The sequence below is a fragment of the Melanostigma gelatinosum genome, assembly GCF_949748355.1.
Source record: "Melanostigma gelatinosum genome assembly, chromosome: 15".
Taxonomy (NCBI): domain Eukaryota; kingdom Metazoa; phylum Chordata; class Actinopteri; order Perciformes; family Zoarcidae; genus Melanostigma; species Melanostigma gelatinosum.
The window spans coordinates 9669774-9916950 of record NC_136648.1 but is presented as its reverse complement, the minus strand read 5'-3'; the positions used below and the strand labels follow the sequence as shown (position 1 = coordinate 9916950).

The 247177-nt window shown below is 42.4% G+C and overlaps 13 protein-coding genes across 26 annotated transcripts in view; 7 read left to right on the top strand and 6 right to left on the bottom strand.

Annotated features, from left to right (window-relative positions):
- Positions 1–21351: 21351 nt before the first annotated feature.
- On the top strand, positions 21352–55126 carry st6galnac5a (ST6 (alpha-N-acetyl-neuraminyl-2,3-beta-galactosyl-1,3)-N-acetylgalactosaminide alpha-2,6-sialyltransferase 5a; the record flags this gene model as incomplete). The annotated part of the gene is given in 7 exon segments (XM_079285502.1): positions 21352–21375; positions 21379–21463; positions 21466–21533; positions 22342–22551; positions 46667–47079; positions 54073–54180; positions 54573–55126. Coding segments are annotated over 7 exon segments (1155 nt in total). The 3' UTR covers positions 54820–55126.
- Positions 55127–59169: 4043 nt separating this feature from the next.
- Positions 59170–82240, bottom strand: pigk (phosphatidylinositol glycan anchor biosynthesis, class K). The gene is made up of 11 exons (XM_079285438.1): positions 82130–82240; positions 81865–81918; positions 81635–81726; positions 81038–81173; positions 80028–80139; positions 78862–78958; positions 77698–77815; positions 76225–76335; positions 74320–74492; positions 68176–68251; positions 59170–60518 (listed from the first exon to the last, which is right to left on the bottom strand). Exons 1-11 carry the CDS (start codon positions 82193–82195, stop codon positions 60402–60404), a joined length of 1152 nt encoding a protein of 383 aa, XP_079141564.1. The 5' UTR covers positions 82196–82240; the 3' UTR covers positions 59170–60401.
- Positions 82241–84477: 2237 nt separating this feature from the next.
- On the top strand, positions 84478–129929 carry ak5 (adenylate kinase 5). Its single transcript, XM_079284374.1, has 14 exons — positions 84478–84648; positions 85951–86137; positions 88096–88263; positions 89923–90095; positions 95738–95851; positions 102508–102699; positions 106135–106225; positions 110614–110687; positions 117132–117180; positions 118366–118410; positions 123835–123998; positions 127943–128053; positions 128286–128486; positions 129388–129929. The coding sequence occupies exons 1-14, from the start codon at positions 84589–84591 to the stop codon at positions 129451–129453; spliced, it is 1695 nt and encodes a 564-aa protein (XP_079140500.1). The 5' UTR covers positions 84478–84588; the 3' UTR covers positions 129454–129929.
- A 1036-nt stretch (positions 129930–130965) lies between these two features.
- Positions 130966–148967, bottom strand: zzz3 (zinc finger, ZZ-type containing 3). 2 transcript variants are annotated; one of them, XM_079284438.1, is made up of 12 exons: positions 148897–148967; positions 140887–142657; positions 138189–138327; positions 137254–137401; positions 137036–137148; positions 136220–136291; positions 135760–135861; positions 135313–135408; positions 134710–134859; positions 133501–133635; positions 133169–133269; positions 130967–132710 (listed from the first exon to the last, which is right to left on the bottom strand). In XM_079284438.1, exons 2-12 carry the CDS (start codon positions 142590–142592, stop codon positions 132566–132568), a joined length of 2907 nt encoding a protein of 968 aa, XP_079140564.1. In that variant the 5' UTR covers positions 142593–142657; positions 148897–148967; the 3' UTR covers positions 130967–132565. The 2 variants fall into 2 exon arrangements, with proteins under 2 accessions (XP_079140565.1, XP_079140564.1); XM_079284439.1 differs by lacking the exon at positions 148897–148967 and having other exon boundaries at positions 130966–132710; positions 140887–142650.
- Positions 148968–149235: 268 nt separating this feature from the next.
- usp33 (ubiquitin specific peptidase 33) lies at positions 149236–168412 on the bottom strand. Its single transcript, XM_079284722.1, has 24 exons — positions 168303–168412; positions 164939–165037; positions 164435–164488; positions 164265–164327; positions 161207–161356; positions 160848–160956; positions 159369–159438; positions 157949–158062; positions 157148–157226; positions 155604–156048; positions 155376–155516; positions 155147–155262; positions 154867–155039; positions 154560–154630; positions 154443–154476; positions 154282–154327; positions 154001–154181; positions 153706–153832; positions 153353–153522; positions 152261–152342; positions 152043–152151; positions 151297–151399; positions 150640–150708; positions 149236–150431 (listed from the first exon to the last, which is right to left on the bottom strand). The coding sequence occupies exons 2-24, from the start codon at positions 165020–165022 to the stop codon at positions 150274–150276; spliced, it is 2748 nt and encodes a 915-aa protein (XP_079140848.1). The 5' UTR covers positions 165023–165037; positions 168303–168412; the 3' UTR covers positions 149236–150273.
- A 1594-nt stretch (positions 168413–170006) lies between these two features.
- On the top strand, positions 170007–185748 carry miga1 (mitoguardin 1). 3 transcript variants are annotated; one of them, XR_013772676.1, is made up of 17 exons: positions 170007–170080; positions 171373–171529; positions 172635–172797; positions 173466–173584; positions 173870–174002; positions 174174–174325; positions 174802–174925; positions 175010–175110; positions 176667–176776; positions 176908–176980; positions 177178–177264; positions 177342–177440; positions 177559–177693; positions 177891–177944; positions 178186–178302; positions 178926–179202; positions 185619–185748. XR_013772676.1 is itself a non-coding variant. In XM_079285693.1 (16 exons), exons 2-16 carry the CDS (start codon positions 171431–171433, stop codon positions 179124–179126), a joined length of 1767 nt encoding a protein of 588 aa, XP_079141819.1. In that variant the 5' UTR covers positions 170007–170080; positions 171373–171430; the 3' UTR covers positions 179127–180512. The 3 variants fall into 3 exon arrangements, 1 of the variants encoding a protein (XP_079141819.1); XR_013772677.1 differs by lacking the exon at positions 185619–185748 and adding an exon at positions 179329–180512; XM_079285693.1 differs by lacking the exon at positions 185619–185748 and having other exon boundaries at positions 178926–180512.
- On the bottom strand, positions 180589–190202 carry fubp1 (far upstream element (FUSE) binding protein 1). 10 transcript variants are annotated; one of them, XM_079285684.1, is made up of 20 exons: positions 190091–190202; positions 189531–189654; positions 188714–188749; positions 188503–188539; positions 188371–188417; positions 188219–188290; positions 188072–188129; positions 187810–187972; positions 187623–187721; positions 187305–187472; positions 187113–187215; positions 186647–186916; positions 186334–186494; positions 186111–186262; positions 185949–186025; positions 185649–185774; positions 185298–185372; positions 184834–184896; positions 184002–184168; positions 180589–183762 (listed from the first exon to the last, which is right to left on the bottom strand). In XM_079285684.1, exons 1-20 carry the CDS (start codon positions 190181–190183, stop codon positions 183754–183756), a joined length of 2100 nt encoding a protein of 699 aa, XP_079141810.1. In that variant the 5' UTR covers positions 190184–190202; the 3' UTR covers positions 180589–183753. The 10 variants fall into 10 exon arrangements, with proteins under 10 accessions (XP_079141810.1, XP_079141808.1, XP_079141811.1 ...); XM_079285682.1 differs by lacking the exon at positions 180589–183762 and having other exon boundaries at positions 183858–184168; XM_079285685.1 differs by lacking the exon at positions 180589–183762 and having other exon boundaries at positions 183858–184168; positions 185649–185765.
- Positions 190203–190685: 483 nt separating this feature from the next.
- Positions 190686–195585, bottom strand: slc25a24l (solute carrier family 25 member 24, like; the record flags this gene model as incomplete). The annotated part of the gene is made up of 10 exons (XM_079285694.1): positions 190686–190873; positions 190964–191102; positions 191189–191356; positions 192105–192215; positions 192321–192458; positions 193840–193998; positions 194108–194219; positions 194709–194796; positions 195250–195376; positions 195463–195585. The coding sequence occupies 10 exons, from the start codon at positions 195583–195585 to the stop codon at positions 190686–190688; spliced, it is 1353 nt and encodes a 450-aa protein (XP_079141820.1).
- An 894-nt stretch (positions 195586–196479) lies between these two features.
- On the top strand, positions 196480–201596 carry dnajb4 (DnaJ heat shock protein family (Hsp40) member B4). The gene is made up of 3 exons (XM_079285695.1): positions 196480–196925; positions 198336–198910; positions 200604–201596. The coding sequence occupies exons 1-3, from the start codon at positions 196715–196717 to the stop codon at positions 200832–200834; spliced, it is 1017 nt and encodes a 338-aa protein (XP_079141821.1). The 5' UTR covers positions 196480–196714; the 3' UTR covers positions 200835–201596.
- A 1023-nt stretch (positions 201597–202619) lies between these two features.
- gipc2 (GIPC PDZ domain containing family, member 2) lies at positions 202620–215321 on the top strand. Its single transcript, XM_079285697.1, has 6 exons — positions 202620–203226; positions 210886–211071; positions 212260–212440; positions 212802–212914; positions 213611–213692; positions 214082–215321. The coding sequence occupies exons 1-6, from the start codon at positions 202948–202950 to the stop codon at positions 214231–214233; spliced, it is 993 nt and encodes a 330-aa protein (XP_079141823.1). The 5' UTR covers positions 202620–202947; the 3' UTR covers positions 214234–215321.
- A 59-nt stretch (positions 215322–215380) lies between these two features.
- On the bottom strand, positions 215381–219554 carry txndc12 (thioredoxin domain containing 12 (endoplasmic reticulum)). Its single transcript, XM_079285698.1, has 7 exons — positions 219383–219554; positions 218251–218311; positions 217983–218035; positions 217303–217376; positions 217076–217145; positions 216430–216513; positions 215381–216316 (listed from the first exon to the last, which is right to left on the bottom strand). The coding sequence occupies exons 1-7, from the start codon at positions 219480–219482 to the stop codon at positions 216237–216239; spliced, it is 522 nt and encodes a 173-aa protein (XP_079141824.1). The 5' UTR covers positions 219483–219554; the 3' UTR covers positions 215381–216236.
- Positions 219555–219978: 424 nt separating this feature from the next.
- On the top strand, positions 219979–224440 carry LOC306789498 (transcription factor BTF3 homolog 4-like). Its single transcript, XM_079285469.1, has 6 exons — positions 219979–220080; positions 220654–220713; positions 221850–221963; positions 222320–222521; positions 223704–223763; positions 224000–224440. Exons 2-6 carry the CDS (start codon positions 220660–220662, stop codon positions 224044–224046), a joined length of 477 nt encoding a protein of 158 aa, XP_079141595.1. The 5' UTR covers positions 219979–220080; positions 220654–220659; the 3' UTR covers positions 224047–224440.
- Positions 224441–226671: 2231 nt separating this feature from the next.
- zfyve9a (zinc finger, FYVE domain containing 9a) overlaps positions 226672–247177 on the top strand; it is a 25105-nt gene continuing 4599 nt past the window's right edge. For both annotated transcript variants that reach the window (XR_013772645.1, XM_079285249.1), the window contains exons 1-19: positions 226672–226803; positions 232317–232417; positions 232764–232871; positions 234092–235515; positions 237559–237658; positions 238191–238367; positions 238505–238668; positions 239494–239623; positions 239981–240103; positions 240657–240812; positions 241815–242039; positions 243125–243207; positions 243351–243455; positions 244550–244700; positions 244877–244957; positions 245529–245691; positions 246504–246609; positions 246799–246975; positions 247148–247177. The exon at positions 247148–247177 is cut by the window's right edge. Coding sequence is in view for 1 of the 2 variants with exons in the window: in XM_079285249.1 (XP_079141375.1) it covers positions 232802–232871; positions 234092–235515; positions 237559–237658; positions 238191–238367; positions 238505–238668; positions 239494–239623; positions 239981–240103; positions 240657–240812; positions 241815–242039; positions 243125–243207; positions 243351–243455; positions 244550–244700; positions 244877–244957; positions 245529–245691; positions 246504–246609; positions 246799–246975; positions 247148–247177 (3465 nt within the window). In the remaining variant the exon portion in view is untranslated. The remainder of the gene's footprint in view (positions 226804–232316; positions 232418–232763; positions 232872–234091; positions 235516–237558; positions 237659–238190; positions 238368–238504; positions 238669–239493; positions 239624–239980; positions 240104–240656; positions 240813–241814; positions 242040–243124; positions 243208–243350; positions 243456–244549; positions 244701–244876; positions 244958–245528; positions 245692–246503; positions 246610–246798; positions 246976–247147) is intronic.

The following is a 247177-nucleotide window of genomic DNA, read 5'->3' as shown; positions in this document are numbered from 1 at the left end:
CATAACGAGAATCTTATTCAGGCCTTCAACTCTGACTGATGGATTACCGGGGGCAGGTTTCAATTTCCTCTGCTCCGTCTAAAAAAGCGTCAACAAATATTTCATAAAGCAAAAAAAAACATCAGCTCTCAGTCAAACTCGAAGGTCAGCTCGAGTTGTGGATGTAAATCAGCTTTTTTTTCTACCATTATCCGCTTTGTTGTCATGTTGTGTGTAAACTTTACACTACTCAAAGATGTCAGCTTTTCTTTTCGTATATAATGCTGTGAAATTGAATCTAAGAGACGTGTTTTGGCTCGATTTCCAGATAAGTTGCTAATTTATTCTGCGGAGAAAAGTTTAACAGTGTGCCATCGACAATGTGGGCATCACAGCACATGGAGCAGTGTGCAATTACAAACTCCACACTCACGGAAGGAGTAAGTGACCCCCGCAGAGGGAGAGATTTATGTGTGCAGTGAAACCATTTGAAGTTAATTGTATTTTATTATCATTTTGTGCCTGCAATATACTCTGCAGTTCATTGTAGAGGGACAGAGGTAGATGCTCTCTCTCTCTCTCTCTCGCTCGCTCATATCGTCATCCAGCTTTGTGCCTCTTCGTGTACAGTATCACTGTGTGAGCACACATCTTGCCATTTGTCTTTGAACAGGGGCGTGCGTGTCTCCCGGTTCAGGTCATTACATTGGAATGCATCTTTTCCAGGACAGTGAAGAATAATCAGTGAAGGGCTGAGACACTCCCCCCCCCCCCCCCCCCCCCCCCTCTCGGGGCTGTGATTTGTGTCCCGGTGAGAGCTGCTGCCCAGAGGGGAGGACTGGAAGGATTCAAAGACTTCTAATTTGGGCGACTTGATGCACAGGGTCCCTGACGACTGTAATATACTGCAGCTGAGCTTCACGGTCTCACTCCTGCTGCAGAGCACTGTTTACTATCACACACAGGCACTCGATTTTGGGCTTTGGGCTTTGGTGATTTACAGGTCAAAAGACATGTAGGTTGAAACTGGCAGGTTTTTGGATGTCTTGGCAGGGATGTAGCTGCCGTAGATGCAGTGTGGTGAGGATTTTATAACCCAATTGCAGTATTTTTAGTTTGGATTTGACTTATTTTAGGCCAATCATTTTCAGCATTTTATCCCCCAAAATGGTAGCTTGGAGATGGATTTGCAATAGGATTGAGGAATATTTACAGAAAGTATAACTGAACAGCTAATTGAAAGGATAATGTATGCAAATTTAAAAATGAAGAGGACCCTCTTTGGGGTTTTTGGCCAGAATCAGGAGGGTGACTCATGATCTTCCTATTTCTAAAATTCTGGCTACAGCTCTGTGTTTATGTGTCATATAACTATTTTTCAACAACATTCAAATTACTATAATTCAATACGAACCAGGTTCAACTACACATATACAAATATATGTGTGTATAAAATGAATATATGATGTGATGTATCTTTAAAAATTTGCCCATTTTCACTGCACAAACTTTCTCAGGACCCCAGGAACCTTTTTAGGAACTCTTCCTGCAGGAAACAGGGTCCAAATGTAGTCCCTGGCCCTAAAACACGACCTACTCAGATAGTGCAGGAACGGTTCAGCTGGAGCTTCCTGTACTGTCAGGCTACCTGATTGGTCAAAAGCATCAGGCGGCTACAAATTGTTAACAACATTCATTCACACGGGAAGCAAGTTAACAGCAGCCATTAGTTATAATGTTAGGACTAGCAGCGGACATTTCCTCTAAAGTTATGTCGTCGACTTCGTCCGCCTTAAGTGTTCTGGCGTTTGAATTAAGAATTTGTAGTCATGCAACTGTAAACTACAAAGAACTACATCATGACTCTTTGTTGTTGTTGCATCGTGTGTAAAAGTCCGATTTTAATCTTCAATGTTCTTCACTTGGAAACACAAACAGAAACGTGCAGTTCTTGAAATCATAGCATCATAGCAGCTACTGAGCTTGGATGTCAACTGATCCATATCTATGACATCTGAGCAAACTCCTTCCCCGAAAGCAGATTGTGTGATTCGGTTGAAAGCTCCAGAAAAGGTCTTTCTTTTTTTACCCAGAATTCTAGACACATTTTGATCTGCAAAAAGCCAAACCCCTGCTCTCTGGGTCCTTGTGTGTTGGCTGCATGTTTGGCTTGAGGGAACGGGAAAAGAAGATCTGATCCGTCTCTGTTTTCCAGACAGAGTTAGGTACCCGAGAACTTACAAAGAATGACCTACAACTCCAGGCGCATTGTAAGTCCGTCGCGCTGACAGGAGCGTCAGCAAAATGCAAATCCGCCCTGTTTCAAATTCCACCCGGTGGAGCTCAGCGTCCGACCGGAACACAGTGGGGGTCACGGTTCAGATATCGACACGTGTTCCAGAAGTACGCAGTGCCCCAGCCAGGGATCGAAGTATCCACCTCACGACGTATGTAGAAGCAGAAACGTCCTCCTGTGTTACTTCTCCTGTTCTGGAAGCCTGAAGATAAGATCTGGGCCTCGGGAGAAGTTAGAAATTACAATTCTTTCTGCTCTGGTGGGAAAACGGCCGCCAGCATACCGCCACACGCATGTTACATGATGACCGTGCATCTTCTATACATTACCACTCAGCCTGTGATTATGCAGTCACGTGGCAGCTCTCCACCTGCTGTACAGTATATCCACCATGAAGTGTAAACTGGTTCACACCGAGGTAAGATTTGATGTCCTGTTTAGTAGTCCCATGATTTGTACGTGTGTTATGGTGCATTGCTTCATTTCAATTGTTTACTCCTCTTGTTGCTCTTTTCTGTCAATGGTTGCTTATATTTTTTTGTCGATGCAGTGGTTTGTGTGCAGCTTTTTTTTTTTTTTTCTGCTGCGCGTCGCATGTTGCCAACATTTTCTGCTTCTTCAGGCTTTGCTCTCGCTTATTTTGTGATCAGCAAACACTCCAATGTTCTCAGCCGGAACACAATGAAAGAATACCCACAGATGTATTATGCAGGACATAATGGAGGATACGCCCTTCTATAGGCTCCCATGAATCATCTGAGGCTCACTGGAAGGGAACTGGAGACACAGTCGCTATGAATAAGTAACACTATGAATAAGTAACACTATGAATAAGTAACACTATGAATAAGTAACACTATGAATGAAAGTGTGAGCAGAATGGGAGGCCAAATGTACTTTTATCTTTCAGGGATGCATTTATTCAAGAAGATATGTTTTTTACTTTAAAGGAATAGTTTGACATTTCGGAGTTAGATGATAAGTTTGATGATACCGCTCTCAAGTCAGTAAATATGAAGCTGCAGCTGGCGAGCTTGGCTTAGTGCAAAGACTGGAAACAGGGGGAACAACTATCCTTGGTGATTTCTTGGTGAGCGCAGAGAAAACTATTAAAGCTCCCATTAAAATGCGTTTTGTTTTCTTTAGCTGTTATCTGGCACCCAGTCCTCTCTGTCCCACTGTTAACACAGACATGTCTGAACGAACCACGACTTCTCCACCCGCACACGGACTCGCCTCTTTTGTCGAGTGGTGAAGTTAGTCTGTCGTAGGGCTGTTGTACATGTAGGGCTGATGGTAAATTGTAAAAGATAACTTTTACACGAGACATATGAAGAAAGCCACACCATCTACTGTGGAGAAAGGCTCTGTTCCACGGCTGGATTCCCAGTTCTTACAATTGTTACAAATGTCGATGGAACTTTAAATGAGGTTTTCATACTTCTGGAACAGAACTGCACGTTCTGGTTATTTCGCTCAATTACTTCCCATTAAAATGGTGAGTTGTACTTTTTACTTTTAGGTTCTGGTTAAACAAACAAGATATAACGCCACGTGTAAATTAGTGAGCCAGACTAGCTGTTGCCCCGTTTCCAGCCTTTGTCTGTCTAACTCTCTGCAAAAATACAAATGAATTTCCCAAAAATGTTATTCCTTAAATCCTTAAATACCTAAAGAACTACCCTGAATTCGTGTTCATTTCCGATTCTGTCTCCTTTGTTTTGTTTGCCCAGCTTGAACTGATTTTAAATCACCTCCAGCGTTCATGCTATGAGCAGTGAAGCTTGTTTGAGTAATTCATCCTCTCATACCTGAAGCAGACTGCTTTCTTTGTACCTCGCTGTATATATGCAAATGGTGTAAAAAAGAAAAAATACAAAAAAAAACACTTCTTGTCTTCAGCTACTCTGCAGCATAAGTGGCAGCGGAATGAACTCCGATTGTTCGCTTGTATAATGCGAAGTTAAAAAAATTGAATTGAAGGTCCTTTCCCTGAAAACAGAAACCTGATTAAAACGTCTCCGTCTGAAGGTCTGCGGAACAAAGATGTGAATTTCACATCCTCGCCGTTTAAAATGCTCTCATTATTTTTTCTCTCTTTCCAGCTGTAATCAGTCGGGATAATTGCTGTCTGTTTCGGAGTTGAGAGTTTGGATTGTCTCACCTCTTCAGTACCATCTTCCCTACTGACTGTTGTACTTGTTGCCATTTCCCCAAATGCCTCAAGTGCTTGCTTACAATGAAAATTCAATTCGTTTTGTCTTTCCCCCGCATGCACGTCTTAACAATTATCTTTTGTGTTCCTTTTTTATTTACAGGTCAAGTGTCCTTGTGAAACGTGTAACTTTGGACGTGTGCTGAGTTACGTGGAATTTAATATAACACGGCGGTTGTTGTTATGAAGGTCGTTTTTGCTGACGCACTCCTTTTTATCGCTGGTAAAATAACATCCAAATGCTACATGGAGTATTGCAGGTTATTGAAATGTACATTTTGCTGAAGAAAAAAGAAAAGTAGTCATTTTATGTGTTATTCTGTCATTTGCTGTCTACATGTTAGCTAAAATAAGATATATTGTGAATGTTCTCATTTTTACCAATGTGTCCTCTGTGTCTTTTATTCTCTGTGGGGATTAAAGAAAACCTAAAAAAAAAAAAACTGTTACAAGATTAAAGTCCTTACTGAACAAAACAAGCTGCATCAGAATATGAGAGACCTGCTGAAATGTGTTCATGTTCTGTGAATGGAGCTCGCGCTAAACTGTCGTCTCAAATCTGCCGCCTCGTGAGATTTTTAAAACGTCAGTGAAGGATCACAGATGTGCTGAGTTCAGACTTTGGTGAGCATGAGAGGTTTTGTTATGTAACCTCTGCATGAATACATGACAAGTTTTAAATAATAATGCTCACATTCATGGTTTTTATGCTATAGCAATGAATAAAGTATCAAGATAGAGAATTAAAGAGACGGATTAGAACAAGAATAGTCCAAAGCAAAGCAGCAGGCTGAGATAGCCTGACTTTATTTTGTCCTTATGATTGATGCTGTTATGTTTATATTTAAGTTTAACACAAAGCTCTTGGTTAAGATTGGGGAGATACAGGTGAGGTCTTGTTAAAAAAAGTGACAAAAGATGTTTTTTTTACTAAAGAACAATCTTAACGTAATTTATATGAAAGGGTTTTTGTTTTTTATTCTAAACCTAATGTGACAAGGTAAGCCTAGGTCTCCTGTGTTCAAATCGTGTCTCTGCTGCTCAAAAATGTCTCCTCAAAGCCCCATGTAGTAGAAGGAAAATATAATATTTAGGAGTCAGGGCGGGTCGTCTCTAAGCTCACATACTCGACAAGAAGAAGACATTTTACCGTTTTCAAAGGCTGACAAATACTCCCCATGATGAGTAAACTGACTGTTATGTGCAAATATATCCACTCTCATTTCCAAAAACACGAATCTCTGTCATGATGCCAAGTCTTGCCTTTTGTGGTGTTTTTCAAAATGTTCCAGAGCACAAAGTAAGCTTGAATAATGTTGTTCTATCCAACCCTCCTTTTGGCTTTCGTTGAGTTAATTGACAGTTTGAGTTGCTTTCTGCCTGAGCTGACCAACAACAACAACACGTCTCCAGCCCTGCATGAGTGATTCAGTTAGAGCAGCCGAGTCACATCAGTCCAAACGTGAACATGTACTTCTGCTTCAATCAGCTCTCAGCCTTGGAAAATTGTGCCAATTGTATGTTATAAGATAATAACCCAAGGCGGGCATCACTGAACTGATCACATTACATCTGCAGGCTCTTCACAAGCAGAATCAGGTTTATTATCAGGAAGGCTTTCACATACAGGGAATTTGTCTTGGTGTTTGGGTGCATAATACATAGTGACAGAAGATAAAAGATAAAGCAAATACTGCAAACAGTTAGAATAGAAAAGTAGCTGCGAGCCTGTGAAGCTGTGCAGCAAGCAATGTGAGGAAAGGACATGAAGTAATTTGGTTCCTACACCAGCACAGAAACTATTGTGCCGTTGGGTAAATGGGAAAAATAAAACTACTTTTTCAGTCCTTTACCTTGAAGAAAGACAAACAATCCTCCATTTGTACTTCAGTTACCTTGACACCGTTCAACCTCAATTCAATTCCAGCGCAACTTAATAGTTCCTAGAGTACCGCTAGTTTTTTCTTTCTGCTGTTATTTCTGTTGTGTGCACGAGCAAGGTCAACAAGACAACTGGAATCGTTTAAATTCATTGTTTGCAGAGCGTCTGACCTCGGGAACATGTTTGCAGGAGGACGTTCCCTCCAGGGCCAGATGGTGCATTCTCGTAACGTGCATGCGGTGGGGATTGTAAAACGTAAGGAAGGACAGCTATACGTGATGTTTGCTCGCTATAGCCCTACACCCTCATGTTTGAAGCAAAGCTATGACTTTTCAGATCAATAAAAACTCCTAGTCGACGTATCCATGAAGTAAATAAATAATAATAATACATTGGCAAGTTAAAAAACTAAAGAAAGCGGTGACTCGATGTTATCCTGGGTTCAGTGTATACTCAAATAGCCTCAGTCGGTCAGTGAGTCAGTCGAAGACGATAAAAGACGCCCAATATCTTTTGTTTTGTTGTCAGTTGGTGTTGGAAAACACCTGTTAGTACACAATCGTAATGTACAATCATTTCTTGTTTACTCACTGTAAAAACTGTTTATTATGATAATAAATAATGTACATACTGTTTTCTAGAATTATGCTTTAGATGAGAGAATCTGACACTAAAGCCACAGCAACACGTTTCTGGTTGTTGACATCAGAAAGGCTCTGAGCCCCTCACATATAAGGTAAGAAAATACACTTGTTTGCTTTATTGCCACGGGTTTATTAATAGTTAATTTCCAGCAAGAAAGAGAAAAAAACTATTTCCCAACATGTCGAGTAATTAATGGATGGATGAAAAGCTTAAATGTCTAATTAGCAGCGTTCATAAGTTGGCAGTAATTATTGTGGTTTCACAAGAAGTAATGCTGATTGTCTCTCCTGTTTCAGACGTGACTGTAGCAGCCTATGTGCTGTTCTCATTCAGGTCATTTTCTAGCCTACGAGTATTCCAATTATATCATGAATGCACAATAAGTTCTTTGCAATACATCCATGAGTTATAGCCGTACAAATCACCATTTGCCTCCCCTGAAAGATGTTTTTTTTAAGAATGATTGAACCCAAGTATTCTTGTTTCTGACATTTCATTTGGTCCAGGTAATCTGCTCTCAACACATCTTACATCTCCCACATGTTCTCCGGTTGCTAACTAAAGAACACTTTATTGTATGTTGACAGATGCAGCCAATTATCGTGTGTGTGTGTAGGTGTGTGTGCGTGTGTGTGTGTGTGTGTGGGGGATACATCAAGTCCAAACACATCGCATCACCTTCCCCGGAGCAATGATGTGCAGAGCTTATGTACGAGGATCTAACTGTTTGTTTCCACTCATTTGCATGTTTTTACGAGGACTGTGGACGGAAATTGAGCGTTAACATGATGCACTTTGGACTCTGTCCTGTCCACTGTGCTCTCCACTTGTGTTGCCAGACCCTGTTAATTGGTGTATTTCACTGGTTTCAAAGTGTCCGGCCAGTCCAGAAATTGTGTCCGCTTTCAGTTTGTAGCAGAAATTAATGAGAGGATTCATATGGGAGTGCAGCAGCTAGTCCTATTTTTCTTCCCTGTCTGCTGAACTCTTTAAATGAACTACAAAATGGTGAATTTCCATGAAGGATGGCGGAGTGCATTGTGTTTTAATTAATTCCATGCTGGCTTCTTAAAAGCTCTTCATCAATATACCCCTGTAGTCACTGTGGTGCCTCATTAATGACTTGCATGACGCAGACATCACTTTGATCGCCACGATTTTACACCCACCTCCCTGAAGAAATATGAGTGCTACACTAATTGCCTCATGTTTATATTGATGACATCCACCTCCTCCAGTAGTCGCTCATCCTCCCCATCTTCAGTTTCTCGGAGCATATCGAGCTGTCAGGAATCGGTCCGTTCGAGGGATAAAGTGTACGGGCTGGCATTAAATGTCAACAATTTTCTGATTATCTGAGGCAACAGAAAACATTCAACCGAGACTAATGAGCAGCCGCACAGCTCCGACAAAACAAATCTCTGGTACGGTCGTGGACGGCTACAGTTTGTGTTTGTACTCCTTGGACATTTTCTGCAACAATTGAAGCACTTTAACAGCAAGAAATAAGTGTTTCGCATCGACTTGAATTGGATTGTGTTTACATGAGCGCAAGCTAAATAATGTCTCAGTTAATATCCCCGTTTACGACCATCTCTTCCCATCCTTTCATCAACCTTGATGTAATCAAAGTTTATAACATCCTACATTTCCTGTGGGCCTGAAGGTAATTGAATTTGCTCTAAAAGGTCTTATCTCCGGAAAGCCTCCCTTCGCTCATCACAATCAATCACCCCCGTCTGATGCCTATTTATATTATTCAAAATACGTCTGGCAAAGATTTTATTTATTTATTTTCAGTGCATTTTCAGATTTATGCTGATGACGTCCTGGTTTGTGTGACAGCCGACAGAAGTGATTGAGGGCTCTGTCAAATACCCTGCTGGAGGGTGTCAGTTGCTTTCAAGGTGCATGAGGATCAAGGTGAGTGCACTCAGTGACTGGGAAGGTTTCACAATCATACAGTTACACATACAGTCGAGCTTCCCAGCACACCCACAGACAGCCAATCTTCCAGTGTTACATGATGTCCTGTTAGTTAGTATCTGAGATGTCAGGTGTCAAACGAGTTCTTCAGTGAAGTAGTTGATTGGTCTGTTTAGAGTGAACATCTGTCTTTTGTTGGCAACAGAAGTATTTTGCCCCGGCCATCCAGACCAGTTAGTTAAACATTGACGTCATGAAGTCGCTCTCCCTCTGTGTCTGAGTCATGTTGTGGATGATCAGATGGAGTTATGATGGTAGCAGTCGCCCAATTGCAGATTCAGCTTGAGCAAAACCTTTGCCTATTGTGTTCAAATCAGGCCCACAGGAGTTTACAAGGCAGGTGTCCTTTCTCACAACACTGACCTGATGCATCAAGTGGATATTTTTTGCTGAACATAATATTATGCATTGGCCTCTACATCCTCTAGTCTAATGAGCAGACTTATAAACGCACTGTTACAACTCCTTCATAGTGTCATATTGCTTTTCGGAGAATTATGATGATAAGTTCATAGTAGATGCAAAAGTATACTTATGTACAATATATTATGTTGAACATTGTTGCTCCTGGATGGATCACAGCAACCCAATTATGTTCAACACAGCTCATGTCCTTGGTCATGGTGCCACAGCACTTAAAAGAATACACTTCAAAATTCTGACCCTTTGCTTTTTTATTAACAGCATTTACTTGTACTTTTACGTTCAATGAACAGGTTATGATGTTCGTTTAATGTTCAGGTTGTGATGTACATTTAATATCAGAAAATTGCTTTTGTACTTAAGTACTTTTGTACTTAAGTACAATAAATATCAGATACTTTAAGACTTTTACTCAAGTAGTATTCTACTTTGTGACTTTTTACTTTTACTGGAGTAGATTTCCAGTAAGGTATCTTTACTTTTACTCAAGTATGGCTTTTGAGTACTTTATACACCACTGGTTCCCCCTCAGGTAAACACTGTTGGCTCACATGGTTCACATTGTCTTTTTTATTTTTTTTTATTTTTGACTCATGAAATACAAACGGAAAAACTAAAGATACACAATTAATCAACATAGAAATGAATCCTGCCGTTTCAACCCCCTCCAAACCAATACGCACATCTTAATCAGCTCTTCACCAATGCACCCCTCAAACAATATCAGTCGTATTAACATTCAGCGTTGTTGCTTTTCTTCAATTTTCACTGTACATTCATCTTACAGCACAGCGTATGCAATGTAAATACTGTAGGACAGCTCTGACAGGAAAAAAGGTGACAATTATTAGTTTAAATCAGTTTTCTCCCTGCCTTCCCTTTTTTTCCTCCTCTACGTTCCTTTTTATTTCACAGTGACATCAAGTCTTTTTCCACTGTCGCCCATGTTTTAGCATATTCTGTCTCATTATTTTGCAGTCTGAAAGCTACCTTCTCCAACTTCATTTATTTTGCTTCAGTGATCCATTATTTCTGAGTTGGTGAATTGAAAGCGATCCATTTTTTTATGATACCCCTCTTTTGGACCGCAGATAATGAGAGAAGTTTGGAGTGGAATGGCTACATTAGTGTGGTAAAAGCCTGCGGTGATAAAGCCTCGTGAAAGAATCGGTGAGTTTTGTGTTTTTGGTTTGTTTTTATGAAAAGTCTTATACACGCTGGCACTAATCACAGTTGGAGTTTTGTGTATTTGTATGTAACAGGTGAATCAATACTTCCTGCTAATGTTTGGTGCTGAAACATCCTCAAAGATGCTTGACAGGTAGGATTCACCCTTCAAGCCTGAGATCACAGAGAAGGCAAAACACTTGACTTCATCAGCTGAGGCCGGGTCCCTTGTGAAAGCAGTGTGTGTGTGTGTGTGTGTGTGTGTGTGTGTGTGTGTGTGTGTGTGTGTGTGTGTGTGTGTGTGTGTGTGTGTGTGTGTGTGTGTGTGTGTGTGTGTGTGTGTGTGTGTGTGTGTGCTTCCCTGCTGCTGTTTGTTCATCTCTCCCCACCTCGAGCCTCACTGATGCTGAGGACAAACTTGAGGTAACAAACAAAGGTAACAAATGTTTTATGTCTTGACTATTTGGACTCGTAACTTACACTGACCCAACATCCTGGGAAATATAATATGTTTAATGCAGAAAACTGCAATGGGTATGCTTTCATGCTCCACTCCTATGAAATAGTCTCATCGCTGTCTCATTTATATATTTCGTGCGTTGCAGTCATGCAGCAGCATTGATGACCACCTCAGTGGGGGTCAGCATCCGTTCCTCCTTGCTGTAGGGCAAAGAACAGGACTGACATTTACAGAATCCTAGTGGACAAACAGCTCATCCCCTGCCAGGGAACCAGCACCATAGCTGCATTCAATGAACAATCCCACTTCATGTTCAACCTGTCTGATGAAGAGGCCCTGGCCCAGATATACCTACATCTTTGTGCAGACGTGCGTTGATAACGTCACCATTGAAACAACAACTTAGACCCCTGGAGATTGTGAACTGCAGGCGAAACAGAACGTATGGGATGTGAATTCCACGATACTTTGATTTTCATTTGTCAGGCCTTGAATATGTCACCGGTATCTGCATTTTTTTTAAATGTGTAGTTTCTATCACAGCTCAAGTTATTCAATTTCCTCTGGTTTCAAAACAAAGAAATGTTAGGTGCAGGATGTTTAAGTGTTGCACATGCAGGCCTCGCTGTTAACTCATTTAAAGGTCCAGTGCGTAGGATTTGGGAGCATCTAGCTGTGAGGTTGCACATTGCAACCAACTGAATACGCCTTCAATCACCCCTCCCTTCCCAAGACTAGGGACTAGGTCCTTCTTTCGTAACTAAGGTTTTAAACTCTGTGGCTCACGTTACCACAGTTTTGGAAGTGTGTCGCCTTTTTCGAAAGCCTTTGCGTTTCATGGTGGTCCAGCATGGCTGACCTTGTGAAGAGGACCTGCTGCCCATGTAGGTATAAACATTAAACAAGAATACACACTTCCACAAAACTACAATATATACAGATTATGTGACCCTGTGTCCTCTAATAGGAGTTGGACCTGGAACTGCCTCCAATCATCAGCGTGATGAGTATGATTTTACAGGCAGGGAGAGGAGATGTTCACAGTGCATTTGCAGCCATGCCAGGCAGCTGAAGACATGAAAGATTTCACTGACTGTGTTCGCCGACTTGGTGAAATTTTCGAGCCCATTGACAGTTTAATGAATGCTTTCTCTGCTGGAAATGTGCCACACAGCAGCTTATTTTAGTCCTGAAGCAAAGTGAAACTGCTGTGTGGCCCCACACAGCAGCCATTGTTCTCCTCCCAACCAAACATTTTAGCAACACAGTTAGAATTTCTGCCTCAGAAACCCAGCGTGTATGACGAACAGTTTGCTTTTCTCTGAGGCAACACAGTTCTCTCTGGGGATTCTCGCACTGCAGAGACAGAGAAGCTTTCAAAAGCCTCCCGAACAATTAGATCTGTCCAAACCGATCACCGAACGCAAAAGACTATACTTCCACAAAAAGACTTGTGCAGGATGATGAAAGCACTCGTGGTTCTTCAGCAGCGGGGCTCGTCTGTCTGTCCCGTCGCTCCATACAGACATCTGGAAATGCATGGACTGTGATCCTGCACGACACAACGCAGGAAGCAAGACTGGTGATTGACAGTGGTTTGTTTTGGTGCTATTTTAAGGGTCGATTCAACCAAAATACAAAACAGATTTTCTCATTTACCTCAAATGGTATGAAGCCAAGCAAATAGTTTGAGCTTTTAGAGACAGTGTTATATTTGCAGATGCAGTTTTGTTTTCATGTCAACTACTTTCTACTGAAGAAATAGTCGTGATGAAAACTGTCTCTCTGTCCGGCTGAGGAATAGGAACGCCGTTCCTGGAAAGAAATGATGCTGTTGAATTTTTCAAATTTAATATTTAACTAATTGAATTCTGTATTATTATACCCAAGTTAAACTTCAAAACTCATAGACCTATTTGTGATAAAGACAGTTGTACGTTCCTTCATTTGATGTAGAAATGTTCTTTTGTCTCAACACAAGTTGTCAAACGTGTTCGTGAGTGTGTTGGCACAGACCACTGCCAAAATCTTCACAGCCGTGTTTATTAAAAGACAGATCTCCTAATAATTTGGATTTACGTTGACACACTTTGTTGGCCCATGCAAAGATTATTCTCCATCACTGGAAGGGTCAGACAAAACCTGATTTTGCTGAATGGTTAAAATGAATTTCCTCTCTCAATCCCTGATTGCAAGTGTAGTGGGGAACGCTCCTCAGAGAAGGAAGTGTAGGGTTGTGAACGCAGCCCTCAGGCTCCTCCCCCCCAATCAGTGCCAGTATTTAAAAGGCACCCGTGGTCCTGGCCTCACTCCTGTTTTGGCCCTGTCCTGGTGCTGTGGTGGCTCATGGTGGGTTTCAGACATATTCGTCTTCTTGTTGCTGTCTGACTACTTACCCCAAACAACAAAACCCATTGTTATTAACTTCACTGTAGTCAACGTCACACAGGAGCGTTTTCTCTTCAGGAATGAAGTCATTTCTCTGATCTTACCAAAACTTTTTTATTCATTGTTTTAAATGGTTGGCTGTAGTTTGCATAAACTAGTGGTATGGGCCCAGATTTATTCCGTTGTCTGTTCTTCAAGGGTTTACTGTTAGATGTTGTATTATGGTCTTTGTGTCTTGAAAATGTGGTCAACTTAAATCACAGGTGAATTTTACTCGCCTCTATTGTATCGGAGTAGAGGCAAACATTTCAAAACCTGGACAAAGACAACCAAACACATTTGCACGACTAGATATTACGACAGCAATGTTACACTTTTCTTGTTGTAATTTGGTTTCCAGATTTCGGTGGGAAACAATCGGCCCAAAGTCCTGACCTCCGATAGCTCCCTCGCCACCTAGGAAGCCTTCCCCAGCATCTGGCCCACTTGCTGCCCCCCCCCCCCCCGAGAGTGAGCATGTCGGGGGCAGACGAGTGTGCCTCCCTCCGGGCCCGGATGATGAGACAGTGCATTTACATTAGCCTAGTGAAGCAGGAGCAGTGGCGTGCTGCCAGCTCTGAAGCACAGAGCGTGCAGCCAGAGCATCTGGTGAGTTTGTGCTGACGTCGGCCCGGTCTGCCTTCAGACAGACTCACCGACGACACGCAGACAAACTGGCACGCAGTCAGATCATGAAGTCAGATAAACAGTCATATTCAGGAAGTTAATGAGCCATTACTCATACAGCCAAAGAGGGAGGCAGACTTCTGGCCTCCACCGTAGTCCGTTATAACCAGGGAATGGAGTTAGAGGATGGGACGGAGAGAAAGACACTCGGTGTTGAAAGTATTTGGATACAAACTAAAATCTGCCTTCCAGCCACCGACCACCGAGAGAAGAATTTTCCTTGGATTTCAGCATGACTTTCAATAAAGATTCAAATGGAAGGGGCTGGTGGGGACATTAGAGCGGCACTTTGCGAGAGGCACTTAGGTACACTTAATGTGAATTTCCATTAGTTGGAATGGCGGATGGACACGTTAATGGCAGAGAGCACTGCAACATTTTTGGAAGGCTTGCATTATACCTAGATTTGAAATAACAGAGAGGGGGAATAATGCAGTTCTTTACCTGAATCGTTGTGCACTATAGCTGAAATAAGCCATAAAAGTAAAGCACCAATTAACATTTATTGCACTGCAAAATGAAGAACAAGGCAAAACGGAAAAGGATCGCAGATAATGTATAGCAGCGACTTGTAAGCCCTCATCACAGTTCAGGGCTTTTCGTTGGATTTGTTTGTTGTTAAATGGATACCCAACATGTAACAGTGCAGATACTACAGCATTCATAATCTAATTTGTACTTTGCAACATCCATCTCAAATACACAGTCAATAGAAAAACATATACAGAACAATCCAAAACACAAGCAATGTTACAGTAATATATATATATATATATATATATATATATATATATATATATATATATATATATATATATATATATATATATATATATATATATGAGCTTCTTGACAACATGGTGAGATCTTATCAGCGTCCTGTCCAAAAATGTTAACTGCGTGATCATTTTAAAGACCACTTCAGTGATTGAAGTTTAGTTTAATCATCATGGTTTAATTAGCTTATGAAAACATCATGTCTTGGAGGAGCTTTTCAGAGTTTGTTTGTGTTCCAAATGAGTGTCCCTTTAGGATGAAAAATGGGGTCTAACAAATAGAGTTGTTGTGAGTTGCATCATGGGGAATGTCTGAGGCAGATTTCTAGAGTTTTTAGAGCTTGACCATTACTAAGAGCAAAACGTCAGGATATTCTGTCATTTGCTGTTTTATCTTTCTCGTGTGGGTCTCCCAACTTTATGGATACTAAAATGAGTGAAAGAGCTATTGCTTTAAGATGTTTGATCGCTGTAGAAACTGCTTGTGACCAAGAAGTTGCAAAATAACATCAATGTTAAAAGTGATATAAAACTGTTCTCTGCAGCAGAGAACGAAAAAACAATCTCGATAGCTTTGGCAGCCTTGCTCGCCATTTCAACATTTTTCTCAAATTTTAGATGAATCTAACAATATACATAGATATTTTACTTGTAAAACCATTTAAACATTAACATTTACATTACATTTACAGTTACATTGTTTTAAGCTGCAATTAGTTTTTAATTTTGGGTTCAACCTACGAACCATCATCTATGAACCTGGTTTAGCTACACAAAATCTGTACTTTGACATCACCGGAGAGACTAAATGATTCTTCAAAGACATGTTATAATAAATACACAACTTTTACTTTAACTACAGACTTACTTACTTACTTTATTTTAATCAGGTATAAGCTTACAGCAATAAAAGAGTAACATCAAGCAACTGTTATAAATGCAATCAATACAGAATTATGATGTTTTGCTGAGATCACTTAAACATGACTGATAATGATTGTGAGGAATCATTAACAGTAATCAGTGAACTAGACAGACAGTCTCCTCAAACATGAAGCCTATAAATGCACAATATATATTATGTAAAAGTAAACTGAGCCAATTTATTATTCAGAAAGATTGCATCAAAAACGTAGCCCTCCATATTAACACCTACCCCCCCCCCCCCCCCCCCCCCGGCTAGCTGCCAGTGATGTTTATGAAGTAATTATATATAAACTTGAAGAGGAGGGATTTGTGTGCACAGTAGATAAGTACAGAGTCAAAGGTAAAAAACTTTCAAAGCAATTTTTCAAAGTCCACGATTCCCTGCATAGAAGTGGCTCTCAAGACAAAGAAGATAAAATTAGCGTATCCACCTGGGTGTCATGTTTCCATCACTGCTGATGGAAGCTTGAGCTGATGAATACCTGTGGCTATGCAGAGTCATTTGTCTGGGGAATGAATGGCAATTGTAACATTTCCTACTAAGGACAGATGTTAATGGGTGTTAGTGGGTATTTGTCCAGTGGGAAAGGGGCTATATAGAGGAACATATAAACCATGGATATGTTGCTCAAGGTTGGTTTGTTAAGTGTGGGGGGGGGGGGGGGGGGGGGGCAGTGATGCATCGCCACAGAGTTGCTTTTCCATTTGGCGAAATGCTTGCCTCACCTCCACCACAACAAACCACCGGGTCTCCCTCTGTGCTCGTGGCCCAGTCACCCCTGCAACTAGATTCCCTCTTCCATCATGCCTGAGGGAACAATTTAATTAAAAGTCGGCTCAGAGCAAAGGACACCCACCACCCTATTCTTTACATGTTCACAGTCAACAAACATGGAGAGCAAATAAATCCTGTCGCAGACAATGTCCCGGCCCTGCGACACTAACTGTAAATGCACACCCAGGGAACAGACTGTGGAGTAATGACTGTAATTCACTTGGTAAAGGAACAGGATTAAATATTGTTTGGGCTTCGAGTAATTTCCAGAGACTGGTCGTGATGATTGACGTTATTTAATTGAATTCCGTCCTGGAAACCCTATCTGTTTTCTAATTTAGTCCAACCTGAATGGGCTTCATTTTTTTGTCCCATCTGGTAATACAATCCATTAATTTCCGCTATAATGACCTGTCAGCTGTTATTATCATGTTAACCATGTGTTTATCACACGAAAGAGCCAACCCCACATTCCTGCAGAGATTCAAGTGATCAAACTTTAACTGTGCGTTTCAGTTTGAAATACCACAGGGTCCAACTACATATACATCAACCTCTTCAAATATGCTGATCACATGCTTCATTTAGAGACAATAAGATACAGAGAGTTTTTTATTTTATTTTATTTTATTTGTACAGTTGGAGTTTGTGGAGTGTTCGGGTTTAAAACAGAAGGATGCGAGGCTTCGGCAGGCTGCAGGGAGATTTCGGCTTCAAGCTTCCTACTGCGAACGTTCATCAGAAAAACGGAACTGGATCCGGTTTCAAAATTAAACAATATTTAATGTACGACACAAAGTTCACTTACAAATGGAATTAACTATCAATAGTGATGTTCTCGAGAACAGAGACCACACGCACGCATCTCACTCACAGGTCTGAATTCAGGTACTGAAAAACGAGAGCGGATGTGGTCTGAGGAATTCTCTATAGAACAGTCTTTTATGTGTCATAAAACGTGTGACTGATCCTCCATTGATCAGTGATTGGCTCCATTCGAATTCTGTCCCCTCCCTGGATCGATCCTTTAGCGAAACAGCTTTGCTCCTTGCAAAACATTTCTTGACTCCGCCTCTGGTCAGTTGTCCTCTCCACTGACCACATCCTCCATGTGCTGCATGTCCCATTCAGACTCCCTATCTGACCCTCAAACTATTCTTACCGTGTTTTAATACCTTTAGTGACTATACTTTTATGATGTAATACATTCAATTCGTTAATATACTGTAACACATATCTTCTATAAGCAAGAATATTGTAAACATATTGTGACTAACATATTATTATTGTGACACTTCTACTCATCACTAGGGGGGTTATTTAATCGTACTTATAATGTGTTTAATACTGAAATTCTCCACAGGAGACAGGACAGCAAGCACTTAGTCAAGTGGAAGCCAAATACGCTTCGCAGCGAGAGAGTAGCAAGCCGATTGGCAGAGCAAAATGGACGGGCTGAGGTGTAGAGTTTGACCGTGTCCTGGATGTAGGATTGGCCTGAGCCAATCACAGCACGGCAGGCAAGTACCAGTGTCTTGAATCAGATTCTTGCAGCCAGTGAAGCGTGCAGAGGAGCAGGGTAGCGTGGGAGGTTAAAGTAAAAGGACCATACCAATTTTTGCAGATTTAAGTTAAAGGGGCGCTTTACCATTTTTACATATTAATGTCTGTTTACAGGTCTTGGATAGCACTACTGCAAATGTGAAAGCTTACTCCCATCCATTTGACTAATCCAGCAGTTATGGAGCAATATTATCATTCATGCTTCTGGCCACCTGATGAATATATTCCAACATTGACCTTTTAGAGAGAAATATATGGCGCTTTAGCTGCTAGATGTTCAACCTTCTTCACCAGCTTGTCTCTAGTCCGCTGTTTGGTGCTGAGCAGGTTCTGTAGTTTGTGTTTCAAGAGCTTTTTCTCTGAGAACAGCAGTTGAGCTGATGAGAGCGGTGAGAGTGAACCAAAATAGGAACATTTCAGGCCATAAAACCTAAACAATGATCTAAAAGACGGCAGACGCCAGAAAAGAGTCAGAATTCCCTCTCCTCTCTACATTTAGTACAGACTGCAGCAGCAAGACTTCTCACTCAATCTACAAGACTTGACTTTATTTCTTCTGTTTTCAGCTTCGCTGCGCAGGTCAATTTTAGACTCATCATTTTTAACATTTCATTGATCGCCTTTAAAGTCTTGTGCTGGCCGTGGCAAACATCCCAGTGGGTTGAATCCCATCACTCTTTTAAAAACATGGTGTTACCTCATTCTTGTACTTCTCTTACTTTTCTCACTGGTTATTTTATGTTTCTGGTTTCACTATTTCTTACCGACTTGGTGTATTTTTCGACACGGTTAATTACGTATATGTAATGTATATGTGGAGACACAAAGTGACTTGAGATTTGACTTGGACTTGCAAAAAATGACTTGTGAGCATGCCTGGATGGATGTGTTAAGTGACAGTAGATTATAAACTGTCATTAGTTGGACCGTTGAACTCAAACTGTTATTGAAAAACACGTTAAGGTTGTTATTGCATGCCTAATAATGTTTGCAATATTTTCCTGTTACACCGAGTGGCGCAAAATACAGTTATTTACTTGACATGAAAGATGTAAAGTCATTACTTGAGACTTGACTTGGACTTAAAAAGAATGACTTGAGCATCTCTGTGTTTATGTTTATACAGTTTTTGGACATGTTTAGGTCATTTCGCACTAATTATGTTCACATTTTGCACCTCTAAATGAATTCACCAAGTCTCTTGGTCAGTACGCAACAAATACTGTATGCAGAATACCTGGAAAAGGGTGCTTTTGTCTACAGTTAAGCGTACAGTTTAACATAAACTGTTCTTTGAAGTAGCTTCTTCTGGAAATCAACAACTGCTTTTAAACTCATCTTAGTAAATTAACTAAAATACCAGTATTATTACTCTTGCGCAACAAATTGTTGCAAACCGCATAATTATTTCTAAACAGTTTTCTAGAAATGATAAGTAACAGACCAGTAAAATAAAGTGTTATGAAACTAGTAACTGTATAATAAATATATTAAACTCGACATATTTTCCAAAGTTAGTTTCTAGGATTATGCTGTCTCAACACAGTTCTGATTTCACATCAAAAAGTATCTGTGCATGTTCCAGCAGTGATTCGGCTTAGTAGTTGTATCTCTCTGCAGCTCTGTGAACCCCTTTGAACTTTGTTTTGAAAAGTATTACGTATACTCTCTAAAGTGTATCAATATTTATGCAAAGCTGCTGTTGCAACTGCTTGAAACATTAAATGCCACACTTTCAGGACTCCACACAGAAAAAACAAGAGCTACACATTTAGGTGGTGACTAATTGATGTTTCAGTGTGGCTAGAGATAGAAACAAATCACCATTTATTGTGCTACATGTGCACCAATAGAGGACTTTGATACACAGACACAGTAGCAGCAGCACACACTCAGCATGGATATGTATTACACCACCAAGACACCAACAATGAAAAAGGAGCGGCACAGATTCAGCACCAGAGCTACAATTATCCAAAAATTAAACCTACTTTGCGTCTGTTTGGAAGGTGAAATCCATAATGTTTATTCAGGTAATGTAATGCTCTCATGTTACGCTGCGGCTACAGAAGCTCAACTTCACAAGGAAATAAATACTTAATTTTTGCTTTTAAGAATGCATTTTACTTGAAAAGAAAGGATTATTTGAAAAAGAAAAGGATGAGCACAATATACCTCAGTGGTGTTTAAACAAACCTTATTTATTCACCCCTTTTTCATTTATGAAACAATGTAAGAGAAAAGGAGAGAATCAAAGGCACATTGATTGAAAGAGAAAGCTGGACAGAATCAAGAAGAACTGGATCAAAAGCAGTTTGATGCATTTACAGCAGTGAGGCTTGGAAGATAAACATGTGTATTTACAAGTGAAAGTAATATATTGAAAATGTTACTTCATGAAAGTGAAAAAACGTTTGTGCAAAATGTACTTACAATATCAAACGTAAAGTGTGTGAGTGTTGTGTAGATCATTATCACTGGTGAAGTGTTAGCCGCAGTTAGTTATTTGAGGGGGTAACTGCAATGTATGTATACATCAATATGTGCATTGTTAATTAAATTGTCGGGTTTAGTCTTTACATTATTGATTTGATAAGCTTATTTTATGTTTTATTTGTAAAATAATCAGATGTCAAATAAATGTAGTGGAGTAAAAAGCACTATTTCTGAAATGTGAAACGTAGTGGTGTGTAGAATATGAAGTGGCACGAAATGGAAATACTCAAGTGGTCAAGTTGAAGTACCTTAAATGTGTACAGTAGTGCCGTACTTGAGTAAAAACACCTGGTTACATTCCTCCTCTGTGATTAACGGAGACTCGGTGTTGGCTCTACAGGAAATAATCGCTGCTGTTTAACTTCTCTCGCATTCATGAACCACCTCGTATTTTACGCAGCAACGTCAGGCGATGACATGGCGTGGGTTCACTCTACTCCGGAGTAATCCGAGCAGAGATTTCCATCAAATACTGCTCAGCACGAAATAACCGTTCAACAAAACGGCCTTATCACCCTCTTGCAGGTATAGTGTCTTTAATTAACTGCGCCGCGTCTCTGCACTCGTCAGCCACCCCTCAAATTAGGGGGGCTTTAAGACCCAGCAGAGGCGCAATAGTGAACATCTGTCCCCTCGGTTTCCACGGTATGAATTGCGCCTGGGCTCCAGTCTGAAGACACACAGGCGGCAGCAGGCAGGCAGACTGGCTGAGCGCGGACGGAGTGGATCCGGGATGCGAGCAGATGCCGCTGGACGATGAGAGAAAGTGGAGTCAGACGCACTGAGCCTCAGCGATAAGACGGCGCGCTGCAAAATGAAGACACCTATGGTAAAGGTTCATCCCGTGCAGCACTATATGCAGTTCTTTGTATTCGCTTTTAACATCCAACAATGTTCAGTTAAGTGCACTCCAATTGCCGTAACGCTGCTGTGTGCGCTGTGTCGGATCAAAAGATTAGGATCTGAACAATGGACATCCAGCTGGGCGCTCTGTTTGGCTCTAAGCTCCGGCTTTTTCTTATAATAAACACAACAGCATGGAGCACAGCGCGCCCCGTGTTTGCTTTTCCTGCGCTTATTGCAGTTGCATAAATCTAAAAAAAAGTGCATTATGTTTGTTTGTTTTTGCTTTAATATTTATTGTATTATTGCATGTTGCGAATGAGAAAAAAACAATTACTGCACACAGTTCAAACAAAACAAATCAAAAGTGTCAATAGCTGCTTATCTTGTGCATCTGAGATTTAGTAGTGATTCATAGCCTGGAAGCTCAAACTGATTTGATGCACCTTTTCACTTACGAGGTCAATATATTGAGATGAACTTTACTTTATCGTGTATTGTAACCATATGTGCTCCTGTACGGACCATTACAATGTATGCATGCAAACTCAGTAAAGATTACCACCAACAACCTGCTGGCATGTTGTCGACGGCACGATTCAGCCTGTGCCCTTATATTAAGTCGATAACAGCGGGGTTTTTTTAAAGTCTTGGGCGCACGTGACATGACTTCCAGGAAGTTGGGGTGCTGTTGACAAAACGACGGTGGCGCAGGCTTGCCTGTAGGTGCAGCCCGAACTCAGTCCGCTGCAACAGGAACAATGAGATAGCATCTGTTTGTGTCTTTCTGTCAGCGCCATGGGATATCCGTGCTCCTCGTGCTCCTCCTGTGCGCAAGCTTGTTCCTCGTGTACAACGGCAGCTTCAGCGGCGCTTCCAGGGACGCTAACGACACGCACGTCCGACAGCATGAACAGCTGCGGCGGCCCACTGAAGCCCCAGTCAGGGTGGCCAAGCCTCACCCCCCGGTCCTCCAGGGGTACAGTGGCATCATCGACCATAAGGTAAGCAGATGTGTTCGTGTGCGTCTCACTAATGCAGCGAGGAGGCGGACGAATGGCTGCAAATGCTTGTCTGATTCGCTGTAGAGCTGGCACCAAAGTAAAGCCAGTTTTACTCCCCCCCCCCCCCTTTAGATACTTATTTGTGCAGCGCATCTTCACTTTCTCTTCCTAACACACACACACACACACACACACACGCGCGCCTCTCCTCCTGTCTAATGACCAGCAGTCATCTATCTGCACAGCTCTTTAGTGAGAGAGTCTCACCCCTCTGTCATTTATCACAATTTTCTCCAGCACAGTGTTGCGCCACACTCAATACCCACCTGGCGTTACTAATAACAGCTTAGGCTACAAATGAAACCCCTGGCTGCATTCTTGTGCTGTAATTGGTAAGCCCAGGAGACCTGCAGCGAGGTGAACCCTGACGTCACAGCAGGGGTGTATTGACTGCCATCTATTCACTAAGCCAGGAGAAAACAATCAATGTGAGTACTGGGGAGGGAAGGTGCTGCAAGTAAAGGCTTTTTAATTTTTATTTTTAGGCAACATACAAGATGCCGTGCTTCTCTGCAGGCACTTTGGTTGATGGGCTGTTGGGCGGCTTGTGTAGCGGTCTGCGCCACTGAGCCAAATGATGGAGGCAACAGTTCTCCAATCATTGGATTTAAGACGTTTAAGGTTTAAAGAAATGGACGGTTTTGGGCAGAGTCATAGACAGATTATGAGACCATAAGCCCCAGCTGAAAGAGATGTGACATGAATCAGATTTCTGTCTCTTTTCTTGTAGTTTTGTGTGGCTCTTTGTAGTTTATGTATGTTTGTACTTGTTTTGCATCTCTCTGGTCCCATTGAGCATTTCTTTAGAGTTCCTTTGCATCTCTGTCGTCTTTTTGTGTGTCTTTGTTGTCGTTTTGTGTAACTTCATTGTCCCTTTGCATCTCTCTGGGTTTGTTTTGCATCTCTCTAGCGATGTTGTGTCTCTTTGTCGTCGTTTTGCTTCACTGGCATTTTGGCGTCTCTATTCAGTTTTGTTTTTCTTTATAGTCGTTTTGTATCTTTTGGTTGGAGTCGTTATGCATCACTCTGTAGTCTTCTGTGTCTCTTTGGAGTTGTTGTGTGTCACTGTTGTCATTTTGTGACTCTGGTAGCAATTTAGTTTTTCTTGAAGTCGTTTTACATCTTTCTGGATCTGTTTTTGATTCTTTAAAGTTGTTTTGCATCGCTGTATGCATTTTGTGTCTCTTTGTAGTCAATTTACTAATATGTTGACTCGTTTTGCTTCTCTCTTTAGTTTGGCACCTCTTTGTTGTCATTTCATTGAGTTTTTGCCAAGAAATGTTAACAATTACTTCAACCTGAGGCCCAGGAGCCCGAGGTCAGGGGGCCTCTGGGCCTGTGTCCATCTACTGATAAGGACTGATAACACTTTGAATGACCGGGCTAAATGGTGCTGCCATCTATTTTTCAAGAAAAGTATGTTGGCTGCTGAAAGCACCACAACCCCCCCCCCCACACCTTAAAAAAAAAAAAAGCAACAGAACTCGGCACCATCTAGTGGACTGAAAAAGCAATTGATTTGATTTTTAATAATAAAATATATTTTTTAAAGATATGTTGATGAGAAGCGTATTTGTAATACGTCAAACACAAACGTAATCAGGGAGAAAATACGTTTATGGTCAAACGTAATTGAGAATGCATTTTAGTTTTGGGGGAACGTACTTTTTAGGAGACAGGACTGCACCATTAGACCACCATTACATTTTTCCTCTCGCGCACCCCCTAGAGGCAGCTCCACACTTTGGGAATCCCTGCTTTAAATCATCGGATTCCGTCAAAGGTTGATTTGCATAGGAGTAATTTGACAGCCTCCTCCCCGCTCAAGAGGCTGTAGCTGCGTGGAAGAGACGAATAAGCAGCATGAACACGTACAGTATTTACCGGAAGTAAGACGTTTGTGAACATCAGAAAAAGTAGCCTGGTTGGGAAATAAACTTAACTTAAATTAAACACCAGGTGCTTTGAAGAGTCACTTAATCTTGTGACAAAGTAATGCAGTTTGGCAACAGAAGGTGGAACTATTATTCATTAAAAGAAATCTCGTCGGTGCAGGAACCGGCAAGCGTGGAAACCTCTAATGTTGATGACTGTGAAGTTCAGCTGGCAGAGTTTTCTCAGGAGAAATGCTGTTCATCTGTCCACTCAAGTTTCAATTTTGAGTCTCTCGGCTCTGCTGCTGGTGATGTGCACTGTGGACTCACAGCTCACTTTATGTATGGCACCATGTACTTAACTAACTAATAACTAACTGATGTGTGTGTGTATATATATGTATGTATATATATATATATATACACACACACACACGCGTTCTTCATCGTATTTTTTATACGATTTAATCAAGTTGAGCATTAGTTTGGCATTTCAACATCATTTTAAAGCTGCACTCAGGGGATTTGGGCACTCAGGGGATTTCAACACAAGCTGTTCGAAAATTTGTCACATTACAGCCAAATCTGCCATTTTGCATTTATTACATAGATTGTGCAGACATTTTGATTCAATGTTGCACTTTAATCTGTGTATATCTATTCTAAAGGTTGACTTTTAGACCTTGAAAGCGACGATGCTTTTGGAAATTTAGTTTTCGGTTCATTTTCAAGGTATTTTATATCTTACAGAGACAGCAGACAGATACACTGGGGGGCGGGGGGGGGGGGGGGGGGGGGAGAATGACATGCAGCAAAGCTCCCCAGCTGGGACGCTGTTGTTGTTCATGCTTCGTACCTTATCCCCTCGGCAACCAGAGCGCCCTGAAATGGGTTGGGTTCGACAAGTGTGAAGGTTAGAATAGTTCAAATGATGCTCTCTGTGTCCGCACGACCACGAGGGTCTTGACATAAATCACTGTGTCAACCATGCTGTGTGAACATCGTGCAGACAGCCAATGCAGTATAAGTTCATTGAACAGTAATGGACTGGTGGGTAGTGCGGTTGCTGTCTCGGGATCTCAGTAATTGTGTTGGTATTTGGTTACAACCACATTTTCTTTGAAGAATGTAAAATGTTCACGTTGTGACTCTGTTTATGAGTGGCATGTGGACAATGGACTCGTGTGTGAGACAGAACATTGAATCGAGTTTCATATTTGTTGCGGTCAACATGCCAGAGGCTGTTTCAGCTTCTGGTCTTAGCTGTGCAATAATTCAGATGCTAAGTCTCGCAGTTCTTTCAGAATTTGATCTGCACACAAATAGATTTGAAAACGAGTCGTTCATCTTGCAAGACAGCTGACGGGGCACGCAGCAGCATCTGTTTTCTCACTGTCTGAAATGCCAATATTCAGTGACGGTGTACGTTTTGATTTGATGAGGATTTGTCTGTAATGCGTCAGTAAACCCAGCTTCGGATGAGAATTGATTCCCCCCCCCCCCTCTGACGGGAGCAGCCGAGCATCGTGAGTAAACCACCAATTTATTTTTTCTCTTGGCAATAAACTTATTGACATTTTAGCGACAAGGGACATCAATTAGGGCCACGGCTCCACTGAACATCATTTATGCTTCTTCAAACCTGCTATTTTATCACCCTTGACATTCAGCCTCCGCAAGCTGCAATCAATACTTAATGATTCGAATGCACTTTGTGACTATGGCATATGGAAGTGCATAATGCAGTCCAGCCTTCAAATACTTTGCATTCAGTTTTCCGAGGCGTTGTGTCTGACAACATGGATGAGCTTTCTCAGTGCATATGGAGGGGTGAGAAAGTGATCGGCCTCGCCTCGCATTCGTTCTCCTGCAGTGCCGAATGATTGGCGCTCGGGAAAAAAGTCCTCTTGACAGGAACATTTGTCTTCTTCATCTTTGCCTGCTGCCCTCTCTGCCATATTGATCTTTCCAAGATATCAGCTGGCTGGCGTGCAGGGTTCCGTGGCAGTCAGCCTTTGACCGCTTTACTTTATCTTCCTCCAGAGCATTAAACTCATCACAACCCAAAAAAACATTTTGAAGTCTTTTTGCTGACTTTTGGCCAAGATGCTGAAGCATTTGCAACATTTTATTGTTCTCCTCATCGGGTTATGAACTGAAAAGTTTTTTTTTTTTTTTTTTTGCATGTTACAGACTATTTATGCCTCTTAAATCCTGTTTACCAAGTATTTTCGATGCAACATGTTTGATTTGGGTCAGAATGAAGGGTAATTCTAGTTATGCAGCAGCATTTGTTGGCCTGGACATGTACTGCGAAGACTGTAGGAGGAGGGATGAGATAAGCTAGCAAAGAAAGAAACTTGGGGAAGGAGATGAAAAGGGAAAGGAACTCTTGAAGAGTGAGGCAAAGAGAATGAGAGAAGAGGACAAAACCAGCAAAGGGTAAGGATGGAGAGAATGATAAGAGAATACAGGACCCGGGAAAGGTTCATCCTGCGAGAATGAGGCAAGAGATTGAAGGAGGCAGAATATGAAAGTGGAAGATAGAGTTAAATCCCATGGGGTTTCCTTTCTTATAGCAGGATCCTTAGTTTTATTTTCTCAGTGAGGAGGAGGACAGGAAATCACTCTCATCCGCCTCTCTGTGGAGCTAGAAGGAAGAGGTGGCGTAACCACCTCCCTCTGATTGCCTCTCTGACACCGCGATCATGCAGATGCCGAACTGATATCATGCGAGACAGGTGGAGGCAAACTAATGGAGGAGGGTTTGATGCAGACGAGGGGAGTTTGATCAAACCCCGATGTCACGCTGGAGAGCCGTGAACTTGGCTGGCTTGACGCGTTTAACAAGACACAATATATTTCCATATGATTTAAGTTCCAACATTTGGTTTCCAAAAAGGAGCATGGAGTAATGTCTACCTGAGCAGAGAATGACGTCACTCTTCCTCCGTGTGTGTTGTTCCGTTGTTTGTACTGTGCTGTTAGCACCGTTAGCTACGAGCCACCGGCTGATATAAACTGATGAAGCAGAACGAGAGATTTTAACTTTTTATTCCATGCATTCCTTTTCCACAGTGACAATTTAACATGTCAATCATCACCCAATACGCTCCATATCTGTCACACTGCACCTTTACAGGACCTTTGCTGCAGTTGCTGATATTTTGCACACAAGTAATTTTTGTTGAATTGCCCAGATTCTCTACTTTCTATTTCTGATGTTAATCATTCATCTTGTATCATTACCCTTGTAAATGAAGTCTTTTAATGTAATGCACCATTTCAGGTTGACGCCACTTCAATTTTGTTGTGCTCGCATCATGACAATTTAGTTTTTGATGATGCTCATGTATAGCAGGTAGTATTTACCATGATCATCATCTTTGTTTAGCCAGTTGGCGAAACTGAAATATCATTTGTTTTGAAGATATTCGGTTGAAAAGTATTTGAAAGATGGTAACGTTGAACTGATTATGGCACATGGTGAAAAGTCAGCTGATCACTAAACTCTTGAGGATTCATCCTCCGAGGAGTGTTAATGCTGGAACAATGCCAATTCATTAGGTAGATGTGGAGATATTTCACTGAATAAGTGAAAATGTTGACGTGCTTGCAGCTCCTGTTTAAAAAGTTGGCTGTTCACCAAAGTTTGTATGATTCATCTTTCAGAAACTAAATGTTTGGCCCAAATTTCATGGCAATCATCCAACAGTTGAAAGGAGATAATTTCAGTCTGGATCAAAGTGGTGAACCGACTGAGCCAAACTGCCAGAAGCTGTTGTGCAGCTGCAGACAATCCCCCTGAGATGACACGAGCAATTTACAAACTAGATTGTTAGAGATGGAGAACACTGGACAGAGATGGTTTGAGACGTATCTGGGCTCTGATGAGGTACACTCTGCTTGAAGGCATAAGCCAAGGAGAACAAAGCCATCTTTGCCAAGAAGACATGACGAGTCATCCCTCTCCAAACCACAGCTTTACTGACAGCTGGAGAAGTCAGAAGTTTAATGTTTCATCTCTAGACAGCTACATCTTCTACGACTTTTCTCTGAGCAACAAAGCCATTTTTCACCGTTCATTAGGATTTTGCCTTGCAATCAGCCAGCTGGATAGCGAGACAAAACAATTCCCCAATTAGGCTGTTGTGGCCAAAGACTTCGTAACTGTTTATGACAGTGGAAGAAATATTCAGATCTTTTATTTAAGTAATCTTACGAACACGACACTGTGAAATACTCCACTACAAGTAAAAAAACTTCCTGAAGTGAAAGTCTAAGTATTATCAGCATCATTTTTTAAATAGTTCTTTTAGATTAAGATGAAGGAGAATTTTCTTCATCAACACATAAACTTGTGTGTGTGAGGTCTGCCTTTTGTGTTTTTCACCATTTGGAGTTTTAAATTACAAAGCAAACGTCACATTAGCTCTCGATAACCACTATTTTTATGCAGAGGCCTTGTTAGAATACTGAAAATTCTCCGTTTCGACGAAGAGATGAGAATAGTGGTTTCGTTATGCCACCAATTGGGGCATAGTCTTGGATTTCAACTTATCTCCAGTGCATTCTGCTCCCGCCAAACATAACACAGCTTCAGGCACTTTCCAACGCAGGCCTGGAAAGCAATTATGGATGAAGAGCGTGATGGGGAGGAGGGCGCTGCCTCTCGATAAAGCATGCCCTCGATGGAGCAATCTCACACTCGGTGCCTTTTGGCATTCTTTGGTTCGGTTAGGGAATCACTGGCGAAGTCATACATTTTCGACATTAAGGAAGTGGAGGGAGATTTCATGAGACGTGTGTCATGAGCTGACTGGTGATTTCATGCCTCTGCATGTTTTAATCTTTGGTGCTCGGTAAGATGTAGCCTGCCGGGCACTCTTATTGTACGGCCCCCGAGAGACCTGTGAAGGATCTGAAAAGGTTGAACTATGATAAATGGATGATACCTTTTGGCACAACATCCGGAGATAGATGATGAGGCGCCGCCGGCATCCGCATCGTTGATGCAAAGCGACGGCTGGCAGGAGGCATCGCAATAAAACCAAATTTCTTTGCTTCTCCTTCTCCTTGCTCCACAGATCTACATCACTCCGCTCTTTAGACGTGATTAATGAGCATGTCCCAGGAAGGTGGGAGTGAGGAATGATCAAACTGTAACTTACATTTGGGCATAATCTCTTTCTGTATGCCATGAGCGTCCCCCCCCCCCGTCTCCCCATTGGACACCAACGTGTTTCTAAACTGACATACTGGATACCAAGGTTATTAATTAGAGGCCTGGGGTTTGCCAAAACAATGAGCTGCTTGGTCTGAAACGGTTGTGATCCTGTCAGAATTCTGTATAACTACAATATCTATTCTAACAACTGAACATGCAACCACCACACATTTTGATACTAATCTGGAAGTTTGGGGCCAAACATCCCTTCAATTGGCACGTCGGCTGCAAAGTGGTCTATTAAATGTAATCGGGTTAAATCTCCAGATACATGTCTAGATACAATGTGGTTACAACACGCATCTTAATGCAATGTGTAAAGGCAGTCTTTGTAGTCGGATGTTGAAAAGGTCTTAATGCATCCGTCTCTTCAAGATCCGTACGTTGTCTTTTGTCCTCTTCTGGTGCAACCATGTCAGTAGGAAGCTTTAGAAGTAGCCTCTCACAGGGACTCTCCCATGTGATAGTGCATATGCGTAAACTGTACCTGGATGTAATCAGGATATCGGGTGCTTTAATAGAAATAGAAATATTCCCACGTTAATGTCATCAAGACAGTTTTATAATTACGGTCTGGGTGTTATTGTGTCAAAACGTACAATAAACAAATAACCCAAGAAAAATTTCAAAAAGATGAAATTGACTGATAGCATTATTATTATTTTTGTTCAGATTTTCTATAGATAAATTATCTTGGCCACAATTGATTCTTCATTATTCTGCTTACTACTCTCCTTATATGAATAATTGTATCATCTGTATTAAATTTGTTGTACCTCTATTATGATGTTCATTCTGTACACAGGACATCTATTGCACTTGTGTCCATCCTGGGAGAGGGATCCCTCTGCTGTTGCTCTCCAAAAGGTTGAATGTTTGGTTTTTTAGGAGTCTTTCCTGTACCGATGCGACAGATGATGTCATATCCCTCTGAGGCAAATTTGTGATTTTGAACAGTACACAATACATTTAAAAAGTATCAAGATCAATAAACCGGCTTCAGAATATGATACTTCATTTGCACACATGTAGACAGAGCGACCTCCTTAAGTGTAATGAAGACTAGGTTCATAAATATGAATGTAATTGATAAACGTGGCGCTGAGGTGAGTGCAGTAATCTGTCCTGGTTGTTGTGTCTCTTCTCTGATAGCCTGCTGTCTCCACTGCTGCCACAGCAGAGTTGTTTGTGTGGGTCTGCAGCGAACATAGAGGGAAGTAGTAATTTGAGGAGTGTGGAGGATAGAATTGGTCCATACAGCTTTCCACACTTGTTCACACCGTCTCAGTCACTGTGGAAAGCGGGTGTGACCGTTGGCTTGTTTGTTTCAGAAAGTGTACTTCCGCCTGCAGAGACAGCAGCACCTGTCTCACCCCCATCTTCCTGGAGAAGTGAGGAGGTTTGTAAACATTCGCCTCTGATTGTAACTTCATTGAGATCTCGGACAAGCCTCTGTAGCAAGTGGGTCACAGTGGTAAGTAGGTCGACAGTGGAAGTTTCCATGATTGTCAGTACGCCTAAATTGATTTTAGGCGGGAAGGCGCAGGGTGTAGTTGAGGTGGAGTAACCCTCACCGGCTCAACTCAATCTCATCAAAAGAGCTCCTCATTTCTTGCAGTTAACAAAAGAAGAATAGATGTGAAATTGTGGGAAACATGTGTCTTCCAACAATACCCTCATTGTAACTCCTGGTTAATCTATCGGACAGATGGGTCCAAACGCTACGATGACCATGAGCCTCGGCTGCCGTTGCCATGGAGAAGAAGCAAGTTAGAGGCGTGAATCAGAGCGCGAGCAGTTTCAAAACGCTCCTTGTTGTTGAATTCATTTAAAAGTGACACAAAAGTTGATTTAATCTTCAACATCATGATCCTTAGCTTTCACTCGCTGTCGGCTGCACGCAGTTTAAAATTCTGTCTTTTAGATGCTTCTTAACAACTTAGGAGTCGTATTTAACATCTCCCCTGATGTTTATGTGCACACAGGCTTGTGCCTTCGACTTTTTATCAAAGATATTTTGTTACGCAGTTGTTTGATCGGACAAGAACAATTTTATATCAATTCAAGCCGTATGAGAGCTGTGAATTACGTAACATTGTTCATGGGCATAATGAATGGGACTTGTATATGTGGAGCCAGGGATGCCTTAAATATAAAAATACAAAAAGTATTCCGTTTAAAGTTTCAGCTGAGCCACAAGACGTCTAAAACCCCAAAAATCAAGGTTGCATCGAGAAAACCTAGTCAAATAGGGATAAACTCATTCCAGTCTTTTCCAATGCTTCCTTGTTTGTTCTATGCAAATATTAGAGATGAATTGAAATACTTTACACAGTCAGAGGACACATATAGTACCTAAAAAATACTTCATTACAGTTGTTTGTTGTTATAGGCTACATCTATGAATATATTGTTGGAGAGTCCTTGTTCTGTCTTCTGGTTTGTTTCTGCAAAGCACAATTAACCTGCACTGAAAAAAATAACTATAAATAAATCAAATAGAGCCCCAGACTTCTTTGTAGAATGAATTGTTTGAGATAATAAGCTCAATATCAAGTGTGATTCGTGTTCATTGTGAGCCAGGAGGCAGGTTGCTTTTAAAACAGGTTGCTGGAACTTCTTTGTAATGACATGAAATGAATTCACTGTTTGCCAAAACAATCTGATAAAAACGTTTGGAACAGCTCTTGATTATCGTACTTATCTTGCCATCAGGGATTCACTCTTTATTCACGGAGGAACTCCTTTGAAACTTCTGCCTCTTCTCAAACTGCAGTTATATATCGAGATGAACAAAAGGAACTATGAGTGAAGTCGCTTCAACGCTTGTCATCACTCGGTTGTTTCAATCGAAGCGGCCCCTAAATACTTTCATTTCCTCCACATCACTGTAAACTCAACAAAGTTAAGCTTCGAAACTTAACACAGAGCTGGGAAGAAAAGTTTTGGAACAAAAGAGAATTTGAAGAACAATGATCTAAAGACATCTGTCTGAAGTTAATGAAATGAACAGATGCAGGGGCTCATTCCAGAAATGCAAAAGAGTATTTCTGTATTTATGAGACGAAGATCACTCCATTTCCTCGGCTCGTAATCGCAGCGTTAATTCCGTCCTCCATCATCATCTTGTTAATAATGCAATGAAAGCCTCGATGATAATGATAGCATCAGATGCTCTGCTAATAACCGAGAGCAAAGTTATCAGCTGCAAAGGCGTTAATATCAGTTTTAATGCTTCTAACAAACTCCAGCCGCAGAGCCGGCGGGTAAATTGAGCGTTTTCATTTCTTCCTACTTTAAACTTCTACTTCCCTACATTTACCTGACAGGTGCAGCACAGTTGCTTTTGAGATTAAAAATGAGAAATGTGTATAAAATACAATGCGGTGTATAGATTGAACCAGTATTTCCCTGTGTCTATCTGGGTCCACTGAAGAGTTATTTCCCTCTTCTCACATTGAGTTATTTGTTTGAAGATCAACAAGGAAATAGTATTTAATATCTCACTAAGGGTTCAAGATTTGAGAAAGGTCCTGATGATGAACAGAGATTTGTGAACCTGAACTTTTCTTCTTTTTTACTTAATTATTCACACCATCAAATTTATTTTGGCCCAGAAGCCATGTTGGGAACCACTAGATTGAACTACTTAATGTTATATCAAGTAATAGTTTCACCTCATCGGTACATCCTTCAATAGCTAACAGGATATATTTCTGCAAAATGAGCACGTTTACTTTGATACTTTAGTGGATGATACCTCTTTTGCTTGACTTTTAAATGAAAGACTTTTATGTTGTTATTTTGGTACTTTCACTGAAGAAAATTGTCGGAGTATTGTGCATCGCTCACCTTTCCTTCAGTGTGCAGTAAAAAGGCCGATCGACGCTCATTAGGAGATAAAACGTTGTGAGAGCGGCGCCAGGACAGAAGGCTGTTAGCATGCGTGCATCACGTCTGTGTTTTTATGCATTCCTGCCAGGCAGAGTACACCCAGGATTAGACTAATGAGCCGCTGTTTGTGGGGGAGGCTCATCATCTTGGTGAAAAAAAACGAGAAGACAACCTCCAAACAGCCATTTGCTGACGCGAGGAATTATTTCTCTCATTGTGAAGATAAACCTGTGTGAACGTAATGATCATTTTGAATGTTCCCGATCACCAGTTCGGTTATTATCACATCTCAGGTTATGGAACCCATTAAGGAAATGAGAAGGCATTACCTCTGCAATGAACATTAGCGATGGGATTCGATTCATTACTGTTTTCTTATTAAAAGTCAGTCTCTGGGAACGCAGCGGGAAAAAGCATCAGCAGTCGAAATTCTGCTTCCTGTAAGTAAACGCACATGGGAATTATGAACAAAATGTACTTAAGCTATCAAAAGTAAAACCACTGGTTCCTCAGAAAAGGGCCCCATGTGACTGATGTATTATTATATATGACATGAGATTATTAATCCAGATGCATCAATGTGTAAGCAGAATGTTACAGTTATCAGGTGGGAACGCTAATTCACCTCTGAAACACGAAAAAGTGCCACGATATAGGACGTTATTGCATGTCGCGATACAAAACACGTGCAGTAAATTGATCGTGGTGAATTTCTATTAACGGGTTAATTGTGAATATCCTCACCTGAATTGAAAAAGCTGAGAAATAGAGCTTGATTAAAGGGAGAGTTCGGGTGTTTTATGAGGTACTTCCATAGTCTTACCTATATTATGGGGGTAGCAAAACATACGTTAGCCACCTAAATTAATTAATATCAGTTCAAGTGTATGCTCTATTAGGAATAATTTCTCTTTCAGTTCAATTCCCCATGATAAAGATTTTTTTTTTTTAAGGTGAACCTTTCTTTTAGTTGTCTAATACATGTTTTACAGCTGCCCCCGTCCACAGCAGTACCTTTTCTCCCGTGCTGGTACTTTTAAAAGAAAATACAGCAATTATCCTATAAGAAAGAACAGACGTACACAGTGCTGTCTGTCTGTCTGTCTGTCTGTCTGTCTGTCTGTCTGTCTGTCTGTCTGTCTGTCTGTCTGTCTGTCTGTCTGTCTGTCTGTCTGTCTGTCTGTCTGTCTGTCTGTCTGTCTGTCTGTCTGTCTGTCTGTCTGTCTGTCTGTCTGTCTGTCTGTCTGTCTGTCTGTCTGTCTGTCTGTCTGTCTGTCTGTCTGTCTGTCTGTCTGTCTGTCTGTCTGTCTGTCTGTCTGTCTGTCTGTCTGTCTGTCTGTCTGTCTGTCTGTCTGTCTGTCTGTCTGTCTGTCTGTCTGTCTGTCTGTCTGTCTGTCTGTCTGTCTGTCTGTCTGTCTGTCTGTCTGTCTGTCTGTCTGTCTGTCTGTCTGTCTGTCTGTCTGTCTGTCTGTCTGTCTGTCTGTCTGTCTGTCTGTCTGTCTGTCTGTCTGTCTGTCTGTCTGTCTGTCTGTCTGTCTGTCTGTCTGTCTGTCTGTCTGTCTGTCTGTCTGTCTGTCTGTCTGTCTGTCTGTCTGTCTGTCTGTCTGTCTGTCTGTCTGTCTGTCTGTCTGTCTGTCTGTCTGTCTGTCTGTCTGTCTGTCTGTCTGTCTGTCTGTCTGTCTGTCTGTCTGTCTGTCTGTCTGTCTGTCTGTCTGTCTGTCTGTCTGTCTGTCTGTCTGTCTGTCTGTCTGTCTGTCTGTCTGTCTGTCTGTCTGTCTGTCTGTCTGTCTGTCTGTCTGTCTGTCTGTCTGTCTGTCTGTCTGTCTGTCTGTCTGTCTGTCTGTCTGTCTGTCTGTCTGTCTGTCTGTCTGTCTGTCTGTCTGTCTGTCTGTCTGTCTGTCTGTCTGTCTGTCTGTCTGTCTGTCTGTCTGTCTGTCTGTCTGTCTGTCTGTCTGTCTGTCTGTCTGTCTGTCTGTCTGTCTGTCTGTCTGTCTGTCTGTCTGTCTGTCTGTCTGTCTGTCTGTCTGTCTGTCTGTCTGTCTGTCTGTCTGTCTGTCTGTCTGTCTGTCTGTCTGTCTGTCTGTCTGTCTGTCTGTCTGTCTGTCTGTCTGTCTGTCTGTCTGTCTGTCTGTCTGTCTGTCTGTCTGTCTGTCTGTCTGTCTGTCTGTCTGTCTGTCTGTCTGTCTGTCTGTCTGTCTGTCTGTCTGTCTGTCTGTCTGTCTGTCTGTCTGTCTGTCTGTCTGTCTGTCTGTCTGTCTGTCTGTCTGTCTGTCTGTCTGTCTGTCTGTCTGTCTGTCTGTCTGTCTGTCTGTCTGTCTGTCTGTCTGTCTGTCTGTCTGTCTGTCTGTCTGTCTGTCTGTCTGTCTGTCTGTCTGTCTGTCTGTCTGTCTGTCTGTCTGTCTGTCTGTCTGTCTGTCTGTCTGTCTGTCTGTCTGTCTGTCTGTCTGTCTGTCTGTCTGTCTGTCTGTCTGTCTGTCTGTCTGTCTGTCTGTCTGTCTGTCTGTCTGTCTGTCTGTCTGTCTGTCTGTCTGTCTGTCTGTCTGTCTGTCTGTCTGTCTGTCTGTCTGTCTGTCTGTCTGTCTGTCTGTCTGTCTGTCTGTCTGTCTGTCTGTCTGTCTGTCTGTCTGTCTGTCTGTCTGTCTGTCTGTCTGTCTGTCTGTCTGTCTGTCTGTCTGTCTGTCTGTCTGTCTGTCTGTCTGTCTGTCTGTCTGTCTGTCTGTCTGTCTGTCTGTCTGTCTGTCTGTCTGTCTGTCTGTCTGTCTGTCTGTCTGTCTGTCTGTCTGTCTGTCTGTCTGTCTGTCTGTCTGTCTGTCTGTCTGTCTGTCTGTCTGTCTGTCTGTCTGTCTGTCTGTCTGTCTGTCTGTCTGTCTGTCTGTCTGTCTGTCTGTCTGTCTGTCTGTCTGTCTGTCTGTCTGTCTGTCTGTCTGTCTGTCTGTCTGTCTGTCTGTCTGTCTGTCTGTCTGTCTGTCTGTCTGTCTGTCTGTCTGTCTGTCTGTCTGTCTGTCTGTCTGTCTGTCTGTCTGTCTGTCTGTCTGTCTGTCTGTCTGTCTGTCTGTCTGTCTGTAATGAGTTACTTTCCACCACTGACATACTATAAGCACAAAGCGATTAGAAGACTCTCTCACGTGTCCTGCTTGCAAATATGAAATCTGTGGTCTCCCAGGAGATTCTCCTTCTTGAAGATTGTTGTCACCGGCAGCTGGTGTTTTAAACACTCTCTCTCACACACACACACACACACACACACACTTTTTGGTTACTGACTCTCATCATGCTCGTTTCCAGCACATAATGGACAAGCTGCAACTAGAATATTTAGCATTGAAAATGTTTCCAGAGGGAAGCAGAGCATCGGTACTGTAGTTTTTGGCGATGTATTATTGATGTCTCCTTTTTGTTTTTCTTTGGGCTTTTTTTTTGCATATATTATACAACACAACAGTAATTGCTCCTCTTGGGATTTATCTCGGCGGAATTTATTACACTCGCACTCCAAGATTTAACAGCCGGTCTCCAGTCTGGAAGAAGAAGTTTCTTGTGTTGGTGTGGAAATTGCCTGTTTGCCCTTGTTCACAAACACCAAACATGTCATCTCCAGTTTGACAGTTAACAGTTCGCCTGAGTTCCATATTCAAATTTCCTCCCTTCTGTCCGTCACCGTGCATATATTCCACTTCACGCTCGGATTATACTGCACCTTTTATCTTTCAGTTAAATTTTCGACTCGCCGTATCTTGCGTCGAAAAAAGGAACTTTTGCCGTGCAGGGCTGGAGGTGATGTGAACGTGTAACAGTGGCGCACACCTTGTGCTCAGTCCTCCGAGCCATTACTCTCACCAGACTTCTCTTAACAAGAACATCTTCTCGTTATCGATTCAGTCAACTGCTTATCGCGCCGCCCGTGCGATCACCATGACCCATCATTCCCAACAACTGATCCGAGAGAATAAGAGAAACATCAATAAAACGCTGTGGCGATGAAGTCCACCACGAGTTGACTTGTGAAAAATGTGAAATCTTCCTCAAATGCAGACGTCAGGTGTCTGGAAGCGCTCAGGAGGAGAAACCCTGCGGATGTTTTAATGATGTTTTCGAGGCCACAGCGTCGCATAATGACCTTATCGGATGTCACGACTTCAATGCGTCTGTGAAGCGAGTGTGCATTTCTAACTTCTCCGTCATCAAAAGATGCCCCTGAAATCCCTCCCATGACTCTCTGAAGGCCCTGCCCTACTTTTGTCGGTCTCCAAAGTGCTTCTTTCTCTGACAGCCACTCCTTTTTCTTGCTCCTCTTTTTCATCGATCAGATTGCCTTTCATGTTCCTCCCTTCCTCAGCCCGTCACATCCTTCCCCTCTCTCTTTGTCTTTTTGCCTCCCTCTCTTCCTAATGTTCTGTCATTTCCCCCTGGCTTTTTCCCTCCATCTTCTCCACTCGCCAACTCCTGCTAGATTTCAGAGCCCAGAGAGAGAGAGAGAGAGATTCTTTGGCCTGGTAAATTGCACCTCGTGTTTTGTGTTCATGCGAAGGCAATCATTCCCACACGGATGTGTCTGTGTGTGGTCCTCACGGCTGTAGCTCTCTCCTCTCCTCTATCTGGGTGGAGGTTATGGGGACAAACAGTGGCTGCACCATTGTACAGTCTACACCAGTGGCTTAGCAGGCTGATATGGAGCCAATTAAGGCAAAGGAGTGTGGTCTGTATCAAGGCGCAACACGATTGTCTCCACACTCCCACTGGCTTGACATGTCGGGCTGCCTGGCTCCGGTCTCTCCAGCAGCTCATATTAATAGAAACTCGCTGCAAGTGTTTCTACTCTCGGGTCAACCTCACCGGGCGAGGTGAGGAAGACGAGGAGGAGGTGGAGGTTGGAATTGTATCTGGTAGAAAAGAGAGTGAGAAAGAAACAAGGTGCAGCATGCTTCTCTTCACCTTCTCAGTGAGGAGAGTTAAGGTTTAATGACATAGAGGCTTGCCTTCGGGGCAGAGCTGTCTGTCTATCTCATGATCTGCAGAGGTCTTTGCTGTTTGAGATACAAGGGCATTTTAGATTAGGGCAGCTGTGCGGCAGAGTAGAGTGTGAGACAGAAACGAAGCTGTGGACACCTGGATAATAAAATGCAGCCCGATATAGTACTGGTTTTTACCCGGTGGTTTTCTTGTCACAGAAATGATGCTACAACTTTGTGGAGAAAAGTTCTGTTCTTGGATTTTTCCATGTTGTCGTTGTGTCGACCGCCTGCATGTCGTATCCTAAAACAGCGGCTCCCTACATGTCTTTGCTTGTGACCGCTTCATCTTCTTGTGCGCTCTCGTCATAAGTGTGTCGAAAGTTGTGTGAGCATGTTGACTTCTTTGATTATTTCACTTGAATCATTTGAGAGGCCAAGAAGTGTAACTGTGATTATTTTTGCATGAAAAGATGCAAATATTACAGACGGTGTGTTTCTCCTTCCGGCCTGAAATGTCTCATTTTCTCTCAGGGGTGCGCCTCTACCTCAGCCAAGCAAACTGTTGGCTAGTGGGTTTCTCTACAGCGCACAGAGTTGACCGTCAACAGGCAAGAGGCCGTGTGTCGAAATGCATATTACAGATGCACCTGTAGACATGTCTGAAGAATGCTCCTTGCCCCCGGATAATGTCGGTATATTCCACATGTCTTAATCACAAAATGCTGCATTCGAAATAATTAAAAACGTAACCACGGGTTGTTTTGAGTATTTTAAAATACAACAAGTAGTTTTTGTACCCAAAGTCCTTAACACCGTCAGTCGGGGAGCCTCTTCCTTTCGGTCTATTCTTGCCGCCTCTACAGGCTCGATGCATGTGAGAAAACGACGTGTGAAACATTTCCAAACCAAAGTGATGTTAATCCTTCGTGTGATTTCACCTTTTTTTTTTAAACTGATAAGACAGCAAACAGTCATCTTTGGCTGAGGACACTTCATGAGAGCAAATGTTGTCCTTTGCTCCTCCAAGATGAATTTTAAAACAATCTGTTACTTTTGATGAATTGATTTAGGACTCGTCATCAATTAGTCCGTGGGAAGTCTCTCGCCTCTCTGCTCATTAAATAGTGGCCGGCTATTTTCAATTTTTTTCAGTTTAATTGACGCCAGGTAACCATTTAGTTTGCGCTGCGGTTATATCGTATCTGTTTTTGTTTACACTGTTTTAAAACTTTATCCTGATTTAAAAAATGTTCTCCCACTCAGGCTACAAAAGTTCTCTATTATCTGCTTTTTTATTTTTTATACATGAACAAAAACAGCACGAGGTTCTGGACTGCTGAACTGGCCCTTACATTTGGGAGTCATTACTGAATTTTTCTGGTTGTGGGTTTGATTCGCACTTTTTTTAAAAGTGTGCAGTCATAGTGCCAGATGTGTATTTTGTGTGTTTTTGCCCTGTGTGTGTGTGTGTGTGTGTGTGTTAAGTGTTGCATCCCTCTCCAACGGCCGTACGCTTTTACTTTGATCACAAACGCATATTAAATCTCTGCTCTGCAGTGCTGTCTGTGATGAATTTCTCTCTTACACACACACACACACACACACACACACACACACACACACACACACACACACACACACACACACACACACACACACACACACACACACACACACACACACACACAGTGAAGAGCCCTCTTTACAGTCCCACTTGCTTTGAGGTTCAGAGCTCGGCCCACAGTCTGTCCTCGTCTTCAAATGCTCTGGATGTTATCGGCTCTTGTTTCAGCCAGCACCCTCGATCATCATGTCATTTATCCAAAAAAGAGCCAAACCCTCTACCTTCATCAATGAACTTTCAGTCGTTTCAGTCGCCAGATGCTATTTTTTACATTTTGAAGTAGATAATTGCCCTCCATCAAAGATGCCTTCTTTTCAAGGTGCTCACAGAAAACTCTGCCCTAATTAAGACCAGAGCAGCGGGAGCTGCCAACCTGGAGTACCGCCGCTGATCGCTGGAATCCCTAATTGCCCCTGTTTCGATATCCACCCTCTCCTCCTCTTCCTCCCCCTCTTCATTAGACCTCAGCAGCGCTCGCTCCCCACCTCAGCTCTCTCTAATGACCGGTCAAACGCGCATTCTGGACAAACGGCTCCAAATAAGCCCGTCCTCCATCGACTCTGCCCCGCAGCACTCGGCCTGTGTGTGCTCATCAGCACAGTAGAAACAGGTCTCCTCTAAATAGAGCGCCTTTAACTGAATTCACTTTTTCCTCCTCTCTGCTGTTTGCCTCCAGCTGTTGAGATTTTCTCTAATTGGTAGCTGTACTCGTACCGCCCCTCACACCCGCTCCTCCTGTGCTGCCATCGGCTCTCAAGGCCATTTTGTTTCTTCATTCGTTAGTTCTCCATCCATTCACTCTTTCACTCCCTCCCTCTATTTAATGTCTTTATCCTTCCAACCTCCCCCCTCTCCCCCCCCCCCCCCCCACACACACTTCTTCCTCTCCTTTTTTATCATCTCCCATCATAAATTGTACATTTTGGCTCTCACAGCAGCAACCAACTTAAGAAATTAACTTGTTTTTTAGGGCATTTTCCTATTTTTTAACAGATTTTTTGGCCTTTTTTCACGGACAATTTTACTGATTAGCATTGTGAATATCCGCTAGATCCAGTCTGTCCGTCTTCGCTTTGTTGATGTTGATTTTTTTATGCGATTGGTTGTTTTATTTGTTGCTGCTGGAGTCGTAGACTGTTCAGTATTTTAAGCCGTGGCTGTTTCAGTCTTTTTTTTTAGTCATCAGATTATATTGGACATGTCTGTCAGTTTGCTCTAAAGACATCACTTAACTGAAGTGAGTAAGTTAACCCGAGTCGTCCTCGCTGCTCTTTGTGTGCTGCCGGCGTGGTCCTGATGTGACGCAGCGCAGGAAATGAAACTGCTTTATTTTGTCTTTTAGTCTCTCGTTGCGTATTATAATACGTAGTCAGTGAGTGTTTCATGACGTCGGTCTCGTCATCTCGTCTCAGTCATGGAAACAAACATATTCACATATTCAGTGATAGTTTTTGTTAGTTTGTGTTTTTGTTAATTGACCAGCTTTAGTCATCTATTTTGGCAGCGTGGTGACACCAGTTTGTTTTGCGATTAGCTGCGTCTTTGGTTATTTTCTGATTTAAAAACTCTCATTGTTTCTCCTCACCAATGGAGAATGTGACCCATGGGCCATGGAGGGTAAAAGCTGCAATCATAGTCCAGTGAGCAACACATGAACAGGGTGAAGTACAATAAAAAAAGATTCTTAGATGTATTTTGAGGTCAGAATATTTACTCCTCTTTTCTTTTCTTTTTTTTAAGAACTTACAAGAGCGTTTTTTGCTTCGAGCCATTCGATCATTATCTGTGACCATGTGTGGAAGGCTTCTCTTTGAGGAGGCTACAGAAAATAAAAGGAGTCTAAAGGTCATGCTTGAGGCTCGGAGGAGGCTGAAAATGTTCTGTTCTGTTGTTGAATCTCGATACTAGACAGCCAGACAGCATCCTGCTGGGCTGCATGATTGCCGCCTCTCATTTACCGGCCATATCCTCAGTTTCGCATCTTTGAAGACCCGGCATCGTCACTAAGCCCTCGCTCGATTCCCCCCCCCCCCCGTCCTACTGCATTCACCCACACAAAATCAATAACAACACTGGAATGGCATTTCTCCGCCCTGAGGGGGTATGGCACACATCAGGCGTAATGGTTCATTGCAGTGTGAGTATGTCTTTTCCTCAAGGGGCCGAGCTAAGTCAGGGAATGGAGAGGGGGGAGTCGGGTGAGGAATTAAAGCTGATTTCATGCCCCCTGATTTTAGACCCATGTAAGTTTAAACCACCAATTATTACCCGTGTTACCCATGGGCAGTGAAGGGCTCTGAGCACTGACTACGAAGCCAATCAGGCCCGGCCGAACTGCACGATCTTTTCCAACTACTATCACAGTAATAATGTGTGACTATATGAGTCGTATTGATTACCTGCATGACCTGCAAATGCCACTCAACAACACCAGGCTTGTCCAGAACACGGGAAACACATTTTCAGTGGCGAGCGTCATGTTCAATCGGTGCTCGAATCAACACCAGAACACTGCCTTTGGTCCCCACCCACCCCGCCCAACCTCTGCTCTCAAGGATCCCGCCTCCCCAGGTGGTCTGAGACTCGAGCTGCCTCTTACTTACACCCTCCGCCATCTTTCTCAAGGTTAATCCACACAGCTCTGACAGCCGCGTTGTCCTCGGGTCTGGCAGGCTGTGATGGTTCATGCATCCCCTGTGAAGGACGGGCTCGCTAGAAGCAGAGGAGGGTTCGGAATGCCGACCAGAATGAGGAAACGGAGGAGGGCGACCCCGGCTGCCTGGGTTGTCGTGGAGCAGAGATGTGACTGGCTGTGTCTGAATGTTGGTGTTTTTGTACCTTTTACGAGGCCACTGTGGATGGATGGGTGGGTGGGCCTAATGAAACCAGGACAGGCTCCCAGTGTTTGCCACAAGTGGGACAAGGTCACCCCTTAGGCTGGAAATGTCATTATGAAATGAAACAACTATTTTGTCGTGTTGTGAGCTTATAAGTGAGTTAGTTCTAGCTTCTCAAATGTGCAGATTTACTGCTTTTCTCTATTTGACATGATAGTAAATAGAATGTTGGACCAAACTCGAGTTTTTATGGGAACCTGCGATGGAGATTTTCATTATTTTCTGATCTTTAGATCTATTTAGATTATCTTAATAACTTCTCTGTACCTCCTTCAGTCAATTAGATAATAGATGGAATATTGGACACGCATGAAACAGGACATGGGCTCAGAATCCATAAGGTTTGGGAACCACTGGTTAAATAATTAACAATATTTTGTATTGCATAACCTTGTCATGTGAGAGGTTTTTTTTTTAATGGAAAATCTTTATCTGAAAAGTAACTAACGATAGCTGTCTGACATGAAGTCTGAATAACATGCATTTTAAATACACAAGTAAAGAACAAGGAGCTCAAAATTGTGCTTAAGTACAGTTCTTTATTGCATATATTCATACACACACATCTGCATAGTGTTAGCGAGGCTATCTTGATCGATCGAGGCATATAATAGATCAACTCTAAATCAATTGTTGACCAAACTACACTCAGTTTATAGAAGAAACGGGGACTCATGTTTTATTGTAAATTGAACAATGAAATAAGCTCATTTTATGTTTGTTTTTTATTCTGTTAGATGATCTGAATAATAAAATTGGCTTCTTGGAAAAGTTTCCAGATTTTCTTCTTTCTTCTGTCTATTTTTATGCCTCCAGTAAGTGAAACAGCCTCATCTTAATCAGGATACATCATTTAGTTTGGATATTCACTTGGGTTACATTACTGTTTGCAGCTTTGATCAGATGATGTAACGGGACACTGATGGAGTACACTTTTAAAGAACCTCAGCAGCCGGAGTTTAAACGCAGCAAATCTTTAAATTATGATCAAAGGTATTTCGCTGTGTGTGAAATCGCTGGCTTTGTTCTCTCTAACGCACTGATAGATGTGTTTTGAATGATGAACTATTAATCACATGAAGCGTTGAGTGGAGTTTTGTCGAGGATAAATGAAATTTGAATGAAATTTAATGAAATGTAGAGGTTTTTTTTTTAGGATTCGTGAGTTTCTCTGAGCCAGTTCTTAGGTAAACTACAGTTTGCACCGTCTCAATCGCCTCAAACCAAACCACCATAATTCCGGCTGAAATGGAGAGCATTGTCCAGACCATCCAGCCGATTTCTTGGTAATAGCCTGACCGAGCTCCCTGAAGTGGCCAATTCTGGGCAGCAAGGCCCACTTACATTCTCTGTGAGACAGAGGAAGAGAGAATAGCGTCTGTGGAGCCACTTAAAAGCCCCTGGGTGAAAATGGGATTTCTGACCTGCTCCACTGGTGCTGCAGCTCTACTGCCAGATTGGCTGTCAAGGTGCTGCCAGGTGGGAGAGGGGAAAGGGTGGGGTGGGGAGCAGATGGAAGGAATGGATGGATGCTGCTGCTGCTGGTGTTGGTGTAGACCACTAGGATCTCATTAGCTCAGCATTTCATCAAACACTGAGGCACCGAGGTGGCTCTCACATGCCTCTATATATATCTCTTTCGCCATCTTTTCTTTCCCTTGTATTTAACACTTTTTTTTCTCTCTGTCCCACCTTCCCTCTTTGTATCGTTCTCCCACTGCGTCTCAAGGTCTCATTAACCAGTTGAGGCTGTCAATCTGCCACTAAGTCAAAGTCAGAAGATGAGGATGATAATGACACATTTACACACACACACACACACACACACACACACACACACACACACACACACACACACACACACACACACACACACACACACACACACACACACACACACACACACACACACACACACACACACACATCCAGCTATAATCATTTGTTCTTGTTCATGTCTTGAAGATGTAAATGTGTTATGGCAATAAGAATGTAAATAACCACCATATTTCTGCTGGGGAGATACACACACACACACACACACACACACACACACACACACACCGCCAACATGCAGAGCTGCTTAACATACACAAATAGGTTTGTATTAATGATTTATGTGCTTGCACATGGCAGGGCTAAAGAGAAAAAGAGGCCACAGACTTACTGAACTGTACACGTACAAATGCATAACTGGCAATGTGGTTTCAAACAGCGGCTGGGTCTTCAATAACGGGGGATGGGTTTTTTTTGTATAACTGTAGGAAAAATAACAGCAGAATAATCTGAAAGATGTCAAAATATTTATTATAATTACAGCTATAATTTAAATCAACAAAATGCTTGTCGCATTGGTGGAATGGCCAGGATGCCCTAAAAATGTTTACACGGATATGAGCTGACGGCTGCAACTATTATTTGTATTGCTTATTTGTCAATTATTTTCTTGTTTAATCTCTTTGGTCCATAAAATGTCACAGTATTCCCTATTGTCCAAGTTGACTCATTCAAATTGCTTGTGTTGTCCTACCAACAGTTGAAAACTCAAAGATATTCAGTTTAATAACATATTGTATTGAAAAAACAGCAAATATTAAAGAAATTTGAAGCTGGAATCAGACTGTTTTATTTTTGATTAGAAAGAAATCATAAATTGATCACTATCCCTTCCTGTGTCTGTTTGACAATATGCAACACTGATATTTTATTCATTATTTTGGGTGGCTCTGGCAGTGTTTGTTTAATTATAAAGGTTTTAAAAATGCAGGATATGAAAAATAACAATAAAAAGGAGACGAGAGAAGACAGCTCTCACCAATCAAGCATAAAGAAAAACAAAGAACACGAGTCTAAGTAAGTTCATGCATACATGTGCACTCACCTGTACCTACATGAAACAAAACAAAGGCATACCGAGTCAAAGAAATCCCCCGATCACGTGTGTTTCATCCTGTTGAAAAGGTAATAGACAAAAGATAAAGTAGTAAACAGGTTTGTGTTGATATGTAATCCACATATTCCTAATGTGTATTATGTTCTCGTCTTTCATAAATATCCTAAAGAGTTCCTGAGTTTCAAAAATATATAAAATGCTGAATACTTTATAGGTTCATATTTGATAGGAATTCAACATGAATTGTATGAACCAGGACCGTTGTGTGGGAGGTAAACACACATTGCTCTGTTGTGGGAGAAAGATGTAAGGTGAGTTCTTTGTCAGACCCCGGGGTTTCTACCAATCGCAAAGCAATATGACAAGCTGCATATCCCCACGAGGCTCTGTCGCAACCCATTTGTCAACAAAGCATTTCCTGCCTCAAACACATAGCGAAGCTTTTTAACCAAAGTTCCCCTAGGTGTGCATTTCTGTCTGCTTTGCATATTTCTCTATGAACTGGGGCGAAACACAACTTTCAACTGTTTGTAGAGTTTACAACAAATATGCCGCAAAACCAAAAATTCAGCTGGCAGTGCTGCGGGTGCTTCCACAGGGAATGAGGAGGCCAAATATTCTGATGCACAGCATGTATTCGTTTGAGAATGTTCTGTTTATGTTTTTCTTGTTTTTCTTGTTTGCCATCAATCAGCCTCCCAGGATGCACTGCCAGACCTGCGCCCTGGTGACCAGCTCGGGTCACCTCATCGGAGGCGGTCGGGGTGAAGAGATCGACCGGGCCGAGTGCGTCATCCGCATGAACGACGCCCCCACCGCCAGGGGTTACGCCGGAGACGTCGGCCGGCGAACCTCCCTGCGCGTCATCGCTCACTCCAGCATGCAGAGGGTCCTGCGGAATCGCCACGAGCTGCTGAACGCCAGTCAGGACACGGTGTTCATCTTCTGGGGCCCCAGCAGCTATATGAGGCGCGACGGGAAGGGCCTTGTTTACAATAACCTGAGGCTGATGAACCAGGTGCTACCCAAACTCAAAGTCTACATCATCTCCTGGCAGAAGATGCTGCAGTTCGACGAGCTCTTCAAGAAGGAGACCGGCAAGGACAGGTGAGGAAAAAATGATCACCGTGAGTGTACAAGAATGCAATACGTAATAAGGGTCACCGATTGGTTTGTGGACTGCCGGTCTGAAGCCTTGAGTTCGGCGATTTCACAGTCGCCATCTTGGATTACGGCTGTCGCCATGTTGTTGTTTTTTCCGCAACCAATGAACGGAAGTTACCATACTTGGAATGCGGAGGACTTGCGTAGAGACGGCGTATACAGCTCTGGTAGCGGCAGCGACCTGTCAATTACAGTAAGGCCGCGCTAGAGCGTACTCCGCTTTATGGTCTATGGTACTTTGAAAGGGACAATAATTTACGAAATCAACTTCTTTTTGCAACCGGAGGAGTCGCCTCCTGCTGGTCAGTAGAGAGAATGCAAGTTGTGTAGGTGTGGACGGGTAGTTTATATTTACACGGCAACACAGCACTAACAGTTGGTTAAAATCTGCCAAAAATCAAATAGATAAGTTGTCTGTCGAAAAGTACGACTTTGCATCGATAGTGTGAGTTGTTCTTGAAAATCAAGCTAGAAAGACATCAGTAAGTAAACTCTGGTTGAATGAAACATTACGATGTTGGAGTTTCCTGCTACCCTTTGAATGCATCACGAAGGTAAATGTCTCAAAGTGAATGTTTAATGTGAAATCATAATTTGACGAAGAGAAAAAAAAAAAAACTATTAACATGTGATGAATATAATGGGTACGTTTTTGTTTCTGGAACACCTTTCCTCAAGCTGCCCAGTGTTAAAAGACTCAAATTGAATGAGTCCAAGCTGAGTGTCCCTCTCAGTCCCTTGGCTATTAATGCTTAATGAAAATGCTACCACACACACACACACACACACACACACTCTGTTTGTGTGTCTCTCTCGCTTTGTCCGGGGTGTCATTGGAGAAGGAATCAGACTTTAAGACAGATGTCAGGGAGGAAATTGCCAAGTAGAGGATGCGGTGAACAGCTCAGACAGCCATCCTTCAGGATCAGTGGCTACTATCGTGGTAAATGTTTACAGTGAGCAAGCGGATCCTGATGTACTGTTATCCTTTTTACAGAGTTAGGTGTTAACATCTGTGAGGCTTATTTGAGGTCATCTCTGCTCTGTGGAGCGTGGGAAGAGAGAGAGAGAGAGTAAGCCTTAAAGTATTGCTTTTTTTATTTCTAATCTTGGAGAACGGTTTAAAGGAAGCTGTCGGTATGAAAGAACAATATTTTCATACCTAATTTGTAAAATGAATCCTACTGTTTTTAAGGATTGGGAGCCTGTGTGAGCCACATTAATAGGAGAGTTTCTGGGTAATAATGTGTGCGATCGACAACCCTGCAAGCCCGTAATTGTAATTGTGGGTTATGCCGTTTCAGTAAAGGTCTTTTTGGATGTTGTCACATCCAACCATTTTAATATAACTGGCAGAGGAGCAATGAAAAACAGGTGTCCCTCTGCAATCTCGGTTCAATTGCCGAACCGGTGATTAAAGGCAAATTAGCTTTTGAAATATATATATATTTAATGTAGTATTTAAAGCGTCCGTAATGGAAATCGTCTCACTGTGTTGCACTGTTAGGTGTCTACTCGATGCATTTGATGGAGTTTCCTGTTGTTAAATGTGTTTGGATGGCAGGTTCATTCAGTCACCAAAAGATCCCAGGTTCGATCCCTTTAACGGAAAATCTAAATGCTGTTAAAAAGCTGGAAAAATGCCAGCTTAAGCATTGGCAGTCCTGGAAAACGAATCCTCTGTGACTCAGAGGGTGAAAAAGAGGAGAATAGAATGCCCAATATGCAACAGAGAACAATACAGCAGTGGAGAGTACTCCGTATTTATCTTTTCTTGGAATTAGATTTAGGAAAACTCTCAATTTAGGAATAAAAGGTCTCCACTGAAAGTGAAAAAAACGGAAGCAAGAGGGAAAGTCTGCTGCTCAAAGAGAAGCAACATTATATAAAAGGCATATTATGATAACAATGAGGGGAATAAGCTACATGTCCTCATAAGAGTACACGTATAATGATGTTCAACAAGTGTTTCAGCTTTAACTAATTGCACGAATCACACCTTGATGTGACCTCCACCTCTCAGCAGTTGGATAACAACCACTATAATAAACCCAATGACAATACACCTCTTCAGAAATGAACACAACAAAAATACACAATTGGAGAGATGCACTGTACACTTCTTGACTATTTTTAATCTATGATCTAATTCTTCTCAAAGTAAATGGAGCAAATCCTTTTCTTTTCTTCTTGTTTTTGTATCAGTGCCATTATACTGAAAATCTCCTTTTATGAAATACAAGCAAAGAATAATCTCACTTTTTAATAGAAATGCGATTTTAAGACTTGGGGATCAACACAAAATGAAACTGCTCGTTAACTGTGTACTTTTGCCAGATTTTCAACACCAAACTGTGTAAACATGTGCAGCGACGCCGTTCTTCTGTGCCGGGATTCCTCTATCTTCACACTCGCAGCTTGCTTCCAGTCCTTTTTAAGACCGCCATTGAAGCTAAGAGCTTGACATTTCACACCACATTATTCATCAGCATGTTCATCAACAAGGAAACGAGGAAGACTCCTTAAGTGAGATTAGCTGCGACCTCCGTGCATCCTCCACAGACTGCTTGATGACAAAATGTTGCGCTTTGAACTTTTCTGAAGTTTTCTAATTTGCAAAAGGTGTGTGCGTGCGTGTGCGTGCATAGTAAAGCCCAGTGACTGTGTTTGCATATCACAACAAATCAATCAATGTCCCAGACAACCTGGGTCCTGTTGTAATTAAATGAGAAGTCTGTGCTTCAGCTGCGATAGCATCACTTTGGGTCGACACTGTTGCTTGTGGTCTGAACAGACTTTAATAAAGATGAAAGTCGGACAAAGGTGTGTTGTTACTATTCATCCCACTGTCACTCAGTGCAGATTGATTGAATCAGGAGGTTTGGCAACAGTAAAACAGCAGGAAGCTGCACATTTGTAGATGTCTACTGCAAACACAATGCTGTTGAATTAAAGGTCTGATTGGTGGGAAATAATTTAGAGTTGTTGCGATATGCTTGAAGCTTTAGCCGGTAATGCATTTAAGAAACCTTTTTTTATTTATCTGTTGCAGTTCTCTACATACCAACGGCAATCAATAAATCAAATGCTCTGACAAAACAATACAAAAATCTGGCATCTGTGGCGGTCACAGGGTGGTAATAAGCCAATTATTGTGGCTGAATGAAATGACTGAACGGCCGACCTACCTGTGCGCACTCTGCCCCTGCACTGATTGCCGTAGTCTTCCATGAGCTGCTAGTTTTACAGTTGTGAGTATTAACAATAGTCGTGTTTGTTGTTTACGATCATTATATTTTTGTGGGAGTGGCTTTATAGGGAGGCCTGGAAGGACAGTTTTCAGTTTTGCTCACTTGGTGACTTTCTCGCTAGGTTTAGCAGCTTTTGGAGCCGGTGCTGCTACATTATATTTACCCTCCGCCATTTTATTTGAGCGACCGAATTCAAGTATGTAATCCATGCACGATAATAGTGACGCCACAATGGCACTAGTAGTATTCGTGACACCGTTTGGTCCTGTTTATAACGTCCCCTGAACGTTTCCTCACTTCCCCTACAGCTTCCCAGCCACATGTGTTTATATTCGATCGTCCCCGAGCAGAGGAATTGTTGAAAATACAAATGCTTAACAGGCTTTTTATGTAAGGAGTCCTGCCTGACGTGTAAAATAAGAGAAACAGCTTTTCAAACGGCAAGGTAAACCCTCTACTCCGAATGTGTCACCCTCATCAACCGGAGGCGAGCATGCGTGTCGAGTCTGCCAGGTTGTTCTTGTCAAGTCTTTTCTTATCAGGCCCCTCGCTTTGTTTCTGTGTCTTGCCGAGTTGAAACCTCGGCTGCTGCGGATGCTCGCGTATACGTGTGTGAACGGATGGGAGGCAGCAACAAGCCGTCTGCAAGCAGCAGGGTGACGAGGTGGTCGAGGGAACAGGAGATCCTGTCAAACTGAGTTTGATCCTTTGCCTCCTTACTCCTATTTACATCAATGACACAAGGAGAGCGGTTGCCAGAACACAGCCCAGTGTACCACCTGCAGCTTCACAAAGTGAACAGGAACCCCAGATTCACTCTCGTTTTTTAACAAGCTTTGTCTGCTTGGCGTTTCGCCTCACTGTATTTGAGGGGGTTTTTTTGGCACCGGGACCGACATTGAAACCTCCGCCGCTGTAGTTCGTACCTTCCTCTTGGATGCGTGCTTGGTCGTGCGTGACAGATAGTCACCCAACGTCCAAACACTGATGCCCAGAAATGTCCCGAACACAACGAAATGAAAAGAAAAGAGAAAATACAGGCTGCTTAGTGAACCTTCAACACATTCGAAGTCTTGTTGGAAGTCTTTAAAGTGCAGGTGAAATGAAAACAGGAGGATTCTTTGTTACTTTGTTGATCCCCTGACATTTCATCCAGCGCCACACGTTTTCACTTACCGAGTGAAATATCTCCGATTTACAGTTTCCCAATGACGGCACCATGAAGTTGACATTTGTAATATTGAGTGAAGTGTCTTAACTGTTGGATTGTCATAAAACACCTTCATGCCCCCTTCAGAGCCATTGAGCTACACATACAGTTGTATTTCATTTGTCCAATACAACTGTAGAAATATGATGCTTTTTAGATGATTGTGGTACACATTATACCACATCATACTAGTTTGCAAAACTACAGAATTTATTTTCCAGTATGTTTATAATATAATGCCAATAGTGTTACTTGCCAGCCCATAATCTATCCCCCTCTTTTCCTCTTCAACCTTCACTTCTTTTATCATCTGACAAAGCGTCTGAAAGGTTTAGCTCTGCACCATGAAGCAATCTCTTTATTTTGAGTCCGCTCTCTCTTTGTCCCAGCACATTTTCCAAAATATTCATATGTGCTTCATGCTAAATGAGATGCAATATGTTGGTCACTCTTATACTAAGGTATTATAATTAACGTGGCAATGATTTACTGATGGTGAAATCCTACAGGTGGCACTACTAGTTATTTTATTATTGAATGAGGAAGATCAGGAGACTTCATTTGGTTTCCCCTCTTCACTGTTGATTTATTTTTCTGATAAAGGGCTCTGTAGGAACAATTATGATAAAGGTTGCAGGGGGTTATTCGTCTTGTGACATCACCACCATATTTGATATTTCCAACGAGGCCATCTTCAGATGCACCTGATAACTGATGCATGAACACATCCACTGGCCAGCAGTCACAATCCCAGTCAGGATTCTGTGCGGCAGGGGAAGCATGACGAGATCCACAGCTGTGCTTGAACCAGATGTGGGATTAAAATGTAATTGTGTTACATGGGCTCATACCTAAATGTTTTTACACGGCGTGTAAGGGAACAAGAACAGGGTTTATTTGGGGGGTTTTTTCAAACTAATTTATAAATTGATTTGATGAATACAGATTGTTCCAAAAGTGCTTTGGACCACAACGGCTAAACCTTCTGCATGACTGTGCTTGGCAGTGATTACAACTGTGGCTGCAGGCCAACGAGCCAGAGATCTGCGTCACAAAGTTTTCTGTCCCGACTGCTTTGTGAAACCCACAGCTTGCAGCCACGCTGGCAGCTCTGGTGAGGCTGCTCGTAGGAACAGCGGTGCTTTGAGCCGAATGCAAACATGCTGATGTTTGGCAGGTTATTCTTTCCCGTGTTCACCATCTTTGTTTATTGGCGTGCTGACATTTGCACAAAACAGCCGAGGCTGAAGGGAGTGACGTACGTTTTGCAGGTATTTTATTTGATCTAAAACCAAAGTGTTGGAAAATGATAAAGCTTGACCTGATTATGGTGCCAGATGAATTTGTGGAGCTTACCGAAGAAATCATACTTTATCCTCTAGTGACTTTGAATATTTGTAGTCCTGGCACCCAGTAGGTGTCAAGATATTTCCCTAAAAACTAAGCCAGGGTGTCCCTTCAGTAGCCAGGATTCTGCCTCTCTGGATAACCAATGTCTGTACAACAGTCGATGACAATCTGTTTCATAGTTCATATATTTCAGTCCGAACCAAAGCGGTGGACAGACCAACATTGCCCTCTTGAACCACGAGTGTGCTAAAACAGTTTGGGTGCTTTATCATTCATTCAGGCCATCACAAAGTTTGCGTTCAGTTGGTCATCAGGTCTTCAAAAACACTTCCCAAACGCATGTTGGCATGTCGTTGATGTAAAGTCAGGTTAATGCATCCTGTCTTAAGGAAGCTTCTGATGAACATTTCAGTGTATTTTCTCATTGCAGTATATTAACGTTGACCATCATTAGGGCTTATTCATTACGTTTGCTGTTGAAACCCCAGAATCAAAGTACCAGAGTTTAGTTTTAGTTAAATGTATTTTCACTTTAAACTGAATGTCTTCGCGGCCCTTTTACAAGTGGTGTTTGAAGTTGTAGGACTTTGGCACTCATTGAATCTCTTCAAAAACAAGGGAATCTTAAATGTATGCTGTAATGTTTTTTTCATCTGACAGCAACCCTACGAGAGAGACCACTTTGATGGATATTTAGATTTAGAGGGATTTCAAAATGCAATAAAAATAGAATTTCATATTTCTTTCATAACGAGATATCTCAGAAAACTGATGATTGCTCATCTCTTTTCAGGCACGACTAAAGACTGCAGCTGAGGCTTTGTCATTTCAGCTATCTGCACTGAATTCGCAAGACTGTTTCCTGCTTAATGGTTTGATTATTTGACGGGGTTCATTTGTGTCGGTCGATATGTCGGATGGATCTGTATATTAATGAAGCTGCGAGGGAACTTGAATGATCTTGCAGTCACGAAAATCGACCTCTAGATTTAGATAAATCTTTGTTCTGCCATAAAACGCCGACGTGAAATTTTCCAATTGTCTATCCCAGTTGATCATTCTGAAAAAATCAAATATGGTAAATGTTTTGATCTGTGAATCCTTCTAACTTCTTCTCCTCTACAGAAGAGTAACAAACTCCTGGCTTAGCACCGGCTGGTTCACTATGACCATCGCCCTGGAGCTGTGCGATAGGATCAATGTCTACGGCATGGTTGCCCCCGACTTCTGCAGGTGAGACAGTGGAGCTGCATGTTAATCATGTTCACAATCACAATCAACGTCACAGAAGAAGCCATACTATAGTGTGCCATCACTATTACTAAGACATGCACGATTAGATGATGTACTGCGTTGAACATGTGGCATCCATGCCAGAGGCTCCGTTTTCTGATATTTCATAATTCATACTGAAAGCTTTGTCTTTTTCATTCAGTGTTGACCTACAGGTGGCATTCATTTGGATGCGTAATCCATGCAAAGAGAAACGAATGAATGCAAACACTCCCTCTTTCTTTCTCCCTCCGAAGTGAAAAACACTTTGTGGTGCCACGTGAAACTCAAGTGACTCATTAAAGCACTTTGAAATGTCAACTGTCCCTCTTCTTCTCTCACTAATGCTGCAGGGAGCCTCAGCACCACTCCGTCCCTTACCACTACTACGAGCCACGTGGTCCGGATGAATGCGCCATGTACCTTTCTCATGAGCGCGGGCGGCGGGGCAGCCACCACCGCTTCATCACGGAGAAACGGGTCTTCGCCAACTGGGCACGGACTTTTGACATCCACTTCTACCAGCCGGACTGGAGTCCCCCGCCTCTCCCGGCTAACCGGACGGTGACAGCGACGCCCCTGGTACCCCAGAAGACGTGACCTGCGTTGGGGGGTGAAGAAGATACTTTAGAGATTCATCTAAGAAAGACTGAGGGTTCGGGAATGTTTGTATAGAGGGCTACTGGACCCTTAACAGAGAGGATACGAAGAAAAAAAAAATGAAGTAGGCAAAAAAAATAGCTGCCACAGAAGAAGACCGATTCTTGTTCATCCTGCTGGACATTTGTTATGAACATTTCTCCAGCTCCACCGCTGCATCTCCAGCAGTGTGTTCCGTTAACTGCGGTGAGCCAGTTCAAAGTTGTACAACCTTGTTCAGTTTATACAAGGAGGCAACATCATAACACTCCACTCTCAATGCATGCAGTGTCTTACTGTGGATCCTCTCTGTGTGTGCGTGTGTGTGTGTGTGTGTGTGTGTGTGTGTGTGTGTGTGTGAGGGATCGCAGAGGGTACAAACTTGAGTTTGGGCTCTCCACAAAGCCTCTGTTGGGTGAAGGATCGATGCAGGATTCACTGCTTACAGTTCACCGACAGAAAAATACCAATACAATGCCTGTAATCTAACAATGTAGTGAGACAGTGTCAACTGAATACTAATGGTGTAGTTGAATTTGAAACGTGAATCATCACTGGTGAGATTCATATTCATCGGCTGTTTTCAAGGATTGAAGAGATCAAGTTGGATGAGATTCTTTACGGAGAGTCGTGCCGCGCAACAAAGGCTCAAACTCCTAAAAAGCAGGAATAAATCTCAGTCCGAGCACATTTTAACACCTTTCAGGTTTGTGCATTGTAAACTCACACAAGTCAAACCTTTCCAATGCAGCACCTCTTGACTGACGTGTGCAACATTGATTGGATGGTACGTGTCTCATAAGGCTCTGTCGGCTCCTGTCGCCACTGAATTGCGTGATTTATTTAGCTATAAACCGGATTTCCATGTAAATGCACAGCCTTGTCACACAAGACAAGTGGGAGATTAAAATAGAGAGCAGGGATGCAGCAGCCCCATCCATCCCACTATACAGTATTTATCTGCTGCCTAGCAGGAGAATTACACCGTTTTTTGTTAAACTGATGTGTATGTGATCTGTCAGTCTACATTCTCGCTGTCCTTACTGTGTTTTATGTGCACTCTCCTCATTTGATGGAGTATATACTGCTTGTAGACTGCCCCTTCCTCTCTTTGTGATCCTCTAATTCCACCCCCCCCCCCCCCTCCATGAATAAAGAGCAGGTGTCAGTCTGGAGAAAGACGTGGGGTTATCTTTATGATTGACCCTGGTGCTAAGTCCCTATTGATTTTGCCCTCATCGCTGTAATGCGAGTAATGAGAGGGATGCTGTGGCTCAGAGACATAGGTGGCTCACACCACTAGAACGTGTTTCATATCACGTTTCCTTGGCAGAGACGAGGAAGCGATTACTACTCATACATCACAAACAGCTGCAGGAGTAGTGCCCTGCTGCCGACTTAGCGCTGGAGCTGAGACCAAGACATGCGTTTTGTTTTCTAGAGACTCACCTGTGAATGGCTCTGCACAACGGTCTGTATTCGCAAAGAGATAAGCACTTGAATATTTTAGTTTTTCGCCTAATTGATTGAGTCATAGTGTGTCGTTCTGCAGCTACCGGCTTCTGTAAAATGTAAGAAAATAGTCCAAAAAAATGGCAATCACAAGTTCCCAAGGTGATATTTTCAGATTGTTTTGTACAAAGATATTCACGAGGCAGTGCTATAAAACTGACCAGTAAAACGATGAATCATTTCAGCATTGCTGTTAATCTGTTATCTTTTCTTTTTGCACATGATCGAAATGTATCATTCCACTCAATAAAATACTTTTTATCAGTACTCTTGCATTCAGCAGTTTTTACATAACAACATGGTAATAATGTGAGAAATAAAATATCCCCCATGTATGTGTGTGTAGTAGCCCCACCCCCCCAGACATGAAGATGAAACATGGTTTTGTGGAGGATGTGAGGCCAGTGACTCACCTTCACCCTCCACTGACAGCAGCTGCCATTTTTACTTTTCCATCTCGTTCTTCCTGTCTGGTTGTGACATCGGGCTGTGTCACACTGAAATAATAATGAAAGACAGGCGTTACAAGGCCCTTCCTCCCCAAAGCTACAATAGATCCGACCGTCTTCATGCCTGAGTGTTTGAAGAAAGATAGCACTGCTACAAGAGCGTTAGGTAAAGTAATTACAGTAGATCAAGGTAATATCAGATCATGAAGGGAAAGCCAAGTATTCCGCAGAGGGTCATGAAGACTTTTATTAGGCAGTTGAGCCAGATCAATAAAATGTACTTGATAGGCATTTAGGAGGATTGACAGCTCATTATAAAGTAGAATATCAAAAACTATGAACAGGGCTGAAAAATAACTGAATGTGTTTCTTTTTATCCTCTGATATACACAGAAATACTACCAGTCATCACAACACTGGGTCTGGAACTAACCATCATTATTATTTCATATCAGTTTTTTATTTTTATTAACAGTTTTGTCTGCAACATGGTTTCTGCAGGATTACCAATTTAAATTAAGTTAAGTAAGACGATGTAATATGTCATACCAGTCGGCCATGTCCTAGAATAATTTTTTATATTTCATTTTTCTGTACTTGCCAGCAGTGTAAAACATCATTTCCAATTATATCATTAATTACATCTATGTGACCTGATACCGATGGTGCTGACTGACACTGAGGAAGATAACCTGATGAAATGCAGAAAGTAGTGACAAAATGCCTCTACCAAGTGTCCCACAGCCCAAAACTGTGGTTTTGTCCAATCAACAGTGTAAAAAAATATATATATATATACACAACTCTCGTCTAAATTAATTCCTAAAAACTAACCAGGAATTGGACAAATAGGGAATAAGTCCACGTACTAAATGTTCTCACTTGTCATGCAGACGGCTGCGTTGTCATCTCAGGAGTATGGAACTCCAGTCATGTGATGACAGGTGATGGCAGGTGATAGCGGGTGTATGAGGACCATGAGATGCGGCTTAAAGCTCCGGGGGAAAAAAAAACACGAGTTAAGATTTTTATGCCATGCAACGTTAATACATTAAACTAACTAAATTCACAAAACAATCTTACCTTTTTAGATTAGGTTTTCTAAACACTTTAAAGTCTTCTTGTTGGTAATTAATAAAACAATCAACTGTCTACGGGTTTCAACATACGAAAGCATTCGTATGTTTAGAACACAAAGTGTTTGCATCAGTTGAATCTTCTTTGCTTTCTTAGTTTGCTTTGTGTAAAATTGACTTTGTATGAATGAATAAAACATTAAAATGATGCAACCAGGAAGAGAGACGTAAAGCTGTTTGTATTTATTACAGCGCTTTCGGTCTCAGCGACCATCATTAAAATGTGACCCTCATCTTTTTGAATTGATTTTTAGAAAAAGCCACATTTAAATTCAACACTACATTAAACAAGCGCTGCCGAGCATGATTTATGCCAGCTATTGTTGCAGATGAGAATGAAAATCTGTGACTGAAATTACTTACACTATTCCTGGGAATGATTGACATTACAAAGGCTCACCGACATGCAAGCAGGAAATTCAGTTTCCATGGAAATTGGACATGTCTGGCGCACACGCCGTCTCTAAACAGCACGTGTGTGTGTGTGTGTATACGTTTGAATCATTCAATTTAGCAGGCTGTCACATGGGACTGATGTCGACGTTCCACCTCCAAAGTCAACAAACGTATGCGTGTGCGTGCTCACCGGTGAATACAACAACCCGTGTGACACATTCAGAGCATCCTGCCCGACTCTTCGACAGGAAATCTCTCTGCCTCTTTGGAGACGGCTGTTCGAATATTGTCCCGTCACTGGGTCTTCTCCCCACCAAGTCAGGTGTGAAGGAAAACAGACACTGCTCTCCATTAGCATACAGGGAAACTATATTGACAGAGGAGACGGGAGAGTGTATTAAATTCCGTCTGCGTAAGAACGAGAGGCGCTGAGGAGATGGAGTCAATTTTGAAGTGGGTTTGAAAACAAACTAATCCATCTGATAGGTTGGCTTTAATTTGTATTGCATCTGCTGTCAGCCTGCTATTCACGGATTGTACGTTGAGGTTTGGATCCCATGGCTGCTCTGTCTTTTGAAAGAAAAAATACATTTTTAAAAGCCTCTCTGGATTGTTTGAAATGTTTCCAGCAAGAAAACAAAAGCGCAGGTGTGTAAGTCAGCTCAAGCGGTCCCGATTTCAAGGATGCGTTTGTGGTATAAAATAAGCTTAGACTGAGCTCTGCAAGCTCTGGCATCAGTAAAAGCAGATCTGGTGTTTTTACACAGTATTAGAATAATTAAGAAAGAAAGAAACGACAAATCCATCTTTGATTCAGTGTTTCAACTTTAATCGGGGTATCAAAATCCTTCGATTGAAGAAGTAAAATGATCTTGTTCTCTCGGAAAGGAAACCAGGAGGAAATAGGAAGAAGAAATAAGCATTGCATAAATAATGTGACAGAAAGGGTAGTTTGGGTGGCTGACGCAGCAGCTGCATTCCGATACATATGGTTTCATTTCCAACTCCATCTATTTTCCACTTTAGCCGCGAGGGATGGTGGCAGCGGGCACCCGATGGGCGGGTCCTCACGCCAAGAAGCAATGACAAACTACCTCAGGTTCAATCCATGTGCTCTGAGAATCAGCCACTCCCCCTCAAACAATGAGTCTAAAGCAGAGTGTTTACACATGCAGGGAAAGGTAGAGGGGGGGGGGGGGGGGGGGGGGGGGAGGCAAACACGTCCCAGTACAGAGAAGATTCATTTGGGACGGCTGGCGGCTTACTAGGTTATCACTCACTTATCGCTGCTGTAGCGCGAGACGTGGAATGGCCGGGGAAATAGCTGTCCATCACCCAGAATACAATCAGCGGAGTGCACGGCTGGGGAGCTAATGGATGTTTCCACAGGGAGGGCAATTTGGGGAATGGGAAAGTGGATGGGTCCATCATGCGAGATGGGATTATGTGCGATTGTTATCCTTCACAAGCGTGATATGACAGTCAAGGGGTGTAATGTATATGGACAAGGGAGACATTAAATTGTAATCTCTTCACAGCCCACTCACAGCCAATAAGCCTGCCACACTTTCCTCTTTCTGACCGAGCACACGTTCTGAGTAGCACTTAAACAAAAGGGGCTTCTGCTGCTGATTTATGCAGAGTAGCACGCTCTCAAAAATAAATGTAATTCTTATCTGCAGACTAAATTCGGTCCATTTTTTTTACCAAATCAAATTCAATTATGGAATGGCTTGAAACACACAGAACTTTTGACACAAATATAAATAAGTATTTGAAGTCCTTGACAAAAAGACTACACAACACAGTTCAAAGCAGAACTGCTAGTGGTAACAATAATGTAAAATTTCATCAGCATAGAGCAGACATCCAAAACCGAAAAAGGCACCAGTTGCATCACAGTTCCTGGCCAAGTGGTTGTGGTGCCATACATCTCCTTTCCATTTTCAGGAGAATAAGCCCGTCAGAAAGCAGACCTCTAATATGCCTGCAGTAAACGCTCCAGATCTGCAGCCCTCCTCAGATATCCAGCGGCGTAAACGCTGCGGCCTCAGAAGACGTGTTTGAGGTGCTTCATGCCGTACGTCTTGAAAAACACCAGGAGGATTAGAGTCCACAGGCCCAGGATGAAGCCATCAGGAGGATGCCAGTCTCTCTGCTTTGGTTTCTGAGGGGAGAAGGGGGGTGAGGCGGGGATGATGCGGGAGAACAGTGAGGGAAAGCGGGGGCGGGGGAAGAGATTGCAGGTTAGCAGTCGTATATTTCTTCAGTTGAGGCCACTGCTGATTGCTCCGTCAGTCACACAGGCAGGCGCCGAATCAAAAATGCACTCGCTTTATCTCTTAAAACACTTTATGTACACTATCTGCTGTCTCACACACACAGACACAAAAGGTTCACACGAAGAGCGTGGGGGGGGGGGGTAAAGCTCACACAAAGCTCATCAGTACACCTCCCCTGTTTTGTGTTTGTCCCATTCACTGCCACATCATCACTTTGTGTACGATTATACTTTTAGATCTCCCCCATATTAAACATGCATCTCACAAGGAGCACATTTATATGCTAATGCAGCGACAATATTCTGCAGACAGAGATGAGATTTAACCTCTTAAAAAAAAAATCGTCCTAACTCCTCTGGCGGCAATAAAGCTACAGCTAGGCCGCGAGGACGCACTCAAGAGATTTCTGCTATGCCTTGCGACACATGCCGCCATCATCCAGTCAAGAAGCCACCAGTCAGAAAATGCATCTCCAAAACCCCAAGAGACACAACATGCACCCCAACTCTGCCTGAGACACATACTGTACACACAACATACAGGACAGTCACGCTGCCACACAAATCCTCATCCCGTGTCCCTGTAGTTTGGCAACAGTACCGAGTGTGCAGTTACTCTCTGAAGTACAGCCATACTTCACACACACACACGCGAAGATTAGACGCTGGTCCAGGGTCATTATTGCACTTAGTTTGGCTTGGCTACCTTGTGAATGACAAGCTGCAGCCAGGGCTTTGTCCGGTCAGGGAGTTAATTGTGTTTTTGTCTTAGAACTTTTAGGTTCTTGAAAGTTATTTGTATTTAGGTCACAGCTAAAATTAATTATTCTGCATATGGCTGTACCTTCACTTAAAGTTGCCAAAAAAACAACATGTAACAACCAAGAACAAAGATGGCGACGGCTAAAATGCCGGACTCGCGGTTTCAAAACATGGATGTAAGAGAGAACTGTATATATGTAGCGTTGGAGGCTTTTCTAACTTAGAAAGACTGAAAATAGCAGTCGAATTAGATGACTTCTGACCCCAAATTTATTTAACAGCTCAATCAAGACAAATCAATAGAGCTGCACTGCCTGAATGCTAAAGCAGAGACAGCTATAGGCATTTGAGCCGTCAGTGTTGGGTCAGAGCTGGAGGTCCAAGGCAAAGAGCTTCTGACTTCACAGAAGCTCACAATTCATTCACAACGCAGATATTACCCAATATGCTTTGCTTGTATTAAATGTGTATTGGCAAACTATGCAATAACCACAATAACCATGATATCGGCGTAAAAAAGAAGCCTGAAGGAGTTAAATTCAGGCTTAGAGGGGAGCTGCGGCACATCAATCACATTGTGAAACGGGCCGATCCTCCAGACTGCCACGGGCACTTCTCCTACACACATATCTACAGTAGATAGTGTCCAACAGAAACCAAGCTGCAGGTTATGTGGTCTTAAAAAATAAATAGAGAATACCAGAATCACGGTATTCCCAGTCAAAACTTCAGGCCGATGCATCAACTCCGTAGGTATCTTATGTTGTTTCTTCAATACGCTACATCTACAATTATGAGAAATACATTATTTATGGCTTCTGAAGAGCAGCCGTCCTGCAACAGTCTACCGGCCCTTTAATGCCTTTGTCCATCATCTGTATTGTGAAAACAGTGGATTTCCACACAGTCGGAGAAATAAAAAATAAAAAAAAGGTAATTCCTGGTCATAGTTCAGTAATAAAATTCAAGCCCACTCCGGGTTTATCTCCCCTGCTGCCGACGGCGCTGTAAGCCAAAGATTTATCCACATAGGATGAGAGAAGAGGAGTTTTACCGTCTGGTTCAAAAGTACTGAGGAAACTTCTTTCTTGCTTTGAACGAGCGAGAACGACCCGCACAGCTCTGCGTCGCGCTGCCCTCCGTTTCCAGCAAAGCTAGTTTTGTAGTTAATTTAGGTCAATTAGAGAGAGGACTCTGTTTGCAGAAGTGTATAGCCATGTTGGTAGCATGCATTGCAATGTGTACAATGATGGAGCAAAAAAATAAAAGATTTAAAAAAGGACAGGGATTCGACTGACAAAATGTGATGTGAATTGGTGGAGGCCTGTTTGTTTTTCCTTTAAATTGGAATGTAGCTTATTTAGTTAATGTTCACTTGAAGCTGCTATCATCAATATTTTTGACCTGATGAAGTAAATGACAATGTGACAATGTAAAAGAGGTCGCTCGTATTAATGAACCTACAGTGAAATAACACCTGAATCTGCAGCTCGTCCTGGTTTTAAGTACCGGTAGCTTTATAGAGCTCATAGTTTAGCTGTCCGGCGCACTCATTTACAGCCAGTTCTTTCCGACCGCTGTCGCATAGTTTTTGGTTGTAGCAGGCAGCCGGTTTCCTCGAAAAGCTCTAAAAACCCCACTGTATACAATGTTCGTATAACAATCCCTGATATTAGTTTTAAGAGAACTCAAAAAGCACGTTTTGCAGCCATGGTGTCAGGTTGGCTTAAAGGCTTTATTTCCATCGACACCACAAACCAAATCCTAACATAGGGATGGGTATCGTTTGAATAATTACGATACCAGTACCAACACCTGTGATAACGAAACATTAGAGAACATTTGATAAGCCATATTTTTGAACATCTTGTTGGCATCTCGGCACATTGGACTGCCAAGTCCTTCAAAAACACCACGCCACAGACGGGCTGTAGCTGCTGCGGTCGTGCGCCAATCGCACGTCGTATCAAGTCAAAGAGCGCTTGTGGTGATTGGCAGCGGGGCTCATTTATTTCTAGCTCTGGCTACAAAACGGATCGAATGCAGGTCTCGTTTAACTGGAATTTGAAGTTTCAATACCACTGGGCTACTTTGGTCGATGCCTTAAATAGGCATCTAATACTCATACCCAGCACTACAGTTTAGAACGGGTCGATTTTGAGCCGTCTGTTCTAGTTTAGCTGAAACTCCCCAAATCCCAATTAAACTTGACAGCATGCTTAAGTTGTCGTCCTCGATGTTTTACGGTCAGACGGACACAGAGCTATGACAGCAGCGCTCCGTCCCACTGAGACACACGAACGGATGAATACTGATCTGACAGTTCCAGCTGCCATCGCACAGCCACTGATTCCAAACAGCACAGATGCGGCACAAAGCATGTATTCAATGTGGGGTTATTTTTGCTCTCACTACTACATGTATCAGATCTGTGTTGCATAACAAAATAAGGGTTGAGATACATTCGGCTACATCCTTGGTGACAAAGCGGCCCGGCAGGAAGACGAAGAGGGGAGCCGAGGGTTAAACATCTGGAGGACGAGGCAGAACCCGGCAGGGGATATTCAGAAGAGAGGACTGGGAGCGCGTGGCCATTGGGGGCAGTTAACCTCCATGACAAAAGTAGGCAGACGTGTGTGTGTGTGTGTGTGTGTGTAAGAGCAAGCCTCTTGAGTAAGGAAGAGCAAAGGGAGATGGATCGACTGTGACAGGAAGCCACGTCAGCACCGCCGGCAGAGAGGGGAGCATATGTCAAGAGGGAAGACATTAGAAGAGAAGCAACATTAAGTCAGAGGACAGAGCGTAATAACGACACATTTTTCAACAAGTTAAATGTTATCAACTCATTTTCACGATCAAACGATGTGATAATTTCTTTAGTATATAAAATGCAGCCCGACTGTTTATGTCTTTAGTGAACAATCTCTTTGGTTATTAAATCATTGTGATCAATATAAACGTATAACGATCAACTTAAGAGTCTTTTGCTATTTTTGACTTTGACCGCCTTTTGTTCCCGACATCAATCACATCTTCATTTCTGTGCCGACATTTGGTTGAAATTATTAACCTACGTATAAAACGCTCCATATATCCGTAAAAAGCTAATATCCTGCCCATTTATTGGTCTGGAGCTGGTATACACGTGGAAGAATTCTGTGTGGCAAGTTTCCAAAGTCCAAGGTGAAGTCCTTGGACTGCTTCTTTTGTCTGAACAGCAGCCCAATACCCACACACTCTTTTTACAATTCTATAAAACAGAGAAACGCTGCGAAGTGTCACATTTGTGAAGCTGGCTGAAACCAGCTAAATGTTTGGAGCCTTTTCTTGACAAATGACTTCAGCAGATAATCTTTCATCACAATTGCTTATTTTCTGTTGGCCCAACTAATTGCTTTAATGACTAATTGATACAGCCCCAAATTTAATAACTACTTTGAATATCAAATTTGGATAGAAATCAAGACCACGGACAAATGGAAACAAGCCTGCTCTCTGAATGAGACTTTCACTGAAACAAAAAGAGAATGAGGCTTATTCAGGAAAAAGAAGCAGACATGAGGGAGGCAGAGGAAAAGATATTCGCCACAGGAATGAGAGCGAGGAGCAGAAAAGACGGGAATGTCACATCCCACGACAGCGTCTTCGACTCAAGCAGCCTGCCTCCATTACACGCGCTTTGTGTTGCGTATTCAATTCACAAGTAAGATCAATTAACGGCCACCCATCTGATTGATCGGCGCTAATTAGCACGGCCGTGCAGGATGCTAATGGTCGTTGAGGGAGGTCGGGAACGCTCCGCCAAACACGAGCTCTCCAAGGTCAGAACTGCAGCACATTTATGTTGATGACAGAACAGCTGCCATTGTGCTCTGCCAGGACACTCCGCCGTCTTGCCCGGACGTTGAAGTGCTAGGACAGCAGCGCGTGTATCATTCTCTCATAAAGCATGTTTTAGCTTATTATCTTTAATTACTGAGCACGAGCAGCATCTCAAAGCTAAGTCAGAGGGAGCGCTCGTCAGAGTGGGTTTGGCCTGCGATCCAAACATCCACAGGGACAATGTTGCCGGCTCAGTGAGGGATGGGGGATTTGGCAACGGTTGGTAGGGAGGAAAAGCATTGGATTTCAGTGTTTCCATTTTCAATTCTCTGGAGCCATATGGTGTGGCGTCAAGCTGGCGAAGGAAGAAATAACAATTTGACGCAAAAGACTAGGACTTACAGCAGCGAGGCAGGGGGAAGAAAAAAAAAAGAAAAGCTAAATACACAAGGGAGTTGAAGAACAAGGAGCTCCTTCTAGTTATTTTCAGAGCTGAACATATTGTGATTAGGTGTTGGCAACATGATGAGATGTGCGAGGTGGCAGGAAGAGGGGACTCACCCCGTCACCACGAGCAAGACAACTGCCAACAGTGAGAGGACATTAATCAACTCCTCACATACACTATTAGAGGAAGTTTGTACACAGACCCCGTGTAGCTTATATATCCACCGTCAGCAACAAGACCTTTCTATTCACAAGCCGTGGCCTGGTCTAGTGGCAAATGGAAAAATGGGTTTCTTAGAAGATAAACACAGTAGGAAGATTAGATTTAGCTGGAGGCACAACTGAAATCAGAACACCAGAGAATATTCTAGCCATCAAACCATACGAGATTCAATCACAGCTAGTTCTTCAGATGAGTGCATCTGATAAGCGGCAACAAAAGACGCCGCCAGAGTGGCGTGAACACAAAGATTTCTCAGAGAGTGCAGCGCACAATATGACAATCAGCAAGAGGAGAGCTGTCAATAGGCTGCATGGACATTGGTCATTCTGCTGCAGTGCTGATGGATTATGGTGATAGGGAGGGAGATGACTCAGTCTTCAAGACTCCCATCCTCAACCCAGCAGGAGCGCTAGCCGATAATCGAAATCTCCGACAGGGGTCGTCAGGTCGATGAATGCGTTTGTGCGTTGTTCATGTGGGCGCAATTTAAAAAGGAGAGGGGGGGGGGGGTGGACAGAAAAACATGTACAAAGATGAAGAGAAAAAAATAAAAGAGCGAGCCGAGATATCGAGCCAAGCAGCGGACGGCGGAGACTGGGGTGGGTGCGTTTGTGTGCGAGCGCAATTGCTTCTGTGCATTGAAAATGACAGACTCCGTTCACTCTCACGTGAACAGAAGATCTGGAACCGGCCTGCTTTTACCAGGCTTTTGAGGAAGTCCTCAGCGATCAATTTCCCAGAGTGGCGCTGGGTGTGGAGACCCGTCCGGTTCCCCATCACAATACTCAATAAGCGTCTGACAGGGCTCAGGCCTGTGGTGAGCTTCGTTTCTCTGGGCCAACTGACTGCGACTCATTTATATACACACCAAAGTCCATGTTGATTCCAGCAGCAAGAGCAGAGGATTGTTTCAGATTTGTTATTTTTTTAACACTTAGCTGGATCTGACCTTTGTTACCAATATTGTAGACCATTGTCCTGGAAACGGCACGAAACAGCTGCTTTGATCCACTGCTTTGGCTCTAAAAATCGCACGCCCAGGTTAAACACCTTGTCTTTATATATTTATACTTGGCCTTAATTCAGCAACTGAAATTACTCGGGATGCGTTTAAGCATTTAAAGCAAAACACTGTCGCTCAATTCTCACATTTTCCTCAGCAAAAAAACGTATTAAAGTAATACGGTGTTGAAACACAGCTAAGCAGCTCTGCAGCCAACATGGTAATTTATAATGGCCAAAAACAGTCAAACATTAAATACTCATCTAGAATGAGCGTTTTAATTCCTCGAATAACAATAATTACCACAGTTAAACATGTACTATTGACATTCTTATTCTCTGACACTTTGAATTTGTCCACTTGGGGAATCCAAGTCCAATATTTCCTTTCAGGTCTGTTCTGCATCTCCTGAGTGAAATATCTGTCTCTTTGCGGCTAAATTTTCCATTATCTTCACCAGCTAGTCACCAACGTTGGATGTCTGCCGCTCGGTGCTTAGCGAGTAGTGTACTGTGGGTTTAAAACAACGTTAAGAGTGAATAAAAGCATTCAATCCAATACATCTACAGAGTTGAAACAGCCCTTCTCTGACAGTCTTGTATTGGATAATACTGTGTTGATGGTCATGTTAATGTATTAAAGTATGGCTTTCTCAGAGGCAGCTGAACCCCAAATGTACGCACCACTAATGTCTGCTCTTGCCTGAGGCAAGATTAATGTGACTTCTTTACTTTTCTGGGGCACAAGTTGAAAGGGAAGCATTAAAAAAATAGTATATTTAAAAGGCTCTAAATGGAAAATCTTACAATAGTGATACAGAAGACTCAAGACCGTCTATTCTGAATGCAGAGCGCACGCTCTAAAAAGGTGGAAAGAGGAGAAATAGGTGTTCATTTGTGAAGGTCGGCTCAGCTGCGAGCCGCAATCTATTTGGGAATGAGGTGAATGCACAATTCCGCCTATCCATTCTGCTGGATTTCACGGCGGCCCCTCCACACCGAGACCAGGAGGCACTTGCATTTCACACTTAGAGCCGTCACCATGGAAACGACACAAAGACATCCGTTAGAGGATGTTGCACGTAATTTCTGTTCCGTGTCCAAATTAAGGAAAAACCCGAGGACACCCTTCAAATTACGAAAAACACATCAAGCCGCAGTAAACGGGTTCCCACGCAAAAAGCATGAAAGATGACAAACATGAAAAGAGGAAGTTCCATCCCAAATACTCTTCATGTGGTTTTGAGTGTCCTCGAGTGACCCTGGTGTTTTGTGTGGGACACTTACCTGATGGATTATCTCAGACACTGGCAGCTGGTCCACATATGAGTAAGTCTCTTTTTGCAGCTCTCCATTTGCAAAACTGAAAAAAGAAAAAAAACACACAGCAGCACTCTGTTAGAATTGGAGCTCCAAACTCCCTGGCCTCCTTAACTACCCATGATGCACTTTGGTTATTTATTATTTTTTAAGTAAAAAAAATTGTGAAAAGCAAAGAATCAATCAAATGTGATTCATTCTGCGTCTCAGTCGCTAAGATTAGTCCTCTGATGGTGCATCATCTTGGTGGCTCTTTGCCACTTTAGAGAAATATAAACGAAAATTCTGCTTCTGCTTTGCCTTTTATTGTGGCATGAGCAGTGAGGCAATAAATGACCTGAATCCAGAAAGAACAGTGGAAAAGAGTTTCTATAGGAGGGTCAGTAATAACACAAAGAACGCAGAAAAATTATCAATATGCCACTTTGGATTGCAACGCGTTTCAGACTATCCAATTTACCTGAATCAGTCTGTACGACCAACATTGGGCAGTTATAATGGACACGTAAACACGGTCATGATATGCAGCCTTGGGTCTGATCGACAACTCAACTGATTTAGAATTGCGCTCCTGTTAATGCAGCAGAAGCAGAAATATCTTTGTTTTTCCACGCATTCGCCAACCTGGTCAAAACCTAGTGCCTGGATTACCCACAATGCCACTCCACAGCCGACAGATGTGTCAGAGAGTCAAGCTAGTTGCGCTTGTAGCGGCCTCGAGCAGCGATGAGGAGCGCGCTGCAGAGGTCTGGTAAGCTCACTGCTTTCTAACACCAACAGATTCTTTTCCCTTTCAAACGTGTAGTCTTCCGCACCAACCGAAGCTAATTCAAGTGGCATCACTTGAGGCAATTAATCAGACTTCAGCTCCAACAAAAGCCGCTGCACTACATTTATTCTGATATTTAGCAGCACTCCCCAATGCCTGTAAAGAAACTGATTGAACTAAAATCAGTGATTCAGGTTGCTCAATGGAGTATGCGTAAGTAATACCAAGGTGAAATGTCATTAAGGAATGCAGTTAGAACAGCGGCTTCGGAGGCACTACACAAACCGTGAAGTATTAAATCTTCTTACATAATTATAACTTATGAATACAACAGGGAACAGTTGTATTTGTAGAGTCCTGACATGGTTTGATATGATTTCAGCTGTCCCTTTGCCTACTTTACATTGCAGGAGCAGAAAAGACTTCCATAAAGAAGGGTACATCTATGTTTCCTCACTCTCAGCTCCTCCAGAAGCCTCCTCTCTCCTCGTCTCCTTAAGGGATTGGAAGATCTTCCATGAAGGTGGAGGAATGATTTCAGATTCACGAGAGGAAGATGGCGTATTTAAACGCATGCCCTAAAAGAATGAAGTCATTTGTGTTTCAGAGTCTTGTTCATGGACACTGAGAAAGGTAAGCAGAAGCCCGTTAATGGATAGATGTTAACGTGAGACAGATGTATTAAACCTGCGACCTTTAAAGACACAGAACTGGCTATCCAGTCACAGAGCCGTCCTGCTTCCATTGTTGTCCAAAAGCAATTTAAAAAAAGCCCGAATGAGCCACACTGGGTTACATGTTCCATCATGACAACGAACACAAGGACTGTAATTAACTTTGAGTCAACCCCGTAGACACCATGTTGCTACTGTAAATACTCACTAGAGCACCAAATCCGCATCTGAAAATAGTACGACAAACAAATTTACTCCCGCTGTATTTCGCTGCAACACGACAGCGCCCGGCTGCGTTGGGCTTACTTGCTGAGCCTTTTTAGAGATGGAACTTCATATTTGTGAGTGTTTTTAAAGATTCAGTGAGAATGAAGGGCTTCCCGGCATTGCTTTTCTGCTCCATACCTATTGGAATGGTAACTTCCCGTCTGGTAACTCTTCATCAGACAGATCTTAGAGGAACAGTCTGTGAGGCCACTGTCTACGGTTTCATTTATCTTCATCTTGTGCACGCGGAACTGCATTAACTATGTGTTCTTGTAGGTTTACCATCATCAGTGTTCAACAGCAACAAAAACATAAAAGCAAGGAAACAATTCAAACGCACGATAAACCCAATTCATCAATGTGGATTCACCACTACGCCACTACCGTTTTTAAATGTTTGAATCCTTCTGTGAGACTTTGTCGCCAACATCACAGTCGCACATACAGAGTGAGGAAGAAGCGTCTCAGCTAAAGGTCACAGTGGAGTGGCGGTTCGACTGAGAGGCTGTCTTTGGCTAATCAAAGAAAGTTCAGGTCAGACAGCTGCTGACAAAGTGGGCCATATCCCAGAGTGAGCCACCACTCGCTACGTGAAGCAATCTGTTCTCCTTTTTTCTCAGTTACTTTGCTTCAAATTCTTTCTCTCCGGCTTTTGGACTCTTGCCCTTCCTTCGTTATTTTCCCGTCTTTATCCCTTTTTTTTTTAATTCAACTCCAGTTCTCTGCCAGTCTTTCGTCTCACTTACGTCTGTGCGGTAGGGCAGAAGCTGCTCTGACAGACAGGAACAGAGACAGAAGAAAAACAGGCAGAGCTCTATGTGCACCGAGCTCCATGTGCACCGAGCTCTTACTGCCAGTGGAAATGTGTCACCGAGTACCGACGACTCACCGCCACTTCCCCACTTTTCACTGAGCATAAGAGATGAATTCTAATTCGATTCAAACCACTTCCTCCTTTATTTTCCTTATAAATCTTTCAATCCACTTAGCCGACTCTAATGGATGCGACTGCCCCTCCACACCTCCAGCTCTGGTGTCACTGCTGCCTCCGGCTGCCATCTTTAGGTCAAACAAACTTCTTCGTAACGTCTGATCTACTAATGACCCAAGTGGAATTTGTAGACTGTCTAGCGCTGCAGGTGTCAAATTCCATTAAATGTACTTTATTACTGAAATGTGCAATTAACTCAGCTTTAATTTGATCATTGATATTATCCTTTGAGCTTTGGGACCCACAAGATGACATGTTGTGGTCAACAAGTACGAATGGCTGGAAGCGAGCAAATACACAATGTCATTACACTGTTAAGCCCCGTGTATAACGAAGAGGATTGAGGGGGTCCATTAAAACGTCCCCTCCATCAAGAGCAATTCACTTCATGGAAGCGCTGGTTCTGAGGGAAAAAGCAGCCGTTTAGAAATGCGTGAGAGAATAAAAACGGGAGGAGAGCGAGCAAGAGAATGACTAAGGGACATCTGTGATATTTTCGCTCTGGGCGAACAAACCGAGTTTAACACAACCCATTTTCAGGTCTTATGAAATGCTATCATTTAATTTTCACGAGCATTCTCATTTATTGCTTTTTTGAGATGATCCAGATGTGTTGACAAAGGCTTTAACCGAGCCCAGTCCTGATTTCATAGACGAAAGCCCAATTCATCCGACATTTATTTCTTTAAAAGGAGGCGGGATGATCACTGCAAGTAGGGCAGCAACGATTATTTTCCCAATTAACTGATTGTGAGATGGATTAAGTGAAAAATGCACATTATAATTAAAGCCTGGGGGGGGGGGGGGGGGGGGGACAAAGTGAAATTGCATGTCTGGTCTTACCCATGAATCACGTCCATAGAGACATTTGAATTTCTGCATTTCTGTTATTGAAGCTGGATTTTCATCAGCTCAGCTGGTTTCAGTCTCGTGTAACAACTAGAAGAAGTAAAGCCTTTTTATTCTAACTTGATAGACGGCAGCTTGTTAAAAACATGCCATCAACTCATATCATGAGGCCGTCACCTTGAAAACTCCAGTTCTTACATTAGTCCACCTTTAATTTACATTATTTGATAAGCATCCTGGTGATGAAAGTCAGTTTTTCCCCGCACATCCTTGTACACTAAAACTCCCCTCTCAGTTTGCAACGCCCGCCTCCCCGTGTTGTATTAATCTCGTCCAACGCTTAATGATAATGACACACTTTAATGTGACAAAGAAAAGTGTCGTTAGCCTCCCGAATATCTTTGTGTTTTCCATCATTCCTAAAAGTAGAACGATGAGACGAGTTCTCAGCTGCATCAGTGAACTTTGCTCCATTGCACATCAAATGAATCCATGGATTGCTGCTTTCTTACATCAGAATTGGAGATAAAACGTCTCTCTCTAGGACTGAATTAGGGCAACAGCTCGATAACGCTGGTGATGCGTTTCTGTGTTGCATGAGAGGATCAGCCAACCTCACGTGTTGGCCCTGATCAATAATAAAGTAATAGGGGAAGTTGTGTGAAATGACTAACTAGCCTAAGGCCACAACAGTTGATGACTAAAATCAGGACGGCAATTGCCTCCAATTACTCATTAGCAGTCAACCACATTAGATTCCTTCACTATAACACCTCCCAGTGGTTCAATTAAATCCCATCTTCATGAAATGAATAGAAGTCGGGGGGGGGGGAGCATAATCAAGAATAAAGTTTTAATTTCCATCATATCAATTTGTATTGCTCTGCAATCTTTTCCTTACTCGCAACCTAATGAGTCAATGTATGGAGGACTGTTTGCAACGTGGTGCATTAGCAGTGCGTTTCCTAAAACATCAGCTGATTGCCTTTATTTAAGGGATTAGTGTGTCTGGCAACTCGTATGCGAAAGCAAACAATATGTCACCAGGCGCAGAGGAGGCTGAGCAGATGATGTTTGCAGTTACTTTACAGAGTCTTTGGTACATTTCTTGAATCATCCTCAACATTTGCAAAACAAGTCGTACAAACGGCAACACGTAAGGGGATTAACTGCAAAAGCTTGCCACTTGCTGAATAATTGTTAAGTTTCTCTCTCAAAAGTTACAGTAATTTGCGTGTGAATGAACACGTCGGTGTCAGAGGGACGAGGCCTCGTGTCGTCGTTTACAAATAAGCCTAAAAGCTGAGTCATGTCCTACGGTTTTGAGGACGATGATAAAATATGTATGGCCAATTTAAACAGCCCCAAATTATACATTACTGTGAGTGATTGATTGGACGGGATTCACAAATGTCTTTACTGTTTGTAATGTAATTTGTTGATGCTATGAACTAATGTTTTGGGGGGGTAAGACTATTAAAAAGAGAATCAGTATAATGCATTTGGATCAACATGACATGACGCAATCGATAACATAACAATCAGATAAACATTTACATGAATGGGTCAAAACATACTGCGATGATGTGCACACGATGAGATGATGTGGAGGTTGAATACAAATTTTTTGAGTTTCATTGCGGATCAGAGAAGTGTACCAAAGCGACTGTGAATAACGGTCAGAGTTTGACAGCTCTCTACCGACATCTAGTGGCCAAATGTATTTATCACAGCGTGCATCACACCGATGCAAAGAGAGAACTTATTGAATTTGGATGCATTCTGTCTGGTGAACACAGGGTGGCGCCACAGATGATCCATCATGAAGAGTTCCTAAATTACAGCCTGAAGCCAAAAAAAGTGTCTAATTATGATCTGCACTTTGCTGTGGAAGGCTGGTAATGATTATAAATGCCATCTAAATCAGCTGGGTTATTACCTCAATCACGTCATAGGTCGGCCTAAAAAACTAACCCACCTTTAGGGTAGTCTGGGTCTCCCAGAGATCAACCACTCGACACATCATTAGGAGAGAAATCAATTTCACTAATGAGAGCCGTTCCAAATACAAATCGAAGTCTAGTAAATTGGAAACCAATCGTAAACGAATTTCACCCGCAGCCCTTCAATTAAAACACAGACTTTTACCTCCAACATCACTTCACTTTGGAGCTAAAGGTAATTTAACTTTCCCCAGGATTACTGTAACGATATCTGTAGTGCATTATAATAGCATTGTGTTTCTAAAGACAAAGAGTATTGTGTATTGTGCTTTAGAGGAATCAATTGAGACTGATTTGTCAGTTGCAGATTGTTCCAGACGGCCTTCAATGAAAAGGTAGACCTATCGTAAATCAGATGTTAAGGTCCTGGAAAGGACGCATATGCTTTTCAAAGTGTATTTTTCTATAACATGTCTCGTACAGAAAACTATGCACAGTTTAGCATCCCACCTACTATTTGAACTTTACTTTAGCAATCCATTCAGATAATCCAAGACGAACAGATGCAATTTTTTTTCATTACACTCGTGGAAACAAAAACAAATAAACTCGGCTTACGTCTGCTCCACCTGCTCGATGAGGTCGGTCAAGTTGATGGTTTCCATGGTGATCTCGACTTTGCGCACACTACCAAAGAAATCTGTTATGAGGGCACTTCCTGGGTCCCTCAGGAAAAGGTCAGTACGGTGGCCCGGTGTGGACACACACTGACTCTTGGGACATACTTTGAACTGGGGAAGCAGACAAAATACAAGCAGTGCGTTAGTGATATATGTAACTCAGTGAAATACACAGCACACAAACTCTATTCCCATTACAGACATTTGTGTGCCTTAATTTTCACACCACAGATAGTACGCAGAACTGCAGTGGGAGGTGTTGAAATATACAAAAGTGTGTGGAGAAGATTAGAGGCAAAGAGCATGACATTTGTGCACGCCTTTGTCAACTAAACATCTTTCAGTGGCTGGTGTGTTACCACGCGTGGGGTTAATCCTCTTAATTGTGTGATTCATCAGTGTGTTGTCCATTTGAAAAGAAAGAGAAAACCATTAAACCGAGGTGAACGTCGTCTCTATCGGCCCAACAGGACTTGAAAAACACACGATTGATAATTCATTTTGTTGGAAAGGTGGAGACAATTTTCTGTATCATCAAAGGGCTTTTGCAGACTGGATTAAAAAGGAGAAAGAAAGAAAAAAAAAAAAAAAACTAGGTGAGCTCATCTGGTGAATCCATAGTATGGATCCTGAATTCCACATAACAGCTCAAGAACAAAGAGTGCATCTCCAGGAACAGAATTGGAAAGAATAATAAGCATTAGTCGGAGCGCATCGATCGAGCTCAGACTGAGTGCAGGAGTGAGGATTTGAGGTGTTTTGATTGCATTGGGGTGGTGGGGGGGTGGTCCCTGTAGCGAGTAGATCTCTGCAGGAGTTTAAAAGATGAAAAGGGAGGTGCTGCTGAGCTTGAGCCATGGCCCGGAGCAGCATGTACTCACCATCATGTGTCAAAAGGCCAACAACTATAACAGCGTATCAGACATTCTGCTTCAAGTGCAGAGTCCTTGACTTTAATCTCCTTTAGCACCAGACAAACATCTCCCTGTTCTCCACGGTCACAAAATATGGATCCTGCATGACTATCTGCTAAACCAACTAATTATTATTTAACAATGATTAATCTTGCAATTATTTTGGGGGTTAACCAATTAATCCATATCAAGAAAAAGACAATTTCCCAGAACCCAAATTGTCTTGAAATTGATTGTGCTGTCCGACCAAAATCCTATTATAATCAAGTAAGTGTTAAGTAAGTGCATGCAGCGGTATAAAATCTAAAGAATTAAATCCTCACATTGGAGAAGCTGAATCCAGTGAATGTTTGGCAACATAAATAACTGATATTGTTAACTATTGTTTATTCAGGTTATTTTTTGTTAGTTTGGCCCCTTTTCTATATTCTCACTCCTTGAAAGTGAATAAAGGTAAACACTGTAGCTTTACGTAAATATGAAGTGACATAAAGAAAACACAAACTCGTAAAAAACAATACGTTTCTGTAAAACAGACATCGACGGCTTCAGTGTGTAGATGTAGCATAAACACTTTCTGTTCATAAAACATATGGAGCATCAATAAGTGTGCATTGTTCACTAGTTCTGAATCAATAAGTCAAAACAATTATTACTCGTTATCAAGCAAAACTGTAAAAATGTTTATAGCATTGATATACCTTAAATACTTTAGTCTCTAAAATATTACAAAAAAGTTTCTCGGAGCCAAAAGTCTTCAAATCTTTTGGAAACAAACAGTCAAATAATCTAAACAATCTATTGATAGAAAACATATCATTGATAATGAAAAACTGCTTTGCTGCTATACGTCACAGATGTACTCTCTGGCTTTGGTTAAGGCACGCACGCACGCACGCGCACACACACACACACACACACGTCCTCACCAGGTCATTCATGTTGGCTTTGCTTGAAGGGTGGATGTCTTCCAGGAACTCCAGCAGGTAGAAGGTGTAACGGTCCATCAAATGGACTCCGATGGCCAAATCTGGCTGGTGCTAGAAAAGGAAAAAAGGAGAAGAAAATACAAGAAAAACAAAAAGTTAATCTTCACTTCATCCACACAGGTGCTTTGGTGCCATTTTCCTGACCTGTCTTTAAGACACTGACACACATGTGACATCCCCCACAAAGATTCCTTACCCTCAGAATGCTTTACTACACAAATATGTGTTGTTTCAATGCACTATTATTTGTGAGGTTTTAGTTCTAATAATAATAATAATAATAATAATAATAATAATAATAATGAGTGACTGACATCAACTCACACTACACAGTGGTTTTGTAGACATGGGTTAAAGAACAGTGCTTATTTCATGTTCACAGATGAAATAAATGGCACCAAGAGTAATTTCTGGGTAATACTAACGACATCAAAAGAAACAATATTTTGACAACTTGTTTTCCAGCTATGCCACTTTTGCCTAACCCCAAATCAGTGAGGCAAAGTGTGTAATGACAAGTCACACGGGTGTCATTCTGTAAACACAGTTTTCTTTTAAGGGATTTTGACACTTGACAATATTTAAATATTTGCAGTAATACAAACTCGATGGCTGTGGTGAAATTCCCAGAAAGAAAAATGCCGTATTACAGTTTTTCTCCATTGTACACAGACATTTAGAACAATTCACACATTTCCACAAACTTGAAGCTCATGTGTCAACAAAGACTCCACACTGCTAAACTCTGAGCATAATTCTATTGTTTTCTCTCAAATAGAAACTCTAAACAACGTTTGTATTGCAGTAAATGGTTCTAATTTGTTTATCTATTTCTCGGATATATTTATTAAGTTATACACTGCTGGGTAGCTTGTGAATAAAGACTTACTGACATATTATTGTCCTTATTTAAATGTTTTTTATATTTTGTATTACTTGTTTATGAGTTGGTTGAAAATACTTAGCCGAGTGACTTTTTAATGTTTAAGACGAGGTCATGTTTAAAACAAGGACCCTGTACTGTATGTGCACTTAATGGCCACATACTGATGAAGATGAATGTCCCAGGTACAAAGCTGGCACCAGAAACGATCCACGACGAAGAAATGGAAATAAAGGATTTGTATTGCAGTGTAGTGTCCTCGTACTATATACAAGTGTACAGTACGTCGGGCACTGCTTCTGTTCGTTAGTCGCATAAGTGTAAGTTGCAGGTCAAGAAAAGACTTCTTATATTCAAATTTACAGAAATGTGACTCTTGTCTGGAGAAGGAGAGTCAGAAGGAGAATGAGTCTCCAGCTGCAATGTGCTCTATCAAACCACGCTGCTTATTAGAAATCCTGACAAACTGATTGATGATTTTTAATTTAAAAAAATGTCCTCGATGTATGCGAGGGCAGCAGCTAACTCACCGACAGCGAATCCTCCCCAACTTGACTGCTGGCCAAGGCCATGAGGTTTGGAGAGTAGAACCTCTCGTACATGGAGGCGCCCTGGCAGGTGTCAATGATGAAGAGCAGCTCGTTGTACCTGGTGACACACACACACAGAGATAGATATACACACACACACACACACACAGGATCATGTACATTCTCAAGCAGTACTGATGAGAGAATACACAGCAGGCATGTCACTCGTCTATTGGCTCCAATAAAACCTGTTGTAACACAAACCTTCTAGCCATCTTTCATACTGCAGTTGCCATGGTGACCAAGAAAAACCAAGATCTTCATTTAGCTCCTCTAACACACCAACGCACACGGACTCTCCCTCCCTCCCTCCTCCCTTCATCACAATAGAAAACGTCCTTAAACGTCTTCCCCTTGTTTAAGCACACATGAGAAGACATTTCTATCCGGCTGACTGAGCCGAGGTGGTTTGGGGATGACGGCAGGAAGGTGGCCAAGTCTCTATGGTGACTGTAATTTGGTAGCTCTTGCCTGCAATTATCACATCAGCATCAAAAGCTGGTGTCAATAAGCTTTTATCAAGCAGCCTGGGGGCCCCGAGTGTAACCCAGACACTCTTCATTGATAGGTTGGGAGGACAATAGGGAAGCTGGCAGCACAAAGCTGCGTTTGCTCATTTAGTGACCCGCGACGCACAAATTAAAACACCGCGGCAACTTAACAAGCAACCGATTCTATTTATAAACAGAGACGGTCTCTTTCATACGAGGGTATGTTGATATGGGAACAACAGGAATCCCCCTTGCTGGTTCAACCTTTTAAAAGTTAGTCTTCGAGTCCTGCGTTATAATCAAACGGTTAAATTCAACCGCTGGAGGTAATCAAAAGCAATATTTTGAGCTTGTGTTACATCACTCTTTAAAAACTCTGCTGCAACCAAGTGTTGTAAATGAGAACACAGAATGAACACCATGCACCTGTTCACTGGGAAGTGTATGAGCGAAGAGACATTAGAAGTGCAGAACAACAGAGACGACTTCATATTTACAGGTTGCCGTGTTTCATGCAATTCACTTGTTGACTTGCTGCACATTTAATGGGCCGTCAGGGGAGAGAAGGAAGTATCTGATGGTTTTTCACATGGACAGTCTCCAGTTTATTTACCTTCTTTTCTGCCACATCTGCTGAAAAGCATCGGCCAGCTCCACATTACTTATCTCCTCAGAGTCCTGGAACTTCAGAAAGCCATTTCCGCCATGGCCTGTTAAACAAACATAGAATTATTTAGTAATGTATCTTTGATATACAGTAGAATAGAAAACCACACATGAACATGAGAAGGACAGTGGACTGGCAGTAATAAGCACTGCAACTGTAAGGCAGAGAGGAGTTTGGCACCATTCAGCCACAGATAAATAAGATAAAGAAATGGTGATAAAAACTGACTCTTTCAACTTTTTATCTTTAAAATACTTCACAAGAGTTTAAAAACACATATGACTTGTGATGTGAAGTACATATTATCAATATGTGGCATATTACTGTCAGTTTAATCAATTTACAGCTTCCCCATTGTCGTCACTGTTAGCACTTCGATTGTGTTGAAGCAAAAGTTTCCACGAGAACGTTATCAAAACTGTCAATTTCTTTATCCTTTCATTGTCTGGCCAAACTGTATTATTAAAGTTGTATTAGTTAGTGGATCGATCGATCGATAGAGATAGAGATATATAGAGATAGAGATAGAGATAGAGATAGAGATAGAGATAGATATATATATATATATATATATATATATATATATATATATATATATAGAGAGAGAGCGAGAGAGAACAAAACTGTTGCCACTGCTTTTTTATAAATCTAAAAACAATTAATTTCTTACACTGCGCTTTAACTTTCCTCCTTGTATTGTATACCAGTCTACTTCTAATTAAACTAGTTTCTATATCTCTATTCTCTTGGCTCTTTTATGTATTTAAATTTCCTTTTACAACGTGTTTCTTCTGCACTTCGTTTCAATACTTATGATGTATAATGTAAAGTGTTTTGAATTGCCTTGTTGCTGAAATGAGCTGTATGAGTAAACTTACCTTGAAGTCATGTTACGGTACTTTATTTCGAATGCAGCTCTAGCAACTAAAGAATCGACTTCGCTTAGTACCCCACAATGCAATGCAGTGATAGAGATACAGAGTTCTGTAGGTTTCCTTCAGTGTTTAATAGAGAAGGTGGAATAGCTGAAACGAATACCGCCTCTGCCATCATCATAAAAGTTAATGAACTTGAATTAAATATATTTGCGGGTGAATTTGACCTGAATTTACCTGTCAGGTATATAAGGATGTTGCTGCGGTCATCAGAGAGGAGGCGTTTGGAGCGCGGAGTGCTGGGCGGCAGCCTGCCGGTCAAAACACGCAGGAAGTTCTCCACCGTCACCTGAAACAGTACAAGGCAACAACTTCCATTACCTAGCATGGATTAGAAGTGATATATATTATGTACTGTGCATCTTCTAATCTAATGCAAATAGACAAAAGGTTGAAAAAAAAGCAGCGAGCAGGTCGAGACTGTAAAAAAACAACATAATTTCACTCGTAGAATTCATTATCAATGAAATCACAAACGTGTCCTCTGCATCAGTAGGGTCAGTGTGTACATTAACTGCTCTACTTACCATTTAATTAAACTACGAGAATCAATTAATCACTGACAGAAAATATCGATTGGCAGTCCAGTGTGTATTCATATTTAAGAGTAAATAATAAAACACAACCTGTGATAAGGAGTGGATACGCCACCGGGCCTCTGCCTCGTCGTAACAGACAAAACACTTGGGTGCTCCTCTATTTGAGAATACAGATGATATCAAGTAATGTCCTGATGTACACACAGAGCCAACACTGGACAAATAATGTTGACCATGGCACCCTCCAATTCCCTACTGCACCTGCCTACCAGAGATGTTATATAGTACAGTTTTGACAAAGCAGGTGAAATACTAAATGGGATACAGCCACCTAGCAGTTGGCAATATATTACACTTTTCAGATTTTAACTACAGCATCCATGTCCCTTTTAACAATGCATTTTCCATTAAATAGGCACAGATTTAATCATCAGTAGTCCAAGTTTAAAAGGCGATATGCTGGTTCAAACTCCAATGGAGTAAGAATTTTTTTGCATCCAATCTATAAGTTGACATGCAGAAATTAGAGTTTGCAAATCCAGAGGCTGTTGGAAAGTATAATGATTTTAAACACACTATAAAGAGAAGAACTTGCTTTCTATGAAATACACTTTACAGTGTGTATAACCGAGTGAACCGTGAACCGACCTCATATCCTCGGTAGTCCACCTCCACGTCGTCGCCGTACACATTCAGCTCCATGTTCTTGTGGCTGAACACTGTGGCAGGTTTGGGGTTTCGGTGGTTACAAGCCATGTCATCAGCCAGCATGAGAACTATATGGCTGAAAAAGAGAAAAATGACAGCGACCATTCAAAATGATACATGAGAAACTAAGAGAAAGGACTGATGCTGTAATCAAGTTGTCAAACACACGTTCAGTTTAATGTTATGTCGCTACACATTAGATATATTACACTATATTCATTTTGCAGACACTTTAATGCAGAGTAGCCAAAACATGTTTAAACGTAGCATATTGGAGAAGAACTTTATGAACTTTTAAATTTATTTTAATGGACAAGTATTGCTTGTACTCTAACGGCTCTGCACCTCAGTGTGTAACAACAAACATACAAGTGTAATGGAGGCCATGACCACGAGACCACTTATATTTGCTCCTCATCATTAACACCATATGAATATAACGTTAAGTGATTCAGTGCCTGTCTGTGCTTCTAGGTTATTATCACCATTGAATAAAGAAGACACAATAAATGAGACACTGTATCGCAGTTAACCTACCTGTCAGGAATGCCCAGCCTCTTAACACTTCTGTAGACGGACAGGGTATTGGCCACATGACGGTAGTTGAACCAGAATCTGGACGTACACACCTGTGTATCAAACACAGCCGGTTTATTGAGCTACAAACGTGTTTCTGCTGCTCCCATCATGAATGCAGCAGACCAATTAGCATGTACGCTCACCAGCTGAAGATGTAACGATAACGTTTTAAATCAAAGAATACCCACCAGAACAGCCCAGTTGTTTGTATGACCACTGCTGAAGAACTGGCCTACGTTATCCTGAGGAACAAGTGGAGAAAACTAATAAAAGTCTGTATTTTTTTAATCTAATTTGTGCTCGTGCAAGCAAACACCAAAACAGCTAACGTTAGTGTTGTTAGCATGACTGCAAAGACGGCTAACATGGGAACGATATTTCAGGTCAAATTCAACATCAAACTAACTAATTTTCAGGATTTGTATTGCTGCATGTGATATAATACACACTCACCTCAATGTTGACGCTGTCAGATGATACATGTGTGGCTAACAAGCTCAGTAAAGTTAGTATTTTCATTGTGCAGCCCTGTTAGCCGTGTGCATCAAGGAAGTGAAAACCTGCGACTCCGCCCTGTAAGTGCTTCCGGTAAGAGACATTTCAAAATAAAGGACACGATATGGAGAATGTGTGTGGAATAAAACATCAATATTTAACTTGTAAAAAAAAAGAGAAGATCTCAGTAAGCTGCTCTACCACAGGGTTATGTTCCAAGATATGTAATGGCTAGGTGGTAAGTCATCTCTATTTATATCATAAACTACTGTCCTTTTTCTACTCAACTATGTATTGTGTTCTAACTTCAAATAAAATGGAATTGTGTCTGGGGAATATTTCCTTTTGGTCTTCTGTAGTCTGCTCGTACCAATTATATATCCTCCCCACTACATAAAGTGTCTATTTTCATTGCCTTCTCAAACCGTATGCAGAGGAGAAATAAAAACATATATCATAAATAGGCTACATGTAAGTGCATGCAAAACACAATACATTGGATACATGATAGTTGTAAGTGAAAGCAAGAAACATGAGTGAATAAATAACAATGCAAAAACCGAAAAAAAAAAGTACTTGAGAGGATCATTATTGAGCAAAAGTACATAATTTTAACTGACCTAGCCCCCATACCCCTGTTTACTTGTTTAAATTATGAACGCTCACTGAAAACAAAAACAAAAATGTGAAAAAAATACAAATATTACAATAAAATACGTATAAAATGTTGTTTTTTAATTAGCTAAATATTGGTGGGTCATTCCTGATAAGATTGCCACGAGTGACTCCTAGAAGCTGTGTGTTTATCAGATGATGCAGCTTGTGTATGTGTGGCTTATCATTAAAGGAAGAGAGTTCTTGTATAGGGAGCTAAAATTGAACCCATTGAGTGATGCTGACAGTTTTCTATTCACATGCCCTCTCCAGTTAATTGGTTAAGGGCCCTCCTAATGAGAAGTGGCATGTACATCACAGGCAGCAGATGTCAAATGTCATGCTACAGCTGAAGGAGCTTATGTGTTTGAGAGCCCTGCAGTACAAGATGAAGCCATGAAAAAACATGTCCTTCATGCAATTCTAATGTAACATTACAATGCAGCAAGTAGAAGATCTGTTTGAAAAGCAGCATCAAATTCAGTTTCGACACACCGCAGAGTGCCTTTACAGGTCGTCCAACCACTTTAATCCTCCAGACTTCTCTTGCTGCTGCTTTTTGACCTGCAGCGTCACTCTCTCTCTACCTGTAGAGCGCTTATAATAATGGCCTTCTCCAAATGCATCACATTAGGAAATGAAAAGGCAAGGATAGCTCTCCAACAAAACAGTTCTGGGTTGCATAATTCTAATAATTATTCTATTTTCAATCCATAAATTAGCATTGTTCTGTCAGGCTGTTTTGTCCTGCAGCTGTTACAGATTCTCTGCCTGAAATGTTATTTGGATGATCCTCACTTTTTAATCCACAGATGTCACTGACCTAATCTAAAATGAGTCTCTGATATAACCAAAAAAAGGAGATTTACAGTAAAGTCAGCTGTCTTCAAGAGGATTAGTGGCTATCAGGATCAAATCCTATGTGACAAACCGGCCAATCAATGTGCCTATTCTTGTGTTGCCTAAAAAAAGCCCTGATCCAGTGGAATTGAACTTTGGGCCAACCATACATCCAGCTATATTTATCTGCACTGAAGGGTTTTATTGTTTCATTGAACAACTTGTGATTTAAGTCTCATTTGTTATGTGACTCTGATAATGGTGCCAAAGTGTTGAGCTTGAAGATGAATTGTTGATCTAGGAAACAGTAGCTTGACGAAAGAAATAATGAGCAAAATATATATATGTAAAGACGGACGACCATGTGATGTGTCTGAAAGCTCCGGAAACACAAATTCAGTTACCCTTGTGTTTAGATTTCCGTCAAACTGGTTTAGCTTGAACTCTTTTTTTTAAATTCCCAATCACCCCCTTAAAAGCATCGGATCATAACTCCATTCATATTCTATAATTGTTTATCCAATGACTGTCCTGTGCGTTTCTGTATCAATATCGCCCACAAGTTTCCAAGCGGAATGTAACCGTGTGAAATACGCCTTGTGGAGGCGGTGCGCGCGTTAATTGGCACAGCGCGCAACCGCTGTGCCAACGTCAAGCCACACATGGTGTACGCTGGAAGCAGAGCGCTGTGGGAGGGAGGACGGACGAGCCACGCATCCGCATCACCGAAGAGGAGGGTGGCGCGGTGGCATCGCCTGCAGGAATCCAGTTGTAAAGTCCACTCACGAGGCAAAAATGCGCTGATGGTAAAGCGTCTGGAGCCCAGTTGTTAACCAGAGAATACCTTGAGGCACTGAGACATCTGAAGAAGCAAAAACAAAGCTCCGGACAAGTTGTTGATTTCAGAGGAAATCCGACTGGACATGAATACCAACGATGCCAAGGAGTATCTCGCACGGCGGGAGATACCTCAACTCTTTGAGGTGAGAGATGGCGTGAGCTTGGTGGGGATGAGACGGCATACGTGCAGATTTGACGCTGAGATTTCAGCACAAAGATTCGTGTTACTTATCGATGCCAGAGTCAGAGTGACGGTAAAGAGCTCTTTCTGATATGTAAAACATCGTGTTCTGGCTGATGGAGGTTTAAACGAGGAGAGAAACGCTGCTGACTTTAAAAAAACTGCTTCAGTGTGTTTTTATAGTAATAATCGTACACAAACTGCAATTAAACCAGAAAGACAGTCCTCTCCTCCTTTGCCTAATTTGAAATAAATAATTCTCAGCTGGAGACTGCATTCTTTTTTTCATGGAAATTGAAGATGAAAAGAACATTAAAAGCAATACAAAATACATTTTTGAAGGAAAATTCTGTTGTTACAGCAAAGAATATGATGATATGACATTTGTAAAAAGAATAATTTGTGGTTGACAGAAACGAAAATACTACAATGAGAAGGTGCCGCTGAACTATACTGAAATCTCTACAGGATTATGATACAATAAAAGGTCAAAAGTTCCATTGACATATGATGAAGACAGACGGCACATACTCTCAATTAAGCAGCACATACAAATATAAGTACCACTTATTTCCCTGAGGGAATAGTAAATTAGCTCATTCACTTAATTCGACTCAATCAGTGTAGTGCGGCTAATGTCTGCAAGCAATCACTGCTTGTTTATTTACAGCCAGTTAAAATGACACTGAGCAGTGAAGTGACACATTATCTTCATCATCATCATCATCGCTGCACCGTGATTTTATTGCTTCTCTCATGAACATGTCATCATTATCAGCTAAATAAGCACATCCAATTGTTTTCAGTTGGGAGAAGCTTTAATTGTGTTTTCATGCTGCTGCTGGTGGGAGTTGCCAGTGGGGAGGGTGGAGATGAAGTAGGAAGGTATTGTTTTAAAACATGCAGGGTCGAGGGGGCAAATGTCACACAAACACACGCTTGACTTGTGTTCTGGCACGGAGTTCGTTCTCACAGTCATCGCAGTGGTTGGCTTTCCTCCTCGACAATATCAGCCCGGCAAATAAACGCAGGAGCCTGATGACCTGAGTCCAATTTCATGGGCTTCTGACAAAATTAGATGTTTTGTTCCCTCGATGGAGCCGAGCCAAGCCAAGGCAACCAGATCTGCACTTCAAAACTTCTCCTCATTAAAAGGCGGGCTAATGACCGCCGCCACGCTGTCAGAGAACGACACATTACAACACAGATGTAGAGATGCCAGAACAAACATCTCGTCATTTTCTCCCTCCAATGTTTTTTCCAGAGCCTGCTGACAGGCTTGATGTATTACCGGCCCGACGACCCCATCGACTACTTGGAGTGCTGTCTGAAGAAAGCCAGGGAACTCGGAGGACCAGACAAGGTGCGGTGGGATACCTTTGTGGGCCAGGAGAAGAAGTCTCTTCCTCCTCTCAACGGCAGCCAATCACGCAGGTCCCTCTTCAGAAACGGTGAGCAGTGAATGCTGAATGTAAAGTACACTGAAGCACTTTAGAGCTGAGACCATTAGGGAATTCATCGATTAGTCGATTAGCCTGCAACAATTCTGGGAACCAAATACTCGTTTAAATTGTGTTTCAAGCAAAAAAGCAGACACTAGCCACTTGAATGTGAAGATTTCCTGCTTTAGTCTATTTCATATGACAGAAAATGTAATATCTTTGGGAACTGTTCTTACCAACAAAGGGCATTTAAAGGCGTCATATCAGGCTCTAGAAAATTATGATGGGTCATTTAAAAAAAAATTGATGTCAGGGGTGTCGCGATATACCCATCGTGACGATAACCGTAACATCTAAAAAAGTTAAATATTGATAACACGTTAATAATACACTTGATACTATTGTGTAAATAATCCAGCGCTTCTTAAATCACACTTTTATACAGTTATTGTTAGAGGCTCTCTCTCCGCCTCCCTACACTCGTAATTCATTTGCCAAAAAAGACACCAGACGCGCAATGAAGAAAGTTAAAGATAATTTGGACTGATGGCTATTTTTTTTTTAAACTTTAGAGATATTGCAACAACATTTTTTTCACAAATTATTTCGGCCGCGATAATCGTGTCGTGAAAATCCGATATGGTGACAGACCTATGAAAGAATAAATTCATTGATTAATTGAGAAAGTGAAATAATTCCACAAATTCATCAAAAATGAACACAATCATTAGTTGCAGCCCCAACACACAGAGGAAAAAGCTGTTGGAAGCCATATATATCTTTTGACTTCTTTCCCAGATGCTGGCAGCAAAACCTCTTCCTCTCCTGCACAATCACAACTGGCTCCCTGTTTAAACAGGATGGGTGTTGACATTTCATTCGCCCCATTTTAGAAACATTGTTAAAACTGTTGTGCAACTCTTGGAAATAGCAATAACTTTTAGATTGTTATGTGATAGGAAACTCTTTTTTTTTTTTGTTGCAGCTACAGTGCAAAGTGCAGCTGTGTACATCGATACATCTCGGATAGATTTAGTTTCCAAAAAGTGCCGGAAGCATTTGTTGAGACACCAGAGCGCTGTAATAAAAAGTTGAAAAGCAACCGCTGCTGCTGCTCCCAAACCTGTCAAACTGACATGTTCAAAAACAGAATCCAGTGTGCAGATCTCTGCCTTCAACATGCCCGTGCTGCCTTCACTAAAAGCTGAAGCTCAAATCTATGTTTCAAAACATTTGCTGCGCTCGCCTCCTAAATTATTCCAATCTCGGCCTGATTGACGTTTTAGTGTGTAAGAAAACTTAAAAGTACAAAAGTAAGCCTGTAGATTCAGGCGGTTGGTGGAGCATACATTTCTTTGTGTTTTTCTAAAATGTTCCTGTGAAAGAGCATCTCTGTTCCCTTAAATAAAAAATAAAAATCTATTTCCATCCCTGAGACATGTATTGTCATTCGTGAAAATGCATGATCAATACCATTCTCTCCCTTACAGTACAGTGTGAAGAGATGATATTGGTGCTGCATGTAAATAAAAGCAGCTCTGCTCCCTTGTAATAGCGTGCCGTGAGGATTTATTTGTTCAAGGTGTAATAATCAATGCCTTCATCACCAGAGACGGCTGTATAAATACCAACCTGAATAGAGCATTGAATTTATCACACTCGGATGGTTTCAGCTCAAATTTACTGTTTGAGTGTTAACACAGACATGACTTGTTTTTTGTTTTTTTTGTGCTGAAATGTGATTTGCAGCGTATGAAATACTGTGACAAGTGCAACTTTAAAGTGACTGACGGAACATGATTATGATAATTAAGATATTTTGATAGTAAACTTCAGGCTTTTGAAAAAAAATCATCAATACTCCAGACAAAAGCAGACAAATTGTTTCTCATCTATACCTGTGTGTGTGTGTGTGTGTGTGTGTGTGTGTGTGTGTGTGTGTGTGTGTGTGTGTGTGCGTGTGACAGTGATGCCCGACAGTCCCAATTTCCCCTACAGACGGTATGACCGCCTCCCTCCCATCAGCCAGTTTTCCATCGAGAGCGACTCGGACCTGTCGGAGACGGCGGAGCTCATCGACGAGTACGAGGTGTTTGATCCATCCAGACCGCGACCCAAAGTCATCCTCGTCATCGGTAAAGGACCCGTGCACCCGACCGAAACACAGACATTAAAGCTCGAAACATCTGTGACCTTACACACCGCAAGCGTGAGGAAGTTTTGAGGCAAAAATGTTTCCTCATGAGATGTTATAGATTTGAAGTTGCTCATGTGGATTCCTGCTGACTCATGTTTTGCATGAGATAAGACAAGTCAGTAAAGATCCTTTCATGTGTAAACAGATGGACACTCTAACCAGTGTCTCTTTAATGCTTCTGGTGAAAGCTTTATCCATTTATGTAAAAGGCTCAACAAATATACAAAGTTTTATATTTGCCTCGTTGATGATCTAAAAATAAATGTCCTGGATGGGAATGTGTGTGTGTGTGTGTGTGTGTGTGTGTGTGTGTGCGCGCACTAGCTGTGTGTTTTTCTTGGTATTTTAAAAAGTAGCCCCGCCTCTCTCTGTTGGTATCAGCGGGATGAATCTCGTTGCATGTCACTGACTGCACTGCAGACACTCACGCTCTCCTAATCTGATTTCCTTGATGGGTCGGCATTAACCTGTTAAATAGATTAATTGTTCTTATGAATTAAGCACAGCAGCTGCACAATGAGAGTAATGACACAGGTCGAGCTGGACTGAAAACAAGGCTGCTATTTATAAACCCTCTTTAAAATTGTTTATTTAAGGTTTTAAATAAGCAATAAAGGCAATTACAATTATGAGCATTACTTAAGATTCAGTTTCAGGACACGTGACAATAACTTCACTGTAACATGGCTGTCTAAAATAAACAAGATATTTGCGCTCACCGATTTGTATCATCTTTTGCACTCGGGTGCACACTCTTCTCCTCATCCCAACAAAAACGTTTCTGACCGTGAGACCGTGATGGAATAAGTTAATCACACAGCTTTGTTCTTCGACTTATTTCACTTCACACCGGCCTGACTTTTAACCAGCAGCAATTCTGGAGCAGTTGACATTTCTGTTGTAACAGTGGCATTTCTAAAAATCCTGGAATGAAACACAGTAAAAGCAGCTTTTACAGGCCTTTCACAAACTGACAACTCGTACAGTATGTCTTTCTTGTGTCTATAAGATACTATCGCAAATGACTAGATGGGCAACTTAATTCCAAAATATCAACTTTTTGTGTTTTTTTTTTTTTACTTTTAGAGATATTATTATAATTTTATGTGTACAATTTGGTTGCAGTAAAATGTTAAGAAAAGGGCATATATTCATAATGATGTTTTACCAAACCATCCAGCATCAAGCTGAGAGCTATCCTCTCCTGTTGTCGCTCCTCTGAACATCCTTGTTCCTGTTGAAATATAGAGATTGTAGAGAAAACGATTTTGGAGCAAATGTAGGAGGTTCACACATACCTGTTTCTCTCATCCACCCCCACATGCCCTTCTCCCCCGCAAAACACACACAGGCAGCAACACACAGTCACGCAGAGAGACACATGTAGTCACAAATATGCAAACACTAGCAGAGCCATGCACACACACACACACACACACACAAACTCTCACATCGTCTGGGTTTCTCTCCCAAATACACACATGCGCCCACGCTAACACACCCACACACACACAGTGTTTCACACTCACACAGATACATTTTCACACAGATGACAAACTCTCTCCCAAAACATCAACAGCTCTTCCTCTGTGCCTAGGTGGCCCCGGCAGCGGCAAGGGAACACAGAGCCTGAAGATTGCCGAGCGCTACGGCTTCCAGTACATGTCCGTGGGCGAGCTGCTGAGGAAGAAGATGATCCACAACGCCACCAGCAACAGAAAGTGGAGCCTGATCGCTAAAATCATCACCAACGGCGAGCTGGCACCACAGGTAGCAGAGAAACAGGGAAAGTGTGTGTAAAATATGAGAGGAGTGTCCAGTCACGAGCAGGTCGTTATCACAGCGTGCACGTAAGAAGGGACTAATTAGCAGCATGTGTGCTGCAGAGAGGGACGCTCCTCTGTCTTATTAGCATCCTTGTTTTCAAAATAATGACTCTGCTTGGGGAAGAAAATGAGCACAGACCCCCTGTGGTTATTTGTGCTTTAATTCAAACACTGTGTACGAACCGTACACGGTGCCTTTACACTTCCCGGATCAATATATGTATGAAATGAAGACTACGAGGTTGATTTTTCATGTTTAAGCCCTACTATTTTACAATTCTCGAAGAAAAAACATCCATTTCTTTTTGAGGATTTCCTTTCATCCACACAGCCATTGGTTTTAGGTAACTTCGGTATAAAAAGGAAACATGCAGAGAGACTTGGTTGCAAAGACCGTTGCATTGACGTTATAATTTAAAAAAACTAAATTTTCCTCAAAGAAAGATGATCAACACATGGTGATGCAGATGGATTTAAGACTCATAATCTGAGGTCAACTATTAAAGGGATAGTTTGGATTTTTTTGAAGTGGGGTTGTATGAGGTACTTATCCATAGTCAGTGTATTATCTCCAGGAGACGGTGATTGGCACGCTCCCAGTTTTGAGAAACAGAGCGAAGTACCAGCAAGGGAGCAAAGCGATGTACAGCTGTGAACGGAGGTAGCAACTATTTTAGCCACCTAAAAAAAAAAAAATCAACAACAGTTTAAGTGTTTTGCTCACATTACTTTGTTCTTGGTGCTCTTACTAACTTTTTCCAGGGTTTTCAACTGTACCAAGGCCTTCCTCAGTGAATGGAGCTGGCCCAAGTGGTTGTAAGAATGGTCTTTGGCAATGGATGACAACAAGTAGATAAGGAATGCAATGTTTTTGTTGGAGGCGCATTCAATTCACCATCAACTATAGTTTTCTAAATGTTCACACACAACACGTTAGATAACTTTGACAGAAAATACAGATGAAATATTTGCTGTGATGGATTTGATACGATGGATGGCATAACAAACGCAAATTTCAAATCCCTAAAACTGTATTTTACTCCTGAAATGAACAGACCCTGGTGGCTGTCGGGAAGGAAATAAGAGTGATAATGAACTTTAGCTGTGGCGCACTTTTAAAAATTCTGTCACAAATTGCCTCACAGGACGACAGATTAAAAAAAAAACGTATACATGGGCACAAAAGCTTACAAATGTACGCTGCAGCCAGAACATGGAAGATAAGAATTCAGTCGAAAAGTTCAATAATTATTTAAAATATAGATAATCGTAAATTGGCTCAAAGATGCAAAACCTCTTTGTAAGCCTCTTTTTGCATCAAGACAGTGTTATATAATCTATAACTATGTCATGGATGGCCCTGTGTAGAGTAATGGGTCAAGTATGTCACTGATGCTACTTTGGTTAGAGGTTTGGTTGTCATGATGAACACACTTTTAACCTATGAGCTGAAAAGCATTTCTCAAGAATGTATCTTATATATGAACACATTTAAGAGAAGTGATTCTGGTTGTCTGGGTACACTTGGATTAACATCATGAAAACCCCTGAGAGGGGGGTCTTCATACATGATGAGTTGGTGATGCAGCGGGGTACAAGGCTGTAACACCAACATCGAGCCCCCACCTGTTTAGCGACTGCCAGTTCTTTGCCCGCGTCTCCTTGTGAATTATCTTTGATAACTGCCCACCGCTTCATTTATCATCCTTTCCTTGCACGTCTGGCACAACATTGCATCCACCATCTGGCCTGGTTCACCAGAGGTCAGTCCAGCAACCAGTGAGATGAACAGCAAAGTAGGCCAAGCAAAATACTTATCAGATATGATGAAGTGACTTATGCGTCTGTTGAGCATTTCATTTCCTGCCATTGATAGTTTAGCAAAGCAGAGGAGAATTTGGTTTCATCATGATTCTGTATGTAACGATGAGAGAAAAGGCAGAATACTTCTGTGTATGAGTGTTGCAGAAGCTTTAAGCAGGAGCCCTGCTGACAGCGGCGCTGGTGTAACCATTGTTTTATGATGTGTTGAGTGACATATTACTGATACAGCTTGACATAAAGACCAGAAACAAGGTGAAACAAACACCCTGGCGAGAAATAATCCCCCCCATAAAACCACAACTTGTCTTTTTACACGTCAGTTTTTGTACAGATTTAACAAACAATATATAGAGTGTTGATTAGTGAGCTTCACAGGTTCAGCTAGGTGGATATTGTGCCTTTGGACTGAGCCAAGCTGCTTCTGTTTACTGTCTCTATGCTCAGCGAACCGGCTTCATATTAAGCATACAAACATGAGAGTGGTGACAATCTTTTTACCTCGTTTTCAGGCAAAAAAAGCAAATCAAAGTATTTCCCAACTATTCCTTTAAACACATATTTCTATCATTTTAAATGTTTCTCTCTGTAAGTAGACTGGAAAAAAGACATCCATGCGTTTCTTCTTGTAGCCTGGAGGTTCTGTAACTGCTCAGCTGTGCAGTCTCTCAAGTGAGAAATGGAAAAGCGCATTCGAAATAGTAAACACACAGAAATACATCGTGGACACTCTGCCAACTGCCACATCAACTTGAAGTTCTTGCCGTCTGTCTGTAACCCACTGCAAGGTCATATGACTCAGTATTTATCTGCACTTGTTCCCTCAGAAATCCCACAGGTCTCAACATAAGAGGACCTTGGATTTTTGACTATTAGCACAAACATATCCACAGACTGTGGAAAAACGTCATGTTGAGATGGTCCAGCAGGATCCACTGCCTTGTAAAAAGTAATCTAAAGACCCAATATACCCTTTAACATGACAGTTGTTGAATTTTAGCACTTGCTGATGATTTTTTGTGTACTTGTTTCTTTTTTCTGTAAAGAGTAGCACAGTGTAACAAAACCTGTGTGCTAATTCCATACTAGACACTACATGCACATACTGTAATATGCTAAACAAATTGCTGCAGCAGCAGTTAGTGTACCAGCATGAAGTTAATGTACTTTAACATTTTGCAATTACAGGACATAATATAGTAAGTGCACCAGTGGACATCAAACTACAATTTTGGAAAAAACAATTCAACTTCACAAAGAGAAAGTAAAATGTTTTTTTTTCAAAGATCTATTAATTATTATTTAGCTGTTGCTGTCTCTCTACCACCAACAATTAGCTTCATACTGTAGCTGTTCGTAGCTTCTCCATTTCCTTTGTGATTTGCGTCAAGAGCACTCTAACAACTAAAGCTGCTCACTCTTCCAATGTGACCGCACTTCAACTAGATTCGTTGATCATTTTTGACCTGAGAAACATCAGTTGACAAAACAGACTCAACTCAAGGTTCACTTCTTGACTTTTGACCCGAACAGCAGGGTGGAGCTCCTGTTATAATGTTGAATATAATCAAACATATCATTATTTCAAGCACCTCTTCAACTAGTCTAAATTTGAGTGCACTATGTGGTGATATTTACACACGTACTCAGTGGTGAATTTGCAGATGGTTACGCAGCTTGTTCGCCCGCTAAATCTGCACCTGCAAAGGGTGAAATGCACCCATAACTGCGCTACCAGGCAAATAGCATTCCTGTGCCCCTGTGCTATTTGCAGTGATCCATTTAAGCATACATTTGGCACAAGATGGCCCCCCTTTTCTATTGCGTGTGTGAAATCGGACGTGCAAATTTTCAATGAATGAATTGCGGCGCAAATAGGCCCATCAAGTTTGCAGCTGAGGGCTATTTCTTGCGTCCGATAAAAAATGATTCATATGGCAAAGTATAAATGTTGGCTTTGCGCTAACTACACAGTAGGCAGAATGATGTAGAAAATGATTTTACAAAATGTTCAGACCGCAAAGTGCAGAGGCATTCCACAAAACTTCAGGCAATTTATTGTGTCGGAGAGAAACTGTCTGCCAGTGATGATGGTGTTTTCAAACGCACACCTTAAGAATGAAGACGAAGACGGCATGATTTGAAGCGGATGATGAAATAAATAATGTCATTCAATGCTGCCATTACCACTGCAAAGTCTTGGCGTGACACCCCTCATAAATGTGCTTCAGTTACCACCAACTATCCGAAGATGCCAAAAATGTCACTGTAACTGCGTGTGGCTATTAGCGCTGATCTTTGTGAATTGGACTGTTTTTTAAGGCTCATTTGCATAGACTGGGGATAATGTTGCATCACATGTACGCAAACTATGTAATTTAAATGTGTGCAAATAGCACAGGAGAGCCGAGTCACTATTTGTTTGGCAGCTAAGTTATGGGTGCATTTCATTCATTTCATTGCTTTGAGAATTACTTTCTTTTTGTCTTATTTGTGCAGATTTAGCAGCCGGGTAATCCCTCTGTGAATTCACCACTGAGGGATTACCAGTACAAATTCTGTGGAGTAAAAAAAAAGTAGTGTCAATAGCATGTACCCTACTTTTTAATAAAATCACACAATGTATTGTACTACATTTGTTAGACTGTTCAACAGAGAGTTCAGGACCCTTATAGGGACCGGCATTGGAAATAAGCAGGATAGCTATAAATGCTGTGATACATTGCATTGGAAAATTGTTGTGCGATTTTGCATGTATGTTGTATTCGTCCGTACCAAGTAAATAGGAAATGAATGAATTAACTACAGTGTTTATTATAGAGGGAGAAGTGAATGAAACATTTTGGATGCAACTTTGGTGATGATGCTGTCCAGCTGTATGTTTGCTGGTATAGTGCTGTAAATAGATCGGCACTTTGGCGGTCAGAGATGATTGTTTGACTAGGATTCCTGTGAGAGCTCAGAAATCCAGCCATGCAGTGGATCAGAGGGCTTTTCTCAGATAAGCTTTTCTCATTTTACTTTACACGACATTAATCTGTTCGATGGACTCTAGAAGAGCTTTAATCTCTGCGTCGTCTGTCGCGCTGCTGCTTCTATTCTGTCTGGAGGGAAATTAAACGTCTGTGTTGCTCAGCGTTCGCTACGGATGTTATTGTTAGATCTGAGCGTTGCTTGTGTATCTCCGCCATATCGTAAGATGTGTTCAGCTCGAGGACATACATTAGAACATGTTGACCTCCGGCCGCGAGGAAGTAATTGATGCTGAACGATGCTGGCACTCTGTGGCCTCCGGTGCAATCAAGACAGTTTTTCTGCCGCATTCAGATCTATTAAAGTACAAATGAATTATATTGCGGAATTCTCCAATGTGTTGTCATAGTTTTCCATTTACCTTCTTTATGACTCTGAATCATCTGCTCAGCTACTCATTATTCATTATCAAAGGGTTTTAACGAATCTACAACCTTGATGAATCTGGCAATTGCCACAATAAACTCACCTCCTCCTTCATACTCCTGCTCGAAAAGCAGATTACAATAACAATAAACTTCTTTGCTTTATAATTCGTAGCGGAACTGACCACATTGTTAAGCATTTAAAATGGCATAAAGTGAAATGTGAGTTAGGAAAGACAGAATTTCAATCAACAGTTATTTGTATTGTTGGAAAATCCAATTAATCCCCTGCCGGTGATTGTCTTGTTTATTGTTCTTTTGACATTTACATGTAATTATGAATCCTGTTGCTTTCGCTGTTTTCCAGGAGACAACAATAACTGAGATAAAGCAGAAGATCATGAAGATCCCAGATGCCAACGGTATCGTCATAGATGGGTTCCCTCGAGACGTGGGACAGGCCTTGTCCTTTGAAGACCAGGTGAGTTCAGGTGTATTCATAAACAGAGGATTACCTCTGAAGGCCTTTTCATACGCTGCCCGGATGCTTGAGTCCATACTAAGTTATCTTTACGTTACATCAGTGAGTTCTGCGGCTTTTCAGATGCTTGCTGACATCGGTAAATATTTAGATTTAATAATGTTTTTGGTTTTTTGTTTTGTTTTGGCCAAGAATGTTGAATATCTTCTTCAGTCCTAGACGCTTGACCTCATCTGCAGACTCCTCCTATCATTTTCAATTGTACATGATAGCAGCCACCATTAATGTGCCATTTGGAAACATTGTTCAACAGCATATGGAGCAGCTGGCTGTGACATTTAGTGCAGACTATGTGGAACAACATTTTGTGCCGAGTTTAAAACCGGTTTTCAAGACTTCACCGGAGTTAGATAACAACGTTCACTCTCAACAAGTTTCAGAGTCCAACACACACAATGAGCTATTCACGTGGCCTCTGCTACGAACCAAATATGTAAATAAGTTGGTCGCACACCACCGCCAGAGTTTGGTGTATTTGATATCAGATGCTGCACAGCGCCTCGGGTTCCCTGTCAGGGAATTTAAACTCTTTGATAAGTTGTAAATATTGAATCAGTTTTAAAGTTTATCCAAAAAGTTTAGTTTTATATAACTGATGACTGTAAATTTAGATTGTATGGAGCAATGCACCTTCATTGTTTTATTCTCTCACTGCTGTATTGACTCTATAGTGTTGTCGGCTGGATATTATTTGCATCTGAAATATGAGCCGTGAATCAGTCAGTGTGCTTGCAACGTCAGACTGTTTGACTTTGTCTCCTGTGTAATATTTCCTGCAAGTATTGACTTACATCTCACGGTGTTCGTGCTCACTAGGCCTGAAGCACACGCGTTTCAGCTGCTGCTCACGTATTCAACATCGGTTTTCCATTCCGCTGCCCAGTCAATGCTTCGTGATCCTGAAGGTAGCGGCACACTGAGCAAGGACTCCGCCCTTTGACTGGCAGACTGGCTCACAAACGGTGTTGTCAAGCCTCGACCGAAGTGTCCCTGAGCAAGCCTTGGAATACCTAACAGCTGTCGACTCGCTCTGGATGTTTTTGAGCCGTTACCTGAGGATCAATAAAGCACCACCTGCCAGTTTGGCAAAACATGAAAAGATTTAAATGAAGAGTCAGGCCCTGTAAATAAGCAACGCAAGGACGATAAACGACGATTGGCTGTTGTACAAAATGTTAAACAGTGTTTTTGTCTAAGCTGGAGCCCACTAAGTGAAATGTATCTTTCAAAGTTGAGTGGTCAATTATGTGACACAACGGTCGATTGCTTTTAGAAAGATTGATTATCTTTAGCACATTTGAACTCACTCAACATTCATCAACTTGTAAATGAGCACTGAATGACTCTTGGAGTGGTTGGGGAATGGTTTGGGGTCTATCAGGTCAGCGTGCATTACGATTGACTTTATGATCTGGTCATTTCAGCTGCATCACAGGGAACGACAGAGAAGGCCATTAGGGTCTCAAGTCCCATCAAGACAGGAATCACAGTCCAGGAGGGGAATATTTTCCCTGCTCCAGAGTTAGTCATTCGGCAGACTGGTGCGTGATTCATGAGAATGTTTTGCAGGGAAAGCAAGTCGCCGTATTATTATTTCGTTTGGTTGAAATATCATATGACTGATTAGTGTGAGTATAGAGATTGTCCTTATATTCCATTCCCTCCACCATTGCATTGACCTTCTGTGTAATTTTTGCTCCCAAATTACTGAATTAGTGATCGCTTTTCTCACAAAATTTGCTGGAATGTTTTTTTGTAAATAGTCCTCTACTCTGAATCCTCCTGGCCTACCTGATCTATTGTGTCTGGTTTCTTTGGCTCATAACACTAACCACTGTGGACGGCTAACCTTCTCTCCTGTTTTTGTTAAAGTCTCTCATCTCTCCTGTGTAATTGTTCTATTCTCTCCCTCTTTTTGTAAAGAGACCAAGTCTAATGAGATCTTGTAATGTGATGTCTGGTGTCTGGAGGTCCACCTCGTCTGACAGCAGATTCCAGTTAGTGCATGTTTTCTGTCTGAAAGCTGCACGAGGAACCCAGGCAAAGAAACAAGATGATACGTGTGGCTGGCTCATGTACAGAGAGAGGGATCTCTAAACAGACACGCACCCCACTTCTCTTTGGTAGGACTCACAAATCAGCAGATCAGATGTGGTTGCCTTCTCTTCGGCGTCTCCACATCAGCTGAGGCTGTAAATAGAAAATAAACAGACAGTTAGTGGCGAACTCACTAACAGGCATTTCCACATTCAAGGAGCCTGGAAGTCTCATAATTAAAATGTAGCTTGATCTCTCGTCTTATAATTTGGTAAATCACATTTCGTAACCGATAGCCACAGAATTAAATTCAGCTGAAAAGATTTTTCTTTTATTTGTTTTAATTGTTGCGTAAAAGGATTGCTAAAAGGGTCGATGACAGTTTGTAAATGGGCCCCGGGGGTTAGATAAGGGCCAGAGGAAGTTCACTGGAGATGAAATCACGTAGATAACACACGTATACAGTTGTGTGTTATTACCGTGTCCCGGCAACCGCTTGAAGAAAAGGCTCATACTGACGTTGGTGATTGCACGGGAGATGATGACCGCTCAGACAATAATGCAGATACAGAAGCACTGGGATTTACAATAGAATTAGGTGGCAACTGTATTAAAGGAGCGTTTGTGCAGCTTAGGAGCAAAGACAGTAAATAACAGTCGTATATAACAGTAGAACAGCAGAAGAACACTTAAGACTTGGACTCTTAACAGACAGACGAAGAAGAAGACGAAGAAGACGAAGAAGACGAAGACGAAGAAGAAGAAGAAGAAGAAGAAGAAGAAGAAGAAGAGTGAAACTCATCAACATGGGTGTCATTTTAAACCTTAACAATCTAATTTATTTAGAGTCAGTTCAAGAGATGTTGATTCAACTTTTGTGTATTCTGAAGTAGGATAAATATTGGAGCCATTTTTCACAAGCCGCATATCTTCAGGACATTCTGATACTCAAGCAAACAAATTCAGGAGAAAATTAACTTTGCTCGAGACCCGTCTCTGTCTCAGCAACACTCGGGTGAGATCTGGAGTTAGTCCAGCCAAACATGTTCAAATTATAAGCTACCGTCATCTAACGTCCGCAAGCGCCCTAACTAACTCATTTCCACGATGCTAAATATGGCTGTTAGCTGTGAAAAAAGAAATGGCCTATTCGACCACGCCCACGTAGGGGACAGGAAGAGTATATTATTTCACACCATAACTTCCTGCCTCGTCTTTTTATGGAGCATCTCTGGTGATTTGCCTCTCAGATAGTAGTCTCTGCTTTTGTGAATCCACTTTTCTTCTAGTTTGATTGTTTTACAATAACTTTGGTGTGACTATTGTTTAAAGTAACTCATCTTCACAATTGCTTCCAGTAGACTTCATGGGCCCACTGCAGTCTTCCACCTTTGCGGAAAGTGTGTTTAGCATTTTCAATGAATGTGGTCATGCTTGAATACACATCATTGAAGCACAAACCATTTCCCTCTGCAGAGCTTCAGTCCACAGAATATTTGCGGAGACCTTCAAAGGGTTAAATCTGATTGAGTGATACATTGACTTTCTAAATGAATCGAAAACACACTTGCTGCTACTTGAAGCATCATGTAATTCATATTCTAGAAGGTTCAGTGCTTTATTTTGCATACCATATTCCCCAGCACTGAGCTCTGAGTGATCCTCTACCTGCAGCATCCATTTCCATTAGTCTCCCCTCGCCCCATGCAGCTACTTTTCCCTTCACAACATCACAGCAGCCATTTATGAGGCGCTCCCGTGGGACGCCATCCGTCCTCCTCCTCCTCTTTATAGCGGCCCGGAGAGACCGTCCAATCCTCCATTCTTCCCTCCGGGCTTTGTAAATCCACTCCTATCGACTACAAAGGTGTCAGTTTGTCTATTCATCCCTGTCAATTTGCCTGAATGCCTGAATGTCTAAATCCACAACACACACGCACACACACACACACACACACGCGTCTATTTTAGCAATTAATCAATCCTACTCTTATAGTTGCTTATCACGGAAAATTACCGAACATGCTTTGGCCACTCAAATATGAGGATTTGTTGTACATCATTGTAATTTAAATATCTTTGGGTTTTTGACAAATCAATGAAAATAGTTGTAATACAATGCAAATTGGCTTATGTCTGTGACTGATGAGTCAGTTTGCAGCTGGTAGCTTTGTCATCTTGTCTTTCAATTATTCATCCATCATGATGGCTTCAACAAAGAGGACAAAACAGAGCAGCAGCAGCTTTGCTTTGGAGGCTCTTGTGGACGCCATAACTCTCTCTGCACATTCCTCTCGGAGAGAAGTCAACATTTTGCTTTGAGAAGAATTGCTTGCTCATTAATGCACTTGGCTTAATCTACCCCCTCCTGCGAGACCGACATTTCTGGAGGCTTACGAAGGGAAGTTGCAAAGACAGTAATGTTATGTAATTCTAATTTTAGCAAGCTAACAAAGCTTGCGTGTTTGTAAGAAGAAAAAAAAGTTGCACCGAGATACATACCCAGTAAGAATAAGCATGAAAAGCATAAAGGTGACATTTGCAAAGATCTGCGCAGGTTACAGTTGAAGATCGAGGTCCATCCTTTTGTTAACATCACAGACGACAGCCTTTCTGGTCACTTTGGGACAAATAATAATAATCGAAGTGTGTGTTAAAGGGAGAGTATTTTAATATTAATGCCATTGTTACTGTCCCAGTGACAGTCTAGAAAGTTATGACCATGTTCTTGTGAAGATACTGAAGTGAGGCTGAAATAATCAGTCGATTATTCAATTAAATTCGTTGATCGACAGAAAACAAACCTGCAACTATTTTGACAATCGATTAATCGCTTAAGTCCTCTTTGAAGAAAAGTGTTTCCTTATCTGAATCCTCTTTGGACAGAGGGTGTCTAATATTCTGGACGGATTGCAAAGCCCCTTGAGGCAAGGTTGTGATATTGGGCCATGTAAATAAAACTGACTTGACTTGTTGTTCTCCATGAGAACTGCTGGGAGGAGGAGAGAAAACGACCCCAGAACTCTGGTTCATGGAGACAGATGGAGACGAGTGATCGTCGGCAGCGCCACGTGCTTAGAAAGGCAAACAGCAGTCCGTACTGACGCCAGGAATCAGTTTCTTTAATCAACAGCAGATTTAACTGGATCAATTTCAGGAAAGAGTCCGTCGTGATTAACTAAAGTTGGAACAGCTGTTTGTTGTCTTGTTCACCAAACCAAATACATAACTTGGTACAGACATCTATACATAGTGGTTCCCCACCGAACATGATCAACTATACAAGTGAATGTGTAAATTCCTCAAACGCTAAAAGGTATATAACGTCTATATTTTGTAAGTGACAGGATCGGTATCGTCAAGTTTACATTCAGCTTCACAGAGGACATTTCAGCATTTTAATGCTTGAATCTAATTTAGTTCAACATCCCAGAAGAGTATTAGCTGCTGTGTTTGGCACAAGAGTCCAGTAAACATCACCTTTTTTAGGACTATGTGTGTGTGTGTGTGTGTGTGAGTGTGTGTGTAGGTGTGTGTAGGTGTGCGTGTGTGTGTGTGTGTGTGTGTGTCAGTTTATACCACATGCTTCCTGGCCTTTAAGCTAGAGCGATAGCGTCACCGACAGAACTGCCGGCATTAAAACCGTTTCTGAAAATAGATGCTGTTATGTGATGCGATGATCATACATTTCTGGAGACGTTTTAATGATGATGAATCTAATAATGCTTTCTTGTTACAAAACGGCAGCCGGCATCCGATTGCTGCACTACATTAACAGCACAGCTGGAGAAAAATCACTATGAGTGTTCATGTCATTGTGGAACTAGAAACTTTGATTTGCAAGACTGTTGCCGAGTGGTTTGTGCCTCTACAAACAACCACATCTGAGCCATTTTTGGCTCTGGGTGTGTGCCAGACTCTGGTGTGTTCATTGAGTGCATTTCATCAGCCAAAGCAGGAAAACAAACAACAGAGAATGAATCGTATTAAAGAGAAGTTCCCAGTGGTGGTGAGCTGGCTGACTAGTTGTCAGGTTCAAGATGAGGAGAGCATTTAACACTTTCCTCTTTATAAAACGACTGGCCTCAACTTAAGAGGTCAGAGCCATAGCAACTGAGTTATTTCCCCTTTGATGCCGCGTTGTATTCGATAGACAACGTCATCACCATTCACTGATCTTTAAATAGCCAACGCGCAGCTCAGCCAGTTTACTCCGCGCACTCGTTGGTTACTAAGGAATGCTTTTGTGTTTTGGACTTTGTAATAACAGAAGCGGCCAAGCTCATTGTTGTTTCACAAATTAAATTGCCTGACCTTTTCCCTCAAATTAGAAAAGCCAGTGTGTATTTTCTTGCCATCATATCTCGACAACAGGCCTGTCGTAGCTATTACAGAATCTCCTGATTGCAGTAGTTTGAGCTGAATGAGATAACTTTGCTCAGAGCTTGTTTGTAGCTCTGAAACGGGTCAGATCACGTACATCACATGTAAATGAAGGTTTATCCGAGTGCTCGAAGGTTTGGCTGTAATGTTCCACGCGTCTTTCTCTCTCCCGGCAGATCTGCACTCCTGACCTGGTGGTGTTTCTGGCCTGCACCAACCACCGCTTGAAGGAGAGGCTGCAGAAACGAGCCGAGCAGCAGGGACGACCGGACGACAACCCCAAAGCCATCGACCGCCGCCTGACCAACTTCAAACAAAACACCATTCCTCTGGTCAAATACTTCCAGGAGAGGGGCCTTATCGTCACAGTAAGCCCTGTGGGATAGTACGCATGTCTGTGTTTGAATAGAGACAAGTGATGATGTACAATTTCAATTCTTTCAGTGATGATATACAACATCAATTTGGATTTATATAGCTTTAAATCAAACAGTTATCTGTTATCTCATGACACTTAGACCTTAATCTATTACTGACCCAGCATTCCCTCATGATCGCTCATGAGGGAATGCTGAAAAAAAAAAGAAAAAGAAATCCCAGTGGGACGGAAGTTAGAGCGTCTTTAGCTTCTGCACTGTGACGTATTTGACAGTGAAAGGGAATATTTCAGGGATGTACACTGTGGATGAATAAAACAAACTGGATACAGTGTTGGAGGCGGCGCATAATTCATTCCTATCAAAGTTGCTCAGTAGCGCAAAAAAAGATTGTATTTCCAAGTATGAAGTCACCCAGATCTTCCCTCCCTCGAGGATGGAAGGATGGATGCTGCTCTGTCGCTCTGTCGCTGCTTTAGAAGATAAACATGTTTGTTCTGTGCTGTAGTTTTATCTGTAGTTTATGGTCAACTGACACGTTCAGATATCACAAAGTTATCAGCACAGAGCTGTAAATCATGAATCAGTTGACTTATAAACAACAGAAATAACAGTCAAAGCTCTTAAAACAAACCAAGATCTCTTACAGGTATGTCACAGTGCAACTTGGCGTGTTGATTTTGTAGAGACACCTTGGGTATAACCAATTTCCTCTCCCATTACCTGTGAAAGAAGTCTGCAGTACTCTTGAGTGATATGAACATTTTGAGAACTTATCGATGGATTGTCCCGCCTGTAAATTGCTGTTGCTACTCTCTTTGTGGTGCTGCAGCGTCGATACAGACATGCGGCGTCCCTTCCCCTCTACGACTTACTCGTCAAATCTATTGAATGTACCTATTGATCTGATGACTGTAGCCTACTTATAACATCGAATCTAATATGAAAGGCTGGCGCACATTCCGTTTGTTTTGCTGATGAGAGTTCGTAAAAATAAAAGAGGAAAAAGGACCGATCTAATGAAGTGTTCCCCGAACGCATTCAGCTCCAGCTTCCTTCCCACAGGCTGCTAGATATCACGCAGATATAAACAAACAAAAGACACCTAGCTCCATCCTCCGTGGAGCCGTGACTCTCCGGGGGTGGTTACAAGGTATCCGTTCATTATTCCTGGAATATAAATAAGGTAGTGGCAATGTAGTATGAACTGTCTTATTTATATTTTCTTAAAGAAAAGAAAAGAAATCAAGATATCTCACGCTTAGAAATTAAAACAGACTGTCAATTTTGGGCACATTATTATTTATTTCATTTTACATTTTGTCTGTCCTCTCATACTCACAAGCCACCGGCTGAGCTCCACTGTGTTGGACTTTTTTCCGGGGAAAATGCAAGTCGCTGAGGGGAAGTCTCTGACTGCTTGTGCCGATGCACTGCACAGCAGTTTGGAGTACCCGGCCCTTTTAGGGTCTCTGGGTAGCATTCTGGAAAGGGCGCCGACTGGGTAATCTATAGTTCTGCTGGGGGACTTCAACGCTCATGTGGGTAATGATGGAGAAACCTGGAGGGGGGTGATTGGGAGCAACGGCCTGCCTGACATAAACCCAAGTGGTGCTTTGTTGTTGGACTTCTGTGCTAGCCATGGATTGGCTCTAACATACACCATGTTCGAGCATAGGGTGGTTCATGGTACCAGAACACCCAAGAGCCAAAGTTCTTGTGGTGTGACTTTGTGGTCGTATCATCAGATCTGCGGCCATATGTCTTGGACGCTCGGGTGAAGAGAGGAGCAAAGATGTCAACTGATCACCACCTGGCGATGAGTTGGATCAGATGGCGGGGGAGGCTGCCGGACAGACCTGGTGGGGGGGGGGGGGGGGGGTAAAATGTGAGGGTAAAATGTTCACACTTTGCAAAACGACCTGAAAGTTCGACATTGGACTCGACATTTTCAGATTCCAGCCGGCTCGGCGTGGATGCAGTATTGGTTTTGATTATTAGCCGAATAAATGAAGCCATTTGCCCTTTTCTTTCCAATACAAACACTCTGTTCTGCTGCATTCTGCTTTACTCCAAAAAGGTAAAAACTCCTCATCTGTCCTTGAAAAGTGACACTTTCTCTGAAGAGCCTCAGGTAGCCTCTGTATGAACTACACAGAGCCGCTGTATGAACTACACGGAGCCTCTGTATGAACTACACAGAGCCGCTGTATGAACTACACAGAGCCTCTGTATGAACTACACAGAGCCTCTGTATGAACTACACAGAGCCGCTGTATGAACTACACGGAGCCGCTGTATGAACTACACAGAGCCGCTGTATGAACTACACGGAGCCTCTGTATGAACTACACAGAGCCTCTGTATGAACTACACACAGCCGCTGTATGAACTACACAGAGCCGCTGTATGAACTACACAGAGCCTCTGTATGAACTACACACAGCCGCTGTATGAACTACACAGAGCCGCTGTATGAACTACACAGAGCCTCTGTATGAACTACACACAGCCGCTGTATGAACTACACAGAGCCGCTGTATGAACTACACAGAGCCGCTGTATGAACTACACAGAGCCTCTCTGCGGTTAGAAAAGCGCTGCAGTGTGACAACAGGCGGTCACTTTTCTCTGCTCATCCTGCCAGACGCGTCGGGAGGTCTTATGGGTTTTCAGGGAAATCCTCTCCTCCGCTCCTCTACAGGTGGGGTGGCAGGGCTTCAAGCGCAGGAGTGTCCTCTTTTTAGGTTGTTCCCATGGAAACCCCAGGAGAAGGCTGATTGTTGATTGTGGGTTATCCTTATCTTACATTTCACCATTTGACCTCCACTCCCACAGCTGACACTCTTTCATTTCTCTGTGTAGTTTGCAGTAACCCTGCTGAGAATCACACACCTGTGGGCAGAGGGAAACAGAGCAATTCTCTCCAGTATATTCTGTATATTCGTTTCTCTGTACTACACAGAGCACAAGGTCGCCTTGTCATCCTCCCTGATGGGAGCAGAGGCACGGCCCAAAGAGCAGATTGAGGAGAAGTCTGCTTCAATCAGCTTCTAGCTCGCTCACAAACCACATTCTTCACAGGCAATCATCTGTTGGTGCAAAGGAAGACAGCCGGCCTCCGCATAATCTGAAAGGGAGGCAAATTAATCGACTGTCATTTAAGCTTCCGGTGGGAGTTGAATACAAAATGACCCCGCGCGTGGAGCTCCCGGCATTAGAGCTCGTCCTTTACGTTTGATCTTATAATGAATCTCATGTCACGGCGGCTTAAGGGACTGAGCATGTCCGTCTGCGTTTGCGATGTTCTAGGTTTCAGGTCATGACTTCTGCCTAAGAATTAAAAGGTCAAAAAGAAAAAGAATTGTGAATGAGCGAACGGAGTATAAAATATGGGTTTTTCTTTTCTTTTTTTTCTCCTTTCAGTTGGATGCTGACCGAGATGAGGAGGAGGTCTTTTGTGACATCAGCATGACTTTGGACAACAAGCTGTTTCCCTCCAAAGAGCCGGCAGCCGGTGAGATAAAACATGAAACTTAATTCATAAAACTGTGAGACAATGAGACATTTTTTTATGGTCAGACACCTTTAAAAACTAAACTACTATAGTAGCCTCGATATGATTATCTTGGGGAAAATTGCAAACTAATAAGGGTTTAAATGATGTAAATGTTTTCCCAGTTGTCTTTTTAGTCTGTTCAGTAAATTGTGTTCATTGTTGGTAACATTACAGTACCACATACAAAACTCACTGATGCTTTTATTTTGTAACACTGTCTCTCTTGTAAGATTTATTATTATTTGCCGTGAGGGTGTAAATCACTTGCTGAAGCGTGGTAATTATACAGTATATTCTGAACTATTTAAAATGATCTGCATCCTATGAAGTGATTGGAGGAACTCACGTTGCCCGGAGCTGAATGTGACGGTTCAGGTAGACTGTGACTGTATGTTCATTAAGAATAATCCAACATCCTCCAATATGTGAGCTTGGTACAATATTGATGTACTTGTACATAGACAACATGCTATCTCATAATTTCAACTTTCTTTGGGTATTCACATTTTCATCTTTTTTTCTACTCCACTACATTTATTTTAAAGCTTCCGTCACTAATGACTTTGCAGATTTAGATTATTAACACGAAATATGATCAACAAATAGATTATGATGTATTAGTATAGGTTAAAATATGACTTGATGTATCTCTATTACTTTATTTAAAGTAGCACTAACTTTACTCGCTGCAACATTCAAGTAAAGGTCTTACAATTATAATAATAATTGAATATAAAATGGGCCATTTTACATAATGAGTACTTTTACTTTTTGTACAATAAGTATATTTTGATGCCAATACTTTTGCACTTCAAGGTTAAATTTATATGTATACTTTTATTGATATAACAGAGTATTTCCACACACAATTAAGAGATCTGAGTACTTCCTCCACCACTGTGTAATTGGTAGTAAATGTTACACAGCTATGAGAAGCAGCCAGTATTAGATCGCATTCAAGGTTCTCAAAGTGTTTGTTAAGGCCAACTCATAGTATAGAAAACATTTGTGTGTGTGTGTGTGTGTGTGTGTGTGTGTGTGTGTGTGTGTGTGTGTGTGTGTGTGTGTATATAATTTAGTAAAGGGCATTCTACAGCAGCTTCGAGCCAAATGATGATGAAATGTGATGCAATAGATGTCCTGGTTGTACAGCTTTTTAAGAGCTACATGTGTTCAGTGTACAAATGCTTCTCCAAAATAATCCACACACACAATCAGAGGGAAACAACATCACCCACCAGCTCCCTGGTTACCACAAGAGTTGGCATAGCAACCAGTGAAGCAGGGTATGCCAGGCTTTGTGAGAAATTCAGAATCACCAGTGTGAGAGTCAGTCGTTTACCAGTCCGATGGAGACTGTATACCTGTGGTGTAAAACCTGATAATTTACCTTTTTAAAATAAATGTGCCAGACGGATTCACATCCCCGACTGAGACAACCTCACGTTTAAAAGATGCGATCGGTCGGCGCTCTGAAGGTGTTTCTGCAGTGATTTCATGAAGTGACAGAGATCATGAAGGTTTTAGTTAAAGGAGAACTGAGCTTGCAATATCTGCCTGGTTTTGATTGCAACGCTGTCATTATTTGTCATCCTAATAAACTGTAGTAACGGTTCCAACGCAGCACTGAAATCCCACATATTTCGTCATATTTCATCAACTCATTCACCTTGTGGTGTTTACAGTAGATCAAAAGATCGATTGTACATTCATACCTAAAATCAAAGGCTACAGTCAGCGGCCAGTTAGCTTAGCTTAGCACAAAGACTTGAAACAGGGGGAAACAGCTAGCCTGGCTCTGTCCGAAGGTAACAAAGTCAGCCTGCACCATTAAAGCTCTTTAACACAAAACAACAATACGCTGTCAGGAGGTTTTGACGATTTGTTGGTTGGGATCATCGTCCTAATTCTATGAAGCCAAAACATGATCTTTTCCTAAAATGAACCAAGTCAGTTTGTTTTCTAAACCATACGGAGATTTCTGGCTGAAGCTCTTAAAAGCAAACTTGTCCCGTGTGCAACATAACCCAGAAGTTCTGGTTTCATTTCGGCTCTCTGTCCATCTAAACCCAGTGTGAGCTCCAATGCAAACCTAGTGAAGGGTCGCTCCTTTTTCTAATATTCTTCTTTTGTGTTTGCCTTCCGGTCAGCGTTGAAGCTTTAATGAGAGAGGCTGTCGCAAACTCTGCGGATTACAAAGCCCTCCAAGAACAATATGTGCTTTTGAGCTTCATAAATAAACTTGACTTGGCTTGTTTTTGTTTTTGCGTCTTTGTGCCACACAGCTCGGGCACACTTGCAGCAGCAGGGAGCTGCGTAGGAACGGGTGGAATACATTATGAATTGGTTATTATGTGACAACCAATCAAATAACCATTTATTTTCTTACTCTAAAAGGCCTTCTACACCAAAATAGGAATTTTGTGATGAAGGGAACTGTTTTGAGCCACGACAGATTCATTTAGGAGTAAACTGAGGTTCGTGTGACTGAGGAGGAGCAGAAAACATGAGACGACATATGGCACATATAGATAGTTCAGAAGGAGGAAATCTCTTTAGATTCAGTGTTTTTCTGATGAGAGGAGAGCAGTGAGCAGCCGAAGAGAGCTGTTAGCAGACAGGACAGTTTGGATGTGGCATCATTGCTACACAGCTGTTCTGTAGAATTTGTACATTCAGTGATAATGGCCAGACACATAATGTGACCCAGTCTCACATTCACATCAAAATTGCTACGTCCTACTTGACAGCTGTCCGCTTCATGGCAGGACACCGAAATACAGATGGCGACAGTGAAAAACTGTATATGGTCTGCAAAATTGATCCTGTAATTAAGCAAAAGAGAAATCATCACTCAGTCTTAATGTTTACTGATTTGTAGTAAAACGATCATGTAGCCAAATCTCATTATATTGTTCTTACGGTAATACATTAATCCCGTAGGAATGAAAAACCTTATAGAAAACTGATCTTTTCCTCATTTAGGGCATGACTGAACAAGAGATCGAGAGAGCTTCCCATCACAAATCCACGTACATACAGCAGTTATGTAGCTGGACTTTGAGATGCATTTAAGAGCAGCGTGACATCGGTACATTTGTCAAGATGTTCTCCTGCATACGTTTCCTGTAATGGAGCATCACAGTAGCAGTTCCATGCAGGCATAAGTGGGGTGCAATTGTAAAAGTCTATTTTTGCACATGGGAAAAAAAACCCATCGTAAATGTGAGTCACGTGTGAATCTCAAGCTTCAACCGTCTCAGAGATCAGGTGAGATTGCGTCAATCGGCAGGAAATTTAAAAATAGATTCGCAGTCGTTGAGGCAAACTCTTAAAGAAAAACTGCCTCCCAGTGCATCTGCTGCTTCTTCCCCACATTGTTCCCCAGCAGAGAGGAAACAACTGCCACTCTCCTGCTCGGTCTGTACTTATGTGGTCCAGACTGAGGTGTCGCTGACGACTGCAGCCTCGGCCGCCTGACACAAACAAAGATCTCCACACTTTCATAACCTCAGCCCCTCTGCACTCTGACATGCTGCTGGCTCTGAAGTTGTGAACTGCAGCGAGGACGCAGGTGTAAGTCAGGTGCATCCTGACGCTTTTTTAACTCAATGAATGTAAGAAATGCACAGCTGCCGTCTCTCCGGGATCTGCCTGAACGTTTGAAGCTGCATTCTTGCAGAATCTAACCCGGCTCTCAGTGCAGAAGGAGCTCTGGCGTGCAGGAAAAAACAAGAATCTGCCGAGGGGAAGTGTTATTCACGACCCAGTTCCACCGAGGGAGAGGACGAAGATGCTGCGTGTTAAGAGTTTATCACAGCATCACCCTCGACTGCTTTCTGACAACTTGGAAGTTTAGGTTCAGGTGTTAATTGGTCCAAAAGTAACGTTGATTTGAATGTTTTAGTTTCCTTAAAAATGCAGATGTGTAAGTGTATGTTCACATATGGACGTTTGTTGAACTGCGTGCTGTAGTGGAAACTATTGTAATGAGATTTGGTCACAGTGCATATTTTAAAGGCTCTTGACATTCAGAGCATTCATTTAGCAGCAAAGATCTGTTATCTATGTAAAGATATAATGGCCGCCGCTATAAGAAGTGGCCGTTTTTAAGCCTCGAATTCAGCATTTTGGCCGTCGCTAATTTGCCTTTTTGCAACCAGATGTGACTTGAGAGGGAGGAGCTAAGTGCAACTGAGCGCTGAATATGACTTTTAGCTGACCAAAAACGTCACAATTAACTTTCACAAACTGAAAACACACTTTGAAAGAGTTAAACGCTGTAACAACCACCAGTCAATCACAAAGTAGAGTTTGATGATGGTTCTTGTTTGTTCTGTCTTCAGGTCCCAGTGAGCTGGATCTCAGTCTTCTGGGTGAAACCAGCAGCCTGGCAGATGTTGCTTGCAAGTACGATGAGGTAAGATCCATTTCTAAGATTTGAATATGGAAGTTGATTCATGATTTTCGATACCTATTGTTACATTTTTTTTAAACGTCAGTTTTGGTACCAATACCTTACTTTTAGAAAGAAAAACTCTTTTTTTGTTAGTTTGTTTATCACATGAACAACGTCTGTAATACAGCCGTGTTTAATGTTGTCTTGAAGTATTAGAAGCAGCTGTACAAACACAGGAACTTTTCTAACATAAAACCTATTTAAAGAACAGATCTGATGAAATGATTTTGCACACAAGACCTGGCAAACCATTAAATTATCATTTTTCTGTAATTGCTGTAATTTTTTTATCTAAAAATTAGATGTTCAGATTACTCTAACGTCGTGGTTACATAAGCATGCAGCCACACTCTCCACAAAAAAAACAAAAACGTATTTTCACCCGTTTCCACATCCTCTGCTTTCACTCTCTCCCTGTTTTTTTATTTGCAAAACCATTAAATGGTAGATAGTTTTTATCAAAAAATGGCAAACGGTGAAACAGTGAAGGCCGGTGATTCAGAGAAGTCCAGAGAGGGACAATGATGTTGTGTAATGCTTGGCGAGGGTGCAGACGAGCATCATTCCTCCACACTAGCAGTGAAGTGTAACCCTGACCTCCGTCTCATTTCCCATCCTCCGAGTGTCTGGAAACAAGTTGCTCAGCTCTCACTTCCTCGTCATCTTCAGCATCTCTCTGTTTCTCTTCTAGTCAACATTCTAACTCAAGGTTTTCATCTTTCCTTGGGAGTGTTGCTGCCTGAAGGGGCTGGTCTTCTAACCAGGCATCGGTGTCCCCGGTGCATGTTCTCTCTTTCAGCAGCAAACCTCTTCACATTCATACAGTGCATCGAATTCACACTTGGGAGCTGAACCAGCCTGGTCTCCTAAAAATAATGTAATAACAAAAACTGCATTGTCGATGAAGTTTTGCGAGAATGTATTTTTTCCAGGATAACGTTTGTATCAAACACGTCCAATCAAAGTCCGAGTAAGAGGTCAGAGGTCAGAGGGGACAGACGAGTCAAACGCATTCACCCAGGAGACGTATGTTTGTGTCCCCATGTGAGTCCTAAAGTAACACTTCTTTTACCCAAAATATGATTTTTTACTCAACCCATCCATGTGCTTTTGTTGCCTAAACCTAAACATAGTTGAGAAGCAGCATAAACGTACAATGCCAACTTTTTATAATAAATTACCACTTTGGTCAGATTGTTTTCGTAAATACAGAAACCCGATCTGTTTAAAAAATCTGATTACTTGCACAATATATGAGCCCAGATTGGTGGAACACTGTTCAGAACCATCATACTTTAATTAAGAGTGGCTCGATGTTGCGTTAACTGAGGCTGCAGTGTTTCACCTTCTTCCTCTCAGCCTGTATTGATATGTGGTGTCTATTGTCCACAGAGCTCGTCACAGTGTTTATTCATCTTCACCAGTCCTGTTCATGAACAGATGTACTCTCACTGCTGGGTGCTTTGGTACAACAAAACATCCTGCTGGGTGTGATTAGCCAATAAAAGCCTCTTAGTCATGCCACAGAACAGTGAGCTTAAAGTGACAGTGAAGGAATAATGAGTAGGTGAAAGTGGTCAATAATTATCAGACACATTCAGTGCCAGCGTAACGCCCGATCCATCCATGCTTTAAACCTTGTAGAGGACAAGGAGAGGGAAAACAGGCGGTTCCTGTCCCTGCATGCGCAGCACTTCCTGTGGCCACGCTCTTTTCTGTGAAGTGGAACGAAGACGCCATGCAGCCTCGTCATCCCACATTTGTGGCCTCGGATGTGAAACAGAGATGAATTTGCTACCGTGGCGATGCACAGAAAAGGCAGAGCGGCTATTCTGAGTCTCTTGAGGAAAATCTCGTGGACATCCGCAGCTCCTTTGATCAGCTCAGACAGGTGACTCACCAGGAGAGTCTGACGCGAAGGGATGATGAGCAGACATGAAGATCGTCATCGTCGTGCTCCATTAGACATCAGTGGGCATTTTAGCCACACCAGAGAAGGGCGCTCTCGTCGTGATCACGTCAGTCTCAACAACATGTCGGATGGTTTTTACTTACAAAACATAGGATGAGCTTTGCAACAGCATTTCTTACTATTTTCTGGATATTTTCAAACCACACAATCAATCGATGAACGGAGCACTATGGAGCATAATCCATAATGAAATGAGCTTCTACAACAGTAAAATCCTGCTTTTACAGTAATGCATGAGTGATAATAATCTAATTTAACATACAATAGCATTTCAGTCACAGGGGACATCCTTCTACTTGTAATACTGTAAGTGCAGCTTCCTGATTATACCTTAAAAACATTTTCACCGCAGGACTTTTATGTGTAACAGAGTATTTTTTGTACTTAAGTAACAAATCCAAATATATTCTCCACCAACTGTAAAATCCAGTTTGATGTTTATGTCAAACAGAAAACTAATCATGACTATTATGGTCACCATCTGATCTTAATTGATCCCGAAATGCTCATACTATTGATTTTTCACTCCTAATGTCAACCTCAGGGAAAACTATCAACGTTTTGCACATTTTACATCAAATTCCCAAAAAGGGAAGTCATGATATTTCCTGAGAAGATTCACGGTCCCCTGTGGAGGAATCATTAAACCCCTGACCGTCACACCAGCAACACATTTAGGCCATTATCTTCACGTGTACACACACTCTGTGGATTACTGGATTGTTGCATCAGTGTGATCAAGTACATTTATTTTTCCAGGTATTCTAGTTCGCTGGTTTAGTCGAAAACCTCTGGTAATTTAATCTGCAGTTCATCAAATCTTTTAGGGATGGAAATGTTGGTCCGTCCAAAATTTTGGTCCAGGCTGAAATATCTCAACAGATAAAAATGATGTCTTGCCAGCAACTGTTCAACAGGTTTTCCTTCATGGTTTGTAAGGAGCACGACAGCGTCACAGAGCGGCTAACATATAGAGACTCAAGGTTTTTGGATGTTGGTGTAGGAGCTTGTGTTTGTGTCCATCGCTCATTATCAACATACAGCATCAGTTTCACAGGAATGTGTGTGTGTGTGTGTGTGTGTGTGTGTGTATTTACATACATATTTTGTCTCCATTACGTGTTGGCAAAGCGTGCTGTGCATGTGTTTCTCTCTCTCTCTCTGAGTCATTAGACCAGTTGGTGTACCCACATGCCAAGCTGGCTCGTCGTTGGCGCCCAGCACTCCCCCACACTGACGCCATTTATTCAACACTCTCGGAGCTCTGCTTCACTTCATTCTGTGTCTCCGCTGTTGTCCTCTACTGCATGTAACAGTAGTTCCACTTTACACTGAGCCCTCTGCAAACAGCCACGTGTCTAAATCCCATACATTAGAAGTCAGTCGAAGAAGAATCGGTGGTCGAGAGCTGCTAACACCTGGAAATATCAAGGAATGTCTTTCAGTCCTCCGTCTGTAGAAGTGGTGTTCTGAGACCAGCTCCACTTTGGTTTGTAGCGCTTTACGCCCGTCACAGAACGACACATGTAGAGCGTCAGTTTTAGCTTCATGTCACCGGCTTTCATTAAAAATGACGTGTAGCTTGTTGCTGTGTCGCTCGTCGTGTAACGCAGCATTAGTAAGATTCATTCTAACGCTACATTTAGAGGATCTTCCTTCTTGTTATTTAAGTATTTTACTACACACACAGTCCTCCAAATCAAAAGGTTGAATTCATATTTCTTTGTCATGTCGCCCTGTAGAACGACACGTAGATGTGTTTACTGAATGCATTTTGTCTGTGCCTCTAAAATGATCACATATCACGATTGATCTGCTTTATGATGGGCCAACACGATGGTTAAGGATTTTTTTTTGATTTCGGCACAAAAACAACTTTGTTTGTGTTTTGGAAACATCATGATTCGGGTTACAGCGACTACTTCGTTCAGGTTAGGGGAGCTCAGTCGTCATGGTTAACAGCTACATGTTTTTCTCAGTGCACATCAGATGTTTTTCACTCAAATGTCTCCTTTAGACTCTTTCTAATAGCTGCATGCCTGAGAGACGCACCGAGTAGACACAACTAGATGCTCATTTTATGTTTGTAACGAGACTTTTGTAAATGTGTTGCACAATTTGAATAGTTTTCTACTGCCGTCAAACATCATGAGAGTGTAAGTTTGTGTTGGATAATGCAGGTTTGTTTTTTTCTAAATTAAAACACAATGACGACATCTGAGTTTTTTCACATTCCCTCCGTACTCCCACAACTTGGTGCTTGCATGACTGATCCGTTTGCCTTTTAAGAGATCCATTAACATTTCAATTTAGAAGCCTTTCTGCTAAATGTGAATAGAAATGAGACAGCACTTAACTACAGAGTCCATTAGGGAAATATTTGATGAATTGTCCCAATTTAAATTACATAATATCATTAAGTCATGCATTCAATACAATTATTTTGTTCACTTTAGTCAGTCATTTATGTCCTCAAATTGCTTAATGCATTCAAATTAACAGTGTTAATGTATTGCTTTGGCTCCCTGACACTCTCACCATGGCTCTGTTGAATTTAATGCAGATGTATTATTTATAATTTTTTTATACACTGCATTGTGTGAGATGTCTGTTAAACATCATGTTGTGGTTCACAGCCCATAAACATTAACATATATGGAGATAACAGATTGCATTGTCATAATGTCGTTCTGTTGTTACTGCATACGTTCAAAAGCGGCCTCCAAGGTTCTGGAGCTCAAAGGCTAAAAGAAGGTGAATGGGGTGTAGGCTGTAGGCTACACCACCTGTGACAAAGTTAGCAGCTGGTGAACATAGTGGAGCGTTTATAAACCTATCGGGGTGTGAATGCATCAGTGGTGCCTAATCTATTTGGCGCCCCTGAAATTACAGGTGGCTCCAGCCTGGGCCCCCCGCATTTGAGATGGTCTAGGACCGTGGACACAAACACGACTCCAAACGAATGCTTACGTTTCTCCATATCTGCTGCAGCAAAGAGTAAATAAGCAACTGTGCGCTGACACATTCACCATATCAACATTACGTGGTGATAATATGTCCAAGATGTGTTCTAAATGCATCTTTGTTTGAAGCAACAATCATTGATTCAGAGATCCGGGAGAAAATTCTCCCTACGAGCGACTCCTTTCACATCACCCATAATCATTTGATCCACTGTTAATATAAATAATGTTTATATATTTAATCATTCACGATCAGCATTATTAACATCACCTGCAGGCTGTTTGTATGCATGTCTTTTTCTGGTGTCACCAGACTGTGGCGTTGTCTTAATGACGCACTCGAGTTATTCGCCGGTCATTTGAGCCCGAAAGAAGCAGACGGCCCAAAGCTGAGAAAGGATCACCATGGAAACCTGCAGCGATGAGGCTTCAGGGAGAGATTTATTTTTGATAACGGTCTCAAACATCTGAATCAGTTGATGTGCGCCTGAATCGAATGACTCATTTAATTATCTCGAAACAGATTGAAGAATGTGGAAAAAATATCTTTCAGCCAATTATCTCTGCCCCGCTTTGACTCGGTTAAGTGTTTGTGATCGTGATGCAGTGAATGAGGCTGCTGACGGTTTCTGTCCTCCTCCGGGCTCCGACCTCGCGTTGGCTCTGCACTTACTCTCTCAAATGCTCTTTCATCTTCAGATAGTGTATATTTTTTAAACAGTTCCTTTGTCTTTCGATCCATTGACTCTTGTCTCTTTTCAACAACGTTATATGGCCACAAGTATGTGGACACCCAGTGTCGGTCTGGATGCTGCAACAACAGTTTCAGTGCACAAAGCCAGGGGGTAGTATTTTAGACTGGTCTGTGGCGTTGACCTAGTCTTAGTTTCATTCTTAGATTATTCTCATGCAAATTAGACAGATTATTTTAAACCCTAAAAGGCAAACTAAGAGCCATGTTTCCTTGGTAGCACTCAGTGACATCTGCTGATCAGTGGCACCAATTGGCGACCAGAAAGCGGAAAACATGGCTCAGAAATTGTTGTTTGTTGGTAATGTTTTGCAGTAAAGAGAAGGAAAAGAGTTTTTAGAGGCTAAAGCTATCTGATGGAAATATATGTAGTGGTGAGACAACACCATGTGTGTCCAAGAGAGCTGTAATCCATTTAATCATTGATTAACCTGCGAGTTATTTGCTCAAATAATCTTATTATTGGTGTTTTATAGAATAGAGTAGAAAATTCCCATCACTTCCTTAAGGTCGCATCTTAAAATGTCTTCTTCTGTCAGACCAACAATCCAAAACCCAAGAAGTAAATCCTCACAATTTAGATGCTGGAACAAACATGAAAAATGACTTTTATCCGTTAATTGGGTATTAAAATATTGATGACACAACCTATTGAAAAGGAAGAAATAAAGATGCATTTGAAAAGTATTATAATACAAATGTTGTCTTCATCTTCACAGGTCGAAGAGGAGGAAGATGATATCGGGTATGCTGAAGGAACCACAGACAGTGAGTTGATGAAATGATTCAAAGTATTGTCTTTCCTCTGTGACCTGCAGGTGACATCGCTAATCACTTATCACCAACGCTTTTATCAGCAGCTACATATTTGTCCTCCTCTGCCTTCTTTCATAAACCAGAAGCAGTCTCCATTCAGCATTTTATCACACACACACACACACACAGTTTCATCTCAGTAAATGCTAAGCGTGTCATGTAACTGTTATGCACCAGAAGCCTGAATTAACTTCTCCTCCCCGCAGCCTGTGTGTGTTTTTATCAGCGTTGCTCCGCATCAACAGTATTGATTGTATAATGGAGGGGGAGGAGGGCTTGTCTGTTGATTCTGTTGCCTGTTGGACCTGATGTTTATCTCGTCAGCTAGCTGTCGCTACGCTAACATCCCCCTGCAGCAGGCAGAGGACAGAGAGGAGGAGGATATTTGCAAGAGCAGTGTTTATAACATGAAATACATTCAATATAAATTCAATTGGAAACCGTTACTTTACAAACACAATGTACAAATCTGTTTTCCATAACTGTGAAATACACGGAAATACAAACTACTGCTGCTCATCACTTTCAAAGATGAACAGAACCTGAAAAACAGGCCGTGATTTAAAGGAACACTGTGTCAGACTTAGTGGCATCGAGTGGTGAGTTGCAGATTGCAAACAATTAAATGCTCCTCTGCTCACCCCTCCTCTTCAGGGAGGGATGGGTATATTTAGAATACAAGAAGAAGCCACTCTTATCAATACTCTGCTCTTCTACATGACTAGATAGAGCAGCAACAGTTATGTTTATGACAAAGTCACTACATAAAGTCATTAATATCTCACCGGAAACAAATGTAAAATGTGAATAAAATGAACATTAACAGAACATTTCTGGATGAAGTTTATAAAAAAATGAAGAACACAGACATCCGTCAGTATCAGTCATTCAACCGTCTGTCCTCCTGGCTGCTTTGTCTTGGCCAGCAGAGAAGTAAAAAAAAAAAGTGTGTGTGTGTGTGTGTGTGTGTGTGTGTGTGTGTGTGTGTGTGTGTGTGTGTGTGTGTGTGTGTGTGTGTGTGTGTGTGTGTGTGTGTGTGTGTGTGTGTGTGTGTGTGTGTGTGTGTGTGTGTGTGTGTGTGTGTGTGTGTGGTATGCTGCACCGCATTTTAAACTCAGATTTTCTTTCTTCTGACAGCTTATTGTACAGGCCAGAAGAAACCAAAGGTCATCTTCATGATGGGTACGTACATGTAGACACACCTCGCTCTCTCTCTCTCTCTCTCTCTCTCTCTCTCTCTCTCTCTCTCTCTCTCTCTCTCTCTCTCTCTCTCTCTCTCTCTCTCTCAAAATAATACCCATCAGCTGCTCTGACATTTTTCTGCATCTTTCAAGTTAACTAGACTGACTGTTGTAGCTCTGATGAAACGCTGCGTTCAGGGGAAACGACAGATGTTCCGTTTGTTTCAGACGACTGAAGGAAAAGTTAATGAAGTAATTAAAAAAGTTTCAGCGTAAACAGTATTCTCCTGTGGAATTTCACGGCTCGTTTCAACACTGCTCATCAGTAGAAAACAAGACACTGATTATTACATGAAGAGAATAGAAGGTGGAAAATGTTAAATACGCCACTACAAGTACTCACAAAAGACATCAAAGTAAGTGTTGAAAAGAGTCTTCATAGTTGTCAGCGTATATGTTGTGTAGATTTACAGTTTATTTATCACATAATACTAATGAGCATATTTGTTATGGACTTATTCATCTGTTATTTTAAAGATGATATGGTTTGGGATAGTTGTTTACCTTTGGCAGGTTTGATGGTCCGGTTTATTATTGTGTCATTATGGTAAATAACATTTACACGCATACACACACCGAAACAATTAGACAAGTCATTTCGCTTTAGACTGGTGTTTTTTGTGATCAATTATTATGCCACAGCATTGAAACAGTGTGGCTTACTCTGCTTATTGAAGACAAATATACTTATTTATTTCCACCCTCTGGAGGCAGAGTGGGTGTTTTTTTGTGATCAATTATTATTCCGCGACGTTGAAGCCGTTTGGCTCAATCTGCTAATCGAAGACAGGACTAGAGGTAAAGGTTAATACGACATCTGGGACACACAGAGTCTCCATTACCCAACGATCACTTTGCTACCACAGGAAAACACGAAAAATACTGTCATTAAAACTTCATCAGTCCTCTCTTCCACACGGCTGTGTGTATTTGCTGATGTATATCATATTTCATTCCTTCAAGCAAGGGAAGAAATCCTAGAATACCTTTTTGCCCAAATTGAATTCGAGGGTCTAATAATCAGAACGAGCCCATTCATTTTATTTCCAGTGGACCACTCCTCTAAAAGAGCAAGCCTATTATTTTTAAACCAGCCCTGCCACTCCACTATTCGGGGAAAAGTGGACACAATAATGTATGAAAATCATAAAACGGTGTCCGTTTCGGCGATGTTTGCGCTAAATGCATCTTCCCTATCTGAATATTTAGTCAAGCATATGAACCCTTGATGCTGCTTTATTTATAGCATTTTACATTTTTCAGGAGCACTCGCAACAGCCAAGTGTTACAAATGTGTCGTAACAACAAAGAGGATTAAAGTCCCATTATAGTCCCAAGAGGACTCACTCATGAGGACTCATCTCTTATAGATGTAAAGGTAATGTCCCCTCGTCTCTGGCTGTCACTCTTTTCCAAACCTGCTCTGCTGCTGGCGCTGCAGCTTCGGGGGGGTTTATCTGACAGACTCTTTTTATCTGGTGGAGACGAAGTGCTCAGAGATACTTTACGCACCCATCTACCTGCCCTGTGAAATGCTGTCGAGAGAGAGCATCAGACCGTCTTTGTACTATGTCGGGGAAAACAGAAAATAGCAGAATTGTATAAGAGTTCTGATGCCAGGTCACAGACTGTAAATCGGACAAATACTCAAATTGGAGTTGAAGGAAAATAAACAAAGAATTGGTTGAACAGATGTTACAGCAATACTGACAATCTATAAAAGAAATAAAGACGCTGTTAACGTCCTGGTTGCTGCTGCATGAGTATCTCTTGCTGTCAGCTGTTGACAGTAGTTGGGCGAGTCGCTTTAATTGACTCGTGGGATACAAGATCACCCACTTTTTACTTTTACTCTTCTTTCTCCATGCTCAGCTGGCTGTTTGCTATTACCGGACTGTTCACTCCCCACCAGCGGTCTCATTGGTGGTCTGATCAACAGTACATCTGTACGTAGAATTACATCCGGGGATTCAATTAAAAAGATGTCTAAATTATGACATTTCTTATTCAAATTAATAAAACATTTTTTCTTTTCTTTTTAAATACTAGGAAGTCTATGTTCTCAAAAGTGCTTTAATTAAAAGTTGAGAGAGAGGATTTTAAAGGTGGTTTTACTTTATGTGGGTTTCTCCATCCAAACCCTCCCCGACGATAAGAACTGATGGAAAAGTTGAAGCAGTGTTCTGCAGCGGTGCTTCACAAAGAAAGTGGAGATGGCGCCTGAGGGAAATGCTAATGTGAGGTTTCACTGGTGTCTCGGCTTTCAGCCTTTTCTTCATCTTCTCTCCTTCATGTCCCGCTGCCCTCCCTCACATCCATCTTCCTCATTTCGGTTTCCTTCTTTTCTGCTTTTAGTAATCAGACTTGCATTTGAATATTGAAAACCCTGATGTTGGTGTGAGGTAATATTGCTTTTCATCTTCAGGTTTAACAATGTTTTGTATCGATACAATGACAATTTTGCACTTTGGTGGCTCTTGATGAAAACCAAGACTGTCATTTAACAAGCAGCCACCACCACAGCCTCGTGTTGAAGGATAAAAGGCTGGTGTTTCCCACGGTTAACAAATCAAATAGAAAGACCAAAAACAACAATTCATTTGTCCTTCTCGCAGCGCTTTCTGATGGTCTGTGGCTCTCAGCTCCGAGCACATTGGTTCCCACTGGTGGTAAAAAATCTCTTCTGCTTAGTGGACAGTGACAATAGAAAAGAATAATATCTTCACAGCAGACTCATTCATCTGCTGGGAATACAGCTAAGAACAGTTTTTTTCTTTCTCTTGATGTTAATAGCTGAAGCATCTCAATTAGTGGAGGAGAGAAACTTGTGTCCTCTGCAGACCTATTTAAATATATGTACGAAGATATTCAGAAAGGTGAAGATGTGTTGGTGGATTTACTGGTTTGAATTGGGATGTAGAAATGTGAATCATCAGCCTGGCAATAAAAATGGAACCTATAATTCTGAATTACTTCACATAATGAAAGAGAAGAAGACCCAAGATGGAGTCTTGAGGTACACCAGATATAACTGGAGGAGTCAGGCAGTTTTCTATTATGATTCAAACGCTTGTTTTTTTCATATTTGATGCTTTTCACATACTTGGGGTGATATTTTAATGAGTGATGCGCCATTTCAACTTCTTCAGTCCCGATACCTGGGCTTTGAGTATCAGCGGATACCGAGAACCAAACCATGATCAACGGTATCAAATACTGCCCTGAGATCAACCAGTAGCAATGAAGACATGATAAAACTACAGAGAATTATCACACAGATCTGCAGCTCTCGTCAGATTTACCAAGCAGTGAGTTTCAGCTCATTGTTTAGCTGTCCAGCCCACAACTTTACTGTTTTGGTCCACTCACTGCTCTCATAATGTTATTTTCGGCTGTTGCCATCTTCAGAGAAAAAGCTCTAACAACACGACCTGCTCAGCACCAAGCAGCAGATAAAGTTTGGTGAACATTTAGCAGCTAAAGAGTTCGAGGTTTTCATCAGGAGTTAAGACGAAAAACAGAGTTAAAAGGAGAGTGAATGTTGTATTTATAGTCAACAGGTGGCCGAATACACAACTGTAAATTCGTGATAATGTTGCTCCGTGACATGCTGGATGTGTAAATAAGAGACTTAAGTTCTCCGTATAAACTTGAAAGAATTCAGTCAATTCACAATTTGTTTCCACTGCGCCACAAAGTGGCCAAAGAAATCTGTTATTTCAGCTTCAAGTGATGCTGTAAAGATCTCACTGTTCCTGAGCATGAAAAACAATCCTGCGTACACGGTATATAAATAATTGAATCAAAGTGGAGAACATTAACTCAAATGAAAAGCAGCGGCACTTTCGTACGGTATAAGACAGCACAGAGGCATTAATAATTCACTTAATCTCGTCTAAAGCTTTCGTCCGTCAAGGCCAGTTAATCTAAACTCCGAATGGTCTCAGGGAGAGGGAACTATCTTTACCCACACAACCAGTTCATGCAGCAGCTTTGAGTTTGGCCCGACAATCCAAGAGAGTCCCGAACAAGTTTCTCGGTAATGTATACAGTCAGGGAACATGTGCTGAATGTACAATGAATGAATCCATAATTTCACCCACTTCTATTTCCTGACTCCCCGGTCAGGTGAGCCGAGCCCCGCTCATATCAGTCCGTGCTCTCGGAGGAAATAGTGATGCAGACGTTTGTTTTTGGAGGAGGGCAGCAACACTGAGAATACTGATGAATGTGAAGCACGTCCTGAGTTTTATTACTGTGCCAAAGGCTGGTTATGATAAATCACCACTGTCTACTGAACACAGCTTCATGGCCATGTAATACAGTTAACCTGCCATCAAAACACCCACAGACCTCACAGCGCCGCAGTCAGACCGCTGAGAAAGTTGAGATTTTGTAATATTCTAAAGGAAGTCAGCTAAGATGTAATTGCTAAATGGGGACTGATTAGAAAAGCAGTGTGTTTTTCTTCTTGTGTCTGTTGGATGTATGCTGCCTGTGTGTGTGTTTGTTCTTGTACGTCCATCTTTGTGAGGACCAGAAATTTTGATTTAAAGGCCTGCTTGGTGACTTTAGGTGAAGCTTAGGTCACGTGTCGGAGAGGCGGGAGATGCTATCATCTTTAGATAAGGGGAGAACGAAGGTTATTTTTAGTCGCTGCTCCTGATGCAGCAGAGCGATGTACGTAGATGCTCGTCCTGGAGCTCCTCAAATACACTCGATTTATAATCACTAAGAACAAGCAATCTACTCACAGCTTTTTTCCCAGCAAAAAAAGGTTCAGTGTAGACTTGAGACCAAGAAATGCCAACCCAACTTCACTACTGAACCCTCGTTCACATGAAAAGGGACAGAAACAATTGTGTAGAGAAAAGTTTAAACCCCTGCCTCCTTTCTCACCTCCACACAGCCGGCCAATGACAGCGTGAAGTGAAGAGAGTGTTCTAGAAGTATAAAGTGGCATGAAACAATATAAAAGTAAAGTACCTCAAATATGTACCTGTAGGTACCACTTAAGGTTACGAGTGTGTGTGTGAGTGTTGAACCAAGGCTCTATAACTCTGCACCCTCACCAAATATGTCAAATCTTGAACAGGAATTTAAATTACAGCATATAATGCATGTGGCATATAAACAGAGAACTGAATTGAATAGATCTGCGCCAGTCGCCATTATCAGATCCTGATATTTGAGTCGGTATCAGCCCGATATCTGAGGTTGGTGCAAACATATAAATACTCACATCCTCTTCTTTCACCTCTCAATTCCCGCCTCGTCATTACTCCGCGACTACTTGGCTGTGAGGATGGACTGAGCCCTGCTTGAATCTTTGTGTGTGTGTGTGTGTGTGTGTGTTCGTTCTCAGGTGGTCCAGGCTCAGGGAAATCTCTCCAGTGTGAGCGGATGGAGGAGAGGTTCGGCCTGCGTCACGTCGCCCTGGGGGACCTGCTTTGTAACGAGCTGCAGTCTCACGGCGACAGAGGGCGTCACCTGCGGGACGTCCTGGAGAGAGGAGAGCAGCTGCCGGAGGTGAGTGGGGCGTTTACATTGTTAAAGTAAATAAGTAAAGTAAATACTACACTACCCATGAGGCATGGTGGCCCGGAGAAAAAGCCAGTTAGAGGCACAAATCAGAGCGGTAGCAATTTCACACTTCTCCATCGTTGCAGTTGAGAAGAAGACAAAAATAAAAAACGTACTTTAGTCTTGTTTTTTACGCCCTGTGACTCAAAGTAGTTTTGCACTGCAAGAGGAGCAATCAAGCTGTAATCAGGCAGACAGCACTATGGAAATAGATTTCACTCTAAAATCACAGTCTTCAATACATCGAAGCACGAGTTTAGAAAAGAACAGACTCAGGGAAGTGGTTTGTTTTGAAATCAAGATATGAAGGAGTAGCAGTTGTTAGAAAGTGGCAGCATGTCTGAACATAAAGAGAAGAATAAAGATGTCACAGAGACACCGACACTGTTTGCCTGACAGCCGATGCTGTGTTCAGCATTAATTATCACACATTTTCTCAAGGCATGGCAACGTCTGTGTGTTCAACAGTCAATTATCGCGACCACGAAGGGATCTCCGTGACATTTTCTGCTGACATTCAGGGTCCCAAGAGGATAACGGCGAATGACTTCTCATACGTTTTCAGTTATAATTATTGTCGTTTAAATAAATACAAATGCAAGGCTAAAATGTCACATTTCTGCTGGGTTCAGCTTAAAAAATGTGATGTTTTGCTACTTTTTGTCCAATGCAACAGTGCAAAACCTTATGATGTTCACTTTTCTGTTAGTTGGTTGGCAGCCAAACTAATTCAAGATGTCACATGAGATTTACAAAATTGCGATGGGCCTTTTACACAACTTCATGACATATCTAAGACCAAATTATTCATGTCACAAATCAGAAAATAATTTGAAATTAATGAATCGTGAAATGTCACAATGTGCAGATTTCTGTCCACATTCAGCGCGGCACTAAACGACACACAAGCTGCAGACAGTTGAACTGTTGTCAGTAAATCAAACCCCGCAGGGATGCAGAAGAGACGAAACCCTTCGACTGGAAAATTGAATGTTAAGCAGTGGAGAAATATTAAAAATGACTGAGGATATCTGCCACAAGGAGGCGATTTGCAGCTGCATGTAACATTAATATGAAATTCGAGAAGAATGGTTGTAGTGAATTTACTAGCAAATAAGAAAAATGCACATTCATATTTTTTTCCCCGCACATTTCTTCAAAAGTCTCTCTCCGACTCTTTAAAAACAAGATGCAAATTCACATTTTGGACATTAGGGTTTGGGAAGAACACAACAATACAAACATTAAACTCTTCAGGCTTTCCATCATTTCAAGTGTTTTAAAAAGTGGAGCATTGAACAGATTTTGAAAGACGCACCGAAGCGCAGATTAACTTTAACTTTCTGTCGTCTAAGTGGAGAAACCTTAAGGCGTTCAAGGCTCAGCTGTCTAAGCTTCTTACAGCACATTAAGGTCATGTTCACCAACATCGTCACCGCCAAACGCTGATGAGTGAGTGAGTGAGCTACAGAGAGAGACGGAGATATTGATTCAAAGGAAAGACGGGATTCGTGACGTGCAGACGCATTACAAAAACTACTTTAACACTAAATCACACATCAGAGGTAAGGGTTTAAACTGAAAGTGAGATTAAACCTTATCTTTGGCTGTAAAAACTGTCACGACACAAGTTCAACGTTACGAAAAGTTACGGTACCGTTTCCTAGCAACGCAGAAAGTGCAATTTAAACTTCTCCGTGAAATATAATCCCTCTGCAGACCGCCAGCTTCCTGTCTGGTTCCACGTGTGTGCTCTCTATAGGGCTGCACATTCAGTGCAATACACAATCAAATACACAATCAAAGTGTATTGGATGCAGTGCAGAGTAGTTTTGAAATGATCTCCTCCATGGCGGTTATAATGTTCGGTTTTTGATTAAACTGTCTTGGAGAGGTGTTGATTCAACTTAATGGTCATTTTGGGGGCTGCAGTTTGTTTGTCATTCGACTGAGAAGTGTTTCTAATAACGCGTCTAATGTGGTGGGCAAATTACTACAAACGTATGAACTTTATGAGGGTCGGCTTTATTGCAGGCCTGCTGTTTTAGACTGTATTAGTTTTAGCTTAGTGGAGCTAATAAACTGGAGTGTGTCTGCCTCGTAAATTGATCAGGACAAATCTAAAACCAGAAATCCCCCTGATAGTTATTCTTAACGTCAGCATATTACAAGTCAAGGCACCTAAAGTTGTGTTTATAATTATAAAAAAATAATTATAATTACATATAAACACGAATCTTTACATCTGTAAAACCAATAAACAGCATAACCCTCTACGGGAGAGTCTGATTGAATAGGTAACCACCAAGAAACAACCAATAATCAGTCACAAAGCAATCAGCAGCAGGAAGCATCAAAGTCGACAAACAACCAGGAAGAGAAGATGATTTGTTTGCATCACTAGCAGACAGAGAGACGAGCACAAGCACACGTTAGAGAGCAATGACTCGCACAGTGAACACTTACCAGAGCTTGTTGAAGTGAAGCAAGCGTAGCTGTAGCTCCAAGCTGCCGATCGGGTTGAAGTGGTCTCTCATGACAAACGATTCTCCAGCAACAAGGTGCAACACAAACAATCAAAGTCCTCTTAAATGATGCCGCTATCGGCAGTTTAGCTTGATTATAAGATAAAACATGACAGGAAGTGTTTGTAGCAGCGTTGCTCGCTGACCTTTAGAGCTTCATTGTGTCATTCAGACTTCTCCTGTCATGTCAGCACTCACTGCCCTGGCTAAGCTGGTGTTCTCTTAAACTATATGTTTGATGACATGAATGAATTCATATTTAAGATGGTTAGCAAACTAGCAGCAGGAAAAAGTCAGGTGGAGATTGACAGCTTTAAGTTTTTTACGGAGGGTGCGCTTGGTTTGTAGTGTGTGGAGTGTGTCACATGAGAAGTAGAAAGTTGTCTGAAGTAAATTGAACTGAGAACGAATGCATTTATTTCCAGTCAGACACTATATTCTTACATTCAGTGGTGTTTTGAAAGTGTAAGCTATGTGCATCCAGTGATTTTCCAATATGAAATGTACAGATTGCATGGTATAATACCAACGAGTTGTATCTTCAATGGTTTTAAATGGATGACACTGACCTGGTGCATAACAGCGCGAATTTAAAAATGCATTTTTTTTCTACTGTTAATCTTTAATTTGGACCTCCAGGCTAATGCAAATATCAAAAACTTGGAAATGAACAGTGCGGTTCTCTCTAAGAAGCTATTTATATATCTTTTTAAGTGTCATTGGCCATTGTACAGGCTCTGTTTTGTATGTTTGGGGTTTTTGTTGACCGTTATTTATCACTTATCCGGGGAAAGCGCCTCAGCATGCTCACTCCCCTTACAAAACATCCTGCGTTGTGTTGATATAATACACTCAGCGTATTGAAATCCAGAACAAAAGCCTTTCGATAAATCCTACTTTCATATTTGCTGACACTCTCCCAGACAAATGTCTGCAGCTGTAGTCTGTGGAGTTGTTCACACATTCATTGTGTTACCTGTCTAGTACAACCTCGGTGCTGGTGGCCAATTAGCAGCTGCTGTTGGAGCCCTTTGGAATTAATTGTGCATTTCTTTTCATGATATTACTCACCAACGTTTTTGTATTCAGGCCTTCTTTAGAACTAGCAGCCTTTCACAAGACCTACCGTATATACAGAACATGAATGCATATATACCTGCAACCACATATATGAATTGATAATTGATACACAGTGACCTGGAAGAGCTTGTTTCAGTTGGTAATCCGACCTGTTGTGCTTCTAAAAATGTATAAATGCATGCATCGCCCAGCTTTTTGTTCTCTGAGTGTATTCACATATGAAGCATGTTTTGGTGTTTGCATGGTAATTCATGCTTGTGCTGTTTGTGTGTCTGTGATGTCCAGGACACACTGCTGGAGCTGCTGTGTGACGCGGCGGCGGTACGGCAGGGGAAAGGGCTCGTGGTCAGCGGGTTCCTCACAGACCTGAGACGGGTGGAGGAGTACGAGGCCAAGGTCAGAGCGCCGGACAGACAGACTGACAGACCAACATGTGCTCAGGGACATGGGATAAAAGAGGGACACGTCAGAAAAATGTCTTTTTTTTTTTACTGATGCAGACTGGTAGTAAAACAACAACACGACTGGAACAACAGTACAGTGACGTACAGTTCAGTGTAAAGTAAAAGAGTAGAAGACACCTGGACTTGCTGCTGACGTCCCTCCTCCTGTGCCTTGTGTGTGCCAGATGGGGGAGCCCAGTGCAGTGCTGCTGCTGAGCTGCTCCGCTGACACCATGTCCAGTCGCTTGCAGTGCCGCGTCAGATCCACCTCCGGCCTCCACCCGGCCTCCGACAGAGACGGCGCCCTGCACAGGAGGGCCGAGAGCTTCCGCAGCGACAGCCAGGCGGTGGCAGCTCATTATGAACGCAGGAAGCTTCTGCACACGGTAACGTTGCTTTTACCCGTCGTGGCAGAATGCGGCGAACCTCTGCCGAGGTTAGAGGTTCAATTCCCACTCCGGGTTAAAGCTCACCCATCTAATGAGAATTAGCTTACTTATATCCACCTGATCTCAGCTGAAATTCATCCGGATGTAAATGCCCCTCAAACACATATTCCAGGCTTTTTTTAAAGTAACATTTTAAGTGTTTTTGTACCCCGGGTACAAAAGGCCTGAATATATACCTCATGATCTCCCAAATTGTTATGTTAAACATATTGGCAGAAGTTTTCTACTTTAGTGTATGTGCATGATCAGAATATTATGTAAAATATAGGACATAGTGATGGACTTTAAAGGGCACACATTGCAAATGTTTGGCTACAAAGCAGATGTACATCTGCAATTTTTTACCCGTTAATCTGTGAAGGGTTTTTCCTTTGATGCGTTACCATTTGTATAAGAAACATGAACACATATCAACAAAGACCATGTAAAAAGCCAATTCCTCTTCTTTTCCAAGCTTTATATTTAAAATGAAATAACCTAAAAACATTCAAGTTAAAATTGTATATCCTCTCTACAATGGAGACGATTATTTTGGAATATTTTTTGAGCTGAAAGCTCAGGTGTAAGCACATGGAGTCACTGGAGTCTCTGCTGACACAATAATCACAGAATTTCTGTTCTTGGTTGAACTGTCCCTTTTTAAAATGAGCCGGGGGAACATTTAAATGCCACATACGATGTGTGTGTGTGTGTATGCTTAAATACCACAGCCAATGTCAGCAGTCTGCTGTGAGCTTGCAGAGGTTGCACTGCAGCAGTCTGCTGTCCTCCACTGCACGTTGAAGACACTGATGGTTTTTGATAGGCCTCGTCTCAGCCAGTGTGTCTCCGTCCGCAGGTTGACGCCGAGAGGTCGCCGGACGAAGTGTTCGCCCAGATCTGCCAGGCGATGGAGACCTTCTGATTTCTACGATTCCCTCAACATCCCCCCCCCCAAAAACCCCAAACTCTGCAGTCCAGGAGGTCTACCTGTGAAGACCTTCTCTCTCCCTCCCTCCCTCTCTGGATTCTCACCCACATAACTTCACACCTGCACCAGACATAAGCTCGTTAAACTGTGGTACGCATGTCCCCCCAAACACTCCCAGCGATCAGTGAAACCTCTTTCTGCTTTAGAGTCTGACGAAGAGCCTGGTTGTCACATTCTGCTTCACCCACTCGCATCGTCTCTCTCGCTCACGTTGACCTCAATATATGCCAGCTGCCGGACCGAGGCATGTAACTGTACTGAGAAAACAGCATTCCCTGCTGTGACAGAGCATGTTTCCAGTTAAATGTGAGTTCTCTCTGCCCCCTCCCACAAAGTGGAATTGTCAGTGTGCTCATGCTCTCATGCACAGCAACATGCTTTATATTGTAACAAGCATGCAAGAATTACAATCAAGCTTAACTGCTTTTTGTGCGTTAAAATAAAAAGCTGGAAAGAATTAAAGGGTATTAAAGATTATTGCATTTGTATGTTTCCAAGCTCATCGTGCAGGTGCTTGTCTGGTATTTAACGTTCAATAAAGCCAGTGCATTTGCTAAATGGAGGATTTCTGAGTGTGTACTTTGGTGTTTTGTGTTCGCTTGAGGACGGGGAACGGCCACAGCTGATCTGATAGCGCCATCTGCTGGTGAGAATTTCACAACAAAAAGGTGCTGAAACAGTCATTTTTGATATCCTGTTTAAAATGCACAGGAACATTTTGTTTGTTCTTCCACCTTTAAGCCGATACAATACCTGAACCCAACATCAGCTTAAATAACCTTCAACGGCAGCACTCGATGTGTCGGAGCGTTAGAAGTCACCACTAAAGCTCACGTGTTGGGAGCATAAAAGGGAAGGAATATAAATAAATCAGGAACTGTAACATTTTCACATCTTCTTGATGATGCCTGGAGGTTTCTACATCAAAAACAAACAACCAGTGCTTCATCCTTCTCATCATAGTGTCCTCTTAATCTCTTGATTTTGCATCTTGTGTAACTGTCCGGAACACAGTGCTGAAATCGCATTTAGACGTTCAGTTCAGCGTCTCAGTCAACTGAAAGACTTGTTGGTTTCTCAAACATGAGGATCTCAGTTGCTCAGTTAAATAGTGTTTGGATTTTGCACTGTTTGTTGGAAAAAAGAAAATTTAAGAGGCACGTTGGACTGTCAGACTTTACACTTTTTACTTGTATTTTCATTTGATGATAAATCGAAAAATGAATTTGTTGCAGCTTTAACGCATTATGATATTCTAGAAGAAAACATTGATTCAGTGTTGAACCATTTAATCATCAAGCAAAACAAATGTAAATAGTCACAAATGTGCATGGACCGAAGACAATCAATCCCATTACTTTATGAATCCACTGATTACTTTCTCAATTCAATCGAATAATCATTTTAACTACAAAATGTCATTAAATTGTTAACAATTGTCCTAAATGTCAACTTCAGACATCAGTTTGAAACTTTACTAATCAAGTCAACAAATTGAATAATCTACTAAATAACCTATAATAACTAATATAATAAAGGAACAACAGGTGTAGAAACACTAGTTTCACATACTTTTATTTCCACGGTTCTCCTCTAGCATTTTTTTTTTTTTACATTATTATTTTTTTTTACATAAGAACAGACTGTTATACACAGATATTGAAGCAGGGCAAAGGGGGTGAAGGAAAGAGACGAAAACCATACAAAATGGTGTCTACTCAAGCACAACAAAATCTATGTGTATAAAACTGTGTGGGTTGTTCCACTGTGGAGGCACCAACCACGACCTCAATTCTTGTTTTTTAAATAGATTAATAAAAATACAATCTTTTAAATGGACCTTTTTTAAAGTGGACTGCAAAATGAAAGAAGATCTAGAGGCATGATGACTGGATCGATAATGTAGAACAATGTGGGGCGATGGCGCCACGCAGGAAGGGAGCAGGTGTTGCCGGGGGTCAGAGGTGGAATTACCTCCCCAAAAAGAAATCTTTTTAAAAATGGCACACAGGAACTAGCGCTGGCTACTTTTCACCATATACTTGTACACTCAACATGTTCAACAACGGCACACATCGGGGGAGGAGGGAAAAAAAAGAGAAAATTAACAAAAACTTTCTAAACGTTCCCATTCGCGTGCCTTCAAAAGTATTTGCTCTCCGTGCTGTAGTGCTTCCCTGTCAGACATGTTTTAGTGGAGAGAGCAAAGGGAAAGGAAATAGAGATGAAAGTGTGTGTGTGTGTGTGTGTTTGAAAGGTGAGAGAGCAGCGTTGTGTGACAGTGGTGGGGATGGCTCCAGAGTCCGCTCAACACGTACAGGTCCGTCTGCAGACCGTCTCCCTACAGTCTGCAGTCAAAAAAAACACAGCGTCCTCGGCGTCACGCTCCACACCGCCTACTTCCTCTCGCAGCAGCTCCTGCTGAGGGAGCTGCGACTCATAAATACTCGTCTACGGATACCTAGCTAGAACATTTTTCACTCTTGCATGACACGGAGACCACATACACACTCACATACAAACCACCCAGGTGCATCATCGGTCGATGACTTCACAGTCCACTATGACCACACACCTCCTTAAGGTGGCGCTTCACCGGACCAGTCAATTCTCTCCAGTTTCGAAGCAGCACAGGGAGGTAAACTGGAGGGTGATGAGCGGGAGGGGGGGAGGGGAGGAGGAAAGCCCTCCTGGAGTCACAGAGCTCGGGAATGTCGGGTGTGCCTTCTGGGGGATTTTTTTGTTTGTTTAGTTTTAAAATAGTATATCGTTCCAAATCACGGATCCGTTGAGTAACCTTGCTGAGGTGGAGCAGGGCCCTGTTGTTCTGAGGAACCAACATGGCCACCCTTTGCTTAAGTCAGGGATGCCAGTTAACCAACAGCCCCCCCCCCCCCCCAGCAGCACTGTGGTCTGCTTTGAGGCTCCTGCCTGCCTGGCGGCGGCGGGTTAAGCGATTATCTTGGACTTGGAGGATGGAGCCATGCACAGAGTGGCCTGTGGGATATGTGGAGAGAGCCTGCAGCTAGAGACGCCTGGGACCCTGTCATCTGTTGGCTGGAAAGTAGTTCGGGTCCAGGTAGTTGTAGCCTGTGCTCTGCGGCAGACAGTAGTCCCTGTCCAGAAAGGTGTCTTGCTGGTGCACTGGTTCCAAGTGGTGGTTGGGCTTGTGAGTCTCTGTCTTGAACAAGCTGGAAGACGAGCAGGAACAAAAGGGGAAGTAAAGGAAGAGTTAAACTCTTATATTTCTATCTAATATATATATATATATATATATATATATATATATATATATATATATATATATATATATATATATATATTTCTATCTAATATATATATATATATATATATATATATATATATATATATATATATATATATATATATATATATATATATATATATATATATATATATATATATCACAGAGCAGATGTTGGATCATTACAATCACTCAAAATAATTCAATAACAATAAGTAAACAATAAACAAGACTGTACTGCGATACCAACATTGTTACCACAACTTTGAAAACATCTCTTCTGGTAGACAAACTTATATTGTTTGAAGTTATATATCATCATTTAGTTTCAACCCTAACTACCAGTTTGTAGGAGGTAGTTTGACAAGAGGTGGAAGGTCTCACCAGTCAGAGCAGTTGGAACAGAAATCAACCGAGTTGTCCTGCGGACAGTCCTGACAGTGCCACCTCACTCCCTGGATGGGCTCCATGCCGCAGACATCACACTGCACAGAACACACACACACACACACCTTCAGAGCAGCACAAAACCTTCTTAAACTCATAGCATTGATGGTGAGCATGCAACAGGACACAAACTGTGTCCATGACGACCAACTGTACAGCTCCTCTGATTCAGGATGTATTATATAACTTCCCCACCTACATTGAGGGCACACACACATATATGTGGAAGTCCGGCTTTAATGTTGTACAGAAGTGTGCAAAGTCTTCACCTTGTAGCCTACATGCCGCATCTCGTCCTTGTCCTCGTGGATCTCCTGCAGCGTCCGTTTCTTCAGTCGCTTCAGCTCTAAAAGTTCTTTGTACTCTGGCAAACTTCTCAACTCCATAGGTATCGCCTCGTCATCCTGAGAGTGAGGGAAGGAGAGACAAACATACGTAAACGTATGCACAGAAAGAAAGAGAGAGAGATGCTTCGTCTGTGCATCCCTGATGCCCATCAGTCATCATCTCTCTACGACTCTCTCCTCCACAACACACCTCTGCCAGCCTCCACCTTCTCACAGAGAGCGGAAAAAACTTCTGAAACTGAAGAAGTGGCAAAGTGCAACATTTTGTTTTTGACAGAACTATCCGTAGCACTTCCAGGCCTCGGTGAGAATCGTGCCAGGCTGCAAACGTGGCCAAAGTAAAGGACAACCCTGTGAAGTGAAACGTGATTGTGGCCCATGCTGGCAGCATCTTTGTGACTTCACTTCACACCGGCGGTGTCAGAGGTTTGATTAATGCGGCGGTGAGGCGGCAGCCTGGTTTTACGTAAAGGTTACTGCCATCAAAGCGAGAGAAGGAAAATGTCAACGCCTGGGTAACGGCGAGCGTCGGGAGTCTCGCAGGTTCAAATGGAAAGAGAGGCGAGGCTGGCTGGGCCCCCTGCTCAGATTTAGCCGTTTAACAGTACAAGCCACACTGATTGAAGTGAGAAGAAAAAAAAGAAAAAGGCACAGATGTGTACGGTCAAGAGCCAGATGCCTTATTTCACCTAAAACGTGTTAAAGTGGAGTTAGGAGGGAGTGTCTTTCATATGAAGGCAGACATGTGACAAGGCAGGGAGCATGTACGCAGGTGCTTACTTCGCCTCGTTTTAAAATGGGATTAAAATAAAATTAAAAAAACTCCCTAAAAAAGGCACATAACATGCAGCTTTACCCCGTCTTTACCTTACAGGTCACTGCTTATACGAGGGTAAGACTGTGGATGGTGAGAGAGGAGAGGGACCGCAACCTTGTGATGAGCTTCATTAGGCAGCAAAGTACCACAGTCTGCCCGGTGGTCAGTGACACGGAAAAAACAATCGGGGGATGAGTTACAAGACAACATCCCAGCAGAAATGAATGGGAGTTGGACGTGTTGAAAAAGAAGTACAAAGAAAAAGCGAGGTCGATTTCAGGTGTTAGTGTCGTGTGACGTGACGGAGGACTGACCGACTCGTCAGCAGAGGGGTCCTGCACGCTGCTGTAATACGCCGCACGCTCGTCATCTTCGTCCATGTAGACGGGAGGCTCGTAGGAGGTCAGGAAAGTAGACTGCCGGTACAGGTGCTTGTTGAGGTGGTGCTGCCTCTTACTGGATGCCTGGGGAACAAACACGTACAGTCACTTTGTGCAGATGCTTACACGTAGGGCTGGGAAATACCGTCCAATATTGATGTCTCTTATATGAAATAATGACAATGATGTTCAGTACAATGTTCCACTCTGAAGTATTATAGCTGCAAATTACAATCATTGATTTCCAGTACATTTTTACAGTGTACATGTCTTAGTCACAAATCCTTTGTTGCCAAAGACGTTAGGTTTACGTTAAAAAACTAAAAAACGGATCATTTATTTTTGTACATTTCTTTTAACTCTCAAATATCCCGAATCAATCCCACATCATCATCACGGTTTCATTCAATTCAAGTCGGAATACAACAATACTGAATTCATTGCCACGTCCTTACTTAAGGACACAACTAAGAGAAAGCATTTGTCATTAGTAAGCTCAGTGTGATTAAGGAGTCTAGTGAATGAGTAAAACGTTACCTTTTTAGTGTACATGCACAGGTTGGGAGTTCTTCCAGGCACAGGAATACCAGCTTTTGTCAGTTTGATGAAGTACTTTTGAACCCGACTGGCAACCTGCAATGTTTCAACAGCAAAATGTCTGTTAATGATTTCCAACTGAAGAAAAGCTGCTTGAAGTGCTTGCAGTCACGCAAATGTGTGATCTAGGTACTTGTAGTACTGCTAAGTGTGCACTCAATGCAACCTGTCTCCATTGTAAAGGCACACAGTCGTACAATCGGTTCAATAAATGTTTAGCTGGCAAAATACAATTCGAAGGCAAGTCGGGTTTAGTCAGGTGAAGGTTTCTTGCTTCTCTGAGGTGATTTTTTTTTTCTGCTCAAATCTGAAAATAAGCCAAATATCCTGAACTGAGCAGGTATTAGCATGTCATTTTGTGAAGTTAAGCCGAGCTCTCTTCGTCACCTGTTTCGCCGTTCGGTTGCCGAGCTCATCGGCAATCTTCTGCCATCTTCTGGACTCCACTTCCTCGGGGGGGAACTTTACGAGAAGCTGCTCCAGTTTTTTCTATCAAATTAGACAAAACAACAGAAAACCAGTCAGGACAAATTACTTTACTGCATAAATGATTACATATTAAATAAGTGTTTAATGTGTTTAGTATGATTTTAATCCCAAGCCGAATGTACATCATTCAAAAACAGCCTGTGAAACAGGTGGGTAGCACAGGTTATTACACATTTGGGTTGCTTATAACATAGTTAATTCAGCCCTCATTTCACAAATTGATACTAGCTTTGGAGGCTGGGATCCTGTATATCTCAAATAATAGATTGAGATTATTTTTCAAAAATTCAAATGGTGTTACAATGCAATCCGGCACACACTGAAATGCATTGCACCATCTTGCACACTTGCTCCCTACCTGTTCCTCCACAGTCCACAGCTGGTTGAAAGTGTCAGACTTGTTTGGAAGACAAATCCTTCCCCTGATCATCTGTCAAGGAAACACGAGCGACAGCCATGTTGAAAGAGGCAAACGTAACGAGCACTGCACCGTTTGAAGAGACGTGTGCATGTGAACTGCCGGACGCACTGAATCAGTCATGTTGACAGACAAAGCCCGGCTGTCAGAAGAAACTCGAGAGGTGTCGTCGGTAACACACAGAAAAACAGACACTTTTGACTGACAAATCCTGTTAGAATTCACAGAGTGTAGAATGCTAATGTGTAAACAGGACGAGAGAACAGATATAATCAAGTTGTTTGCTCAGAGCTAAACGCTTGGCGCCGTCTAATCCCAACAATCATCAAAAGTAGAACCGTACGGTGTGGGAAAAGACACACGCACACACAACAGGGGCCAAGAATAAGACATAATCAGAGGTGTGGGAGAGGCGGGCTCCTCATGTTTCCATAGATAACATCTTTTGTGCTCACATGTGCTGCCTGCTTAACTCTACCAAGGGGGAAGAATGGAGGAGATGAGGTTGGAGGCGTGTGAAGTGGTAATAACCAGATGATTTGTAGGCCAATCTGCGGGAGCTCGGTGACTCACCTCAGTTACCGTTGGGAACAGGATGTAGCTGCATCTGCACCAATGATATACTGGGAGACAATCACAGCAGTGTGTGTGTGTGTGTGTGTGTGTGTGTGTGTGTGTGTGTGTGTGTGTGTGTGTGTGTGTGTGTGTGTGTGTGTGTGGGGTACAGGTTATCTCAGTAAGGAGGCAGAGTCATACCTGCGCTTGCCTGCTGTTCTCTAGAGCGTCACTAGTGGGCAGAGAGGAGTATATGGTGGACGATTCGCCTTCCTTCTTTGGCTCCACGGGACTTTTTGGTCGAGCAGGCAAACCTGAAGGGAGGAAATGAGCAGAATTAGTCAATTAAAAAACAGCGGTGATTATTTTGATTCAAAACAATGTACATATACCAAGACAAAGAGAAAATGTATTCGTGCCTTGGTCGAAGATCAGCTTTAGCCGCCTGGTTTTGCGTTTCTTGTCGCAGAACTCTCTCCCAAAGTCACCGAGGCCCGAGGTGTACTGCTCCCATCCAATGTCAGGGAGCTGGACGACTCGCTGAGGACACGGCAAGTCCAAATTAACCTGATGGTCACAAGAATTGGGGGTCACAATCTGTTAACAAATAATATTAACTTCTAGAAACTATACCGCAACAAGGTTAGATGTTACAACATGTGTTACAATATGAGAAACAAACACTATAAGATGAAGAAGCTAATTTAGCTAACTTTTCTCTCTGACAGCCGGCTCGCCTTGCACGCAGGGGGTGCTGAGGTTTAAGTGTCCAACAATAACCCGAAGCACAGACGGGTTAAATCCATCATTTACAACGCAACTCAACCCCCAGTTCACCTGTCAGCCACGATGGTATGTGCATTGTTGACACATGCCGCAACTTTCCCAGCAAGTCTCCACCGCATGATTTATTTTAGCTGCAACCTTGTCGGCTGTGTGTCTGCCCGGCAGAGTATTTCAAGCCAGCAGGTCACCACGTGAGGCCGACTGGGAGTATGAATTTCATGAGTCGGTGAATAAACACTGCAGCTCCTCAAGAGCCAAGTTCCCGTGTCTTGCTTACCGCTTGCTGATTAAAGTGAAGAGTTTTAACCCAGAAGTTGGCATCAACTTCAGCTCAGGCTCACTTAAGGTGGACTGACCTTTAAGGTGGATTTTAGTGAGAAGCCGCACCTCAAGGGTTTTGCTCAGCTTTATGAAAAGAGTTTTCATATATATTGTTTAACTGTTTCACTGATTGCACTAATCAGTCAAAGTGTGTACCGTCACTCTCACGTAGTTAAAACACTGCACAAAATAACTTTTACATTTACTTTTTTGGTTTGTCAAGAACACACTTTAGTGCGTTTGTTACCTGTTTCTGCAGCTGCTCCACAAAGATGATGGGATCGCCGAGTGCCTCCCTCTGGTGACGCGCCAACGTCTCCAGGTCCAGGATGGCCTGCGTGCGCTGGGCCTCGAGAACACCGATGGTCTGCAGCAGCCTCTGGTAACTGACACGGAGGGAAGCGAGGTTAGACAACGGAGGGACCGCTTCCATTATTCAACCTTGCAATGCTGCAGTGCATCAAACTTTCAGACGCCAGACGATGCATAATTCAACCGTGGGACCTGAGAACTTAAATACTTGCACAAGACATGAACCAGTCTCCGGTCCTTTCCACTTATTTTGCAAATAAGTTTACAGGCATTTGTGTGCATCTCCAACCAGCTGCTCTCGCAAATTACAAACACTTCGCGAGTTACTTTTCTTGTGCAGCCCGTCAAGAACTGCAGCGAGAGAAAATACACTTAAAGCACTTCAACACTTTTCTGCTTTGGAACTGTGATTTCATAGCGATATCAAACCTTCGCATGACAAAGATCAGGTGTTGCAGGGCTCGAGGAGCCTTCCGTGCCGTACGAGTCCGCCCTTTCCACTCACAACCCCTCTGGGGCGAGAGAGAAGAGCTGCAAACTGAGCTGTCAATGACTAAGTGTAGCACTGACTCAGAGGCCCTACAGTGCGAACAGAGCCGGAGGAATCGACAGGAACGTGACAGCATCCTGCACGGTTATAATCTAACGCAAGTGCGCAGTGAAGCAGAGTAGATCAATCTCCCTCTAACAGGATATTTAATGAAAATCAATGCAGAGGACACAATTTATTCAACAGCTGCCAGTGGTCGCAAAATCCTACAAAGAAATCCATTCAAACAAGTCAACTGTGTTTAACCTCATATCCCTTCTTTAGTTACAGACACCATCCTTTTACACGGCGAGGAGCTGTTGACCTTGTACAGCATCGGTGAGCGCTGCACTTCAACGCAAACTGTGAAAATAAATCTGTCTCTGCAGCAGTGGCACCGACGCGTATCGCTGTACATTCCCTGTACTACAGAGGGATTCTGAGTCAAATGTAAGAAAGCAGCAAGCGTGCTGCCGTCCTCCGGTGAACGGATGATCGGTGCATCAATCTGTCTGAAGGGAAGCGGGGAGGACTTGGCTCTCTGAGCTCCCACCATATGTCCAGGGACAGACCTGGTGTACCATTGCCACCTACTGGGCCTGAGGGTCACTGACCAACACTGGTGCCAAATGAACATCATGGCCAGGGCAATGGTGCTAAGCTGACGCCTGATGATCAAGGAGTGGGGTTTGTGTTTTTTTTATTATTTACATGAAATATGTAGAGGGTACTGGTACTATGTCAAAATAGACAAATTCGTGAAATATAAATACAAGATGTGCTGTGTACACATCATCAATTATGTCTGTGTAAATTCTCCATACTCAGCAACCCTAAAAATGCAGAGTCATGCATCCGTAAAAATGACTCCTCACTGCATTGATCTGAGCCTTCAGAAATACTCCTCACTCAGCACAACCTAAAAACTTGATCGGATTCCCTCGCAACACAAGAGCAATGAAATGTTACTCTGAAGCCGTTCTCAGAACATTCACCGATACGGGTTTCCAAGACAAAAGGAGCCCAGCTGAGGAGGTCTCTGAGCCCCGCCTCCTGTGAAGACACATCATGAATCAGCTGACCTTAGCGGTGCCTGACTGGGTACTGTCCGCCGCCATAAACATCCCGTCTTCTTTGACAACCGACAACACAACTTGGAATAAAAACCCCGCACGGAGAAATCCTGTGAATGGAGGCAATCAGCGGAGTGATTTTAAACATCCAGTCTCTCTGTGGGCGTTTGGGAAGCGGACAATTGGCAGCTAATTCACACAATCATAGCACCAGATTGAAGGTGGAACTGAAATGTTGAAATGTGCAAAACCCTCAACAGCAAGACAGGAGCTATAGTTAGATGCTCACAGATATTCACATAATAACTTGAGAGAAGACGCCAAAAATAACAACGGTAATTTAACGTTCTGTCTCTACGTCAGTGCTGCAAAAACCCAGATCCACTTATTTGCGATGTTTCCTTACATTTGTTTTTGGAAGTGAGGGATGAGAGTGTCTGCTCACCAAAAAGGCTAATATTGTTTATTTACTTAATGACACATATATGTTAACTTCTGCAGCTTTAAGTCGAGATAAAGTTCATTTTCCTTCAGAAGCAAAACACTGTCAACAATCACAGGGTTGATAAATCTGACTGTGTGTGAGACATTTAACAGGAAAGAAGAACAATATTATCCTGCCCCTCAAAGTTTGATTCCATTTTTCCTAACACTTCTTAAAAACTTTCATCTCTTCAGGCGTCTAACAGTAAAATTAAACAATTAAAAAGATTTAGAGGAGAAAAAAGCTCAAACATATTCAACCTGTGAGGAGGGATCACAACAAGACTACTGATGTCGCCCAAATTAAAAAACAGTCAATGTTTTGGACACAATAAGAGTAAATCTTCTGTGTATTTAACACTCAGACGAAACTAAATAAGGACTTTCTAAATATTAGAATATTTTTTAACTCAAATATGCCTCTGGTTCATTGAAAAGCAAAGAGCAGAAGTAACGCAATGATCCCAGAATACACTGATCAACATGTGTGACAGCTACATCAACAGAAGATGAGGCGAGAGCAGAATCCCCGGGGAGCTCCCACGTACTCTTTGTTGTGTTTAAGAGCCAAGTGGTCAGACTCAAAAAAATACACGTCTGGCTCCTCCTCCTCTTCTTCCTCCTCCTCCTCATCCTCCTCCTCTTCTTCCTCCTCCTCCTCCTCCTCCTCTGCAGCCGGGCTCTGTGTCAGCTTCTTGCTTTGCTCGGCCTCTTTGCTCTCCACGGGTACACCGTCCTCGCCACCTGCCCCGTCTGCTAGATCCACGGAGACCGGCTCCTCGCTGGAGGGGCCCACCGAGTCCGAGGGAGCGGGTTCCTCCACCACAGGGCAATCCTCCTCCAGCCCAACTAGCACCTCCCCCTCTTCCCTCAAGGGACCATTGTCTCTGGGAGGAGAGCTGAGCTTGGAGGAGGAGGCCTTGCCACCGGTAGCAGCCCTCCTGGGTGAAGTCCGCAGGGTGTATCTGTGTTCGTGGAGCTCTGTGAAAGAGGGGGGCGTGCTGGGTATCGAGGGATTGCACTCTGGCTCTGTGGGGGAGGGGGTTGTTGCTAGTGGGGGTGTAGCTTCTCCTGAGTTGCTGCTGTTGTTGATTGGAATACTGTTCATGGTGGTGGTGGTGGTAGTGGAGGAGGTGGAGGCAGCAGCTTCCTGCACCGGTGTTGGCGGCTGGCCGTTAGTATCGTTCTCGCTCGCCGTCACCTGCTCCTCGTGGGCCAGAAACAAGGGGTCGCCCACCACGTCGACCTCCACCTCCTGCTCATTAGCCACTATCAACTCAGGGACGGGGTCCTCTGGAACGGCCTCAGAGGCTGGCGATTCCCCTGAGCCAGAGACCTCCATCTGCAGAGGGACAGAGTTTCTACAAGGCACAGAGGGGTCGGGGGATGAGGGGGCCCCCGTCTGACTACCGTTGAGCAGTGACGGGCAGTTGGTGGCAGAGGTGGGGTTCGCACTAGGCTCTTCACTGAGTGTGCTAGGTTCCTCTGATTTAGTCTCTCTGAGTCCATTAGAGGCCTTGTGGGCATTCGGGGTCTGAGCTGCCCCGTCACACTCCACGTGACCATCCTCTGCCGGCTGACCTTCCTCTTTACTGTGGACAGGTGAGGCAGGAGCCGTGCTAGCAGAGTTTTGGCTGGAAAATTCTTCACAGCTGTTGTCCTTGCTGGGCTCCGGGGCAGACACCGGACTTTCAGATTCCAGAGGCCCAGGGTCCTCGTCGTGTCCCTGAGACTCTCCAGAGCGGGAGCACCGCTTGGCCCTTTTGATTTGAGGACAGGCATCCCGTGGCCCCTTCCCTCTCTCACAGTTCTCGGAATTCTCAGGACTAATGTCTTTCTCTAAACAGGACACGCCCCGCTTCCTGGAGCTGGTCCATTGCTCCGCCTCAGCTGGAGAAGCATTCAAGTCAGTTATCTTTCCCTGCAACGAGGCCTGCTGCTGGCCATCCTGCTGAGTGTCCTGCTGAGTGTCCTGCTGAGTGTCCTGCTTTGTGTCCTGCTTTGTGTCCTGCTTGTCGTCCTGCTTTGTGTCCTGTTTAACGTCTTGTTTGGTGTCCTGCTTCGACTCCTGCTTGCCGTCCTGCTTCGACTCCTGCTTCTTCTTGGGAGAGCGGGCCCTTGGTAGCGGAGGTAACGAGGTCTCCTCCGGCTGGGCGATGCTGCGGTTCCTGAGGGTTCGACCACAAAAGTTCTCATCCAATCCATTGAGCCCCACTGACGACCTTGTGACGCGCGAGGACCGGGACGCGGCCATACTACGGCGGGTGCCTACAGCCTCCTCATCCTGGTGCTCTCTCCTCTGCAGCACAATGCGGGCACCTGCAAAGCGCACACAGACAGATACATGAACTTCATTAAGTCAAAAATAACCACTGAAAACTGCAAACCTTTACAGCTCAATTGTTACTTCACAGCACTACCTTTGCTATAACTTTGATTGGTTTCACTGGCCAGGCATGCTAAAAAAGTATTGCATGAACAGCAAACTGGGGTGTTTCAAACAAGAACATTCACCATATGGCCTTTGTTAAATACAGCTCGGGTCATTTCTAAGCTCACGCCAGAGGGGTATTGATTTCTCCTGTCATTGTATCCAAGAAACACCTTCTTTCCACGGGCGGTACTCGATGATCACAGGTCCCTACAAAGGAAATACAATAGAAAAGTGGAAGATCTTAAACTGGACAAAACAGGAAACAATAAGGTAGGGCCGGGGGGATTCGTCGTCATAATCAACGTCATCGATTATAATAATGCATAATGTGCATTGGGGCGTTGCAAGAACGGCTGCTTACGGATTCCCCCGGAGAACAAGCTGCAGCTAAGACAAACAAAATGTCTCAACGATGTGGTGCTCTGTTAACTCTTCAAATTGTAAATTGTTTATCACAGCAGGTTATGCACGAACACTTCAGAAAGCAAAATCCTCTCAGTGCACTTTGTCAAGAGGCAAGTGGCAGCAAGACGACACAAGACACAAGACGACACAAGACGACACAAGTCCGGTTTAGGTTTTCTTGTGCCCACCAAAGCATGATTTGATATATTCATTTTTTTTTTGCCAACAGGCAGAACAAGTTTCTATTCGTAGAAGTTGATATTTGGCTGTTTTATATTTACTGTTTACTTAAACGACCACGTAGGAGTGAAAAAACAACTGCAACTAACGTCACAGACTATTGATAGTCTGTGACGCGTTTCAATTATTTCCCTTGGCCCACACTGATGCAAAAACACTTGCCAGTGTTTATCTTAACTGTATGTTACTCGTCATAAAATCAATTCAGCGATATCGGCTCAATACTGACATGTATTAAGTACTTTGTTAAAAAGGGTTGCGTCAGGGATGCGTCACAGCAATCCTTATGAATTATTTTTCTAATCAGGCATCTGACATAAACAGGGTCTATTATCCTGCTACATTTGTTTGTTTTTAAGACAAGATGACTCAATAAAATGGGTTAGTGTTTTTGGCATGTATTTTTGGGTAAATCGGTTGTTTTATTAATTGTGAATTTTAAAAAGAATCTTGAGAATTATCATTAAATTAGTCGTTACATTAAATGATAAAACAATAAGCGTCGGGTGCGGCCCTACAATAAGGTCGGATCTTCCATCTAGTCAAAATGACAAATCACAAAGTCTCATTCGACACTTTCACAAATGTCACAGCTTTGAGACTCAACTCAATGTCCTCGGTAACTCCGGAGATAAAGGTGACAACAGCGCGGTAAGCATAGTAAGTAATGGAGAGCCCATAAAGCTGGCAAGCAGAGGATTTATAAAAGGGTAAACTACCTGCGTTAAAACCAAATCCATGTGTGTATGTTCCACTGGGGGCATATTTATTTTATCCCTGCAGAGATTACTCATTATTCTGTTACACAAAGAATACATATGGTTGACTGATTTCTGACACAGAAGCTACGCTGTAATTCTTACACCCAATTCAGCGGGGATAACACTGCCGACGTAGGCTCGTCATCACACACTGCAGGTCGTTTATCTCTTCATAACAGGTGTGCCAGAGGACCAACGGGCTGCAATCCTTCCGCGATTTATCACGTACAAAAACTGAAATGCTCCGACAACAAGAACCCTACACAAAGCTTACGGGCTTTAGAGTGTGGCCAACCAGAGGAAGCTAAACCTCAAACCCAATTTAAAGGCACAACAATGCCTTCTCAAACCTGGTGTGTGTGCCTGAGATCCCGCAGATCAAGTACATTACTCTGCATTTGAACTCCTGGCTTACAGTGTATCTGGAAGATTAACACGAGACGAATGCTACCAGGCACTAATATGTAGTCAGTCTTGGATATCTTATTCGACACTAAATAATCCATTTCACACATAACAGATAGCCTTCATGCAATTTTAAATGTAATCTAGCCAATCCACCATAATCTCACTCATGTAAACAGCTTTACTTTACTCACATGTATCTCACGCGCATTGAGGAAGTTATTGGGGGCAAACACGGAGGCTAACAACAGAGCTGTCATCAATAGCTTACTCTGGTTTCTCTCAGTATTATGATGCGTATTGTATAAAAGGCCATGGAGCGAAGCGATTATAAACCAATGCATCAAAAAAGGCATGTAGTGACTACAAACACAATAGCTAAGTGGATTTCACATTACAAATAAATCCTCGTGACAGAGATGCTTTGAAAACTCATCAATGTAAAGAACAATTAAATAAAGTCACTCCATTTTCCAGACATACATTCGACAGTCAAACAACTTTTTTTAGTGGGCAAGACTGGGACTGTAAACCGTATCAATGATCCTCTAGTCGTATTCTAGGTATGAAGTAATTAGGATAAAGTTAGGCAACAGTTCTATAGAGCATTTCTATCTCAACATGGCAACGGCTGAACCGAGCGTCTTGCGGCTTACAGTGCAAACAACTGCATGGGTGCTGGCGAAGCAAACGGTGTTTACTTAAGCCGGAGCTGGAGGGTGGGTGCTGCACTTCTGCGAGGTCGTCGGTCGGTATGTACTGCACTATCAGCTGTATGAGTGCAGAGCAGAGCAGCCAGCTCACATGCACTGAAGAGTGCTAAATGCAGAGCAAAGAAGCCAATCATCGTCAATCTCATCTACTTGGCGGGTGTTTTGCTGGGGACCCCAGGATGTGCAGTGTTGAAGTTGATATTAATAAACTCTGAACTAACGAGAGATAGTGCTCTGTGCAACAGAGGGGCAGGGCTTCAGGACTGAGATGAGCATGATGTCGACAGTGGGGGGGTTTACAAGCCGTGGCTCATTGACTGCAGTTCCCTTTAGCTGCTGGATGTTACAACCAAACTCTTCTTCACTTCACTGGACTCAACGACCGCTTCTCTAGAACGCAGCAAGCAGCACCTCAGGGGGCTACGGCCAGGGTTCATTCCCAATCAACACACACACACACAACTTGTCACTGAAGTATCCTGCTCCAAATAACAAATATAACAACAGAGGACAATAAAAACGTGACGTGGTAAAGGTCCTATTAAAGTGACATTCAGGGAGAGATGATCTCACTTGGATGCAGAAGATGAGACCTAGTCGTAGCGTCCCGTTACAGAGTAGATAAATGATGGCATTTCAAAGTACATAAATCTCTGGCCCGAACTCTCAAAACTGATTAAAAAAGCTCCTTGTTTCCTTTCCTGGGACAACGCCGCCCTTTTCCTACATTGTGCTAACACAGCAACATCAAAGCCAGAGGCTACCCTGGCTACAAATACATTTTAATAATATTCCTTCAGGGAGCGAACATAATAGTCACCTGGAACAAGCGCTACCACATGCACACATTACTCACACTCCACTGAAGACTCCAGCTGAGAAAGCTAATGTGAATTGTCCATGCATAAAATAAGAGAAGGAAAAATAGAAGGGGGAGCAGGTTATTCAGACTGAGCACTGGCCCGTAGACTCAAAATCGACAAAACCAATTGAGCCTGCTCATCTGACGCGCCCTAAAAAACTAGAAAACGAATCACGACGTGAAAATGATCAGGGTCACAGTTTAGCTGAATAACTTGAAATATACTTGCTCACACTTCCTTGTCCCAATGATTAACACGTTGTTTGCACTGCTGGCAAAGCCTCAATTAATTAATAATGAATTAATAAATGTCTATTGCTGCCTCCAGGTGGTGTAATGTCAGAAAAGTCGTAAAATAAAGAGAGTGCAAGTCGTTAGACAGTGTGTGGGACAGCTTGCTTCTTTCCAGTCTACACTTCAAGCAGTTACGCAAGAACTTTGCTTTTGAAGATCAATCAAATAAAAAAACTCCTTAAAAAACAGGAGCCTCCTTTGTTATGAAGCGCAGTGTGAATTAGCATTAAACCATATGTCACAGCATAGGCTCAAAAGTAAAGAGCATGAAAGAAATATAAATAAAAACATGTTTCTTTTGCACAAAATTGTGTTTCCTTATTGACTTTTCTTCCATTTTGGTTTTTCTCAAGAAATACTAGATACTTTCAACCCGTGAAGTTCATGAAAATTCATATCAACTGAATAAATGTGATGCAGATAAAACAGTCTTAGGTCGAACTGCATATAAGTCATGTGCCATAATGTTTGATGAGGGGTCGCAAGGAGACATTGCTTTGTGTTTATGGGGTCAAAAGCCAAAAGGGTTGGGAGCCACCGGTTCAGACAGCAAACCAGCATTTGATTTATGTTTCCTCTCTCTTGTTGGTAGGTATACGAGAGTAACAGTTACTGATATGAAGATAAATGTCATATTGTTGTGACGATGAATGTCATATAAACATTTAACTCTGATAACTGATCATCTATAAATGCATCTCAGCACATCAGTACTAACTTATCATTGTGCAGAGGAAAGGTTTGAACAACTTTATCGTCCCCGATAGAAACATTTTTCTTTGTAAATGTCATTAAACATTAAAAATGTGGGTTTTAACCTTTGTCCAGCTTTGTTGTCATTGTTTTTTCGGCGTATGTCTATTTCTATGTGTGGACATTTAGAGCAATTTAAAACCAGAGTCCAATTCCACATGAAGCCACCGATCCTGAAGTTTGGAAAATAACAGTTTGTGCCCACAGGCAGCGGTTTAACCATAAATGTTGAAGTGTCAAAGCCAGATGCTAGTAGTCAGTGCAGCTACTTAGACAGCACCCATGTGTGATTGTAATTCTCAATCAAACCACTTCCTGTTCTTTACTAAAGCACATGTTTAGTTGTGAAGTGATGTTAACACGTGCTATCATCATGACAGACCAGGACTCAGACACGGGTCATTTGTCATCAAAAACGAAACATTGGTTTCATTGAGATTTTAAGTCTGTAAACTACAGCTGCCAACAGTTACATGTAAACACGCACACCTTATTAGCTAAATGGGAGGGCTAATTGTTGGCAAACCAGCTAAGCTATCGTCCGACTTTAAAGTGATACATTTGTTTTATGACAGACAAACAAGCTTTGTGCTGTTTTGCCGTCGAGTTGGACTGTTCATCTCTAATACTGAGATGTAGTTCAACACTTCCACAGGGCCTACTGGCAACAAAACATCCACGAAGTGGTGTTGGTATACATACCGATGAGAATCTCTCAAACCCCAAACATCACAGCTAAATCAGCTGCTGTGAGAAAATTGGATGCTGTTTACAGTAGAGACTGGACAACGTTGCAGCTGAACGTGCCGCCGGTTGAGTTAACGCTAGTTTGCAGAAGGCAAACCCAAAAGTTCAGGAATAAAACTCCTTTGGTTCATGGAGCTATGCAGCAGGCTAATCGTTAGCATGGACCAACTTCCAAGGCAACGCTATTTGACCTACCTTGCCGTTTAGCGGGCTCACATTTTAGCACATTAACTTACCGTTAGCTTCTTGAGGCTAAATATAAAACATTAACGCTTGAGACACCAAACTGCAGACTGTTGCACCCGTGAAATCCATATATTATCCTCCACGCTTCCTGTGACTCCCAAGGAACAAATACACTCTAATCTAAAAGCCCATTTTCATTTATCCTTCTTCTTTATGTGAACGACTAGTTAGCCAAGTTGGCTGACGTTCCATTCGCTAGTTCTTCTCGGCTAGTTTTCCTATAAACTGCATCGTGCATTCAAGTATCGTGGCGGTTTCAGATGTAACGCCAGCAGTGTAGTACAGTCAGTAACCTCGGCTACATGCTAGCTAAACTAGCTCGACAACCGTCATTAAGTCCACCAATAAAACATGAACGCACAGAGGGAATCGCTACTAGCATGGCTTTGCTGAGGTTTACATGTCAACTGACATGAAGCGGTATGATTAGCAACCCGGCGGTATAACGGTAGTTAGTAGCCAGCTAACGTTAGCAGCTAACGGCTAGCCGCTGCAGCCTGGTACTAGCTAACCAAGCTAAGCTAGCTGATTGTTACGTGCATAACTTTGCCGATGTATTTGTGTACTGCTAACAATGCCGCTCAGACATTTTTTTGGTAGGCTAATAAAGTCAGTTTTTGACATTTGCTGAACTAAAAGCACCGAACTGGAAGCACACGTCTAAAATAGCGTTTTGTAGCTTCAAGAATTACACATACCTCACTTCCGTAAATTTGCTGCACGTTCGGCCGCAGCCATGTTTTCAATCCAGTCAACGAGCGCTAGCCGGGGTGTGTGAGCCGACTCAGCCGCGCTCCTCAAAATGCAACAATATTCTGTAAATTTCTGCCCCTGCCAAGAGTGCATTCGGTCACACACTCTTCGGGTCACCTCGAATAAAGTCATGACTCAAATGGCACTTCCCCCCCCCCAAACAGAATACGCTAAGTTACTTTTCTTTTTTAAATTTATATCTTGATTCCCATCTAACAACCCCAGTCTATCTATTAGAAATGGTGATAAAATCAAAATGACCACAATGTTAATCATGTTTTCATCAAGATTTAATAGTGTCAGCCAGCAAAAATTCAGGATAGATCTTACTCAAGTGACAGCTATATGCAAAACCTTACAGTACAGCATTCTCTTCACCCAGTCAGCCAACACATTAAGCACCACCATGCCCATACACAAAAATAATGCCTTTAATTAACTACATTGCTGCTGCTGATTACATACTGCAATATGCTTTCTGTAGCTGTACAATTTAGTAAAGATAGATCCCGATCATGTTTTGCGTGCACATTTTATGAGCAGCTTTTGCATTTACATGCAGTTACGCGTGATGTTAAACTGGGATAGAGTGTTAGAGCATGCATTTCATAACAGACTCTGCCTGCCACATACTTTCTACAAAAACAAAAAAAAACTATTATCATATTATATCGCTCCCTTCTGTGCTAAGTTACCAAGTGCTGAATCCTGACCAGTATCCTATCAGTACTGGTACATTCAAATACAAACCAGACATTTGCATCAGCATGCCAATTTGTACTACAGAACAGTGCAAAACACAAAATTCATTCCTGAGACTACTCAGTAATTAGTCCCTTCATAACCTTGTGATTTTCATCACTTTATGTGTCACATTTTACTTCTCTTCCCATTCATTGGACAATATCCTCTTACAACAGGAAAATGTGTGATATATCTACAGCAAGATGTATTGTGATTAACAATATCAGCAACACAAGACACATGGACATACAATATGTGCTCATTTGGTCAAGAAAAAAAAGAAGATATATGGCATTCATTCAGTGGAATTTTTAGCTGCACATAACTTAAATGCTTGGTTCTTAAAATAGCCCGACACATGAGCGCTAATATAAATTTAAGAGCTCTTTAAACAGATTTGTACAACATGACAAACTTCTTCGGACATGATAATTCCAGCTCTCACCAGTCGGACTGTCCTGTAGCGCTAAAGATGAGGTCCTTTGCTTGAATGCTTTTGAAATAAAAGTCAAGTGCAAAATGAAAAGGCTTTTTGTTTCTTAAATCTTTTCTTTCCTTTTCTTCTGCAGAGTGCTTGATTAAACAGAGCGCGTCTCCATCTCGATCTTCTCCTCAGACTGCGATGATGCGGGTTCCTGGTGGCTGATGTTTGGCCGAACCGTCACAAGTGGACCGCCGCTGTAGATGGAGTGGAGGAAGTTCCACGTCTCCTCAGAGATCTGCCCCGAGTCCGCTCCTGCAGAGTCAAACGCACACACTTAAATATCACCAATATCTGCATAGTTTAAGATAATACTGTAATCCTTGGAGGCTATGCAAGAGCGGTACAAACCCAAAAAGTTGTATTTATCCATCCTGTTTACATTTCTTTCTAGTTTATTTCAATAACAAATTAACAAGCATAAAAGTAGAGACACAATAATAACAATAATAATAGTTAGTACCTTGTTTAAGTGTTAAATGGCTGTTCTTGTTTACTGTAATCTTGGAATTATCAATGGGTCCCGGTGGATCTTAAAGAGGAAGAAAGACAATTAGATGTCATCATTAGAAACAGCAGTCATGTGCATGCCTATTCTTTCAGAGAGATTGTCTCAATCCTAATTGTTTCAAAGCGCAATGATGTTCAAATGTCAAATGTTTTTGTCACTATGAAAAGCAATCTCTGCTCCCCTCTTGCTACAGTGAGAAAATACATATTAGCAGAGCATAAGTCGGTGGCAAAAAATACATTTTCAGAGGTGCCAGATGTAAGCTGTTATAAATAGATGTGACAATACAAAGCAAGAGGAGCAAAAAAAAAAAAAAAAGAGATCGAGTGCAAGGAAATCAAATATATCTTGAAGCTTCATTTTTGCGGTAGCGGGAGTGAAACTTGACTCGCGGGACCAAAGCAAACTCTTTGAAGATAAATCAAGAGAAGAAATGAGACTTCAGTTTCTTTTGAACATGAGAAGCTTTTTGGAAACAAGAGAATTTGTATGTCCCATTTAAAAACAGCTTATTTCCCAGCTTCCTGTATCCATGTAAATCTACAGACCTGACATTTGTTTTAATGTGGAACATTGGTTGGTGGAAAGGCACGACTTCTGTCCAATTACCATTGTCTTTTCCTTTGACAAAGCCCTCCCACTCACGAAACCACTGCATGCTGATGCAGTATATGACCACTGGAGACTCCTCCTCCTGGAACGCCTTGTTCAGCTGAAGAGCAGAAGGGGGGGGGGGGAGAGAGAGAGAGATGGGGGAGGAGTGAGCAGTAGAGGGAGGAGAAAGGATGCAAAGGGAATGGGGGTGGAGAAACGGGAGGGGTGAGGGGGAGACAAAAAAAAATGAAGTGAGGATGAAAGGATTGAGAGGAGTGGAGATGGAAAAACGAATCAATTCTCTCTGGTAGTTATTTCAATTAGAGCAGAGTCTTAACACTACACTGCACCAATTCCATCTTTCTTGGAAATGACACAATCCCTGTTCCTCTTGTTATTTTACTGAACCTCTCTCTTACACACACACACACACACACACACACACACACACACACACATCTATCACTCCTTCTAAACAGCCATTGTGTGAGTGAGCAGACTGAGCAGGCAATAACAGCTGCATCTGTCCCAATGATGCATGTATTAATGATGAGGCTTTCATCGGGCTCACACCTCTCATCTCCTGCTGGGATGACGAGCACCAACATGTGCAGCCTATCAACTGGTTCAACAGACCGCAGAATAGGTCTATACGCTCTCAGGAGTACTGGGCCGCAGACAGTCTCACTCACACACAATGCAGACGAAAGCTCCATGTCTTGGTGTACATGTAGTTTGTTAAAAAATAAAAAAAAACGTACCCTGACAAACATGTCCAGCTCTGATTTGCGCCGTTTTTCCACTTTTTCTATTTCAATCTGGCATGTGTGGCACACATACAGGTGGTTGACAGCCGGTCCTCCGCCGTACCTGCAGGTAGAAGTCCACAGTGACTCACACGGAAGAAATGAACGCCACACAAAGGAAATTATACAGCAACATTACTCAATCACAGTTGGCCCCAATCTGCTGTACGGACCTGCTGTAAAGGTGATCCCACACGTTCTGCGGCAGCATTACTACCAAGTCGTCGATAAACGTTGCTTTGTTGGGGGGCACACCTGATGAAACACATTGAAACATCCATTAGACATTAACAGGGTAACATTTTAAAAGTCACGGTTATTATGTTGAATGAACAATAAAGAAGCCGGCAGAAAGATGCACATAAACATCAACCACCGCAGCCATTTTATGGCAGTTTGATCGAAAATGATCTAATAGGGAAACATGCTACCAGGGCCCCTAATAAAGGCTTTACATGCCTCAATATATATATATTGCTGTCGGGACTGCTGCAACACAATCATGGTTTCACTGCACTGATATCTCTAATAGTAGGGCTGAAGGATTTTCAAAAGATATCCAATTGTCATTATTTTTGACTGACAGTGTAATTGCAATTTGATTTGTGACATTAGAGAGAATGATCATTTTTCATCTCATCTTCTTTGGAAAAACAGAACATGATTAAAGTGTGATTTTTGCAGCGATCTGTATCAAACAAAGATGTTTTCTTCAGTCTGTAGAATATGATGTGTAGGCCAGGCAGCATGACAATATTTCATTTAAAATGGGATTTTAACTTTAACAAATATTGCAGTCGATAAAATTCGGATTAATTGTGCAGCTCTAACTAATTGTCAGTTATGAAGTGAAACACATTCTCTGCTGCCACTGTATTCTAACAGCTTTATCTTAAACCCTTTCATTTCCAGCACGCTCTCAATAGAGGGCAGAAAAGAAAGCGGCTTGATTGGCACAAAAGCCTTTTATAATTCTTCCCTCTTCTCCGCTAAGACGGGAGAGGAGGATCATCTGCTCAAAGAGATGTAAAACCCCCTTTTTGAAGTCTGCTGTGTTGTGAAGGGAATACTCTGCAGTCTTTGTCAAAGTCAAAAATCCACAGCAAAGGATAAAAGCTAAGGCGCCGTTATTTGAAGGGGAGAGCACAATCTCTCCCCCTAAACGCTTGTGCATAGAGCAGGAAGGGAGGAAAAAGGATTCCTGTGTCGGGGACACTTTCACCTCTGAGCAGTTTCTGCATGACGATGATTTAAGTCTCACGCACCTCCATGCAAACACAGGAAGTCGTCATTGGAAATGGGCCCCGGCTCAGCAAAGGTCTTGAACTTATTAAGCCACTGGCGGGAGATGTAGAACTGCAGAAGGCTGGGCTCCATCATGTTGAATAAACCCGACACCCTCCTGCGCTCCTTCAGCGCATCCTCGCTGCTCTTTCTGGGACACGAACAGACCCACAGATTAATCACTGCTGCAAATGAGTGATCACAAGTGAGATGAAAGTCATGAATATCAAAGCAGCACAGCGCATCTTAAAATGTTTCACAGATTAAAAAAGAAAAAAAAAAGGGTTCTTGCTCACAACTGTCGAGTTTTAACGACTGAAGCGTGTCGGCTTACTTATAGAAGAGCACGTAAGCCTCAGCGTTCTGGACACAGGATTCAGACACCTCGGTCACACTCTGGTCGTCAAATTCATACCACAGATTGTTCACGTCGTTCCTGCAGTACGCTATGTAGTGGCCACCTGGGATCAGACGGGGGGGGGGGGGGTGCGTTAGAGCAGCATTCATAAACCTAACAAGTACATGTGAAATTTGTCAACAGGCTAATGAATGCAGGACACTTGTATGTGCCAACTGAAGGCGGGGGCCCCAGTCTGAGCAGAAAGAGGAGCGCCTGTGCCCACACTCACTGCTGGCAGTGCCGTGGTGACAGATGACTGACAGCAGGTCATAGTTGGTGGTCTGGGCGGAGCCGTCTTTGGCCAGGAAAGGCTGCAGGTCCAGGCCCTCGAGCGGGAAGGAGACGTGGGTGCTTATCTTGGTGGAGAACATCAGCTCGTGCCTGAAGCGCTTCAAATGGACACACAGGATCTGGAGCGGGGGAAACGCACAAAGAAGTTTTCATTTAGAAATCATGTGTGCGAAGACATGAAGAAAAATAAAAAAAAGACATGAAGAGTCGTCCGTTTACCTCTGGCAAACTTTGCATTTTACAAAATTTCACTCCGTTTCGTAATCTAAGAAGAAAAAAAAAAATGGACATTCATTACAGTTCCAGACAATTTGTTTTCTATTTTGAAATAAATGAACAGTCCAATTCAGTCTTCAACAAAGTCAGAATCAGGCACTCACTTCTTGCATTTTTCACAGCTGTACATGTTGTCTCCTGGAAAACAACGAGCACACAGTTACTGAGACATCAATGGTAACGTTTGTGCTGCTAGAACACATTGACGCCCACTCGCTCACCCTTCAGTTCATCTCTGGCAAAGAAAGCTGCGAGACAATCTTGTAGCGTAACCACTGGACCCCAGAACCAACTACAAATAGAACAGAGGGGTGGATTTTACACACAAAGAGTGAAGTCGACAGCCAGTCGAGCGAGACTGTGAAGAATGCAAACGACTAGTGTACATATGGGAGCGCCTTGAAGGCAGAGCGGTTACAGCGTAACACATCCTGTGTCTGATTCCATCCTCGGGACCTTTGTTGTATAAAAAATAAGAGGCAAAAATGCCGAAAAGCAACAAGTACAATGAAAATACTATTGACGCACCTCTTGAGGTATTCCATGACAAATGCAACCCAGCCCTGCGGTGCATAAGCTTCACCACAAGAGCCGGCTTTAACCAGGGAGGTCTGGTGGGTGGCGGAGTGGAGCTTGGCCAGGTCTTCCTTGCCCGGGATGGGCAACGAGATATCCTGGAAGTTCTCCAGGGTCACAGACACCTGACAGCAACAGACAGTAAAGCTCCTACTCTGGTTGAAATGAAATGACACAATGACACGTTCTCTAGTGGTCTCCTGCTCCTGTCCAATTGAATGGCCACACTCACCCGATCACAGGTGAGGCACTGAACTGAGCTGACAATGGTCCCGTCAAACACATCTGAGATGACGCTGCGGTATTTCTTCTGACGCTTGCTCTTTGGTGGGGAGAATGTGGTCACTGCTGGATGAAGGCAGAGAGAGAAAGAGAAAGATAAGACACGTGATACAAGTACCCTGTTAAAACCCGGACTTTTTAAGATCTGGATCTGGCTGCCTCCGATTACGCAGAAGTACCTTTCTTGTGTGCGGGGTTTAGGCTGGGCCAGCCTGAAGCAGCTTTGGGCGGACTGCTGGACATTTTGGGAACGTGTCCCTCCATCGGGGCTGGACTCTGTGGTCTTGTGGAGTTGGACATTTGGATGTCTGGGAAGGAATCTGACAGAGAGCAGGCCAAATATTAGAAAATGTCATCAGAAAATAAAGTAGATTGTGGATCAAATAAAAACATGACGCCACAATCACCTGATGTTCTTCCTTGGACCTTGATGGCTCCCTGGCTGCTGATGATGGCCGTGGTTTCAGTGGTGGTGTCGACATTTTTGTCCATGTCCACTCCGGTGCTTCCACCCATAACCCCGGTGACTCCAGAGCGGTACAGGTCATTAATCATGTTCTTCTCCTTCTGCCACTCCCTGTTGGACTGGATCTCATCTTGCCCAGGAATCAGCATCTCGGCCTCGTTGGTGTCTTCCTTCATGACGTTGGCGCCCTGCGCCTCGTTATCGGCCCGCTCGCTGCTGCCGCAGGACTCGCACGACTGGAAGTCGTTGTCCGACTGACTGCGGTTGTCCTCCTCGGGCGCGTGGTCCACCGTGACGCCGTTGGACTGGTCGTAGGGCTCCGGCAGCGTCTCCTTCAGCTCCTCATGAAGTTGATCCATCAGGCAGCGCAGAAACTCCTGAGAGTCCTGGAGGCCGAGTGGGAATAATAACAAGAAATGTTAGCTGAGCTAGCAAATGAGTTCTAGCTGAGAGCAGTTCTTTCATGGTTTTTTCCAGTTATTTTGGCCACAGTAGTCTGTGACCAAAATAAGTTATCAATTTCCTCTCCCTGAAAGGAACATTGATGTATAATGCAGCACTTATTCTTCCAGCAAAGCTTTCCGAATCCTTTTTTTTTTTTTTTACAAATTACAAACAACCACTAACCGCCTTGTTTATCCCAATTCTGCAGTCACAAAATCCGAAACCAAAACGCTCGCGAATGTGTAGTCAGACTTAATGAACCTCAGACATCTAATCTCCCTCTCAGGCCAAATGAACACTCCTCTCCCAGAAACTGGAACGTTAACTTCACTCAGAACAATGCTGATTCCACGGCTGTGCGGCCCAGCATGGCGTGACAAATGAATACTCCTCAGCCAACTCCTCTGAATAAACACTGGCAAGCCAAAGAGGAAACAGGCCCTTTCATCATTTCTCGAGCTTACGAATCCCACATTTACAGACACTGGACAACATCAAAAAGTCTTTGGAAATCCTGTATATTTATAACGTTAATATTTTCTTTTTAAGCACCTTCAGTTTGTTAGTTAGGTTTAATGTGTGCATTTGCATGTGAATGAATGTCAAAATGTCTGAGAACGTAATTGCGATGCAAAAGGATTCCGCTTATCTGGCTGAGTGATTGGAGCTGCTCATGTAATTTCTGTAAAGGAACAAGCGAGGAGGGATATGGAGTGGAAGAGAAAAGGGAGAGGCTGTACGCGATCTGGGACAACTTCATAGTCTGGGCGTCCATAATAACCCCAGCTCAGCACAAATTCATTCTCCGAGGATTTAATTCAGTTCAAAACCATAATCCATGTTTTACATTCATATTGACTGCATAATATTCTCATTATTTGCAAAGCACAAACGGTGAAAGCAAAAGAAACCCTGGTCGCAAACTCACTGTTGAATTTGTCTCCAACTGTGAAGAAGAGTGCCTTCAATGTTTTATTCATGATGAATCTGTGCACATGCACTCAAATTGCACATTTATTTGCACCATCGGCAATGACCCACCTGCTGAGAATAGCCTCTAAACATGGGGTTCACGGCTTTGATCCCCTGGAACAAGTTGGTCGGGACCACGTAGGAGGGTCTGCAATGTGAGAAAACACAGCACGCGTTATCAGTATTGTAATTGGCAATATCACATTGGAGAGCTGCAGGGAGGATGTATTTTTGGAGGCCAACCTGGAAGTTAGCATTGCTCTGGTCTCCTCAACAAAAAGCCAAAGGGATTTTTGTTTTTAAGGATACTTAGCTCAGCAAGGTAATCTTCACTAATGAACACATCTTTTAGGATTTTTGAAGCATGAATGCACTCAGAAGAAGTAAAAAAAAAAGCCTACATTAGGCTATAAACTAACTACATCCTGGTCACATGACTTCACCACCACGAAGAGTTTTTTCAGATGTAATATTTTGGTACTTTGAGCACCACAAGCTGAGTGCCATATAGTTTGATTCTATTTGACAGAAGGCAGACACTCGGTACTTTCTGATTTTGGGGTGCACTGACACTTTCAGACGTATTTTATGTCGTCGAACAAAACGTTAAAATCTCTTAAGCTTGTGTTAACCACAGACCTTATTTCAGACATCTCTCCAAAAAAAACAAAAAACATTTTGGATCCGGAAGTAAAAAAATGTGAACTTATTTCTGGGTTTTAGGACTCGTTCCTGCAGCACTCTATAAAGTGCCGCGTTGTATAGACTCTAAAAATGAAGACTAGCTGCTACAGAAATGTGATTCAAATTTGACTCTGGATGTCGAGGTGCACGTTAAAGCTCTGGAGTCATGTTCGAAACGTTGCCTACCTGTTCTTGTGCCAAAGGTCTGACACTAGCTTCTGGTAGCTTTTGCAGAGTGCGGGTTTCTTGTCAGTCCTCACCATGCCGCCACATTCAAGGAAGAATTGTGTCAAGGGCGGGCTGCAGTGGAAAGAGGGATGAATATATTACGTGGGCACCAAACAAGCTTTTACTGTATTCTGTCAGCAGAATGATTCGATTACCAAGACGCCTGCAATGCTGTGGTTTGTTCTCACAATAATAATCCTCAATAATTCTAAGAGAAGCAGATATAATTCAAAGTACAATGACAGTGTAACGTTATTAGAATCGTTGTGTTTGCCTGTACCTTATGATCTGCGGTTCAGTATGCTCTTGCTATTACATTCACTTCGGTCACTCACAGCAGAAAATGTCTAATATGAAGGGAACTGCATTTCAACATAATACTGTCTTCTGCCTCTATTGTTGCAAGAAAGTTCAACACGCAGCTGAAAGTTGAAGGACATCGGAATTAGCTGAAAAGAAACACAGCTGAGGGGATTTGATCTGATGGATACAGAGTGGACAGGAGTCTACGAGGAAGAGACTAACCACAGAATGAATAAGGCATGGAGCGCTCCCTTCCCTTGCCAGCAGAAAAGTCCTTGGATCTGAATAATGACCCGACGGTAAGTGGAAGAAGCAGCGCTCACACAAACAGACATCAAAGGAAAGTTTCCAGAAAAGGTCCCTCCTTTCCGCAGCTGCGTGACTCAGTTCCTCCTATTTTTGGAACGTGATTTAGATTGCAAATTTTGACCCACATCTTTTATCCAGACTAGGCATCATCACTTTCATTTTGAAAAACATACTGGGGGGGGCTAGATAGTATCAGAGAGGAGGAAAAGAGTTTGCTGTGATTTGCTGTGCCATGAAAAATTAAATAAAAAGTAAAAAAAAGGTACAGAGTAAGTAACAACACTGCCTCAGACTCTGTAGTGGTGAGTACCACACAAACAATCCAATCATAAATAATGAATCAGAAGGATTGGTAATTTAATAAACAATAAAAAAAAAATGCAGCAGACTCCAAATGAAACCGTAAGTACAGTTTCACGGGTCTCGCAAAAAGACATGGTGGTAAAAGAAAAAAAAGAAAGAGGAGGAGGAGGAGGAGAAGGAACCGAAGATATCAGGAAATAGTTCAGGATCTTTGGTAACAGAAGACCCTCCAGGGAACTACGTAAAGGCCATTACTGCCGTCTCAAATGGTGCACTGCAGCAAGTTTCACTCTCCAAAATGAGTGTCGCTATGTTGTTGTTTTTCCCAGTCAACAAGAACCAGACAAGCAGTGAATGAAACAGCAGACGGCTACGTCAAGGTGCGAGTAGCGAGTGGAAGGTAACATGATGTCACACCACAAAGAGCACGCAACGTCAGCGAGCAGGTCAGCAGAGGTCTCACCAGTTGGACAGCGCCTGGAGGGCGGCGTTCATGTAGCAGGTGTTGCCTATGTTCTTCAGCCCCGTCAGGCCTGAGGGAGACACAACACACGGCGGAAATTAAAACAAGCCACTCATTAAATGCTTGGACATTGTTATGGCAATTGTAGAGGCTTTCTGGCTGCCATAAGCGGAAACGCCTTCACATCTAGGATGAGTGTTTTACAGCAGGAGCAGAAAAGATGTCTGCCGGGTGTATTTTAATTACTTTTTCTATGTTTTCAAAGCAGATTTCTGACTTTTATTCGCAATAGACATTCAAATTTGAAGTTATGACTCCGAGCAATTAGGTTCAAGTATCTTAAATGCAAACAGTTTGTAAACCTCAGATCCTATGTGAGCAGCCAGCCATAGTCTTTAGTCTGACAAAGCATTTTTTCTTCCCCTCTTGATCTGTATTATAAATAACCTCAGGGGGCCAACATAACATGTGCCATTTGGTGGCGCTTGTGTGTGTGTGTGTGTGTGTGTGTGTCGCACAGCGCTGAGTGAAAACACTATTTGCATTGGTGGCTCCAGTGGGACCGAAGCACTCAGCAATGAAGCGTTGGGCTGCATTGACTCCCATTCATTTGAATGTGGGTAGTGTGTGTTTTTGGGCGGTGGGAACTTCGAGGCATACAGTTGAAAAGTTGAAACAACCTTGGAGAAACGCAGCGCGGCGTCACGCTGCGGTGACCTATTGACGGCAATAAATGGGGCCATTCAAATTAAATTAGCCATACAAGTGACACGCGGCCGCACAACCCAGCGCTGATCGGCGTAACGTCTGATTTAATGTGTGAATGCAGCTTCAGTGCGAGGCTCAACCCACTGTGTGTGTGTGTGTGTGTGTGTGTGTGTGTGTGTGTGTGTGTGTGTGTGTCTGTCTTTCTGTTGCCGGTAGGTTTTGAGTGATTTGGTTGTTGGCTGTAGTCTGTGTGCTGCGTTCGAGTGCGACTTGGAACAGAAGACTTGAGGCATAGCGAGGTGTTCGTCAGCCATAGTGCTTCAGAGTTAACTGCTCTTATTAATTCAAATCACATTCTGTGCTTTGAATTCAACCAACTGATGACGACTGAGCTCTTGTATATTGCGGCTTAATTTCAAATCATCCATGCAGTTTTCTCATACTTGCACTGAGAGCTGATCAAATTTAATTAAATTTGGAGTCCCCTCACTGACTTCAAAAGTAAATGATTTTAATTAATAAAAATGATAATCCTGGCGAGGAACTGAAGATTTTCTTTTACTTGACTTTCATTTGCAACATTAAGACGCATTTCCCAATGTACTTGTTGACCTCACAGCTGATACTGAACTGTAATAAACAGTGTCTTTACTGACTGCATAACAGTACAGATGCAATATGAGTGGATTGTGTTTTTGGGTTATTGCACTAGTTGTAGGTTTCTGTCTTTCAGTTTGTGTCGACATGCACACTTCTTCTGTGTAAGCTGACCTCTGGCTCGCAGTTCATCCTCCTCCTCTGTCTCCATATCCAGGTCTTCACAGCCTCCATTAGAGGGCACTCTCAGAGAGGTTGGGCTCCCAGGGGCCCTGCTGTTCTCCTGGAGAAACAACACAGCACATACAGTTGTGTAATGAAGCAAAAATGCAGTAAACATTCAACGTAAACACGTTTATTCAGAAAACATACGGGAGGATTGAAAAAGAAAACATTAATGTTGACTTTAATCTATGCTCTAGAATTTGCTTGCTGCTGCTCAATATTACACCTGCTTTATAACTCAGCGATCATATAAATCACGTAAGCTTTAACGAGACAATAAAACAATCGGAGGGAAAGCTGGCTCCTACCTGTCCAGCATTCTGTGGAGATGGGAGGGGCTTGCTGTTGGCGTGGGGAGAGTGAGGACCAAGCTTACGCTCCAGGAAAACCTCCTTGCCGCAGGCGTAGCACCACACTCGGAGCGTGGTCAGGTTCACCGTCAGGTTGTGCCTCGTCTCCTGCACACAACGTTGATGAAGACAATTGTGAAGTCACACTTCGGACCGCGTAAACAAAGAGAAACAAGGAGACTTAACATCTGTTTGAGAACAGCCGATTAAGCACACGTGCACTCCCTTATCGACGAGGTGCTTCTTCATCTTCGACACAATCAACATCTCACTGGACAATCAACTGGTTGCTTTTGCTCTTACAGAACAAGTGCAGGTGTGCCCACTGGTCGTCACAGATCCGCCCTCTTTCTGTCCGAACATATGTTACTATGGCCGAGTGTGTAACACTGAATAATTGAAAATGTGTGTTATGCAATGTCAGCGTTATTGATAATATGGATTTAGTCATTTAAAAGAAAATAAACAGAAAAATAAATGTCAACAAATCTTTTCTACAGACACAGGAAGGACAGCAACTCTGCTACACTTATCAACTCCACATGCAACCAAATCAACTACAGTGCCAAAAAAAAGAGAAATCTGACTACAAGTAGTACAATCCTACTCTGATTTGTATTTTAATTCAACTATTATCAATAGACGATGTATTAAGGCTGCAGTTAAAAAGTACTAGGATGTATTTGACTGTCAATTCATTGTTTGGTTACATTTTAAACTTTCTTGTTTTGTTTGGCCAAAAGTCCAAAACCCAACGCTATTCAGTTTATGAACACATAAGCTGAGACTATGTTAGTTTTGGCCTTTGTGCTTAAAAAATGACTTGACACTCAAAAAGAAGCTGGCATTCAAAACTAGGGCTCCCTTACTTCCTCCTGCTGTGATATTTCCTGCAGGTAAACAAAACCAACCTCCTTACCCTCCTTCAGCTGACTGAAAAAACCTGAATCTAAAATACACGAACTTTATATTCTCAGGATGTCGGACACACCAGCTCTGAGCTGAACATCTCGGGTTACAGATATAGGTGGACGCAGGGCGAGGGGGGGGGGTTTGCAGCAGGCCAGACGTTTTTGCTGCTGTGGAAACATGGCAGAGTTCTGCTGACCCACTGCTGCTCTGACAAACACCGGCAGCCCGGCAGGTCGACAGGAGACTGAACGTGAGCAGCAGGCAGCAGCCGGCAGACTCTGCATTATTCATCAGGGCTGCATTAGCCTTGGCACAGCGGGGCCACAGCAGACTGAGCACGGCCATGAAACTCCCCAGCTTAAATCTTTTATGAAGGAAAGAACACTATCGGGCGTTAACAAGCTGGATTGATAAGGCTGAGAGGATGTTTTTCGCTCACATAATGTTTTGTATGAGAACAAAGTGTTTGTGGCTTTTAATACTGATCATTTGTCGCGTTTACTCCTTGTCTTCTTAAATGTTCAACATCGATTGAAACAATTGTATTCAAGTGAAACAAAGCCTTAGCGCTCCTTATGGTACACAGGGAAATTGAAATGATGTCTTGTGTCAGCAGCTCATATAAATACTGGTCCGAAATTGACACCGGAAGAACTTGATGACGTTTGCAGCACCAGCTTAGATTCAACATCTGCAGGCCGGGTCTGGTTTTGCCCAAAAAATTATGTCATGTCTCGTCTCCAGCCCTCAGCAATTAAGACGTTACTGACCGTAATCAACAAGGAAGAAGAAACACAGAAACACCGACAGCAACTATTCCTCTCACGGTCGTTCTCTCTGTGAATTTGAAAGTATTTGGACAAATGCATGAAAACTGCTCGAGGACAGATCGACACATCGGGTGTTTTCAGCGGAGGACTTGTAGCAACAAAGCAAACGTAAAGATGAGGTCACCTTTCAATGCTTTATCCGCAATAAGAAGAAAATCCCAAAGTTTACCGTTGGCTGAATTTGTTCATAATGATGTTAGAAATACGATCGCTAGGTAAATACTAATTATGTGGTTTTTTTTACCGAAGGTACACACAGAAGTGGAATTTCAACTCCTGAAATTTGCTGAGCAGGCTTTAACTTTTAACTAGACTTTTTGAAACAAGTCACATATTCACTCGCAGTAGAGTGCGACTGGCAGAGGCCTCTGATCGGATCCAACAGGAGTCTTTCTCATTACTTAGTCAAGAGATTTCATTGTTGCCCTCCCCATCAGGGCCTCCAAAGCACTAATCAAGCATGGCCTTCATTCTTACAAGAAATAAAGATGGCTTCTGTGAAGAAAAAAACAACACAAAAGGCGGTTGGCGCGCTGCACAGAGATCTCCCGGATAAGCTGACGGATATGAAATTCACTCGTGATCTCATTTAAAACCAGTCCGTTAATATTAAATCTCTTTACTAGAACACTGTGTATTCATCCGCGTTTGAGCGCAGTATTCCTGAAGAGGTTTGAGCTTGAACAGGCCCCTTTTCTGGACAATGGTTTGAGCAGCTATGCAGATACTAATTTCGCGTTTTTGCTCTCACATCCCTCCGTCTCGGCTTCTGAACCCACTTGGCCCCGGCGTGCTGGAGGAAGAACCTTCGTCAACAGCAGAGGCTGAGCAACGCTTCAGCCTAGCTGGGAGGGGCCGACACTGTAACCACAGCACTGACAGTGAATCTCCTTCACTTCCCAGAGGAGCGGTCATTACCGTAATAATGGATGATCCACTGCTGAAATTGCACTGAAAGTGGAGGTGTAGGCAGACTTGATGGTTTTTAACAATGCGTGCTCTTAGATCAAGAGACAAATGTTAAAAATAAAGTAGTGCCGGAGGCAGTTTTATTTCTAAGTCATGGCTCCTGGGACTCTGAAGTGGTATTGCTGTCCTGTCCTGCCATCTGTGCGTCCTCTGCCTCTTTCAGTGACATCTTTTTTTTTTTTTTTAATTCAGCATCACAGTAAAGACCTAAAGACGTCTTCCCCTTTCAGTCACATCCCTTCCTCGCTCTTTCTACGGATTCTTTAAGATACACCGAAAGGCATCAGTGAGCGGAGATCTCTCACCTGCGAGTGCACGGTGCTGTGGTCCGTGTGAGACTCCCCACAGCCTACATATGCACAGCCATTCTGGAGAGGGAAAACAAACAGAGGGTGTGGAAATCAGACACAGAGCTCACATGGTTCGGGTGAGAAATTAAGAGTTTTTTGTTTTGTTTTTTTGCAGGTTGTCTCACCTCCAAACACGCCCACAGATTTGGTCCTCCAACTTTACAGTCTTGGCACTGGCCCTAGAATAAAATCAAGACAGTTAGGTTAGAGTCACAGGTTTTAATATGAAACTCAGCTAAGTTCAAAAACAGATTTGGTAAAGTGATATAGCGTTATTCAGGGTTCCTGCAGGTCATCTGATGATCAAGTTGAACAAAGCTTTAGAGTCCTTTTTAATACCACAGGGAATGTCTGTTTCATGGTCATACTGACAGAAACAGTGAATCAAATGAATGTGACCTGGACCCAGACAAATGGCCTAAAATGGAAGCATAGATTAACCAATGAGAAATGATACAGGTCTGATGGTGCTGACTGAAACTCCACTTAACAGGAATGAACATTTATTTCATGACTTTTTTCTGAATTAAATGCTGTTAAAGACTTTTTGAGATCTGCCATTAAAAAAAAATAAAAAGAGTGGTTGGAAAGCTATGAATCGGCCAGTGGACAGGACCATGATGACTCACGTGGGATTTCTGAATGAGTTCCTCCTTGGTGATCTCCCCCACGCAGTCCAGGTGGGGGCAGTCACAGCCGGAAGCCGGAAGCATCACTTACCCACAGGTCTGAGAAAGAGAGAGAGCGAGAGTTGGACGAAACATTCAGTACACAACTTGCATTTTAAGGCGGCGATTTATAAAACCTTGTTTTAACCCCATATCTGATCCTTGATAGAGTAATGGAAGATATATCCAAAAAGCAGCACAAAGGAAAAGCAAAGAAAAAAAAAAAAAAAAAAGTCAGGCCACTCTAACCCGAGTCACTGCCACACGACATAAGTTTTTTGTCATGCCTGCATGACCCGACAAATTCCACTTATTCTCAGCCGCTGACACACCGAGCTGCTCACGCCACAGCTGTCAACAACTCCCGTGGACGAGCAGTGTGTGATGATACACATGTTGTTTACAACAAGCATAGTCTTACATTCATGGAATCACTATTATACAGGCTAACTTAAGTTGGTGGTGCACCAGCACATTGCCGTCGCCATGAATGATGTCACCGCAGACACACGGACAATTAGATGTATGAACAAGTTCGAGCAAATATTCTGCAAACACAGCACAAATTATTCAATTCCGCTAATCACCGAAGCTCAACCAGTGAACCTAAAAACATGTCGACTGCAGTCATTTTATTCCACTGCCCATGACAGCAGGATATAAAAGGATGACCTACTCTGAGACAAGCTCTGCAAATATGAGCGCGGGTCGTGTGCTCTAATCACCACCACTGACAGCAGCATTCAGATGGATGATACCTCTGAAGGAATACACACACAGCCTGTAGCTGCAGAGGAAACACACCAGAGGAAGTAGCCCATAAGTGTTTACAGAAGCAACAGTATCCTGATTATGTTTGACTTTCAGAAACCCAAATAAGCCACAGTTTTGAGAAGTACGCAAGAGGGCTACCCCGAAAGAAACAGCGACACTGCACGTTAACACATTATCCAAGTTTGTGATCACTGCCTGGCTGGCAGCCCCTTTTAAAGCAAAAAAGATTCAATGAATTGTCCCACAAAAGCTTGTCTCCAGGGCAGTAACCTACACAAGTACAATACCACCTACACCTACTATTTACACCTTTAAAAATGCAGTTGTGTCTGCCAACTTTGAACCAAGGTCTCTGTACTGCTGGACAAGAGTTTCATCCCTTCTCTACAGGGATGCTCCATTTGTTGTGCTACTTAACCTGGCTGTAGCTTCAGATTGTTCAGAAGAAGCTCATTCTGATAATATATTAGGAGTTACTACGCTGAGCAGCTTTGTAGCATACTGACAAAATGTGCATCACCCTAACAATCTTTTTCAAATTTGAGAGAAACCCTTCCAAACCTTGCATCAGATTACCTCAGGTGCTGGAAAACTTCAAAAGTAATTTTTTCCAATCATAAATTACGCCATAGCTTGATGATGGACTCCTGCTGTACTTCGGGAAGGTCTGCAGCTAACCCGACAAGACATACAACCCCTGTACAGTAGGATGACAGGAAACCACAGGAGGCTTCGATTATCCAGCTTCTTGAGAAGGCCGCATTCCCATCTCCACTTCAAATGGAAACAAGACCCATGCACTGTTTCATAGAGCCCTCAGGAGGCTTTAGGGGAGCAGGGGATTTGCATGAAGAGTGACAAAGCACATGCGTTACTGAGAGTCTGTCGATCAAAAGATGCGTATTTGAAGAACTGTTGCAAGTGTCTCAGTGTGAGCAGAAATTATCCATCTTAAGCGGCAAATTATACAAGCAGGGTTTGATTAACGTTTGGTTTTTAAGACACATCCTCTGAGGGGGAAAAAGGCAGTGAATAAAATGTAAGGAAAGAAAACAGGAAATAAGTGAGACTATGATATATTGATAAAGCTATCAACCAGCTGTCACAGCAGCTGTGTACTCTTTCACTCTTTATCTATACCGTCTTAAATATGTCGTAAAAAAATATTGATCACAATGAGCAACTTTCATTATTATCATTGGTGTTGACGTGCGCTGCATGTGATTCAGCACATTCAAACCACATCAACAGGGTAAAAACCACATGTCACGAGTGTCACAGATTACATCAATCTTTTTCAGAGCTTAGCTGCACAGCTTTGGCTTGCCGACAAATGTAAACAGCAGCCGATGAGACCAAATGTAAATTGTTGCTTGTTGTTGACACAAGACGTATTACTCTGCCATGCAAAGAAATGTATGCAAGCTGATCCTTTGTTAAATTCGTATTCAGTCAACACGCAGTTTGCCTCACCTAATCAAAGCTCGTCAATTATGCAAACTGGTTGAAATAATGTAGAGCTTTTCTTGATTTTGAATTCATAAAACTAAATCCAAACAAAGTGATAGACACAAAGTCATCTACAGTTATATTTATGCTAGGTGGCTCCCATAATTGCGCTTGAACTTCAGATATATTTATTAATTCTGTGAAATGTGCCTCAAACAGTAATAAGTCACTGTTTCAGCGAATACACACCGTATAAATTGTAATTAGCCGATGGTTTCACACTCAAGCTTTCGGCTATTACACATGGAATAGAGAATAGCATTGCCCCGGCACCACTACAAACCATGCTCGCCCTTTCATTTGCTTCATATAAAACCCAATTACACTCCTTGAACTTTGACTCTGCATACTGGGGTGGTACATTTAGGGTGGGGCGTCACCCTAAACCAGACAGGGCACATGATTCCGATGTTACCAGATTCCGTGTCATCCTAGAGTCAACTGAGACGTTAAATAATAGTGCATAACACCGCAAGGCACGGAATTCGTAAAGCTAACTAGCGTTACCTCATTAGCATAAGTTACCAGGTAACGTTAGAGCATACACAAAAAGGTGTTATTAGCCATCGTGTTGAAATCTTAACTGTTAGCGTTACCTGGCAGTAGTTTAATTAACCAGCTGACAACTTATTTCGGCCATGTTTAAAACTAATAGCAGGTCTATGCTGTGGTGAATTAGGATATGTGGCTTTGGCCTTGTCCACTTCTCACATCGAGCTGTCAAACCAGGCGAGGCGTTGACAGCGTCACAAGCTGACTAGCAATCTTTAGCGGTTAGCATTAGCCTGTTGGTCAATATCAAGGCAATATTTTACTTTTACAGGCTAACCACAACACGCGCTATAGTGTCAGAAGCACGCGGTGGATATATTTAGACACATATGATAACACGATGAGATGGTTTGCTATTGATAACCATCTCGCTAGTGACATGCTAATGCTAACGTTAGCCTCCTGTATTACATGATCCCACAGTGACTACACCGGGAGTGAGTAGACAAGCTAACTAGCATCCAGAGATGATATCAGCCTCGACTCTTACCTGCAGGTTAAACACGAAGACACGACGTTTATCGTGTTAGACCCGGTTGTTCTTGATGTCTAACAACACGGATTCAGTGTGACTTTAAAGACTTCAGAGGGCAATCCTTCACGTTAACGATAACCGCTCCTGTCGCTCAGCGTGGTTGCTAACGTTACAGCTGACCCCGCCCCTTTTCCGGTTAAAAAAAAGCATAAACCTTCCCCATCCTACTGTAAACATTATATTAGATTTTTACATTTATGTCTTTTAACAGCATTATATTTGTTTAGTATCACAATAAGCCCAAGATAGGAAACAATTAATTAAAATAATTGTCATCGAAAGCGATGACATGCTAGACAATGATGTGTATACAAGAGAAACATGACTCATTTAATGCCTAATAGCTCCTGTAAAATGATTACTTCCTAAATTAAGGATTGGTGGGCTGAAAGAAATAAAAGTGGTAACAAACAAAATAATAAAGGCAACACACAGGAAACCCATCCCAAGCGCCACCTAGCGAGTTAGGTGCATTAGGTGCCCTCCACAAAATACATTTTTTAAAAGATTTGTTTTGTTGAAAAATAAATGATGCTCATTTTACAGTGCACTTGCATGTTCGGGACGGAAACATTTCCATTTGTATGTGAAAATAAAATTAAAAAAATGAAAAGCACACAAGCGTACAGATTCAAGTAAATGTACTATTAGAAACCTAAAGGACTGTCTTACAGTAATACACATTTAAATTAATTGTTTGCTTATTTGTAAGCTGACTGGAGGAAAACACAGGTAAATATGACATACGGTGGATGATATGGAAATAATTACTTTTGTAATAAATAAATGAGTCCCAAAAAAGGAAACAAATTGATGTCAAGAATGATTTTAAAAAAGTTGAGTGAGATCATGGTAAGTCATAATTATAAGGTAGTAAGTTATAATTTTGACTTTCTAAGTGAAAATCATGACATAATAAGTCCAAATGTTTGTCTTGCCACTAAGACAAATAAAGACATTCTTCATTTGAATGAGGTAATAAGTCAAAATGTTGGCTTTTTATTTAATAGTTTAAATTATAAGTCAAATATTTTACTTTTTTTCACAAAATGATTGGACAGAAAGTCAAAGATATTTGGTATTGAGTTGAATTGTTGACTTTTAAAAAAATAATTAGGAAAGAGTAAGTAAATAGTTTGCCTTATGATATTTTTGACCTTAATTACTGCTTGATAATCTTCACTTTAAAAGCAATCATAGATTTTGTATCTTATAATTTGACTTCAAAAGTGAACATTTTGACTAATAAGTACCAAGAGTTTATCTGTTTTCATCAAGTCTAACAGCTCTTTTTTTCCTAGTGGAAATTGGCCTCCATATTTATGGAAGTCAGAAATTATTTAGGATAAACCCAATTATCACCTTGTTTTTAAGGGTGTCCCAAAGACGTAATAAAAAGTAATAGAAGTAATAAAAGGAACCAAATCTAAATCAACGCTTTTAGGAATTTATACGTGAATTTAGTCACGAATGGACCTTTTGAATGTTCATTTTTATTATCAATATGAAAGCCCCAATCACATGTACTTTACAGTAAAAAGCTAACATTAATGTATTTGTCATGCTCTAAGAATACCTAAAGGGGGCGTTAAAACTCCATAAAGATTACTGTGAGAAATCCTTTTATTTTGAAAGTCACGCTAGATCGGCTCGTGCTGCCGCTCGAGTCCTTCACTGGGCAACAGCTGAGGTCAGAGGAGCAGAGTCTGTGGACGAGTCCTCTCAATGAACCGGTGATTTCATATTTAAACATTCACATTCACTGTCAGGTACTAACTGATCACACACAGTGACGAGCTTATTTATTAGACTGTTTAATATCACGTCGGTTTAACAAAGTTAGCTAACGCTGCTAGCCGTTATTAGCCTTCTTAGATAAGTTAGCATTAGCTTCTCAGCCAGTTGAGCGCAATCATTTTCCAAACGTGTGCTAATATGATTAATCTGACTGTTTCAGAGCTAGGGTGCTACTTGTGTTTATGTCTGCGTTGTTGTCTCTTAAAACGTGATTTTAAACGTGACAGAATATGCTGATTTATTGGAGGATGTCTGCTGTTGTGCTAATGAATGAAAGTTGTAACTTTGGATAGTTCAGTCCAGTATGAAGACATGACAAGATTTTAAGAACAGGGGCAATCACAGGGCTTTACACAAGAAAATATAATCTACTAAAATAGTGATTCAAAATACAACACTATAACATACAAGACTAAAAGATAGTAGACATATAAAGTGATTATTTTTCCAAAATTGTATAAAGGAAATATATGTACATTTGAGAAGAGATGTAACATTCCTTTGATCTCTTACTCATGTCTCTGAATGTTGATTTGCTAGATTGCTGGTGGTTTAATGCCAACAGGATCGATCCCTCCCTGCCTCTACAGTCTTCTCATTGTTTTCTTAGTCAGTAACATATTCATATTATTTGAGACACTCTGTCCAATGCAAACTGTTAATCAATCAGCATTTGAAGAGACAGAAAACAACTATCATCACACAAAGAACAATGTTGAATGTTTGAGACAAAGAATCAACATTTTGCCAGGGTAAGACTCAGCCACACGAGTCTCTTGTCTCGTGCAAACTTTAATTGGATGTTGCGTGTTGTCTTGTCAGCTGGATACACAGCGGCTTAGGTGATGGGATCCTATAGTGACTTTATTTACAAAGCAATGCAATGTTCTGACAGAAAGATAAAGCCTCTGATTTTCTTCTGCACTCACAGACGGTCACATTATTCAGGCATGTTCGTACTGTAAGGTGGTTTGAAATACATTTGGGTGGGTGTGCTGCTAATCCTTTAGATCAGTGGTTGACTCGTACGTTAAACAGTTCTTTCATGACAGCTTTCATGCAAGTAATTAACAACGTTTTGACACACATAGGTGGTTTATTCGCCCTATGCTACTCATGTTAGGCAAGCATTACTACTTGCACGTACTGTTAGAGGCTTTATGTTACAACGTCATTATACCCCCTCCTGAGCCTTGAAGGTTAAATCCTTGCGTGCCGTCTCCCGCAGCTCCAGCAGAATGGTGATGAGGATAAGAGGGTTGCCAAGTCATGGATAGATCGCCACAATGACACATGAGACCCTCACCAGCTCCCAGCTGTCTGTCAAGGCGGCTGCCCTGCGCATCGTCGACCTGCCGCTGTCCGTGTACAGCTCTCTGGCACAGGTGAGGGTGTGTTTGAAAGTGGTGGGAGTTTGTCAACTGCTTTTTTTTGTTCATTGGGACTTCTTACTGTTTTCTATATCTTATGTCGTGAGAGGCGAGGTTGTTGAGGGTTTAATCCCACTTTGTCAGGGTCTCTTCCCTTTTTTTTTTGTAACTGTTTTGCAAACATTGTCCCTGTTCTTGATTTGTATTGAATTTGTTTAGTCTTGCGATAAATATTTGGCCCAAAATATATTGGTGTAGCATTGTGTGCCAGCTGTTAATATGTTTCCTGTACAACTTCTTGTATTGTTCGATGGTTTGGAGTTTGTAAATCTCCCCCCCCCCCTGTCGACATGTGTTCATTTGCATCCTCATGGGCGTTCTGGTAGAACATGAAATACATACATAGGGTTCCCTCTGAGCCTCTGAAGGAACTACGACTACTGCTTTGTGTTGGAAAGATACTGGCCAGCATCTGAGCGTGATACCATATCTGATGAGAAGTGTAAAAGGGTTCATGTGACATCGGCTGGAGAGGAAGGACAGCCAAAGTTCAGTGTCTGGCTGTCCACGAGCTCGTCAATAATATACTCGTCTAGTTCCTTTATGGATATTTTACCAAACCACAACCCCAAATTATTAATTATTGAACTAAATTGGAAGCTAAAGTAAAGCTGTTTTTCTACGTGTGTGTGTGTGTGTGTGTGTGTGTGTGTGTGTGTTGTGCGCGCGCCAGGATCACATAGCAGATCTGACATCATGTAGAATGCGATAGGAGCACGTCTGACATTTAAGAGTCGCAGCAACAAGCAACAGTAACATCATTGAAACATCTGCTGGCCTGTAGCAGCATTTCAATCATCCCATATCGTGACTGTTATGTCATCAGTAGAGTTCTGCGTCCGCAAATGAACTCTCATCAGACCGGACGTTTATTCGTTCGAGTTTTACAGTCTCCGTGACAGGATTTCTAGGATAAATCCACGCACCTTGGGTGTTATTGTCACTGACCTCCTTTAAAAAAAATGTTTGACAAAACCAAATACAAAAACAAATCTGCTACTTAGGCGTCTTTGTTCAGATGCATAAACTTCAGTTGTTCCTCCCTGCACCTGTCCTCCAGGTGAGCGTCAGCACGGGCACCAAGAAGCTGGTGGCAGCCACGGCCTTCGGTGCCGCCTCGCTCTTCTTCCTCGCTCGCCGCTTCCAGAGGAGGAAGGGAAGAAAGAAGGCTCAGTGGGAGCAGGCTGCCTTTGAGATGATCTCCCCGGCCTCAGCAGAAAACGGTAAAACGTCCTCCTCCGGGATCTCCATTAAGTAGTATGTTAGCCCAGTTGCTGGTTTGTGATGTAATCAGATTGAGGCGTTTGGGCTGCGCCGGTGCTACCTTGAACTGTCAACAGAAAGCTCCAGATAATAAATGCTTTACCTCTTTTAAACTCACTCAGGAGGATTTACCACGGATTAGAGTTTCCAAGAGAAATGAACAGAAATGGAGTCAAATGAGCAGTTGACCAGGGAAATTAGATATTAAATATATATCTTAAAAACTGATGAAATAGATGGATGTGTTTTTACTTTTGCCAGCTTCACACATGGACTAAGTTCATAGAGGTTTAAACTGACAGGATGGCATATTTGCGAAGCCAATTCTCTTTCTGCATATGTGAAACATCAGTTCATTTAACACTTATCCTAATTTCGAATGAATTTGGCTCGTTAAAAAAATGTTCTGAGCTTGAGACAGTTTTTTTACAAACACACAAAGCAGGTGAGCTGGAATGTCACTTAATAAACATTTTAAAAAGTGATTTCAAACAGATTAGTAACAATGGCAAAATTTCCAGAAAAAAAGCCTGTTTCACTCTAATCAAATTCTCGTGGTTCATCTGTCGCGTAATCCTGCAACATGCTCATGTCGCGTGATGCCTGTGTTCTGGTTCCATCTACGCAGGTAACACCGGTCGAAACATCACACTCTCCCACAACTCCAAGAACGTCTACACCTCCGGTCTGCTACGCAATGCAGGAGACTACAGGAAACTGTCCGGGTCTCTGCTGAGCCTGGCCTCGGTGAGACAACTTTTAAAATGCGTTATTTCTGTTACGTAAAGCACGGAAACATAATGCAGTAATGAGGAACATTCGTTGAGAAAGAAACGGAACATTTAAAGATGGATGCGACCACGCCTACAGGTGCACTTTCCTCTGTCCAAACCAGGCTGGAGAAGTTCACTTTGTTGCATTTTTTAAAAGTCGAAGGATACAACTAAGATGCTGGTAGGGTTGGCCTGCGTTGTGTATGCGCTGCTTCCACTCCTTAAAACGTTGCTGTGCTCTTCTGCTCTGTGTCTGCAGGTCAAAAGCATGAACTCGTCCAGCAGCAGCACCTGTGCAAATGTGTCCACCTGCTGGGACAGAAGGGGGGAAGCTGATATCTGCAGTGTTGTCAACTTACCTGTCACCACACCTGAAAACCTGTACCTCATGGGTAAAGACACACACACACACACACACACACACACTACGTCACCTCACTGTGTTTTTTAATAAGGAGACTGGACCAAATAGTCATTTCTTGGAATAACCTGTTACTTGGTGGGTTGCCTTGTTTAGAAATGCAACACATGAGACTCTTGAGTTTATGTGTGTGTGTTTGCAGGGATGGATTTATTTGAAGAGGCTCTCCGTCGGTGGGAGGAAGCGTTGACGTTCAGGAGCACGCAGGGCGGCGACGACGACGACGGTGACGCCGCCAGCTGTGCATCCGTCAAAGCGGGAGCCGGAGACGCCATCGCTGAGCAGGGCATGGAGGTGAAAGCACAGAAGCACGCTGATCATTTAAAGATGTAGATTTGTTTTTCAGCGGGGTAGATTTACCACAATGCCCCAGTTAATCAGAGATAAAGGGGGAGGAGTTAGCCCGACGATGCTTTTTAAGAGGTTTGGAAAACAGAATTTTCACACCAGGTCACATATATGAATAACCAGCACTCTGACAAACCCACCGGTGTTTGGATTTATTTACGGCTAACTCAATACCTCAGTAACCCGGATTAGTGCGGGTCTAATAGCTGATGTCGGGCACCCAAACATGCGTCCAGTCTGCTGCGCAAGTCTTCTGTCAAGGATACCCCCGACTCAGTTGAGCCTCTTTAGAAAGCGTGTTAAGAGATCGGTCACAGGGGATAATCAAACATTGACCAGGTGCCTGCTATTTAAGTAGTAATCAATTCCTTTTCTTAAGATGGGCTTTAGGGGTTTGTCAACATTTCTGTTTTTGTGTTCAGGACGTCGTCAGTGCAGAGTTCATGCACAGGCTGAAGTCTCTGCTGCAGAGGGCTTACAGCCTCCAGGAGGAGTTCGAGGGAGTGCTGTGCATGTCGGAGCCCTCGTCCCACAGCAACAGCCAGGGTGAGTGACTCGTACGACGTTGTGTAACTTCCACGATCGATACGGTATTGTGCAACACATGACAAAGAGTACTCTCCATCACAGATCAAATGGCAGACGTTCTGTCCAGAGAGGAGCTGGACGACGCCTGTCTGAGAGACTGCAACAGCATCGCCTCCACGGACTCATTTGTGTCTGCCGCCGAGGTGAGAGGAACTCTCGCATCACTTTGTTAGTCACCTTACTTACGTCTAAAGAACTCTTTATATGCTTGACCCCCGTCAGTTTGTTCTGCTAAAGACTTCTCAAACCACGAAGCAAAGTCCAATTTTAGTGGCAATGATAATCTTAAAACAGTAACTAAATGAATGATGAGAGGATGTAACGGACAAACAGCACTTCATACATTTCCTTGATTGTTAAAAAAAATAAAAAATACTGAAACAGCTGGTGTGATTGATTCAAAAGTATCCAGGAAGTGTTCATTTACAAACAGACGTGATTAAAGTATTGTTTTTGAGATAAAAAAATGAAACGATAGCGTATGGCCTGACCAATTAAAAGTAATTATGCAGCAGCTACTACATAAAACAAAAGTATCACTTATAACGCTTAAAAAAGAAGCGATTTGTATTTTCATCTTTATCTCAATGCAGATGTTGAACAAGACACGAGGTGAGCTGTGCGAGGGTCTTGTAGTGATGTATTGACACCATTCACTGTGTTGTTATAACTGAAGATGGGGCTCGATGTCACATGTTGGGATACAGATGAAACATGGCCGCCAAGCTATAACTACAAGAATGAAGTTGAATATTAGTTCAGTGAACAGTAGTGTAATTAATAAGAAGCTTCCGGTCTTTATCTCAAACCGTCTGAAGCATCGAATGTAGAACCGCTTCACAGCAGGAGTTTGATTCAAATCGCTTTGATCCTCCAGTGAAGTAAATGTGTCTTTTTAAGAGGAATAAAAGCTTGAAGTGACGGTGTTTGTACCCTCAGACCTGTTCCACCACTTCCAGACTGCCACATAGCAGCGAGTGGAGGCAGAGCCGTCAAACTGGGTCACTCGTACTTATAAATAGACCTCCAACATTCTTCAGTCAACAAGATACAGCTCGCTGTTACTCTGCAGCTGTTTGCACTCTGCAACATGGAGAGATCGCTGTCCGGCCTGGAAAACGGCACAATTTATAAACCAAATAATGGGGAAAGCACAAAGGTCAGAGGTTACAGGACAACCTGTTAGTATTTTAGGTGGGACGAGAGGCTTCAGGCTCAACCTTTGGGGACCAAGTTGACCCGACGTTCAGCACCAGTTACCTTGATTTGAGGACAACTTTAGAAGAACCTTTTCTTATTACATCATGTCGGGTTTAGCTGTAAAAAAAAAAAAAAAACGGTAAATCAAGAATTATTGTTCCAAAAGAAGAAAAAAAATCCAAAAGCGTTTTTATTTTTGAATGGATACAGACTGACTTGGGGGGTTTGGGGCAAAGCTGACAAAAAAGAATGAGTCTCAGACTAAAACATATTCGGTTGCGTCCCCATCGCGAACATTATTGAGCAGACATCAATTGCTTTTACCAAACACAGCTCAAGATAACGGGGATGAATGTAGCATTCAACTTGTGCTTATGTCTCACATAAAGTCTTGTCTTCAGGGTCGGGACCTGCTGCATTATTCATGAGGAGGAAATGGGATTGAAATGATCATTCTTTACTCCATAATCATCTGTTTTCTGCCTCTTGTTTGTATCAGCTGACGGAGCACCGGGAGCTGAGGAGCGTCTTCGCTCTGGATCACCACCTTTTCTACGAGGAGGCTCTGCAGATGGCCGAGGACGGCAAGATCTCCTGCAGGGTGCTGCGGTAGCTAAACTAATTCATCCAAACGCACACGGAACACCAGAAAACCTGAGAAATGCTGCGTAGAGCTCTTTGCTTTGTCCGCCAACATTGTCATCTGGTCTTTCTTGATTTTTTCTTTTTTCTGTCGACAGGACTGAGATGCTCGAGTGTCTCGGGGACGTCGATTTCCTGGCCAAGTTGCACTGTGTGCGGCAAGCATGTCAGGTACGTTATTACCTGATGAATTAATATACATCATGATGACATTAATAGAGGGAAAGTCTTAATAATTTGACTGAATACAATTAATATTCACGTGGATAAACAAGGCGGGAGAACGTTTGACACTCATTGTATTGAGCTTCCTCACTGAAGAAAATAAATGTTAACTTTGAGTGAACTTTATTTCATTTACTTTTCAGCTCATTTTGTGCGAGACAACGACCCGGATGTTTCTTGCCGACACGGGAAAGAAAATACTGTCCTCCATTATAGTTAAAGCACAGAAGGTGAGACTGAAGCCACAACTCGCGAATGATAACGATCTTCAAAGAGCTTTTCCTAAATGTCGTCGTTCGGTTCTCAGAGCCCACAGCGATTCGAGGAAGTGTTTGAGGAGATGATTTCCTTCCTGGAGCACACGGAGCACTGGGAGAACACGGAGGTGGAGCTGGCCACGCGAGGGGTACGAGGGCCGCTTTACCCAATTATTAAACTCCTCCACCAAGTAATATCTGACTTCTGCTGCCTGATGGGAAATATGTGGACAGTGGAGGAAATCTCACTCTCATCACTCCCACCAGGTGAAGCACCTGAACTTCTACGACATAGTGCTGGACTTCATCCTGATGGACTCTTTCGAGGACCTGGAGAATCCACCGGTCTCCATTCAGAACGTCATCAACAACCGCTGGCTCAACACTTCCTTCAAGGAGACGGTGAGCAAACGCAGGAAATACTTCCTGGTGATCAGATGTGACAAATCTCTGACAAGTAGACATTTATACTTCCAGACTGTTGATTGTGTGTGTGCATAATACAGTAATGTCAGTTTGAATATTACAAATATAAAAGGTATATTATGCATTTCCAATTTTTGACTATTGTGACGATTTAACCTGCATGTATTCCACAGGCGGTGGCATCAAGCTGTTGGTCAGTGATGAAGCAGAGGAGGCAGCACATGAAGGTAAACATTAAAAACAATCATTCAAAATCTTTTTGATGAGTCAGTAAGAGGACTCACTTTAGACATCTGTTTACCTCTTGACTCAGGTCATGATCTCAGGTACTGTTGGGCTGGAAACAATGATTTGCCTCGCTGACAACAATTCCTGCATTTAGTTTATTACGCAGACAACCCGATCTCTGCTCTGCTTATGGTTCGTATTTGTTTGGACAGTTCCAGTAACCTCTCCCGTTTGTCTCAGGTGTCTGACGGCTTCATCGCTCACTTCTACGCTGTGTGTGAACAGATCAGCCCCGTCCTGGCCTGGGGCTTCCTGGGGCCCAAGAGCTCCCTGCATGACTTCTGCTGCTTCTTCAAGGTTGGTCTGATGGGGACTCTCCTTTAAATAGGATCTTTACTTCTGTTGGTTTCTACCGCAGGCAGGGTTTCATCGTCATACCTCTTGAGTTACCTTTGTACCCAAAATAGGGACACAGTGATTTCAGTGAAGTAGTTCAGATATTTAAAGGATTTAAATTTGATCGGAAAACAGATTTGCGAAATAATTTAATGTTGCGACACATCACAACATTTTCCCATTGTTGCTCCGAGAAGGAAACCAGTCAGCATACAGTAGATAGTGATAAACTATCTCGACGACGCAGAACATGTTTCTGGAAGACCAAAGAGGTCTGATTCTCATTATGTACCAGCCTGGCTCTGGCCTGATTTTTAAATATTCAAATGAATAAGAGAAAATAAGATAAGCCTTTATTGATCTCCAGTGGGGAATAAAAGGTGGTAAAAAGATAAATGAGGTATATAATTTGTCCTACTGTTATTCTATTGTGCATTTTTTAACACTTAATTTTTGGTTACTCTGCTACTTTACAAATTGGTGTGTCTTGCTGCTGTAACATACAAATTTCCCCCTGGGGATAAATAAAGTACATATCTATCTAAAACACACCTGTTCAAACAGTATGTTTTCTTCTCCTTCAGGATCAGGTGTTGTACTTCCTGAAGGACATTTTCGACCTGGACAAAGTGCGCTACTCCTCTGTGGAGAGTCTAGCGGAGGACATGCTCCGCCTGCTGTACCGGCGCTCCGAGCTGCTGGGAGCCGACCCCCTGCGGCAAGTCAGCGGCTGCAGCGCCGCGCAGGTGGTGCCCAGTGCCCTGCTGGAGGCTCCGGTGCAATAAGGGACGGGGGGGGGACTTGTATCCAGACGGAAACCGGGTCATCACAGCGGCACACGGAAGACTCGTGCTGACTCGGGTGAGTTCACACCAACTGTCAAGGACTTTATTTTCCACAAAACTGCTCATTAAATGTAAAACATTATTTCACCTTGGTCCGACAACCGGCTCATCACATCTCCCATGATGCTTTGCGCCGGATCAGAGGATGAATTGTACCAGCTGCCTTGCCGTCACACGCGTGATCATTATCTCCAGTGCGGCCTCCTCAGATTCACTGTTCCACGGCAGTGCACGCTAGTTTCCAGACATCACAGCAATATTTAAGCTGGCTGAGACATTTCACAGTAATAGACATTCTGCTGTGAAACTTGTTATTGCTATTAAGAGCAATTTGTGTGGAAATAAAAGGATATTTTAGTATTTATTTTATTATAAAGTTTCAGGATTAATTTTTTAGAAGTTGTAGTTGTGAATAAATGGATTTGTGATAAGCTTCAAACATAGTATGAATACCAGTGTTGTATTTTAAACTACGCTAAACTAAGATATATTAGATGCATTTCCACAACGATGCAAAATCATTAAATGCCGTTTTTGATCCAAGCACACGTTGCACAGGGAAGTTATTGATCGAAGGGACTGTGTGTGGTAAATGTAAAATGTGTTTGAGTTATTACACGTTACTTAAAAGCTGTTTTGTTGGCACCGGGCTTCAAACAGTCATGCAATATTTAAATAAAGCCTGGCTCATGCAGCTTACAAGACCTTTAATCCCATCATGCCAGTAACTACAGAATATGAAAGATTATACATCACCATTACATAATCCTTCAGCTGTTTCACATGATGGGCACACATGCAAGAAGCCTTACCATTAATGCACGTACTCCAGCCTTGTCTTCATCACTGAATGTAAGTCTTAAACACTATCTCTGCCATGTACAGAACATGCTCAATGTCACCGCTACCTGCTAATGTTCCAAAAATACTAGATTCATATTTTAAGTGATCGACAGTTGTCATTTGCAGTGTTTTCCACTTTGAAAGACGGGTTCATCTAAACACCCACGTGTACTTTTTTGAAAGAGTTAGTGGTCGTTCCTCCTGGTAATTTGAGGCGACAACAGTCTGAGTTAGTATTCTTAGTCTTGAGTTTCCATGATGGTAGCCATTTAAAAAGGACTAATTAGCTGTAACTCAGACTGTAGGAGCCTCATCAGAACATGATTTGTCCACTTTGTAAAGTCATTATGAAGGGATCTTCTCAGCCAGTGTCAACAGGAGGATCTCGTGTTTCAATGCAAATTACAAAAATAGTTAAAGACCAATGTGACTGTACTTCAAGATGGATGTTAGTCACATTTTCACCTTTAAAAAAAAATTAAATTCAGCAAATAAATACTTGTGTTGTATTTTTCTTCCTGCTTCTCTTCTTCACTACATAAGATAAAATGCAAGCGAATGAGGAGTTAATTTTGTTACTTTATTAATGAACATGGCAACATTTCAAAAGTCATAAGCAAAAAGAAACAATATATTTGATAATATACAGAGAAACACACATGAAACCACCGTTTACCTCTAAGGCATGCTCCTTGTTTTGTCTTCTACACCCCCACGAACTGTGTTGAAACAATGAGCGTCTCACATGTACAGAAACGGCCTCAAAAACAGTGACCCTTAAACTAAAGAGAAAAGTGATTTTAGACTGACACCCCACCCCCAAATTGTTACTGCCAATAAAAACAGTGCATGTCATTTTAAAGTAGATAACTTCCTGTCCTCATCCAACTTTCTAAAGCACATTCCTACTGACCAAAGGTTATTCAAGAAGCGACACAACAGACCATCATACAACTCTAGATTACACGATAGCATCATGGATTTGTTAAAGAACAGTTGATCCGAGCTGAAAAACATTTATCTGACCATCACTTTGCAATCAACAGAATTTAGATTTTCATTGCGTTGCTGTTTTTTTTTTTTTACCTTATGACTGGAGCTCTTGAACGGTCTACGTTCAGCAGTGGGGATTGACTCAAAGGATTCCTCGTTTTGGGGACAAACTACGACAGCGCCTGATTCTAAGACATACGCTCGCAGCGTCCTCCAACACTGTGAGCGAGAAGTGAAGGCAGCAGCGTTTCAATAGATTTGCACTGCACTAGAGGGCAGATTCACACCACGACAGATAATAAAATATATATTTTTTAAATCATGTATTTCACCGTTTGATCTAGCGACTGAGCACATTGCTAAACTTCTGGCAACACGTTTTTGCATGGCATGCAGTTTAGATGTACCAGCGGCATAAGTTATCTAAAGCATCGACACACTATCACCGTCAAGACTTACCGGGATGGAAAAGATAAAAAAAGGCCATCAGCAAATATTATGCACACACGACAACATTTTCCTCAGTGAGCCTATGCAACAACTTGGTCTAAAGGTAAAGTCACTTTTTTGAAAAAGTCAAACTTCATGTCACAAAAGTCATACAGCTCATATCATGCAGTTCATTCATGAAAGCAGATTATCTTAAAGGGCTGTTCATACGAGAGAAATCCTGGACATTTGACTACTAAGCATAAATGCATTGAGGCATGTTAAAGACAGGTATGCTTTGCATGTAAATTGGTCATGTCACTAGACAACACTATGGTTTCTTAGGTTTCGCTTACCTGTGTTATTGCAGCAGAACCTAAAGTGCAAGGTCTGGGACGACACTGCAAAGATCAGATATAGATATATATCTATATATTGCACTGGTTGCCATCAGTGAACAATGCTTCAAATTAACAGCCTTTCACAGTGCTCATTCAGAAAATAAATGTCATAAATCAATACTGGGCTAGTCAGAAGCACTTCCACTGCTACCATTCCACATGCTCAGAGGACATTGAAGTAAGAACAGCAGAAACCTAAGCATGCTACACTGGAGTTATGCAGTAGGGCTTTTCTAATATGTTGCAATAAACGGCATTTTTATAAATAAAAAACATGGCAGTTAACCAAGACAATGGCACTTAGCAGATCAGGTATTCAAAAAAAGCGCAAATAACCACATGGGGTATCCTTAAAAACAGTTCCTACCGACAGTGTAACAGAGTGCTGACATTCAAACCCTCAGTTCAGAAATCCAACTGGCGCTGAAATGCTACCAACACAAATAGTCTAACAATCTACAGAGCATCGACATACTGAAAGATTCAGTCTGAATGGGGTGGACAGATACGTCTCAGAAACATGTGGCACAAGAATCCAAAGCACTACTCTCTCCTCAGAACATTTCATACTTACCCAGAGACAGGGGGGGAAATGGCAAGATTTGACAAAAAATATATATATACACTACATCTTTTGCAGTTTATAAAAGCATCAAAAAAGGCGATTATCTCTGAGTCAGTCACATGTTTGTACTTACAGTATAGGAGGGCTCAACTGATGGACGAAGACTGCTTAGCCACCCCCGACCCTACAACATCTATGTTCTTATTTTGGATAAACACTAACAGAATGGGGACAGCAAAACGATTTTTTGCAATGTTTTTATATTAAAAAAACATTATTTTATGTAAAAAAACACAAATTTATACATGTGAGTTAGTTCGCACTTTGAAAAAAGGGCATGACAAACGTTTCAATGCATTTTCGATACAATGGCAATTTACCTGGCTGGTCTGGGAAAAAGAACAGCACAAAAAATAGATATATATATATATATAACACTAAAAATACGCAACATTTCTTGCAACCACGTTTCTGAGGAACATGTTAGGGAGAAAGTACGTGCTTACCGCTTTTCTAAACTTGCCTGTGGAGGAGGAAGTGTCTATATCAAGGCAATACACAGAGCATACTACCTCAACAATGTCAGCACACCAGACAAAATCAAGAGTACCACAGCAACGCAGTTAATGCATGAATTACGGTACATGTATACCTGCCGACTTGCTAACGACAAACATCGGTCTACGGCTGAAGTCAGTGAGCAAAGTCAGGAAACAGAAGAGCAAATAAATGTCTATCAACAAGGACGTGTGTTGGTCTGAATCACTCGGGCTCATTGCACGCACAAAACAAGTCTAAACGCCTTATAGACAGTTGGAGAGAGACAGGACAGCACAACTTTGAGTTAACCATTTTTGGACAATTAAACCCACACATGGTCTGCGATTGATTTTTCTAACTTTTCCCCCGTAAAACAAAAAGACAATACAGAAATTCCTCTAAACCCATCTGCTTTAAAACCACCCCAACTTACCAACACAGGAGGTTTCAGTTTGTTTTATTGCAAAAACACAACAGGCAATAGCATTTTAAAACTGAGATGATTTACATGGTAATGTCTACAGTTTAATAAACATGAGTTCTAACCACATTTAATGTAGATACAGGGCTGGAATGACCATATGTAGAATTACCTCACTAAAAACAAAGCATTTACAAGAAAAAGGAAAAAACAAACAAAACAAAAAAAGGACGTGTTCGCCGGGTACTCTGCCATCTATGTGAAACACTTTCAAACCAAGGAAATTTAAGATCTTCATCAAGGGCGTCTGCATCCAAACATTTAACAAAGGATTTTGTTTCGACAATGTAGCATTTACTTTATGTCCACTTCACATTACTGGCCCTGTGCAGAAGAAATACATAGAAGATACATTGCATGTTAACAGCGGAAACAGTGGACTCAGCTTCCCAAACACAAAAAAAAGCTTAAAACCTGTTTAGGGAGGAAATAGTGTGGGTTAAGTGTGTGAAGCGGCTGCAGCCACTGGAGCCCTGTAAAAACCTGAGGAAGCAAGGCGGTTACGGCACAAAAGAATTGCGTATTCAGTGGATGTGGAGGGCAGATTCTTATCGGGGGTGTACCTGAGGGGCTTGTGGTGCTGCACCCATCGCCTGAGGGTTGGCTGTGCCGTAGTAAGCGGCCTGCTGGCGGTAGTACTCCGCCCAGGCGGCGCTGTAGTCTGGCTGGCCTCCGGGCTGGGAGGCGGCGGCCGCAGCTGTCGCTGCGGTGGCCTGAGGGGCCGCTTGACCTGGAACAGTAAAACAAGAACAAAACTTGTTGGAACCACAAATACGCTACAGATACATGCATCCCGGTAGAACTGCTACTACAAACTAAATTACATCACGATAGCAGTTACAAGTCTTTCGAGATTTCGCGTTTATGAGAAGGGGAACGAACCCGCCACCACTGTCTTTGGGTGGCGGGACAGAAACCTTCTGCCTTTCTCTTGGGCAGCTGAGAGAGCAGCCGCTCTACTGCAGAGGGCCGCTAGAAGAGCACAGCCACCCGTCAACACGGAACACATTCGTCTCAGAGGACAAGTCTGACTTGACATTACTTGTTAATCTACTTGGGGACATTCCCAGCTCTTGAATGAAAGTCATTTTAAGTTTGTATTAATAATCATCTCTATGTAAACACCAGCATCACACTTGATTCCTAAACAGTTTGGTCACACACACCGCAAAATGCGTCTCATGTGCGCTCTGATTTTCTTGAGGTAGATTCAATTAAGTTGTTTAAACAAATGCACAAACGGTTCAATGTTTACACCGCCTTCATTTTAATTCCATGAATCTGTTTCGGTAATTGCGCAGACAAAGTAGCGATTAAAGCCTGAAGAGTGGAGAGTAAACTGTTCAGTGAATTAAGTGTGATCTCAGTCTGGTTTCAGCTCACAGGAGTACCAACCTTGTTTCTTGTAATACTCCTCCCAGGCTTTCGTGTAGTCCTGAGGTTGTTGACTCTGTTGACCTGCAAAGACAAAAGGGCGAAACGTGTCAATGCGTCCGAATGTAAAATAACATCTGAAATCTTATCCTACAATGTTTTATATCCACGACAACAAATAAAACATTTAACTCTACACATGTTAAGTAGCAGTAACATTCAAAAGATCTGCCTTCAGTGCTGATAAAGCCATAATATAGTCTAGAAAATAAACTACTCTAAGCTCTTAAAAAGGTGTCAATAGTGTTGCAGTCTAAACAGCACAGGCATCAAATGTCAAACCAAAGTGGAGGCACACTGAAACTCCACGGCAGGCCCTCAGCACGGTCAAATACCCAGACCTGAAAAAGAAGCTGACTGAGCGCCCCGTCGCCGTTTGGACTGTCTTGTGTCAATAGGTGTACACTGAAACTACGTTCGTATACCCGTTTTCTCGTAATATTCCTCCCAGGCCTTGGAGTAATCTGCCTGTCCACTCTGACCTGCAGCCTGTGGGTCACCTGTTAAAAAAAATGGGAACTTGTAATTAGTTAATTTCTCCCAGCAGTTTGTCCTCCACCTGCCTTGGTCGGGTCTGTCAGATTAAAAAAAAAGAAAAAAAAGGTGTGTTTCTTTAAATGCTCTGCCGGTTAGTGACACCAGAACGTGAGCCCAGAACACGACTAAAGTAAAGCTAGAAGGCTACACTGCTCTGTTCTACTCTGCTCTACCCTCAGCTGTTTCTGCTTCTCCATCTGCTCCCACAGACGCCGCTAATCGAGAAACACGTCAGTCACCTTGGCCGTTGGATTGAGTCGTGCCAGGAGCTCCGCTGGTAGGGGTCATGGGCGCCTGCGGCTGCTGGCTGTACTGAGCGTAGTAGGCGGCCCACGCTGCTGCGTTGGCATCGGCTGCTGCTTTATCTGAACAAAGTTCAGGTTTTGTTACAAAACAAAAAAAGCTAAGATAAAAGTTGTAGCTTTTCATAATATAAACTGATATTAAACTGAGTCATTAACGTCTAATTTATTTGGCAAGAGGACATGAATAATTTTTTTATTTCAGTAAAACGTAGTGTGTTAACTGATGGTACTCACTTGGATCAGGTTGTCCCTGTTGCCAGTGTGGGTAACCATTGCCCCATCCCTGAGGCTGATAAGGCGCAGGTGGACCACTGATTAAAGAAAAGATAAATAACTTTTAACATCCCGTGTCTGAAGTATTCTTGATCTTTACATACGAGGGGCCACTGCACTTACTGTGGTCCTGGAGGTCCCTGGTTGTACGGTCCAGGGTTGTATGGACCCATGGGAGCCCCAGGGGGCCCAGGTGGTCCAGGAGGACCATGTGGACCAGGGCCTCCGTGTGGACCTGGACCGCCGTGTGGACCACCCATTGGAGTGACGGGTCCCTGCAAACACAGAAACACATCCTGGTCAGTAAACAAGCTTATAAAAAGTATCAAACTCTGAAGCGGCTCACCCCAATTTTCTCCTCCACCAGCTGCCTGGCGTAGTCGATCTGTTGAGGGGAGCCCCGGACTGTGAACATCTTGATGTTGGGATCAGCGTTGGGTGGAGGATTCCTCTGCAGCTCGATCCTGGCTCCAGACTGCTGGCTGATGCCTTTGATTGTCTCTCCACCTGAAGAGTTCAGAAATAAAGCTTAACCACAACAACCCAATAGCCTGTATAATTAATAAGTACGGGGGGGGGGGGGGGTGTCTTTCTACAGGTGAAAGTCCCACGACCATTAACAATCAGGGTTCCTCACTCAGTGGTGACCGGTCACTTGCCTTTTCCAATGATGAGACCGGTCTTCATGGTTGGGACAGTGAAGGTAAACTCCTGCAGGCCACCAGGGGGGCCCATGTTCCAGTTCCCCTGCCCGCGACCACGACCTCTGCCACCACCGCCGCCGCCACCACCACCGCCGCCGCCACCATGCCCTGGAGGCCCGCCGGCCTGGACGCTCCGCAGCAGATCGGAAATTATCTCTGCTGCGTGCTGGGCTTGGTCGGGGGGACCCATGATCTGTGCTATCCGTTCCGGTGTGCTGCCGTCATCTTGAAGGAGAAAACATGGAGTTTAGAGACCATCGAGGCATAATTTATGTTGCTGGGATTTAACTCTATAGTGCCGGGGTCTCGTGTTCAGGTCTCAGATAAAAGGATTGGGGTTATACATCAGCTTATCAGCGTGGTGCATGAGTTTCATCACTGACCATACACATTTTAACTGCGCCCAAATGACTTCACTCACCTGGTTTGAACTGAATCCGGACGCCGGTGTCGTTCTGTATTTTCTTGATCATTTCTCCATTTCTGCCAATCACAATTCCCACTGCAAACCGGGGGACAGGAACCTAAATGACAGCAAATAAAACCAAATGTTAAGTTACTGATTCAACCCCTCATCTCCAAACTGAGAAACGAGACAATTACAAACACTTACATCTAAGCTGTCTCCACCATTTCCATTTCCTCCTCCCCCACCTCCATTACCGCCGCCGCCGCCACCACCTCCTCCTCCTCCTCCTCCTCCAACCCGTGAGCCATATTCTCCCCTCTGCTCCCTGAAGCCCTGATCTCTGATCAGCTCCATCACCATTTCTTTGGCTTGCTGAGGAGGAAAAGAAAGTATGTGTCATTACAGCATTCCCCCACTGGTTTACATGGAAAATCCAAGGAATGAACGCAGAGGTACCATATATTAAAAAACTAAACATTTACAATTCCATAATGATGGAACTGCACACGAGCGAGGACCCACCTGAACTTTAAAGGGCTCTCCTGAGATGCGGAGTGGCTTGTCAGCACCTGTGTTTTGGGGTCCGTCTTGGATCATGACCATCTTCACTCCAGCTCGTTCCTGCAGAGTAGAATGTGTCTTTGTCAAATGTGTTCGCTGTTGGACACCATCACTCTACTACTCGAGCTCTGACTGGCTGGACACTCACCTGAAGGCTTTTGATGGTTTCTCCACCCTTCCCAATGACGAGTCCGGCTTTAGAGGCAGGGACCATAATCTCCTGGACAGTCATACCCGGCCCGTCGTTGTGGTTAAATGCAGGAGCTGGACGCCCCTTGTCAACGATCTCTGTTAGCAGCCTCTTTGCAGCCCTGAGGAGAGAAAAATTACCGGCATACTCAGACTGAAATCCCAGAGAAGAAAAAGTGTTTTCCCTGAAGGGGACAGTTAAATGGGAAAAGTTTACTTACTGGATGGATTCTGGTCCTCCTGTTAATGTCACTGACCTATCTGGCATTCCTCCACTGTCTACAACACACAGATCCCAACAATAAAGCAAAACCATCATTTCCACATATTACAGCGATCCACAATATCAACAACCGATCTGAACGTACCAGGCGCAATCTGTATCTTACATCCAGACTCTTGCTGTAGACGTGATATCTGTTCGCCTCCTCTTCCAATAACTACAAGACAAATGGGTGCGTTATATTTCAATATCAACACCCACCAGACAGCGTTTGCCATTTAGTGTTTCAAAACTTACTGAATCCAACCATTCCATCGGGAACCTTGAATTCCTCTGATATTGATCTGAGAGTAACAGAACAAATCATTGTTAGCTTTGTAATCAATGACCAAGCATGACTCTTTATTTTACTGTAACTCTGGTATCTACCTTGGGGGTCCACCCATCCCTCCCATTGCTGAAAAAGCTGCAAAATGAGAATTTACAGCACATTAGGGGAACAAACATACAACACATTTATGTTTAGCACATGCAACACATGACCAATTCATGCTAATATTTGGGCCAATTACTTTGGGTTGGGAATCATCACAACAGCCACATACATAACTAACTACAGCTACGTCATCAGGTAACTTACCGTCGTTTGTAGCCACTTTCTTCGTCTCTGGTTGGTCTGTGACAACATGACACAATAACCAGTATAAGTATCTATCGTTATACCCACCATTACATTACTACGTGTTTTTCAATTGGTAAATTGCTTACTGCCTGAAATGTAAATGGTTATAGCAAACAACAGAGGCCTGGATAGCCACCACACACAAAGGCTGGAATATACCCTCAATTGCCCGTTAAAGCCCATAGACATACCTCCCTGACTATACGTTTAGTCTTTGTTGAAACTGTTCATCTGCCTTTTTTGTTTTTGTTTGTAGTGCTGTGTCTGTCACTTTACAACATTTCAGCCCCAAAAATATAGGACTTAGACTTCATTACTATTACCTAGTGGCACCCAATTAACCTGAAACTGTTTTTAAAAAAACATATACTTTACACTTGCCTGTTCTTACAATACAAAACAGAAACCAATAATGGCTCAACCTGCTCAGAAAGTACCCCCCCCCCCTCTCTGCTCATATATCTGTTACCAAATATTTCATTGCAAGGCACTGATTTGAAACGACTGTAAGGACAGACAGTGAAAATACAACTCAAAACATGCAATATCCATCATACTGCATTGGCTAAAACTAAAACATTAAAAACAACTGTTCCATGTAGTTAGGAGTAATACACTGGGTGTCAGCTACATTAATGCACATAAATATAAAAAATATAATAATTAACTATCACTTCTAGGCAAATACAATTTAGTAGCTGCTAAAAAAATAAATGAAACACACAGGCAAGCATCAACTATCAAGACTTGCAATGAATCGATTTGAGCCACTGACCGATATTCAGGTTAGGCATGGGAAAATACCCACCAGCGTCCTCCAGGGGCCTTTTCTGGCCCCCGTAGCCGAACTCGTTAGTCGGGGGTGCCGCAACGCCATCGCCACCGATCTTCGCTGCGATCTGAAAAACACAAAGTAAACAAATAGAGAAAACTAAATTTAAGACGACGCCTCTGCTGGTGGTGTAAACAGAATGCTCGATCACTCTGGCTGCGGCCTACACGACTTCTGTCCGGAAGTCTGAGCCAACAAAGGAAAAGATAATACTTCCACGTAAACTGACCCGTAACCGTTGATGTAATCAAACAAATGCACCGCTTGTGTTTCGAATAAAATATTGTGTGCATCTCATTAAATGTGTGCGTTAATCTAAGATCGTTTTCATAGCATATCTGCTTCGCCTTGTGGCGTAACATTAGCTAATCGTTAGCTTAGCATAGGCCGCCGCGTTGTCGTATTTAACGACGGGGGTGGAGAACGCAGCATAACTCGCTTTTCTGCACACGACTTCGACATTGTTTTTTTTTTACACAAACTTGATTTAGTGGTCTTCTTACCTGTCGTGCTCTCTGAAGAGCGTCTTTAAAAGCGTCGTTCATTCCGGCGCCGTTGTTGGAGGACGGTGGAGCCACGCTGCTGTAGTCAGCCATATCTGGTGCTCTTCTCCTCCTCGGCGAGACAAGATGGGTGCTTACATCCACGGGAAGTTAATAGGAAAACTCGCGGGTAAACGTAGTCTCGCGATAACGATCATTCACACTTTCTTTTGTTTCCATCCTGGGCAAAATGTGTCTGTTTTAGTTTGGCGTAACTCACGGGTGAAAAGGGAAGACGTCTGACCCCTGTTGTGAAATAACATTTTATTGTACAGCTCGCATTTCAACACATTTACACACTTTGTCACATTGTGAATGTCAATCATGAGTTGTTGTTTTTAAATCCCCATGTGTCATGCTCTTGGTCAGTGGCTAACCATTTACTTAACTCAAGCATTCAAAAAAAATAGACTTATGAAAGTTTGGATCACATGATAATCACACATCTTCAGCTATTTTCCGAGGTTTTCCAGGATTCCAGTTATGTTCCAACACTCAGTTACCATTAATAAGAGTTCACAGTTTGTTCCGAAGCAAGCAACCAATTTTCTTAATCTCAAGACTCCATTGAGGAAAGCAGATTTTCAAATTTCCGAGTTAAAGTGTAGTTTATCAGAGCACATGGAATCGCCCTGACGAAGCTGGCTCCCATTCCATTATAGTATCCTCTAATTCCATGTTTTTCATATATCCCTATCAGTCCTTGTAACGCACCTGAAGCTGGACGTGAATCTGAGCTGAAAGCTGCAAAAACAAGACAAATGGCGATGAGTAAAACATCTCAAATTGTTTCAAATGATCTCAAAATGTGTGACAGAAAATGCAGGTGTTTACCTTGTGCTTGCTGCTGAGTCCGGATCACTGCCAGCGGGTAACTGGTCATCTGTCCAGAGGCAAAGGCCACAAAACTGAAGAAAAACAGTTTGGAGTCACTGTTGTAAGCTGGATCACTCTTTGCCCAGTTTATGATCGACTGCAACAAGAAGAAAAAAGCCAAAGACATCTACAAATCTTTCAGATTAACTTGTGATTTATCTTATCGTTGTTCTTCTGTCTCACCTGATGAACTGCACACTCCACACCTGCGTAGGGGATCATGCAGAGGACGCTCGGCTTGAATCCTCTGTAAAAGGCGGACAGTGACTCTTGTCTGTAAATAGATCGAGCGCATGCCACAACACCATGATACGTGCCAGCTTGCTGCAGGTTCAACCTCACCTTCAGCACCTGTAGAGTACATAAAAGGAGAGATATTACTGGAATAAACCTACATTGATTCACTTAAACTGGTTCATAAAATGAACAGAAACTGCATTATCCATTTACCAGCTTCACAAAGTCTCTTATTATTATTCAAATACAGATACATTTTCTTTTTCAGAACAACCAGTACCTTTTGAAACTGAATATTTATTTGATGTGAATAGCTGCATTTAAGATTTATGATGGATATACTGCATACATATATATATATTTAATACAAATGTTACAAAGGGCATTTTATGTGTCTAATATGAGAGCAGCTCATTAGAGAACAGAAACACAACTAACTGGTTTAATCTGTGAGGAACTATGTTCATTATAAACAATAAAAGAAATGGACAATGGGACACACCCAAACGATGCCAAACGACAATTGTGTTGCCAAGAAGCATGACGGCCCATTTTGCTTGTAAGAACCAGCTTTTGATATGTTGATTGAGCCTCTTAAACAGCAGGTGGGACTGAAGCATCTCTTGGCCTCAGCATTGCATTCTATATGTGACATTTGGTCAGATTTGGTGTGAAAATCTGGAGCTTTGTTGTTTTACAGTAAAGTAGGGGAAACTATTTTATGACTTAAAGAAGGAGAGGGTTTAACAACGAAACACTTCTGTTTATCATAATGGGAGTTTGTGAAAGGAACAAACACGAGTGTAAATCTCACATCCAACATCTTTCACCTCTTGAATTAAATATCAAAAATATTTAGTACCTCTAAAGGGTAGAAGGCAGCGTGAGCAGCAGCACCAGAGACGCAACCCAAGCCGAAACGCTGCTGCACCGTCAGAGTCTCCCGTGTGCTGTTCTGGGTGTAGGCCTTCATCTGGACAAGGCAGAGAAGCTCTGAGTGAGCTCGTCAGTCAGAAACAGGATACATGGTGCATACATAATTCACACCGGAGAGTTTGTCTGCTACCGTACGACTCACCTGGGCGTAGATGAGACACTGCAGCGTCGACTGAGGTGTTCCTTTCAGCATGTTGACGGTGTTGCCTTGCCACATCGACCGCAGACCACCTGCCCTCATCTCCTGGAAGCCTTGGGAGAAGGCTTTGGACCCACGAACCTACAGAGCACACGGGAAACTGTTTCATACGAGACCCTTTCACAGGCAGTTGCAATAAATGTACAGCAACTCCTGAAAAAAGTAATTGATAAATACTGGAACAGATGCTACACAAATGACAGGGTATCACATTTTTATCCTAAAGTTTAAAACAAAAGACAGACAGTAATACTTTTGTGGCACTTCTGTCAGTCTCTTTTGTCAGCTACAGAGAAACATCACTGAGCTCTTTCTACAGGATACTTGCATCAACTTAAAGACTTAAAGCGACTGCAAAACAAAGAACTTATCATATTCTCTTTCTCACATTGTTTTGCCAAATGCATTCAAATGAATGCTCTTCCACGATCAGGAAAAGGCAAATTATGTGAAACGAAGTATAGCAGGCTATCTTAACTCGCAGACACATTTAAAAAAACAACAATACAGCACTTTGTTACAAAGATCAAGACATTTCCAGTTTAAGTTTTCATTCTCTGCAATTTGAGTTCTGCTTGTTTGGCTTAAACCACATCAAATAATATCAGGTTTGATGTACAATGCTCCTCAAACGCCACGAAATGACATTCTTGACCATAAGGAACAGTAACACTAGAATCTGAAGTCTTACTTTAAGTTAAGTTAAGTTTAAGTTCATTGTCATATACATTTACACATATACGAAATTTGTCCTCTGCATTTAACCCATCCCTAGCTTATTGGGAGCAGTGGGCAGCTGAGAGGCGCCCGGGGAGCAGTTAGGGGTTCAGTGTCTTGCTCAGGGACACTTCGGCACAGGACACGTTGCAGCCAAGGATCGAACCGCCGACCTTGCGGTTGCCGGACGACCCTCTCTACCCAGTGAGCCACGGCTTGAGCGTCATACTCGTCAACAATCACACAAAATAAAATGAACTGTCCCACCAAGTGCACGATGTTGGAAGAGTGTGGACGCTGCATAATTGAAAGAGTAAATAAAGGAGCTTTCCGACTGTATCGCTCTGGAAAGCCGAACTTACATTGCTACGGGTTCAGCTCTGGGAACCGTACGTGAACATCATGAAAGTTGGAAGTGAAGGCTTTCCCTGAAATGAACTTGTAAACAGTGCATGTAAATATTTCATTTTATTTGTATTCTATCTGATATTGGTGTAAATTGAGTGTGTGTCCCACTAACTAATGCTTCAAAAGAAGAAACCTAAAGTTCACCACTGTTACAACATGCATGCCTGGAGGTGTTATCTTAGATGTTTCTGAGTGTCTCTTGCATTGCATATCAAGCTAGTCTAATTTATTGTGTTGTAAGTAGCATGTACTCGGGTATTTGTTTGGGCTCAAACGTTAAATGTAATCCAGCCATGCATTCCACTAACAGAGCAAAGCACCTGATCGCGGTGCTGACCTGGAGTTGGGTCTTCAGGCGGTCGATGGGTGCCGTCACAGTTCGGGATACAGCATCTGCCAGACCCGCTGCCAGAACAAACGTCCTCCACGCACCAAAACCGGAGGCCTCTTCGGGGAACTCGATGGGCATCGCACGACTCTCTCCCACATCGAAAACCTACAATTGCATTCGTCATCCTTGAATCATTCCATCATTACTCATGTTCAAGTGGATGTTTCACCATGGATGTGTCAGAAGTAACATGATCGTGATCAGAAGAGCCTACCAGACTGTGTTTCCAGGACGACACCAGCTCCCCGATGTTGTCCACGGGGTTGAGGATGACATAGTGCAGGAACTCACCCCAGTCCACCGTCATCGAACTGTCCTTATCCATCCTGGTGGATAAACACGTGGTTTGTTTTCATCACATACTGGAATGAAAGAAGCTGTGTGACAACATGCTAGTATCGCTTTTTAAAAAAAAGGCATGATAATAAATGTTTTAAACAGTGATGAGTAATTGATTTCTGACCATTATAAGAGCAGTAATCATCCATTATAATATAGGAATACACAGGTCTGCCAGGCAGCAAGTCCGAGCTGAAGGACACCATCCTATTATTCTTTTGTAACTGCAGGCTTGACAGCTTATTCAAACTTATATTTGATGATGTATATTATCGATCAGGGAGCATGATTAGATATATAACCAGTTATAAAGTAATCTGTGATAACACATCAACCCAAGTGTTTAGAAAGCACCAATGTGCTTTGAACTCATTTGAGCACGGGAATACAACTGTTAAAGTTTTATATTTCACATAAAGGAATGTCTCTTTAAATACAACAATGAATCCATGAGGTAGTGGGCAAAAAAATCTTACATTTGAATAATTTTTTTTGCATTCGGCTTTGATATGACCACTCCTAACTCCTTAAACAAACACATGATGTCTTCCTGGTCAATCACCCCTGATCAGAGAAGAAAACGCACACAATTACATACAGGTACTTGTACTGCTCATTCAGTTGTCATATTTCTGGGAGTGACATTGTCAACGATATGAGTGCAAAGGTTACAGCCTGCAGGACTTTGTAGTATGTTGTCTTCTGTGTACCATAAACAAGCTATCTGTCTTTCATGTCTAACCTTGAAGTTACAGTTTATTGTCAAATAATTCACATTTATAGTAGTATTATAAAGAATATGTAAGACTATCATCTTCTACATCAGTATACTGTACTACTATAGTAGAGCACAGTGTGTTGCTTAAAGGAGATAGCAATAGGAGGTGTAATGCTTAAAACATATTGCAAAATCATTGTTTATGTATTTGACAAGGCTATAAGGCTATATTGAACTTTGTTGCATTTCCCTGTGTTTCCTTGAGAAATAAAACATTGTTGAAGTCTGTGATCACTCACCACACTTGTTCTTGTCAAGGTCGTGAAAGTGAATTTTCCACTTCCTCTCTCTGTCCATCATGTAGCAGAGGAACTCTTTATAATCCAACAGGCCATCTTTGTCTTTGTCATAAGAATCGATTATATTCTAGGGGATAATTAGCAGGTTTGTGTTGATTAGTGCTTGAATAAATGAATGCATTTAGACAGACTATAAAAAGGGAATATTGTTACCTGGACCTTTCCATCCGCTGAGAGGATGCCATGCTTCCTCATTTCGTCTTGGAGCTCCGACACCGATATGACTCCATCCTCGTTTTGATCCAGTTTAGCAAATAAACCACGAAACTGATCCATGGTGCGTTTAGAAACAAATTAGCCCCAGAAAAAAAGAATCAAGATGTTTAAAAAAAAAATGCAGCGTGCTTCATCGGGTGAGAAATAAATGCACTGGTGTTTTTCAGAGACGATTGACCTGCAGGACGTCGCTGACTCATCGGCGGGGTTTCGTGCCAATGCTGCATGGGCGCTTTTATCAGGAGCTCAAAGAGAAAACATCAGTTTCTCTGTGGTGCAGCAGGTGGCGCTGTGGCTGCAAGAGAGCCGACCACATCATCTTCATCGTCATCTCCAATAATCACTGTTCCTCCTCCTCTGTATGTGGGCCTGCAGAGACAGACAGGGGATAATACAAGACACAAATGTATCGTCATTTTGAAATTGAATAAAAATAAACAACAACTTTAAAGAAAAGAGAAATAAATAAAAACTGAATAGAATGAATTTTGAACAGTTATATATGAAAATAAATGAATACATAAATGAGGGAGTTGTTAAATAAATAAATAAAAAATATTCATGTATTTCTGTTTGAACACCGGTTTGAAACCAGGGCTCTCTTATTGCTACATTTTAAATCAGTTTGTTACACTTTGTGGAACTCATTTCTGTGTATTTCTGTGCGCATTTATCAAATTGACCTGCACATTCATTTAAAATCGAGGATTTTATTTCTACCCAATTTCTCTGGGCCATTCAGTTATAAATGTATTATAATGGCAGCTTCAGTCCTCCACAGCGTTGAGGCAGGTGGATACCACAGGACTACTTTGCATGAAGGCACATTCATTCCACTGACAGCTCATCATGGCAGAGCAGCCGGCACCCCGGTTACTGCTCACCGGATCCAGAATCAGTTCTTGTGTTCAGCTTGACGTTGGCGCTGTGACTGCAGGGGAGGTGGGCGCTGTGGCTATTTAAAGAGGGACATCCAGTCCCGGATAAATAGCAGAAGGTCCACGTTGACTAACAGCCTCTAAATGGTTTTTTTCATCCCGCACTGTGTCTGTGGCTGCTTATTGTTTCTTAGTCCAGACTGAGGCGGCTTCACCCGTCGAGCGTCAGTCCAGTCCACCAGCTCCTCTCATTGATCTCGTCTCCTTCTTTCTTTCTTTTTTATTCTTAATCATTAGGGGAGACGTGAAAAATGGGCAAAGATTATTATAAGACGTTGGGTATCTCTAAAGGAGCCACGGACGAGGATATTAAGAAAGCTTACAGAAAACAAGCGTTGAAATGGCACCCCGACAAGAACAAGTCTGCAGCCGCCGAGGACAAATTCAAGGAAATCGCTGAGGCATATGAAGTCCTCAGTGATCCGAAGAAAAGAGAAGTTTATGATCAGTATGGAGAAGAAGGTAATTTTTTTTTTATTGCATTGAATTATATTGCTTAACCTTGTGTGGCGGTTTTTAATTCACCGTTAATATACCGTTATAAACCCGTTATAAAGCCTGGATGGTTGCATGTAAAACACAGCTGGCTTTAATTCAAGTCAAACAGTGTGACCAGCCGTTTTAGGAAACAGCTGTTCAGCAGATCACACGCCTACAGTTCTGTGTATTTTATGATGAGGATTAGTTATGACACCATATCTGCAGTATAAGCTTCTGTTATAAGACAAATAAAGGCCGTGCATCAGTTCCACCACAGGTATTCTTAAACATGCGGTGTTGTAATATAAAGAAATACATATTTGTAATTCCATCACAGTCTTCATGTAGAGTGTGTCGTACCTATGTAATATCTGAACAGATGGTTATGGATGGGAACTGGGAAGCATGTTGAGGAAGGAAAAAATACCACAAATCATCTCTACGTCCATCTGCAAATTAAAAATGAAAGGGAGTATCCTAAGATAACCTTATTTTTTACCATTTAATGTAACAAATGTGCTGAACACCTTCAGAAAGGGCCAGTATAAGTGAAACTAGGTGTAAAGCATGCACATGTTTGCTAATAGATCTAGAAAAGTCTCCTCTAAAGGCTCCCTCAAGCCATGCAACAAACATATGTGTTTTTTGTGATAAAATGAAAGTTCTCGAACATTGCAATTGGACAAACCCATCGTCTGAGTATGATCTCCTGTAATATCTCCAAAAATGGAATATCTTCATCAGGTATGGGTAATAATGGGCCGATCTGGCATCGGATACCATTATTTTAGTGAATAACAATTCTGTACATTTCTATCTATGTTTTTATTTGCTACATTTTGTTTTACAAAGTTACAAAAGCAATGTTTAAGTAAGAGTCGGATCAGTACTCGGTATCATCCAAAACCCAATAATAAACTGTAGGGCGGCAACCAACCATTGTTCTATTCAAACAATTAATCTGCTGTGTATTCTGGTGACATTGGTTTATCGTTTGGCCTCTAACATGTCAGAAAATAATGAAGAATTTCCATCACGATTTCCTAGAGGCCCAAGGTGACATCTTCAAAAGTGTTGTTTTGTCTGACCAACGCTCAAACACCCGAACATGTTCAGTTCTCAGCAACGTTAAGACGAGGATTAGGAGCAGACTCTCACATTTGAGAAGCTAGAACCAAAATAGTACTGTTGAGCGACTAATCAGCTCATAGTTTAAACTGTAGTAAACTGTATTTAATGTGGATTGGTCATTTCATGGTCACTTAGTGAGGTCAGTATCGGGCCTGATATCTGGTGGATAGGATTGTCAAAGTAAAGTCATCACTTGTGGCATAAAGCGACTGCTCAGTGTCAATGTTAGGATGACTGATCTTCGTATCATTCCCCCATCAGGTCTCAAGGGAGGAAGTGTTCCCTCTAGTGACGGGCCAGGCAACACCTACACCTTCCATGGGGACCCTCACGCCACCTTCGCCACTTTCTTCGGGGGTTCGAACCCCTTCGACATGTTCTTCGGGCGTAAAGCCAACGGCCGAGACGACGACGACATGGAGGTGGACGGAAACGACCCCTTCGGCTCCTTCACCAACTTCAACATGAACGGGTTCCCTCGGGACGGGCACGTCGGCCCCGGAGGGCCGCAGCGCCGGAAGCAGGACCCGGCCATCATCCACGAACTGAGGGTCTCCCTGGAGGAGGTGTTCCACGGCTGCACCAAGAGGTTGAAAATCTCCCGCAAAAGGCTAAATCCGGATGGCAGGACCATGCGCAATGAGGATAAGATACTCACTATCGAGATCAAGCGGGGCTGGAAAGAGGGAACCAAGATCACGTTCCCGCGGGAGGGAGACGAGTCCACCAATACCATTCCTGCGGACATTGTTTTCGTCATCAAGGACAAGCCTCACCCTCACTTTAGGCGGGAGGGCTCAAACATTGTGTATCCTGTGCGCGTGAGCTTACGACAGGTGAGGCGTTTTCTATTTTTGCACCCAGCGTTGTAGTATTAATAGAGTCTGACAGATGGATTCGTCACACACAGGGGAGATTCAGAAAAAGCTCATATTTACTTTTCGAGTGCTGCTTTTAAACAATGAAAAAGCTGTGGGAGTCTGCCTCAAAAGTTGTTTTTCCCTGGAAAGTACAGGCGTCCTGAATGAGCATAGTACTGAACTGCATGCACACACTTTTTGCTGCGCACTTATGCAATCTTGATCAACATTGAGGAATAGGAGCTGTATCACAGGGAGGCGGCGGCCACCCACGTGCACACGTTGCAAGATGTACTTATGTGGTTCCTCCTACTCTCTTCAACAGTCTCAGATCTCACTGCTTCATCTCTGAGCATGTGACCTGATCTATGCAAACAGCAGCATTCACCTTAAAGGTTTCCTAAAACATGTGTGGGACTGTAGTCAAATAGAATAGTTGTATATCAGCATGAAAGAATGCATTCTGGACGGTAGTTTGATAAAATAATCTTATCTCAATGACCACTTTCTAGAACTGTGGAAGAAGCATCTCACAGTCTTGATCTAAAAGACAAGAAAAGAGAAAAAAAAACGGAGGTTGTTTAAATCCAACATCAAAGGTAATCTTTGAATGGAGAGATTACAACCACCTGTTATCGTGTGATGGTAACTGAGCAAGCTGCATCCACTAATGAAGACTGTTGGTGTGGTCTATAGCAGTTAGAAGTTCTGGCAAAGCAATTAAATGGACTCTAAATTAAGACTTTTTAGTGAAAGTAGTTGTATAATGTGCACAATGTTCAACTATCTAGGGTCCTGTGTAGGTCTGCACATCAAAATAAAGCAAACACTGGTGGATTTGGGTCATTTCCAAACAGAAATCTGTTATAATGGTCCATTATGGCCAATTTACTGTTAACTAAGAAGCTCGAGCTACAAAAGTATTTAAAGCTATAAAACTAGATACTCAGAAGGTCAGTTGAGGAAGCCATTTTGCAAAACTCAGAGCAACCTGCACACTGTCTACAATATTAGCTTATCACAGATATATTGTGTCGACTTAAATATTTGCCGATAAGCAACAAAATAAATTGCGATCTAAAAACAGCAAAGATATGTTTGAGGCAATTTAGAAACTGACACCAGTAGATAGTTTGTCCACAAGAGAAATTCAGAGATTCTTGTTCATGTAAAAAAAACAAAATATATATCGGCCAATATATTATTGGGATTCTGTGATTTGAACTGTCATATACAGGATAGATGTCACTATTGTCCCAAAACCTCTGCCAATAGTGTTAAATGATTTCCTCATTTCAGGCAAAAGTGTTTCCATCCTGAATTTTATCGTGGTGACATGAACATTTCCCGTCGTCGTACAGCAAATGTTGTCAAGTGACTGGTAGTGATGAGCAGCAAGCTGTTAATAAAACAAACACAGCTACTGATGCTTTTATTGAGCACATTGATGTCAATGTCTCATAGTCAGCTGCTTTGATTATCAGGGTGATGATAGGACGAGGGACATTGTGCACATTTGCTAGTGTGCAATCTATTGACATCAGAACATATCCTACTAATATTATGTTCATTTCAACAATATTCCCGACTCGTTTACATCTGCATGTAATCTCAGCCAATGATACACGTGTTGTTCTCACTCTGACCTCCATGCTCCTGTCTTTCTCAGTCGTTGTGCGGATGCTCGGTCACCGTGTCAACGATAGACGGGCAGACGTGCAACATGAAGATCACGGATGTCGTCAAGCCTGGCATGAGAAAGACTGTCGCAGGACAGGGCCTCCCCTTACCCAAGAACCCCGAGCAGAGAGGAGACCTGGTGGTGGAGTTTGACGTTAACTTTCCTGAGGCGTTGCCCGGCAACGCCAAGGACGTCCTGAAACGCCATTTACCTGCTTAGGACGAAGGACACGAGGACACTGAACGAGGGGAGATAACCACATGATCGCGCCCGCCCTCGTTACCTAACACACTCACACAAACACACTCACACACGCGGACGGCTCTGACACTTCACAGATGGACCCCTACGACGAATTGAGCTATGTGGTGTTTTGTATAAATACCATGCATGCTGCCAAGTAGATATACACGTGCAAGACTGTCTGGGTTGTGGATATCTGAAAGAAACACATTTCATGTCTTTGCCACAATCACTTTATCTTTTTGTTTGTTGGAAATATTTGGTAGTGAGTGAGTCTACAGTTGCCAAAAAAAGTGTTTAAAAAAGTTGAGTGTTTATTTGATCATGTAGAGACAAGCCTTGATTTGGAGGCTGTCTTAAAAACCTTTGTAGAGTTTGTTCAAGAGGAAAGTGTTTGAATGAACTGGATCGTCATGCGTGCATTTTAGAAACGTACATGTGAAGATATTGAACTTGAATTTAAAAATAAATATTTCCACACTAAGTGGTCTCGAGCTGTTTCAGTTACGGGGAGGCATGTGATGAATCCTCCTGCATTAAATATAAAGTGTATTAACAATAATCCCTTTAAAACAGTGACTGCAGGCTCGGCCTATTTACAGTCAGCAAACCTTCTGCATACAGCAATAGTGCACAAAGAGAGTCCCAGGAAATGGTTCCTCAGACTGATATTTTATGTGAATATTTTGTCGTTGTAAAACTTATACAGTAATTTTTCTGATGTGCAATTAAAAATAAGTCGACTGAATTTAATGCTTACCAATGGAAAAACTATGAGTGTGTAAATATAGCTGCCTGGTCTCAGCTGCTGGCTATCAGCTGCCAACACAGACGTCTTTACTGTACATTCTCCCACCAGGGGACGCCACATCACTCGTCATGGCGGCTCCTGGCTTCAGTGGACATCTGCACTCATGATTAAAGCTCAAAGCCAAATACAAGCTGCTATTACATGGCTGTAACATTACATACATCTTTTCATTTCATACCTCAAATAAGTACCTTTTTCTTTTGCCACTATCTGTAGCTTTAAAAATAAATATATATTTTATGAAAGGAGGAAAAAGGATAGAGACCTCTGGGTGCACAAATTGTTGCGAGCAAAGATTTGTACTAAATGTCCCTATAATAACTTACATGCACATAAATGTGTGTGTGAGAGAGACGTGTGCAAAGGCTGAGTCACTGTTATCCAGGGAGGGTGGAGGCTAAACACACCTGCTCCTTCTCAATGTGAGTCAAAAGGGAATCTGTATGTCTTTACATTGTGTTATGTAAAATGAAAGGATGGTGTTTTTAAGGGGAGAAGAAAAACATGCATCATCAAATATCTGAATTGACTGAATTTCAGTTTACACACCTTTCTGGTTACAATAATCCAGTGTCATGTTTCATTAGTTATTACATAAGCTATATATATTACAAATCCTGCAATTGAAAGCTTATTTAAGTAAAAGCACCAAAGTTTTAGCATTAAAAATATACTTAAAGCAACAAAAGTAAAAAATACTAGATATGCAGAATGTCCCATTATATATATATATATATATATATATAAATAAATAAATAAATAAATAAAGGGACAAATCTAGTATTTTTACAAAATGTTTACTTTTGTTGCTTATATATATGGAGCACATGTTTACACCTGAGTAATGTTTCTAAGTGAGTACAGGTGCACTGGGACAGAGCCCGGGTTCGTCCCACTGCGCCTGCGTCCCGCGGATAGACAGAGGAGCTATTGTTAGCCGCGGACAGGAGCAGGCAGCAGGTTGTGTCAGAGTTGATACCGCACTCACCACAACATACCTGTTGAATATTCACACCATTTACACCGCGGGCAAGGGCCGAGCCTCTTGTCGAAGAATAACTAATCTACACTGTGGGGCAGGTGATGAAAAGGAGAAGTGTGTCGCGGAAGGAAGGAAGACGTTGAGGAAAAAGCTTCGGACGCAAAGAAGGAAGTAAATACAGAGAGAGCGACCGTTGGGTTTGTAACTCAACAGGTTGGCTACTTCAATGTTCTAACCGCGGCTCGGACATTTTTTTTTTTGTTGGGAAAAACAAAAGCAAACGACAACAAACAAAAATGCCGTTGGGACCATGGAGGAAGAAAAACAAGTCGACGAAGGAGCATCTGGTGGACAACGAGGAGGTCGGCGGCGGACACGCAGGTGCCACCGGGAGCGTAGCTAAATCCGCCGTGAACGGAGCGGGACTGCCGCCTCCACCTGCCAACCTGCGGCCCAAGTTGGTGTTCCACACGCAGCTGGCGCACGGAAGCCCCACCGGCAGGATCGAGGGCTTCTCCAACGTGAAGGAGTTATACGGGAAGATAGCAGAAGCGTTTCATATCAGTCCGCCTGAGGTAAGTAAGAGCTCACCTGTAGCTACAGGAGGGCGACACGTGATTTAGTGCTGCGTTCAAGTGTTTAACTCGAAGTAATGTACAACAGATACTCTTGTTTATGTGCTCCAAAACTAAACTCGGGTACAATTTTGAGGTACTTTTTTTGTATTTATTCCTAGCTATATTGCATGGGAAAATATTCTAAATTTTTTGTACCCCACTACATTTATTTTATATTTGGGACAAGCTTTTCAGATTAAGGTAGCAATGATATTATGATAGGATTAATACAATCCTCTTTCAAACAAACCCCAAAGGGACAAGGAGCCCCAGCATTGGCTAGTTGGGGCCCCTTGTCCCTTTTCAGATGTCTATGAATTATCAGCAGTTCCACTAAATATAACATTTGCCCTTTAAACCACAAATGATTCCAGATAGATAAATGTTCGAGGCCCAAGGAGAGCAAATGATCAATTATTTAAATATTACATTTTCCTTTTCTACCCTTTTGAAATGAATCACATCATTAACCCTCAGATTTAACTTGTGACCGATTCCCTAAATTGGGAAACACTGGACTAAACTACTGTATATGAAGTAAATAAAACTAGCTCGACCTCAACCAGTACTAGTAAAATGTTGCATTGACGCATCAGTATCATCAATCTAATAATGACATAATAATAATAATAATAAGTTACAGGAGCCATTTTCTCTGCAGAATGAATACTTCTACTCTTGATCCTTAAGTACATTTTAAAATACTTTTAATTATGGTGGAGTATTTTTGCAGTGTGGTTTGTAATGCTATTTTTTGCTTCGGTAAAGAATCTTCAATACACCACCGCAAAAATGAATACGTGCAGTTTGTGGCTTTTCATAGAGTTTGGCCCCCGTGGTGGCCATTAAAAGTCAACTTTGATTGGGTTGTGTCACAATCTGGTGTTTGTAAAGGCACGCCCTGCCAGCCTGCACACCTTCAACCCTGTAGGACTGAGATAGATTGGTGTCTTATCTTGACTAGGACGGCACTAGAAACCTGACAAAATACCTCGATTTCTAGATACAGGTTGTTCACTCAGCTTTAAAATGTTACTGAAAAACAAAAGCTACATGTCTGACGAAGAGGTCTTGAAAACAATAACAGGTTCCGTGTCCTCCCTCTAAGCTCCAGACTGCTTAAGCTCCTCTTTTCAAAGGAAAGTGTGAATGGCATGTTTGGCTTTTGTCAGCCTGAAATATGACTAGATAGGCCGGCGGAGCCGCCTGTTATCAGCCCTGTGTGCGGTGAGAGCCGCAGACAGGAACTTCCTGCCCCCCTCCTCTTGAAGCTCAGAGATACAGTCGCTTCATTCAACGGGTCCAATAATTGGAAAGGAATTTGCCTCGGTGGCATTGGTACAGGACTTTACATATATATGAAAATTGGACAGCAGCCTAGTTTTCTTTGGGTATTTGTTCCATCACGTCTACCAATAACACTCATTAAGACTGTTCTTCATCTGTCTGGACTTGTTTTAGTGCAGCAACTGCCTGTGGCTTTTCCAAACAACAAGTATTAAAGCCAAAGAGATTTGGGATTTTAGCTGATTCCCAGCAGCTTGTGTTGGAAAACCTGATTCCAACCCTCTGTTAAGGGGGAACGTGAGAATCGACAGTACCAGGATCAGTGAAGAATCACATCAGTGTTAGTTTTTCGAGTTGCCACATCAGGATAAAAACAAGTTCCCTGCTGAAATAATGCCTCAAAGCTTGCCAAGCAGGTAATAATGAAAAAATAACAACCCGAATTTCAACACATCAGTCTGTCCCGTTCAGCAGTTATGTCGCATCGGTGTAGAAACACTGATGATATTGGTCTATTCAGACATTTGGCATAGATAGTTACACAAAGACAAAGACAGATGCAGACAGACAGACAGATGGAGCGTGAGTCGTTGGACTCCACAGATTTTACCACAGGAAATCCCTCACTTCCGGCTCAGCGGGCATCGCCTCAAATCGAACCAGATAACTTGTCCCAGTACCGACCACAGGCGTCCCCAGAGGATCCATTCAGGAGCTGCTCTGCCTCCATAAACACCACCAAACCTCTCACTGCTGCCTCGACGGGAAGTCTGTCTCACAGGACAAAGGCTATCAGCAGTGTCTCATGACTTTAAAGCCTGAAGAGTTTAAATCATTTGTATTTATTTCAATTTCTCCCACTCTTCCGGATTTATTTTCTTATATTTCTTATATTGTGAGAGATGATTTTAGCCGTATCACCCAGCACTTCTTCTTGGTTTCTATATTAAAACACTTAGTTTAGTGAAATACATTGACAGTTGTTGCTTTAATAATAATGGAAAACGTCTATCTTAATATCTTAAAACGTCTGCTGCGCAAACACAAATCATTTACACCCTGTGAGGAACGGCTTTATCTTGAATTTTGCACTAAAGTTAACAGCAGAACAAAATAGTCTCATGGAGGAGCCACCAGAAACGATTGCTTTGTAAACCAGTGGCTCTGAGGTTACGAGAGTGCTTGGCTGAGAACTGATATGAATTATGTAATGAACAATGGAGTTGTCTTCCTCTGCTCATTGCCTCTAATAGTTGACATGTTTCTTTCCAAACAGACAACACATTGCATTAAAGCCTGTCTGGGTTCACTGTGAGCATCTATAGTTGTTCCTTTAATCAGACACAAGTCCTTATGAGTCAGTAACTTTATGTAGGCATATTAATAATGGATTTTATTTGTATAGCGCTTTAAAAGGTACTCCAAGGCACTTCACATGATAAAAACAGAAACAATAATAGGAAGTGATGATAACAGCCGATAATCTAACAGTAAAGAGCATTTATTCTGTTATCTCAGCCAGCGAGACACGTGTGCAGTGAAACAGTCCTTGGATGAAGAGTCTTTTTATGTGCTCACTCGGCTCAGGTCAAAGTCTGCTTATTGGCTCTACAGCTGCAGCGTTTTGAGGTGTGGCTCTCACGGTGACGTTGCTTCTTGTCCACCTGCTCGCCACAAACTGCCATTTGCCTACAGTTTGAATGTCTGGGTTGCGGACTTGTGATGGAAACAAACACTCTTCTTTTTTGTTGTTGTGCAGGTTTAGAGGCGGTTGTAACTGCAACCTCAATAACAAACATATATTTGAATGATTACCGGTAACTCTCTGACAAAGCTGAACATTAGGTAAAGGTAGAATTGGTGGCGGATTTTCCAGGTGTACCTAGTAAAGCGTAAAGCGGCCCAGTGATATCGTATTAGTGACTCATAACACGTTCTGAAATAATCCCTCAGCATGATTCCAACATGTGGTTAATTGTGCTTGGTAATTGTGTTTCATTGCAGAGGAAAGCGCTGACAAGGCAGCTGAGCCCGTAGAACAACAGCAGCTTGTTTTCAGAGATTTCCATCGTTCTCTCCGAGCATCGATGCGACTGTGGAGACAAAACGGCCACGGATAAAATAAAACAGTATTTGTAATTACCCATTTGATACTGATGTGGTGATGTATCAGAGAGCCCTCCCCCTCCCTTCATTGTTCAATAGTCCTCCAGAGAGCTACATGTGTTCTTTTATCAACACATTTATTAATCTGTGGTTACATTCTCATGGATTTCACTGCTTTCTTCTTGCATTCAGAAAGCAAGATTACCAGTTAAACCAGGTTCACTGAAGTCATTCTGCTTATCTTCAGGAAGTTCAATCTGATAAACCTGACCTGGTTCTGGTCCGGTTAGCTTTCAGACTTAGCTTCACCACAGGCTGGACCAGTGTTTTTTTCTCCCAATGTGCAGTACATATAATATTCATTACATTTTGATACACGCTATACTTGCAACATACTTTTCTGTCTTAAGTATCCGCACAGTATTCCAGTCAAAGTATGCATTTTTAATTAAGCTGTAGATGTATACCCTTTATAAATAATAGATTAATGGTTAAAAGAAGCTGAGCTTCCTGACTAAAGCTCACAGTTTGTAGCATTTTCACAATGTGTTGCTTTTTTAAATGTCACTTTAATAAAATGAAAGAATCAGAAATCTGTCTATTAATAACATGAAACGGGCGGAAAGCCAATCAGAAGTCATTTAAACAGTATTTCCATCATATGGAGGCTGTTGTGTACAAATCAAAGTATCACAATGCAACTGGTAGAGCACTTTAGTTAAAAAAACAAAACATGAATTGTCTTATTATTCTGTAATAAAATAAATGACTTGGCTGCGATACTATTTGGTGCATCAAAGTAGTTTCATGTTGTTTCATCGTGTTGATCTTGTACATTAATTATTTCAGCAATTATCATGTGAAGAAAATCCCCCCCCCTGAACTAACTGAGTTCAAACATGTTTTTGCTGCATATATATATATAATTTAGCATGTGCTCCTCTGTAGCTGTGAACATCAGTTTGTCTGTTATCACTGTGAATTGATGTGATCCCATTATCTCTAAATCTCATTTATTAATCTGATTAACGTTGGTTGAGTCTTTCAGACTCAGACGGGCTTTTCTGAGCCACCTTTATGAAACCAACCTTAGTTGTCATTCTGAAGGATCTCACATCCGCAGTTCAGTAAATGATTACACTGTGTTAAACGCTGATGAATGTGATATCCTATACACACAGCTTTCATCAGCATTGTCTGTTAACTACTATTCACCTGACGCAGAAGATAATGGATGAAGAAAGGAAATGGGAAGTCATTATTCCACTCTAAGCATGATGGTTTAACCTTTCTAATCCTCTTTTCTGCCTTTTAAAAGATCTGTTGAAGAGGCTGTAAATGTTCAGCGTCCGAAGGAAACCGGTTTCCAGAGTCAACACTGTTTTAGGACATCATTTAGAGGGAGATCCATTACGAGGCCGTGTTTATCTTCTCTTTAATCAATCACGGGCAGGAGACGTGATCTCTGTTGAGAGTACGGGGTGGACATTTGTAGAGAGTCAGTAGATGTGCTTTTACTTGTACAACGTCTGCTGGACAAATGTCTCATTTCTTTGAATTACTATTTTTTTTTGTTGCCCATGTGCTCTCTTCAAAGTCACAAACTCGATTAACCAAACTGTGTAGATTAGTTTCACTTTCAGTTCGGTTCCCTTGTCTGACACTATTCTAGATATAGCGTACACTTAATCTGGTATTAAGTAATTTAGGTGATCCTTTCTTTTACAATACGTTTTGCTCCTGAGTTAAAGGAAAGGGAGTCAGAGAGAGAGAGAGGGGCACACCAAAGTGTGTGTGAGACACAAACAACAGAGGGTTATTGAGCAGCAGCAGCTTTCAGAAAGTTAATATTATTCTCGTCTGCAGGGCTGCTACGCTTAAATTATACAGTGAGACTGAGAGCGACCTGCCTGCCGGATAATGAAGGAATAAGCAACTAATTGAACATGCGGCCCTTTGCTGTGTGATGTGACGCCCACTGCTCATTTCCCCCCTGAAGCTCAAAGTCCCACTCCACCATCTTGTGTCCACCTGTAAAAAAAGACCGAAATGAAAAATATAAATTAAAGCTGTACTGCACTGCAAGGCGGCAGGTGCAACACAAAGTGTTTGTGGTTGAAACTGCACGCTCGGCTAATATTTCATATGATCAATGGATCGTTTGTCAAGAGCAATGTGTTCAGGCTCAGCTCAGGACAAAACATCCATGACTGTATTTGTATGGGTTGGCTGTGTCTCTATGACAAATGTCTTTCAATTGTTTAGATGTCATGAATTTATCTCTGATACGCCTATTATTGTTGTTATTATTATTATTATTATTATTATTATATATTATTAAATGTAAGCATTTGTTCTGTCATTGATGGAGATGCTCTTTGTTTCAGGCGAGCCTTTTTAAATCCGATTTTGTGTGACTAGTCTCCCCCTCGTCTGTTTTGTCCTCTTTCAGGAACGTTGACCCGTGAGCGGCGCCGTCTCGGGCGGTGCTGAACAGATTGCTCCGCCTCTCCCTTTTTCACTTGCCCTTCTCTACGCGGTTATCAAGGTTCTGGTCCGTGTGGTGCAGGCAGTGGGAGGTGTGGAGTGTCTGACATTGCAAGTCACTCAGTCAGAGGAGAGAGAGAGAGAGGCGGTCGCTCTGCAGTGTGTGCGACGCTGCACCCTCAGCAGCACCCTCTATAGCTGCACCCTCTACAGCTGCATAGCTGCACCCTCTACAGCTGCATAGCTGCACCCTCTATAGCTGCACCCTCTATAGCTGCACCCTTTATAGCTGCACCCTCTACAGCTGCACCCTCTACAGCTGCACCCTCTACAGCTGCACCCTCTATAGCTGCACCCTCTATAGCTGCATAGCTGCACCCTCTATAGCTGCACCCTCTGCAGCTGCACCCTCTATAGCTGCACCCTCTCGCTGCACTTGGTCACGTGAACACACTGTGGCTGTGGGCGCAGCAGGAGGAGAGGAGTGCTGAGAGCTTATAATGCAGTCGGCAGCCTTGGTAACCGGGTGTGTAGGCGTCCGCTGCTGTTCCTCCCACTCGCTCTTGGGTAATGCCCTGAGAGGGGGGGGGGGCTGTTATGGAAAAGTGGCCATCAATTCAGCAACAGTACACCCTCCCTCGCCTCAGCCATCGCCTGCTCTTCTCCATACTCCCTTTTCTCTTCTGACCCTCCTCTCGCGGCCTCCCTCCATTATAATCCCATTCTTTTATCGTCTGGTAACCCAAGGCAACGCATGAGGCCGTGTTAGCCAACGTGTGAACGGCGCTGGTTGGTACAGAGAGAGAGAGAGAGAGAGGGGGGGGGGGGAACAAGGCAGGCCTCGCTGCCAGAGCCTGATTGGCCCACAAAGGTCAACCTCCTGAACCAGTAGTAGTCAAATCCCTTCCTGCAATGCAACCCGGAAGTCTGATGCTAACACAGGCCTACTAAGACTCTGATGCCATAATATAAGCTGCATGTGGTCATAACTGAGGAGGGTTATCTGAGTAAATAGAAAAGAAAGTAGATCTTATTAAAACGCTTCGGTCTAGGAGAGTCGCAGCGTATCAAATGATTCACATCCACCAGTCTCCTCCTCCTGGGTTTCACCGTCCTGTCTCCGTTTAAATCAGGCCTCTTGTGTATCGTGTTGCCGGGGTCCACATGTCCCTCCATCTGTCCTGCCAACACGCGGCAGCCACAAGGTGTGGTGTGAAGCCAGATTCCAACGGCTCTGGCACAGGGAAGGAAAGGTCATTCCCCCCCCCTGTAATCTTCATCACAGGCTCAGGACTCAGAACACAGACGCAACACACACTGATGACACTGTGGTGGTGGTGGTAGAGGGCTAAGCTGCAGAGCTCAGCTGTTGCAATTAAGACGGAGCTTCATGATGATTCCTGCATTTAGCATGCTGAGGCGGCGCTCTGTCATCGCCACTCAAACTGTTTTTATTTTTACATCTGGCTCAGCTTTCAGGCTGTGACTAAAAATGGGTTCTTTTTTTTGGCTGTATATTAAAGATGCAGACATTTAGTGGATGTTCCTTCACAGCAGGGCTTCTTCTGAGACAAATGATTAATAGTCCATTTCATTTTTTTAAATTCTATTCGGTGCCGATCAGAAGTCTTTTATCCATCAAAGTACTTCTTGTTTTTGTTTTGTCTGATCAACTGTGTATTTTCGGAGTCTGTGTATTTTGTAATGTACTATATCTGTGTGTGTCTGTGTGTACAGATGCTGTTCTGCACCCTCAACACCCACAAGATTGACATGGACAAGCTGCTGGGGGGCCAGATCGGCCTTGAGGATTTTATCTTCGCCCACATTAAAGGGATCAGGAAGGAGGTGGAGGTTCATAAATCTGAAGATGCTCTGGGCCTCACCATCACCGACAACGGAGCAGGATACGCCTTCATAAAGGTCAGGAGGACGTGAGCTTCTCAGCCATCATCAACGTTTATTTCACCCCTTAGTTCACTGTGGTGTCGATTTATGTAACATACACGAATGAGACAAGGGAATTCATTTAAATGAATTAAAGTTTCAGTGTCAGACATTAAGCCACATCAAGGGTTAGGATTAAGCTCTAAGCTGTGTTCAATAGTTTAAACTAAGTAATTTGTCAAAGTGTAGGTTGTGTAGATACTACTGACTCATATGAGGACGCAACAATCACTTTTATTATGAATCTACCAATTTGTTTTTCAGATAATCAAATATGAATTTATTTAAAATACATCATTAAATAATGACAACTGCTCGTCATAAACTACGGGGCCCAAAAGTAAAGTTTTCAGTTTGCTCATTTTGTCAAAAATATTAATTTACAATGTTATGAGCCACAGAAAAACAAACTATGGACATAAAAATGTGAATTTATTATCAAACTGGTCATTGATTAATCTTATGTTTAACTAATCACATAATCATCTAAATGCTTCAGCTTTACCCCATATGATATAACATACAATATACAAACAAAGTAGTCAATAAAGTGCATGTGTAATAAGTAAACACTTATTTTTTTAGCACTGAACCTGTTCCTGATCTGATTTCTTTCCTGCTTCAGCGGAACTTTCTGATCATATTTGATTCAAGATGCTCTGAACGACCTCGTAGTGGATGTCACAGCAGTTGATAAATAGACTTGTTTGCATGATAAGCATATTTAAAGTAACTTCACAAGCTTTCTTTCCGAGCTGGAATCATGACTCAGCTTGGTATTTAAGCCTCTGTTGATGCAGACTGGTCTGATGAGCTTATTTGGTCTCGGTCAGCTCACGCCACCATAACATGTTGCTCACATGTGCCATCATGTGATGCCGAAACAGAACTACAGCTGACAGTGTTCATGACACACTAAACCTTCGGGTCAGTGTTGTGATGCTGCTGTACGACACAGTAGGCTCCTTAAGTATCGTCTGGGATATTTTATACACACACGCGCACACACTATCTCTTGGTTTGTTTGCCCTCTTGTTTTGATCTGTATTTCTGACTTGCGGTGCTTCAAACAAACCTCTCTTCGTGTGGCGTTTCATGAATGTATGACGTGAATTTGCTGTCTTTTAATCGTACCCGTCACCGACTTCTTCTTCTGTGCGGCAGCGTATCAAAGAGGGCAGCGTCGTGGACGGGGTGAAGGTGATCTCCGTGGGCGACCACGTAGAGTGCATCAACGGACACAACATCGTGGGGACGCGGCATTATGAGGTCGCCCGCATGCTTAAAGAGCTGCCCAGAGACAAGGCCTTCACCCTCAAACTGGTGGAGCCGATGAAGGCCTTCGGTGAGTGAGAAACGAGCTGCAGATCGCCACACGACAACCTTCAGGGTTTAGACTCATCCAGACAGAATCTCAGCATGTGAGCCAGGACACATGAGATCATTTTGCGCATTTCCACAATCATTTCCATGATCAAAAAAACATTAGAATGCGTGTTTAAAAAGGCTAAATTATACTTTGCTGATCATTGCGGTGAGACAGACAGCGCTGCTTTTCATTCAGAGCTACGAATAGCTTGTAGAAAGCAGAACCGGTCTTTTGTTTTGATGTTCACTTGTGGTGATCCGTAGCTGGAAAACTTCAGTGTATTGTTGCAGCAAAAAAAGAAAACTTTCTGTGATGTTGTTTCTCTTCTGACGGACAGAAATGCTTGAGCCCAGGTCAAAGGGCGCCAAACCTGCCAGTGACAACAAGATCGGTACAGGGAGGGGGACTCTGAGACTCCGCTCCAAGGGCCCAGCTACTGTAGAGGACGAGGTGAGTGCCTTTAGGTAACGGTGCTGAGACCTGCGACAACTCAACAAGGGCTGTGGATGTGATACACTGGGAAAGAGAACTGTCGACACTTTTAGACTTTTTTGGATAAGTTATCTCTGTTTTGCTCCTGATTTAATCTCAAAGGCTCTTTCTGTTGGAGATACGCAGATATGACTAACAAAACACCCACACAAGATGGTACCCGCTCATCCCCACATTCTCACCTAATCCACACGTGCCGTTTGTCAGTGTTGTATTCAAGACCACCAAACCCAAGACCAGTGCGAGCCTGGAACATGCAAACCGTATACACTAAATGTGTGTGTATGGATATGTGTAACATGAGAAATGCCTTCATAACAGAATCAAAAGGCATTGCAGGCGTGAATTTGATGTGTGGGAATATTCTTTTGTTCTCTATAAGCAATCACAGTTATGATTTTAACAAATATATCTGACAATGCACAGGCCATGTAGTGACAACCCCACAGACAGAGTATAGATTTAGCCACATCTGTGTCTGCCCCCCCCCCCCATCATCCACGACATCTAGTATAATAAATCGCTGTCAAACCGATCTCTTCATTTGCAACATCCTGGGAGGTGCTGTGCAAGAACGTAACGGCAACAAAATACAAACAAAATGGAGGAACTGAAATTGAAACAGTTTTCTTTTTTTCTTTTTTTTTTTTCCAGCCAACAGAATTCGAGGAGAAGGCAGTGAAGAAAGTGGACGACCTCCTGGAGAGCTACATGGGCATTAGAGACACTGAACTCGGTGAGTGTAAAATATTCACGAGCAAGTATCGCAAGTATGCACGTTTTACACTCACTTTACTGTGAAGTTGCTGACGATGCTCCAGCGTTGAGATGATTGGCCTCTGCATTGTGTCATATTTAAGGTTTCTTAATAACATGGCCTGCAGGTTAATTACTTAGTCTTTCTAGCAGACTTGTAACATTAAGTGATTGTTAATTTTTGTGTCGGGGGACTTGAAGAAAGTAGCTGATATCTTGCATACTAATTAGTCTCGAGTGGCTTCATTATTATTAATTTAGAGTAGATGACGATATCCAGTTCAAGTACTCGGGCCTCAGTTAGCTCTGTCTGTATGTCAAAGCTCTCCAGTCACTCAGTGAAATGCTGCGCTCTCGCTCTCTCTACAGCCGCCACGATGGTCGAGGTCGGCCGGGACAAGAACAACCCGGATGAATTCGCCATGGCACTAGACGAGACCCTCGGAGACTTCGCTTTTCCTGATGAGTTTGTCTTTGACGTCTGGGGGGCCATCGGAGACGCCAAGCAGGGAAGATTTTAAGCTTGCTCCCGCCCCCCTCTCCCCACACACACACACACACACTCCCTCCTGCCCCAACTCACCTCTTAAGATGCTCAGAGGCAAACTGGACAAACTTTCACCAGCACAAGTGGGGGTGGATGAAGTGTTCTTATCATCACTCTGCTTTTAGGTGTAGCGTTGCACTTAAAGCATCGACCTCAGTCGTGTCTGTGTGTGTCATGTGAAGATATCCATGAAATGCAGCGTTTCCAACACTGGACCTTCCTCCTGCACGATGAAGAGTCGGTGATTCATTCTTAGTCTACGGTGGTCTATTACACTGGTTATGAAATGGTATGTGCACACCTTACATTTTAAAACAATCATTCAGTTTTAATCACAATTCCTTAGCTGTGTCATTTTGAATATACAGATGATTCAGTTTTTTTATAGACTTGTTTTTATATATATATGATTTTATAGCAGCAGCATTGTGTAATTACTGTGATTGTAGCATTGGTTTTCCTCACTTTTTATTTTTATTCCCTTAAATCTTTTTAAATCTTTCAAATGACCTCAGTGAAGAAATGTCGGCACTTCGGCCACGTTGACTTTGCCGATGTAAGTTTACTTTGTGATTTTCTTACAACTCTTCTGTGCCCTCACACACCTCAGCTTGAGCGCTTCGTCCATCCGTCAAGAGACTGAGCAATACAGAGAACAGCGGGTTTCATCTTTAAATGCCTTGAGCCAACATTCCTCGTGTTTCTCATGTTGTCTTAGTCTGTTTGCAGTTGTGTCATGAAATGAGGCTTATTTAGAGGTGCATGCTTAATTTTTCCTGTAATTTATTGTATCATGAAAAATCATATGCTGCAAGACGTTTTTTTACAGCGAGACACGGCTCTGTGTGGAAGACGGTACTTTCCTAAATAAGCCATTTTGCAGGCTGTGTCTGGAATGGGATCAATTGCAATCCAATGTCTTAAATAAATGCACAAGCATTAATGTAACTGCACTATTTAAATCACAGTCAAACTGAATTTAAATAGTGAATTGATTGTCATCTACTGGTGATAGTTGCATACTGTTTGACAAACTATAAAGGGATCACTATTGTTGGATAGACAATAAAATGATATAGTTATTAGAGCTGTGTCTTGAATTCATCCGGCTCACAAACAACTCCGTACAACAAACTTTATTTGCACACTTTGCTGTGTACATGTATAAAATACATCTAGACACAACCAATGTTTCCATCCCTCATTCACAAGGACGGTAAAAAACAAACATCACGATGAGTCACTTCACGAGCAGGAAAACAAACCCAGAACAGGAAAAAAACAAGTGGAGATATAGCTAAATTAGAATACATAGGCAGGTTTGAAAGAATTATTTTAAAGATTGTCGATATTAGAAATGAGAAGTAAAGAGCCCATGTTGTAGTGCATGGGAAATATTGTCAGATATAATTAACATTCTGCCGAGGATCTTTGGAAGCACATGACTGTAGGTGTTGGACTATTGATCTGGACTAACATGGAGTACGTTATCATGGCTGTTGGGTGAAAACTACTGGTTGAAGTAAATTACAAAGTGTTGACTCTGAGGTGTTTGTGAAACTCAAAATCACTCGTATCACAGTTGTCTAGTGACATACAAGGCAATTTACTTAAACTTGGCATTTCCCAGATGTGAAGTTTCCAGCCAACAGCGGTGTATGAAAATGAGTTAATGATGTTAACTTGGCTAGCTTGAGTTGGTTTATCCTCTACAGGCAGTAAGTACAGTACATGGCATTTAATAACAGAGTACAGATTATACATGTTGCAAAACAAAGACGATGACAGGAAAACGAGTAGTCGTGTTGGAAAAAAACAAACATACAAGACAGAAAGAAATTCTCAAGCACCGATTTGAATGGTTGACTTGGTTTGGTTCTAAAGTATAATTTGTGAAAGTTTGGGAGTGTACCGGGCGCTCTGAAGCTCAGGTGGAGGAAGTGTAGCCCTTACAGCCCGATGCCCGTCTCCGCCTCCTCACAGCTCGTCTCCGGTGTGACCCTGCTTGAAGGAGTCGCCCGTCAGCTTCTCCTGCGCCTCCTTCATACCGGACACGACTGAGCAGGGAACACACGCCATGACGGTCAACGGCATTTTGGGAGAGCCAGCAGCAGCATCACGCTGTAACAATCTTTTTCCACAGTAAAATGATAATGATGTGGATCGTTACCTTGGTCTGCGTTGCTGTAGAAGTACTTGTAGTTGGGATTCCCGTTTTTGTTGGTGATTTCAGGATGGACTTCACCGCTGGGATCTGTGAGGAGTCAGAGGTTCGCTCGGTTCATATTAATGTTAAAATCTAAACAATAAGGATTTTATGAATTCATCTGACAATTATTTCTTTGATTATTTGCTCAATAAAATGTCAGAAAAATGCTCCAACAACTCCCTGAAGCCCAGTTTTATGTTTTCATATTGCTTGTTTTGTCCAACTAATAGCTATAAAGGGTAGTTAAGTAAAGTTGATTAATTTAGTATTATAGAAGACTAATATATATCATGTGAATATTAGCATGAGAAACTTTGTCGTTATGATTGTTACTCATTTTATGGAAATAACTGATTAATTAACGTGTCATTTCAGCTTTATATATATCAAAATATAATATACATCATATTAATATTCAACATTATGGCATAACATTCCTATGATTTGTCCTTTAAACACCACATACAGGTGATGTTTTTCTTTTGCAACATTTCATGCTACCGAAACGTCATCGGGCACCGTGTTATTGAGGAAGATAAACCGAGTCTCTCTCTCCAAAGGAATCCCACAAACTGTTTACACTTTGAGACTCTCAACCCCTCCGTACCAAGGAAAAGAATCCGAGGAATGTATCCACCATCGGGGCTGAAGGAATCATCCTTTGGCTCCTCCTCATCCTGTTCAAACAAGGAGTTAGTGATCATTTACAAGACTGCAAACAAACCTCAACCGCCTCATGATAATATGAATATATGTTAATGTCATTAAAACAGACGTTAATTAAACCCTGGATAGTTGAGATGACCTGGTTAAGGCCACTCGACCTGTCCTTACCTCGAGGTTGATCATAACAAAGTTGTGTGCGAGTTCAGAGATTTCCTTGGACTCAGCGAATTTGGGCTTCAGTGCTGATGTAAAAACAAAAAAATAAAATGAATCGTCATCTTGTATTGTGATGAAATCCAAAACCAGCTTTAACGTTGTACTGTTTTATCATCAAGGTTACTCAACAAAAGCATAAATGATGCCTTTTAAATACAAGACTGAACCAAATGTATGCAAAAACTACATTCTCCTCTATCCCAGTTATTAAGTTGGATATATAATATAATATAATATAATATAATATATCTTGGTCACAGTCCAGATAGCCCCTTGACTGTGACATTTTGACATGTCACGGTAGGAAAAGGCACAGGTGTAAATAATAAAATGAACGATGCTTTACTGGGACACTAGAATAGAGCAGAGACATCATTAGTGTTATTAGTTGCACCTGTGCTTTTCCTGCTATAACGAGTTAAAATGCCTGCTGTGAAAAATGACTCTGGTCGTTATCGTCTATTGATTGAAGGTGTTACTCAGTGTACATGTGGAAATTACTGCTCCAAGGAAACCACATGTTCCACAAGTCACTTTTACATTTTGGTCAAAACAAAGTTGGACCAAAATAGCTCTTTCAGACAGTGAAAATATTTGTAGTGAAATGGAGAGAATGTGTTGTTTTTTTTTACCTTTGCAGGCTCCACACCAGGTCTTGTGGATGATGAGCATGATTGGCAGCCCGCTGTCGATGCAAACACATGAAGACATTTATTAAAACCAAACACCGGGACAATGAAAACTAGTGGAAGCTTGTGACTGTAGTAAAAAAACAAATATACGCGCATCTTTAGAGAAAACATTTAGTCAAGAGGGATTTATGTTTTAGGCCTCGGGGCCAATGGCTGAGCAGGGTTTCAGGAAGTGTTTGTAATATTTCAGCTCTCAGTGTGAAGTCACCTGGCCTCAGCTTCTTTCTTGCCATCATCCAGCATCCTCCAGTGAATGTTATCTCCAAACCCTGTGGGGGGGGGGGGAGTGAACTAATGAGCACACCAGTGTTGTGAAACTGGTATTATATTTCTACAACAGGGTGGGTCTGCCCTAAATACAGTATTGACACAAGGAAGTGAGAGGAAACAAATGAATACTGGTAATTTAATATCAACCAGCAGGGAAATATGGAGTATGCTCTCTCACATATAACTACTCAGTGACTAGCTCGTAGGTCTATATGGTAGCAATGTACAAGAAATCACTATAGCAGTAGATTATAGTCTCCTCGTACCAGGTTTATCCACATGCAGCTGCACAACATGTGGCTTTTTTAGGTGAACTTTCTTGGTGGGCTGCTTAACATTAGTTATGTTTAAAATTACACAAATTCGTGAGAAGCATATATGGGGCTTGTTTCAAAAAGTAAAAGGCAAATTCAATGTGATTTGGACATTGACAGCATGTCGTTAAGTTCCATTTCACTGATCTAAAAAAAATGTTGGTGAAACTTAGTGAACTCTATATTTCTATGCTTCTAGTATAACACGGATGCATCTTTCTGTACAGTTATTGCTTGTATATGATAACTTGTGCAATTTATTCATTGCATGTATGTATTATTTAACTTTGTCAATGGGTTCATTTGCAAAAACAGACATGTCAATTTTTTTTTTTGTGTACTCCAGGGAATATCAATCCAACTGGTGTTAGTTTATTCATTTTAAGAATAGCGTTTGTCTGTTTTACAATATGCAGATATTTATTTCATTATGAATATCAATTATTTTTGGCATAAAAATGTCCTTTTGGAAAAATGAAGTTTAGTCTCATTCTTAATTAAATAAACAAGTGAATTGAAAGTATATGTATGTAGAGTGGTGTCATTGGGCAGGTAAACCAGTCTGTTCACCTGAAAAACTGGAAATAAAGAGTTCATGTGTGGCCGATGATAAGCACACCCTCATTAAACTAACGTGTCCTGTCCCGGACACAGACTTTATGATCCAGGATACTCATACAAAGGCAGCCAGCTCTCCTCTGGCTGTGGTCACTCTATCATTGACCAGATATCTATATATATCAACTATAAACTCACCTTTCCCGCTAGCTGCTTCGACGACATCTTGAAAGCACGACAAAGACAACAAAACATGCAGAGATGAAAATAAAACCATGTGCACGAGAGACGTTTGCATCTTGACTGGCCTTATTTCCCTCACAGCGACGGCTAGAAGCTAACAGCAGATGCTGTTCCTGAACCAGAGACCCGGAAGTTCAACCGTTACATTTCACAGTAAAAGTCTGGTCATTAAAGTTGTGAGTGTGGGGGGCGTGTGTGCGCATGTGTGTGTGAATGGCCTTATCCTCCGCCTCCTATTGGTCAAGCAGTGACTTATTTTATACGTTCACATGACGTCACATCCACACAACCGCGTGCTCCTGCCTGCGGTTTCAAACTGGTCAAGTTAGACAACGAAATGTCAGAAAGAGACCGGAAATCAGTGTCAAATCAAAAGTTTAATAGTCGTGACACATATAAAGAAATACATATATTTAGTGATATAACGTATCAAATCTCAACCAAATACATTATAACTTATATTTCTAACATTTTCTATCAATATGTTCAATACATAAAACAAATAACTGGTGGTATGATTCATGATTATTTTATTGTGAAAATATTGATAGAAAGAAGTTTACATTGCTGCTACCTTAATGCGAGATTAAGCCGCAACCGCTTCATAGCTAGTACCGTACCGTTAACAGTTCAACGGGCTGTCCTTTTAAAAGGTAAAAAATATATAATTTAGTTTTGTGGTTAACGTCTGAACCAGTTTGATTTAGCTCAATAATTTAAGTTGACGTTATCGTTCTGCCTTGACAGGAACAAACGGCTAGCGTTAGACAGTTGATTTATCTTGTTCAGCCACCATGCTAACATGAGCTAAAATAGCAGTCTTGCTAACGCAGGTTAGCAAACCAACTAGCAACAGCTACATTAGACTTAAATGTCATTTTAAAGTTCAGCTCCAGATACTTTTCTTTTTTCCATTGAATCCATGTCAGTTAATTCTGATCATCATTAAGTCTTCAGTATAGCTTTCAGCTGATCGGTAGCAGTCTGCTAGCTCAATGCTACAATGATTATTGTAACGTTAGCTCTGGTTGCCTCACTCATGCTGTGCCCAGTAGACTTCAACAAGTACCGTCGATCACATGTGCTCCCTTTCTGTGTAGAGCTGTGCATTCCTTCATGTATACTGTATAGATAACGCATTCATTTCACATTATTTGTAGATTGGATTTATGTGAAAATGAATGGGAATATCATAATAATTAAGCTGTTTTTTCATTCACAAACAGAACAATATGAATCCAGAAAAACTTGCCAAACTTCAGGCACAAGTGCGGATAGGTGGAAAGGTACAGTATATTATATATATATATATATATATATATATATATATATATATATATATATTCTTTTTTTTGGACTTGTACTTTTAAATACTCTTGTACTCTGTTGACAAATGCCCAGTATTGAAATTTGAATATGGGCTTTCAGATTTGTACTTTTGTCGACTCAGTTGTTAATTTTAAGGAGTGTGATGGCATTCAGCACCTGCCAGGGTTTTCTTCCTGACCTCAGCATTCCCTTTATCGGGCAGAGAATCTCCCCCCCCCCCCATATCTGTGGCCTCTGTGGCTTTGTACGAACGCATTGTGAGGTCTCAAGCCAACCACCAGGTGGCGCTATTTGTTATTTTTGCTGTGATACAGGCCTTGTGACCTTTTCCTAGATCACAATACATTAACATTCTCAAATACGAAGTACATTTACTGCATTGTTTTTTTAAGTTTAAGTAACAAGAAGATCTCATACACGTTTGTTCCCTTTTACTCAGTTTATTTTAGATCCTGGTTCACGACGTTACTTGAGTAGTAAAATCTCATGTGTTGAGTAAAAGCAACATTTATTAAAAGTTAAATTGAAAATATCAATAATTAAGTGTCTAAACAAACTTAAGTTGCCCTTTCCATATGCTGAAAATTACCTTACAGTTCCCAAGTCCCATTAACACTTAGAGTCTTACTTCTAATCATGTAGCGGTGATAATTAAAGCTTTTTGTACTTTAACAAGGAGGTGTTGTTTACACTTTTGGGGAATCTGTTCTCTTTTTTTGTGGGCTGTATTTAGCTTATAGTGCATAAGAGCACCAATCTCAGATCCAAGTAGTGCTTCCTTCAAGTCCTTTTCAATGTAGCGACATCATTAGAAAGAAGACAAATGTGTGACATTTGTACACATTTTGTAAAAACACTGTTTTGGTCAAAAAATACACCGCTTCAGTGAAAGCTTGTTCCCGGCTTTACAAACTAGTGATTCAGGTCTTGTGTTTAAAACACCATCGCTGTTGTCTAGAAATAAATAATGTGTCAACGATGGAATGGAAATGTGTTCCAAACATAAATTTGAGAAAGTATGAGGTGACCCAGTGATGTTGGACTGTATTTGACTTTTCAGTTAGCTATCTAATCCCACCTGTTCTTTCCTCAGGGAACGGCCCGCAGGAAGAAAAAGGTTGTTCACAAAACGGCAACAGCTGATGACAAAAAACTCCAGGGCTCGCTGAAGAAACTGGCAGTGAACAACATTGCAGGGATAGAAGAGGTGAGCTATCAAAGGAAAAGCAATGTCAGCGTTTTTTATAGCTGCAGTGTTTTGACTTTTTTTTTTTTTTGTCTGATATGGAAAGAGAAAAGACGAGGAGAGCCTCACCGTCATGTCGTCTCGTTTATTTTTTGAGTGCTTTTATCCAACTCGCTCCCACAAAGTGATTCAGATAAATCAAAGCACGAAAACACAGATGCAACTCGAGGATAAGGCGCTAACCTGATGCTCATATTCATTCAGTCATGCTGCAGCTCAATGTACCGTTTGGATTAGGATAGAGTAGATGGTTATTTGGGGATGATGTCAGGTTTTATTGGCTCCGAGTCCTGACTGCGTGGTTTCTGCTTCCTCAGGTGAATATGATTAAGGACGACGGGACGGTGATCCACTTCAACAACCCCAAAGTGCAGGCGTCTCTGTCCGCCAACACCTTCGCTATCACGGGCCACGCCGAGACCAAGCAGTTGACGGAGATGCTGCCGGGCATCCTGAGCCAGCTGGGAGCCGACAGCCTCAGCAGCCTGCGCAAGCTGGCCGAGCAGTTCCCCCGGCAATGTGAGCAACACGTTTAAACACTCGGTCACAATGTCGGGGTCATCATGATGACTTTAAGACTTTAGTTTACTGAAGCGGAGTTGTGTGACGGCCATGTTTAAGCAGAGCTTAGATCTGTAAATGTGATCTAGAAAAACCAGTAAGAGCAGCGATGAACACTGAAGAGAACAAAGACTGAGGAGAAGGCAAAGAGTAAAAGAAGAAGAAGAGTTTTTGGGCTGTGATTATTAATTAAAGTGCAGATATCAGCACATGATTAGAGCATCTAGATCAGGGGTGTCAAACTCATTTTCACTCTGGGGCCACATCAGCATCACGGTCGCCCTCAAAGGGCCGGTTGTAAATGTAAGACGGTGTAAATGTAACTACGGTACTCCTAACATAGTTAGTTTAGTTTCCCGGGATATCTGTGACTTCCACAACACGTACTTCCAGTTGTGTGATTTCTCCTCCGCCATTGTTTCCTGTTGCTGGTGCAAAATGCATTCTGGGATATTTGGCTGTCCCAAGTACAGACAAGTCACCTCCGATGCATCCCGGGTAAAATGGGCAGAGCGAGCCACATCCGGGCATTAGGGCCGTGCTTGGCTCGATGTGAACTTTGAATTGGAACAGTACTTGGGCTGAGACTGATGACGTTTCAGTACAGAGAAGTACGCATGTTGAGAAACTTGTTGGAAATCCTCTTTATGGGCTGTTGCATCTCCTGTCCACCTGTTGTGATAGTTTTAATGTCGGCACACAGACAACATGCCATCTCATCACTTCGACTTTCTATCTCATAATTTCGACCATGGGGATATTTTTATTTTCACATCTAACTTTAAATTTTTGTAAAAAAAAAAAAAAAAAAAATTTTTTTTTTTTTTTTTTTGCTGGCGGATTCGTGGGCCACATAAAATGACGTGGTGGGCCGGGTCCGGCCCGCGGGCCGTATGTTTGACACCCCTGATCTAGATGATTCAGTTTAAAGCAGCTTACCTTCCTGTTTGCATGTAAATTTAAACCATTACAGCGGCCGGGTTTCCTCAGAGAATTTTAACAAAACACAACAATTTTATAATAAGAATTTGGCGTGAACACTCGTACAAGCACGATTGTTACATAAATCTGTAGTAATTATAACAGCGGATACTTTTTGCCAATAATCACTCGTTTTTTGTCTTTTTATATGTTTTGCAGCAATGGACATGAAAGCAGTCAAGGAGGAAATTGCAGAAGAAGAGGACGATGACGTACCAGGTATAGATGCTTATTGTTTTAATTAACTGAGAGAAGTTAAAGTCAAAATGACGCACTACATCTGTTTTGGGGTCGTGTCACCATTTTTGTCATCCAAGAAAATAAGGACTTAAACTTCGTTTGTGTCCTTGTGTTGATATGGTTTATATCGCTGCTGCAGAATGTTAACAATGAAGGATTAAATCTCTCACTCCCCTTTTAGTTAAACAATCCTGATGTTCTTGTCTGTCTTCCAGATCTTGTGGAGAACTTCGATGAAGCCTCAAAGGATGAAGCGAACTGATGAAAGCTTTTTCTCCTCCATCAACCGTTTTATTTTTTACCTCTCGGACTCACAGAGGGCATTTCCTCTTGTGGAGAAACGGTTGTTGAAGGTGCGATGCATCATCTCCGGAGACGTGAACCACAGCGGTTTAGCCTGCCACAACAACAACAACAACAACAACATGCAGATACAGTAGGTTTTGATTTCAGTAGGCTGTGATATTGTGGACGCACTGAGAAACGAGGATCCGCACGACTCTCGGCACCCGAATGACTCCAACTACTTTAAAAATAGGATTTCCACACGGTCCAACGTGGCTAGTATTTAAGAGATTGTTTATTAAATTACAGTTAAAGTGATTCACTTTACATTATAGCGGTGATTATGAATTGAATAAAAGTTTTTTTGGGGCTATTGATGCATCTCGTTATTACTTGACTTCTGAGATTGGTGTTGGCCGGGCTGGTCGGCTTAATGCCGGATGAAGGGGAGACGAGTCAGCAGTATTACATCACCCGACATGTCTGCTTAGATGAGCATATATATATATATATATATATATATATATATATATATATATATATATATATATATGCCGATAAAAAGACAGTCTCTCTCTTCCTTTTACACTTCCTTGAATCAATAGCTGTTGCGTAACACAATATTACGGGTTGTAAATAAAAAGATTGCAAAACTACACTTATCAAAACGACTTCAATTTTGTATCGGTTTGATACATTTGCTCAATGGTCGTGTTGCTACAGCTATCAAGGAGAATCCTCAATCAACTGTGGTAGAAGTATTCAGTTAAGGTAGAATAATATACTATATGTAAATATAAAGTGTCAAAGGTTGACTTAAGTAAAAGTACAGTATTTTCAGCAGAAATGTACTTATCCAAAGTTAAAAAAGTACTTTTTCTCCATAAGTATTATTTATAATATAATTTTGTTATTACTGATGAACTAACAAGTAAGCAGCGTTTTTAAGTATCTGTCCAAAAGGGGGCTTATTTAACTACGATATGTTATTATACTTACGCTGTTGGGTTGTTACAACCTTCAATATGTTGATCAATCCTCTGACTCATTAAATCTTAATCTGCAACTCAACTGTCAACAGCTGTCAAAAACATCTCCTGATGTGAAAAGGAGTACATGTGGGAAGTAAAGTGTAAACACGAGAGTTAAGTAGAGCGCATCAGAAATAAAGTCCAGACTTTTCTCACAAAGGAGATGAATAACTTTCTGTTTTAGTGTATTTGATCTTTGATTTAATTATTGTGTGACAGAATATAAGTTATTTCATTACGTTAGGTCGAAGTTTTTTTTGTTGCTATTTTTTAAAATAATTCTGAATCAATAACTACACTATAATAATTAGTTGAGGATGTAAATAAGGAGGGGTTAAACATCGCTACATCTCCGCAACTCTGTCACATCCCGTTTCATTGATCCCCTCTGACGCTCCTCTGCTGCATCGTGCTGATCAATGAGCTGCTGGTGTCGGGCTCTGCTCAGCAGGGGAGGTCCTACAAGGTTACCGGGGATGAACGTGCCATTTTGGCTCTAGTGTGTCTTGCCGTGGGGGGTGGTGGAGGAGGGGCGCGTAGCGTAGCTGCGGACCCGCCCCGGGGCTCACCACCTCCAGCCCGGCTTGAGCTAAAATGTCCCTGCTGCTGCTGCGGCTGGACCACACTGTACAGGAGCTGAATGGAGCTGAACCTCTGTAGAGATGCGTCAAGTTTCACAGTGACAGCGAGGTCAGGACCGGAAACGGTGTGTTGTCGCCTTTAAAATAAGAGCTCAGAAAAAGGAACTTTTTGTTTTAAGAATTTTGAGATTAAGGGGGCTAAAGGACAGGAGAATAAGTTTTTTATTGAGATGATTAGATATGTATTCAAAATAAAGCCTTTATATGCTGGTTAGTGAATGATTGCAATGACTACTATACTTTAGTTGCATGCTAGTTTACTTCAGAACATGTTAGAGGGAGATATTGTAGGTAGTTTCTAGCGCGTACACGTCGATGAATCAGTAATAAAAATACAATTAAATAAATAATATAACACAGAGGGGCCAATCTGCTGCAGAATTTGTTTTTACTTATGCTTGATGTAGATTTTTCGAATAATACTTTTGTATACTTCTCCAGACATGTTTTAAGATGCATAAAAAGTACTCTGATCATAAAGATATTTTTTTCTGATATGTTTTCCATAAAATTGTAGTATACACACTGTGTATACAGGTTAGACTCAGCAACTCCATGCTTGTGTGTATATATACACAAAAAATATACAAAAAATACAAGGATCAGATATATATATAGTACAATGTGTGTGCATATTTTGTTTTTGCACCTCAGGACTTTTACTTTGACATGGTTAGTTGACATTGAAGTATTATTTTTACTAAATTAAAATACCCGAATACGTCTTCCAACACTGTTAAATGCTTAGTGTAGCCACACGTTTACAGGTAGGAATATTATTTGGAAATATATAACCGGAAGCCGTGTATCCACATTTTGGTTATCTTGTCGGTTCTCCTTATATTCTTCCCAATATTAACCCTTGTGGGAGGGATCCTCGAGTGTTGTCGCAACAACTACGGCAGACTACAGGCTGTACTTTCCGACTTGTACCGTTTGAGTTAAGGCAGCGGAGGTTCCACACGAATATACTCCAAAATAGCCTTCCAAAAGGGGATTAAGTATGACGGATACTGACGGAGGGGCTCCGCGGGACTGTACGTAAAGATGAGGATTCATCTGGTGAGTAACTGAATCTGTTTGCATGACATTTCACACGTCTGTTGTTGCTCTTAATGTTACAAACCCGCCATTGCAACCAAAGGCAAGTGTTAGCTACATGAACTAAGCCCAAGTCAGTGCGGCATGTTTTTTTTCTACGGTCTGTTTTGCTAGCGTAACGAAGCGGTGGGGGGCACCGAGAAAGGTGGCGTTATTACGGTAACACTATTTTACGTTCAATTACACAACACGTTAACGCGGCTTCAACGAGCTAATACAGATTCACTATAAACGCCAGCAGTGGTGCGGAAGGTAACGTACTCACAGTGACTGTAAGCAATGCGCTCGCGCTAACCGGAGGAGGAACGCTTTTCAAATAACCGTCAAAAAGTGGCCGTTAGTCACTAAAGCCCACCGAGTCAGCGGCGGTGTGAGTGGCCGTCAGAGCAGCACGTCGCTACTCGCCGAACTGTTGGAGCCATTTCTAGCTGCTCGATACATCCCAGCTGCCATACATACAGTGGTGTTATTTACTCTCTACATTTATTTTTTTTAACATTTTGTTCCACCGGCTTAGTGATGACTGTTTTGGAAACTTAACTTGTGGCATTTTAGGTGTGGACATTAAATTCAGCTAGCAGCCCCAGCTAATACAACTAACTCTTAAGTTATTAACTAAACCGGTGATTTTATAGCTTTTCAGAAATAACCTTCCACGTTTAATAACACAAAGTAGTTCCCCCTCCACGGGTTTACCTACCTGTGAATAATATCACCCATCGTGAGGCTGTGTTTGGCCTGTAGGCAGCAGCCACAGTGCCACTTTATGGTTGCATAATTGAAGCTAATGGTCATCTATCTTAGCTCTTGAGAGTTAGTTTGTTGGTCCCAGCTTGTTTTTTGTTTTTGCATCTACCTCATCATTGTGTGTCATTGGCCTCTTTTAGTGGAGCTCTGGAGGTGGATTCATGAAGACCAGATGGGCCCACACCCCAGTGCCACCTTGAATAGTAATCACCAGCAAGGAATTAAAAAAAAGAATTTGTCTTCTCTTAAGAGAACGCCAGATCGGATGATATTTAAGCATCTGGAAAGGCTAAGACGACACTCATCATTTTCTTGGCATCCAAGCTGGGTGTAAAACACACACACAGGACTTTTAATATATATATTTTCTTAAATCTTTATCTCACTACACCCTCAATCAGTGATCAAACTCAGGGGGTTGATTGAGTGGACTGATCCAACAGGCTCCCAGTGCAGAGACCTCCTAGCTGTAGGTTACTGTACGCTTTCACAAAGTATTACAAGTCTCTCCTCGACGGCAGCCCAACAGTCGGCCTCCTCTTGTGGTTTTTAAATGTAGATCAAAACATAAGGGCGAGAAGAAGAAGATGATACCGGTAATAGCGTTTGACACTTGCTGTGAAGCAGAGCGTCTCTTTGTAACAGGGCGACAGCTACTCTCTTTATTTTTACCTCCTTCAAATCTCTACAGAGTTGCCGTTTCAACCTGTCTTGTCAAAGGATTCTTCTTTTAATTATTAAGGAGAGAGTGACCTTTTTGAAGCGTTGCAAACCTGTGGCATGTTTTTCTTTAAATGTGTATTCCTGTAATTTCTTAGATCTATAGCAGCACTTTGGTGAATGGAATAACACACAACCTTACAGGACGAGCTAGGACAACTCCCAGTGTGCTCCCAGTCTGGGCTTCAAGCATTACATAATAATGTGTCACTCAGTCATGTGATCACGTTGTTAGAAAGTGATGTCAGTCCATTCTTAAAGAGAGGAAGTGATCATTTGAGGTTTCCTGTGTTCACCCCGAGTAGACGGCGTCTGTGTGCGGTGTGGATCTAAAAAAAACAATGTTTATCCCGATGTGAGCTCGCTGTCCTGGGAAGTTTGCAGCACCAGAAAAAAAAAGAAAAGTATAAGAAGTCCGTTTTCTTGGAGAAGTATTTACAGAGATTTATCACAAGTGTGGGGGCCCATAAGAATATAACTGATGTATGATTTTTAGGACTTATAATTGAAAAAATTCTCAGCAAAATAAAAAGACCATGTGCTTCTAATATTGCCACAAAAAGTCTACGCTTCCCTCTCAAGTGCTGTCTGAAGGACACCCGAGTGTTGTAAAATAAGGAGCTCATTGATGTCCCACATACAGGGCTGCAGAGTCCTAAAACCTGGAAATGAGTCGGCATTTCTGCACCCTCATCTCGAAGTCGATGCATTCTTTTGAATGAGTTTTCAGTCTGTGGATAGACTGTTTTAATGTTTTGTCCTGCGATATAGAACATGTCGGTGCACCTTGTGAATTTGAAGCTTTTACGCGTCTTTAAAACAAAGGAGGTTGCTAACAAAAGGCTAAATGAGACTACAAAATGTCATCCTGCTGACTAGTCGGCCTTTACCGCCTCGCTGTGTTTACAACGTGCGTTTGTAGCCTAGCGTTAGCCTTTTACAGTAACAATCCGGTTGGCTTTTTGTCAAGAGGACCAGTTGAGTTCTAACTAAGGGATGGCCGACGAGAACACGCCATCCCTGCTGCTCTCTACACCACGATGCAGTACATTTAAACAACAGTAGGCCTCTAAAGGTAACGCGTCAGGGCTACATCAAGGATTAATGCACCGCCTGTCATGATTAATCCCTTAGAAAGCCTCCTCATCACTCATTGTAGCACAATGAATAAACTTATGAGATGTATTTGCCCATGATATTAATTACCAGGATGTTGACAGATTAGTGTCTGTGACATGACAACAATAAATGGTGCACTTAAATGCTGTTTTGCTATGATTATTATTATTTTTAAGGATTTTACACCATCGTCTTCTTGCTGTGACCTATCAAAATGTATGCTGTGAAAAGATTCTACCTCCATAAAAGAACATTTATGGACTGACTGCCAATCCTCTTACAGGAAGTGGATCTCCAAAAAAGATCGTTTGATAAGATAAAAGATAATTGGTTTTTCCAAAAAAAAAATTATAATTCGTGAAAGGAAACAACCTAAAATAGGAAAGTATTATTCAAATAAACCAAATCCAAAATGTAGTAACTTTCTATATTGCATAACTAAAACGTCAACGGTTATTTGTACGGGAATTCCACCTGATGTGTGAGGAAGTGAACGCAGGAAACGAGGAAACGGCAGCAGGAAACCTGAGTCTTGTTCCGACAGCGAGGACTTAATGAACCGCTGTAACGTTCTAGTTTGTCCGAGCTTTCTCGCTGTTTATGCTCTTGTCTTATTTCATTTGGCTGCCGTGCCGGGATGTCCAGTCAGGCGTGGTTCATCATGTTAGTAGTCCGTCAGGCCGTTTCATTCGTAGCGTGTCTGGCTCACACTGGAGGCTGCAGCACAGCTGTACTGGAAGAGGACCGACTGCAGCTCTCTTGTTTTGAAAATAGAGGAGAGACCCCTGCCCTGTTGTCAGTAAACGTTATGTGTGTTGTATACGATTACACCGTTCTACAAAACACCCTTATTTATGTTCAGCCCCTTTTCAGATATGACTTTACTGTCATTATTTTGGCACATGCTGCTCTCGTGTGAGGATGTTTCTCTATTTGATACCATTTTAAATCTAAAATCTTTCAGTTCTTTAGCTGTTGGTCAGACAGAAGTAGTTTGATGTCCCGTTGGACTCTGGGACGCCACCAGCAAGGCTAAAGATACTAAACCGTTTTACTGCAGCGTCACAGTTCTGGGCTTTATGGACATTTGTTTGTCGTTGGTTTCGTCTTTAGAATAGTTCAGAGCTCAATTAGAATAAGCGTCACGTGAGCTCGATATTCTTGCTTTACTTGAGGCCACACCACGTGTAATAGTTTTTGATGAGGTATCAGTTGAGTAGTAGGAGCATTATATTAATATCATGTCTCTGCAGGACCAATTTCCTTTTAGTCCTACAGACTCTGTGACTGACGTGCGCTCTCATGCACTTATGTCTCCTTTAAAGCATCTTCCCAAATTTACATGTCTAAAAATACAACTCCTTCACGCACTTTGACTAAAGATGCATTATTCAATGCCGCCTCTGCAGAGTAATTAAATCTTAATCAGGGACGAGCTCCTGTCCTCATGGACACGTGTGTGTGTGTTTTACTGTCCCACAGTCCACTGGAGCATTTCAGGCTCTTATGTTGCGGGACGATTTCAGAAGTCTTTCATTCATTGTAGACTTCCCCGCTGAAGTAAGAGGTGCTGAGTATCAGTAACAGTCTGGTTAGAATTCTTTATTTTTTAACCTTTTGTTAGATCAGGTAGATCCTGATGAAATTAAATGTCAATCTCAATTTGCAAGGTTTTCTTTCAATTTTCTTTGCATTGTTTTTATTTATTACCAAAAGCCGTACCGACCGGAGTGAGTTGAATTACACAGATTAGAAAAATATGAATAATAGTCTTCCAATCTGAAGTAAGATTGTCATTGAAATCTTTCCTCACAGGTATAGAAAGGTTTCATTCATTGAATGTAGGTGAAATCACTGTATCGTGCAGTAGAGTAGATGAACTGATCATATGAAATATTTATTAAAATAGTTTGTATTTGAGCGGTGACGTCATTATTGTGCCTAATCTGAGTCATCATGCTCCATCTGGACTGAGCTTGCTTAAAGGTTGTAACATGCTTGAATTAAAGCGCCGTCGCTTTGTTTCATTCACTAATGGATTATTTATTTTGTCAATATTCTTAACTTAAAGTAGCCTTTTTGTCGTCGGTGCAATTCGTTTTCTGGGGGTTTATTTGGCTCTGATCAGTGTTTCCTTCAGCCTCGTTCCCTAGTGTGGCAGGAATGGTTTGACCCGCGGTACTCATCACACGTGTAGCCTCCTGTCCTGTGCCTTCACTGTTTTCTGCTGATGTCATGTCAACGCGTGCGCCTTAAACAAAGCGGAAAATGTGTGGACTCGGCTCCTTTCTCCGAAGCCTTCGCTCTGCGGAATATCTGGTCTCCAGTGTAATCCCTGGTCGCTCTTGTCCTTATGAGAATGACCCTGAAGTTCAGCTGGGGTGTGTCTCATTTGCAGACACACACACAGACACACACACACCCTCTTTCCAAGGTCTTCTCATCAGCAAGGACAGATTGGGCAGGTTATCTGAACAAAGATTCAGGCTTCAGCTGTTTTACATTCATGACTGATTGCCTTGTCGAGCGTGGATGGGTTACGGCTCACTCTGTATGATAATGTGCATTACATACAATTAGCTAGATGTACTGTGTGATTAAATGAAGCATGGTATTTTTATTTTCCTAAACTGCCAGGCCTAACCTGGGACTTCAGGTTTTACCCAATAAAATTCCGATGTTTAATATGAACACTTTTAACTCACAGGAAGTGAAATATTTAGCACCAATCAAGGCCTTAGCAGGCTTTACTTCTCCATGATTTAAAGTTAATATACTGTAACCATACTCGCTCATTGTGTCACCCTGTAATGTAACTAGCAGCGTGCTTTGCCGCACCGGTGTGGAAGCAGCTCTGTCACTGATCGCTGTTTCCCTTCATGTCTCAGGTGTGGGCGCTGGGCGCTGGCCAGACTGGGTGACGTGAGAACTGAGAGGGAGACCTGCTGAGAAACAACACCTGGGACTGCTGGGGAGGACCTCTGTGCAGGCGAGTCTGACGGAGATGGGAACATTATTTCATGTAATGTAAAAGGAACAGAATATAGGCCATTTATGTTTCAGCATAATTCTATCATTCAAACTAAGATACGTGCTATGCAGGCTGGATCTTAATGTCTACAAAATGATATCTCTGTGGCCCAGATCACAAAAGAGAGCAGTGACGTGGGAGGGGAATGAGAAGTGAGAACGAGCAGTCGTCAGAGGGGATGTTTCCACTTAAATCGTATTAAAGGGAGATATGAAGAAGGAGATATGATGCAGGCCGTAGGGGGCATCTGCAGACAGTGTGGAAATGTGAACCAGGTTTTAATAACACGTCTTTGTGTGACTAGGTTCACGCGGCCGTCGGCAGGGTGGAGCTTCCTGACCCATGGAGAATTACTTCCAGGCCGAGGCCTTTAACCTGGATAAGGTGCTGGACGAGTTTGAGCAGAACGAAGGTGAGACAATCTTTAAAAAAAAAAAAAAAATTGATGTGGAGACAAACAATGAGTCACTGTGCTTGAGAAACGACAAATGGGACGAGGTGTGTCTGTGGGGTTGAGTTTTCACAGAAGTTGTGGTCAGGTTATGTCAGCCATGTCACGGTTTCTGACGATTGGCCACCACCCGATGAGTGTGAGTAACATCTACAGTTGGTGATTGAGGGTGTGCAGAGAGGGAATAGGACTAATTGGATTATCAATTTCCCTTTGGGCTTGTGTGAAACTGTGTAATTGGTGCAAGACAATCGCCTCTTTTTTCCACACTTAATGCTCACAATAAGTAAAGAAATTGTGTTTGGGCCTATTTAAAAAAAAGTGCTTTCACAGAGTTTATTTTTAGTTATCGTAAAGTAAACGCACATTACTGAGCTGTGTATCTGCAGACTCGCTACTTTTTTTTCCTTCTGGATTTATGGCTGATGATAAATTCCAGCGGAGGCAGGAGAGCGCCATACAGTAGCTGACATCACCGTGTGAGAAGGTCCTTTTTGAATATATATATATATATATGTATCCTTTTTGAATATGTATCCTTTTTGAATATGTATCATTTTTGAATATGTGTGTATGTATCCTTTTTGAATATGTGTGTATGCATGCATTCATGCATGTGTGCATGCATGCATTCATGCATGTGTGCATTCATGCATGTGTGCATTCATGCATGTGTGCATGCATGCATTCGTGCATGTGTGCATGCATGCATTCGTGCATGTGTGCATGCATGCATTCGTGCATGCATGCATTCGTGCATGTGTGCATGCATGCATTCGTGCATGTGTGCATGCATGCATTCGTGCATGCGTGCATTCGTGCATGTGTGCATGCGTGCATGTGTGCATGCGTGCATTCGTGCATGTGTGCATGCATGCATTCGTGCATGCGTGCATTCATGCATGCATGTATGGTTTCCGCTTGCGTTACACAGCATACATGTGTCTGCTTGACTGATGGCTCTGGGGGTGACCGAGTCATTTGGCCCACTTTCAGAATTTCCTAGTCCATCCTCACACACACTAATTTCCCATTCCATGCCAACCTCATTTCTTAATGTGTCCCTTGGTTTCTTCCATTTTTAGCTCCTTCGATCACCTGGGAGTGTGTATCTTTGTATTAGTTCTCTTTAGCACTTCATTTGTAAGTAAGTCTGTTTTCCTCTCTTCTTCTCCTGCCAGATGAGACTGACAACCCCATTCTCTCGGATGCGAAGTGGACCCAGATCCTGGCCCCGCCGGCCCACCTGCTCTCTCTGAACCCGGCCCTGGCCCACGCAGACCTCAGCCCGCAGGAGAGTCCACTGCCATTCAAAACTCTCCCCGACTCTTTGTCGGGGGGCGACCCTAAAAGACACCCCGGTACCGAACCTCCGTCCTGGGTGGAGGAGAGGCCGGCAGACGTCCACAGCCCGCCACTACTCCAGCCCAACATCGGCAAACTGGTGGGCACGGACGACCTCTCGCCGCCCCCTGTGACGGCCGCTACTGCTGTGGAGAATGGCTGCCCGGCAAGCCCACAACTGGATGGGCTCAGCAAGGAGACACATTCTCCTCCAGACAAAGCGCCTGGTGCTTCTGACCGGGAGGAGAGAGTGGCCTCAGCAGCAGCAGCAGGAGGAGGAGGAGCCTCCCCTGTCAATCACACTCACTTTACCTTTGAGGTGGCATTAGGACACAAAGATGAAACTCTGTCTCTGAAAATTCATCCAGATGTGCAACCAACGACACCAAATGGGAAAGATGTCACAGAGGGGGCCAGCGCTGATGTTTTACAGGACAATTGTAGAGAAAAACAAACTGTACACTTAAAAGAGGAGATGCTAGAAAGCCTCTCGATTAGGGGAAGAGATGTTCAGGCTGGTTGTGAGGTGGAGGTGAATGGTTTATCTCCGTCTGACTGGGTTGGAGTGGAGGAGATAGAGAGGAGATGTGGTCCAGAGGGACAGATGGAACAACTCCTCAAGGTGTCAAGCCTTCCCAATGGTTTGGAGCAGGAGAGCAGTAACCATTCCAAACTTACAGAGGAAGAGGAGGAAGAGGGTTTTTCTCCCTCTCCCGTCCCCTCCAAAGAGGACTCTGCCACTGAGGAGAAAGAAATGGAGGAAAGCAAGCAAGAGGGCAGCGATGGAGGAGCAGTGGGGTCCGGTGGCGTCCTGCCAAAACGCCACAACAACCGGCTGCAGCCGGTCAGTGTTCCGTACGGAGGGGCGCGACCGAAGCAGCCGGTCAGCCTCAAGCTCCAGATCCCACAGTCGCTGTCGGGCCAGGTCCAAAATCAGCTCGGCCCGGCCGCCGTCAGCAGGAACAAGAACCAGGAGAACCAGTGTCGGAGAAGCACGCCCTCCGAAGCCACGCCCAACGGGACTGATCAGAGCGCAGTCGGGGTGAACGGCGACGTCGTTGTCCACTCCCCGATGCCCTCGGAGAGCCCAGACAATGATCTCCAAGCGGGCCAACAGGGCACTCTGTGCAGGAGACCCGTCAGCTCCCTGGGGGAGGTGGCCCCTGTGTGGGTGCCTGACTCCCAGGCTCCCATCTGTATGAAATGTGACGTCAAGTTCACCTTCACCAAGAGGAGGCACCACTGCAGGGCCTGCGGAAAGGTCAGTGGAGTGCTTTTTATTTGAACATCTAGAATAAAACTCTGTGGCACACTTCCAACAAAGTTTACAGCAACCGGGCATTTCTAAGCCAATTCTGTTTGTTGTCATTTATGGGTTGTGTATTTATAATTCCACAATAATTAGACAATGTGCTGACACTCACGAGCAGCTACACAAATGATCTTACATCTAAAGCATCAGATGAAAGGGTCCCTCAGAATAACAGACTACATCCTTGCTCTTTACAGTAGTCTGTACAGGTTAGTAGACCAGAATGCAGTGTATCCGTGATATATTTATTGTATTTAGATTAAAGTCTATTTCTATTCTAGGGTTTTAGCTGATTCCTTCATCCTGGGTTTCTTATGACAACATGTTGACATGGACACAATGGGGCTGCAACTAACGGTTGATTTAAATATCCATTAATCTTCATACTATTTTCTCCATCATTGTTTGGGCTATAAAATGTCAGTAAAATAAAAAGCCAAGATGAGGTCCTCCAATCACTTATTTCGTCCGACCAACGTTTAATGTGACAAAAAACAAAGCTTGACTATCGCAAATTAATTGAGAAGTAAAATGTTTACGGATTAATCTTCTCTGGATAATAACTTAATTGTCGAATCTTTCTTTCAATCTTTTTATTTTCAGTTTACACAAGAGTGCGACATGCCACTCACAAACAGAACAGCACGTAACATACCTGCCAACCACACAAACAACCAATCCCGGACACAAAAAACAAACAAAAAACAACAACAAACAGCTACAACAAAAAATAAAAATAAAAAAATTAATAAAATAAGTAAATAAACAAAGATCATCATCCTTCTACTAGATACCAATGAACATTGTGAACCTAGCTCTCTGGGCGTCCCCCGGAACCCAAAGTTATAAAAAACCTCCCTCCTACACGCATCCACTTTTTCGGCCCACACATTTTATATGCCAAATATTATCCTCCACATGAATTACATACAACATGGCGGCCAACCATATAAACAGTCGCACACAGTGACAAACAAAATATTGTGGACTTTCTTCCTTCACTGAGTCACTTGGATCCCACGGTTGCAAAGCCTCTTAGTATGATTTCGGCATATTCCTCTCCAATAAAATCCATAACAGGGTTCCAAACGGAGAAGAACCCGTCTGTCTCCTCGGAGAACATGCGTGAGCCTTTCCAGTGGGATTAATTGAAGAACATTATAGAGCCAACGTGAAACAGATGGTTTTGCATCATCTAGCCAGTGCTGTAAGATTGATAACCGTGCACAGTACCATAGAATTCTGAGGGTTCTTTTATATCGGTTTAATACAGGTGAGGCAGCGTCTAGGCCTAGAATGCATCGTAGAGGATTGAGCTCAATAGGACACTGTGTTATGGAGGATATTTGGTTACCAATTTCAACCCAAAATTTATGGATTACCGGGCAGAGCCACATTAAGTGCACGTTAATTGTCTAATCTATCATACACACTTATCTGGAATCATCAAACCTGTAATGTTCGACAGTCATCATTTTGCAGTAAATCTTAAAATAAACTTTACATGAATAAAACACAACTGCAAACAAAACAGGACAAATAAGTGCTTCTTTACAAAAGACAAAAATCATGCATTCAAGGAGAAAAATACAAGAGATTTTTTTCCGCACAGTGCCTTAAAGTGAAGATGCGGTCGCTGACGCCGCACTGGAATATCTCCAGACAGCCACTTCATTTCCCATGGTGGTAAACAAACGCACTGACACTTGAGCAGGGAGGAGCTGGCACTGCAGTAATACTGACGCCACCGCTGGGGCCGCAAACAGCGGCCGCAGCGGGATCCTCTGTGCACCCGCCACCAGGCTGGTAGATGCACAAACCGGTGTATGATGGTGCTGTTAGGATCTGAATGTGACTGGTTAACGATGTGTAATGAGGTGCAATAAATGAAAAGTGCCCCGTGCACAGCTGCAGCTCATTGAAGCCCTGGCAGAGTACAGGGAGTCAATAGCTATAAAATGGCACATTTGCTATTTCTTTGTGTTTTTTAAGGTTTTCTGTGCGACGTGCTGCAGCCTGAAGTGCCGGCTCGTGTACATGGACAGGAAGGATGCTCGCGTCTGTGTCACCTGTCATTCTGCTCTGACCAGTGGTGAGAATCATCAAGTAGAAAGTTACTTCTGTCCAACTTGTTGCATTTTTATGTACACTTTTTTCATTCATATATAAATGCAACCGAAGATGCTGCTCAATTTAAATTAAGGAAGTAGAAAAGGGTTTAAATAATGGTCCACATCAGTACTTTTTTGCCCCCTAAGTTAAAAACGGTACTTAAAAATGTTCATCTTGAGATTCATCTTGTTGTTCAGCCAGTTCTCTTGACAGAAATAAATTATTTTCAACAGGAAAGCTCAGCAGTGCTATGATTATAGCATAAATGTGGAGTGTAATGGGGCAAAGCTACTGTGTAAATAGCCCTTTTTTCACAGCAGACATTGTGTGTAATAGCAGAACAAGCACAGGTGTAATTCATAACGTTAATGAGCTGGAATGGCTTAGTATTGGAACAAAGCCCTCGTTAATGACAGACACACCTGTGCTTGTCATACCATGAAAACTCCAATTGCCTGCCGAAGAAAGAAGTCTTTGTCTTCACAGATAACAGTGTTTTCTGTCTCTGTCAGCTCAATCGTGGGAGACGCCGGCCACTGGAAGCAACCAGAGTCCGAACCCAAACAACCCAGCGGAGTACTGCTCCACCATCCCCCCCCTGCAGCAGGCCCAGGCCTCTGGGGTGCTCAGCTCCCCTCCTCCCACCGTCATGGTGCCTGTGGGAGTCCTGAAACAGGCTGGCAACGAGGGTACAACCTTTACCGAGAATAAAAGTGCTCTTAGCGATTTATTTTTTACAGTGTCATTCTGTCCTCTCTTTTGCTTGCGTACAGTTTTTATTTACATAACCTTTGATGGTGTTTCACTGGGGTTCTCTCACCTTTAGGGACCCTGACACGGGAGCAGAGGAGGGTGTGGTTTGCTGATGGGGTGCTACCCAACGGAGACACAGCAGAGTCCCCCAAACCCCCAACCTCCAGCTCAGCCCCCTCACAGTCGCTGGCTATCTCCACGTATTCAAACAAATCCTCCACTTCTGAATCCTCGGAGGTAAGCTCGGCACGAAAGAACATTCACCCACAGCTAATGCTATTAGGAGAGCTTGTTACGGTCGTATTAGCTCCTCTGAAGCCACAAAGAACTCTTTTCTGTGGGATTCTTGGTGGTTTACTGCAGTGAGTTTAAAGGAAACATTCCTTGCTTGCTTAATCAGAATTGGAAAACCCAGTCGACCGAAACGCTTAAAGGAAATACGTCCACGTTTGTCCCCACAACAAATAACAGAGCGGCGAGTTGAATCTGGTGGTTTCAGTGGCCGTGCTGCTTGTACACTCATTGGACTTGAATGCCGCCACTCGGGATGATTCATGGCCTGTTGAACAGAATCATTGTTGAAGCTTTTAAATGGCTTCATCTCTGACGGCCAGATGATGCAATACAAACACAATTTGGGTATAAAATCAGACCAAGCCAAGCCAAAATGTAGTCTGAATTTACTCTAACTCTGGTGTGGCTCATTTGGGAAGACCACAAAAAATAATGACAACAGTGAAAACAGTGGTATGACATCTCCGGAGGAGCTTCTTAAATCTGAGAAAAGTGACATCAACACACAACAGAACGCTTGCATTACAAACCGGTTTTTAGAGGGTCTAACAAAACATGCTATCGATTTGTATCCAACCTTTCACTTGTACTAGGAACTAAAAGTCAGGATGGATTTGGCCTCTGCTGTGTTTATCTTGACCTTTTTGTTGATCTTAATTGTATTTTAACCATAAGAGATATGGCACCCACATTTATTTCACAGCCATGGAAACCCTCTCACTGTATGTTATGACCTACATCTCACCCCCCCCCCCCCCCCCCCCCCAGGCAGCCCACACCCCTGTTGCCCCGGTGGGCAGCCCCGTAGGCAGCTCCGTCAGTCTGATCCCGGAGGACGGGCTCCCTCCCATCCTCATCTCCACCGGAGTCAAAGGAGGTACGGGAGGCCACATCACAGGTGCTTGCCCTCATCCTCACCATTCTGCTGCCGCCTCATTGCTCTGTCAGCTGCTGTGTTTGTGCTTGTTACGTGTGTTTTACATGTGCTCTGAGTCACGGCTCATGTTTCCACCACTCATTGCCAACAGGGGGGGGGGGTTGTTCATGGGAATGCAGTGATGATGTTATAATTTGGAGGGTCTCCGTCATCTAGGTCTGATCATCATTTCCTTCTCTTACCTCACACGAGACTCATTTTTATCATCCTCACTCCGACATCTCCGCTCCGCTCATCCTCGAGTTCTTCCTGTCTGTTTATCTAACTTTTACCTCGGCTCCTCCCTCCTCTCCTTCTTGTGCTCCACCCCACCGGCAGACTATGCAGTGGAGGAGAGGCTGTCAGAGATCGTCCTCATGCAGCAGCTGGAGGAGGGAAGTCCGGACCCCCTGGTCTTCGTGCTCAACGCTAACCTGCTCGCCATGGTCAAGCTAGTCAACTGTGAGTATTTTGATCATGCCGGTCAACAACGTAAGGCGCAGTGTGTCAACTTGCCTTTTTAAAATTTAAATTTCATGATGGTCTAAGCCAGGCAAAGTGAAAATAAACATTTTACTGTATACTTTTTAATGTTTGCCTTGTTAAGCTTTTGTCTGAATCACTGAGTAAAACGTTTTCTGAGTAATTTGTTCATTTATTAGTGAATTCTGCTGCCTTTTGAATAATCTGCTCTGCAACGGTGGTGAAGGATAGACTTACACAACGTTAAGTTGGCGCTCTTAATTCCCTATCAGCTCTCATGCTGTATGTCAAGTGCTTTGCTGGATATTAATTTATTCATCCATGTACTTAAGTAGGTATGAAAAATTTAACATATAAGCTTTTTGAGCATTGCAAAGACAGAAGAACACTTCTTTAAAGACGGACCGGACATGAGTTTTCTCACTTTAAATTGGGATCCTTCTCAGTTTTTATTGATGCAATGTAATGCTCTTTGTTCAAGCAGGATAATTCTTATGTGACAGACTAGTCTTCTGTTTTTTCTGACCCACAGATGTAAACAGGAAGTGTTGGTACGTGACGACGAAGGGCATGCACGCCGTCGGCCAAGCAGAGGTGGTCATTCTGCTCCAGTGTCTGCCTGACGAGAAGACCATCCCGAAAGACGTCTTCACCCACTTTGTTCAACTCTACCAGGAGGCCCTCAGCGGTAAGAACTCAACCAACAGCTCCACCGGGAGGCTCGCTCTGAAATTCGTCCACCACGATAGCAGCTCATTAGTAGTTCTGTCAACAGGTGAGTCTACCTGTCAGGTGTTGCCCAGTGTAAAAAGAGCTGACCCAAAAGTAATGTAGAATAATGGGGGAAATGCTCATGCTCTACTTTTTTGTTCCGTAGAGACGGCGTCTCGTCGTCCTCTATTTGGAAACGAGGTCCACTGCTGCTGAATTGAGTCTCTGCCTTTGTCATGAAAAATGGTGCAGACATTAGCATCCTGCTGTCAGGTCGCCTCCCCCCAGGCTTGACACTTCACCAACGCTTATCGTGCGTTTTTTAAGCTCCGTATGCTGCGGAGCAAAATCGGCTAATATCGGGTGACTTTGATGGCTCGCTCCCCTCAGGCGGTTTCCTTTTTTCATATTCACACTGGGGCAGTTTCAGGCTGGAGGAAGGGAGCCTTATTGTGTGAGTCATTTCTGATTTAACTCGCAGTCTGTCAGGTCTCGGGAAGAATCGCTGGCTTTAGCAAGTCCCAGCCACTGAGCACTATCATGACACTATTGCGGTACGTGGCCTCTAAAGCAAGCGATTCCTCCTGCAGATAAGTGGTAACATGAAGCCCCTCTGGTAATATGAGGCTGTAGGGCGAGCAGGCAAGACTCCTTTTTAATCATTGATGTAGAACTTGAATCAGACGAAGCAAGAGCATTTATCCACACAGTAAACACTAAGAGCCACTGCCTTTTACATTTGCCTCCCTTCAGAGGACGATACTGGTTTGTCCCTTTTTTATTTTTTATTTATTTTTTTCCTCCCCCTGCTTTTCATTTGTGTTAATTGTCGTCATTTCTGTCTCATGTCCTTCCCTGCATTTTACTCTTTTCTCCCCCACTTCCCGGCTCTGCCTTCCCCCCTCCTATTTCACCAACCCCTCCTCCTCGCATCTCCTTTATCACTAACCTCTCTCCCCGTCTTCCTCGTCTCCTAAAGGCAACGTGCTGAGCCACCTGAGTCACTCATTCTTCACGCAGAGCTTCCTGGGCAGTAAGGAGCACGGCGGTTTCCTCTACATCAGCCCCTCCTTCCAGTCGCTGCAGGACCTGCTGCTGCCCAACCCACCGTACCTCTTCGGCATCCTGATGCAGAAGTGGGAGACTCCCTGGGCCAAGGTCTTCCCCATCCGCCTCATGCTGCGGCTGGGCGCAGAGTACCGATGTGAGTGCAGAGTGTACACTGTATAGCAATAGTGATGGGGGATATTTTAAACTGACATTCAATTTCAGTCCATTTGGTAGTTGTTCTGGAGCTTTCCATCATATCACATGATTTTCATAAGCAGACAATTCTTTCCTCCAGTAGTCGAGGAAGTGTAAATGTTCATATTTCCATTTTTTTTCTGAGCAGTATGTGTCACATCAGTCTCCCGCTGAACAATATCTCCCCAAACGGCGTCCAAAAAAAGGATGTGATGTCACATTTCTGATGGGGGCATTCAAGTATTGCTCTACGCGCGAGTGTTTGATGGGTTCTTATGGTAAAATATTAAGATCCAGCTTGATCTAGAGAGCTTAGTATGTCAATTGTCAGATGAAGCCTGTAGACGTGAAACCCGGCCTGCTCTTATACATTTCTCACAGCTTTCCACATGGACCAGGAAGTCTTGTGAGAGGTTTTATCTCCACCAAATCCCCTTTCCTCACAGCCAGAGCTGCGAGCACGGAGTGCCGCCTGGCTCTGCTAAGCCTCTTGCCTTCCTCCAGCGAGCTTTGATGGAATACATTAACAAAGCCACATACAGTCGAGGCTCTTAAACACAAAATGCTCCCGTCACCATGAAATTAATCCACCACACAAACAGTGTAGCTCTCTACGCCGGCACCTCTTACCTTAAGCAGTGACCAGCAGGCGTTCGGGTTGCTCGTCGGCGCACGGATCCCCGCTGAACTGCAGATCTTTTAGGTAATTTGCATTAATGAGTAAACAGGATAGAAAACACAGGAAACACAAGTTGCGCAGTTCATAAAACCTGGAAACAGCGACAAAAACATAACAAGAACAAAGACTGATAAAATAGATCAATAATAAATCGAGCTAATAATCAAAACATCCCTTTCTGTGACCACATTTCTGTACCTTTTCTAACCACGGTTTCCAAACCGACATCATGTTGCTGAGGAACTGAATGAGACACTTAATGAATGAAAAATAAGTAGCCTTGACATTAGAAATGAAAGATAACGTGTTAGTAGTAACGAAGTTCTGTTGTGGATTCATCTAAACTGAAACGTTTTGTTTTGCAGTTTATCCGTGTCCTCTGTTCAGTGTTCGCTTCAGAAAGCCCCTCTTCGGAGAGACCGGTCACACCATCATGAATCTGCTCGCAGTACGTTGCTTTGTTTCTGTCTTTGTTCCTTCTCAAGGTTGAAGAGCTCTGATTTAAGTGTCCGTTACAGACGTATAATTAAAAATACAGTTTTTCTGTCCTCACCTTTTTTCTTCTTTTTTTTCCCTCCGTCCCTGTCTCAGGACTTCCGTAACTACCAGTACACTCTACCGGTGGTGAAAGGTCTGGTTGTGGACATGGAGGTGAAGAAGACGAGCATTAAGGTCCCCAGTAATCGTTACAATGAGGTGAGTGCCTTGCTTCTGGTTACCACTATGATGACATCACATACCAGTTTAAACAGACATCTGGTTGTTCTTTACATGAAATTGACTAATTGTATTCATGATATGAATTTAGTTTTTACCCATATTGCGCAGCCAACGAGTATTTAGCCACATAACCTTATGTTAGTAATAAACATAGAGTTGTAAATATTGAAGGGATGCGGGGGAAGGGTGACGTCAACATGTTTCAACGGGAAACCTCGAAGGAGCCTCAGCAGAGCCCAAATAGAAGCGACGTGAGACCTGTCACGTGGTCTTGGTCCGGTTGTTTAGTTCTCACCAGAGTTTGATTGACAGCTTTCACACCTGTCAATCTTGTTTGTTGTCTAAGCAACCTAAAACTGCAAACCTTCCACATCAAACATTTGTATTGTAGATATGGAGGGAACAGCTCTACTTTCTCATGTTGCACATTTGAGTCAAAGATAATATTTTCCAAACAAAAATGAAACTACACTAATGACATCAGTGGAAGAGGCTCCTGTTAAGCTCCCCGACCATCCACACACACACACACACACACACGTTCGTACTGCGTAGGTGATGTGTGACACACTCTCCAGGGTCCCTGCAGCTGAACATTAGGCGTGGGCTGCCGACGTGTTCGAACGCCGCTGCCTCCAAGGTGTGAATGAATGTTCGTGATACGCACAAAGCACCATTTGGCTGAGAAAAGAAGGATGGAGAGAGCGGTGCTGGTTGTAGCGTTTGGCTGCTGACGCAGTAACAGATGGGAACCCAACAATGTGAAGCGGGGACCGTTTCTCAACAGCTTGCAGGCGAGCCTTCAGCGCAGCAAGTGGTTAAAGCCCTCCAGATTTTCCGTTTTATTTCTGATTTGCAAAGGACGGCTTCAGAGAGACGCAGAGGATTTAGCAGAATTATTATGTCAATGTCAATGTCAGTCTGTCATCTCTACGCCCATTTAACTCTGACTTTACCCACAAGCCCACTGCAGCCAGGCTTAACCAGGCAGCCCGTATTAAGCACATTTTCCTCAGCTCACACTCCCAACGGGCATCTTAATCAGACATGGATCTCATTTGTCCTCGCAGATGATGAAGGCGATGAACAAGTCCAACGAACACGTGCTGGCCATGGGGGCGTGTTTCAACGACCGGGCCGACTCCCACCTGGTGTGTGTCCAGAACGACGACGGGAACTACCAGACGCAGGCTATCAGCATCCATCACCAGCCTCGCAAAGGTGCTGACACAGACGCACGCATTTCATCACGCGTCCTTTTATCGCTCAGCCAGTCTGGTCTGTATCCATCTTAGTGCCTGATCTTAGTGTCTGCTGTTCTGTCTCCGGTCCTGGCTGATTGAGATTAGTTGTGTTCTAAGTTGTGATTGTTTTTCCTCTTTGTATCTTCCCTGCAGTCACTGGAGCCTGCTTCTTTGTATTCAGTGGTGCTTTGAAAGCGTCGTCGGGCTTCTTGGCCAAAACCAGCATTGTGGAAGGTGAGAAATGTGACGGACGACATCTTGGCTGTAAGAATGCTGAAATATTGGTCTAGAATATTTGTATGAAGCTTCCTCACAAAGGCCTCGACAACACACAAAGAATAAGACCCATGTTGCCACAAATTCATGATTAGAGCTGCAAATAAGGAGTTTAAGATTCGACAGAATAAACTTAGAAACTGTCAAAGGTTTTGCTGTTCTCTGGGTGTATTATGTCCATAAAATTATTTACGACAATGATTTAAGCCCCACAGTTTCCTGAAGCTCAAGGATACAGTACAAAAACGTTAAAGTTATTAAATTGACAGCAAATCCTCACGTTGAAAAGCTGAAACCAGTGAATGCGAATGAAACATGACTTAAAGGGTTCTCCAGTCATGTGCTTCTATCAGGTTTTTGGGTCTCACTAACGATGGACTTTTAAAAAAAAAAAGGGGGAAACATGTGCAGCAGTGGTTCCCCCTTTTTATTTTATAATGATTAATTGTTTATTGAAATTGTTCAGTCATGTTCTGTCTGTTGCAGCACTAATCAAGATGATGCGTCGTGTCTTTTCTCCACCCTTTAGACGGTGTGATGATCCAGATCACGGCGGAGACCATGGACTCTCTACGGCAAGCCCTGAGGGACATGAAGGACTTCAGCATCACATGCGGTAAAGCTGACCAGGAGGAGAACCAGGAGCTCGTCCACATCCAGTGGACGGAGGACGACCACGACTTCAACAAGGGGTAAGAAAAGATGGCGCCGCAAATAGTGGAGACCTCCATTTGTCTTGTTTTGTGTATGTAAGCTGTTGGCCGATCATGCGTACTTGTGTAAACAAAGCGTCCGACTCTCACTTTCGCACTAAACCCGATTCTGATTGTGAGACTGGAACAGATTAGACCTGGTGAACAGACGAGATGAAAGAGATGCTGTTATGTCACGGACAATTGAACTGATAGCCTCCCAACCGCTGCTTTTACTCCGTGGCTATGAAAAGTCATTATGTATGCTCGGGGAAGCCCTCTGGAGGAGAATCTCAGCCAGGTGGAATGATGTGGTTTGGCGTGGCTTTGAGATGGAGACCGACGCAATCAATTTTATATCAGTCTTGATCAAATCTACGAATTAAATGTGACTTTTCGCTATTTGATATAATTGAGGCCTTTCAGCAGATACTTTATCACTTCAGTGGGAGGATATTATCTGCACAGCAGCTGTTTTAACCCGTAGTTCACCAGATCAGGAATGATGAATCCAGGTGTTGTGAATGAAACGGGACGAGCTGGTTGGTTAGTTATGTCCATCTGACGAAAGACACTTTAACGTGAAGCAAGTGAACCAATCACAAGACTCCTCCTCTGATGATGATCTATTTAAATCCAGGACTTGTTTACAGTTTAGCATTCCCACCAATGCTTTTGAATTTTTGTTGCTTATTAAATACGTTACAAGAACATTGGCATCGGACAAAAACACGACATTTATTGTTTAATTTTTATGATGTACTACACTAAGTCATATGCTGAAACACTTGTTTTGTGTGACTCTTATTTAGCGTCATTAGTCCCATTGATGGGAAGTCTATGGAGTCGATCATCAGCGTCAAGATCTTCCACGGCTCGGAGTTCAAAGCCAACGGCAAAGTCATCCGCTGGACAGAGGTACACGGTTTACACACTAACCCATCATTTCACTGAGTATCAGGAAGAAAATAAAGCCACCACGCAAGTTGATACTGTGTTGAGGTTTTATTCACCAAACAATTCAGGTTTAAAGTAAAGTGTGTTTTTTTGTTGTCGGTCTTGTTGGAGGGGTGTTTGTGTGTTTTTATATTACGGTTTGTTTCTCAGGTGTTCTTCCTGCAGAGTGAAGATCAACCCAACGTCCTGAGCGACCCGGCCGACCACAGCCGGCTGACGGAGAACGTGGCGAGAGCTTTCTGCATGGCGCTGTGTCCGCACCTCAAGCTGCTGAAGGAGGACGGCATGGCCAAACTGGGACTGAGGGTCACACTGGACTCTGACCAGGTGGGACGGTTCAGATGTTACAGAGACGCTATCAATTTGTACATCGATTAGTCGATCGGCACAAAATGCAACTATTTAAATTATGATAATCGAGCAAGCACACCATCTAGAAAGACTGTAGCTCTTAACGGCCTTCTGAAATGCGCTGTTCTTTGCGTCCTCATTGTCACAGGTGGGTTACCTGGCAGGAAGCAACGGCCAG

Coding starts and splice junctions, on each gene's coding strand:
- pigk (XM_079285438.1), bottom strand. CDS start 82,195: ATGAAAATACTAACTTTACTGAGCTTGTTAGCCACACATGTATCATCT. Junction 81,919..82,129: donor CTGACAGCGTCAACATTGAG/GTGAGTGTGTAT, acceptor CTTGTTCCTCAG/GATAACGTAGGCCAGTTCTT. Junction 81,174..81,634: donor AGGCTGGGCATTCCTGACAG/GTAGGTTAACTG, acceptor TCTCTTTTTCAG/CCATATAGTTCTCATGCTGG.
- ak5 (XM_079284374.1), top strand. CDS start 84,589: ATGAATACCAACGATGCCAAGGAGTATCTCGCACGGCGGGAGATACCT. Junction 86,138..88,095: donor CAGGTCCCTCTTCAGAAACG/GTGAGCAGTGAA, acceptor TGCGTGTGACAG/TGATGCCCGACAGTCCCAAT. Junction 88,264..89,922: donor CAAAGTCATCCTCGTCATCG/GTAAAGGACCCG, acceptor CTCTGTGCCTAG/GTGGCCCCGGCAGCGGCAAG.
- zzz3 (XM_079284438.1), bottom strand. CDS start 142,592: ATGGCCGCGTCCCGGTCCTCGCGCGTCACAAGGTCGTCAGTGGGGCTC. Junction 137,402..138,188: donor TGGAGCAGCTGCAGAAACAG/GTAACAAACGCA, acceptor TGTGACCATCAG/GTTAATTTGGACTTGCCGTG. Junction 133,636..134,709: donor ACCCCTCTGCTGACGAGTCG/GTCAGTCCTCCG, acceptor CCTCACTCTCAG/GATGACGAGGCGATACCTAT.
- usp33 (XM_079284722.1), bottom strand. CDS start 165,022: ATGCTTCCGGCTTCCGGCTGTGACTGCCCCCACCTGGACTGCGTGGGG. Junction 154,182..154,281: donor AAATGCAAAGTTTGCCAGAG/GTAAACGGACGA, acceptor CCCCCGCTCCAG/ATCCTGTGTGTCCATTTGAA. Junction 153,523..153,705: donor GCTTACGTGCTCTTCTATAA/GTAAGCCGACAC, acceptor TTCGTGTCCCAG/AAAGAGCAGCGAGGATGCGC.
- miga1 (XM_079285693.1), top strand. CDS start 171,431: ATGACACATGAGACCCTCACCAGCTCCCAGCTGTCTGTCAAGGCGGCT. Junction 175,111..176,666: donor CATTTGTGTCTGCCGCCGAG/GTGAGAGGAACT, acceptor TGTTTGTATCAG/CTGACGGAGCACCGGGAGCT. Junction 177,441..177,558: donor TGGAGCTGGCCACGCGAGGG/GTACGAGGGCCG, acceptor CACTCCCACCAG/GTGAAGCACCTGAACTTCTA.
- fubp1 (XM_079285682.1), bottom strand. CDS start 190,183: ATGGCTGACTACAGCAGCGTGGCTCCACCGTCCTCCAACAACGGCGCC. Junction 188,130..188,218: donor TAAGATACAGATTGCGCCTG/GTACGTTCAGAT, acceptor TGTGTGTTGTAG/ACAGTGGAGGAATGCCAGAT. Junction 186,917..187,112: donor CCGGATTCAGTTCAAACCAG/GTGAGTGAAGTC, acceptor TTCTCCTTCAAG/ATGACGGCAGCACACCGGAA.
- dnajb4 (XM_079285695.1), top strand. CDS start 196,715: ATGGGCAAAGATTATTATAAGACGTTGGGTATCTCTAAAGGAGCCACG. Junction 196,926..198,335: donor TGATCAGTATGGAGAAGAAG/GTAATTTTTTTT, acceptor TTCCCCCATCAG/GTCTCAAGGGAGGAAGTGTT. Junction 198,911..200,603: donor TGCGCGTGAGCTTACGACAG/GTGAGGCGTTTT, acceptor TGTCTTTCTCAG/TCGTTGTGCGGATGCTCGGT.
- gipc2 (XM_079285697.1), top strand. CDS start 202,948: ATGCCGTTGGGACCATGGAGGAAGAAAAACAAGTCGACGAAGGAGCAT. Junction 203,227..210,885: donor TTCATATCAGTCCGCCTGAG/GTAAGTAAGAGC, acceptor CTGTGTGTACAG/ATGCTGTTCTGCACCCTCAA. Junction 211,072..212,259: donor CAGGATACGCCTTCATAAAG/GTCAGGAGGACG, acceptor TCTGTGCGGCAG/CGTATCAAAGAGGGCAGCGT.
- txndc12 (XM_079285698.1), bottom strand. CDS start 219,482: ATGCAAACGTCTCTCGTGCACATGGTTTTATTTTCATCTCTGCATGTT. Junction 218,312..219,382: donor CGAAGCAGCTAGCGGGAAAG/GTGAGTTTATAG, acceptor CCCCCCCCACAG/GGTTTGGAGATAACATTCAC. Junction 216,514..217,075: donor TCCTCGGATTCTTTTCCTTG/GTACGGAGGGGT, acceptor GACTCCTCACAG/ATCCCAGCGGTGAAGTCCAT.
- LOC306789498 (XM_079285469.1), top strand. CDS start 220,660: ATGAATCCAGAAAAACTTGCCAAACTTCAGGCACAAGTGCGGATAGGT. Junction 220,714..221,849: donor AAGTGCGGATAGGTGGAAAG/GTACAGTATATT, acceptor TTCTTTCCTCAG/GGAACGGCCCGCAGGAAGAA. Junction 221,964..222,319: donor ACATTGCAGGGATAGAAGAG/GTGAGCTATCAA, acceptor CTGCTTCCTCAG/GTGAATATGATTAAGGACGA.